At 40.3% G+C, this 288,358-nt stretch overlaps 1 protein-coding gene across 6 annotated transcripts; it reads left to right on the top strand.

Annotated features, from left to right (window-relative positions):
* Nucleotides 1-132,935: 132,935 nt before the first annotated feature.
* Nucleotides 132,936-262,080, top strand: ERCC6L2 (ERCC excision repair 6 like 2). Of its 6 annotated transcripts, none has more exons than XM_021064596.2 (19): nt 132,936-133,329; nt 138,624-139,048; nt 155,991-156,113; nt 161,267-161,416; nt 169,034-169,195; nt 170,488-170,695; nt 175,183-175,323; nt 176,326-176,439; nt 178,391-178,510; nt 184,715-184,786; nt 185,387-185,532; nt 193,115-193,210; nt 203,169-203,268; nt 214,320-214,472; nt 218,862-218,942; nt 220,598-221,759; nt 227,614-227,780; nt 251,139-251,320; nt 259,240-262,080. In XM_021064596.2, the coding sequence occupies exons 5-19, from the start codon at nt 169,107-169,109 to the stop codon at nt 260,210-260,212; spliced, it is 3,804 nt and encodes a 1,267-aa protein (XP_020920255.1). In that variant the 5' UTR covers nt 132,936-133,329; nt 138,624-139,048; nt 155,991-156,113; nt 161,267-161,416; nt 169,034-169,106; the 3' UTR covers nt 260,213-262,080. The 6 variants fall into 6 exon arrangements, 5 of the variants coding, with proteins under 5 accessions (XP_020920255.1, XP_003357745.4, XP_084835837.1 ...); XM_003357697.6 differs by having other exon boundaries at nt 161,223-161,416; XR_014817656.1 differs by lacking the exons at nt 251,139-251,320; nt 259,240-262,080 and adding an exon at nt 229,545-232,091 and having other exon boundaries at nt 227,614-228,116.
* Nucleotides 262,081-288,358: the final 26,278 nt, after the last annotated feature.

The raw sequence follows: 288,358 nt of genomic DNA, 5'->3' as shown, positions 1-288,358 counted from the left end.
TGACCTGCTCTTCCAGGTAGGATATGAGTCATGGCGATCGAGAGGAATAAACAGGGTCTCCCCATGGGTGATGTGTGTGATGCCAAGAGCAGAATCAATTATTTCGTACTCTCTTCTGCACTCTAATCTCACCTTCAGGAATAATCATTCATCATCCACATTTTCTTAATGTGTTCTTGAGTTCTAAAACAATAATTCAAAAAGAATAATAAATTTCAATGTAAAGGCATGCTCCAGGTGTCCTAGTTGTGACTCAGGGGGTTAAGAACATGACTTAGTGTCTGTGAGGATGCGGGTTCGATCCCTGGCCTTGCTCAGTGGGTTAAGGATCCGGCGTTGCCATGAGCTGTGCTGTAGTTCGCAGATGTGGCTCAGATCCCCTGTTGCTGTGGCTGTGATGTAGGCTGGCAGCTGCAGCTCCAGTTCGATCCCTAGCCTGGGAACCTCCATATGCCACAGGTGCAGACTTAAAAAATAAAAATAAAAATAAAAATAAAAATAAAAATCAAGGCTAAATAATGGTGAAATTCCCATTCAGTAAGATATATTTCATATATGAAATAAAATCTATACTTCATGAAAAGACATTACTCCTCACACTTTGCACCAAGAATTTTATTTTTTTTTTAATTTTATTTTTTGTTGTCTTTGTGTCCTTTTAGGGCCACACCTGTGGCATGTGGAGGTTCCCAGGCTAAGAGTCCAATCAGAACTCTAGCTGCCAGCCTACACCGGAGCTACAGCAACATCAGATCTGAGCCGCATCTGCCACCTACACCACAGCTCATGGCAATGACAAATTCTTTCTTTTTTTTTTTTTTTTTTGCCATTTCTTGGGCCACTACCTCGGCATATGGAGGTTCCCAGGCTAGGGGTCTAATTGGAGCTGTAGCTGCCAGCCTACGTGAGAGCCACAGCAACTCGGGATCCGAGCCGCGTCTGCAACCTATACCACAGCTCATGGCAACGCCGGGTCGTTAACCCACTGAGCAAGGGCAGGGACCGAACCCGCAACCTCATGGTTCCTAGTCGGATTCGTTAACCACTGCGACAGGAACTCCTGCACCAGGAGTTTTAAACACAAAAACTCTAATTGATCACCAGGAGTAACATCATTAAAGCAGCCAGCTCAACTCTTCATCTTTACAATCACAGGGCTTTCACTACTGGATTCCGGAGTAGCTTGGGGGTGGCGCACATGACCTGCCGTGGGCAGGATCCTGCCCAAAGGAGAGCAGATGCTCCTGAGTGTAATCGTTTCAGGAAAGCCGAGGACTGAGCCTGCCTGTGTTGGAGGTCTGCTGTGTAGGTGGCAGTGACCTCATGTACAATATAGTATTATCAAAGGATGAGTGCTAGTGATTTGAAGCTTTCATCTCTATTATTAAAGCGCGGTGGTAATCATAGCAATTGTCTAGAAAGACCACAAAATGTCCTGGTTCCTGCCCCAATTCCCCTGCCCCAGGAGGAGCATTTTATCTATCATTGGTGAGGCTTAGCATGTTAGCACGTGGTGAAAATAAAAAGCCGACCAGATCTGTGTTGCGTTTCCTAGTTGTTTTTATCCTCGCTCAAACAATCCATCCTATTGTGTGCTGGGCTGGACCACTCCCATCGCCCCACCCTTGATATATGGCTGCTTATCGTTTCTCCCCATTTGGGAAAAATCTCTAATCCTCGGTAGTCACGAACAGCTGCCAAATGCACCAAGCGTGTTCCTGCATGCCTCAGCTTCCAAATGCAGCTTACTTGCTCCTTCTAGGAAGTGAGAGCTGAAAGGGACCGAAAAGAAAGTCTACCTAAAACCTTTCATTTTACGATGAAAACATTTATTTATTTACAATTTTTTTAAAAAATTGTGAATACTTTCAATTTACAATGAGAAATTTTATTTAGGGAATTTTTTTTTTTTTTTTTTTGTCTTTTTAGGGCCACACCCACAGCATAAGGAGGTTCCCAAGCTAGGGGTCGAATAGAAGCTGCAGCTGCTGGCCAATGCCACCGCCACAGCAACGCCAGATCTGAGCTGCCTCTGCCACCTAAACCACAGCTCACGGTAACATTGGATCCTTAACCCACTGATTGAGGCCAGGGATCAAACCCGTAACCTCACGGTTCCTAGTCAGATTCATTTCTGCTGAGCCACGACGGGAACTCCAAGCTGGAGATTCCGTAATAACATCTTGAATGGCAAAACTTGATCTGGGGTGGCGCTTCAGGAAGGCAGAGGCACAGCGAACATAAAGGAAAGAAAGTCCTGACAATAGCGCTGCCCATGAGTGAGTTAAATGCCAAAGATGGTTGCAAGACCCTCAGAGCGGGGGAATTCAAGCAGAGGTATGGGGTCCTGCACAGCCAAGATCTCCCCAGAAAGGGCATTCAGAGAGTCCATTAGCCAGTCTCTGGGATGGAAAGTCGAGCTCTCAAAGGGCCAGGTCCACAGAGAAGGGTCAAGTTACTAGCAAGATCAGGTCACAAGCCATGTGCTTTGCATAGGTGGGCTAGTTCAGCCACCCCTAGAGGAGATTCCAGGCTAACGCTTTGGGAGCCCAATGACGATCAGGCCAATGACACAGGCCAAAGATGATGACTCCTTACAGCCCTACCTGGCAAGCCAGGTCCTGAAATAGAAATGGGAGTCGGGGGCTGGAGGACAATGAGGGTGCAGAAGGAGGTGGCCATGGGGACTGTGAGAAGAGGGGTGTGTGGTCCCTAAGTTAAGCTAAGGAGGAAGACAACCTTGGGTCACCTTGGGCTGAGATGGGCAGCCCCACCAGCATGTCACCTAAGGAAGGCTCGAGCAGCATCTCACCAGGACCAGAAACATCCAGTCCTTGGGTTTCAAGTTACAAGGGCCAGGTTGAAATCTGGCTCTGCTGGGAACCCTTCAGTGAGTCCTTTAACCTCTCAGTTTTCTCACTTGTGAAAGGGGTTCTGACTCCTTCAAACAATTAAAAGAGAGTGTTTGCAACGTGCTTAACACGGGACCTGTTTCATTAAGCAATCACTAAATGGTAGCTGTTATTATTATCGTCATCATTGCTGGTTTTTTTTTTTTTTTTTTTTTTTTTTTTAGGGCCGCACCTATGGCATAGGGAGGTTCCCAGGCTAAGGGTCTAATCAGATCTAATCTAATCTAACTGTGGTTGCCAGCCTACTCCACAGCCACAGCCACCCAGATCCCAGCTGAGTCTGCAACCTACACCCCAGCTCACAGCTGTGCTGGACCCTTAACCCACTGAGCGAGGCCAGGAATCAAACCTGCAACCTCATGGTTCCTAGATGGATTCATTTCCACTGTGCCACGATGGGAACTCCATCACTGCTGTTTTGCTTTTAGGACTTTCAAAATCCTGTTCTATAATGTCCATTATCCCAATATAGTCTAACACTTCAACTCATTTTTAGATTCAGGGAATGGGCAATGACTTATGGTCAGAGAACTTTCTGGAAAATACTTTGGGAAGCAATCTTTCTTGTTCAGGCTGAGATCCTCCGTTTGTAAAATGGGCATGATAACAGACCTAACCCTGTTTTGGCGTGAGGCCTGTCCCATAGAAAATCCTCAAAAACCTTAGCAATTATCTTCATTACTTTAACTAATCTCATCATCATCATTTCTTTTTAAATTTGGGAGCACGAAGTTAGTTTTGTTTTGTTTTTTAAAGTTATTATCAAGAGGGAGTTCCCATCATGGCTCAGCAGAAAGGAATCTGACTAGCGTCCATAAGGACGCAGGTTCAATCCCCGGCCACACTTAGTGGGTTAAGGATCCAGCGTTACCGTGAGCTGTGGTGTAGGTCACAGAGGCAGCTCAGATCTGGCATTGCTGTGGCGGTGGCATTGGCCAGCAACTGCAGCTTCTATTCGACCCCTAGCTTGGGAACCTCCATATGCTGTGGGTGTGGCCCTAAAAAGACCAAAAAAAAAAAAAAAAAAAAAATTATCAAGAATTGCCTGCTTTGGAGCTCACTCACTGATTACCATTTTTTTCGCCCAATGAGAAAATCTAATCAGAATTTTGCTGGTTAATTAATAAATATTTCTGAAGGTCTATTTGACACTGCTTTAGTACATTGCTCTGGTATTGTGAAAGTTCCCCTATCTTATTAGGGTAGCTCAGGTATGGCTCTTTAGTTAAGGTCTTCACTGGGGATGGTTTTGACCCTAAGACATATCTGGAGGCAGTTTTGTTTGCTACAACTGGAGTCGGGATTGCTTCTGGCATCTCATGGGTGCAGGTCAGGGATGCTGCTTAACATCCTAAAATGCACAGGACAGCTCCCCGCCCCAAACAACAAAGACATATTCAGCCCTAAATGTTAATAGTGCCAAGCTTGAGAAACCCTGTTCTGACATGTATCTGTCCTGTTGTTTCTGCTTGAGAAATACCAAGAGAACCATGGCCCAATGACTGTGATCCATTGCACCAGGAGCTGTTTTTTGAGAAAAATTGGGGGGAAAGCTTGCAAAGCTTTTTCTTTTTTTTAAGCAAAGAGCAAAATCACAGGAGCCAAAGCACTGAGAGCACATGCAGGCTGCGTGCACCCTGCCGGTTCCTGTGCCCTGGCCAGGGTGTGAGCATCGCCTCAGCCCAAGCAGCAGCGCTTTCAGGGGGAATCAAACCTCCTAAGGAATCCAGGAGCCCTGCGGACTGTTTGCCCAAGACGGAGAGGGGGAAGGGATGGTGTTTGGGAAGCTGATGATGCTGAACTTTCAACCCTTCTTAGCAATGTTTGCTGGCCAGAAAGCAAAGCCAGCTGTATTTGGACAGCACTTTACACAAACAGACAACACAGACTGTTATCTCCTAAATTGGAGGCTTTCTGCAGTGTCTTCTCCTGTGGGCACTGGACTCCGGCAGGAAGACCACCCACAGGCAAGCGCGCAGCACCTCCCAGGGAGGCCCCCTAATCACCCACCATTCTCGCCACCTGTTCTGGGCTGCATTATCAGATGGCAAGGAGCCAGCTAATAACCCTTTATAAGCTATAAATGGAAGTGGCCATGGCAGGGAGCTGATAAACATTTGGGGGGCAAATTATTTGCCTAGCTGACTGTCATTTGCACCCCGCTCAACGGCTCCAAAGGATGTGTTTCAGGTTACAGGGTGTCCAAATGGCTGTTTGCAGAGAGGGCGCCTGTTGCTGTGCTATGTCTGTGCGCTCCATCCAGGCTGCAGATAAGGACAACAGCCCTGGATATTTTCAGCCTTTCTGGGCATCCGATCTTTTCCCTTCACTCTGGGGGTGAAAAGGAAATTCCAAAGCTAGAACTCCCGAAGTATCTCATGCCCTTTGAAATCTCAAATCTCAATTTGGGGTTGAAATGCACGGTCAGAGTTGTTTCGAAGCGAGCTTTTACACGCTCCACTAGTTTGGGTTGGGTTTTGTTTTGTTTCTGCTAAAAGAATGTGAGGATGGAAATGCCACATTTCAATGGACATCTGACTGGCTGTGGCAATGACAGATCCGGAATTGTGCCAGTTGGGCTTAGCACAAAAGAAGCGTTTCAGCAAAAAAATATGGTCACAGCTGATCCACTATCATGCCTTGGGTTGGTGGGTTGGTAGCTGTTGGAATAAAAGGCTGAAGGGGGAGAGTTTTGGAAATGAAAAGGGTGTGAGGGACAGGGAAGAAGGGCCCTGGACATTTAAATAACAAAAGGGACAGCTGCTTTTTTCACCCTGGGCATGGGGGTGTGGGCAGAGTCCACTGGCCAAGGCCGATTTCTGCCTTTCACTTCCCAGGAAGCCAGAACTGGGGACTGTGTATCACCAGAGTTTCCAGAGGCTCTAAGCCCCTAGTGCAGGGCCAAGGGATGGCTAATTTCATGCCATCTTAGGATACGGGAAGGATGCCTGACAGGTGCCCTCAGAACCAACTTCCAGACCTCTCTGCTCTTATTGGGCTGTGGAATCTTCAGCAAGTATCTTACCTTCTCTGCACCTGTGTCATTATTTGCCATAAGAGATGCTTAGGTGAGTTCCCATTGTGGCTCAGTGGGAATGAACCCGACTAGTATCCTTGAGGATGCAGGTTCCATCCCTGGCCTCACTCAGCAGGTTAAGGACCTGGCGTTGCTGTGAGCTGCTGTGTAGTTCACAGAGGTGGCTCAGATCTTGAGTTGCTGTGCCTGTGGTGTAGGCTGGCAGCTGCACCTCCAATTCGACTGCTAGTCTGGGAACTTCCATATACCGTGCGTGAAGCCCTTGAAACCAAAAGAAAAAAAAAAAAAAAAAAAAAAAGAGGTGATTAGGTGATTATGACTGAAGGCGCTGCCAGAAGCTTCAGAAATTTGACTAGAAACCATCCTCGGGGATTCTATGAAGATCTCTCACGGACAAGATCACCAACAGTTCAAGGCCATAGAGAACTGGCAGCAGCGTCCTGGAGAAGAAGGACAGCAAGGAGACTTTAAAGAGGAGGCCTGGCTTGCACTGGCCTCCAGAGGTGGGCAGGTTTAGGAGATTGAGGGAGGGAACGCCGTGGCCAGAGACACAGTGGAGGGCGTCTGCCGTGTTGTTCATTATTATTATCATTATTATTTTTGTCTTTTTGCCATTTCTTGGGCCACTCCTTCGGGCATATGGTTCCCAGGCTAGGGGTCGAATTGGAGCTGTAGTTGCCAGCCTACACCAGAGTCACAGCAATGCGGGATCCGAGCCACGTCTGCAACCTACACCATAGCTCACAGCAACACCGGATCCTCAACCCACTGATCAAGGCCAGGGATCGAACCCTCAACCTCATGGTTCCTAATCGGATTTTTTAACCCCTGAGCCACGATGGGAACTTCCCACAGTGTCGTTCAAAGGCACAGTTCATCTGTTCCAGAGGAGCAGAAAGGAGCCTTGCAGGTTGGCAGGAGGGAAGCGGATTAGGGCCACATTGTGAAGGCAGAGGTCAGTCTTTTCCTAGTAACACATGAGCAGGAAGGGCTGGAAGGCGGTGATGGGAAGCACATGGGTTTAAGGGTGAGAGCGCCCTCCTAGCCTCGGGGATGGGGGCCTCAGAGGCAGCTGGAATGGTGAGATGGGGATGGGAGAAACCCTGGAATAAGGGCTCCCTGGACTTGGGAGGAGAATCAACCAGACCCTGCTGGAGGTGGGACTGAGCCTGAGTCACCGGTGAAGTGAAATACTGTCACTGAAACCAGCACACCCCTGAGACTGAAAGGGGAGCTCCGTTTCCGACCCTTTGAATGTGGGCGCAAAGCGTCCAAGTAGAAAGACCCAGTGAGTAGCTGGAAATACAGAACTGGAGCTGGAAAGGGTGGGCTTGCTTCTTTCTACCACCAGCCTGGTTGTTGTCACTTCAAGGATAGCACTGTCCCAGGACAGTGGATGCTATTTTGAGCAACAATCATGTAATGAATTGCTTGCTGCCATTTTCCAAAGACATGCTCTTGTCACGCCAAAGCCCTACAAAAGTGGGATTGTGATAATCATTTTGTTTTGTTTTTCTTCTTTGAGCTGCAAGTGCAGCATACGGAAGTTCTCAGGCCAGGGGTCAAATGGGAGCTGCAGCTGCTGGCCTGCACCACAGCCACAGCAACGCCAGATCTGAGCTGCGTCTGCAACCTCCACCGCAGCTTACGGCAAGGTCAGGGATGGAACCTGTGTCCTCACAGACCCTATGTTGAGTTCTTAACCCACTGAGCCACAGTGGGAACTCTGGATTATAATCATGGTCATATTCACAAACTAAGGTTCAGAGAAGTTAAGAAACGTATCCAGCGTCACACAGCTTGTAAGTGGCTGAACTGGGATTCAGGCTCAAGTCTGAATGATGGAAAAGGCATGCTTTCCCCTTTCTCCCTCACGTCCTCCTTTGACTTCTCAATGTAGGAATTCTTCCATGTGGAATTTATGCTTCTCTAGAACCAAAGCAATGCCTTGGGCACAAGGGTTACTTTTTTGATATGTGTTAAATCTTTCTGCTACCACAGTTCGCAGAAATAAATATCAAAATTTTATTAGTCCACTCCTTTTTTTAGTTTTGTTTTTTGTTTTGTTTTGTTTTGTTTTGTTTTTTTGGCCATACCTGGGGCATATGAAAGTTCCTGGGCCAGGGATCAAACCCATGTCACAGCAGTGACCCAAGCTGCTACAGTGACAATGCTGGATCTTTAACCTGCTATGTGCACCACAAGAGAATTCTCTATATTCCACGACTTTAAAAAATAAAACAAAAACAAGAACAAAAAACCTTGGGCCTCCTTTCCTTAAAGCATACAATTTAGAGACATCAACTTAATCTGTTTTTTGCTCAGTTAAGTATACCTTTTTTTTCCTTTGAAAGGTGAAAGCAATTTCTCATAGGCAAAGGAGACATAAAATTATTTCTTGTCTTTATTACGAAGTATTTATCTACACGTTTTTGTTAGTAAAGTTCTTTGGCAAAACTTGAGTTATTTTTCTCAAAGTAAAAGGTGTGTTTCTTCCAGGTAGCTCTTAGACTGAATTCATCCACATATATGTGAAAATATCATTTATATATCTGGGGAAGAAAAGCATCCAGATTGTGTAAGATCTCACAGTCACTAGAAGTTAGAATTTCAGATCGGTATTTACCACTTTCTCCTCTTAAAGTCATGCCAGAGCCGTGCTACCTCCCATATAGTTTCAGGGGAAAATGAAATCAGAAACCTAGCTATGGTGATTTTTATTGCGTTGAAGTTTTTTTTTGCCAAATTTGGGTTCTGAAAGGAATTTCTCTCCAGGGCGTTTTGGCAGGGACCTTGCGTTTTTTTTTCAACTTTCACCTGGAGTTGGGAAAAAAAAAAAAAAAAAACTTAGCTGGGATCCTCTACTGTACAATCAGTTTGCTTCAACCCTTCCTGCCCTGGTCTTTAATTTAAATCAGGGAAAAACGATGTCCTATTGAGAGGGAAACAGTATATAAGAGTATGTTGCAATGTATCTTCCCTACTGATTGGATGTTTGTTCCTCCACAACCAGCTGGCAGGCAGGAAAGGGAAAGCCTTCATCAATTTCCTGGAGAATTAGCATTTTCTGTCTAGTTGCATTGCTCATTCACCCAAGGAATTTCTGCACAGCAGAGAGAAACGCTAGGCAAAGTGACCCACTGAAAGCTTGGTGAAACCATTGTTTCTATATTAGTTTTTTTTTTTTTTTTATTCCATGAATCCAATCATAAAAATCAGCATGTCCACAGAGGTCTAAAGCAAGTTAAGTTAAACTGTAGAGAAATGGCAAGACGTTACTTTTCCATTTTGTTTTATTCATTTTAAAATCAAAACTACACTTTTTTTTTTTTTTAATTTTGACTTTTTGCTTTTAAGGTCTGCACCCGTGGCATATGAAAGTTCCCAGGCTAAGATTCGAATTGGAGCTACAGCTGCCGGCCTACACCACAACCACAACAAGGCCACATCCGAGCCATGTCTGTGACCTACACCGCAGCTCAGGGCAATGCTGGATCCTTAACCTGCTGAGCGAAGCCAGAGACCGAACCCACATCCTGGTGGATACTAGTCAGGTTCGTTACTGCTGAGCCACAACAGGAACTCCAAAATGATTAAACTTTTTAATATGGTTGTTACAGGCAGGGCTTTATGCCTCTGAGGGCCAGGAAGAAAAAAAAAAAGCAAGAGAAAAACAATGAAAAATATTAGCCTGAATAACACAAATTTTGCAACCCCGTGAGGAAGCCGTGGGGCTTCATTTATTTATTTATTTATTTTTTAGCCTATATATTAAGCTATAGAGGAGCCCAGTGCAGAAGCAATATGCACTGTTTCTTAGGCGAGGAAAAAGTAATAATTGATTTTAATGCTGAAATCTACTTTGCAATCCTCAAATCCCGCATTATGGCGAAATCAAAAAACTGAGCATGTGCAGGCCAACATCCCCACACTGCCCTCTGGTGGTGGCCCGTCTCTTGGCAGCTTTGCCTTGATACCAGGGGTAAAGGAGCTGGGAGCCTTCCCCTGGGTGGAAGTTTGACTGCCCTGAAGAAGGAGGTCATTGCAAATATTTGATAGTTTTATCTCTTTGTGTCTACCTCACCTTTATCACACAACCTGGTTTTCAGTCACCTCTTGTTCACCTCCTCTCTGGCCTGCTAGCTCCTTGGGGACAGGACTCTGTCATCTTCAGCTTGTGCACTCACTTAATTGAACCCAGTGCCTGTTGAATGCACATCAAATGCGTGAAGAAAGGGGTGCCTTGTTAAACTAGAGTGTGGGGGCTGTGTGGTTTTTAGGTTCTATTTACCACATGGCCACAGAACTGAGCTGGAGTGGGAGCACCTGTATCTTGGGACCCGCTTTAGATGCAGCCCCAGATATGTAACTGACATCTCTCTCCATTGCCGATACAGCTGAACTGATGGAGCAGGGCTCAGTCACAGCCTTTGGAAAAACATTTGCAACACCGATTTTCTTGTCTCATTTCAAATGCAAGGACATGAAAATGCAAATATGAAAAAAGACAGAACAATGGTTAGCAAAGCTTTGACTTCTGTAGCCTGTTCACAATGTTACCAGCCTCTTTGAAAGAGTACTTCCTGAGAGTTCCCTGGTGGCCCAGTGGTTAAGAATGTGGGGTTGTCACTGCTGTGTCTCAGGTTTGATCCCTGGTCTAGGAACTGTGGTGTGACCAAAAATGCTATGGGTGTGACCAAACAAACAAACAAACAAACAAAAAAAAACAAAGCCTTACTTCCCTATGGAAAAACTTATTCTATTATTTTTCCTTTCAAAGCTCAGTGGCAAATCACTTCACAGGGCCAATGACACAGGACCTCATCTGTGAAATTAGAGCGTTGATTACCCAGAACTTTCCAGCTCAGATATTCCTTGACCTTAAATCTAGTCTCTTATAAATTATTTGTATTTTATTTGAATTCATTAAAATAACAGAAGCGATAACTTAGACACACTCTCTTTGCAGAGAGCCCCTGGCTCCGACCTGCTAGTCTCTCGCCTCCACTGAAATCTCTAACCAGTCCATCCTTGACACTTACCTTCATTGGAGATGAACTTTGTAAAGATGGGCTTCTATATTTTAGACCTTTTAAAGAAATCTGAGGACGTTCCTGTTGTGGCTCAGCAGTAACAAGCCCGACTGGTATTCACAAAGATTTGGGTTAAATCCCTGGCCCTGCTCAGTGGGTTAAAAATCCAGCATTGCTGTGAGTTGTGGTGTAGGTGGCAGACACAGCTCGGATCCCACGTTGCTGTGGCGTAGGCCAGAAGCTGTAGTTCCGAGTTGATCCCTAGCCTGGGAACTTCCATATGCCACACTTGTGGCCCTAAAAGGCAAAAAATAAATAAATAAATAAATAAATAAATAAAATAAAACAAAGAAAGCTCACTTTATTGTTCATAGTTGATCAAAGCTGGAACCAACACGAATGATCATTGTGATGTGCTCATGTTGTGGAATACTATACAGCAATGAAAATGAATGGGCTATGATATCACTTATAACTGGAATCTAATATCCAGCACAAATGAACATCTCCTCAGAAAAGAAAATCATGGACTTGGAGAAGAGACTTGTGGCTGCCTGATGGGAGGGGGAGGGAGTGGGAGGGATCGGGAGCTTGGGCTTATTAGACGCAACTTAGAATAGATTTACAAGGAGATCCTGCTGAATAGCATTGAGAACTATGTCTAGATACTCATGTTGCAACAGAAGAAAGGGTAGGGGAAAAAATGTAATTGTAATGTATACATGTAAGGATAACCTGACCCCCTTGCTGTACAGTGGGAAAATAAAAAAAAAATATATTAAAAAAAAAAAAAGAAAATGAATGGGCTGCATGGAAGCACATGAATGTGTCTTGTGGTGACAGACCTGCTCAAATACCAAGGACTAGGGAGTCCAACAAAACTTGCACCAACACTTTATATTCTAGATTTCCATTTTTTCTTAAATGGGAAATTTTGCATACGCAGATGTAGGATGAACATGAATTGACATCTCAGGCAGAGCTTCTCACGGCGCAAAGCCCGTCAGGACCATCTGAGGAGCTTCTTAAAAATGAAGATGGCGTTCCCATCATGGCTCAGCGGTAACAAACCCGACTAGTATCCATGAGGACACGGGTTCGATCCCTGGCCTTGTTCCATGGGTAAGGATCCAGGGTGGTAGTGAGTGTGGTGTAGGTCGCAGATATGGCTTGGATCTGGCATTGCTGTGGCTGTGGTGTAGTCCAGCAGCTATAGCTCCAATGGGACCTCTAACCTGGGAACTTCCATATGCCGTAGGTGCGGCCCTAAAAAGACAAAACAAAAACAAACAAACAAAAATGGAGATGCCCTGGTCCACATTCGATCTGGTACCTCAGAATCTCCAGGTGGGATAAGGGCACGTTAATAAAGTCCCCTGCTGATTCTTGTGTGTATAAACTATGAGAAACCCTATTCTCAAGCTCGGTTAAATCATAAGGAGGGTGTTTATTTGTCCACCTGGCAGGTCACTTCTTGTCTCAGACCTCACAATGTCCCCTGACCGTCCAAGGCCAGGACCACGCTCACTGACATTCAGAATTGAGGGGGGAACATAGGCTTCTCCCATTTTCACGGGCTGTTTGAAAATCAGATTTATGACGATCGGTTGGTCAAAGAGAGGGCCAAGCCAGCCCCAGACCCCTGAGCAGACTTGAGCCAAGGTTTTTTGTTTGTTTGTTTTTGTCTTTTTGTGATTTCCTGGGCCGCTCCCGTGGCATATGGAGGTTCCCAGGCAAGGGGTCGAATCGGAGCTGTAGCCACTGGCCTATGCCAAAGCCACAGCAACGCGGGATCCAAGCCACGTCTGTGACCTACACCACAGCTCATGGCAATGCCAGATCCTTAACCCACTGAGCAAGGCCAGGGATCGAACCCGCAACCCCATGGTTCCTAGTCAGACTCGTTAACCACTGAGCCACGACGGGAACTCCATTGAGCCAAGTTTTTAGGGTCTGAGAGAAGCCAAGGATGCCACTCTTACTTTAAGGAAAAGCCAGTAAACCGAGGGATGGGGCTGCACATTTGTGATGTGCTTAATATGTTCTGAGCCAAAGATGGATAATGATAATCAAGCTTAGCCGGGGTGAATTTTTTCTTCTCTTTAAAGACAGATTTAAACTCCACGTAAAAGCTGACCTTTGAGTTCCGATTTTATTATGCTAAACCGTATCATTAGCTACAGGAAATGATCCTGTTGGTTGCCGGAAATATTTGAGGAGCAGTTTTCTTTAGTCTTTGCCAAGTATGCGATGTAGCTGGGAGATTAATGCAACGTCCGTTTTAGGTTCAGCTGGTATTCACATGCAAGATCACTGAGTTACCCTTTTAGAATTGGAGGCATCTTTCGGATCCAGATCATCAGATGACTGCCCAGGTCTTGAGGGCCGATGACGTGGGGTGACATGGAGGCATAAATGGGATAATTTTAGACAAAGGGGAAATAGCAGCTTTATTTCCTCTACAGTCTCTGTGGTTCGGGTGTGGACCTACTCTGGTTTTGTCTTTCTGAAAATGAGATTCCTTGCAGCGTCTCTCCCTGTATTTGATTAATTGATGGCTGGAGCTGTCCTTGGTGACTGTACATTGCTTTATACAGACGCCTAGGAGGGTGGACTCTGGAGCCTGCTGACTGGGTTCGAGTCCCAGTTCCGCTACTTGTAAGTCAGGGTGACAGGTCACCCAGAGGTTGGGTAACAAACGGTCCTGCTGTGCCAAGGACCCAGTCGTTTGCCAGAAGATGGCATATTCAGTGCTGAAACCAGGCAAGTCCTGGGCACATGGTGACAAGCTGGTCTGGAGCAGGACCTGGAACTAGTTGGCCTTTCCAGGCTTTAGTTTCTTCATCTGTAAGGCCAGGGATGCGGCCACAGCAGCCTCCCTGGGGGTGTGGCCAGGGGATTACAGAAAGCAATCGACACATGGAACGGAGCCTGGTGTGTGGCAAGCACTAACGTGTTGTTACACTAACCCTGGCCTGGCCCATCTCCTCCCATGACACAAGGGCTTCAGAAAGCGAATGTGGTTCGAAAACAGATCTAGACTGGAGCCTGGACCCTGGAGTCCCTTAGAGACACCTGTGGATCTTCCTTTGCTGTGTGGCTGGCTGGTTGAGATGCTTGCAAAACAGGTGTTTGGGTTGGAGTTCCCGTTGTGGCGCAGTGGTTAACGAATCCGACTAGGAACCATGAGGTTGCGGATTCAGTCCCTGGCCTCGCTCAGTGGGTTAAGGATCCGGCGTTGCCGTGAGCTGTGGTGTAGGTTGCAGACTCGGCTCGGATCCCACATTGCTGTGGCTCTGGCATAGGCCAGCAGCTACAGCTCCAATTCGACCCCTAGGCTGGGAACCTCCACATGCAACGGGATCGGCCCTAGAAAAGGCAAAAAAGACAAAAAACAAAACAAAACAACAACAAAAAAACAGGTGTTTGGGATCTTCCACGCAGCCACAGGCCTGACGTTTGGGGTCTGAATATCCTCCATGCCTCTCTGGGTGGTGGTGAGTCCAGCCGGTAGCATGGGGGGAACCACACACTCACCTGTGAGCCTTAATGGAAACGGGAGGCCATGGCTCATCTCAGGAAGCAGGTGAGATGGTCATTGCCACTGATGGTGAACTAGATGGAAGGAAAAGGAGGGAGGGTTACCCCCAAGAGGTTGCGGGGGAGGAGAGGTCAAGCAGAGATTTGGAAACTCAGCGGCTCAGGAACCCTAAAGACCGCCTGGATATGGGAATCATATCAGAGAAGGAAAAGGGGCCAGGCCTGTTCTCTGATTTTCTCAAAAGTTCATGGGGTGGAATTCCCATCGTGGCGCAGTGGAAATGAATCCGACTAGGAACCATGAAGTTGCGGCTTTGATCCCTGGACTCACTCAGTAGGTTAAGGATCCGGCATTGCTGTGAGCTGTGGTGTAGGTCACAGATGCAGCTCGGATCCTGCGTTGCTGTGGCTGTGGCACAGGTCGGCAGCTGTAGCTCCGATTCGACCCCTAGTCTGGGAACCTCCATGTGCTGTGGGTGAGGCCCTAAAAAGCAAAAAAAAAAAAAAAAAAGAGAACCCAAAAAACAAACAAAAAAAACTACCCCCAAAACAAAAAAACCGTCCTGGGGAAAAAAAGGAAAGGATGGAAGATGATTGATCAATAAGGAGAAGCATTTGGGGAAATATGCACCTGCATGGGCCAGTTTGCAATAAATCTTTATTCGCTCAACACATTCAACAAGTCAACACATGTTTACTGAACACGTGCAATGTGCCATGGTGCCACGTGCTGCCTACACTAGAGGTATTTCCCTGAACACAACGGACAGCAGCCTTCTGTTCCAGCAGGGCCATGCCTTCCACATGCAGTTACTGAGCACCTACTATGGGCTGTGTGCAGTGTTGGCACCTGCCTTTGTGGCATTTACAGACTAATAAACACATATGGGAAAACATCAGCATCATAAGAGAGAATAATAGCAGCTAAGGCTCCTTGAAGTCCTGCTCTGGGTCTGGAGATGAAAGGCTATAGTCTCATTGGGTCCTCACACCAATCTATCTCTTATTAACTAAATTAAGTCACATTAAATGGGTTACATATTACTAATATATATACATATATATATATATATTTTTTAGGGCTGATCCTGGGGCATATGGAAGTTCCCAGGCTAGGGATCAAATCAGAGCTACAGCTTCCAGCCACAGCCACAGCAATGCTGGATCCGAGCCATGTCTGCAGCCTACACCACAGCTTGCAGCAATGCCAGATCCTCAACCCACTGAGCGAGGCCAAGGATTGAACCCACATCCTCATGGATACTAGTCAGGTTCATTACTGCTGAGCTACAATGGGAACTCCATTATTAACAATGATCACCCTAAGGATCTGGCGTTGTCGAGAGCAGGGGTGGGGGGGGTACGTCACAGACTTGTCTAGAATCTGGTATTGCTGTGGCTGTGGTGTAGACCGGCAGCTACAATTCCGATCAGACCCCTAGCCTGGGAACTTCCACATGTTGCAGGTGCGGCCCTAAAAAGCAAAAAGGCCAGAGCCGAACGTTGGGAGATTAGATGTGCCTATTTTTTTTTTTTTTTTTTTTTTTTTTTTGCATTTTAGGGCCACATCTGTGGCATAGGGAAGTTCACAGGCTAGGGGTGAAATCGGAGTTGTAGTTGCAGCTGATGGCCTACACCACAGCCACAGCAATGTGGGATCTGAGCCACGTCTGCAATTTACACCATAGCTCATGTCAACACTGGATCCCCGACCCTCTGAGCCAGGCCAGGAATCAAACCTGCATCCTCATGGATACTAGTCAGATTTGTTTCCGCTGCGCCACAACGAGAACTTCCTATATGTGCCTTTTTATTCCTTTTTGCTTATCTGTATTTTATGGCTGTTACAGGCTGAAATGTCTTCGCCCCCCCAAAAAAAAATCCCTCATATGTTGAAGTCCAAATCCCAGGACCACTGAATCTGACTATATTTGGAGATGGGAGCCTTTAGAGGGGGCGATTAAGTTAAAATGAAGGGGAGTTCCAGTGGTAGCACAGAGTTAACGAGTATCCATGAGGACGTGGGTTCGATCCCTGGCCTCGCTCAGTGGGTTAGGGATCCAGAATTGCCATGAGCTGTGGTAATCGAGTCTTGAATGTCCTTCCAGGTCTGAAGTTTGAGAATGTGTTGGTATTTCCACGTTGGTATTTGACACCAGCTGCGCTTCTCCTGTGCAAAAGCCTTGGCCTTCCTCACCATTGCAGAACCATACCTGGAACTTCCAGCTTTGCTCAGAGCTCCAGACATCCTACGTAAAGGATATGACCCAATCCGAAGTCTACTGAAATGTGTAGACAAGGAATGGCTCTGAAACTACTGGAGGCAGAGGCATTTCATGAATCCTTCTTTTTTTTTTTTTTTTTTTTCAATGGCCACACCTACAGCATATGGAAGTTCCTGGGCTAGGAACTGAATCAGAGCTGCAGGTGCCAGCCTACACCACAGCCACAGCAATGCCAGATCCAAGCCTCATCTGTGACCTCCAACGCAGCTCGGGGCAACACAGGATCCTTAATCCACTGAGCGAGGCCAGAGATCGAACCTGCAGCCTCATGGACACTCTATCAGGTACTTAACCTGCTGAACCACAACGGGGACTCCTCATGACCCCTTCCTGAAATAGTCTTTTCCCTTGCTTTAATTTTTCTTTCTTCTTCCAACACTTAGCATCTTCTAATACATTATATACTTTACTGATTTATTATGTGTATTGCTTATTGTCTGTCTCTACCGACCTACATGTACTTGAGGGAAACACTGCAGAACAAGGATCTTTGTTTTATTCACTGATGTGTTTCGAGGGCCTTAAAATAGCATTTGGCAGAGTTCCCATCGTGGTGCAGTGGTTAACGAATCCGACTAGGAACCATGAGGTTACAGGTTCGATTCCTGGCCTTGAACAGTGGGTTAAGGATCTGGCGTTGCCATGAGCTGTGGTGTAGGTTGCAGATACAGCTTGGACCCCGCATTGCTGTGGCTCTGGCATAGGCTGGTGGCTACGGCTCCAATTCAACCCCTAGCCTGGGAACCTCCATAATGCTGTGGGAGCGGCCCAAGAAATGGCAAAAAAAACAAGAACAAAAACAAACAAACAAACAAAAAAACCAACAACAACAAAAAAAACAACAAAGAAACAAAAAACCAAAAACAAAAAAACAGCGTTTGGCTCATATCATGTGCTCAACTAATAACTGCTCAATAAATAATTGCCTTTTTGGAGGTGAGGTGGATGTGGTGAGGAGAGAAAGGATACAGATCACAATAAATTTTGAACTAGGCTGCAATATAGTTTCAATTAAAAAATGGCCACATGGGGCCTTAAGTACCAGTATTATGCCCTAAACATAGAGACTCCCTAGAGCCGACCCTAACACGAGTTCTTTTTCCTCTCAGAACACAGGACATTGGGACACCTAGAGCCCCTGGCCAATTAATCCTACAGCAGTCTCTGCAAGGATCCCAAATCCAGCTCCACTCCAGCTCTGCCCAACTACCCTTCACACACCTGCACCCCTTGCCCCCTGCCTGCCCCAGGCTGCCTAGACACACTATAATTTTTTTTTTCTTTTTTTTTGCTTTTTAGGGCCAAACCAGAGGCATGTGGAAGTTCCCAGGCTAGGGACAGAATCGGAGCTGCAGCTGCCAGCCTATGCCACAGGTACAGCAATGCAGGATCCAAGCCATGTCTGCAACCTACATCACAGCTCATGGCAACACCAGATCCTTAACCCACTGAGCAAGGCCAGGGATTGAACCTGCTTCCTCATGAATGCTAGTCAGATTCATTTCCATTGAGCCACGACGGGAACTCCACATATTATAATTCTTATATGTGAACCAAGACATACAAAAGGTTGCTAATCAACTGAATTGTGAAGTTCAAGATAGACCATTTGTGATTATTATTCTGTTGATAACCATATGCTGAATTGGACACAATTTTTTTCCTGTCTAAGGTTTATTCTCCTGTCTTTTTTTTTTTTTTTTTTTTTTTTTTGCTTTTTAGGGCACTTGTGGCATTTGGAGGTTCCCAGGCTAGGGGTCTAATCGGAACTGTAGCTGCTGGCCTATACCATAGCCACAGCAACACCAGATCCAACCGTGTCTGTGACCTACACCACAGCTCACGGCAACACCAGACCCTTAACCCACTGAGCGAGGCCAGGGATCGAACCGGCAACCTCATGGTTCCTAGTTGGATTCATTTCTGCTGCACCACAACAAGAATTCCATAATCTCCCTTCTTTCAATCATATAATCCACATTTCTCTAGAAGGCTCTTCTCTGATCTTAAATCTCTGACTACATTCATGTCTGGATCCAGTGCTGGGCAGCTGCCCCAGGCCTGGTCTACCAGAGGCAGACTTTGTGGCTTTAGGGATTGGCTGAGGGGTGGGCACCTGCCCCAGGAGGAATGGACCCCTCCCCACACATCCCAAGAATTGGTCCAGATTCCTGCATGTGATCCAAGTCCAGCTAATAAGAGTCTGTTTAAATTGTTATGACAAAGACCCTTCTTTTTCTGGGGTTTCAGTGAAGACGATGAATAAGCCTGAACCTCCTAGCATCTGTCCCCAGTCTTAAGCCTGCCAGATAAAGGAGCCAAAATGGAGGTGAGCTGAACTGAGAGGGAAAGACTGAAGCTAAGTTCTGACAGCATCACTGGAGCGCCTGGATCCAGCTATGCCTGAAGACAGACTTTTCCATTACATAATTCCATAAATTCCCATTTTCCTGCTTATACCGGTTTGAACTGAAAGAGTCCTGACTAATCAAATAATACACAGAGGATATAGCACACACACCAGTCCATCTCCTTTTCCTTATTCTTGAAGCAAGCCAACCAAAAGATACAAATGTACATATTAATGATGAATAAATTAATATCACTGTATCTATGACAGCATTTTGAATGATATGAGTTCTCTGCGATGCTGTAGAAGAGGGACATTTTGAGTAGTGGTGGTTCTGACTGTTATCCCACTGACAGAAGGACTTACCAAGATGCCAATTATCTGACATTTTTGATTGTCAGATTCTCAGCCCCACTTTGGCCGAACCCATAGTCTGAGAGTCCTGTTGGGTTACCTGCATCAACCCACCCAATGTCTTTAAGACAGCAACAAGGTCCTCCCAGATTCTTTATCATATCTCAATCAGATCGATAAAAGTGAGCTGCGGAGGGGTTTCTTTAGAGCGGTAAATGGCTCTATTGCCTCGAGATAAGCATAGAAAAGTTGGGTTTTACTGGGGGAGAACATAAAACGTAGCGTGTTTCTGGCTTTGCCACTGCAGGCCACAGCAGCCATAGCCACACGCAGCCTGGATCTGAATGACAGCAAAGAGCAAAGTCTGCACAGACCGCTGCAGCGGCAGCTCCCTGCCCCAGGACCTGCGCCGTGTGTGGTCCAGGAGCTCTCCAATTACACAGCCCCAGCCCCTTTCCGACAAGTCCCCAGGGGGCAGATGCTTTGTAAAGCTTCCCCAGGGAATCCCTCTCGACTCCCCCACCCCCACCCCTCCAGTCCCCCACCCCTCCAGTCCCCCACCCCCACCTCTCCAGGCTGAGACTCAAAAGCTCTGAATTACCTTCTCCTTCAGAAGTCTCATCTTGCCAGCATCTGGGCCGATGGGGCACTGGGCTTAATCTACAAATGCCTTTTCTTCGAAAGGAAGATAGGTTCCTAGGTCTCAAAGTAAGTAATTATGTTTATTATAGAAGATTAAAAATACCATGTACACCGTTGCTAGCTGCCTTGACCGTCACCCGAGCCCACTCCTGACCTCCTGACTCAGAATCTGCATTTTTTACTAGACCCCAGTGATTACAAGCTTATTCAAATTTGAGAAGCCCCGACCTAGCTCATCCCACAACCCACCACGGTTTGAGTGTATAGCCTTTATAGTCTCCTGTGCATGTATTAAAGCTGATAAATGATAAATATTAAATCAATATTGTGACCACTGACTTTTAAAAGGTCTTTTTAATATTATGTGGAGATTCTTAGAGTTCCCATTGTGGCCCAGCAGGTTAAGAACCCGACTAGTATCCACGAGGATGCGGGTTCGATCCCTGGCCTCTCTCGCCCCCGGGTTAAGAATCCCGTGGTGCTGCAAGCTTCAACCTCGATCCCAGATGCGGCTCAGATCCCATGTTGCTGTGCCTGTGGTGTAGGCCGGCAGCTGTAGCTCTGATTTGACCCCTAGCCTGGGAACCTCCATATGCCATGGGTGCAGCCCTAAAAAAAAATACATGGAGACTCTTAAAACCCAGTTTCTTCATTCTCAGGTGAGGACTAAAATGGCAGGTGGCACATGATGGGTTAACGTCTACTCTTGGCTGTACTACCCACCTAAAGACCCTGTGGCCACCGCCTGCCAAGCCCAGATTTTGCAATGTTTGCCATGTGTTTGCTCTGTGTTGAAAGATGAACTGAATGGAGATTTCTTTTTGTTTGCACGTATTTGTGTGTGTGTGTGTGTGTGTGTGTGTGCGCGCGTGTGTGAGTGCAGTCTCCGTGTGTGGCCTCCTCCGGGTGAAAGCGCAGTGTTCCCGCTGTTGCTTATCCTGAAGGCTTTCCAAACCTCCCTCCCCGCCGGCAGACAGCCGGGAAAACACCTCTCTCCAGGGACCAAGGGCAGTGAGCCGCCCGGATTTCTCTGTCTGATTCAGCTCAGCAGAAGCAAGGGAGCCCCCCTTGGAAAAGGGCTCTTTTAAACTCTTTTCAGATACAGAGTTTCAGAAGTGGGCAAAGGACTGCTCTGTCCCACCCTCTCCAGCATCCCTGGGACATCAGAAGAGGTGGCTGCTGGCCCTTGGGAGGAGGGACAAAAAGCTGAGCAATCTGGGGAGCCTGGGGTGGGCGATGGGAGGATGGGGGGGATGGCGGGATGGAGGGTGGGAGGTGGGGAGGGTGTCTGGAAGGCAAGGTTGGGGAGCAGGAGGGGTGGTTCTTTGCAGTGGCCAAAGGACCTAGACAGCCGCAAGGAGGGCCAGGGGACAAATGGAAGGACTGTCCCCACCCTCTCCCCTCCCCCTCCTTTGATTCCTCTCCCCCTCCCATCTGGGAGCTGTTTCCTCTCCATCTCTTCCCTCGTTTCACATCTTCCCCCCCAGGTCCTGCCCTGGTCTGGTGTTGTGGGCCCAGCCCCTGTCCTTTCTCTTTAGCAGGACTTGGATTTTACGAGGGCTATGTTTGGCGGGCCAGGCCGGTTGGTCCCATTGCCCTGTTTCGTGGTGGGTCCGAAAGCAGGCCAGCCGTGGCGGAGCAGCCGCTTGGAAAACAACCCCAACACCTCTGACCACTCCTGTCTCCCCACTGAGCTGGGCGCCCTCTGCCACTCCCCTCGGGCTGGCTCGCTGGAACCACTGGGCACGCTCTTCCCAGCAGACTGGGTTGTCACCACAGGCATCTCAGTCATGCTGAGCATCGCCCTGCTAGAATTCTCCAGCAGGCCCAGGCCACAAAGCCTTTTGTCTGCAGCCTTGTCATTCCCCCTCCCATGCCCACAAACCTGTGGTCCAGGGAAAACACCGAGGACAAAAAATCCCTCTCTGCATCGGGTGAATTCTCCACTGAAAAGCTCAGCTTCCGGGGGAGTGGGCTCTGGATCTGACTATGTGCATGCTGAAAAATAAAAAAGGCCCATTCCAGAGTTCCCGTTGTGGCTCAGCAGTAACAAACCTGACTGGTATCACACGAGGACACAAGTTCGATCCCTGGGCTCACTCAGTGGGTTGGAGATCCGGCATAGCCATGAGCTGTGGTGTAGGTTGCAGATGTGGCTTGGATCCCACATTGACGTGTCTGGTGTAGGCTGGCAGCTGTAGCTCCGATTGGACCCCTAGCCTGGGAACTTCCATATGCCCCATGTGTGCCCCCCTACCCACCCAAAGAGGGTGTTTAATGTGCCTTTGGCACCCCTGGAAACCAGTATCCTGTTGGCGCCCAGGGCAGGTCCCCACTGGCATCACAGAATGTAGCCCACCACCTGCTCTGCTGGTTTTCCTTACCTTGATCTCAGCCACCTATCTTGTTGTCTCAAGTGGAGGGCGAGCAGTAGATTTCTCAGAGCTCAAGACAGTTTTTCAGACGACGTGGGGCAACTCCCGAAGGTACTAGAAAAATGTAGGCAGGTTGGCCACCTAAGGAAAAGCCACTAATGGCATTTTTCCCAGACGCAGCTGAATTCAAACCACTAAACGCTTGCGGTTTTTTTTTTAGAGCTTTCCTAGCTAACAAGACTGGATGGATGCCTCTAAAAAAGTAACTTTTCAAAATAATATTTTAAAACCTAGCATTGTTTGTTCTTCCCTCTGGAAAGGCAAGGCTATCATTTCTCCATGGCATGCTTTGGGGAAGGGGGGGTGCAGGGAGGGACAGAGGGGAGGTGACGTGGTAGCTCGGAAGAGCATGAGATGTGAAGGAAACGAAAATCTTGGGTTTGGCTGTCTCTTCAGCCCAGTCACAGTCGTTCCGGGTCTCAGTTTCCTCCTCTGGAGAATGGGAAGAAGAATATTATAGGCCTAATTACCTTACAAAAGGGTTTTATGAATCAAATGGGCTACTGTTTGTAAGAGAATTAATTCACCGTAAAAGTGTGACACAAGTAAGAACTCCTGTGCGTGAAAAAATAATTTTAGGGAGTTCCCCTTGTGGCGCAGGGGGTTAAAGACCCAACTGTATCCATGAGGATGAGGGTTCGATCCCTGGCCTCACTCAGGGCTTGAGGATCTGGTGTTGCCTCAAACTGGGGTGTAGGTCACAGATGTGGCTCCGATCCGTGTGGCTGTGGCTGTTGCTCTGGCGTAGGCTGGCAGCTGTAGCTCTGATTTGAACTGGCCTGGGAACTCCCATATGCCACAGGTGTGGTTGTAAAAAAAAAAAAAAAAAAAAAAATTGTTGGACAAAAGTATTAAGAAGTAGTAAGATTTTCTGGAAGTCTAGATACCCAGAACCCTGGGTCCTGAAGTCTCAAATGACAAATGATGGTCGCTGCAGGATCTGTCCTCCAGGCTCCCAGTGCTTTCTCCAGGGCTTGGGTTTTGGGGGACCTCCCCATGCAGCAAACAGGACTGTAAGAGCTCTAGAAACTCATTCTTCACTTACCTGTTTCTTTGTCTGAAACCATCACAGTTGCACCATGGGTAAGGATACATGGGGCATTGGAACAAGACTGACATGGCTCTGAGTCTGGCTCTGCCACTTAACTTGTGGGAGCCAAGTTTCTTAGCTTCTCTGAGCCCAGTTTCCTCATCTGTAAAGTGGGAATAATAATAACAACAATTATTATTATATAATTATGTATAATAAATATATTAATTACATAATTTTTTTTAAACAGGAGGAGTTCCCTTGTGGCCTAGCACTTAAAGATCCAGTATTTAAAACAAAAACAAAACAAAACTAAACAAAAAAAAAATCCAGTGTTGTCACTGCTGTGGCTGGGGCTTGATCCCTGGCCCAAGAACTTCCACATGCCCCAGGCATGGCTAATGATAACAATAATAATAAAAAATAATAATAATACATAGCTTATAGAGTTCTTATGAAATTAAAAGACAGTGCATCATGCAGTTTCTTTCGTGGCTCAGTGGGTATGAACCTGAGTAGTATCCATAAGGTGGCAGGTTTGATCCCTGGCCTCGCTCAGTGGGTTAAGGATCCAGCATTGCCGTGAGCTGTGGTGTAGGTCACAGACATGGCTTGGATCTGGCGTTGCTCTTGCTATGGTGTAAGCCAACAGCTATAGCTCCGATTAAACCCCTAGGATCAAACTGCTAACTAGTTCAGTATCTAGCACGTTGATTAAATGAATGGAAGATGATGGCGATGATAATTATTTTAAAGACTGAAGGAGAACGTTTCCATTAGCTGGTTCTTTTGCCTTGAGTGGTAGAACTTTCCTCTGCTCCTACGTTGACGCGCATTGGCTAAATACTGCCTATGAGCCCAAGCATACCTTTTGGCTCAGTTTATTTATTTTATTTCATTTTGATTTTTGTCTTTTGTCTTTTTAGGGCTGTACCCGCGGCATATGGAGGTTCAAGGGCTAGGGGTCAAATCAGAGCCACAGCTGCCAGCCTACACCACAGCCACAGCAATGCAGGATCTGAGCTGCATCTGTGACCCACACCACAGCTCACGGCAATGCCGGATCCTTAACCCACTGAGCAAGGCCAGGGATCGAACCCGAGTCCCCATGGATGCCAGTCGGGTTTGCTCACCTCTGGGCCAAGACAGGAACTCCGCCTTTTGATTTAGTTTAATGAAGAGCTACAACCTGGGCCTAATACTACCACTCCTCTAGTGCCGAGAACTCCCATTGCAGTGCACAAAAGGAAGATGAACACAGGAGAAGTTGGGACTTGGTGGAGGCTAAAGGAGGAGGGCCTCAGTGAGCAGAACTTTGGCCATTGGGGTCGGTTGCAAACATGGTAAAAACAATCTGAAGCAGTGATGCCTTCAGATAGAGGATAGATGACCATAGGAAAGGGATTCAAGACAGTGGCTGAAATGAGATAGAAGCTTATTTCTCTCTTCCTCCAGGGTTGGGTAGGCCAGCCAGGGCTGCAGGAGTGGTCTGGTGGCATCAGGGAGCAAGGCTCTCTCCCCCTTGTTATTATGCCTTCTCCTAGGTTGTTCATCTGGCCCATTTGGTCCCTGACATGGATGATGGCTTTGCATTACAGCCAGCAAAGGAGAAAAAAGAAGGCACAACCCCTGCCTTTAAGGACATGACCTAGAAATCACACATATTCCTACCATAACTTTGTCACGTGGTCACAGATAGCAAGGGACACTGGGAAATGTAGTCTTAATGCCAGGCTGCCATGGGACTAGCTCGAAGGTGGGGATTCTATTACTTCAAGCAGGAGAGGAGAGCCACACAGTAGACCCCACTGTAAATAAACCGTTTTGCCAAATAAGGGAGAGTGGGTCGTGAGAAGCTGGGAGCCTGATGGCTGATGGCCTGGGGGGCACTGAGGACCCTGTAGGCTGGTGGCCGTAAAGAGGGCAGTGTGGCAAAGCGTAGAGCGTCTGTGCAGGTGGCTGCAGTATGCGGGGCATGCTGATCATTGAGAGCTTGCTGAAAAAAGCATGATTTGAGGACTGGCCCATCATTATGTACCTGCCTTTTCTGGGACAGTCTGATTCTATCTGGGATTTTTCTCTGCTACTCAAATTATTTGCTCATTCATTATGGCGTCACCTCACTGACTTTTCACTCAAGTGTCTACCTTTTTTTTTTTTTTTTTTTTTTTTTTTTTTGTCTTTTTAGGGCAGCAGGTGTGGCATATGGAAGATCGCAGGCTACACCACAGCCACAGATCCTTAACCCACTAATCGAAATCAGGGATTGAACCTCTCGTCCTCATGGATACTAGGCAGGTTCATTACTGCTGAGCCGCAGTGTGAACTCCCAAGTTTCTACTTTTTTATATGAGCTCTATCCACTAAAGACTACTGCCTATGGTCATGGCCTGGATATAACAACGGCAACAGGAAAGGATGGAGGATGAGATTAAGGGCTTCCTGCAGTGGTTCAGATGCTCGCTCACCTGGGATGAGAAGAATGGATGCAATCCCCTTTCATGAGCTACAAATTTACTATTCTGAGATCTCCAACTGAGCTGTTGAAAACTCAGTCTAAGAAGTTAGACTGGGGAGTTCCTGTTGTGGCTCAACTGATTAAGAACCTGACTAGTCTCCATAATGATGTGGGTTCGATCCCTGCACCTCGTGCTTAGTGGGTTAAGGATCTAGTTTTGCTGTGAGCCGCAGTGTAGGCCACAGATGCAGCTCAGATCCCAAGTTGCTGCGGCTGTGGCATAGACCTCAGCTGCATTACTGATCTGACCCCTAGCTAGGGAACTTCCATATGCTACTGGTACAGCCCTTAAAAAAAAAGAAAAGTCAGATTTGAATTTGCATGGCACAATGTAGGGAAGGCATATTAATGTATATGATTTTAATTCTATAGTTCCAATCTTCCTCCTCTCTTTTTTTTTTTTTTTTTGTCTTTTTGTCTTTTAGGGCTGCACCTGAAACATATGGAGGTTCCCAGGCTAGGGGTCCATTTGGAGCTGTAGCCGCCAGCCTGTGCCAGAGCCACAGCATCTCGCGATCTGAGCCACATCTGCAACCTACACCACAGCTCACAGCAACGCCAGATCCTTAGCCTACTGAGCGAGGCCAGGGAATGAACCCACGTCCTCATGGATGCTAGTTGGGTTCTTTAACCACTGAGCCACGATGGGAACTCCTTCGTCCTGATTTTTGAGGATGATATGAACAAGATGGTATCAAGCTAAAAGTGATCCTTGTAAACATGGACTTCTTGATTTTACTACACTTTGGATTTTTGTGCTGAGAATACACACACCAGGACTGCCATTCTTCCCAGCTAAATGCAAGTGAACACGTCCTGCAGTCTCATCTGCTTCTCTGTGGACTGAAAGAACCAACATGTTGGGAGCAGTATCTTATGACCTCAAAGGCCTCTGCCTGTGAGCTACCACACAGGCATTCCTGGTAGGCCCTCTGTGCTCTCAGCTTCAACCTCACTTTACAGAGATGTGATACCGTGGCTCAGATGTAGGTGGTATGTCCAGGGTGCCCTGAGTATTGCTAAAGCCTCTGAGACTTGGAGAAAGAGAAACAGGCTAAATGTGCCTTTGCAAACACGACTTGTATCTGCCAAGAAGCAATATGGCTTATTGACTTATAGAAGGTGGGCCTGCTATATTCATCCTTAAGCACTGACTTTTCAAGAAATCTCCAGGAGTAATGGATACAAATGAAGTTACCTGGGTTCCGGTTTAGCCTTGTCACTCAAAATACTTTGGTAGGAGTTCCCGTCGTGGCTCAGTGGTTAACGAATCCGACGAGGAACCATGAGGTTGCGGGTTCGATCCCTGGCCTTGCTCAGTGGGTTAAGGATCCGGTGTTGCCGTGAGCTGTGGTGCAGGTTGCAGACATGGCTCAGATCCCATGTTGCTGTGTCTGTGGCGTAGGCCAGTGGCTACAGTTTCGATTCGACCCCTAGCCTGGGAACCTCCATATGCCACGGGAACGGCCCTAGAAATGGCAAAAAGACAAAAAACAAAAATAAAAACAAAAAAAACTTTGGCAGTTCATTTTAGTGTGCCAGACACTTGTGTGTTGCTAAAGATAAGGGCTGGAGGTGATAGACCTGTAAACACATAATTACAATATACCATGTGACTTGTAGATTGAAGACTATAGGGCTATAGCCAAATCAGGGCACCAAGGTGGGATTTGATCCCCAAGAGCAGAGCCCTCTACATTCTGGCACTTCAAAAATCAAAAGAACAAAGGAAGACTCCCCTCACTCAAAAGTGAAGCTGGTGGAGTTCCCCTTGTAGCTCAGTGGGTTAAGAACACGGCATAGTCCTTGTGAGGACGCAGGTTCAATCTCTGTCCTTGCTCAGTGGGTTAAGGATCGGCATTGCCACAGCTGAGGCATAGGTCACAGATGCTGCTCGGATCTGGAGTTGTTGTGGCTGTAGCAGAGGCCGGCAGCTGCAGCTCTGATTCGACCCCTAGCCTAGAAACCTCCATATGCTGCAGGTGCGGCCATTGAAAAAAAAAGAAAGAAAAAAAATTTTTTTTAAGTGAAGCTGTCTGACAAAGCATAAAGATGATACTGGACAATGAAAACATAAACACAATACAGGTCGAGATGATAGAGGGACAGGGGAGAAGGGAGAACACCTGGAGACAGGTGGGCTAATGATCCCTTCTTACAAAGCAGGGAGACAAGAGATTTCATCTTTAGGTGATGGAGAAAGAGAAACGACTGTGTAAATAACACTACATTTCCAAACACACATGGTTGACAAGTCAAGATATTGATGTGCCTTTAGGAAGAAGGAAGCAGAAGTGGAAGTGGGGCCTGAGGGAGCTGAAGTCAGGAGATGGTATCTCAAATGGATAAACAGAAAAACTAGAAACATTATCTAGACATAGGAAGCAGCCACTTAAAAGGGTACCTCTGGGGAGCTCAACTAGGGCTGGGGAAACATGAGGGTATGTAACTTGCTTTTCATTATGAGCGCTTTTGTATTATTTGATTTTTAAGTCTTTTTGCATTTGTTAGAATTAAGTTTAGTTTCAAGTGACAGAATACTCAAAATAACAGTAGCATAGGGAGTTCCTATGGTGGCCCAGCGGGTTAAGAATCCAACCATTATCCGCGAGAATGCAGGTTCGATCCCTGGCCTTGATCAGTAGGTTAAGGATTCAGTGTGGCTGTGGCTGTGGCGTAGGCTGGCAGCTGCAGCTCTGATTCAACCCCTAGCCTGGGAACTTCCATATGCTGCAGGTGCGGCCCTAAAAAGCAAGCAAACAAACAAAAAATGTAAAACATAACAAAACAAAATAGTAGCATAAACAAGAATGAGGCTTATTTCCCTCCTGTAAATTTAGTCCAGAGGTGAGCAGTCTGCTGTGATGATTCTTCTCCATGGAGTCATCATGACCACAGACTTCAGACTTAGCAATGCCATCCCTAAGATGTAGTCCTTAGCCTCACGGTCCAAGCTGGCCACATCCGTGTTCCAGGTAGCAAAATGAAAGAGAGGCCAGGAGTTCCCGTTGTGGCTCAGTGGTTAGCAAACCTGACTAGCAACCATGAGGACGTGGGTTCGATCCCTGGCCTTGCTCAGTGGGCTGGGGATCTGGTGTTGCCCTGATCTGTGGTATGGGTCACAGATGGGGCTTGGATCGCTGTGGCTGTGGTGTAGGCCGGCAGCTATAGCTCCCATTGAGCCTCTAGCCTGGGAACCTCCATGTGCCACAGGTGTGGCCCTAAAAAGACAAAAAGTAAATAAATAAAAATAAAATAAACATGAGAATACTTATTATATTTAAAGAAAAAGAAAAAACGAAAGAGAGGCCAAAGTGGGCAGAGAGATTCCTCCTCTTAGGGAGGAGTCCTGTCACCTGACACTTTCCATTACAATTTACTGGTCAGAACTTAGCCACGTGGCTACACTTAGCTGCAAAAGAGGTTGAGAAATGTAGTCACTGTGTTAAATTTCCACATACATATTTTAAATATCTATTGCTATGGGAAAAGAGAATATATATTTTGGGACCTTTAGCCAGCTCAGCTATACTTCCCTTGATGTAAATAACAACAAAAATCACAAGTGTTTCATAAAAGAGCTACATTTTCATAAGAAAATGCTGGGAACAAAAATTTAAAGAAAACTCGAATGGATTGATGAAAGGAGGCAGGGATGGATAAATTGATGTGTGATAAAGCAAATATAATGAAACGCTCATTGTAAAATCTAGGTGGTGGTTGTGTTTGCTGTAGCATTTTCAATTGCTCTGTATATTTAATTTTTTCTTTTCTTTCTTTCTTTCTTTTTTTTTTTTTTTTTTTTGTCTTTTCAGGGCCACACCCTCAGCATATGGAGGCCCTCAGTCCAGGGGTCGAATCGCAGCTATAGCTGCCGGCTTACATCACAGCCACAGCAATGCCAGATCTATACCACAGCTCACCACAACACTGGATCCTTAACCCACTGAGCAAGGCCAGGGATCGAACCTGCATCCTCATGGATGCTAGTCAGATTTGGTTTTGCTGAGCCATGAAGAGAACTCCTATTTAAAAATTTTTATCACAAAATATCAATAATTTTTGTAAATGATTTTGAAAATTCACAGCACATCTGACCTGGGAGCTTGGCCACTCCTATCCTTCCGCTCAAGTCCACAAGTCTTTTATAGACCTCCTCTAATTCTTCATGTTGTAACTTACTTTCCCTGACACCCCCAACCTCCTTTCCCCCATCTGTCATTTCCCAGTCCCTTTACTTTCTGGTTTTGTCTGGGTCTGTGCCTGGGCCGTAATATATAGCTTCTGGTGTCTCGGGCTTGAATTGCCTGTTGGGCCCCTTCCTATAGGCGCTGCCCTGCTCTGACTCTACGTATGAGACAATCCAGGCTCCTCTTGGGGACATTGGATTGACTGCTGGGGCAGGCTCCCCTCCCCCTTCCCTCACCTGCTGAACTGAGCTCCATCTTTTGTTCAACATCTGGAAGACTATTTTGTCTTCCCTCCCTCCCCACCTCCCCACCGGTCCTTCCTCCCTTCTTTCTTGACTTTGAGCCCCTTAGCCTAGAGCAGCTATATGACAGCTTAGAGAATGAGGAAGGAAGACATTGCAATTTCTAAGACCTATGCTTTGCCGAACAGTGGGCATCGTGGGAACATGCCCACTGTTCGCATGGGCATCTCACATAGGTCACCACTGGGGTTGTGGCCATTGGTTCATTCATTCAATAAATATCAAATGCCTACTGTGAGCTAGACACCATATGGCTCTGATCATTGATGCATCCTATACACCAGTCATTTGGGATACAACTTAGCTTCCAAAGGAAAGCAGGAGTGGGGTCTTGGTGTTACACCATCCTTGGGGTGGTGCCACAGCTGACCTTATAGAAGAACGTGCCTGATCAAGAGTCCTCTTGGTCATTCAGTAACAAGGCACCTTGGACAGGGGCCAAAAGAGGCTGTGCTGGAGGCACTCTCCCCATGTGATGGATCCTGAGAGCTCTTGCTTCTACCACCTGCCCCTCCCCACCACACGAGCCCCTCAGGATCTGACCTCGCAGGTGTGTTTCATGCTTGGCAACATCTGAAGCGAGCCAACTGTGCAGGCTTTCTCTCTGTGTGTCTTTCTTCTCAGTTGGATGCATAAATAGTTCATTTATTTATTCCATGTCAACAATCGTCGTTGGCTGCTTCCTACCCTGTTATAGGATAACGAGTCACTGCCCAGATGGGTCTTTCATTATGTTGAATCTTACTTCCCTGCCAACTCACCCTTTCTGTTTGGCCTTTGAAAGCAGCAGTTATGAATATATTTAGTGTGTGGCCTTTGTGCGGTGTTTTCTGCCTACGTCTTCTTTGCTGTAGAATTTGGCAAGGAGTGCAGAGGGGAGATAATAAGGAAAGAAAGAGCAAAACAGAGCCAGTTGTTGAACCGAGAAACAAAACTGTCTGCAATCTCCTTAGCTACGTTGGCCCGTTGGGAACAAAACATCTTAACTTGTTCATATTGTTTTGACTTTCCAGGTTACGGTGGGTAAAGGTGGTGAGTGTGGGTAAAGGTGGTGAGTGATGGCTGGGACGGTCACGTCACATCTCTGCCCTTTTGCTCTAGCCTAAGTGGCACTGGCCTCTTGCTGCCTAAAAATGAGTTCTAATCAGAAACATTTAATGTGAATCGGGATGGACGCATTGCCTTGCTTTCTTTATAGTAAAAAGGATGGAATTAATAACTATCACACCAATAATAATAATCCTAGTGCTTTTCCGCCTGGCTCCCTGAGAACTCGGTTTGGGAGTGCTGAGGGCACAACCCCTCCCTCACCCACCCGGAGTCACAGAGCTGGGTGGTAGCCCTTCTGTTAATGCCTTCAGTACAAACTGGCAAGATATATGAGAAGGAGCCTCTCTAAATGCATGCAGGTGGCTTCTTGCCTCCGGTAACAAGTCTCATTGTCCTTTTGTGTCCTTGAATTCAGTCAGTCTCTCGCACAGCCATAAGTGACACTGTAAAAAAGCCAGGGGCACAAATGGGGCTCCCTAAACAAAGAAGGTAGTTTGGGAAAAGGAAGAAAAAGAAAGAAAGAAAATCCCTCGAAACATCTTAAAAGCAGCCAAGCCTAGGCATGATCATGTGAAAGAAACGTTCTCTTTTATTTCACCATGTCGCGTTGAATTTACTTTCTTTCTTTCTTTTTTTTTTTTAAAAGAGATTTTTGTGGCACAGACAGAGCTCCTCCAGAAATCAAGACAATGGGCTTTTCCAATGATCCGCTGAAAGGGGTACTCCAACTCAAATGGATTTCAGACTATGTTTTAATAACACAGGCTAGGGAGTTCCCTTTGTGGCTCAGTGGGTTACAAACCCAACTAGTATCCACGAGATCGTGGATTTGATCCCTGGCCTCACTCAGAGGGTTAAGGATCCGATGTTGCTGTGAGCTATGGTGTAGGTCACAGACGTGGCTTGGATCTGGCATTGCTGTGGCTGTGGTGTAGGCTGGCGGTTGCAGCTCCTATTAGACCCCTAGCCTGGGAACCTCCATATGCTGCAGGTGTGTCCATAAAAGCAAAAACAAACAGGAGTTCCTATCGTGGCACAGTGGTTAATGAATCCGACTAGGAACCATGAGGTTGCAGGTTCGATCCCTGGCCTTGCTCAGTGGGTTAAGGATCTGGTGTTGCTGTGAGCTGTGGTGTAGGTCGCAGACACAGCTCGGATTCCACGTTGCTGTGGCTCTGGTGTAGGCCCATGGCTACAGTTCCGATTAGACCCCTAGCCTGGGAACCTCCATATGCCGCAGGAGTGGCCCTAGAAAAGGGGAAAAGACCAAAAAAAAAAAAAAGAAAAAGAAAAAAAAAAGAAAAACCAAACAAACAAATAAATAACACTGGCCGTACAGTAAAGGCAAGGAAAGTAATAGTCAAAAAATGACAGGTGGCATGGCACCTTTCTCCAAGGAGCTCACGGTGATATAAGCATTGTTAATTCACAAGCAAGCACTAGGTAATTGACCAGGCAAGCCCCTGGTCACCAGACTGAATAAGCAGCTGCGACTGCCCTGTGCAGATGGTGCCATCAAAGCTCCTGGCACCTTGGCCTGAAGGTACAGAAATGTGACAGGCCAGGCTGATCCTGCCCAGTCTTCACCCAAGCTGAGGGGCCACAGCCTCACTGTCCAGCTGCTGGCCAGTGCCCCATGGAGGCCACTACCTCTGGCAGCAGAAGGCGGTGCCTTTAGCCATGAGGGCCTAGACGCCTCTGCCTGATCACCCCTTATTTCTCAACTCCACAGTTGCCACCAAATCCAGCTCTGTGACTTCACCTTCCTAACTGTAATCTCTCAAAGCCCTGTTTTCCTGATTAATAAATTAGAAGCAATAACACACACTTCCCAAGATGACTGTAAGAACTTGGAGAAAATATGGAAAGCACACAGCACCGTGTCTCTCATATAGGAGATGTAGAGGGAAAATGTTGGTTGTATGTATTTGTTTTCTTTTTTCTTTTTCTTTTTCTTTTTTTTTTTTTTTTTTGGCTTTTTAGGGCCATACCTGCAGCATATGGAAGTTCCCAAGACAAGGATCGAATCAGAGTTGTAGCTGCCTGGCTACACCATAGCCACAGCAACGCCAGATCCGAGCTGCATCTGCAACCTACACCACAGCTCGCAGCAACACTGGATCCTGAACCCACCAAGCGAGGCCAGGAATCAAACCCGCAACCTCATGGATACTAGTCGGGTTCATTACCCCTGAGCCACAATGGGAACTCCAGTATTTGTATTTTTTTAATAAGTGGGATTGGTGCTCTGCTGCTTTGCAAATACCAAGGTCCCCTTTGAGAGATGCGTTCTTCTTTGAAGATTGCCTTTAATGCACATTTTAAGCGGATTTACCTAATAGGGGAAAAATGTGATTACATTTCATTCCTCCAAATACACGCATATACAGACACCACCTCCCCAAGGACAGCTTGGTTACACTCTTTGCAATTTGTACTAAGTCCAGCCTCAAACGTGTGCATGCACGCGCGCGCGCGCGCACACACACACACACACACACACAGATGTTCTGTAAAGTAAAGAGCAAATGTTACTAGTCATGTGGTTATAGCTTCATGCAGGGAGCCCAGGTTCTCTCCTGAATAGAAAAGGTTTTACCCAAGTCCTCCCCCGCTTCCTCCACCACCAGCAACTGGCAGATCATCTTCCCAGGGAGCCAGCAGTTTTGATGGCCAGCACCAGCATAGGCTCTGGAGTCAGGCAGACTTGGGTGTGGGCTTTCCTAATTCACAGTGTTCTCATCTGTAAAAACTGGGAATGATAGTGCTCCCTGGCTCAACGCAGGGTAAGAAAGGAACTCACATGGGGAAATGTTTAGCACTGTTTCTGGGCACTGCCTGGTAAGGGGCAGCTGCAATAATAGTTCACAATCATGGCTCAGCAGATGAAAAAAATGTTTGAATTCAATACAAGCCGAAGTCTTCCTCTAAGCCTAAGCTGCAGAGCTTTTAGCCACTATTTTGGAATCTACACCATGGTCAGACTCCTGCAGGAAAGGAAACCTGAACAGCTAATTAGAGAGAAAAGGCAGAGACACACGGAACATACACCAGCGGGAACTTGATATTCACGGGTGGATGGATCGTGAGAACGTTTTAGAACAGGCATTGGAATTTAGGTTTCAGGGCTTCATCTTGCCTTTTTTTTTTTTTTAATTTTTTTTGGAGAGTTTTTTGGGGACTGAAAACATTTTAGGATAAATGTCTACATGCAAGGCTTTTGGCAGAAACAGAAAATTGGTCATTCTGAATCCAGGTTTGACTTGGATGGGGAGTGACTTAAAAAAACATCAGGAAGACAGAAATTTATGAAAATTGTGTTGACTCAAGGCTAAAGAGAAAGTTTCTGTCTAGTCTAAAAGTGATGTCATGCAAATTAAGAAGGAAAATGCTAAGGGGATGCATTGGACAGGGTTTCCCAAAGTGTGTTCCATGGAATCCAAGTCTCATGAGATGAGTGGTGACAGAAGGGTTCTGTGGTCAGATAAGTTTGGGAAACTACATGAACTGTGCCTCTTGAGATAAATAGTGCACATTCACATACAAAAGAGTTCAGAAGTCCCTCACGGTAACTTCCAAATATCCGTTCCTCATTTTTGCCATCAGAACTGTGATTTTGTTCAAGAGATATTGAGCCCAGCCCCACAGATTGAATCATAATATGTCTATGGAAATCATAATATTTCTATGTAGCCTCCTTCGAAGGGGTGAGCATGACTCAGTTCTCCTGGTCAATGAGACTTACTTTGGGGAGGGGTCTTTGGGGATTCTGGAAATGAAAAAAAGAAATACATACAAGGGTGTGCTTCCTTTTTGACACCTCCTTGCATTCTGCATTTGTATGAGGTTGTGAGAGAAAATACAATACCAGGAGCTGGGGCTGCCCTGTTGTGACCATGAGGCAAGGGGCATGAGGACTGAGACAGGAGAAACCAAGCTAGTGCCTGAGCCCATGGAGCTGCTGAGCTGTCTCTGGAGCCACCTACCACTGAGATCTTGCTATTGTCAACAAATATCCCCATAGTTTGAGGAGTTCCCATTTGGCTCATCGGGTCACGAACCCAACTAGTATCCGTGAGAATGGGGGTGCGATCCCTGGTCTCACTCAGTGGGTTAAGGATCTGGCATTGGATGATCTGTGGTGTGGATAACAGATGTGACTTGGATCCAGCATTGCTGTGGCTGTAGTGTAGGCCCCCAGCTGCAGCTCTGATTCAGCCTCTAGCCTGGGAACCTCCATAGGGTGCAAGTATGTCCCTAAAGAGACCCCCAAAAAAAAATTCCTCATGGTTTGAACTGCTTGGAAACCTAATGCAGCCTCCAGGGGCCACCATTTACTTTGTTTCCTCTTGGTTTCCTGGCTTGTGGCAGATCTCATTTGTAGCTTCTGAAAAGCCACTCCTCTTTTGATGTGAAGGTGCCCCATTGATCCCCGGGCAGCGTTAATGTGCAGCCATTTGATCACTGGGTCTGTTTCTAAGAACAACTCTCTCCAGCCCTCACCAGCAGTGTATACTCCACAGAGCACTCCTCGGGAAAAGCTTGTGCCAAGGGACTGAGAGAGAGAAGCAGACAATGCATCCCAGACCCGTTCCCTCACTAATCCGGCCCTTTATGTCCCAGCTGTGCCATCTGGAAGATGAGGGGCTCCATCACCTCTCTCCTCCATCACTAGCTCTGAGAGAAACTGAGCAGGGCCCTGTGGGGCTCCTGGGCACAAAAGCCTTTCTGTGTCCCCCATTTCTTGTTCTTAGGAAATGGGTCTCATTCAGCCACCATGGACTTCCCTAAGTTCCAAGGGGCAGGTTCAGACAGATGCTGATCAGGGAAGGAAGGGGATGCAGAGACCAGGGAGGGACAGTCAAGAGACAATAGCACAGCTTGGGGCAGGATCCTGGTTCCCTTCAAGGGATATACAGAATGACCTAGGCATCTTATACACCTAAGAGAAAAGTGATATTCCTTATGCTTCTTTTAATGATGAATACTTTGGAGTTCCCATTGTGGCTCAGTGGTTAATGAATCCGACTAGAAACCATGAGGTTGCGGATTCAATCCCTGGCCTCGCTCAGTGGGTTAAGGATCCGGCATTGCTGTGGCTCTGGTGTAGGCCAGTGGCTATGGCTCTGATTAGACCCCTAGTTTGGGAACCTCCATATGCCATGGGTGCAGCCCTAGAAAAAAGATGAATACTTTACCATTGAACAGCTTAAGGTCCTTCCTTGTCCTTCTCCCTGGCTTAATTGCCCTCTGAACACAATCACCCATAAGCTAAAGATTAGGCCCCCTCAGCACAATTGCCTGTGGGTTAAAGATGATGAGCAGGTGATGTTTTTCCGGAACTTTCCTAGTTTGTTCCAACCTCTGATCAACAAGCCCTTTTTGCAAGTACTGTGATTCTAGGCAAAAACCCAGGAGACCACCAGCAGGATCATGCGGAGATCTCCTGACACCAGCTTTGATGACTAAGATTCCCCCAAAGAAAGAAGAATGCGTGTCTGCCCCAATCCTGATTCCTATCTGAAAACCTGTTTTTCTCCTTTGTACTGTAAAAATCCCTGGAATTCTTCCCAATGGGGGGCACACAGTCTTGAAGGCATTAGCTGGCTGTGGCCTCCTATGCCTGGCAAAGCAATGAAAGCCATCTTTTCCTCCTTCACCCAAAACTCTGTCTCCAAGTTTCTTTTTGGCACAGTGGACTGGGGCCAAGTTTTGGCAACATGAGCACTTACTATCTGTGCACCCAGGGCCCCTGCACCAGCCCTTGTCACCCACCTATCAGCCACCAGTAAAGTCTTTGCACTTCTGAGGTGGTACCTATAAGGTGTGCCTTAGACCAGATGACAGCAACAGTGAAAACCCACCTAGGCATCAACTGTTTATTTTTTTGTTGTTTTTTTGTTTTGTTTTTGTTTTTGTTTTTGTTTTTTGCTTTTTAGGGCTGCATATGCATCATATGGAAGTTCCCAGGCTAGGGGTCAAATCCAAGCTGCAGCTGCCAGCCTGTGCCAGAACCACAGCAACACCAGATCCGAGACTCATCTTCGACCTACACCACAGCTTGCAGCAATTCTGGATTCTTAACCCACTGAGTGAGGCCAGGGATCAAACCCGTGTCCTCATGGATACTAGTCAGGTTTTTTACCGCTGAGCCACAAACGGAGTTCCCATCAACTGATTTTTTTCACTCTATTTTTTCTAGTTTGCCTGCATTTGTTCTTCCCACTGTCCCTCCTCAACCAGGACCACTGATGTTGGGGAAATGGCTCGGATCAGTGTCAGATGAGACACAGGAACACAGGGTGATCTCGACAAGGCTCTTTACTTCTGCAGCAGGGCAAGGGTACTCAAAATGCACATGCACAGAAAAAAAGCCCCTCCCTATTTATCCCTAATGCAGGTGATGTACTTGTCCCCTTCCCATTGGTCAGGTCAGGGCACACATTCTTCCTGATTGGCTAATTTGAAACAAATTGTTACTGGGAGAAGAGGGAAAAAGGAGGGGGTTGCAGGAGGGCATTTCAGCCAAAACTGGCGCCAAATGAAGCAAAATCTTCTACCGAGATTTCCTTTGATAGAAAAGACATTATGTTACTTTCCACACTGATGGCGAGGGGTTTGCCACTCGGGGGCATGGGAGGAAGAGGGCTGGGGAGGGCCAGTAACTCGACCTGAGCCTTTCCAGCTGTTCTGGTCACCAGTTCAACTGGCTCCCAGGTTGGTAGTCCCTGGGCCTGCGTGAAAATCCCACAGCAAAACTTGATAGCACAGTCGGTTTTACGTTTCCCTGGCTGCCCCACATGGCCAGGGCCTAGTGGCTGTGCTGCCCAGGGTGGGCTCCCAGGGTAGGTGGTGCGGGAGGTACCCTTCCTCGAGGGCAGCTGGTGGAAAGCTGGGCAGTGCCCCCTGGCAGAGGCTGTGAGGCTTAGGAAGCCAGTATATCAGCTGTGCCCTGAGTCAGCTCCAGGGTAGAGGTTCTGTGGCCCGTTTTCCTGCAAATACATCCTCTTCATCCCACAGCAATTCCTGCTTCTGATCCAGAAAGTAACGATAGGGAAGTGATCTGGGGTTTTCCGCCCTGTGTTTAGGAGCAAAGGATGGAAGAAGAGGGAAGCAAAGCACCGTGAAAAGAGATTTGTTCTCCTCATTTCCCCAGTTATTCTAAAAACCTAAAACCCAGAGTTCCTGTTGTGGCTCAGCGGTATCCATGAGGATGTGGGTTTGCTCCCTGGCCTTGCTCAGTGGGTTAAGGATCCAGCATTGCTGTGAGTTGTGCTGTAGGTTGCAGATGAGGCTCGGATCTTGCATTGCTGTGGCATAGGCCAGCAGCTGCAGCTCCGATTTGACCCCTAGCCTAGAACTTCCATATGCTGTGTGTGCAGCGCTAAAAAACAAAAAAACGAAACCACAGAAAACAAACAAAAAACCCCAAAAAGCCTAAAAGGAGCAGCACATTTTCTTGCCCTACTATTTTTTTTTTTTTCTCTTTTTAAGGCTGTTCCTGTAGCATATGGAAGTTCCCAGGCTAGGGGTAGAATCGGAGCTGCAAGTGCCAGCCTATGTCACAGCCACAGCAACACCAGATCCGAGTTGCATCTGCGACTACACCACAGCTCATGGCAACCCTGGATCCTTAACCCACTGAGCATGGCCAGGGATGAAACCCACATCCTCATGGATACTAGTGGGCTTCTTTACCGCTGAGCCACAGCAGGAACTCCTGTGCCCTACTTCTTAGAGATGTGGATACTGAGGCTCTAGAAGATTAAGAACACCATCCGAGGACACACAGGAGAAGGGACAGAGCTGAGGTTCCTGCGTATGCCTGTTTGATTTCAGGCTCCATCTGGCACCGCCTCTCTTTGCGGACATGCCATATTGGCTGGGAAAATACCGGAGAGCTTGTGCTAGATTCCTGTGCAGCCTTTGGAGTTACAGAAGGGCCAAGAGACTTATAAAGGTGTTCAGACTTAATGTGCTCAGCAGCTTGACAATTTGGTTTGCACAAGTTCTGCAGATTCCATCAGAGAGGATAAGGAGGGAGTGGGGTGGAAGAGACCCATTGTCTTGGAATGCCCACAGTGTAGAGAGTTCAAGGCCTTGGGCAGGCCTGGTGGAATCAGCCTCTCTTGGACCTGAACCTCCCTGGGGGCGGTCTTGAGACTGCATCCTCCAGCAAGGTGGCTTTCTGTGCTGTGACACAGTACCTGGCAAGTTGCTCACTCCAACCTGGTGAACAAATGACGTCATTGGCTGAGGCCATCTATTTGGCACTTTCTCAAAAATGCTGGGGTCATTTTAAAAGGTGGTGGGGTAGAGGCAAGGGTGAGAGAGGATTTGCCATAGGAATCTTGTGTTAACAACCATGGGCGGTGTCTACAGTGAGAACCAGCTCCTACAGAAATGGTATCTTTACTATTAAAGGAAGAACCTGCAAGCTTGTGTGGGCCTAAATGAATTTCCAATGGATCAGCAGAAAAGTCAACAAAAGGTTGTGTTTCTTGTTCTAATCCCCTCACTTATTCCACCAAATGGTTGTCAGATGTTCAACCATGCTGAAAGGCAAGGAAAGCCCACACCAGAAGGCTAAACTTTTGGCTGCAGCGAGGTGTTTTAAAAACAGCCGTGTGATGTATGGTTCTGGAACCAGTTGAAAAGCGCTGAAGAAGAGCTTACCCTGTGTGCTTTATGACCCTAGGGACAAGGCGGGAGGAAGGAGAAATAAAAGGCCTGCTCATGGCTGGGATTAAAAAAAAAAAAAAAGACTCAGTATGTTCTTTCAGCAAAGCTCAGAGTTTCAGAGACGTTTCTCTCTGTGTTGGAGAAGCTCTGGTGTCCTTCAAAATGAGTCTTGGAGTCTTTCCTTCAGAAAGACTTCCATCTAATCAGACATGGAAGTATGAGGAGCTCCCGTTGTGGCTCAGCAGGTTATGAACCTAAAGAGCATCCAGGAGGACATGGGTTTGATCCCTGGCTTCGCTCTGTGGGTTAAGGATCTGGTGTTGCCATGAGCCGAGGTGTAAGGCACAGACTTGACTTGGATCCCAAGTTGCTGTGGCTGTGGTGTCAGCTGGCAGCTGTAGCTCTGATTCGACCTCTAGCCTGGGAACCTCCATATGCTGCAGATGTGGCCCGAAAGAAAGAAAGAACGAAAAAACAAAAAAGAAATGGAAGTTAAGCGTCTTGATTCTGATGCTCATCAAATAGCTCTTTGTAAATAGTTTTCCATTTATTTCCCTCCCTGATCAATTGGGGGTGGTTTTGTGGAGCACTGTGCTGAGAAGGCGCTGAGGCTTTGCCTGGGCTCCAGATGATAAAGTGGGATGATCGGTCAGTGTGGCCTCTTGTCCCTATAGAGGAGAGAGGCAGCACATAGGCCAGATATTTGCATCCTGTACCCAACAGAGTAGTGGAGGCAGCAGGGGTTCCAAGTTATGTTGCCTGTTTTCAATTCCTGCTGCACTTGTGTGACTTCTGTAGGTCTTATTCTGTGAGGCTCAAATTTACCTACAGTATTTCCGATGAGCAAAGATACAGCCGCTTTATTTTCTGAAGGGACCTAATTGTCCTGGCAAGTCCTCCCCTTCCTGCACACCTGTAAGGATGGGATACAGGGAGAGGAGAAAGGTGATGGGCACTACTCGTTGGCCACATCTTTTCATGTATCAGTTTCTTCTCATTTAAAGAGTCTCTTTGGGGTGCTCCCGCTGTGGCTCAGCGGAAACGACTCCAACTAGGAACCATGAGGTTGCGGGTTCGATCCCTAGCTTTGCTCAGTGGGTTAAGGATCTGGTGTTGCCATGAGCTATGCTATAGGTTGCAGACATGGCTTGGATCTGGCGTTGCTGTGGCTGTGGCATAGGCCAGCAGCTGTAGCTCTGATTGGACCCCTAGCCCGGGAACCTCCATGTGCGGCAGGTGCGGCCCTAAAAAGACAAAAGATGAAAGACAAAAAAAAAAAAAGAGTATCTTTGGAGGTAAGTGGGTAATTTGGGCTTTCATATTTCCTCTTTCCACCTTGCTCTTCCACAGAGGGTACTGGGCGAGGCAGATGGGGGAAGGAGTGGTTGTGACCTTGTGGCTGAGGGGAGGTGCCCTGGCATTCTGGTGGCTGCCATTTGTATCGGGCTGTGTCATCTGTCCTGGAGTTCTGTGGGGTCACCGATGGCTCGCTCTCCTGCCTCAACTGAGGTCCTCCTTGACTGGACCTCTTCTTGAGAGCCCATTCCGCAGAATTGGTGATGGGTTGGCATTTAAAGCTGGGGAGAAGAAAGAGACTTTGTCAACTGGGCAGCTCGTGATGTCATCCCCCAAGATGGGACGGCTCAGGAAGAGGAGGCCTGGAGGGTGAAAACGTTAAGTCCAATCTGGACTTCCATTGAAACATGGCTAATTTCAGGAGCCTGGGGTCATTCAAGTGACATTATAAAAATCTAGAAAAGGGGGGCATTCCAGGATGGATACACTTGGGAAGAATGGAATTTTCTAGAGCTACACTTTCCAAGATGTAGCCACTAGTCCCATGAGACCATTTCGTTTTAAAGTTGTTTGAAAAAATTTAAAATTCATACAATCAGTTGTAACATCTACTTCTCAAGTATGAAAATAGATATATGTGTTCCACGGCTATCATTTTATTTTTATTATTTTTGTTTGATTTTTTGCTTTTCAGGGCCCTACCTGAGGCATATGGAAGTTCCCAGGCCTGGGGTGGAAAATCAGAGCTGCAGTGCTAGCCTACACCACAGCCACAGCAACGCCAGATTCAAAACACGTCTTTGACCTACACTGCAGCTCATGGCAACACTGGAGCATTAATCCACTGAGTGAGGCCAGGGACTGAACTCACATCTTCATGAATACTAGTCAGGTTCTTAACCTGCTGAGCCACAAAGGGAACTCCTATCATTTCATTTTTATTTTTTATTATTATTTTTTTTATTTTTTAGCCATCCCATGGCATATGGAGTTCCTGGGCTGGGGATCAGATCTGAGATGCAGTTTCAACATATGTGGCAGCTGTGGCCACACTGGATCCTTTAACCCAGTGTGTCAGGCCCCAAATCGAACCTGTGTCCTGGTGCTACAGAGATGCCACTGATCCTGTTGCACCACAGCAGGAACTCCTCATGGCTATCCCTTCGGACAATGCAGGTATAGAACATTTCCATCACTGCAGAAATTTCTATTGGACAGTGCTGGTCCAGGAGATTTTGTTCCCTGAAAAGAGCAGAGAGCACAGAAGGAAAAGTCCTTAGGAATTCTAACCCATAAGAGGTGAGCAGAACAAGAGAAGCCTGAAGCCTTGGAAGCAGACAGAAAAAATAGGGGGCACCAAGAGTCTCAGAAATCAAGGGAGGAAAGAGTTTCAGACGCAGTCACGGAGAGAACACGTGAGACAATAATGGAACAGTATTCACTGACTTTGTTAATGAGAAGATCGCCTGAGGTCTTGGGAAGAGCAGAATGGTGGGGCCAGACTCCAAATTTTTTTTTTCTTTTGTCTATTTAGGTCTGTACCCATGGCATGTGGAAGTTCCCATGCTAAGGGTCGAATAGGAGCTGCACCTGCCGGCCTATCCCACAGCCACAGCAACACAGGATCCTTAACCCACTGAGCGAGGCCAGGGATCCAACCTGCCTCCTCCTGGATACTAGTTGGGTTTGTTACCTCTGAGCCACGATGGGAAGTCCCGAGACTCCAAAATTGAGGAGGGGTTAGGAACTAGAACTGATGAGCGTCGAAGGTCTTTTTTAAGAAATTTAACTATATAAGCAAATGTGAGAGGAACAATTGTACCTGACAGGCATGTAATAAATAGTTGAATCTGAAGAACCTCTGACAAGGTGGCATCTGCATTTAGGAGCCTCACGTGGACCTGGAGACCTTACTGAGTACGTACTGAGAGCTGTCATTTGGCAGGATTCCCATAAGAAGCCATGCGGGCTCCTCACCATACTTGTTCCTCTAACGTAGCTTAGGCATTGGCGGGGTCTCACTCATGACATGTCCATGTGTGGGTCTGCTTACCTGCAAGGTCCCCTCCCCCCATTTTTGGTAGCACCAAAGCAAAAGGCATTTGGCTGATTTTTCACTTGAAATAGAAAGAGTACCTCTTTGGTGGGATGATGAAAAGTTATCATTTCTTCTTGTTTTCCCCTTATGTCAAAGAAATAATTTTAGTGTTTTCTTGATGACCTTACAAAAGAAATACATTTTCATGACAATGGATTTAGAAAACTCAAAGAGTAAAAAGAAGAAATTCAAATTATCCATGATATCTGTTTGTGAGTTTCAGCTCCAGGGAAAGAAGCCCTGGCTTAACCAACAAAGGTCCTTGTTTCCTGACAGAACAGGAAGTCCAGGGTAAGGGTAGCTTTCAGGGCTGGCTTATTCAGTGGCCCACTGATGTCATTAAAATCCAGATTCCTTCATTATGTTGTACACCTGAAACTAATAAAACATTAAATGTCAGAGTTCCCATTGTGGCGCAGCGGAAATGAATCCGACTAGAAACCATGAGGTTGCAGGTTCGATCCCTGGCCTTGCTCAGAGGATTAAGGATCCGGCATTGCTGTGAGCTGTGGTGTAGGTTGTAGACGCAGCTCGGATCCTGCGTTGCTGTGGCTCTGGTGTAGGCTGGCAGTCGTAGCTCCGAGTCAACACCTGGCCTGGAAACCTCCATGCGCCACAAGTGCAGCCCTAAAAAGCAAATAAAATAAATAAATAAATAAAATTAAATGTTACATGTCAATCATACCTCAGCTTTTAAAAAACATCCAGCTTCCTTTTCCCTCTCTGATCTGCCATCTTCAGTGTGGATTTTTCACCAGGTTTCGTGACAAGACGATGACCGCAGTAGCTCAGGGTGTCACATCCAGACAAAACTATGTTGAAAAAAAGGAGACAGACTTCCTCCGTCCCGTGTACAAAGGACAAAACTGGAGGTCCCCAGTTTTGCCGTGAGGGTGGCCAAAAAAAAAAAAAAAATGGCAAAACTTCTCATAAACTTCTTATTGGACTTGTCCTCAAACGATGTTGGCAAGGACTTCTAAGGAGTATTGCATTCTGTTCTGAGCCTTTGAAGTGATGGGGTTGGTCAGGTGCCCCTGAGATTCATAAGCAAATGGGACTTGGGGATATTTTTTAAAAAGTAGCAAGTTGGAGTTCCCGACGTAGCACAGTGGAAACAAATCTGACTAGGACCTGTGAGGTTGCAGGTTCGATCCCTGGCCTTGCAGTGGGTTAAGGATCTGGTGTTACCATGAGCTGTGGTGTACGTTGCAGACACGGCTCAGATCCGGTGTAAGCCGGCAGCTGTAGCTCTGATTGGACCCCTAGCCTGGAAATCTCCATATGCCTTGGGTGCGGCCCTAAAAATAAAAAATAAATAAATAAAATAAAATAAAATAAAAAAGCAGCAAGTTATTCTGAAGGAAAATAGGGAAAATGGATTCTGGGGAGGCAAGCAACAGTACCCACAGTTAGCAATCTGTAGGTTTAATTTTCATTAACATTTTGATAAATATCACTTCTGCGCACACGTGCTCGTGTCTATGTGTTTGTGTGTGCATGCACATGCGTGTGTGTGTAATAGTATTGTTTATCTGTGTTTTTTTCCCCCTCAACAATACATCATGAATATTCTCCATGCCATAAAAAAACTTTCTATAGCATCATAAATCAGGAAGAAAACTTACATTGACATTTATTTTAATAACGTATATTTTAAGTTAAAACATGACCATTTCTTAGCTCCCTAACAAAAACTCCTAAAGTAACCTTCCTCACACATCAAATGAGTCTTTGATATGTGAACTACTGGATTTCTATTTAATATGTGGTAAAGATAACAGTAAAACATTAGTCATTTCTGATAGGCTTAGGGCCTGATGTATAAGCTCTAAGACTAAGACACTCACTTTGCATTTCTTATGGGACCATCTGTACCATGGATGTTAATAATACATCATTTGGAGTTCTCGATGTAGCGCAGTGGAAATGAATCCGACTAGCATCCATGAGAGCACAGGTTCTATCCCTGGCCTCGCCCAGTGGGTTAAGGATCTGGCATTGCCACGAGCTGCAGTGTAGGTCACAGATGTGGCTCGGATCCTGCATTGCTGTGGCTGTGGTGTCAGCCAGTAGCTGTAGCTCTGATTCCATATGCTGTGGGTGAGTCTCTAGAAAGACCAAAAAAAAAAAAAAAAAAAAAAAAATTATACATCATTTGCAAGACAAAGTAGCTGCTGTTTCTTAGAAGGAATTTGCTAATTAGAAAAATTACTTCTCCATGTGGTCTACATGAAAAATAGTGAGGAAAGCCATGTTTTCATAGGTAAAATAAAATTGAGTAAAGCATTGCTTTTTCAGACTATTTTCCTCTATTTTCAAAATATTTTGGAAAAAAAGACCCTTAGAGCCCCAACTTTTGTCAAAATAACTGCCCCAATTCTCCACTTGATGAGTCTGCCAAGATCTCAGTGGGAAAATGCAAGGCAAAATCAGGTCGCCTGGTAGGTTTTTAACATTCCACAGTATGATAAGTTTATACTGTTTCCTTTAAGGTTTATGTTTGGTGAGAAGTTCCATTTCCTCAAACTCTTGCCAACTAGTTATTGCTCTTGAACTTGGTGAGGTGAGGAGAGCTACCTCCTCTGGTGGTCCTCTTTACTTTATCCCAAGCCTTTATTTGAGCTATATTTCCTACCAGCAGACGGTTTCATATGCAGAATTTCCCTCTCTTGGTTTACCTTATTTCTTGTGAAGTATATGGCCAACGCCTGATTCTTTTTCTTTTTTTTTTCTTTTTTGTCGTTTTTAGGGCTGCACCTGCAGCGTATGGAGGTTCCCAGGCTAGGGGTGTCATCGGAGCTGTAGCCACCAGCCTACGCCAGAGCCCCAGCAATGCCAGATCCGAGCCGCATCTGCGAACCATACCACAGCTCAGGGCAACGCTGGATCCTCAACCCAATGAGCGAGGCTAGGGATCAAACCTACAACCTCATGGTTCCTCCTCAGATTCGTTTCCGCTGCACCACGACGGGAACGCCAACCCTTGATTCTTCAGAAATTTAAAACCCAGCCATTACTTCTTTCCTACTTTGCTCATTCACTTTGGGTTAACAATTCCAGCTCAGCATGAACAAGGCATATTTTGTACAGCAGACAAGGAAAAGATCAGCCACCAAAAATATCAATTATATCTCTACTCTACGGTGTAAAAAACACCAGAAGAAATAATGCAGTCAGCATTACTTAATGTCCATGCTTATAATTTTTGAAACGCACCAGGAAAAAAAAAAAAAAAAAAACAGTGTTATGCCAATTTACTTCTCTCTCTTCTTTATTTCCCTTCCCCAGCAAAAACATTGTAAATTGTTAAAAGTCTTCTGGTGACTTGTCATATTTGGCACTAGTTTAATTGGTTTTGGCGAGTGTATTAGTGACTCATAAGAGAATACTTTTGGTCTCTTTACTAACAGATGCCTGTGTGAAAAGCAATGACAACAATGTCACGTGGACCTAAAATTGTAGGAATTTGCTGCTGGTGGTCCAATCAAAACAAACTTGTATGAAAAGAGAATCCAGAGAAGATAAGACTTAAAATAGACATGCTTATAAATGCTTTGTCATAAAAGATATGATCATTTGTCATTTATTTAAACAACACTTTGAAACTGGGACTCTCCATGAGGCATCATAGGAACCACGAAAATTTTGAATTCAGTGTGTTTATAATCATATTTTGCTTGAACCAATGTTCTCATTTCTTGTTCAGGGGAAGTATTTCTAACACCACCAGAAAATTCAGGTGATATCCTACACATGTTTTGTTTCTCTCAAAAATTTTTTTGCAAAACTGATGTGTGGAGTTCCCTGGTGGCTCAGTAGGTTAAGGATCTGGTGTTGTCACTGCTGTGCCTCTGGTTACCGCTGTGGTATGGGTTTAATCTCTGGCCTGGGAAGTTCTGCATGCCATGTATGCAGCCCCCCAAAAAACCCTAATGTATTATATTTACAGGCCCTTAAAATTATTGTCATTTCCCCCATGTATCATCTGATTTGAGTTAACTGTCATTTGACACATGACAATATGCAACAAATGTGTGAGTGCCTATTTTGTCTATCTACTCTGCTAAGGCCTGGAGAAACAATTTTGGACAAGTCCCTGACCCCAAGAAACTCACAGTCCAGTGGCTGAAGAAGCAAGAAAACCCTCGTGCTTATCAAGAACTATGCTAGGAAAAGTACTATATGCTACACTAATGTCATAGAGACAAGGTTCCTTGATGTGGGGCATTCCCAGTTTCCTTTTTATCCCAGACCCAAGGAGAAATGTGGTCTTTGCCTGTTCTGCTTTACCTCCTCCCCAATACACTAGGGAAATTCTGTTTGCCAGCCCTGATTATGGATCGTTGATTGCATTGTATAAAGTATCACATCTTCTTAATCCATTCATCCGTTGATGGACATTTAGGTTGTTTCCATGTCTTAGCTATCGTGAATAATGCTGCTATGAACATAGGGGTGCATGTATCTTTCGAATTATTGTCTTGTCCAGATATATACCCAGGAGTAGGATTGCTGGATCATATGGTAGTTCTATATTAAGTTTTCTGAGGAACCTCCATACTGTTTTCCATAGTGGTTGTTCCAAGTTACATGCCCACCAACAGCGTAGGAGGGTTCCCTTTCCTCCATACCCTCTGCAAGGTTTGTTATCTGTAGACTTATTAATGATGGCCAGTCTGACTGGTGTGAGGCGGTACCTCATTGTATCTTTGATTTGCATTTCTCTAAGAATTAGTGATGTTGAGCATCTTTTCATGTACCGGCTGGCCTTCCATGTGTCTTCTTTGGAGATACGTCTATTTAGGTCTTCTGCCCATTTTTCAATCGGGCTGTTTATTTCATAAATCCCTATTTCTTGACTTATCCCTTTAAAAAGCCATCTCTGGACATCCTGTCACTGTAAGGATTTAGCTCATCTTCTCTCTTCTCTTCCATATATTTGTGTCATTCTTTTTCTCTTTATCAGTTGCTGGTGTCACTTTGAATAATATACTTAACCTATTTCTTCCCTTTTTTGTCAATTACTAAAGCAAGGAGCTTAGGCTCATAGTCTTTCCCACTTCTGTCATTTTCCACTTGCCATGTTCTGTCATCTATACTTAACTTCCACATTATCAAGACTGATGTTATTTATCATTTATGCTGATGTCATTTATCATTTACTTGAAACGGTAAATGTGTCTGTGCTGTGTCAATAGTTCGATGCTAAAAGCTGAAGCTCAATAAAATCCTTAGGTTACTGTGACCATGTAAATACTGTTCACTGCAGATCCAAGTTACGTGCTATGTTTATATTTCCTTTTCTTGTTCCTTCTGGAGCTTCTAATTGCTTATGTATTCTGGCTTTGTCAGTTTTATTGCAACTTCACATTGTTTCCCATTCTCCAAAGTATACTGTGAAATCTCCATTTACGAGACACCTTCTTGGACATCTAGCTCCATAACACTGATTCTTTCCCAGGTTGCTACACAGCTGCATTCTTGAACTTCCTTTTGTCATTCTCCTGGGTTCAATTCACTATGTCTCAGATTCTGGAATTGCTCATCTTTCAGCAGAACTGCCTGAGAAAGGTTCTATAGCACTGTACTCGGTCTGAAAATATCTTCATGATTTCACCACAATTTATGATTAGACTGAGTATAGAATTTCCAGATAGTAATATTAGAATATTTTTATTGTGAGTGTCAGAAAACGTGGTATAAAAAAAGAGGAGGGAGTTCCCGTTGTGGCTCAGCAGTCACAAACCCGACAAGTATCCATGAAGATGTGGGTTCAATCCCCAGCCTCGCTCAGTGGGTTATGGATCCCGCATTGCCACGACCTGTGGTGTACGCCACAGATGTGGTTGGATCCCGCATTGCTGTGGCTGTGGTGTAGGCGCGTAGCTGCAGCTCTGATTTGATCCCTAGCCTGGGAACTTCCATATGCCTCAGGTGCAGCCCTAAAAGGACCAAAAAAGAAAAAGACAAAGTAAAAAGAAAGAAAAAGAACCCTTTTTAAACCTAAACAGTTACTTAGACTATTTGTGGTGTGGAATATCTCTATGCCTATACCCAGAAGAGTCGGGTGCATGGGTACTCAAAGATATGCATTAATGAATAAAATGAAAGAACATGTCTAGTGAAAACTCTGCTTCACAGGTGTTTCCATCCGTTTCTGCAATTTTCCGTTTGCTTTATTTTTTATTCCCTTTAGCTCTTTGAAATCAATATCTACTTTTCAGTGAGAATCTCTCAGAGACAGAAATACACCACTGACCAGATTTTTAGCCTACTTTTTTATCCACCCAACTCCTCTCTCTTCACTGACTGAGAGTGCAGAAAACCTGTAGAATTCACAACCAATGAAAGGAACGCACTGAGCGTCTGTTTTCTCAAGCCCCCCGGAATGTCCTAAAGGGGACCCCCCTCCCCCCGCCTTGTGCTCACAAGCATGGTGGGATTTCTGTAGTGGGTAGGAGGCCTCTCTCCTGTTGACAGCTCCAGGATACAGAACAAGAGGACAAGGAGCGATGACAACAGTTCTGGAGTTTCGGTGCTCCTCTCTCCTTAGAAACTTCACCCAAGGGCCTGATCTTTTGAAAAATGGTCCGGCTTGGTTATAGAGCAAATCTAACCTCACGCAGAAAAGTTTCTCTTGCCTCTAAAATGACACTTCTTGGAGTTCCTGTCGTGGCTCAGCGGTTAACAAATCCAACTAGGAACCATGAGGTTGTGGGTTCGATCCCTGGCCTCACTCAGTGGGTTAAGGATCCAGCGTTGCCGTGAGCTGTGGTGTAGGTCACAGACATGGCTCAGATCCCAAGTTGCTGTGGCTCTGGCATAGGGCGGAAGCTACACCTCAGATTGGACCCCTAGCCTGGGAACCTCCATATGCCAGGGAGTGGCCCAAGAAATGGCAAAAAGACAAAAATAAATAAATAAGTAAAATAAAATAAAATAAAATGACACTTCTGTATTCAGACTTACATCAGCAATTTCATTCTTTGGTTAAGGACACTGGCCCCTTCAGTGTCTCCCCACCCCCAGGGACTTAGTCATAAGTTGAATTGTCCTATGGTGCTAAATGACAGAAGGTTTGGTCTGGCTGCACATGCTGGCAAAAGAAGTTGAGTTTTTTGTTTTTTTTTTTCCCCAGTAGGATGAACATTCTGCATTTAATGAAAGCAAATTTTAAAAATTGGCTTCTCCAACATCTAGGTCTCAAAAATCGTATTCGGCTCCAAGACCACCTGGATGGTATATTGAGGTGAGCTCTTTTATCCAAAGAAATCGTCTTTAGTGATTCCAACTGAAGTCCAGGGCTAACAGCATCACATAAATCTCATCCGAGAGAGACCTAAGGTAAGCTCTTCCCTTCGGTCAGCATTCCTGTGTTCTGTGTGACCAATGATATTCTTGACAGTGTGACTTAGTAACAAAGATATGATCAAGTATCAACTTTTAGATGGTCCCATTTCTTTTGTGTGTGTGTTTCTAACTTTTTAAAAATTAAAGTATAGTTGATTTACAACATCGTGCTAGTGTCTGCTAAACAGCAAAGTGACTTAATCATATATACATACATACATACATACATACATATATATATATACACATTCTTCTTTATTTTTCATCATGGTCTATCTTAAGAGATTGGATATAGTTCCTTGTGTATAGATAAGGACCTCAATGCTTATCCATTCTAAATGTCATAGTTTGCATCTACAAACCCCAACCTCCCAGTCGATCCCACTACCCCCATACCCCATTCTCCTTGGCAACCACAAATCAGTTCTCTATGTCTGTGAGTCTGTTTATTTTGTGGATAGGTTCATCCGTGTCATATTTTAGATTACATATGTAAGTGATATAATATGATATTTGTCTTTCTCTTTCTGACTTACTTCACTTAGTATGAGAATTTCTAGTTGTATCCATGTTACAGCAAATGGCATTATTTCATTCTGTTTTATGGCTGAGTAGTATTCCATTGTACCTATGTACCTGGAGGTACATATTCTTTTTTTTTTTTTTTTGTCTTTTGTCTTTTTGTTGTTGTTGTTGTTGTTGCTATTTCTTGGGCCGCTCCTGCGGTATATGGAGGTTCCCAGGCTAGGGGTCGAATCAGAGCTGTAGCCACCGGCCTACGCCAGAGCCACAGCAACGCGGGATCCGAGCCGCGTCTGCAACCTACACCACAGCTCACGGCAACGCCGGACCGTTAACCCACTGAGCAAGGGCAGGGACCGAACCCGCAACCTCATGGTTCCTAGTCGGATTCGTTAACCACTGCGCCACGACGGGAACTCCTGGAGGTACATATTCTTAATCCATTCATCTGTCAAGGGACATTTAGATTGTTCCCACATCTTGGCTATTGTGATAGTGTTGCTATGAGCATAGGAGTGCATGTGTGTTTCTCAAGGAAAATTTTGTCCAGATATATGCCCAGCAGTGGGATTGCTGGATCATATGGTAGTTCTATATTTAGTTTTCTGAGGAAACTCCATACTGTTTTCCATAGGGGTTGTACCATTTTACATTCCCACCAACAGTGTAAGAGATTTCCCTTTCTCCACATCCTCTCTAGCATTTGTGATTTGTGGACTTATTAATGATGGCCATTCTGACTGGTGTGAGGTGGTACCTCATAGTAGTTTTGATTTACATTTCTCTAATAATTAGTGATGTTGAGCATTTTTTACTATGTCTACTGTCCATATGTATGTCTTATTTGGAGAAATGTCTATTTAGGTTTTCTGCCCATCTTTTAATTGGGTTGTTTGTTTTGTTTTTGAGTTTTATGAGTTTTTTTTTCATATTTTGAAGATTAAGCCCTTGTTGGTTGCCTCATTTACAACTATTTTCTCCCATTCCATAGTTTGTCTTTTCATTTTTTGAAAAATGTTTTTCTTTGCTATGCAAAACCTTGTAAGTTTGATTAGGCCCCATTAGCTTATTTTTGTTTTTATTTCTATTGCCTTGGGAGACTGTAGATGGCATTATTTCTTTTTTCTTTTTTCTTTTCTTTTTTTCCTTTTTTGGCCATACCCACAGCATGTGGAAGTTCCCAGGTCAGGGATTAAACCCATGCCACAGCAGTAACCAGAGCCACAGCCGTGACCGGAGCGACAGCAGTGACAGTGCCAGGTCCTTAAACTGCTGAGCCACCAGGGAACTCTGAGATGGTCATATTTCTTAATAAACTCTATAGTCTGCTGGATGGGAGATGCTACTCACTTGATAGCTCATTCTGTATTATTCTGGAGCAAGAAGAACTTTGTCCTGAATCTCATTCTAAGCATCTGTTCAAGAAAGCACTTCCACACTTAAATTTGAAACAGATCAAGGCATCTGGGCCAGTACACTCAGTGTCACTGATGTTTTCCAATTTTTTCTTCCTAACCTAAGCAAAATTAGAAAGTTTCCTTCCTCTAAATTGCAGGCAACATAAAAGGTTAGAATAGACTGAAAAAGAAAGCTTAGTTTTTTAAAAATTCTACTTCCAGAAATTTAGTCGGCTGATACAGTTTTTTTAAAAAACCAAGCTATAAAAGGATCTTCAGTCAGCATTTTCTTTTAATGGAAAAAAAAAAAACCCTGGAAATTACTTAAATGCCAATTAACAAAGAGCTACTGAAATGTATTATGGAATATATTGGATATATATAGCATCTGACAGAACTGGATGCTTTGCAGCTGTTAAAAGGAATGAGATTGATCTATTTGTGTTAACATAGGACATTCTTCAAGACATCTTATTATATGGAACAAAAGGCAGATGAGATTGTGATCCCCTCTAAGAAAAACATTTAAATATCTGCATATGTGTGTATTCGTATATGCTCAATGCACATTTTCAGATATGAGCAAAATATTTTCTGAAAGAACTATAAGAAAATGCCAATAAAAATGGTAAAATGACCGGATGAGGAAGTAGAATATTACTTTTCATTCTATAACTGCCTGTGCTGTTTGAGTTTTTTCTTTATGTACATGAAGTGATTTTTTTAAATACATGTTTTCAGAAGTTACCTATGGGCAGGGTTATAGAACATTATTGGTATCTTCTTTATAGATTTATGCATTGAAGAAACACTAGCAAGTGTTATTTTTAAAAGCCCAATTATGGGCATCTTAGAGTCTAAACAACAAAAAATAAGGCGGTTAAATTTCAACCATAAATTGTTTCTTTAATACAACTTTCAAGTTCAAGCTCTTCGGGTCTAACAGAAATGAGGCTTGTGGGAGAAAACTTTTAATTTGATGTGTGAAATAGGCTCTGGAAGAGAAAGGGGTTTCCGAATGTGATCATCTAGAATTAGGATTTAAAAAAATAGGAGTTCCTATCCTGGTGCAGCGGAAACAAATCTGACTAGGAACCATGAGGCTGTTGGTTCGATCCCTGGCCTTGCTCAGTGGGTTAAGGATCTGGCGTTGCTGTGAGCTGTGGTGTAGGTCACAGACAAAGTTCGGATCTGGTGTTGCTGTGGCTGTGGCGTAGGCCAGAGGCTACAACTCCAATTGGACCCCTAGCCTGGGAACCTCCATATGACACAGGTGCGGCCCTAAAAAGACAAAAAGACCGAAAAAAAAATAGAACTCTTTGAAGAATATTAATGCATAATTATTTCAGGAAAATGCATAAAATTAATAAACTATAGAAAAAATGCATTTCCCAGTGTTTTCCTTTAGTTGCAGATATATTGTTCAGAAACATCTGTTAAATTTAACGATCGTCTCAAAGATATAATTTGCCACAGTCCTTAAGAAGAAATACCACTAAAAGAGGACATTGAAACAGGAACTGGATTTTTTTCCTTTCATGAAGTAGTTGTTTAAATCGTTCTGGTAGTTCCCGTGGTGGCTCAGCAGTAATGAACCTGACTAGTAACTATGAGGCCCCGGTCAGTGAGTTAGTTAAGGATCCAGCATTGTCCTGAGCTGTGATGTGGGTCACAGATGTGGCTCAAATCTGGCATTGCTGTGGCTGTGGTGTAGGTCGGCAGCTGCAGCTCCAATTCAACCCCTAGCCTGGGAACTTCCATATGCTGCATGCGCAGTCCTAAAAAGACAAAAAAATACAAATAAAAATAAATACATCATCTGCATTTCCTTCCTCTCTACCTGATATTTTCAATTCTGGGGTTAAAATTACTCGAACCCAGCCCTGATCATTGACTTAGGACACAGTGATACTGTTTTCTCATAACCTCGCATAGCACTCAAGAGACGCAAAGCGCCCACACTCCCCTTGGACTTGCTGATTCACTGATTGATTATAAAGTGGGATGAAAGTTGATTCTGGTGTCTATCACTGCCATGAAATTGATGATCACCTCAAAAGTGCTTTTAGTCCTCATTCAGCAGGACCTGCCACGTGATTTTCACGTAGCCTCAGGTTTTTCTCAGATCAAAAATAGACTTTGCTGGGGTTCCTGTTGTGGCACAGCAGAAACGAATCTGACTGGTATAAGGATGTGGGTTCAATCCCTGGCCTAGCTCAGTGGGTTAAGAATCAGGCATTGCTGTGAGCTGTGGTGTAGGTCACAGACATGGCTCAGATCCGGAGCTTCTGTGGCTGTGGCTAGGCCAGTGGCTACAGCTCTGATTCGACCCCCTAGCCTGGGAACTTCCAAGTATGCTGCAGGTGCAGCCCTAAAAAGCCAAAAAAAAAAAAAAAGTAGACTTTCTTCTTTTCCCTGAACTTGAATTTCAAAGTCCAGTTGCTATCATTGCTCAGTAAGAAAGAAGTGAATCGGATTTGCATTTGTGACTGATGAAGAACTTCAATGCCTGGGGGTGGGAGAAAATGGAACTTGCCTTGGCTGAATGGGGAGCTTCCACGAAACCAAGGGATCTGTCCCTTTTCTCAGACTTCTAGAAGAGTTATAAGCATTCCCCTATTAGCAAACAATCAATGCCTCATCTGCAGGTGGGGGCGTGGGGGTCAAGTCCCACATTCTTATTCAGACTGCTTAACATGAGTAGTTACACTTAGCTACTAAATAACTCAACGTTATTTCCAGGGAGCATATTTGAAAAATATCTTGGAGGAGCTGACTTGCTACAAATGCATTTCAGTTAAATACACCCAAATATTTGCTCATGTTGCTCAGGTTGTAGTTGGGAGTCTACACCTGAGACCCCAGAGCCCACTACTGGTCACATCACTGAATGCTCTCTCCATTACATCAGAGTGGTGAGGAATTTTCAGAAAAAGGTTTTATCTCTCTCTGGGTCTTAGTGGTCTTCCTGGAACCTTGCTCATGACTTATTATCTTCCCCTCAATGCCGGTTGTGTTTTTTGTTGTTGTTGTTTGTTTGTTGGCTGCACCAGAGGCCAGGGATTGAACCCAAGCCACAGCAGTGACACCGCGGAATCCTTAACCACTAGGCCACCAGGGAATTCCTTCCATTTTCATTCTCGTTCAGCCTCGCCCCTCTGTTGCCTGTTTTGTTGGCAATAACCTTCATATGACTTCAGTTCGAGGTCTGCCCCACTCTTGTCTCCATCTGCTACAAGATGCTGTGACTCTATATCCGAAGTGGGAATTTGCTTGGCCCCCTTGTGTTTTTTTAAAAGTTGTGAAAGTTGGTGTGTTTATTGTCTTTTGACTTTGAGGACTCCAGGCTTGCTCACCTCCCATGACCCCCTGTCCCTGTGTGTCCTTGTATGTAAACAATTTTGCAGCAGCAAAACTCCAGCTCTCAACAAGCTTGGCAGCATGGCAGCGAGTAATGGTTTACAGAGAGAAATCTCTCCTTTTTTTTTTTTTTTTGTCTTTTCTGGGGCCGCACCCATGGCATATGGAGGTTCCCAGGCTAGGGGTCTAATCGGAGCTGTAGCCACCGGCCTACACCACAGCCACAGCAACATGGGATCCAAGCTGCATCCGTGACCTACACCACAGCTCTCGGCAACGCCGGATCCTTAACCCGCTGAGCGAGGCCAGGGATCGAATCCGCAACCTCATGGTTCCTAGTTGCATTCGTTAACCACTGCGCCACGATGGGAATGCCGAGAAATCTCTTTCTAAACTCATTTTCCTTCATATCTCCTGGCTCCCAAAGAGTGTGGGTTGCAACAGACATGTCATTTCTTCTCCATATGATCTTATTTTTAGATGAACATCTTCAAAAGAGCAAGATGACTGAGACTTTGCATTGTCTTTCAATTATCTTCATTCTTTGTTTTCACCAAGTGTAAAGACTCCCATTTCCTCACGCCTTTGGAGTTATGTTTCCATGTATAGCCTTGTTTCAGAAGAAAGATATTTCTTGCGCAATTGGCTTTTGACCTAGTTTCCTCTACTTTTCCAAATGCCAATCCTGAATCCTCAGGAAAGGAGCACACGTGGGTTTCTGCCTCCAAAGAGCACATTATGGGGAGGAAGAATTCCATTGATTTTAAAACCAAGCAGGACCCTAGGCGGGGGCGGGGGGGGGGTGCTCCTGGGCACAAAACCCTTTCTGTGTCCTCCATTTCATTTTTGTAGGAAATAGGCTTCATTCCATGACCTTCTCTGTGTCCCCAGGGGCAGGTTCAAACAGCTGCTTATTAAGGAAGAGAGGGGATGCAGAAACCAGGGAGGAACAGTCAAGAGACAAGAGACAGCCTAGGGGCAGGATCCTGGTTCCTCCTCAAGGGATGCACAGAACAATATCTTTGCAGAACTAAAACCCCAAGAAATGGAAGATGTTAACTATGCGATGGAGCTTTCTCCATTCCAGAGAGAAGGTCACAGTTTGATAACCTCTAGAACCACAGAAGACCGTCAGGCAACCACCCAAGGCCAGATGACCCCTAAACTGAAGGAAGGCAGACCTTGTACACACCCTGATCCTTATCAGCAAACGTGAACTTTGAACCCTGGACTATGAGAAGTCTCACAAACCTCCAGGGATTGAGACCCACCGTTTCGAGGGCATTAGCCTGCTGTGGCCTCCGTTGCCTAGCAAAACAATAAAGCTATTCTTTTCTACTTCACCCAAACCTCTGTCTCCAAGATTTGAGTTGATGTCAGTGCACAGAGATTGCGTTTCAGCATCAATTTCCACCCTTTATCAACCTGCCCTTCAACACCGCCTCACCCCCAGCTCACATGGAAGACCACACCCAAGCAGAGCCTGGCATAGACTCAAAGAAAAGGAGCTGGGCTCAGGGTCAAGGTGAGATGCGAGGGCATTATTTCCCTGAGCATTATGGCCCTTTTATAGTGGGATGCCTTCGCATAGTCTGGGGGTGATCCCTTTACATAGAAAAATAAGGAAAAAATAAAGAAAAATAAGTGGCAAATTTTTAGAGTATTTGGACAAAGGAAGCAACGTTGGCCAGCGAATCTGGGGAAGCATCTTTGTATATGAAGAAGGCATTGTTGAGGTGTAGGGAGAGTTTGTGACTAGAGAAGGGCAGGCAAAGACTTGTGAGCCAAGATGTAATCTGTGGGCAGATCCTTGTGAAGCACGAGATTAGGTAGGTCCCATGCTGAGCTACTGTAATCTGTTCCCTGTGGACAGATATCTTCAAGATAAAAGCTGCATCCTGCTTGGATAAAGAAGAGACCACCTATTTCTTCTTCTTGAGGTCAAGGAGACCTCTGGAACTACATACAACTACATACTCGCAGAAAAGTTCCTCGGGGGTCAGAGAAAGGAGGGGCACCAGATCATAGTACATCCCGTCAACTTCCCAGAAACCCTGGTGTTAGAATCCATCCTGGTTGAAGGATGCACAGGCACACAGGGGAGGGTCCTGAGTCTTGACGAAGCCAGATGAAGCAAGATGATTGGCCAGAGGAACCCTGGAAGGACTTCCTCCATACAAGTGATTTAAACCACTTCCAAAGCACGTGTTGCTCTCTTCCTCTCTTGCTCTTTCTCTCTGCCTATCTCTGTCTTTCTCTCTCCCTCTCCACAACTCACCCAGCCTGCCTGTGCCTGTGCTTTTTCTACACCTGTCTTCTCTCTCTCCTCTCATAATAAACCCTACCTGTATTTTCTCCACTCTTTCTTTTCTCTCGTCTCTCTTTAAATAAAGACTTATTTGCCTCACTACCCTCAGTCTCTTTGCTGAATTCTTTCTCCAAAGGGACAAATTTCCAGGGACCTACATCAAGTATTTAAGGTTTAGTGTTCTCACCCAACAGCCACCAGAAAACACTTGGGGGTATAGGAGAAGGAGAGCCTTGCTTCAGTCGGGGGTTTATGTGAGGGAGCAGTGGAAAATCGTATTTAAGCCCAGGAGTTGCAGATTCCTATTGCATTGACCATGGGTTTTATTCTCTGTCTCCTCTTAATATTCTTTCTTTTTTAAATTTAGGGCCTCACCCAAGGAATATGGAGTATTCTAGGCTAGGGTTGAAATCAGAGCTGCAGCTGCTGGCCTACAACACAGCCATGGCAACACCAGATCCAAGCTGCATCTGCAACCCACACCACAGCTCGTGGCAATGCTGGATCCTTGACCCACTAAGTGAGGCCAGGGATCAAACCCACATCCTCATGGATGCTAGTCATGTTCGTTTCGATTGAGCCACAGCAGGAACTCCACCTCTTAATATTCTTGTATTGACTATTTAATGGTACGAGTTTGCCTAATTGCACTGCCAAGTCCCTCTTCCAAACCCTGTCAACCAAAACAAGACTTTGAGTTTCCTCTTCTGTGGTCTTCTCCCATTAGAATCCTCCAGCTTTTCACCTAGGAGGTCCTTCTGAAACCATGCTATCAGGTACTTCACTCTGGAGTCTGAGCCATATACCAAGTCTGCCAACAAGAGAGGAGACCACGTAATCCAAGCAGACAAGGCTTGGACGTTGCAAGCAGATGTTGCTGTGGTTGTGGTGTAGGATGGCAGCTATCGCTCTGATTAGATCCCTAGCCTGGGAACCTCCATATGCTGCAGGTACAACAGCCCTGAAAAGCAAAAAAAAAAAAAAAATTCAAGTTTACTTTGATTTTGCATTTCTTTGATTTTGTCATTATTGTATATCGTGCACTGACTCTCTAAGCAAGACAGATTATTTTTTGAAGGTCTTTATTATTTTTTTCATTTTTAAAGTTTTATTGACTTATAGTTGATTTACAATGTTGCAAGTGCTGCCCTAAGGATAGCTTAGCTTTATGATCAATCTTTGTGCCAAACCAATTTGTGGATAATCACATTTATCTCAGGTATCATTATTCAACGGATCAATTGTTGTAACAGTTAACCAGCAAAAAGAGGTGGCAACATTCACTTTCTTAGCCTCCACGCTAATTTGGCTATTCACGATTATGAGATTCCTTTGAGCCTCTCCTGCTTAGAAGTCCTAACTGGCCTCTCTCCTTCAACTCACCACCAGGACATCTGCTTCAATGAAAGCATCTCTTAGATCAAATTCTGCCATATACCCCACAAACACGTATGAGCAGGTAGGCACAAAAATAGTCACTCAATCTCTTTCCTCCATTCTTGTCTTTTTTGGTACTCTGACAAGTGTCTTACAGGAAATCTTCAGTTTGATGTGGTCACAACAAAATTTAGACATCAGCCTCAGGTGACAGAAGTGATGGAGACCACCCTCCATGACTGTAAGGCATCCTTCCAAAGGTGCTTGTCAGATCCAGGGAACAGGTGCCAGCAGAAATCTTCCTAGCCAACCACATGTCTTAATACTACTATTCATTTCTCCAGCAAAAATTACTTCTAACACTCCCTGCGACAGCAAATAAACCCTCTGAGGCAGATGGAGATAGGATTATTGAAAGCCCTTGCCTTGGTCCCCTCTGGAGCCTAAATTCCTGATAAGGGTTCTTTATATGTTAACCAACAACTGCTGACTAATCACCCTAAGGCCTAGATGAAAATAAAGTATAAACATAGATATCATCTGGTTTGCCTGTATTTTAGGTCCTCCTCCCTTTAATCTCTAACAGCTGTCCTGAAGTAAAAATATAACCTAAGTCAAATAGCATGCTTGCTATATGCAGGGAGCCTCCACACAAATCCTCTCGTACTTCCCAGGCCCCCTGTCATCCTTGTGAGATAGACACCACTGAATTTTTCCTATAGAGAAATACAAAAGCCACCACGGCTGGAATCCAAATTCAAAGGATTGATTTCACAGAGACCCACAGACGAGCTCCTTGGATCCATGTATAGCAGGTGTGGTGATGCATCGCTCAGATCCCCCTTCGGGAATAAAGAACTTGTTCCCCAAACTGCTAGGGGTTCTGCTGGAAGCAGGCCTCACTTAGGGCCCCCCGCCCCCAGCCCTTGGAGTTGCCCAAGTTGAAGATAGCTACTTCCTTCAAGATTACTCCTCAGGGAGCTCCTGTCGTTCATGGCTCAGCTGAAATGAATCTGACTAGCATCCTTGAGGACACAGGTTTGATCCCTGGCCTTGCTCAGTGGGTTTGGGGATCCCAAGTTGCCGTGAGCTGTGGTGTAGGTCACAGATGTGGCTTGGATCCTGCGTTGCTGTGGCTGTGGTATAGGCCTGCAGTTATAGCTCCGATTCGACCCCTAGCCTGGGAACCTCCATATGCCTCAATGCAGCCCTATAAAGACAAAAAGGAAAAAAAAAAACCTCCTCAATGTTGTGTGTTCCTGAGACAGTTTGCATCCATATCAGTCATGGGATATGAAGGTCTGGTCCCCTTGCCACAATACTTTGGAAGGTCCATCCTGGCTCCAGAACTCCCTAATTTGCCCCTAACCAATCCTGCTTCCTTCCCTTTGCCCACAGGTTTTTGACCCCAAGAGTGCTCCTCAATAAACCTCCTGTGCACTAACCTCCATCTCAGAGTCTGTTTCTTTCCAATAATTTACTCTAAAATCATTGGTTTGCAAGGGTGGCCATGCATCCTTGCCCCATGCGTAGCATATACGCATACAGGAAAGGACCTGTAAGCATCCTGAAATGGAAGGCACAAAAGAATAGTATCGAACAGGCCTAAATCCTCTGGGCTCCACACCACCTGCAATGTCTGTTCTGGGGGTATATGCATTCTGCTTCAGGACCCGCATTTCTAGCTGTCCATCCCTTGTTCAGTTGCTCAAAAGACAATCTTTATTATGTCTTAAATCTATTTTACTATAATTATTATTTTGTCTTTTTAGGGCTGTACCTGCAGCATATGGAAGTTCCCAGGCTATGGGTCAAATTGGAGCTGTAGCCACCGGCCTACACCACAGCCGCAGCAATGCCAGATCCGAGCGGCATCTGTGACCTACACCACAGCTCATGGCAATGCTGGATCCTTAACCCACTGAGCAAGGCCAGGGATCAAACCTGCGTCCTCATGGATCCTAGTTGGGTTCATGAACCACTGAGCCACAATGGAATTCCAACTAGTCATGTTCTTAACCCACTGAGTCACAAAGGGAACTCCTTACATTTAGTTTTTATTTGTATAGAAGTTCTGCATGCACCTAGTTGAAAGACTCAGGTAATTCTACAAAGCTTATTTGACAGAGACTGCTGGTTGACTACCTTTTCACCATCTTTACTAACCAGACTTCTGAGTTTTAGTGGAGCACATGACCAGTAGCTAGTCAATGCACTTCCCAGCCTTCCTTGCAGCTTGGAAGGACCATGTGCTCACTGGTCAATGGCTCTGTGCCACTTCTGAGGCATGTTCCTGCCAAGGAAGGTACATGTGTTCCACTGACTCCTTCCCTCGTCCCACGGGCTGTGATGGGAAGAACTAGAATGGCTGACTTGGTCCCAGAAATGGAAGCTAGATTTTGAAGGTTATAAGGTCGATCTTCCAACCCAGATTGTTTCTCTCTGGACTACATCAAACAAGACACATACACCTGTCTCATTTAGTTAAACCTCCGTGTATTGGGGTCGTTTTGTTAAAGCAGCTTAGCCTGTACTTTCATTCACATTTTTTTTTTAAGGAAAATCTTCCCCATCCTCTTTTCTTCTTCCCAGAAGCAACCACAATATGTTTAAGTTTAAATCACATGCTTCTATCTGGTATTCCACCTTTAGGCATTTTCAGTTGGGTTTTTAGGGCTGCATGTGCAGCATATGGAAGTTCCCATGCTAGGGGTCGAATTGGAGCTGGAGCTGCCCTCCTATGTCACAGCCACAGCAATGCCAGATCCTTAACCCACTGAATGGGGCCAGGGATTGAATCTACATCCTCATGGATACTAATTGGGTTCGTATGCCCTGAGCCACAATGGGAACTCCTGGGGTTCCAATTTGGAAGATGAATTTTTTTTTTTAAGGTTACTTTACTTTACTTTTTTATTTTTTTGTCTTTCTGTCTTTTCTAGGGCCGCACCCGCGGCATGTGGAGGTTCCTGAGCTAGGGTCTAATTGGAGTTATAGCCACCAGCCTACCCCAGAGCCATAGCAACATGGGATCTGAGCCACATATGCGCCCACACCACAGCTCACAGCAACACCAGATTCCCTAACCCACTGAGCGAGGCCAGGGATGGAACCAGCAACTTCATGGTTCCTAGTCGGATTCATTAACAACTGAGCCAAGACGGGAACTCTGGAAGGTGAATATCCCACTCTCTTTCTCCTTCTTTCCCACTCTCACTCTCACTTGCTACCTGCCCCTCCAACCTCAAAAAAATAGTTATTTTATAATTTTGGATAGATAGATATTTAGTATTTATATAATTATAACAATGCAAATGGCATATCAGACTGACTTCTGCAGTACACTATGTATGCTTTTTAGGGCCACAGGTGTGGCATAAGGAAGTTCCCAGTCTAGGGGTGGAATAGAGCTGCAGCTGCCAGCCTACACCACAGCCACAGCAACGCTGGATCCCTGACCCACTGAGAGAAGCCAGGGACCAAACCTACATCTTCATGAATACTAGTCGGATTTGTTTCCACTGAGCCACAACAGGAACTCCATTTTTTTCCCCCCTTAAATAACATTTTAGTTTTCCCTGGAGATGCTAATGAACTATTTATTTTTTTCATTTTCTTAGCTTTCCATTGACTTATCATTAGTTCCAACCTAAAAACTATTGTATGACCTCCTTACAGTATGTCCAAGTGTAATTGGGATGTAATCAGTTTCATTTCTTTGAAGAAATTTTCCCAGACCTTTCTGACCAGCTCCACCTGGACTTGTTTGCTAAGCCTGATGTGCGTATGTTTGATCTGCAATCTTTAACTGGACTTCAGTGCCAGTTCTAGAACTTTGGATTGCTATGCAGGTCTTAAGCCCTTCCATGGGTTGCAAGCCTGTTGGCTCTGTGACATAGCAAGTTTCCTTCAGTCTAACCTGAGAAAGCCCCATATGTAAGGGTTCTCCTCATTGGAAGCTTTCTCCTGAGATCATTTAGCAATCCCCTGCCCAATGAAGAGACTGGAAATCTCCCACTTGGGTCAATGTCTTCCTTCTTGGAGTTCAGACTTCAAAACTCTTTCTGCATTAGGCAGAAACATGGGCGCCAATGGACAGCCTCCTTAAAAAATTCCTCTAACTCAAGATATCACTGTTTATTCATTTCCAATCCAATACTGTTCATGTGCAGACCCTGGCACCTGGATGATGGCCAATCTTCATTCTGACAGATTTCCCAAATATTTGGGGCATGGTATTAATGCATAATCTTTTGGGCTTTGTCCAAGTTCAGGTTTAGGTATAACTCTTACTGAGAATGCCTGGAATCTGAACAGCCAAGTTTCGAGCTTAAACAGAACCCCTTCATCAATATCCTTTTACTGCCAACAGAGCCAGATACATCCTCTGTCTTCCCCACACCCACCTCTGCCTTGCAACTGCCAGGGAATTCTGGGAAGACAACTCACCTTGTATATTTTTTGCAAGAGTAAACCATGCAGGGAGACTTGGAGAAAATTTCAGAAGAGACACTGGTCCTCAATTGTCAGTGATCTTCAGTTATCTTTCCCAAATTCCAGGATGATTTGGGGCATTTGAGCAACCACTGTGGTCTGATGAAAGCTTATCAGCTGAGAACAGCCCTGGAGAAGGGAATGAAGTAACTATTTCCCACTGGGGTGGAAGTGAGGCTAAACAGCTCAGCGCAGCTCCTCCCTAAAAGGCACATGCAGTTCTGCACAAGCACACACATACACACACACTCTAATGTCAAAAACAGCAAATACACAAAAAAGTGATGCACAGACTCGAGGCTTGATCATTTCAATCTGGCTATTGATAGAAATTTAGGAAAAAAAAAAAAACATTTGGAAGGAAATTGTCATGAGCTGAATTCCAGGAGAATTTGAGAAGCATTTCTAACTGGAAATGTCTTTGAAATGTGTGCTTTTATCTTTGCAACCATCATCCACACATTTCTGAACATCCTCTGCAGAATTCACGTCAGGTGCTGGCTGCCGCATACACAGATGCCTAAAGACAAAGAACGGTGAGACACATTAAATAACCAACAGGGCTGTTCCCAGGCGATTCAGGGGGTTAAGGATCTGGCGTTGTTCCTGCAAGCAGCTTGGGTCACTGTTGTGGCTCAGGTTCGATCCTTGGCCCCAGAACTTCTGCATGCGGTGGGTATGGGCAAAATAATCATAATATTAGCCACCGATGAGAAGGAGAAGGCAAGCTGTCTATGCAAGCAGGCATCTAGGAATGTGGGGTACAGAGGTAGAGATGGACCTGACATGCATCTGGCATGTTCAGGGTGCAACACGTTTGCCTAGAAGCCAGGACTCAGGTGTGGAATAATAAAAGACCATTGTGAACGGGTATATTTATTCTTAACTGTGGTTGAGCTGAAATGCCAACTTAAGGCATTTGCACATCTTGAAGGCATTGGGAAACCACAGAAGTTTTCTGCTGTTGTTTAGGGGTGTGGGTTTGGTTAGGAAGGGGAGGAAATATGATACATACAAGCAGCGCATTGGGATGATTCAGCTGATCGTGGTGACTGATCAGAATGGAGAGAGAGCGAGGCCTGGGAGTTGGGGACTGTGGTGGACTCAGGGCAAGGAAATGCGAACCAGGCCTGAGGCTACCAGTTATTAAGCATCTTGGCTGTAATCTTTGTTCCAGGCTGTGTGAGCCCCCCACCTGATCTCAGGTAACCTTCACAAGGCCCCATGGAATAGGTATCCAGCTCCATCTTACGGATCAGGAAACTAACTCTGAGAGGTTCAAGGTCACACAACGAGCAAGTGACAGGTGGGATTTGAGTTCTTTTTTTTTTTTCTTTCTGATGTCCAATCCCATGTTTCTACTATGACACATCAGCCTCTTGTTTGTTTGTTTTGCTTTTTAGGGCTGTGCCCGTGGCATATGGAAGCTAGGGATCAAGTTGGAGCTACAGCTGCTGGTCTACACCACAGCCACAGCAACTCAGGATCCAAGCCTCATCTGCAACCTACACAACAGCTCACGGCAGTGCCAGATCACCAACCCACTGAGCGAAGCCAGGGATAAGAACCCACATCTTCATGGATACTAGTCAGACTCGTTTTCGCTGCACCACTATGGGAACTCCCCAGCCTCTTGTTTTTGTTTTGTTTTTTCTTTTTAAGGTTACACCTGCAGCATATGGAAGTTCTCAGTCTAGGGGTCGAGTTGGAGCTGCGTTTGCAGCCTATACCACAGCCACAGCAACGCCAGATCATAGCCTCATCTGCAACCTACACTGCAGCTCGCAGCAACACGAGATCCTTAACCTACTGTGTGAGGCCAGCGATGGAACCTGAGTTCTCATGGATACTAGTTAGGTTCTTAACCTGATGAGCCACAATGGGAACTCCAAGCCTCCTGTTTTTAATCCTGGCTAATCGGTGACAGAGGATATGGAAGGGGACTTTACCTAGGACTGGGTTAGCCTCGAAACCTCGGTGTCCTTATGTTGGACCGTGACTTCCTGAGTCACTTAATATCCTCTTCTTTCCACTTGGGATCTGGGGAGTGAAAAACCATTCCACACTGCAGAGTTTCCCTAAGGGCCAAGTCTTGTGATCGCCGTGAGATGGAAAGTGAGTAGCGAAACATGTTGCAGGCTTGTGGGAAATTGCGAAGGACAAGACAGAAATCATAAAGGCGCAATTGAATTACGTGGTGCCGTGGCCCCTGGGATAACAGCTGTTTTTCAGGTCCATAATCGTTCTCATTAGGAAATTAAAAACCCGAAGTTCCCCATCCGCACCGCCTTGCGCAGCTCTGGCCACGTGGTGACAGGAAGCTCTGTGTTTGTACAGGTGGGGGATTCGAGCAGCCTCGCAAAGTGGGTGGCTGGAAGCCCTGCCCGGAGCACAGGTGGGCTAGCAGAGGAAAAGCAAACCCAGGAAGATGCTCGGGTGCTCTGGTGCTGTCAGCCCCCCACACGGAGGGAGGTGTGGACCAACAGGCCTCCCCACGTAGGTGGGTCATTCCAAGGCCACGTCCAAGGCCAGGTCTGACTACTGGTGGGAGGCTCTCTCCACTCCCCCGCCCCAGGCAGAAGGATTTGGTCCTGGCATGAGGTCAGTTCCCCTCTCTGAGCAAGTGCTAAAAAATGATCTATGGTTGGATGTATAACTTTGCATATCTAGTTTGAAAAACCTCAACTAGATATGCCTTTGAGAATGCATATCAGAATGTCATACATTTCAAAGAAGGGATTTATTCAGAAGCAAAGGGGGTGTTCCTGTTGTGGCCCAGTGGGTTAAGACACTGGCTAGTATCCATGAGGATGCAGGTTCGATCCCTGGCCTTGCTCAGGGGTTTAAGGATCCAGCGTTGCCGTGAGCTGTGCTGTAGGTTGCAGATATGGCTCAGATCTGGTGTTGCAGTGGCTATGGCACAAGCTAACAGCTGCAACGCCAGTTCAGCCCCTAGCCTGGGAACCTCCGTACATGGCAAGTGCGGCCCTAAAAAGCAAAAAGCAGAGGAAAAAAAAAAAAAAGGCAAAGGGGATAAGCAACACAAGATTTAGGGTAACAGCTACTGAAAGTTTGGGGTTCAGGGAGGTTAGGGGCCAGGAAAGGGAGGACCACCTAGATGGCTGCAGTATTGTCAGTGCTCCAGTTTCTGAGTCAGGTAGTGAGTTTATGGGAGTTGATAAAATTATAAAAAACTAACAGATCTACACATAAACCATTAGAGGGGCATGCATGGACTCATGATGAGAGTAGGTCAAAAACCTAAGATCATAATTCATTCATTTCTGTCCACCTGAGGTGCAAAAAGAACAAGAAAGCAAAAGCTGTGCTGTTGCCAGGACTCTGCCAAGGCACTCCTATGCTAGGACACCTAGAGGCCCTGGCACTCAGCCTGAAGAACCTGGCGCCTGCCATCTGCTGTCTTTTCAGGACATGGGGTCACTGAGGCCCACATGCAGAGAAAGCACAGTCCTCAACTAAATATATGGGCAATGAGAATTGAAGATGAACATGGAGGAGTTCCCGCTGTGATGCAACAGGATGGGTGGCATCGCTGCAGTGCCAGGAGGCGAGTTCGATCCCCAGCCCGGCACCGTGGGTCAAAGGATCTGGCATTGCTGCAGTGTGGATCTGATGACTTGGATCTGATCCCTGGCCCAGGAACTCCATATGCTGCCAGGTGGCAAAAAAAAAAAAAAAAAAAAATTAAAAAAAAAAAGAAAAAATATGAACGTAGAGAAGGATAGTAATAATTTCTAATATGAACATTAGAAATTCCGATGTCAAAGATCCTTTCTTCAATTAAAGGACATTTAACATCAAAGAGAAAATCAGAGAATTCCTATCGTGGTTCAGCAGTAACCCGTATCCATGAGGATGCAGGTTTGATCCCTGGCCTCGCTCAGTGGGTTAAGGATCCAGTGTCACCAAGAGCTGCGGTGTAGGTCATAGATGCGGCTTGGACCTGGCATTGCTATGGCAGAGCCTCAGTTGCAGCTCCGATTCGACTTCTAGCCCAGGAACTTCATATGCTGTAAGTGTGGCCTTAAAAAGAGAGAGAGAAAAAAAACAAAAAAAACAAAAAACCCCCCAAAAACGAAGAACAAGAAACAAACATCATTAAAACCTTTGAAACGGCGTCAGCAGAGCACTGACTCAGACACAGGGTCCTTCTAAACTCACTGCAGGCCTGGCTGGCTCTAAAGTGGGAAATGAGATGTGAGAAGTACTTATAGCTGATTGTGCTTGGCCTGGTAAGACCCTGCAGGGAGCTTAGATTTTACTCCAGGCACAACAGGAAGCCATCGTGTGTTCTGAGGACGTAAGGTGTGACCTGAGTCAGATTCATTTCCACTGCACCACGACAAGAACTCTCGGCATTGTTCCAATTCTTTAGCCACCTCTCTGGCCCTGTGGTCATTCCTGGTCTCCCCAGGCTCATCTCCACAGAGTCAGAGCTTTTTCTATGCTGCACGAGGAGCCCTAAGAAGCAAAAAAAAAAAAAAAAAAAAAAAAAAAAAAGAATTGTAACCATGCCAATAAACAAAGAAATTACTCAGCATGGCCTTTTGAGTCATGATGGGTGCAGTATTGTCCTCCTCACACCTCACATTTGGAATATTCTCTGTGTTCTTTTGTATGTGTGTGTATATTTTGTCCTTTTTTAGGACTGCACCCAGGCTAGGAGTCTAATTGGAGCTGTAGCCGCCAGCCTACACCACAGCCACAGCAATGCCAGATCTCATTTAGAAATGGAGGGAATCAGGACTCAGAGTCAACCCGGTATTTTTTTCCCGTCTTGCCAAAACCGTAATAGTGGTGGTTTTAAAAAATAGCTCTGGATTTCCCGTTGTGGCTCCGTAGGCTCAGGACACGATTTGGTTCCGTGAGGATGCAGGCTCCATCACTGGCCTTGCTCAGTGGGTTAAGGATCTGGCATTGCCATAAGCTGTGGTGTGATTCACAGATGCGTGCTATGGCTGTGGCATAGGCCAGCAGCTGCAACTCCTATTTGACCCCTAGCCTGAGAACTTCCATATGCCACGGGTAAGGCCATAAAAAGAAAAAAAAAGAGAGAGAAAGAAATGGCCAAAGATCCTTGGACCCTCCTCTTGTTGAATCTGTGTGGGCTTACGAGGGCTTTAAACAATGAATATGGCCGAAGGGATGCTGTATCACTTCCAAGACGAGGTCAGAAAAGGCTAGACAGCTTCCATCTGGTTCTCTTGGAATGCTTGCTGTTGGAATGTTCCCTCTTGGATCCTACCAGCCACACTGTGAGAAGCCCAAGGCATATGGAGAGGCCACATCAAGGTGCCCTGGACAAGGGCCCCAGGGAGCCTGGCTTATGAAGGAAGAAGCCCTCTTGGGAGTGACTCCTCCAGGCTCAGCTGGTCCAGGCTTTTCCGCTGAGGCCACAGACATCACAGAGGGGTAACCGAACCAGCTCTACCGTGCCCTTTCCAAATTCTTGACCCAAAGAATATGGAGTAAGCAGAGTTTGATGGTTGTTGCTTTAGGCCACTAAGTTTGGGATAGCTGTTTGTTTATGCAGCCATAGGCAATGAGATGAATCATTTTGCTTTGCGCTGACTTGGACCTAAGATCCCGTGCCTCATAGTCTCATAGCCTCAATATATGCCATGGCTTTGAAATTTCTTTATTGCAGAAACACCAAGCTAATCCTTGAGGACTCTTAACTTTGATCCAATTTCTATAAATGTCATATATTCTGTTATGTCTATCATTTAAACCATAGGTGTGCGAAACAAGAGGTTCTTAGGCCACACAATTGATATATCTTTCATATAAATTGTAATTAAACTCTTTCTGGCTTATGTGAGATCATTAAAGTCTCCTTTTAATGCAATAATCCCATGCTCTGTAGTCTGCAAAGTCATTTGGAATTACATGGCATGTGACATTTCTAAATCAATGGCTGGTAGAAGCAATTTTAAATCAAAGCAAGCGAATAACTGCCATTTTTTTTCAAAAGTAATATGTTTTAGGCTCTATTTCATTTACAAGAAGGTTTGGGTCAAATTTACATTTATTCTGATACCCAAACCATATCCAGATTACAGTCGACATTCCTTGGAGGGCTCTGTGTACTATTTAATTGCTTTTGACAAGCACGATACCCTGTAAAAGATATGGCTTTCCTCTGAAAAGCCCCTTCAGCCACAAACACAATTGTACTGAAAATAAAGTGGTTGCATCATGTAAATTCAACTCTCTGTAGCATTTTGCAAAATGTCATGACCATAGAGAATGAGCTCTTGAACTTGATTCCAGGGTGTCTGAAACAGGATTTGAGTGGGAAGACATGAGGGGGCTGTCTTTGTGCCAAGGAACCAGGCAACCCATTCAGGTCCTTCAGGCTTTCAGTGCAACAATGTAGGACCCAACAGCTTGGGATTTCTTGGGTTGGGAGTAGGGGTAGGGGGGATAATTCTTGAGAAACAACTTGCAGGTTGGAAACTGAGGCTTTTTTTTTTTTTTTTTTTTTTTTTTTTGGCCGCGTGCAGAAGTTCCCAGGCCAGGGATTGAACCCAAGCCACAGCAGTGACAATGCCAAATCGTTAGCCCACTGAGCCATCAGGGAACTCCTTGAAAGGGAGGCTTTTTTTTTTTTTTTTTTTTTTAATTTTTATGGCTGCACCTGCGGCCTGTGAAAGTTCCCAGGCTGGGAATCAAATCAGATCTGCAGCTGCCGGCCTACACCACAGCCACAGCAGCGTCAGATCGGAGGCCTCATCTGCAACCTACACCACAGTCTGTGGCAATGCTGAATCTTCAACCCACTGAACGAGGCCAGGAACTGAACCCTCATCCTCATGGCTACAAGTCAGGTTCTTAACCCACGGAGCCACAAGGGGAACTCCAAACCTGAGGCTTTTTGAACAGCACCTGGGAAAGATCTGGGAACCAGAACCAGAAGAAAGAAGAAGAATATGTAGTATTCTACGTATGCACTTGGCAGTAGCTAAGAGTGAGGACAAGAGAAGGGGAAAGAGTAAGAGTGAACAGCGGCTGATTGGAGAGTAACACCAAGAGCTCTGAAGATCCTTGTCACCAAAGAGACCATCGTCAAAAACCCTGATAGCAGAGGCTGCATGCTTCTCCCCACAGCCCTTCCATCTCTAGGGTCCTGTTTATTGCACAAATCCATGTTCATGGTGCTATGTCATACCCATGAGCGCCAGATTCTTTTTGTGTGCGCACAGGAAGGATTGTGGCAGAAACCCACATGAAAGAGACACGGGTTAGTGCAGTGATAAATCTGCTGGAAGATTAAATGACTCTGATGACTTCCATGCTGCTGTGATCATTTTGAAGGTTAACTCTCTGCTTGTTTTAATTGAGATGGCTAGCATCGCTTGCGGTGTTCGATTAAAAATAAAACGAAGGAAGCCCACCTCACCGCCGCAAAAATTATAGCCTGAATATAGCTGGAGATCTGCTTGTGCGCCTGTCAGGAATGACTCATCAAGCGACTCGAAGCCGGAGACTCCAGTAAATCCAAACATTTGATAATGCTTGTTTTTGTTTAATTTAGTGAAGCAAGGCCAAATGGTCAAACCTACCACCATGCAGAGGTCAGGCCACTTTTTATAAAAACAGAAGGATTGTCTTCAGGATGCCAAGAATGTCTATGTAATCATGCTGTTTCCAAACCTGTTGGAGGTTCTCTTCCAATGAGAAATACGCACGCAGCTTCAAATCACGTTCTACTTGGTTGAAAATGCCTTGAGAATGGTCACTACAAATTTTATGCATGTTCCTAGTCCACATTTAGTAAACACTCGTGTAAGCTCAGATCCTCCAGAAACCATTTGCTTGGGATGAAGATTTGTGTAGGAGGGATTTACTAAGGAAAGTTCTTCCGGGGAGCCAGTCAGGAGTGAGAGAAGCAGGAAAGTACATGTAAACTGATAGGTCGCGAGGTCCCCGGAGAAAGAGAACCAGGCATGGCTTTCTTGACATAACAGCACCCATGCCTGGTCTAAGCCAGTTTGTGATCTGAGCCTGGCCACCCTGATAATTCTTGCACACGTCGCAGAAATGAAGGCTGGTGAGGGAACAAAAGAATGTAGAAATAAATAACCATTATCAGGCAAGAGAAGAAACCACAGCAAAGATCATATGTCAGTTGTAAGTTGCAGGTCTGTTTCAATGGCAAAGCATAGCCAGAAGCACTCAGATCAACTGAATTGAAGGGAGGATGATGTTGACTTTTTTGGACCCTCGTGACTTCAATCAGCTGACGCTTGGACTCTGTGGACCACCCAAGCCCCTTCATGAACATGCATGTACCCTTAGCTTAAAACTTCCGCAGGGTTGCTATTGGGGAGACACTGTTTTGGGAACGATCTCCCAGGGTTTGCCTTACTGGCTGCTAATAATAATAATAAACTCTTCCTTCTCCTGCTCTTTGGCTTGGTGGTGTCTTTGGGCTGCACACCCACCAAGAGGTGAAGCCCGTTCTTCAGGTAAACATAAGGGAGGAAGTCAAACAAGTGTGCTGTCTCGGGCTGAATCCTGGGGTGCTGGTGACAGCCTGATCCTGCAAGGGGACCGGAAGTGGATGTTACAGATCAGAGTTTGCCCCACCTGGCAGCAAAGGAGCTGGGCTTTCCTAGTCTGTAAGCATAAGAGACCCTGGGAAGTAAGCACAATAAAAATTCTCCAATGTAAATATAATTTAGGTGGGATGAAAGATTTTTTTTTCCTCCTTTTTAGGGCTGCACCGGCAGCATATGGAAGTTCCTGGGCTAGGGGTTGAATCGGAGCTGCAGCTGCCAGCCTATGCCACACAGCAATGCCACATCCGAGCCTCATCTGTGACCTATGCCACAGCTCGTGGCAACACTGGAGCCTTAACCCACTGAGGGAGGCCAGGGATTGAAACTGTCCTCATGAATACTAGTCGGGTTCTTAACCCACTGAGCCACAACGGGAACTCCCAGGACTAAAGATCTGGAAAAGGATTTGGGAGCTCATTTTTCATCAGCTGCCACACAAATGTTCACACATGGGAAAGTGTAGGTGAGCATCTCAGTTCCCATTAGGAGTCGATGGTTCCAAATGCCTCAGGCCTTCCAGGTTGCTCCTCCCTCTTCAACCTTGAAGTTAAAGAATCCTGTACACGATTGAACTAAGAAGGTTCGTCAGGTCCTAATTATTCCAGAAAATGATGCCCCTTATATTTTCAGTTATCATTGTTACTTTCCATTACAACGATTCTCCCTGTGGTACAAAGAAATCAGAAAGAACAAATGGGATCCAGTCTATGGTTCATTCATTCATTCAGCCACCGATTCAACAAATTGCTATTGTGTGCCTTCTATGGTGCAAGTGTCATGCAAAGCTTTGGAGATACAAAGGAACAAAAGTTCTTGTCTGTAAATGGGTCAGCATTCCTGGAACAGAGCCTGGGAAGGATAAAAGGAGACATCAGGCTGGAAAGGTAGGCAGGAGCCCTACTGAGGAGCTTCCTGAAAACTTTGCTACGTATAATGAATTCTCATTGGTCACATTTCCTGGGGATCTATGCTTTTCTCCCTTTCTTCCATCCTCCCTCCCTTCCTTCCTTCCTCTCTCCCTTTATTTTTCTTGCTTGCTTGCTTGCTTGTTCTTTTTAGGGCCACACTTGCGGCATATGGAAGTTCCCAGGCTAGGGGTCAAATCAAAGCTCCAGCTGCCGGCCTCCACCACAGCTACAGCAATGCCAGATCCAAGCTGTATCTGCGACTTACACCACAGCTCGCAGCAACGCTGGATACTTAACCCACTGAGCGAGGCCAGGGTTCAAAGCTGCATCCTCGTGGATATTAGTTGGGTTCTTCATCTGCTGAGCCACAACAGAAACTCCAATACTTTTAGAAATATTATCAACTTCCCAATTTTTCTTTCACTCATTCTAAAGAATCAGAGCCCACAAGGTGCAAGCATGTTCAGACTCCTCCCCCTCCAGCTCTAAATCAAAATTTCCATGTAAGCCATGCCTCAAGGTTATGGGTTTTAGCCTGCGGATGATTATGATCTTTTAAGTTGATTGCCCTTCTTGGACTTTTCCTGAATTTTAGCCTCTGAGCACATGATTCTCACATAAAACAAATTATTTTTATAAGGATCTTTGCACTTTAATTAATTAATCAATCAATCAATTAGTGTTTGCTCATGCCTGCAGCATGCGGAAATTCTGAGGCCAGGGATCGAACCCGAACCATAGCAGTGACCTGAGCTGCTGCAGTGACAATACCAGATCCTTCACCTGCTTAGTCTCATGGGAACTCCAACAGATTTTTTTTGGTTTTTAATCAGCAATATTTTAGGAATTGTCCTTCTTTTCTAACTTCAATTATTGGGTGTAAGCTTTTGATATTGGCATTTTCCTTTAAGTGCACCTTGCGGTTTAATTTTTGATATGTAGAAGAAGTATTTTGTAATCATGAGAGTGCAATCCCCAAAAAGAGATAAAAGCTCTAAGAACGATGTACCAATTCAGAGTCTCTTCTTGGGTTCTGTGCTATGGAAACGCAGGTTCTTTCAGGCTACCTATCTCTCTAGGTTTCTAATTGACTGTCATAAATGTCAATTCCTTTAAAAATTTTTTTTCTATTTTTGTCTTTTTGCCATTTCTTGGGCCACTCCCGAGGCATATGGAGCTTCCCAGGCTAAAGGTCCAATCGGAGCTGTAGCCACCAGCCTACGCCAGAGCCACAGCAACGCAGGATCCAAGCCACGTCTGCGACCCACACCACAGATCACGGCAACGCTGGATCCTTAACCCACTGAGCAAGGGCAGGGATTGAACGTGCAACCTCATGGTTCCTAGTCGGATTTGTTAACCACTGCGCCATGACGGGAACTCCCCTTTATAAATGTTTTTAATTGAAATACAGTTGATTTATAAAGTGTTTGTTTCAGGTGTACAGCAAAATGTCTCAGCAATACATATGTAATACATATCTCTATTCTTTCTCAGATTCTTCTCCATTATAGGTTATGACAAGATGCTGGATATAGTTCCCTGTGCAATACAATAGGTCCTTGTTGATTAACTATTTTATATATAGTAGACATATCTGTTAATCCCAAACTCTCAATTTATGTCTTTTTTTTTTTTTTTTTTTTTTTTTTGCTTTTTAGGGCCACTCCTAAGGCATGCGGAAGTTCCCAGGAAAGGGATTGAATCAGAGCTACAGCCGCTGGCCACAGCAACGCAGAATCCGAACTGTGTCTGTGACCCACACCACAGCTCACGGCAATGCCAGATCTTTAACCCACTGAGCCAGGCCAGGGATCAAACCTGCAACCTCAAGGTTCCTAGTCAGATTCGTTTCCGATGTACCATGACTGGAACTCCCTCAATTTATTTCTTAATTGCTTTTTTTTTTTTTTGACGGCTTTAAATTTTCTGTTTCAGGCTAATATCCCCCAGATCTCCTAGGGAGGTCAGGACAATGGAAAAATCCAGTGGCTTAGCCCAGCTATGTGGATTTTACCTTCAAACATTTCCTGCTTGGCTCCCGTTGCTCTGCCTGCCCCCCCATCCCTCATCTCAGGTACTGAGAGGGCTCACTTGGCTCCTTCATCAGACTCACCACTCATCTCTCTGAGTCCACTCCTGCCAGAATGATCATATTAGGAAAAAGTCTAGACTTAGTTACTCCTTTGCTCCATATTCTCTACTGGCTTCCTTCTGTATGTAAAATACGAATAAAATAACATCCCCAATCCTTCCACTTTTATTTATGCTCTCATCCCACCTGTCCCTCTGGGCTAACCTCACTGGCCAATCAAGACAGAGTGATGGGTGTGGTCACCTCTGGGTGCAGGCAATAAAGGATGCATTGGCCACAGAAAAATACAAAACCATGGCAAAGCCCACACACTCTGCTTTTTATTATCACCCTGAACCAGCAATTCCAAACTACATCAGTGATAAAATACTCCTTCCTTGGAAAAAAAAAAAAAAAAAAGCAATCGTTGAACAATTGCTGAAAGTACCTAGAGTTTTAATAACATATAGGTAAATTTAAATGAGGACTTTTTTCTTTCTTTTTTTTTTTTCTTTTTTGTCTTTTTGCCTTTTCTTGGGCTGCTCCAGTGGCATATGGAGGTTCCCAGGCTAGGGGTCTAATCGGAGCTGTAGCCACTGGCCTACGCCAGAGCCACAGCAACTCGGGATCTGAACCACCTCTGTGACCTATACAACAGCTCACGGCAATGCCAGATCCTTAACCCACTGAGCAAGGCCAGGGATCGAACCCACAATCTCATGGTTCCTAGTCGAATTCATTAACCACTGCGCCACAACACGAACTCCAGTGAGGACTTTTTTATTCCTTGTCCTTTCACAGACATTGTGTTCAACGTCAAAGTTAATTTGGAGTTCTCTCAGATACAGTGGGCGAAATTTCTTCTTTTTAAATTGCTATCAGATTTCCTACTGTGGCACGGCAGTAACCAACCCTTCTAGTATCCATGAAGACTCAGCTTTGCTCCCTGACCCCGATCAGTGGGTTAAGGATCTGGCATTGCCGAGAGCTGTGGTGTAGGTCAAAGACAAGGCTTGGATCTGGTGTTGCTGCAGCTGTGGTACAGGCTGGCAGCTGCAGCTCCAGCTCCAATTTGACAGACCCCCAGCCTAGGAACTTCCGTGCGCTGTGGGAAAAACAACAAAAAAGTGCTGCTTATCATATAACCTAAGAATGAATAAAAATGACTGTTATGGATTGCCACATGATTATTATAGAAAATAATTTTGTTATATGGAGGAAGCAAGTGTTAAAAATGCCTCCTGATCTTCCTTTGTTTCTTTGGACAACAGCAAAGATCGTGACTGTGAGACTTCCCTCGAGCTCAGTGGTTCTTACCCCCAATTTTGCCCTCAGCAAACATTGGGCAAAGTGTGGAGACATTTTGATTGTCACAACTGGTGGGGGGCTGGGGGGATAGGGTGAGGGAGATGCTACTGGTGGTTGATGGGTAGCACCCAAAGATGCTACTAAATAAGCATCCTACAATGCACAGGACAGTGGCCCAAAAGAATGAACTATCTGCTCTGAAATGTCAGTGGTGTTAAGGCTGAGTGACCCCAGTTATTCCCTCTGCCTATAATGCGCTTCCATCAGAGCATCTCATGGCTGGCTCCTTGCCAATCCAATTCTCAGAATAAGTCACCTCCTTCTTGAGGTTTTCTCTGACTCTATCTGTACATCCCACCCAATCACCCACCATCAGCTCACCTTATTTCATTTTATTTTCATCACACTTTTCACCACCCCAAAGTTGACTTTTTCACTTATGTGTCTGCTCGTTGTTTCTTGTTTTTCTTCTGTGAATGGAAACATAATGAAAGCAGGCATCTTGTTCATGGTTATGTTCCCAGTGCTAACAGAAGTGACTGACACTTAGCAGGAGCTCAGTAATTGTGTGTACCATGAATAAATGGACAAAGACAAGGCACAGATATCTGCAAAACTCCTACATGAGTGCAAAATACTGCTTTTCTCTATGCATTAGGGGCTTGCTACTTTGCTTTATCTATTTAGCTATTCACATACCTGGAGATCAAAATCACACTTCTGATTGTCCCAGTTCGGGATGGAAAATATTCCTTTTGACATATAGACTCAGTGGTTTTGTTTGTTTGCTTTGTTTTGTTCATTTTTTTGCTTTTTAGGGCCACTCATGTGGCATATGGAAGTTCCCAGGCTAGGGGTCAAATTGGAGCTGCCGCTGCGAGCCTATGCCACAGCCACAGCAATGCAGAATCTGAGCTGTGTCTGTGAGTTACACCACAGCTCACAGCAATGCCAGACCCTAATCCATTGAGTGAGGCCAGGCATCAAACCCGAGTTCTCATGGATACTAGTCGGGTTTGTTACCACTGAGCCATGACAGGAACTCCTAGATTTGGTGTTTTTTTAATGGCAACATTCTAGTCAGTTCTTTCTTGATCACATTCAACTTTTCCCCCACTCCTGTTGTTCATATCATTTCAGACCTGAGCAAGAGCGATACATTTTAAATGTAGGATTGTAATTTCCTTCATTGATCTCTCAGACATTCTGTGTCCTATGAGTATGCCTAGGACTATGATTGTTTTTAATTTTTTTATTTTTATTTCATTTTATTTGTGTGTGTGTGTGTCTTTTCTAGGGCCGCACCCACTGCATACAGAGGTTCCCAAGCTAGGGGTCGAATCGGAGCTGTAGCCACCAGCCTATGCCAGAGCCACAGCAACGCTAGATCCAAGCTGCGTCTGTGACCTACACCACAGCTCAGGGCAACGCCTGATGCTTAACCCACTGAGTGAAGCCAGGGATTGAACTCAAAACCTCATGGTTCCTAGTCGGATTCGTTAACCACTGAGCCACGATAGGAACTCATATGATTGTTTTTTAAATGATGCTTATATATTATTAAGACAGGTTCCATTGATCCTCACTGTGATAAATTTATTTTGGTAGTAGGAGGGGCGAAACTACATGTAGTTGTTTCTTCTTGAACATTTTTAAAAGGCCAATATTTTTCCAATAAGCAAATGCAAGATGCCTTACTAGTCCTGGACTAGATGGGTACAGAGAAGTCAGATAGGTCCCTTGGGGGGATGGGTGTTCTCCAGGAGCTGACAGCTTCATTACAGGGAGGATAAGCTATGCCTCCATCCACTATAACTCAAGGTACATAAGCACTCCATGCGGGAGGCATGGCATAGATGAAATGCCTCTGAAGTTTACCTCTTAGACTTGGAACATCATAGAAGACTCCAGGGAGGAGATGGCTCTGGTTGAAACTTAAAGGCTGGAAAGGGTTTGGATGTGGGTTCGGGGGTAGTGGGATGCGTCTTGGACCCACTGCAGGGTGCTGGGTGCTAGGGCCATGACACATGTGACTTTGATGGTGGGCAGGTGGCAGACTCCCCAGGCTCCCTTTCCTCATGTGTTGATGATCTATTAAGTTTTAAGGATCCACAAACTAGGAGGCTTAAAACAATAGAAATGTACCATCCCACTCCAGGTAGGAGATGGCTCTGGTTGAACCTTAAAAGCTGGAAAGGGTTTGGATGTGGAGGCTGGAAAGGGTTTGCATAGGACACAGAATGTCTGAGAGATCAATGTAGGAAAGAACAGGGACAAGAGCTATGTAACCCGAGGGAATTTCAAGAGTCGAAGTATAAAAAACTGCAGCACATGCTGTAAGACAAAGTAGCGGGTATTTCAGTTTGGTTAGAATAGAGGTAAGGAAAGATGATAGCAGAAAACAGAGTTAAAATGGTCCTGGGTCCAGATTCTGGACACACCAGAACTCCCTGCTAAGGTGTTGGGCCTCATTGAGGTAGATGGGAAAACACTGGAGGCCTTGAAACATGGAAGTGAGATGACTAGAAGAATCTTTTTCTTTCCTCTCCCTTTTTTTAAAATCATTTTTGGCTGTCCTGAGGCATATGGAGTTCCTGAGACACTGATCAGATCTGAGCCACAATTGCGACCATTGCCACAGCTTCAGCAACACCAAATCTTGAACCCACAGTGCCAGGCCAGGGATCAAACCTGTGTCCCAATGCTCCCAAGATGCCACTGATCCTGTTGCACCACGGAGGGAACTCCGGAGAACTGCAGTCTTGAAACACTGCTTAAGAAGAATCAGAGAAGGCAGGCTGAGAACTATAGCAATAGTCTGAGTGAGAGGCTGAAAAGACCAGAAGCAGAGATTCCTGGTAGGACCAGGGTTGAGGTGAAAATGGAGAGAGACCAGGGCAGACCCATCATTTGTTTGTCCCAAAATGTTTATCCTTTTCAACAGTTGCCTCCTAGCACGTACTTGAAGATTCTCTAAAAGAGAATCAAAGCACTGTGTAGACAGAGACCAGAGGAAGCTCTATGGTGGCAGGGTCAGCATTCCTTAGGTAAAGGGATTCCCTTTTAGAAGGCAAAATAAGGAATTCCAATTGTGGCTTAGCAGGTTAAGAACCCTACTAGTATCTATGAGGATGCAGGTTCGATCCCTGGCCTAGCTCAGTGGGCTAAAGATCTGGGACTGCCATGAGCTATGGCGTAGGTCACAGACTCGGCTCCAATCTGGCATTGCTGAGGCTTCAGTGTAGGCCGTCAGCTATAGATGGGATTCAACCCCTAGCCTGGGAACTTCCATATGCCATGGATGCAGCCCCCCAAAAAAAGAAAAAAAGAAAAAAGAAAAATAATAGAAGGCAAATTACTGGCCATCTCTTTCTCCATGAGCTAAGCCATGGATGGGTCTCCTCCAGCCCACCCCACCTGCTTGCCACACGTCACACTCTCCTTAAGGAGTACTGGTAAGTGCACTTGTTGATCCTATGCATTTCCAAGGACATTTCAGCCTCCCTATCACTTGGCATTTTGCACAACTGCCCAGGTGCCCCACCCCTTCATCCAGATCTGGAATAGGTAAATGAAATGCTACAGAACAGTCTACTTCCACCCCTAAAATGTATTTGCCTTACTTAGGTGTTACTTAGAGTAAGTAAATTCAAGCGTCAATCTCATTTTTGACTATGAAATGCCTAAAAAATTTTTTTTATTTTAAGGAATTTGTGGCTCAGTGGGTTAAGAACCAACTAGTGTCCACGAGGATTCCAGTTCAGTCCCTGGCCTCACTCAGTGGGTTAAAGATCTGGTGTTCCCATGAGCTGTGGTGTAAGTCACAGATGATCCTCAGATCTGGTGGTGTTGTGGCTGTGGTGTAGGCCGGCAGCTGCAGCTCCAATTCAACTCTTTGCCTGGGAACTTCCATATGTCCTACATGTGGCCCTTAAAAAAAAAAATGCTTCTCCAGTTAAGTGTTCTCTCTACCTTCTTTTGAAAATCTGAGAATCAAGCAAAAAAGGACTAAAGCTAAACCATTTCTTCAGTGTCTTTGACTAATAATGTTAACATGAAGAATAAATCAAATCATGCAGAAGAGGATCATAGAACATGCTATTTACCATAGATTCAATAAAATCCCTGTCAAAATTCCAATGCATTTTTTTTTCATGGATAGAAAACAAACCGTCTTAAAATTGTATGAACCACAAAAGAACCCAAATAGCCAAAGCAATCTTGACAAAGAGCAACAAAACTGGAGACATCATTCTCCCTAATGTCGAAAGATATTATAAAGCTGTAGGAATCAAAACAGTATGGCATTGGCCTAAAAATAGACGAATAGATCAATGGAACAGAATAGAGAGCCCAGAAATAAATCCACAGATATACAGTCAGTTAATTTATGGCAAATCAGTCAAGAAGGATGCAATGGGGAAAAATAGTCTTTTCAATAAAACGTGCTGTCAAAACTGGAAAACCACCTGCAAAAAAAAAAAAAAAAAAAAAAAAAAAAAAGAAATTGAGTCACTATCTTACACCATACATGAAAATTAACCTAAAATATATTAAAGACTGGAAAGTAAGACCTGAAATCATAAAAATCCTTGAAGGAACCATAGGCAGTACACTCTCTTACAATAATTTGTTTTGGCATGATTTTTTTTTGGAGTTGATGCCGAAAGCAAAGGCAACAAAAGCAAAAATAAACAAATAGGAACTATATCCAATGAAAGAAATTCTGCACAGCAAAGGTACCATGAACAATATGAAAAGACAACCTATTAGATGGGAGAAAATACCACCCAAAGCACATACTCCCTGAAGCAAGTGTCTATAAAGAAAATGTCACACACACATACACACAATGGAATATTACTCAGTCATACAAAAAGAAGAAAATCCTGCCACTTGTGACAACAAGGGTGGACTTTGAGAGCATTATGCTAAAAGAAATATCAGACAGAGAAAGACAAATACGTTATGATCTCACATGTGGAATCTTAAACAAACAACAAAACAAAACAAAACAAAAAACAGAACAGGACTCATAGATAAAGAGAACATATTGATGATTACCAGAGGCAGAGATTTGGGAGGAGTGTCAGAAGGTACAAATTTCTACTTTTAAAATAAATAAATCATAGGGATGTAAAATATAGCAAGTTGAGTATCATCAATAATACTATATTGCATATTTGAAAGTTACTAAGAGAGTAGATCTTAGAAGTTATCATAAGAAAAAAATTTTTTCTTAACTGTGTTTGGTGACAGATGTTAACTAGACTTGGGGTGATCATTTTGCACTATACACAAATATTGAACTATTATGTTGTACACCTGAAACTAACATAATGTTATATGACATTTACTCTTCAATAAAAATAATTTAATTTTAAAAAGAGATGGAGAGGTGGGAAGGAGCCAGTGGATAAATTCCTCACCATAGATAAATACCTTTCCCCTCTGCTCCCTACCTCCAGTGACAGACTCTTTCATAGGCACAGTGGTTCCTTGCTGGAAGACTTCTGTATTTTTCTGTGCAGGTGTAGTCATTTTAGCAAAGTTTTATTTAATTCCATTTTCCTCATCTCCTTTTTTTCTTTTTTCTTTATTCTTACTACCTTCCAATAAAGCTCTTTTTGGGGGCGGGGTACCCCGGCTAAAGCCCTTCCTCTCTCACATGCATACAATGTCCCTTTTTTTCTTTCCTGAAGTTAACTGCTGTTCTAGAAGCTCTTTGAATCTTCATAGGAATAGGCCCCTCCACACACTGTCAAGCCCTCAGATTTGGCTGAGTTCTCATGTGAACCCAGCTTAGTAGTGGGAATCATATAAATCTGAGTCTAATCAGGAAAGCAATAGCCATGCCAAAGGGTTTGCTAGGAGGTTTATAGGTAACAAGGAATTCAACAGAGAGAATAGAATGCTACTTACAAAGGTGTTGTGAGCATTGAAAGATACAGAGACATGGAGGAAAACTCAGATATTAGCATCATCAGGAAGCTGCCATCACCCTAAAGGAAGGAAGGGCAAACCTAGGAGTGTGGTGTCACCAGCCTTTCAACAGAAGGGGAACTTCTGCCAGGAGTAGAGCCTGATGGCTGGAGCTGTCAGGGGGAGCACAGAGGAAATGTAGCCTTGAGCAGAGATGAAAGAGGAGGAATATTCTGCTTTTCTCCTTCCTGCCCTCCCATCTCTAACCAGTGTCTATCTATCATTGCCCAGATTCAAAAGGAAGCTATTTAGTAAGGGAGCTTTTGGGAAAGAAACTTATGTGGGTCATCCTGGTGTGAAACAGAAGATGGGGAAGAGTGAGGAGTGGAACTGAAATGAGGCAAATGAGCAGCCCAGAATCTAGTGTTCCATAAATGAGAGCATCACCTTAAATCAGGACCCTCAGAGACATTATATTCATCTAAAGTACCTTGTCCTTCATGAGGTTTCAATAAATTGCCTAATGCGATTGGTGCTTAAGGATTTTTTTCAACTGAATTTTATAATTTTATAATCATATAATTTTGTATGTTTTCCTAGATATATGCAGTATCCTCATGCAGTTTATCAGTTTAATGAATGGCATTATAAAATAGGGGGTGGAACCGCAATGATGACCTGGATAAGACATGGAAAAAAAGAAGTTTCTATTTACCATGTCAGGTAGAAATTTTTGTGACTGAGAAGAAATGAATGTTAGTTATATTTATAATTGAATATTCAATTTATCAATATTAAAAATAATATTAGGAGTTCCCATTCTGGCACAGCAGAAACGAATCTGACTAGGAACCATGAGGTTGCGGTTTGATCCCTGGCCTCGCTCAGTGGGTTAAGGATCCAGCATTGCCATGAGCTGTGGTGTAGTTTGCAGATGTGGCTTGGATCCCGTGCTGCTATAGCTGTGGCATAGGCCAGCAGAGTTCAATCCCTGGCATCATTCAGTGGCTTAAGGATCTGGCATTTCGGTGAGCTTCGCTGTAGGTCACAGATGCGGCTCGGATCTGGCATTGCTGTGGCTGTGGTGTAGGCCAGCAGCTGTAGCTCCGATTAGACCCCTAGCCTGGGAATTTCTATATGCTGTGGGTACAGCCCTGAAAAGCAAAAATAATAAATAATAATAAGAATAATAATAAAAGGGGCCAATCCCTATAAAGAATATATTACTACTAATAATAAATAATATCAGAGGGAATTCCCACTGTGGTGCAGTGGGTTAAGGATCTGGCTGCAGTGGCTCAGGTAGCTGCAGAGGTGAGGGTTCAATTCCTGGTCTGGCATAGTGGGTTAAAGGGTCCAGCATTGCTGCAGCTGTGGCATAGGTTGCAACTATGGCTTGGATTCAACCCCTGGTCTAGGAACTTCCATATGCCATGGACGAGGCCATAAATAAATAGTTATATTAGGAGGAGTTAATCTACATAAAAAGAATTAATGTGAAATGGAAAACAAATACAATCTTTACTTCCAATCAGACGCAAATTAAGATTTTACTTTTCAAATCTAAAGCTTGATTTTATTTAATTCTGATTCAAAACCAGATACCACTCATATAAAATTATGTGTTCTCTTTGTTGTGCTAACTCATGTTTTATTAGGTTTTCTATACATTCAAACCACCTTGAATATTTTGACCAATGACAAGTTAAAACTTGTGATTTCCAATTGAATTAGGTAGATTTTTTAATGGATAGGTCTAACTGGATAACTGCTAACTATTCAGTCAACTCTGCTAGGATGTCACAAGAGATGCCTTGGCTAAGGCAGAAGAATGCTTCCTGGCCACCACAATAAGAAGGAAAATCCATGTTATGTGGTCTTCACTGTCTGATGGAGGAAGAGAAGAACCTTCCTGAAACAATATCTCAAAATCAAATTTGTCACAAAAACCCAGAGGGAAAAGGTATTTGAGAAACATCATGGATATCTTCAATAACGACTAAAAAAATCAAGAACATATTTATATAGTTAATTCCTATAAAAGATACACTCTGTCACCCTGCTGTGAGCAATACCAAATGAGGTCAAGAAACCACACACTACACTTCTATGAGGTTACGTGGTTGTGACATAGAAATTTTTAACATTCTAACTTGGTATACAGGTAGAGCTTCGAAGATGTAGAGAAGTGAGGAGTTAGGATCTCTCACAGCACATGTTTCTGCAAACAGAAATGGTCATGCACAGGTTTAGGCATGGCCTACTGAGGAACCAGTTCTTGTCCCCCACTCAATGCCAAGTGCTTGAGAGTGAGGAGTCAATATTGTTGCCTGGGTAGAAAGATTCCTACACTTTGGCTATTCTATGTGTGGATTAGAATAGAATTTTGTGGAGTTCCTGTTGTGGCGCAGTGGTTAACGAATCTGACTAGGAACCATGAGGTTGCGGGTTCGATCCCTGGCCTTGCTCAGTGGGTTGAGGATCTGGCGTTGCCCTGAGCTGTGGTGTAGGTCGCAGACGCGGCTCGGATCCCGTGTTGCTGTGGCTCTGGCGTAGGCCAGCAGCAACAGGTCCAATTAGACCCCTAGCCTGGGAACCTCCACATGCCTCGGGAGCAGCCCTAGAAAAGGCAAAAAGACAAAAAAAAAAAAAAAAAAAGAATAGAATCTTGTTAGAAATTTTATTTTATTTATTATTATTACTATTTTCTTTTTAGGGCCATACCCGCAACATATGGAAGTTCCCAGGCTAGGGGTTGAATCAGAGCTGCAGCTGCTGGCACAGCCACAGAAATAGCAATGGCAACACCAGATTCCAGCCACATCTGTGACCTACACCACGACTTGCAGCAATGACGGATCCTTAACCCATTGAGCAAGGCCAGGGATCGAACCCATATCCTTATGGATAGTAGTTGGGTTCTTAGCTAAGTCACAACAGGAACTCCTTGTTAGTAAATTTAAGCAACTTGACTTACTCTTTCCCCCCCAAATGGAGGGCCATCCAGCGTCCTCATAGAAAGGGGCTTGCAAATCTCCTTTTATTTACTCCTTTACATATTCAAACAATTGGTATTATTAATCAAATACTACATGGCGGGCATTGAGAGAATGGTGAACTTAAAGAGACCAAGTGAAGGGAAAACTGGCAGAAATGGAGGTCAAAGTGTTAACCAGGGGCCAGATGATGCTCAGCCCCAGGGATGAGAGCAAGAATTTCATTGGGATTGTATTTCCTGAGAGTGATGAGATAGGGTCTGATGTATGTCTCAAAAGAATGACTTTAGCTACTACAGGGAAAATAGATGGATAGGGCCAAGAGTGGAAGCCAGAGACCAAAAGAAGGATTGCAGGAACCCCGGCAAACGTTCGAGTGGTGGAGGCAGCAAGGCAGGGGATGACTAAGAGTCCACAGTGAAATTAGACAGACAGGATTTGCTGTAGGATGGGATATGGGGTGTGAAAGGAAGAGAAAAGCAAGAATGATGCTTAGATTTCTACAAAGTTACTGGGTGCTGAATGGGAACACTGGGAGGAAGAGGGTAGAGGAGAAAATATAGATCAGGGTGGCAGGAAAAGAATTCTGGTTTTTTTTTGTTTGTTTGTTTTTTGTCTTTTTGCCTTTTCTAGGGCCGCTCCTGCAGCATATGGAGATTCCCAGGCTAGGGGTCTAATCATAGCCATGCCTACACCAGAGCCACAGCAACGCGGGATCCGAGCCACGTCTGCAACCTACACCACATCTCATGGTGCAACCTACACCACATCTCATGGCAACGCTGAATCCTCAACCCACTGAGCAAGGCCAGGGATCGAACACTCAACCTCATGGTTCCTAGTCAGATTCGTTAACCACTGTGCCACAACGGGAACTCTGAGAATTCTGTTTTAAACATGAGGATTAGGCCAATTAGGTGGTCAGGAGCAGGTATGTTTCCTCAGAGAGTGGCTTTGCATTTGTTTAGGTGCCTCAGAGTTCAGTACTACAGAACATGAAAGGGTTGATTGCTTAGAATTTGCAGGGCAAGATTTTTTTTTTATTTTTATTTTTTTTGTCTTTTTAGGGCTGCCCTTGCGGCATATGGAAGCTCCCAGACTAGGGATCGATTCCGAGCTACGGCCGGCCTAAGCCACAGCCACAGCAAAGCCAGATCCGAGCCACATCTGCAACCTACACCACAGCTCATGGCAATGCTTGATCCTTAACCCACTGAGCGAGGATGGAACCCAAGTCCTCGTGGATACTAGTCGGGTTTGTTACCACAGAGCCACGACAGGAACTCCATGCAGGGCAAGAGTTTCTAATTGCTCACTGTCATGGGCTGACTTGTGTTCCCCCCCAAATTCATATTTTGAAGCCCAAGCCCCAGTGCCTGAACATGGCTGTATTGGGAGATGGGATCTTTAAAGAGGTCAAAAAAAATAAAATGAGATCAAGGAGAGGGAGCTCTAATCCAATACAGCTGATGTTTTTCTAAGAATTGGAGATTAGGAATCAGACACTTGCACAGAGGGTAGATCATGTGAAGACACAGGAGAAGATGGCCATCTATAAGCCAAAGAGAGGGCCTCCGGTAAAACCAGTCCTGCTGACACCTTGCTGCCTGACTTGTAGCCTCTAGAACTGTTTAGACATAAATTTCTGTTGGTACTTTGTTATGGTAGCTCTAGCAAACTAATGTGCACACTTTGGGCAATAAAAAAAAAAAAAAAAAAAAAAATCCGGGAGTTCCTGTCATGTTTCAGCGGTTAGCAAATCTGACTAGCATCCGTGAGGACACAGGTTCCATCCCTGGCCTCGCTCAGTGGGTTAAGGATCTGGCACTGCCGTGCGCTGTGGTGTAGGTCACAGATGCGGCTCAGATCTGGCGTGGCTGTGGCTGTGGCATAGGCCAGCAGCTACAGCTCTGATTTGACCCCTAGCCTGGGAATCTCCTTACGCCACAGATGCGGCCCTAAAAAGACAAAAAAAAAAAAAAAAAAAAAAGTTTAAAAACCATGACAGTGACATGTTGTATCATTATATAGATTTAAGCTTACCAGAAAGGAGAGCTAGGATCGGATAGTATCCTATTTTAGACCACTTAATATTAGAGTCTATTTTTATTACTCTGTTCTTCTATCTGTGGTTTTACCAACAGGCTTTGACAATTTGTATTCTGGAATCTTCTGAGATCATATGGCTTAGCCTGTGGCATCAGATTCATACACACTGAGAAACATTTCAAGTACTTTCTCAGTAAGAAAAAGCTGAGTATAGAAAAGGTATTTAGGAAACTCGTCACCAAATGACGTCTACTAGTCCATTCAAGCCTCGTAGAAAATATTGGATGGAGATACCTGCCGCTTTGGGTGTGGAGATGCTGAGTCATGTGTGATTCAGGGGGATGGAAAGGAGCTTTTCCAAAAATATGATGGAATCTGTCTTGAAGGAGTGATACATGCTCTTTCATTATAAGTAGATATTAAATAAAGATCAAGGTTCACGGAGGCATAAAGAGCTTCAGTGAGTGCTGTTTTGCAAATGATTCCTAATAATATTTGCACTGAGCTTGGGTATAGGAGAGAGTTACCCAACTCTAACTAGGAATCATTGAATCTCACACTGGATCCCTGTCACCCCTGTGTCCCCTGATCTTCATTTGTTGGTGGCCTCTGGGGCTGTCTCCTGCTGAGATTTAATTTACTTCCATTTTTTAAAAGACTACTTTATTTTCAAAATGAAGTGGGTTTCTGTTTCTTTCTGAGAGTTTTAATTAAGATGCCGACTTTCTGACTTAGCCAGACTCTTTATTCCAGCAGTGTCTATTAAACCAAGGACATACTGGCCAGGCGTGGGGTAGTCACAGTTTGTTTTAAACTATTAAACTGTCCATTCACATGGCTTTCAGGGAAGCTGCTCCCACAAAACAGCCAAACTGAGGCTCATGAATTCTTTGCTCCACCAAATAAATTTTATGAACTTGATGACACCCTCCCTTTGTTTCAGTTTCATTAACCTTTGTTTTTATTCCACATATACGACTGGTTCGTCTTAGGAGCCTGAACGCTCGGGATATTTTAAGAAGGAATTGATTTTGCTGCCCAGTCTATTGGCTCATTACAAATAATCCCTAAATCTAATCTATTGATGAGAGATGACAGTAAGTCTTCTTGCCCTTGTGTGCCAATAAACAGTATTTCTTTGTGATTACACACGAATTTGGATAATTATTTTCTTCTATGACTCCTCTTCTTCTGATTTTCTCCCCAGTTTTTCCATTTAGGTTATTATTATTATTATTGGTAGAACATCTGTAGAACCATTGCCCAAATTAGTAAAGTTTGGAAGTCTGTTTGTCCAGAATGCCTCCAGCCTGGCATATTCTAGCCCATTTCTGCTTTTTTTAAAAAAAGTCTTAGCTCCAAGAAAACATAGCAAAGAAAAACAATCCCTAATTTCAAATTGTTATTGAAAGATATATTACAGACTGTTTTCTAAAAATCAGCTAGTTAACCTACAATTGCTCTCCAGGCAGGAAGTAAGATTAAAATGCATCCTTTGAAGTGTGCTATCATTTCAACTTTTTATCTTTTAGGCTTACTGGAGGAGCGAGGTAAGAAAAGTGCATGTCTCCAGCGGTGATAGGAAAAGACTAAATATTTTTCTTTATTGAAGAAATGAAGAATAAATTGTATTTTCCTAGAAAATACAAGGCCCGAGGAATCACAATTGATAGGATGTGTTTAATGAAATAACAGAAAAATACTTGGCTGGGAAACTCTAGTCTCTTTGTTAGTTTTACTCAAATCTGTAAAGTATGTGGAATTTGTGCCCTCACTCCCCAGACTCCTCCAAATGCAGATGATTCCAATCTCTACAACTGACCACAAAATAGTTGAGCAGAGCTATGTACTGTCGGTTGCTCTAACCAAGCATCCGTAATCTAAGGCGATGACCTCGTATTCTTCCAGAAAGGCTAAATTCAGGGGCCACTCCTAGATCTACACCTGGGGGCTTTTCTTTTTGTTTTCTTTTTTGTCTTTTTAGGGCGGCACCCGAGGTATACGGAGGTTCTCAGGCTAGGGGTTGAATCAGAGCTGCCGCAGCAACACAGGATCCGAGCCACATCTGCCACTGCAGCTCGCAGTAACGCCAGATCCTTAACCCACTGAGCGAGGCCAGGGATTGAACGTGCATCCTCATGGATGCCAGTCAGATTCATTTCTGCTGAGCCAGGATGGGAAAATGGGGCTTTTCAAATTAGCAGAGTGAATGTTGAAAACAAGTTTTTATTAGGATGAAAAGGGTGGCTTGTTGCCTATCATGAGCTCTAAATGTTGAATTTAAAGGCATTTCAAGGTACATGGATAAACTGAAAGTTTTAATTTTTTTTAAAACACCCCCCTCCCCTGAAAATGTAAGGGATATAAGAATCTAATGAGTAGCCCATGTCCTTTGCAACAGTTCCCACACTAGATCCCTAAACAGTCCTGTGTCCTGGTTAAGGGTTTTGATGAGCAAACCTGTAAGGTTAACAAAATCCTGCTTCTGGATCATTGTCTTCTTTTTCTCATGTAAGCCTTTCATGCAATGTAGTGGTCAGAGCATTATAAAGGTAAGAAGCTGGGGAGTTCCCATTGTGGCTCAGTGGTAAAGAACCCAACTAGTATCCATGAATACTCAGGTTCCATCCCTGGCCCCTCTCCGTGGGCTAAGGATCCATCGTTGTTGTGAACTGCCGTGTAGGTCACAGATGAGGCTTGGATTCCACATTGCTGTGGCTGTGGTATAGGCCAGTAACTGCGGCTCCATTTCAGCCCCTAGCCTGGGACCTTCTGCGTGCTGCCTGTGCGGCCCTAAAAAAGTCAAGAAAAAAAAAAAAAGTAAGAAGCTGGGACTCTGTGAAGTCTATGAAAGGTGGGAAGAAGTATTTGGGGCTTGCTGATCTGAGAATGTGTGCTTGATAGGTTTTTGTAAGGTAGTAGAATTTGATGAGACTTGCTTTCATTGTAACCTGAGAGTGAGGTTGTAGTGAAGTCACTAACCCTTCTCCACAGAAATCGGCTTCCTCAGCTGCTGTTATCCAAGACCAAGGGGAACCTAATGGTGGGTGGTGGGTGGCCAAATTGGCTTTGGTCCTTGTGGCACACACACCACCACCTGGTTTGTGGTCTATTTCTTCTTTTCCTAGCGTCCTTCCTTTTATCCTCTCTCTCTGCATCTTCTTCAAACCATACAGACCTAGCAGGGATCCTGAGCCCTCATCTCCTGTTTCTCAGTTCTCTCCTCTCCTTTGCCTTCTCGCCTCACTCCCACATCCAAGAGCAAACTGTTAACTTATTGGTAAGGTCCAGTGGCTTACAGTCTCCATGGGATTTCTATGTTAAGCCCCCCAGATGAAGTTCTAACAAATAGAATTTTAGGCATACGAACGAGTCAGAGAGGGATTTTAGGGTCCGTTAGTAGTGCCACCAAGCTACTTTAATCTAACCTATTAAAGGCCAGCCCGTGGCAGTGGTACCCCATTAGCAGGGGGGCACGTAGAGACAGGGGGGACACTCCCAGCAAATCTGGGAAAGGAGTGCCATTTGTTTTCTGATTTCTCCATTCTGTGCTCACCCAGCATTCCAGGTTCTGAACTCCTCCTGACTTTAACTACTGTAAAACTTCCTTTTACCGTTCATTTTCTTAGCATTCAATATTCCTTTTTTTTTTTTTTTCTTTATTGACCGCCCCGAGGCATTTGGAGTTCCCAGACCAGGGATCAGATCCGAGCCACAGCTGTGAACTATGCCACAGATGTGGCAACATGGTGTCCCTAACCCATGGTGCCACGGCTGGGGATTGAGCCTACATCCCAGTGCTCCCAAGAGGCTGCCAATCCTGTTGCACCGTAGAGGGAACTCTAGCATCCAGTATTTTGATAAAATGTTGTAAGGATATCAGGAAAGCTTGTGGACTCATGTATTACTTTGAAATGACCTCCTTAGTCATCACCAAGGGCTTTTCATGTGCCCAACCAGAGAGAGAACCAGTAGAGAAAATGGTTGTAATCAGAATAGTCCAGAGGAGAAGGTAATTTTAAGTAGATCTTTTCCTCTGCCCCAAATTGTATGCTATGTACCTGTCACCCTCAGCTTCACAGACTGCTATGACATAGCAGTGACATTCTATTTATGAAAAAAAAAATAAACTAGACTTTCTGCTTAAGAATTTTTAAACTTCCTCATGTTTTATAGATTGATGGATTATTATTATTATCCATTATTAGTTTATGATGATAATACAATGAATGAAGTTCCAAGAAATGCCGAGTCCATCCCATAAAAAACATATAATTATATATAAAACATGTGTATTATATATTTTTTTCATTAGAATATTTCCATTATGTCAAAGAGAGATGCCATAGTAGATGTTTTTATTTTTTATTCTACAAGCATAGAAATTGTAGCAGATGCTGTTCTGTCCCATCCATCCAGGGTCCTATCAGTTCAATGCTGGACAGCCACTTTCCAGCTACCCGCAGCTGTATCTCTTTGCTGGGACCAGGCAAAGCTACTTTTCCCCACCCACTGGAGGCAGAAGCACAAGAGGAATTCACCACCCCACCTCTACAGGCTTTCCAGTGACCTATTGCGTTGGTGTATATATTCCCCAGCTCCCACCACCCTCAGCGGAGTTACATGTTTACTGTGTGTTACACCTTTGCAGTATGTCCTGCCCCGTTTCCCACAGTTTCTCTACAGAATTAAGTTCCCGCTTAATGTTAGGGGTAACAGGCTTGACAATATGCTCTTAATAATGTATTGCTTTCCTGTTTTACTACTTCACTCTGCTACTGGGTTTTCTCTATCAATGATGTGCTGGTAAACTAGTGCTCAAAACATTAAGAAAACAAAAAAACAAAACAAAAACAGCTGTGAGGCATAGCACCTGCTGATTTCCATGGTGTGAAGATGGCTGCTTCTACCTATTCCAAGCTCCTAGGGTGACATCACGAAGCATAGGACTGAGAAGAGATGTGTACAGTTAGTTCCCACCAGGTATATGAGCCTCCTCCAACACACCACTCCGTGTCCCTCCTAAATGAACTGATTGCATGCAAAGACTTTTTCAGTGTCTGTTTCTGGGGGAACACAAAGGAAGACAGAAAATAGACTAGGTTAATTCCTTAGATATGGACACTTGGTCAGTGGCTGAAAGAATGCCTTAGTATTACCTAATAAATCATATGGTAAGATGTGACATTATTATGTTACTTCGACTTTTCACTTCGTTGTCAAATAGTAATGCATTAAATACCTACTACTTTATACAGAAAAATGAAAGGAATTATAATTTTATTATTATAAACACTGTGAAGCAGATATTAAAATCCTGTATTACAGCATTATGTCATAATATTCTGCCAAAAGGCCTGATGTCTTGCCATTCATTACTTTGCTGCATCAGTTTCACTAGACTTGTCTGTACTCATGGGATCAGCAAGATTAATTTTACCTAGTAAGATTAAGAACCATAACATATTTATTATATTCCTCAGTAGAGCAGAAATAAATTCATCAGTCTTGGGCTATTCCTTTCTTCTTCTTCTTCTTCTTCTTCTTCTTCTTCTGTCTTTTTAAGGCTGCGCCTGTGGCATATGGCTGCACCTGCAAATCAGAGCTGCAGCTGCCAGCCTACACCACAGCTCACAGCAACGCCAGATCCTTAACCCACTGAGCAAGGCCAGGGATCAAACACGCAACCTCATGGTTTCTAGTCGGATTCATTAACCACTGAGCCACGAGGGGAACTCCAATATTATGAAAAAAAGAAGGTACATATATGTGTGACTGGGTCACTTTGCTGTACAACAGAAATTGACAGAACATTGTAAATCAGCTCTAATTCAAAAAAGTAAAAAAAAAAATTGTTCCATGTTCCTCTGGTAGAAACAAACGTGAGTTTTGAAGGTAAACAGTAAGTAATCACTTCTTCCACCTCTACTGACCATGAATATAGCTTTTAACCCCTCCTTTATTATATTTATATTTTTGGGTCTCTCAATATCCTCTTCTATTTACATCTCTCTTTGAATTATTTTTAATTTAGTAGTACAAAAGTTGCTCATCTTCTACCTGAGGAGCCCAGGACTACAAAGCACTTTGAAATGATTAACTAATCGGTGTATGATTTTGTGGCACAGAAGTTGATACTGAGTCTAATTATGGAAATTAAGAATGAATAAATTGCAGAGTAGGCCATTAGCAGACTGTTTAGGCCTGGGAAGAGACATGGTCATTTAGTTCACTCAAAAAGCCATTTATCAGGAGTTCCCGCTGTGGCACAGAGGGTTAATGATCTGGCCTGTCTTTGTGGATGTGCCAGTTCCATCCTTGCCCTGGTGCGTTGCTGCAGCTATGGCGTAGGTTGCAGATACAGCTCGGATTCTGGCTTGGGAACATCCATGGGTGTGGCTGAAAAAGGAAAAAAAAAGGCCATTTATCAAATGCCTACTTGTATTGGGAACTGAATATACTAAGAGTAGTCGAATGGAATATGGAGACATTAACACTTTATTGTTGTTGAGGTGTATTTTTTTTTTTTAACCTTGGTCAATATTTTGCTTGTATCTCTCTCGCAATGTCTTTATCACCATGTCTTACATGTATTAATTTGTGTGTTTATCTTACCCTCTTCCTTAGAATTTAAACACTTGGTCTTCCTTATATATTGGTTGCCTACGTGCCTAATAGATACTCCAAAAAAAAGTGTTGAACTGAAATACATTGAGAAATGAATGCCTTTTTTTCTTTTTTAGGACTGTGCTTAAACTAGCAACAGAATTTGGGATTCCTGACTTCATATTCTCAACTGCTTTACCCTCTATTTATAACTTATAACATATGATGTAAATGCCTTTTGTGTCTAAAGAGTTTATTATTAATGGGACCCCTTGAGTGCTTAATTCGGCAACATTTAAAAATGCCTATTTGGATAATAGTTTTCAAGTGTTTTATTTTATTCTGACTCAGCAAATTGATTCTTTCACTGGCTGCTATAAATGTGGCCCAAAGTTGTGGGTGGCAAAAATGCAGCCTGTGGACCACATGTGTTCTCTAAGCCGTATTCAAAACACGGAGTTCTTGAATTCCAGATGAAACCCAGCCTTCTGGTATGACTTGCTTAAGAAGAGCCATGCCTAAGAGATGCTGAGCCAGTGGTGGGGCTGGTCCCTGGAAAATACATTGCCCATGCTTAGACCCCTCATAGTCTTTAGTCTTCAATCCAGTTCTCAAGCTTCGAGCTGCTTTTCATTGAACCCTTGGGAATCCAGAAGAAATCTTTGCACAGGCTTTTCTGTTTGCCACTCTATTCTCCAACTTGATTCTGTCAGCTTTTGCCCATGTGCTTCCTTGTCTTTGTTCCAGTCCTCTCCTCTCCTCCTCTGTTTCCCTATCTCACACTCTCTTCCCTGCAGCATCCCCCCCTCTGCCAAAAAAAAAAAAAAAAAACCTAACACCCTGTCTGGGACACATTGACTTAACTTTTGCTGAAGCCTTACATCAAAGAGATATAATCCTATGACATGAATTAAACTCAAATGTAAGAGTGAGATTGTACTATAAAATAGATGTAACAAAAACAGGATGAAAACCAGCCAACCCTGTGCATAATGAATTGTGGCATTTGTGTTGTCAGTTGCTCCTCCTTTACCTATGGTGTGCATTTTTACTCTGTCTTGGAGCTCTCTTCCACTGCAATAGAAGATGATTCAAGAATCTTTCTTGTTATTAGAGAAATGCAAATCAAAACTATAATGAGGGAGTTCCTGTCATGGCGCAGCGGAAATGAATCCAACTAGGAACCATGAGGTTTCGGGTTTGATCCCTGGACTTGCTCAGTGGGTTAAGGATCCTCCATGGCTGTGGCAATGGTGTAGGTCAGCAGCTGTAGCTCCGATTAGACCCCTAGCCTGGAAACCTCCATATGCTGGGGGTGTGGCTCTAAAAAGCAAAAAACAAACAAACAAAAAAACCAAAAAAACTACAATGAGGTATCACTTTACATCAATCATAATGGCTATCATTAATAAGTCTACAAATAATAAATGCAGGAGAGGGTGTGGAGAAAAGGGAACCCTTCTACACTATTAATGAGAATGTAAATTTGTACAGTCACTATGGAAAACAGCATGGAGGTTCCTCAGGAAACTAAATATGGAACTACCATATGATCCAGCAATCCTACTCCTAGGCGTATAACTGGACAAAACTTTCATTCAAAATATTCATACACCTATGTTCATTGCAGCACTATTCTCAACAGCCAAGACATGGAAACAACCTAGATGCCCATCAACAGATGAATGGATTAAGAACTGGTACATATACACAATGGAATCCTACTCAGCCATTAAAAAGAACAAAATAATGCCATTTCCAACAACACGGATGAAACTAGAGATTCTCATACTGAGTGAAGTAAGTTAGATAGAGAAAGACCAATACCATATGATATCACTTATGTGTGGAACCTAAAATGAGGCACAAATGAACCTATCTACAGAACAGAAACAGGCTTATAGACATGGAGAACAGACTTGTGGTTGCCAAGGGGGAAGGGGAGGTAGTGGGATGGACTGGGAGTTTGGGATTAGTAATTAGATGCAAACTATTAAATTTAGAATGGATAAGCAATGAAGTCCTGCTATGCAGCACAGGGAACTATATACAGTCTCTTGTGATAAAAGATAATGTGATAAAAAGAATGCATATATACATATATATGTGTGTGTATATATATATATATATATGTATGACTGGGTCAATTTGCTATACAGCAGAAATTGACAGAACATTGTAACTATAATAAAAAAATTTAAAGTTGAAGCAATGGTATCAAAAAAAGAAGAATATTTCTTAACACATAATTTCTGGCATCTACTATTTTCAACCAGACTTGGCTTAAAATTCGAAATTTTTTTTTCCCCCTCTCTTGAATTTCTTCTCTTTTCAGATGGGAAAAACTAGTGTTTAGAGGAGAGATTTCTTCAAGTGTGTTTTCTAGACCAGCAGCATAAGCATCACCGGGGAACTTGCTAGAAATGTAAATTCTCTGGCTTCAGAGACTCTGGGAATGGGACCCAGGAATCTGTGGGGTTTTTTGCATGTGTGACAAAATATACATGAGATAATATGCCCCTTAAACCATTTGTATCATGTACAATTCAATAGTGTTAAGTGTGTTGACACTGTTGTGTAACCCTCGCTACTATCCATTTCCAGAACTTTTTCTATTACTTGAAACAGAAACTTTGTACTCATTAAATAATGACTCCCCATTTCCTCCGTATAATTCCCCAAATTCTCTATTCCACTTTCTATTCATATGAATTTGCCTACTCTAGAAACTTGATTTAATGGAATCATACAATATATGCCTTTCTGTGTCTGGCTTATTTCACTTAGCATGCTGTTTTAAAGGTTCATCCATGTTGCAGCGTATATCTGAATGTCATTCCTTTTACTTTTTTTATTTTTTTATTTTTTTTACAATTGACTAGTATTCCATTTTATGTATAGAACACATTTTCTTTAGCCAGGGATCTGTTAACGGATGTTTGGGTTGTTTCCACTTTTTAACTATTTTGGATAATACTGCTATGAACATTGGTGTGCAGTATGTGGATCTCTGCTTTCAATTCTTGTGAGTATATACTGACAATTGAAATTGCTGGATCATATGGTAAATTTTTGTTAACTCTTTGAAGAACCACCAAACTCTTTTCTACACTGGCTGCACCATTTTACATTTCTACCAGCAGTGTATATATGTTCTAATTTCTGTGTCCTTATCAATACTTGTTGTTTAATCTTTTTAAAAAAGTAATCTCCATCCTAATGAATGTGAATTGGTATCTCACTGTAATTTTTTGTTTGATTTTTTTATGCATGTGTTTTTTTATTTTTTATTTTTTTAATTATGCAATGAATTTTATTACATTTATAGTTGTACAATGAGCACCACAACCCAGTTTTATAGCATTTCCATCCCAAACCCCCAGTGCATCCCTCCTACCCCCAACCTGTCTCATTTGGAAAACATAAGCTTTTCAAAGTCTATGAGTCAGTATCTGTTCTACAAAGTTCACTGTGTCTTATTTTTAGATTCCACATGTGAGTGATAGCATATGATGTTGGTGTCTCACTCTCTGACTGACTTCACTTAGTATGATAATTTCTAGGTCTATTCATGTTGCTAAAAATGCCATTATTTCTTTCCTTTTAATAGCTGAGTAATATTCCATTGTCTATATGTACCACATCTTCTTTATCCACTCCTCTGTCGATGGACATTTAGGTTGTTTCCATGTCTTGGCTATTGTATATAGTGCTGCAATGAAGTACATGTATCTTTTCGAGTTCAATGTGATTTTGATAAGCATTTCCCTAATGACTAGTGATGTAAGCATCTTTTCATATGCTTATTAATCATTCATATATCTTCTTTGGAAAAATAGCTACTCAAATTCTTTTCCCACTTTTTAAAAATTGGTTTGTTAATTTTTTTTATTGAGTTAGGAGTTCTCTTTACATTCTGGATATTAATCCCTTATCAAATATATGATATGCAAATATTTTCTCCCATTCTGTGGGTTCTATTTTTATTCTCTTGATAGTGTCCTTTGATGCACAGATGTTTTCCTTTTTTTTTTTTTTTTTTTTTTTTGTCTTTTAGGGCCACACCTGCAGCATATGGAAGTTCCTGGGCTAGGTGGTCTAATTGGAGCTGCAGCTGCCGGCCACAGCCACAGCCAAAACAGTGCCAGATCTGAGCCGTGTCTGCAATGTACACTGTAGTTAACAGCAAGGCCAGATCATTTAACCCACTGAGCAAGGCAAACCCAGATCCTCATGGATACCAGTCAGTTTCTTAACCCACTGAGCTACAATAGGAACTCCTGTTTTACATTTTCATGAAGTTCAATTATCTATTTTTTCTTTTTTTTTTTTTCTTGTGCTTTTGGTGTCATGTCCAAGAAATCATTGGCAAATCCAATTTCATGAAAATTTCCCCCTAAGTTTTCTTCTAGAGCTTTATAGTTTTTAGCTCTTATGCTTAAGTCCTTGATCCACTTTGAGTTATTTTTTGCTTATGGTTGAAAGTAAGAGTCCAACATTATTCTTTTGTGTGCAGATAGTCAATTTTTTCAACATCACTGTTAGAAAGACTATTCCTATAACTCTAATGCATACTCATTTGAGAACTACCATTCTAACTGTGCTTAATCCTTTACCTTAAGCTTAATCAACCCAAGATCGGAATAGTCATAACCAAATAGACTTCCCAAGGCACAGAAGGCATTTTATCCTGGAAATTATGACCAATCTCACTGCAATAACCTAATGGAAATCCTAGACAATGAGAAAGCTCATATCAAAAAGGAAAATATGACCAACTTAAATCTATACTTGTTAATGAGCAGTAAGTGAGCCACTGAATTTCTCTCATTGCCCTGTGGCAATTAACCACAAGACCCATGATATTTGGTTAATTGGGCTCTAAAAGTAGTTACCTAACAGACACTCTTAAAAAAGGCTCATATAACAGTCTTCGGAAAATTTTTGCCAAACTTGATTTTAAGCTTGTTTATGATAAGCAATGTGCATCTCAAGTTTAGTGGGGTGCGTTAACAAGATTAAAATTTTAAAAGCTCTGCTGAATTTTGTATTAAAGCCTGGTTTGAACCATGGTAAATTGGTACTTAGCTTTCATGTATTAATGAAAAAATACTCTAACACATCATAAATAAATCTACTTGTATAGTTAAACCCCTGCTTTTATGCAGCCAAGCTAAACCAGCCGCATCTAAGTGTGGCAATGATAGGCATGTCCAAGCTTCATAGAAATAGCAAGAAATGTTTCTTCAACATAGCCCTGGAAAAGAAAGAGTTACATCAAACGTTTGCAAATTCTGTGACATAGATTGATTTCTACTTATTATTTAGATATCCAGGTTTATTTAACTGACAAATTGGACTTTATATTTTAGTTGGGTGTATCTTTCAATGGTTGGTCATCATTCAACCCTGAAATAAATGTTAGCTGATTAAAGTAGTAAAAGTTAAAACATTTAAAACACATGCTATAGATCTAAAAAAATCAAGTCAGTATGTGTAAAGGGAAGAATTATTAGGGGATTTATGAAATCTGGCCCAAACAAATTAATTCATCAGTTTAGGCAAAGGTCTGTCAATGAATTCAAGAACCTTTTCAAAAAGAGAAACATCTGTTGCAATTTAAGTTTCTGTTTATAAGTGAATGTTCCGGATTATTCTTTCTGAAAAGGGACATAATTGTTTACACAAATGTATTGAAAGTTAATTTGAAATTACTCTTGTGTATTTGGAGACCAGGGATCGATGATGTGTAGGTAATTTGTGCCATTACTGTACTCTCCACCCCTTCTGGGTGATAGAAGGGAATTTGAACTTCATGGGACTGAAAGAAGTTACAGCAAACCATGATGCCAACTTTCTAGGAAGGTATTACTGTCTACATTAGTATTTAAGGCCTATATCTGTGTTGGATTTATTTATTTATTTATTTATTTATTTATTTATTTATTTATTTTGCTTTTTAGGGCCGCACCCACCGGCATATGGAAGTTCCCAGGCTAGGAGTCGAATTGGAGCTACAGCTGCTGGCCTACACCAGAGCCACAGCAATGAGGGATCCAAGCCTTGTCTGCACCTACACCACAGGTCACCACAACACCGGATCCACCACCTACTGAGCGAGGCCAGGGATCAAACCCCCATCTTCATGAACACTGGATTTGTTTCCACTGTGCCACAGTGGGAATTTCTGTGTTGGATTTAATGAAAAGGTATATTTAATGAGAGATTTAAAGGTACTTAAAACTACTTAAGTACTTAAAGGCACTTAAAAGTACTTAAAAGGTACTTAAAATATTGTATACATGGAAAGTAACCTAACATCTTTCCTAGCAAAGGAAATCTTGGTTACTCCATTTTGCTCCGGTTTTGGCTGAAACGCCCTCCTGCAACCCCCTCCTCTTTCTCTCTTCTCCCAGCAAAAGTTTGTTTCAATTAGCCAACCGAGAAGAATGTGCACCCTGACCTGACCAATGGGAAGGGGACAGGTACATCACCTGAGTTAGGAATAAATAGGGAGGGTCTTTTCTTCCTAGCACGTGCTTTTTGGGGTACCCTTGCCCTTCTGCAGAAGTAAAGAGCCTTGTTAAGATCTCTCCTTGTCCACGTGACTCACTTTCTGACACTGAGGACCTGAGCCAGAGTCATTTTATTTCCCCAACATGTGTGATATATATACAATATGCAATATACCACATTCATCATAGTCACTTACATACATACATTTCTGCTTTACACATTTACTTAGAACCTAACCTTCAAATCAGAAGAAACTACACTGTATTTTGAGCTATGGAAGGCAAGTATTACACAATGTAATAGATAAGGAAACTTAAATCTCAGAATCGTTTCATGAATTTGTTTAGGAATACATAGCTAGCAAGTGGCAGGACTTGAAGTACTGTCATTTGACTCTGGGGCATTATTTTTCCTATTGCAACATATTACCTTCCTAGTCCTTCCCCAGCTGTGTTTTCATAAATAATGAGGGCTCCTCAGAGGTCACCTATCCTTCCTTCTAAAAGTGTGATCTATAGACCATCAGGATTCGTATTTCTTGAGAGTTTGTTAAAATGCAGAAGTTCAAGCCCCATGCCAGACTGAATGAATCAAAACCTATATTTTAACAAGTTCCCCAAGTATATATAAATAGGTGTTTGATAACCTATTTTAGAACTCGCATTGGGAAGTCAGTGCTACAATTTATATGTTAAAAAGAGATCTGCTGAAATCCTTAAGACTTCATTTCAAATTTCATAACAATAATTTTCTACATTTCGAAGATGAGTAATGATTAATTTTTGTGGGTTTTGCTCCAAACTTACTAAAAGACAAAAAATTCACTATTACGGCTTTGAGAAAATTTTTGAATTTTTACTCAGAAACTAGTTCAATACTACACGGAAAAAATTGGAGCCATTTACTTTTGGCAACAGGTTTTAAATCAAGAATAAAACTTTTAAAACTACTTTGCTAACTTATGTTAAAAACTCATGGTGTTTTCTATTTCTTTCAGCTTATATTGATATACTCTGCATGTTCTTGATAAGTTTTATGGTTTTTATCGTAATTAACTGAAAGTAAAAAAAAAAGTATAATCAATATGCTAAGAAAGGAAAAACATGGAACTATATAAAGTACTCGATTAAAACCATAAAAGACAGAAAAAGAACAGAAATTAAAGATGGGAGTAAAATGAAAGTCACTATGAGAGTAGATCTTAAAAATCCTCTTCACAAGAAAAAAATTGTAATTATGCATAGGGACGAATGCTAACTAGACTTATTAGGATGATCATTTTGCAATATATACAAATATCACATCATTATGTTGTATAGCTGAAAGTAATACGATGTTTTGCTTTTTTTGTTTTTTTGCTTTAAATTTTCTACTATTTGTTTAGTTTTTGAAGTATAGAAGATGTGCAGTATTATGTAAGTTACTGGTATACAATTTAACAATTCACAAATTTTTAAAGTTATACTCCATATATAGTTATTATAAAATATTGGCTATAATTCCCACATTGTACAATATATCCTTGTAGCTTATTTTATACCTAATAGTTTGTACCTTTAATTCCTTATTTTGCCATCCCCACTGGTAACTACTAGTTTATTCTCTATATCTGTAAGTCTGCTTCTTTTATGTTATATTCACTAATTTGTTGTGTTTTTAAAATCTCACATATAGATATCATAAAGTATTTGTCTTTTTCTGTCTGACTTATTTCACTCAGCATAATGCTCTCCAAGCCCCCATCCATGTTGCTACAAACAGCAAAATTTCATTCTTTTTTCATGGCTGAGTAATATTCAATTGTGCATGTGTGTAGACACTATACCTTCTTTATCCATTTATTTGTTGATGGACACTTTTGTTGTTTCCATATCCTGACAATTTTTTTTTGGGGGGGGGTGGTCTGCACTGCAGCAAATGGAAGTTCCCAGGCTAGGGATTGAATCAGAACTATCTATAGCTGCCGGCCTACTTCACAGCCAAAGCAATGCTGGATACAAGCCACATCTGCAACCTATACCTCAGCTCACAGCAATGCCCGATCCTTAACACACTGAGTGAGGCCAGGGATCAAACCTATGTCCTCATGGATGCTAGTTGGGTTCGTTACCACTGGGCCATGATGGGAACTCCATCCTAGCAATTTTAAATAATGCTTCTATGAACATTAAGATGCATGTATCTTCTTGATTTAGTGTTTTCATTTTTTTCCAGATATATACTCAGGAGTGGAATTGCTGGTTTATATGGTGGTCCTATTTTTGAAATTAATATAATGTTATATGTCAATTATACCTCAATAACATGGAACAAAAAGCATCAAATTTAAAACAGTAATAAATATAGTAGATATTAATCCAACTATATTAACAATCACTTTAAACATCAATGGCTAAAATATACCATTTAAAAATAGATCATCAGAATGGATCAAAAAGAAGAGTTTCCACTCTGAAGCAATGGGGTCAGCATGATGGAATGCAGTTTCAATCCTGACCCAGCACAGTGGGTTAAGGATCCGGTGTTACCACAGCTGCAGCCTAGGTAACTACTGCAGCTTGGATCTGATCCCTGGCCCAGGAACTCCATGTGCCACAGGGCAGCCAAAAGAGGAAAAAAAAAATGAATCAAAAGAGAATGTATATATATATATGTATGACTGGGTCACTTTGCTGTACAGCAGAAAATGGCCCAACATTGTAAATCAACTATACTTCAATAAAACTTGAAAGAAAATGGGAAAAAAAGAATGGATCAAAAAACAAAACTCAGCTACATATTGTCCATAAGAAAACCAGTCTAATTATAAAAACATATACAGATGAAAAATAAATGGATGGAAAAAGATATACCATGCTATCACTAATCCAAAGAAAGCAGGAGTAGCTATATTAACTTTAGGAAGAATAGATTTTGGAGCAAAGAAAGAAATCAGAAATTAAGAGGAGCAATCCATAATTATGAAGGGGTCAGTTCTCCAGGAAGATAAGATTATCTTTAATATGTATGCACCTAACAATAGAGGTTCAGAATACATGAAGCAAAAACTGGTAGAAATGCAAGAAGAAATTGATGAGTCCATAGTTTTGTTTGGAGACTCAACACTTCTCCAACAAGAATGGGCAGATCTAGAGCCAGAAAATTGCTAAGGGCACAGTTAAACTCAACAGAACCCTCAATCAAACATAAATAAATAACATCTTTAAACTACCTAGTCCAACAACAGCAGAATACATATTCTCAAGTTCACGTAGAACATTCGCCAAAACAGACCACACCGTGACACATAAAACACATTTTAACAAGTTTAAAAGAACACAAATCATATAATGTCTGCTCTGATCACAATAGAATTAAACTAGAAATCAATAGTAGAAAGGTAGATGGAAAATCCCCAAATAACTAGAGATTAAACAGCATACTTCTAAATAAAACAGAGGTCAAAGATGAAATCTCAAGAGAAATTTTAAAATAATTTGAACTAAATTAAGATGAAAATATGACTTATCAAATTTTGTGGGATTCCACCAAAAGCAGTGCTTAGATGGAAATTTATAGCATTGAATGTGTACATTAGAAAAGAAGATCTAAAGTCAATCATTCAAATTTCCACCTTAGGAAACCAGAAAAAGAAGAGCAAATGAAGTCCAAAATAAGCAGAAAAAAAGAAATAAAAAATAGAGCAGAAATTAATAAAATTTAAACAGGAAATTAATAAAAGAAAAATCAATGAAGCCAAAATCTGATAAAGGACTTTTACCCCAAATATACAAATATTCTCAAAACTCAACAATAAGAAAACCACTAGATTAAAAAATGGACCAAAAATCAGAACAGCCACCTTACCAAAGAAGATATAAAGATGACAAATAAGCCTATGAATAGGTATTCCACACCATAAGTCACTGGGAATTTGCAAATTAAGACAATGAGATATCACAATACACCTATTGGAATGGCCAAAATCCCAAACACTGACATCACCAAACGTTCATGAGAATGTGGAGCATCAGAAACTCATTCATTGCTGTTGGGAATGCTAAATGGTAGTCATTTGGGGAGATAGTTCGTAATTTCTTACAAAACTAAACCTACTCTTACTATGAAATCCAGCTATTGTACTTCTTAGTATGTACCTAAAGAAGTTGAAAACCTATATCCACACCAAAACCTGCACACAGGTTTCTAGCAACTTTATTCATAATCGTCAAACTTAGGAGTACCCAAGATGTTCTTCAGTAGGTGAATAGATAAATACACTGTGGTCCATCCAGACAGTAGGATATTTCTAAAAAGAAAATGAGCCAATAAGCCATGAAGAACTATGGAGGAAATAAATGCATATTATCATGCATAAGAAGCTAATCTGAAAAGGCTACATATATGATTCCAACCATATAACATTCTGGAAAAGGCAACAGTAAGAAGACAGTAAAGGAATCAGTGGTTGCTAGAAACTAGGGAAGAGGCAGAGGTGGACACACCGGACACAAAGGATTTTTTAGGACAGTGAACCTATTCTGTATGATATTGTAATGGTGGATACATGTCTTTATATATTTATTAAAACTCACAGGATGTTTAACACCAAGAGTAAACCCTAGGGTAAGCTATGGACTTTAGGTGATAGCAATATGTCAGTATAGGTTCATTGCCTGTTAACTAATGTATAACTCTAGCAGAGGATGTTGAGCTTGAGAAGGATGTACATGGGGGCAGGGCAGGAGCTGGATGGGAAATCTCTATACCTTCTGCTCAATTCCGTTGTGAATCTAAAACTGCTCTAAAAATAAAGTCTAATAACACAAAACAAAACAAAACAAAACCACACATGCCCATCAAAAGACATATTTAAAATCAATCAAAGCAGTAGAATAGAAATAAAAATGATGGCATTTGCACACAATGCAATACAATGAAAAAGGACAAACTCTACCTACATACCACAACATAGATGAGTTTCACATAAAAGACACAGAGCGTGTATATTTTAATATTCTATTTACATCGTTTAAGAACATGATAGGAATCAGTATCATGATTATCTTTGACTGAGGGGAGGGCTGAGCTAAAGGGAAGAATGAGAGAATCTTCTAGAATGCTGAAAATGTTCTGTATTTTGATCTGGGTGGTATTTATGCGGATGTATCCATGTCTAAAATTCATTGAGCTGTATAGTTCAGATATTTGCACTTTGCTGTACAGCACGGCCTCTTTCCCTCAGACTGCCCATCATGCTGGTTCTCATGTCCTTCCGCCTGGGTTCCAGGATGAAGGGTATATGGAGCTCATTAGTTGAAATCCTAGGGGACGTTGAGAACCCAAGGTTCCGGCAGCGTTGGTAATAACAGGAGGTGGCACCACCAGCAGCAGTGGAGAGGGTCCTCTGTATAGAAAGCAGTTTCCTCACCTTACGGCATTTACAGCTTTGGTTCTCACATCAACAGCAGGAGCAGCACAATTAGTTAAAGCTGTTGTGATATTCAGGGCATTACAGCTGTTCTTGATATTTACAGGGACTGAACATTTCCCCATCGAAGTAAAGAGAAAAATGGAGGCTACTTTGTGACAGCCAAGCGGACCAGTTCATGGAATCCACTCGTTCTGAAGATTGGTCTCACACAAGGAAGTCAATGCATTTATGCCCTTTTCCATTAGATTTCTGAACCATTTGAGATAGAAAGTGGAACTAGACAAATGGAATGCAAAATGTCAGCTATTTTTCAAATGCATTTTTTTTTTTTTTGGCCAAACCCACAGGATGAGGAAGTTCCTGGGCCAGGGATCGAACCTGCACCACAGCACCAACAATGCCAGATCCTAACCCCCTTAACCTACTGAGTCACCAGCAACTCTGTCAGCCTCATTACTGACCAATCAATGGAAGAAGTTATAGAAATATGAGAAGAATTAGATTCCCAATACTTAACCTCACAATTAGACAAGTTTATTCGCCCATTAAAGGCAGTGCCGAGAAACCACAGCCCCCTGTCCCCTTGCAATGCTAAAGCCTTTATCATTTACCTGATCACAAGCAGCCTAAAATGGTCCAGGCAAGTGTACACCAGTAATAAAGAAAGAGGAAGGAGCTAAGCTACAAGTGCCAAGCTCATTATCTGCAGTTCCCTTCTCAGATAAGTCACTACATTTCAGAGGAAGATCGAGTGAGGCCACATTGTGTCACACAAACAGATGTCCTCTACCTGGAAACCTCAGGAATGGGGAATGAGTGTTTCCAACAGCTGCCCCCAAACATCTGGCAGGAATATGAGTTTCCTGAGTTTCCACCGAGCAAACAGGGAGTTGTCATTATCACTATGGTCTGTTTTCAGTCACATGATGATATGGCCTTGGAATTATATTGAAAAAAAAAAAAAAAGCCATACCCTGAATGCCTACATTTGGTGATGACATGTGGTGGTCATCCTATTATGTCAGGGTCCTGAGAGGGTATCAGGAGACAAGAGGAGAAAGATGAAATGTTTTTGTCTATTAATGAGAAGAAAATAAAGAGGCAGCCATAGATTTGGATCAGAATGTAATTTTCACAACTCTAGATGCCTCTTGCCCCAAGGTAACAGTAAAAAGACTCTTCCTTCTTCCTATGAGCTGGGCCTGTGGAAGGAGAAGATAATATGCTCAGAGGTCTTTCATCTGGACAGCGATGAAGAGGTCAAACCTAACCCCTCTCTCATCTAAAATGATCTTCTGGGGGTAGGGCTCCAGTTATAAAGCGGGGAAAAATCTCAATGTGCTCCAAAAGATGCATGCTTTCCTGCAGAAAATAAGCTTAAAAGTCTAAGATCATGTCAAGCTGGGAGAAGGCGAACTAAGTGCCTAGCAAAGTTTTAAAGGTAAAGATATAGAATGGCCACGATCATGTGAACCATGTGTGAAAAGTACCAAACTTTAGGTACTTTACGAATATCGTTCTGGGACATCTTATTCGCTGTTCTTACTGGATGGTGTGTGTGTATATATATATATATATGTGTGTGTGTGTGTATATATGTATGTATATGTATATATGTATATATATGTATGTATATATGTGTGTGTGTGTATATATATATATATATATATACACTTTTTTTTTTTTTTTTGCCTTTTAGGGCCACACCCACAGCATATGGAAGTTCCCAGGTTAGGGGTCTAATGAAAGCTGTAGCCTCTGGGCTACATCACAGCCACAGCAACACAGGATCTGAACTGCATCTGCAACCTACACCCCAGCTCACAACAATGCTGGATCCTTAACCCACTGAGCAAGGCCAGGGATCGAACTTGCATCCTCATGGAGGCCAGTCAGACTCGTTAACCACTGAGCCATGGTGGGAACTCCTGAATGGTATGTTCTTACTGTTTTAGAAGTTATTAATATTTTCAAGAACAACTTATATTTTACCTGTAATTATTTATTTATGTGGTATCAACAGCTGTTGCACTAAGAGCATTATCCAGCTATTAAGTTACTTCCAGGATAATATATTTCTGATTTTATCATGAAGGTCAACAACTACATCACAAAATAGAATTCGCTTGAAAGATATGCTTTACTGGTTTTGGTTTTTTTCTAGCCAAAATTCAGGTAGTCAGTCCACAAGCTGTAAGTCTATGCCACAAACTACAAACGAAGGGTGTCAAATCTTCTGTGGGGCAGATAATCAAGCCACTCAGTGCATCCTTGAGAGAACACAGATGAGCACAGAAAGGAAAATGACCGGAAAGAAAACCAGTGAAGGAGAGACAGTGTCAATAAGAGCAACCACAAAGAGGAAGGGAAGGTTGTTACAAACTGGCCCTGTTTCACCATTTTGCAAAGAACTTGGGTCTCAACTTATAGCAAATCGAGATGGAGAATTTATAAAACCATAATTATACACCTAGGGTGATTCTTTAAGTTTTGTTTTATTCTTCGGCAAAACTTCCTCTATTCTCTGGATTGTTGCAGGGATGAAGATCCGCAGACAAAAAGACATTCTTCGTAGAGCTGAGAAGAAAAGAGATGATTCTCTTTTGTTATTGACATCGGGTGTTTTTTTCCCCCGACTTATTTATTCGTGGGCTTCTTCGGTTGTCCTGAGTCTATGGGAAGGGGTGTTGACAGGTGAGTCATTGAATGCTATTTCTCCCCACCCTGCACTACTGAAAAGAAAAGTTTTCAACTTCTCAAAAGTCCATTTTAGATGTTCCTTGTATGACTCAGTTGACATGTTCATAGTAATAAACAATCTCACTATGACTAACCAGCTTCTACTTTTTATATCTTCCAGCAGAAGAAATGCGTTGCTGTGTAGGAGTTTCCTTTCAGGTGGTCTTTACCTCAATAACTAATAACTTGACCAACTCTATATTGGAAGACTTTCTTTTCAAAAGATCAGAATGAATTATGAATGCAAAGTGCTTACTGCTGCCAAGTTCTACCTCTTAAAATGGTAGAAGGCAACGATTTTCTGTTGTTCTAGGGATTTTTAAAAGAATTTTTTACTTGGCACCCAAGAATAATTTTTTTCTTGTGTTTCAGATTTTTAGGAAAAATAAAAACATTCTTCCTAAGAAGCTGTCATCTGAATGTCGCTGACTGAAACGTGGGGTTTTGCATGCAAGGTGGAAATCTACAATCCGTTGAAGGTAACTAGAAAGCTAATATTTAACATTAAGCTGCCATAAAATCCAGGTCCCATCTTCCTAACCACTCTGAGGAACCCTGTATATTATCCATGGTAGATTTCAAAACAGACCTGGATCATCAAGGCATTTGAGAAGGAGTTGACCTTATGGGAGCTCTGTTATAAGATAAAACTTCAATGATGGACTGGGCTTGAGAATACGATGGAGGGATCATGATTTAGTACTTGGTGGTGTTCCCATGGCTTGCTGGAAATCACAGGATATCATGACGGATTTTCAACACGTGTATTAAAGGGAAAAAGCAAAGAGAAGTGAAAGGTATCCTGGGTGGTAGAATAAAAGCAAGATACATTTTTTAAAAAGGAGTAACTGAGTATTAATTGCAGGGACAGAGAAGATAATTAAAATTATTTACCATCCCTTGTTTCATTTTAACTTTTTCATGTTAATTTAGGTTATAGTACATGACATAATTGATGCATAAACCTTATTTTAAATTAATGTGATTATCTTTACATTTTGTCAGAGCCTCTGAATTAATAAGAAACATATCCCTGATCACATTGCTTACTATTAAATAAATAAATGTCAATGTCAGATATTAAGGGATTAATTTTTATTGCCATTGCACAATGCTTACAGATATATCTTCAGGTCAATATTTCACTTTTCCATTTAACAGATAAACCAACTTTCTCCTAAGTTTGTTTCTTCAACCTGAGTTGTGAAAAAGCAGCATCTTCTGGAAAGCATTGCAATTAAAGCAGTATTACAGAAATGCCAAGACACAACTTCAGTGAGATCTGCAGTTACTCAGGTAAGTTTCAGTTAATTCATGTGCACTGTGAGCTAAATAGTAAAATATTTACTCAGTCATTCTGCTTACAAAGATTGTTAGATTGTTAGATCAGGTCAGAATTTCACTGAACTCCTATCTAAAACTTATGTAAAAGTGGATGTCGGAGTTCCCATCGTGGCGCAGAGGAAACCAATCCAACTAGGAACCATGAGGTTGAAGGTTCAATCCCTGGCCTTGCTCAGGGGTTAAGGATCCCGCATTGCCTTGAGCTGTTGTGTAGGTCGCAGATGCAGCTGGGATCTGGCGTTGCTGTGGCTGTGGTGTAAGCCGGCAACTGTAGCTCTGATTAGACCTCTAGCCTGGGGACCTCCATATGCCCACGGATGAGGCCAGCCCTAAAAGGACAAAAGACAAAAAAAAAAAAAAAAAAAAAAAAGTGGATGTCTATGATATTAAAAATAATTAAAAATACACTGACCTCTACCAGCAGCTTCAAGTTGTATGGTGCTCTAAGCCATTAGCATTCTTGTTTATCCTGAGAGCATACATAATATATAGAAATACAGATAATTGGTATTATGCCACCAATTGCCTGTCTTAAGGGTGATTACTATTATTTTCTCGGCATTTTATTTAGTAATAGGTTAATGGCATTCTTTGTAAAGAGAACTACTTCATTCTTGAATTTAGTGCTGTATCTTTAGACCATTTTTAAACCTTCTAAAAAGATTTGTCTTTTATTATAAATGCTTAATTTTTGTTTTTCCAACTTCTTATTATGAACATTTTGAAGCACATTGAAAATTTTTGGAGAAAAATACAAAAAAAAAAAACAACCACTCATCACTTGTGTTCCTACCATCTAGGTTCAATGATTGTTAATATTTTGCTATATAAGCTTGTGCATGTGTGTGTTTGTATGTGTGTTTGCTGAACCCATTTCCAAGTAAGTTGCAGACTTCATGATACTCTTCCTTAAATATTTCAGCTACATCTCCTAAAAACAGGGCATTCCACTACCTGATCACATTTTAACACACCCAAGAAAACTAACTTGATTCTATAATAATATCTAACCCCCAGAAAATATGCAAATGTCTTTGTTCCCAATTACATTTTATGTAATATATCGTGTACCTAGGTTTTTTTTTTTTTTTTTTTTTTTTTTTTTTTTTTTTGTCTTCTTAGTCACTTTTAATTAGAGCAGTTCTCTCTCCAGCATGCCCCACCTCTCAACACACACTTTTTCTTTTCTTTGGTATTGGACTTTTAAAGTGTTCAGGCCAGTTGTTTTGTATAATGTCCTACATTCCAAATATGTTAGATTATTTTTTCATAATGTCATTTAACTTGTTATCTCTCCTGTGTATTGCTTATGAACTCTAAGGAGAGTCCTTTAAGTTTGTCTTAAATATTTGATCTGAGTTACAGTCACTTAGGTTGATTTTTTAAATCATTGCATGTACATAAGACTTGGCCTTATCCAACAAACTAAAACCTTTCTGATTTCATAAAATATAAGTACCCCTTAGTGAGACCAGTCTCTTGTGCTTCATAATTTCTTAGCAAATCATAAACTATACATTTAACAGTTGAATCATGCCATTCATATTCAACCTCTTTGCATTCTCATCCAAACATTTTTATTTAGAATGTGATATACTACAGTACAAATTATTCTTTTCCTGTCAGTGTGCCATTTTTTCTTAGTATTATCTGATTTGTAATTTTTGATTAAATATATTCTTTTGTAGTGATAGGCAGTTAAAGTCTAGACAAATGGTTATTTGCTTCTAGAAAAACCATATATATTATGAATATATAAGAATGAACACATATTACAAAAATAAATTATTTAGTGCACCAAGTGTGAGGGAAATCTGTATGCTATTTCTATAATAAGTATCATGAAATAAAATAATCTCTAAAACTTTTGATTAATCCAAGTTATGATTATCTGGAAAACTAATGTCTGAATGTTTCAGAGTGACTGCAATTTAAACTAGGTATGAATCTACTACAATTCGTAAGTTAGTACTTTAAGTTTTTCTCAAGAGAAGATAAAAGTGGAATATTTACGATTGATTTGACTATTTATGCCCAATATGTATTTTGGGGCAACAATTTAGTCTTTTCAAAACTTACCTTTGAACTATATACCAGGGATAAGTTGAACTTATAGAGAGCACACATGTTTCTGTGCAGCACAAATTCAATTACAAAAAGACTGTAAAATGTATAATCTGTTACTATACAACACCTTGAATCAGAAACTCATTATATATAGTACAGAAAAAAGATTAAAGCCAGAAAAGGAGATTTTTCATCCATTTAATTAGCCATTTAAGTTGAGAATTAAATAGGCAGCTAGCAAGATCTTGTAGTACATTATCTGGCAGAAGAGGCCAGCGTTCTGAAAATGAGTTTATTAAAAGTTAATTTACCAATTTTCCAAACTTAATTTTAGCTGATAGACTTCTTGCCCACTAGGGAACAGATTATTCTTGTATTCAATTAATTCATTTAACAAATATTTATTGAGTGCTCACCATGAACAGGACTGTTTTATAATGTTGTGCCCATAACAGGGAGCATCAATAACAAAATGTCGCTGCCCTCATGGTGGTTAAGGGAGAGGGACAATGAACACATGAAATACATAAAATGAAACATCAAGTAATGATAAATGCTATAGAGTTGCAATCGTACCTCCTCTTCATGTCTTTCCCAACTAGAAATTGGATTAATCAAAATTTTTAGAGACTATTTTACTTCATGATACTAGATGTCAGTGGTCTAGATCTGGTGTCCATTCCCTGGCAAGCAACCAAGAAAGGGAGTGATGCCAATATAGTCACATGTGGACCCATGGTCCCCACTCTGGCTAAGTGAGCCATGAGAATATCTAGGCTGAAGGAAATGCAAATACAAAGACTCTAAAGATAAATTCCTTATTATTTATTTTAAAAAACTGGACTAGAAGAAAATGGTCATAAGAACCCTGGACTGGCTATGCCCTCACTTGCTACCAGTCAAATATTCCTTAAAATGATCTCATGAACACATGTGCTTAATATACTTAATATATTTTAGAATGTTAAATTATCTGATCCATGAGGATAATCTATTTCTCTAATTATTTATATTTTTATGTCCTGTAGTGGGGTTTTTAAACTTTCTCCATCGATGTCTTGCATATTATTTTAAAATTTTATTACTAGGCACTTCATAGTTTTTCTACTGCTCTATATAGAAGCTTATTTTATATTGTGTTTTCTAGATTATTATTGCCGGTATAGAAAAATGTTACTGACTTTTCAAAACTGATCTTGTACCCAGCAGTTTTGCTGAACTTACTGGGTTTTTTTATTTTCTTGAACTGTTATAATATCCATATATAATATTTTTCTCTGGTTTTATGATATTTTGCCTTGAATTTTCCTTTGATAGGTATTAAGATTGGTACTCTAGCACTTTTAAGTTTGTATATTTCTTTAGTATGTTTTGTTAATGCTTTAAAATTCCATCTTTCTGTACCTTTTTGTTTTAAATCTATTTTTTTCATTTAGTATGTGTTTTGTAATCATATGAGTAACATTTACATTTACTGTACTGTTATATCAGATTTATCTCTGCTTTCATGTTTCCCTTTGCTATGCTACTTCTTTTTCTTCTTCCTATTCCTTCTGTCTAACAAACAGATAAATATTTGTTCTATTATCAAATATCTTCAAATACCAAAAATTGAGAGTTACATTCTAATTTTATTCTTTTAATGGGTTATCCCTAACTTATTAAGACTAATTGTTACACTTTTTCTATTTCCTAAGTTTAAAATCATCTTCCCTCAAACAATCCAAATAATTTAGTATTCTCTCATCTCTGTTAGTTTCTCCCTGAAATGTTTTGGTTCACATCATCCAGAATTTTAGTTTTGGATTGTTGTAAATCTGTTTTTCTCCATTTTCTATCATTTTCTCCATGTTAATATTTATTTTTTGTTCTTACATTTAAGATAATAAATCTTTTAAAGTTTTTTGCCCACTCTTTCTTCCCATATCTGTATATCATACTGAATTTATTTCTCTTATTAGAGTTCTTCTTCCAAAAGCTTTTATATATTTTTAAAGTGTGATAAAATACACATAACATAAAACTTATCTTAATTGTTTTTAAGTGTATAGTGCAGTAGTGTTAAGGACATTCACATTGTTATGCAACCATCGCAACTCTGTCTCAAGAACTTTTTTCATTTTTCCAAACTGAAACTTTTACCAATTAAAAAATAAGTCCCCTCCCCCTCCTCCCTCCAAGCCCTGGCAATGACCATTCTACTTTGTCTCTATGGACTTGGCTATTTCAGATACCGCATATGAGTAGGATCATCTAGTATTTTTTCTTTTGTGTCTGGCATACTTCACTTAGCTTAGTGTCTTCAGAGTTCAAAGTTGTGGAATATGTCAGAATTCCTTTCCTTTTTAGGCCTGAATGATATTCTATGGTATGTATATACCATTTTTGTTTATCCATCAATGGATACTTGGGTGGTTTCCATCTTCTGTTGCTGTAAATAATGTTGTTATGAACATGAGTGTACAAATCTGTTTGAGTCTTTGCTTTCTATTATTTGGAGTGTATACACAAAAGTAGAATTGCTGGCTCTATGCTAATCTAATTCTATGTTTAAGTTTTCAAGGAATTGACATACCATTTTATGTAGCAGCTGTACCATTTTATAACTATAGTCTTCCCACCAATGCACAACAGTTCCATTTTCTCCATGCTCTCACTAACAGTGTTTCCTGAGTTTTTTTGTCTGTTTGTTTTTCATTTATAATAGTCATCCGAGTGGGTGTGAACAGAGGCATCTTATTGTGGTTTTGACTTGCATTTCCCTAACGATGAGTGACACTGATTGGCCATTCATATATTGTTTTTGGAGAAATGTCTATTCAAGTCCTTTGCCCATTTTTGAGTTGGGTTGTTTTCAGATTGTTCATTGCTAGTGTATGGAAATGCAACTGATTTTGGCATGTTGATTTGTGTCTTGCTACCTTGCTGCATTCATTTATTAGTTTTAACAGCTTTTATGTGTGTGTGTGTGTGTGTGTGTGAACAGGTGTGTGTGTGTATGTGTGTATAGCTTTTAGGGTTTATTACACATAAAATCATATCATTTGCAAACAGATAATTTTACTTCTTCCTTTCCAACTTGGATGCCTTTTATTTCTTTTTCTTGCCTTATTGCTCTAGCTAGGACTTCCAGAACTGTGTTGAACAGAAAGGATTAAAAACAGTCTTAGCCTTGGTCCTGATCTTAGAGGGAAAGTGTTCAGGCTTTCACCATTGAGTATAGTGTTAGCTCTGTGTATTCCATAAATAGGCTTTACTATGCTGAAGTCATTTCCTTCTAACCCTAGCTTGTGTGTTTTTGTCATGAAATGGTATTGAATTTTGTCAAATGTTTTCTCTGCATTGAGATGGTCATGTTTCATTTTGGGTTTTTGTTTTTGTTTTTTGACTTTCATTCTTTAATATGGTGTGATACATCGATTGACTTTTTATTTTGAACCATACTTGAATTTCAGGTGCACTTATGGTGTAAATTCTTTTACTATGCTGCTGAATTCTGTTTGCTAGCTTTTGGTTAAGGACTTTCACATCAATTTTCATAAAGAATAACGATTGATAGTTTCTTTTTCTGAGTTTGATATCAGGCTAATTCTGGCCTCCTGAGTTGGAAATGTTTCTTTCTCTTCAAGTTTTTGGAAGTGTTTCAGAAGGATTTAATTCTTTAACTATTTAGTAGAATTCACCAGTGAAGCCATCTCGTCTGGGCTTTTGTTTATTAACATTTTTGATTACTGATTCAATCTCCTTACTGGTTTATTCAGATTTTCTTCTTGATGATTCAATCTTGGTAGGTTGTATTTCTAGGAATTCATCCATTTCATCTAGGTTATGCAGTTTGTTGATGTACAATTGTTTACTTTTTTTAGAATTCTATTTATTTCTATAAAATCAATAGTAATATCCCCATTCTTATTTCTGATATTCATTATTCCATTCTTCTCTCTCTTTCTTAGTTGATACAGCTAAATGTGTCAATTTTATTGATTTTTTTTCAAAAAACTAACTCTTGGTTTCATTTTCTCTATTTAATAAATATTCTCTATTTATATCTGCTCTAATCTTTGTTATTTACTTTTGTTAACTTTGGGTTCAGTTTTTTCTTTTTTCTAGTTTCTTAAGTTGTAAAGTTAAGTTGTTTATTTTAGACCTATATTCTCTCATGCAAGGTTTGGTAACTATGAACTTCCCACTTGGCATTATTTTTGTTGAATCTCAAATGTTTACCTATGTTGTACTTTTATTTAATTTTCTCAAGACATTTTAATTTTCCTTTGTGATTTCTTATTGATGATTTAAGAGTGTGTTGCTTAATGACTACATATTTATGAATTTTTAGTTTCCCTTGTACTGTTTATTTCTAGTTTCATTCCATTGTGATTAGAAAAGATACTTGGTATGATTTTAATTTTTTAAAATTTATTAAGACTTTTTTTTTTTTGGCCTTAACATATGGTCTCTCCTGGAGAATGTTCCTTGTGCATTTGAGAAAAATGTACATTATACTGGAAGGAGAGTTCTGTCCATGTCTACTAGGTCCAATTTGTCTATAATGTGATTCAGTTTCACTCTTACTTTATTGATCTTCTGCCTAGTTGTTCTATCCATCATTGAAAATGGGCCATTAATGTTCCCTACTATTATTGTAGGAGAGAGCTTTTTTTTTTTTTAAGAGAGATTTTGTGTGGCAATGTTTCTGAGGTTTAAATGAGATGAGGTTTATTATACTGTCATATTTAAATGATAATGTGGATTAGTACACAATCCTAGCTTCAAAATTTTTTCTCCCCTATAATAGTAAAAAAGTATAACTCAGTTATCCTCTTACAGAATTTTTTGTAGTGTCTAAAATGAGTATGTTACCTATTCATATGCAAGTGCTTTGCTATTTCACTTCTGGAAGTTTTTCTTTATTTTTGATATTCTTAAATTTTACTGTAATCAGCCAAAGCATGAAAATTATCCAAGTAATAGCAATCTGTCTTATTTAACTGTGTAAATGTCTATATACTCTCCATGTTTTAAGCTAAGAATTTGGGGCATGTTATTAACTTTGAGTTTTATGAGGGCAGGGGCCATAGGTTCATGCCTGTATCTTTGCCAAGCAGTATTCCTGGCACGTGATAGGTGCTCTAAATAAACATTTGTTGAATGAATGAAAAACTAAATGAATAGACATTAAGGGAATTCCCAACTTTTTTATAAGATTCTATAAAATTTAGTAATATTTCTTCTGTAATATTCTCGATAGGGGATTCTTACAGCAGAAAAGTAAGAAATATATATTTAATAGAATATAATGTTAAAACTGAATTAGTTCCATCAAATGATCTATGGATTGTATGAAATGTAAGAAACACATAGTCAGGAATAGAACCATGCAAATGGTTCTATGCATATTTAGAGCCTGAAAGATAGTAATCTCAGTAAAAAATGCAGCAGCCCTTTGTACATTTGTTCTACAGTCCTTTCTCCCCTAATAAACTGTGAGCAACTTGGAGGGACAACCTGGTTTTGAAGGAATAATGTAGATGACAACATATACTGTACTTCTTTGGACTAGTGATATGTATGGCTTTATATTAATTTGAATACTTAAAAGTGGGAAAAAGTGGTATTCTTTCCTTCCCTTCAAGAATATCCACTTAGGATTTAATGTACAGCATGGTGGCCACAGTTTACATTACCATTTTGTATATTTAGAAGTTGCTAAGAGAGTAATCTTGAAAGTTCTTGTCACAGAAAAAAAAATTTTTAAGTTTATATGGTGGTACATGTTATTTAGACTTACTGTAGTGATCATTTCTCAATATATACAAATATTGAATCATTATGTCACACACCTGAAAAGTAATGTAGTTTATGTCAACTACATCTCAATGAATAAAAAAAGAATATCCACTTATATCAGTGAATGCTAAGTTTAAAAAAAATGTAAGAGAGAATGGGGGATTTTCCTTGCTTAAATCATCTTTCTTATGGTTCTAGGCTTATTTTGCTTAGAAGTGTGATTTTCTTCCCTAATGATAAACAACCATGTGTGAGTCCCCACAATCATATTCTCTGCTTCTCTTAACTGCCATCTAAAATAATAGCAATAATGTCCACCTTTAACAGTCATATAAATTTGCAAGTTGTCAGATTTAGAAATAGATATATTTCCTGAAGAAAAATTATAAAAGGTCAATGGAAAAAGAAAAGACAGATACTCTAGGAGTTCCCATCGTGGCGCAGTGGTTAATGAATCCGACTAGGAACCATGAGGTTGCAGGTTCGATCCCTGGCCTTGCTCAGTGGGTTAACGATCCGGCGTTGCCAAGCAGTATTCCTGGCATGTGATAGGTGCTCTAAATAAACATTTGTTGAATGAATGGTGTAGGTTGCAGACGCGGCTCGGATCTTGCGTTGCTGTGGCTCTTGCGTAGGCCAGCGACTACAGCTCGATTCGACCCCTAGCCTGGGAACCTCCATATGCCGCTGGAGTGGCCCAAGAAATGGCAAAAAGACAAAAAAAAAAAAAAAAAAAAAAGACAGATACTCTTATAGTTATGAATGTAGAAAGTCTAATGATAATTCATAGCCGTAAAAGGCATTATTGTGACAACATTGGTAAATGCAAAAAGATCTTAAGAAGATGCTTTGGATGGTGGCATTCTTACTTTTAGATATTTAGAATCTGTAACATTGAGCTATATAAATAACTAACAGTAAGAAAAACAAAGCCCCCCCCCTTTTTTTTTTACAAAAATTGAATGAATCATCAAATTTGCGGTGTTAGCAGACTTAAAAATATGAATTATTTGGGTTTCTACTGTGCAAAAGTGGTATGAGATATTTCAACCAGCTCACACCATTTCATTAGAATATATTGATAAATACTGAGCAAGGTGGTAAAAGTAATTCTCATGAAGAATGCATAATATTGTATTTGCTTTTAGAATAAACCCTTATTCAAGTCTGTACATCCTATAATGACCACAGAATTCCCTTTTAATATTGTTTAGTGATTCCTAAGGTACTATTTCCTTTGGGAATATATTTGAAAAGTGAAATTTGACAACCATCTTTACAAAGCACATTGGTATACTTTAAAATTTGAACTTTAACATTTTAAACCATGTGTATACAGCTTCTCTTTTGAAAACAGTTGCCTTGTTTGATGAATTCAAGCAATGAAAATTCAGGTAAAGTCACCAACAATGAGACCATGCAGTTTAAAATAAATCAAAGAAAAGTTACCTTTAACAGAAATCGCACAGAATTTTAGACTTGAACTGGACGGATCATGTGCTCTAAAAGCCATTTGGGAGCCTACAGTAAGGACTGAAAATATCTTTCACTCTAACATTTTTAATGCAGTTCAAATATTTAAAGTCTCTATCCTGCTTAGTGAAGGCACATCTACATTTTTTTGCATTATTTAAATGTTATTCAAATGTAACTCACATTACTTTAACTGGAATCTTTTGAGGGAAAACGGATTCCATTATGAATATACAATGGATTTTTGAACTTTACTTAATTTTTTCTTTTTTTTTTTTTGCGGTCACACCCATGGCATATGGAAATCCCCAGGCTAAGGGTCAAATCAGAGCTATAGCTGCCAGCCTATGCCATAGCCACAGCAATGCGGGATCTAAGCTGCATCTGTGATCTACACCACAGCTCACTGAGCGAGGCCAGGGATTGAATCCTCATGGGTCCTAACTGGGGTTGTTAACTTCTGAGCCACGAAGGAAACTCCTGTTTATTCTTTTGAAAACTACATCTTCATTAGTATTTTTCTTTGGGCAAAAAGTCTTTCCATGACGTTTATATCACTTAATTTTCTATGCTACCACACTTTTGGATAAACATGAGGGAAGGAAACTATAGATTAAATCCAAATATTGCTTTTCAATAACTTATCTAAATTTCTATTCAATTTTCAATTTAGTTTTTAAAACTTAATTTTGGGAGTTCCCGTTGTGGTGCAGTGGTTAACGAATCCGACTAGGAACCATGAGGTTGCGGGTTCGGTCCCTGCCCTTGCTCAGTGGGTTAACGATCCGGCGTTGCCGTGAGCTGTGGTGTAGGTTGCAGACGCGGCTCGGATCCTGCGTAGCTGTGGCTCTGGCATAGGCCGGTGGCTACAGCTCCGATTGGACCCCTAGCCTGGGAACCTCCATATGCCGCGGGAGCGGCCCAAGAAATAGCAAAAAGACAAAAAATAAATAAATAAATAATAAAAAAAAACCCAAAACTTAATTTTGGCATTTTAAAATGTCATTGCAATTAAGCCTTTAATTGATGTATTTATTTAAAGCAATATTAGCCTATCAATTTACATTTATATTTCAAACAACTTTTTAAAATGACAACAAAGTTGAGCAGCAGGTTTATAAATGGATACTACTAGTGTTTTATGCTGATTATTTTCAGAGTAAGTTAATCATATATGATGTAATTAACATCTTATGTTAAATAAAAGGATGCTAAAAGAAGTACTTCAAACATAATCATATATGTATCATTAATATGCAAATGTTAACATGTAAACAATAAAATGCAGTTAGTCATTTGAAGAGTTTAAGAATAAAGCCATGTCTAGTAAGGCAACTACCTTGTATGCAGGCCAACAAATGGTATAATTATACCTCTTCCTTTACCACTCATGTGGTGTTTGATAGCTGTGCTGAGCTGACCAGAAATTTTGAATGTGTCAAAAGAATCTGTTGGACTGATTTTTTTCTTTCCTTTTAAATGTACAACTTTCTAAAAGTTTTCAAGCTTTTCATTTTACATTTTGTTTTTCCTTTACTTGGAATTTAATTTTGTGTGCAGTGTTAGATAGAAATTCAATTCCACTTCTCACTTCTGTGAAAATTCAATTATTCCAGTTTTGAATGGTTATTTATTGAACAGTTCCTTCTTTCTTTTTGATATCTTATCAAAACTGTCTTGATCATTCCCGTCACTTTACCCTTTTTCTTTATGATCTCCTTGTCAAGGTCCACGCACACACCGAAAACAACCCTGCCAGTAATTTGATAGGGAATGTCATTAAATGTATTGATTAATTTGGGGGTAAAGTTGACATCTTTAGTATATTAAATTTTTATAATGAACATAGTATATCTCTTTTTCATGTAATTTTCCAATAAAGTTCTATTATTCCTTCTACAAATACCTTGCATACATTTTTAAAGATAATTATTAACTGTTCTTGCATATTTTTTGGTTGCTACTATAAATAGTATATTTTAAAAATTGTATTTTCTAATTTGTACTGTTAATATACAGGAATGTAGTTGATTTTTATAAACTGCACTTGTATCTACAAATCTTGTTGAATGTTCTTATTCTAAAAAATTATCTGCTTATTCTCTTATTTTTATGTGAATGCTCATATTGTTTTTTAAATAATAGGTTTTAGAATATAAATAAATATTGTTTTAGGTTTCTGCTAGCTTTGAGTTTAGTTTGTTCTTTTTCTAGTTCCTTAAATGGCAAAGTTAATGTGGCTGATTTGAGATCTTTTTTAAATTTCCCACTTAGCACTGCTTCTGTTGCATCTCTTATGCTTTGGTACATTATATTTTTGTTTTCATTTGTCTCTAAGTATATGCTGATTTTCCTTGTTTTTCTTCTTTGGTACATTGGTTAAAAATGTATTGTTTACATTCCACAATTTTGAAAGGTTTTCCATTTTACTTTTGCTATTGCTTTATCCCATTGTAGTCAGAGAAGATACTTCATACTTTGTATGATAGATATTTAAAAAAAAAATCTTTAAGACTTAATTTGTGACCTAAACATGTTCTATTCTGGAAAATGTCTTATCTGCACTTGAGAATAATGTGTATGCTATTGTTGTTGGGTAGAGTGTTCTGTACCTCTCGTTGCTTTCAAGATTCTCTCTTTAGCAATGGCTTTTAAAGTTTAATTGTAATGTGTTTTGGTGTGAGTCTCTTAAGAGTTCACCCTACTTGGAATTTGTTGGATGGGTGTACTCACATCTTTCATAAAATTTGGAACATTTTCAGACATTTTTTTCTTCAAAATTCTCTCTGTCCCTTTCTCTCTCTTTCTGGGACTCCCACAGAGGTATATGTTGGTCTGCTTGATGGTATCTCCCTAAGAATGAGTTTTTCACAGATTTTCACTTTGATATGCAATACTCGTATGATTATTCGGTGCTATTGGACATTGGAAATCAAGACTCCTGAGAGGAAATCATAATATAAATTCATTTATTGCTACACTGTTCATTCAAACCCACTTTGAGGGTCAGTTTTTCTCCATACCCTTTAAAGGAAGGATATAGAGAAATCACATGAATCTTCTGGTCTCTCTCAATAATAAAAAAATTCTGTGGTTACTTCTAGCTGCTAGAAAAATAAGCAGAAAGTCTTAGTTTGGCAGTTAGTAAGTCCACTATAATATTAAAAGTAAGACTTCAATACTCCTTCAAACATAAAGTTCTTCTGCTAATAGAACTTACAAATGCTACAGAGGAATTGCTGCAGTGGAAAAAGTAGTGATTGCTTCTTTTATATGGCTTATGTTTCTGCTTTCCTCTTCTATTTACTAAGCTCCTTCTAACATTTCCAGAATTGTTTTGGGGAAAGAAGAAAAATTAAAAAAACAGGAAATGTATTTTTAACTAGTACTGCCATGAAATGCATAGGCCTTCCTTAGACATCTTTCATAAAGTGCTTTCCTGTGTTCTTCTGTTACTATTTTACCCCTAGGCATCCAGTTGTTCAGGTTTGTCCCCTTGTAGGGTCACCTTGAAGTCTCTGCTGTCTTTCTTTCACCTAAGACTTACATCTGCTTGAGGATATGTGCATCCTTTTGTCACAATAAACTCTAGGAATAAGGTGGTGCCAAATGCTTCAACCTTTCTTACTCAGCTTCAGTGCAGTTAGCTAGCCACAGTACTTGCTGTTCTGATTTTTTAGATTTGAGTCAAATAGTCCACCATGTTCCACAAATTCCAGGAGCTGCGTATTAAATTTTCCAAGTGATTCCTCTGTTGCTTCTTTTGTTTTGAGGTGTGGAACTTAGCACTACAATAGCTCTATCAAAAACACTTTTTTTTTTTTTTTTTGAGTTCCTATAGTGGCGCAGTGAGTAGAAATGAATCCAAATAGTAACCATGAGGTTCCAGGTTCCATCTCTGGCCTCGCTCAGTAGGTTGAGGATCCTGCATTGCTGTGAGCTGTGGTGTAGGTTACAGACTCAGTTTGGATCCTGCATTGCTGTGGCTGTGGTGTAGGTTGGCAGCTGTAGTTCCCATTCAACCCCTAGCCTGGGAATTTCCATATGCTGCAGGTGCGCCCTCAAAAGAAACAACAAAAAATTTTTTTTTCCTCTTCCTTTAATCTCTCATCCCTATCCTCTAATACCTTCCATCCAACCCTTTCATATTTTCAACACAGATGAGGAGTTAGGATCATAAAATCTATGTTGATTACTTCCTCTGGAAATCTTAGGTGGAAAACTATTTTACCATATATGTGGTGTTTTCCACTTTACGGTCTCAGCTGAAAAAGTCTAAAAACTTTCCTTTTAACTATTAAATATTTATTATCTAATATCCATCACGATTCTTTCTCTGATCCATAAATTATTTAGAAGTGTTTTAAAATATATCATCTTTTTAAAATATTTTTAAAATATCAATTTCTAGCTTAATTCATGGGACCAGAGAACACGATTTGTCTGAAGCAGATTGCTGGGAAGCTGTTGAGACTTGCCACATGACAGTTCACAGTCAATTTTTATAAGCTTTCCTATGTGCTTGTGTAGATGTTTAGTCTCTAATAATAGAATATTCTACATATGTCCATTAGATTGGGACTGTTAATTGTGTAGCTTGATTTTACTTTTCTTTTTAATCTGACAATTACTGTGAAGGGTATTAAATGTTTTTACAATGTTTGTGGCCTTACCAGCTACTTATTGAAATTCTGACAACTTTCATATATTTGAGACTATTAGTGGATGGTACTAAGTTGAGAACTTTTTTATCTCCTTGGTAAACTATGCCTTTTATCATTCATGTGGCTAATTTCTTTGCCCTTAAGAATTTTCACATTAAAAGTCGTATTAATATTCTGAGCTATTCTGTTTTTTCCCCTTTACTATGTCTCTATTTTATCTTTTTACTTTACTTTCAACCTTGTCTTTATTTTTTAAGTGTATGTCTTGTAACTGACATTAGCTGGATTTAGTTTTTATCCAATCTGAAAGTAACTTTTTTTTTTTTTTGTCTTTTTGCCTTTTCTAGGGCTGCTCTTGCAGCATTTGGAGGTTCCCAGGCTAGGGGTTGAATCAGAGCTGCAGCTGCCGGCCTATGCCAGAGCCACAGCAATGAGGGATCCGAGCTGTCTGCGACCTACACCACAGCTCACGGCAACGCCAGATCCTTAACCCACTGAGCAAGGCCAGGGATTGAACCTGCAACCTAATGGTTTCTAGTCAAATTCGTTAACCACTGCACCTCGACGGGAACTCCTGAAAGTAACTTTTTTCAGGAAAATTACTTTTTCAAATACAATGATTGCTTTTACTAAACCATATGGATTAGTTTTACCATTTTGAGCTATTAATCATGGTTTTATTACTCTCCTTTTCTGCCTTGTACTGGATTGTTGAATTTTATTATCTTCTTCTTAAGAACGTATATATTCCTTTAATATTTCATTACATATACCCTGATATTTAATATGAATACTTCAGTTAGTAAAAGTTATCAATATCTCTACTCTCGTCTTTCCCAACAGAAACATATACTTTAAAGCCTTTCACTGTTATATTAAGATTTTTTGTCCAATTTTTAATTTTCCTTTATTTTGTATACATCTAGATTACATCGTTATCGTTTTACACAGTTAATGGTTGTTTGCTAATTTTGCTAGACTAATCATTCTTCTTATATTTCAGATCTGTTTTCTGAGTTCAAAAATCCTTAAAAAGATCTGTCTTGTAGTGAGAGTCCACTAGTGTTATGCCTTTGGTTTTGTCTGAAAATATTCTTATTTTGCTCTCACGGTGGTGTAGCAGACTATAAAACTCTAAATTGACAGGTTTTTTTTTTTTTTGCACTTTGAAGTGACTATCCAATTGTCCCTTGGCTTCCTTTTTACTACTGAGAATTCCATTGCGATCAGTTAAATTGTCATTCTATTCTAGCTGGGTAATCCATCTTTTCTAATGGCTTTTTTCAAGATCTTTTATTACTTTCTTCTGAAATTTTACTTCGATGTGTCTAACTACTGGTTTATTTTTTCTTTCTATTGTGCCAAATTCATTGGGGTTCTAGAATATGAGAATTTCAGCTATTATTTCTTTGAACATTTTCTTCCCTCATGCTCTCTCTTCATTACTTCTGGAAATCCAATTCTAGCCTCCATTTCTCTTAACCTTTTGTACTTTTCATCTACTTGACTTTTTGTTCTGCATTTGGGGTTATTTCTATAGGCCTTCCAGTTTATGAATTCTCTATTAGAGGTGTGTTTAATCTGCTATTAACTTACTATTGAGGGTTTTTTGTTGTTGTTGTTGTTTTTGTTTTTTGTGTTTTGTGTTTTTTTTTTTTTTTTGCTTTTTAAGGTTGTACTTGTGGCATATGGAGGTTCCCAGGCTAGGTGTCCAATTGGAACTACAGATGCCAGCCTACACCACAGCCACATCAATGCCAGATCTGAGTTACATCTGTGACCTACGCCACAGCTCACAGCAACACCAGATCCTTAACCCACTGAGTGAGGCCAGGGATCGAACCAGAAACCTCATGGTTCCTTGTCAGATTCATTTCTGCTGCGCCACAATGGGAACTCCTACTATTAAGCTTTTAATTTCAGTATTTCTAGAAGTTCCAGTTCTTTTTAAAAAAACCTATTTGCTGTTTTTTCACAATGTCTTTTTTCTCTCATGTTTTGAGCTTCATTTTTAAAAAAATATCAGTAAATATTTTATCTACAAAACAAAAAAACCCTTTTATCTAATATTTCAAATAACTGAAATTACTAGGGGTCTATTTTGTTGCATATTTTTCCCACTGGCTCTTGTTCATGGCAGCTTGTTTTTGTGTTTTGCAGTTTGGGGATTGTGAACCGTTTTATAAGACTTCATCTCTGGGGATTTTTAGGAGTCTTTGTTTTAACTCATTTTCCTTTAGAGAGGATGTGCTATTTTCTTTCTACCAACCTGGATGTAATTAACCTGGCATTATATCACGCTACTATTGTGATTTGGGGTTTCCTAGATCATACAGATTATGTGAATTCAATTTTTAACCCATTTGGGGGTATGACTGTGATTTCAAAATGTCAGAGGAAACACACACATACCACCGTCCAAAGAGCCTGTGTCAGGAAAGATGAGTCTCTTTTCATCCTCCTTGTTTTCTGCTCTCCAGATTTTTCCTCTAGCCCACTGTTTCATTGAGGATGTTACCTTTCAAGGTTTCTGATTTCAAATGAAAGTCTCAGTTCCAATTTGGGACTGAGTGATTAAGTCCATGTTTTCTGTCTGCAGAAGACTGTTAAAACTCAGACCTTTTGGTAACTGGGATAGGGAAATGCCTTCAGGACAGCAGTGGCATGACTGCCAGCTTAATAAGCTAGTTTTCACCTCCCTACTTTTTTTTTTTTTTTGGCCTATAAGTATTTTACATACTTGTTTTATAAGTTCAAGCATGCATTTTGATTACTTTTGTAAAATTATTTCAACCTGCAGTTTCTTGTGTTTTGCTGCTGATTTTTTAGGCTTATTATTTGACACATGATATGAAATTGAACCACAGGATATAATTTTTCAAATCTAAAAATATCTTCTGTGAAATATTTTTATATATCTATCATAACTATCAGGAATGAGTATCAGGAATCATGTTCTAGTCCTAACTTGCTATTTGTGACCTGGGGAAACTAATTTAATATTCTCAAAACTATTTCATTGTCTTTAAATTAGAGCAGAGGATCAATGAATCCCTAAGATTTCTTCAAGTTCTAACATTCAGAGTCTATGAAGTAAAAACAACATTGGTGAAGGTTCAAGAGGTAATAATACTCAGCATATTCCCAATACTAACCTGCCATTCACCATGTATATTTCACCATACCTAACTCAAGCATCAAATTGTCTTTCATTGACCCAAGTTTTTTTTTTTTTTTTTTTTTTTAATGGTATAAAAAACATAGCATAAAATTTAGGAGTTCCTGTCTTGGCTCAGTGGAAATGAATCTCACTAGCATCCATGAGGACACAGTTTCGATCCTTGGCCTCGCTCGGTGGGTTAAGGATCCGGTGTTGCCATTAGCTGTGGTGTAGGTTGCAGATGCGGCTTGGATCCTGAGTTGCTGTGGTTGTGGTGTAGGCCAGCAGCTGTAGCTCTGATTAGACCCCTAGCCTGGGAACCTCTATATGCCACAGGTGTGGCCCTAAAAAGACAAAAATAAATAAATAAATAATATAAAATTTAACTTCATTTTTAAGTGCACAGTTCAGTAGTGTTAAGTACATTCACACTGTTGCATATAACATCAACTTTTAAACTTTAAGGTTTAGCTTGCTTATTGGCAAAAGAAGATACATTTATTTCTACCATCTGTACCTTGCCCTCATCTCTTCTTCCTTCCTTTTTCTTGACACAATGGCTCTGAAACTGTTACCAAAGGAGAAATGCTACAGTCTCAAATTGGCTAATTAAAACCCTTGTCTCAATTTCTTCTGTTGTCTTATGTTTTCATATTGCTATAGTCTGAATATTTGTGTGTCCTCAAAGTTTATATGTTGAAATCCTAATGTCAATATGGTGATGTTAGAAGGTGAGGTCTTTGGAAGGTGACTAGATCATGGGCTGGAGCCCTCATTGCTAGGATTAATGCTCTTAAAAAGAGATAACAGAGTTCTCTAGCCCATTCCACCATGTGAGGACACAGCAAGAAAGCACCAGCTATGAACTGGAAGGGGGCCTGACATCTTGATCTTGGACTTTTCAACCTCCAGAATTGTGAGAAATAAATTTCTGCTATTTATACACTACCCAGTCTATCGCATTTTGTTACAACAGTCAAAATGGTTTAAGACCCATACCTATTTTTTTTCTTGAGCCGTTTTGATGGATTAACTAACAATTTTGGAGGTCCATGAACCACGTACAAGTATTTGACTTTTGCAGTGTGAATATAAAGGCAGACTGCTTTTGTGCAAAATAACAAAAGGCTTAATCATCTTTCTCAAAGGCATGATATTCAAGTATTTTTCTTTTGAAATGCCTATGCTATCATCATCTTTTTTTTTTTCTTTTTGTAGTTTTCACTGGCTTAATTTTGCTAGGTCCTCCCTTGCCAAATGTTTTGGATGTGATTTAGTTATCCAATATCATTTATAGTGACTTTAGGAATTCCTTTATAGTTTGCAAGACTTTCAATTTCACTTTGCAGTGTATATAGCATATAGAACTGGATGTTTACAATATCAGGACCTGTACAAGGATGTTACCATAATGGGATCAGAAAGAAGCTACTGTTAAGTGGGGGAAGGAATGTTTGAGGATGTCTAATCTTGTGAGGCATCTAATTCAATCAAATATATTTTATCATGATTGTTTCTGCTTCACTAGATGCATCATAATCTTGGGGTGAGATCAAAGAAGAAATACTCAGAAACTGAGGCATCCTTCTGCTTCTGATGGTCTCCTTCACTTAAAATAATATTTTTATGTGATTTTTCTTTTTTTTTTTTAAACAAGTGGCGCATCTGTGGTACATGGAAGCTTCCCAGCCAGGGGTCGAGCCACAGCCACTGTAGAAGCAACACCAAGTAGTTACGTTGTGAGCCACATGGGAAGTCCTGTGTATGTGATTTGTCTTATCATCACTTTTTTCAATGTAATTTTCAACACTATAATGATACTTCTAAATTTAAGTATAACTGATTTACAGTGTTGTACTAGTTTCAGATATAAAGTGATTCAGATACACGCACTTTTTTTCAGGTTATTTTCCTTTATAGGTTATTATAAAACATTGAGTATAGTTTCTTGTGCTCTACTGTAGGTCTTTGTTGGTCACCTATTTTATATATAGTAGCATGTATATGTTAATCTCAAACTTCTAATTTATCCCTTCCCTCCTTTCCCCTTTGGTAACCATAAGTTTGTTTTCTACGTGGTTCTGTTTCCTAAACAAGTTCATAAATGGCATTATTTTGTTCTTTTTTTTATAGCTGAGTGATAGTCCATTGTGTGTGTGTGTGTGTGAGATATATATATATATATCTCACACACACACACATATATACACACACACATATATACATACACACACATATATACACACACACATATATATACACACACATATATACACACACATACACACACACATATATATACACATACACACACACACACACATATATATATATATATATATAGCACCTCTTCTTTATCTGTTCTTCTGTCAGCAAACATTTAGGTAGCTTCCATGTCTTGGCTGTTTTAAGAAGTGTTGCAGTGAACAATCAACAGTAACTTTTCGAATTATGGTTTTCTCTAGATATATGTCCAGGAAAGGGATTGCAAGATTATATGGCAGTTCTATTTTTTTGTTTTTTAAGGAATCTCCATACATGCTTCATAGTAGTGGTATCAATTTACATGACCACCAATAGCGTAGGAGGGTTCCTATTTCTCTATACCCTCTCCAGCATTTATTATTTGTAGATTTTTTGATGATGGCCATTCTGATGGTGTGAGGTGATACCTCATTGTAGTTTTGATTGGCATTTCTCTAATAGTAATGCTGAGCATCTTTTCATGTGCCTTTTGGCCATCTATATATCTTATTCAGAGGTCAGTTCTTTAGGGATGAACATCTTAAATCAGTGGACCTCTGGAAAAATAAAACATTACACGACTAGTAATTCCAGTGTGTGTGAGGGGAATCAAACTTCTTGAAGCAGTAAAACAGATATATTTCAGCAATTCCAATATTTTTTCCTACATTTAAAATTTTCCAATGTCAGAATGCATGTTAAATTCAAGTTACAATGATATTGAGCAGGGTTATTTTTTTTTTTTAAGATGTGCCTAAAAAATATGCCTTACAATACACTGTGTTTAAGTTAGAACCTAGTCTAAAACTCTAAGTTATAATGCACTTCCAACTATTAGCCAAAATTTTACTGAAGCAATGGCTATGCATAATGCAGGTTTCAAGCAGATGCGTTCCATTGATAACAACAGTATACTGCAATTATGTATGCTATTCACTACTAAGTCCTTACTATGATGAGGCATTGTTTTAGATGTTTTATTTATTTAATTCTTACAATACCCCTTTTTGGGTAGATTAGTATTATTTGTCTCTCTGCTGTCATGAGTGAGGACATTGAAGCACTGAGGTTAAATGAGTTAACCTCTTAACTATGTGTGAGGGCCAGCATCTATTTGTTTCTCTCAGATACAACATTTTTAGCTGCTGGTAAACAGAAACAAGTGCTATTCTAGATGAAGCATTTTATGAAAACGTTCTCATTTTTTGTATCTGTCTTTGTAGATCAAAGAGCCATATAGTCTTCCTAGTAAGACCCTATGGTAGGCAGAATGATTCCCCCAAAGATGTTCACACCCTAATCCTTGGAACCCATGAATATGTTACTTCATATGGCAAAAGGACTTTGTTGATGTATTAAGGGTATTGACCTTGATATGGGAAGATTATCTTGGATTATTAGAGGACTCAATTTTATCACATAAACCCTTAAAATCAAATAATCCCAGCTACAATTAGAGGGAGATGTGACTATGGAAAGGTCAGAGAGATGCAACACTGCTGGATTTGGAGACAGAAGGAAGGGGGCCATGAGCCAAGAAATGTGCATAGCCTCTAGAAGCTGGAAAAGACAAGGAAACATTCTCCTGCAGAGCCTCCGGAAAAGCCAGTCCAGCTGACACTTTGATTTTAGCCTAATGAGATCCATGTAGAGCTTCTGCCTTACAGAACTGTAACACTTTGGAGCTGTTTTAAGCCATTAAGTTTGTGGTAACTGGTTACAATAGCCATAAGAAATTAATACAGGCCCATTCAGGCTAATCTAGTTCAATGAAATGTCCTACAGTACATTAACATGTGCGGAAACCATTTTTGTATTAATCTTTGCGCAATATCTGTAAAAGTATTACATGAGTAGTCCCCATTAATTCCTGAGTGGTACGCTGCTCTGAAGATCCTTCCCAAAATAGCCCTATGGTTTGCTAAGTGTTTTCCCAAAATGTGTTACACAAACCACTGGTACATGGAAAAAACCCTTTTACCGCATTTATACCTTTATCTTGAACTTAGGCATGTGTCACATGTTTTGTATTCACTTATTTATGATTTACACCATTTTAGTGTAAGACTAGGAAAACATGCCTCTCGTGGGTGTCCTGACGTCGGTGTCCACACGGTTAGGGTGGCACTGCAGAAGGGAACTGTTCGCTTTCTCAAGTTCCTAGGCAGCTGGAAACACGACGAGTAAACCAAATGCGTAATATAAGCCAGAGAGTTACGATCTCCGGGACGACAGTCTCCTGCTGGGTCGTCACCTTTCTTCCCCGTTCTTATAAGACCCACAGTTAGGTCCAAGCCCACGAACAAACCTTCCTGCCTCTCTCGGAAGCCACAAGCTCTTCCCCGGGCCCAGCGATACCAAATCTCGCGATATTTGCAACTATCGCGGATCTTTGTGTTACAGGCCTCCTAGAGGAAAGACGCCCGAAGATCGCTCCGCCCCTTGAACCAAGATTTTGGTTCTCGTGAGATCTCGATGACAGTTCGGAAGCCCGTTCTCGCGGGATTTTCCGAGTCCGGGTTGGAAGTTGCAGTGGGCTGCAAGGGAGGCCCGATACTGAGAGTGAGGGTAAGGGGGAGATTTGCCCGCCGGTTGTCCTTCTCCCCCGGCTAGGTGAGCGCCGCCTTGCCAGCTTCCGGCTCTGATGCAGTCTCGGACGCCACCGTCCCGTATCCCTGGACCACCTCAAGCTCCACATTTGCTCTCTCTTCTCCCGTGACGTCGGGCTTCGGGGGAGCGATGTACGGAGGGAGGCTGGAGGTGGAGTTGGTCGCCGTCCGCCCGCCCCCCTCCTCCTCCTCGCCGTCCTCCGCCGCCTGTCAGGTGTTAAATGCAACCAGGCTGCCAGGCCCCTCCCCCTGGGCAGATGGATCCCTCTGCCCCGAAACCCCGCGCGGAAACCACCAGCAAAGGTATAACCCCCGAGCTCGCCTCTCCGCCCAGACACCTGTGTTTACTGCGTGGGGTTGGACTTCTTCCTCCCAGCTCCCTTGGGGGGGGTGGGGTTTTACGCCGTGGCTCCTCTCGGTGACAGGTGGAGGTTGTGCACCATCCCCCAGGGCTGGAACCAGTTTGCAATTCAGTGTTGAGAACCTGCGCTCTGGTGTTGACGATGACGGTCATTTGCTGAGCAACTTTGGTAGTTTCCTATCTGTAAAATTGAAATCATGGCTGAGTTCTTGTGATTATTAGCTGAGATGGTGTTAGGCCAAGCATTTACGCGACCCAGTGAGTGGCTCAAAATAAGCACAAAGTAAATGTTTGATATTTTTATTGTTTATTCTTGTATGTCTTAGTTCTCAGTGAATGGAAGAAGTTTGTTATTAAGTAGATGAAAAGGCTGAGATATTTCAGTTTATTACACAAAAAGCTTAATATATGATGTACTCAGTCAGGATCACCTTTAATGGATCACCAATAGAGAGAGGGTTTAAGGAGGGTATGGTTATCAGCCACAAGTCGTCTGGGATGCCTTCTTGCCTCCTAATTAATAGCTTTCACTATGAATAGTGATATAACGAAAGCTACCAGATATTGAGGTTCTGTTCTGTGCCCAGAAATATGCTGATTGCTTATTTACATGTTTTGCTTTGAGGAAGATAATTGATTTCATTAAATAGATGAGGAATTCAGAGTTAAAGTTCAGAGAGATTTAAGTAGCAAGGCACAACTCTGAAGGCTAAGGATTGATGGCACTAACTCAGGGATCATAAATATGAATACCTATAGGAACCTGGCAGGTGAAATAAATAGATGAAGTTTCTCAGTGGAGATTAGAGTAATTGGGATGCTCAAACCTCATTTAAAAGGGGTAGGGGTAATTAATTCTAGGGAATTAATTGTTCATTCATGTGTGACTTGGTACAGCATGGTAGCTACGAGTTCAGATAGCTTGGTTCAAATCCAAGCTCTGTCACTTTTTAGTTGTGTGACCATGGTTATCTTTATCTGTTTCACCATTTGTAAAATGGAACAATTATTATCATTATCATTATTATTATTATTGCTATTATTATTGTCTTTTTAGGGCCACACCGCAGTATATGTAAGTTCCCAGGCTAGGGGTTGAATCAGAGCTACCGCTTCTGGCCTACGCCATAGCCATAGCAATGCCAGATCCTTAACCCACTGAGTGAGGCCAGGGATCCAACCTGCATCCTCATGGATACTAGTCAAGTTCTTAACCTGCTGAGCCACAATAGGAATTCCTAATGATATTATATATATGAAGTAATGAAATGTTTGCTGAAAGGCCTGCATGGACTACTACATCTAAAGCACATGTCTGGCACACCTAAGCCCTCAAATGTTAGCTATATATAAATATTTGTTAATTTGACAAGTGTTTGAGTGTCAAACATTGTCCTAGGTGCCTCAGGTATAGCAGTGAACACAAATTAAGTCCCTCCTCTGAGAAACTTAAATTTAAGTTGAGGAGACCAACAGTAATAGATAGTTCATGTTTTTCTCTGAAAATGGAATCAAGCAGGATGAAAGAAGGGAGAGTGGCAGGGAGTGCTATTTTAGATTGGGTGATCAGAGAAGATACTTCTGAGGAGATGCCACATGAGCAGAGATCTGAATGAACTGAAAGAATCCTGTTTGTATTTAGGGAGAATGATGATAAAAGGGACAGAAATCTCAAGGGCCTAAGATGGGAGCAGGCTTAACTCAAGGAAGCCAGTTTGGAATGAAATCAGGAGAGAGGGTAGAAAATGAAGTTAAAGAGGAACACAGGGACCAGATCATAAGGAGCCTTATCCCATTCAGTCCAAAAGGCAGTGATCCTATTTTAAGCTGTTTGTTCTGGAGTTTGAATACTGAGAGATTCAGCCTTTGCTCAAACTCAACTGAGTCTCTTTAGTTCTAGAAATTAACCCAAACTCAGGAACCAAGTAGATTTCTGTAAATTACATGAAGCGGAGGTTTTTGCACATGCTGCATGTGCCCTTTGACCAAGATGCTCTTCTTAGATCTCTTTCCCTTTTAAACTCTTTCTTTGGTACCTCTTTGCACCCTGTTCTGCCAAAGCACTTACTATAATTTCACCTTTGTGAACTTTTTAGTATCTGTTTCTCTTGTTAGATATCAAGGTCTGTGAGATCCAGGAGATGTTTTCATTAACAAATTCAGCACATTTATTGAGTGTTCTGGTCCTGGGGATAACATTTTGAACAATACAGACATTTTCTTGGAAAAGATACTTTCTAGGGGAGAGGCAGAGTTTCAAAAGTAAAGATAATTAAATATTTGTGATATGTGCTAGGGAGGCAATAGAATACTGGGATATGGAATAGTGGGATTCCCTACTTTAAATAAGGTGGTCAGAAACAAAATCTCTGAGGAGATGACATAAAAGTAGCTGAGAGAAGACCTCAGTATGTGTGAGTCAAGGGAAAAATTGACAGATTAAGTTGGAGAATAAGTAGGGGAAGATCATACAGAGGCTTGTAGGCCATAGTTAGGAGTTTGGATTTTATTCTTTGAACAATGGGTAATTACGAAAAGATTTTAAGTTAAAGATTTACTAATAATTTATATTTTAAAATAGTCAATTTTTGGAGTTCCTGTTGTAGCTCAGTGGTTAACAAATCCACCTAGGAGCTATGAGGTTACGGGTTCGGTCCCTGGCCTTGCTCGTGGGTTAAGGATCCGGCGTTGCCATGAGCTGTGGTGTAGGTCTCAGAGGTGGCTCGGATCCCATGTTGCTGTGACTCTGGCGTAGGCCGGCAGCTACAGCTCCAATTAGACCCCCTAGCCTGGAAACCTCCATATGCCCTGGGAGCGGCCCTAGAAAAGGCAAAAAGCCAAAAAAGAAAAAAAAGAAAAAAAAAAAAAGACGAAAATAAAGTATACCCAAATTGTTAAAAAAATAAAGTAGTCAGTTTTGCTGCTATGTGGAAAATTGATTGTCGGGGGAAATAGTGTCAGCAGAGAAAATGGTTAGAAGTCTATAGCAGGACTTTAGGAGGAAGCCAGAGATCATAGGAAACTATGATCAGCCTGACAGTTGTTTCTTAGTAGATAGTTTTACTGGAACACAGTCAGACTCTTTTATTCATGTGTCTATGGCTGCTGTTATGTTATAAGGGCAAAAGACAGTATAGCCTGCAAAAGCTAAACTAACACATAACTAAAATCTAACTCTACAGAAAAAGTTTGTCAGCAGTTGTTTAGAGAAATTGTATCAGGGAGGAAAGGGATTTTTTTTTTTATGTTTGTTTTTTTGTTTTTGTTTTTTATAAGAACCAGCAGGACATTCTGATGGATTGGATTAGGGATTAATATAAAAAGAGGGATAGGAGCTGACTAAAGGTTTTCTACCTTGAAAAGTTGGTTAGACGGTGATGCCTTTTAATGAGCTTTAGAAAGACTAGTTCTGAGCAAGTTTTAATCACTATCATTTTTGACATTGATTTTCTTCGTTTTATGCTCGCTGTGTGGTACAGTCTCTGGTAAATAATTAGTGTTATTTCATGTATGTTGAATGATAAATGAATGAATGAAGTCTAAAATTTATAAGGCATTTCCACTGGGCAGGCAGACAAATCATGTGAAACAGAAATAATGTGTTAATAATTACTGTAAGGGCCTTTAAGGCCTAAACAGTACTATTATGGAAATAGGGCCCACTGACCTGTTATCTCTGTACAATGAATCAGGGTTTTATTTTCACATTAAAACTATGTCTTTTAGAATAGTGTAATAATTCTCAGTTTGGATGCAAAGATTAAAGTGGGAGAACAGATTTTTTTTCTCTGTACTAAAGATTGTTATGTAAAAACAACCTCACTGAAGTTAAAATAATGGTTTTACTTTTGAGGAACTAGTGATGACGAGTAGCATAGTGAGCTGTTCTTGCCAAAGAGAGTGTAGACATACTTGTCATAATATAATCATGAGTGTTTTAAAAACCTAGTTCAAAAGCATTAGGAAGGCCCCAGGAAACTACCAGTGATATGATCTCAATGAGAAATATGTCGAAAAAATAATTCCTAGTATTCTTAAAATTGTAGTCATGCAATTCCTCTGGGATTCTTGCTATAAGAAATCCCATTTGGGAAATTATTTTTACTTAATTTCCTCTATTTGGTACTTTTAAAAATTAAAAAAAATTTTTTCTTAGGGCCGCACTTGTGGCATATGGGAGTTCCCAGACTAGGGGTCGAATCGGAGCTCCAGCTGCCAGTCACAGCCATGCCATCTGTGACCTATCCTTAACTGAGCGAGGCCAGGAATTGAACCCACATCCTTTATGGATACTAGTCAGGTGCATAACCCACTGAGCCATGATGGGAAACACCCTATTTGGTACCTTTTAATTGTACCAATAGTATACTCTGTAGAGACTCTTCTCCCCATTCATAGTGTTGTATTTTCTAAATAGAAAATGAAATAGCTGTATAATTAAGCACAGAATAAATTCATAGATAGAGAGAAGTTAGACTCTTCAAAGAATAAAAGAACCTTAGCAGAAAGAGATCTTAGAATTCATCTCTTTTTTTAAGACCCTCAACTCTTCAAAATCTAGAAGGGAAAAGGCTAGTACGTGTCACTCTGTAGTTGTACCGGAGATTCCCCTGGTTAGTTGTATCCAAGCCGTGTTTTAAAAGCAGCAATGTTGACAGTGAGAAGAAACAGCTGTCTTCAGAGGGAGAAGAAATAACTAAAAGGGTAGACAGAAGACTCACAGAAAATATTGCTGTTCAGAGGATTTTAGCTTACTTATTACCAAATTCTTTCACTATTACTCTGCCATGTCAATAATGGTATACATCATGTTCATGAGTCACCATGAATCTTTAAGTCAGTGGTTCTCAACCCTGGCTGTGCATCAGAGCTACCCTTTGAATTCAACGATAACAACCAAACACATAATAAAACCAAATGTCCATTGCTCACACCCACTGAATCAGTATCAACAGACATCATATCTAAGCGTGTATGGGGAGATTATGACATACAGCAGAGCGAGAACAACTGGACATTAATTATGTACCCTTTATTCTGTTATTATAGGAGGACATCTGATAATATATTTTAGGAAAATAGCTATACATATTATGAGTATAATTTATCTTGTTTCAGATTTTGGAAAGGATATTTATGTGAGGTACTTTTTTTTTTTTCCTCAAAGCAGCAGATAAAGGAGGTGTTCCTTTATAAGTTAGATGTGGAAACCTTATTTTCTTCTTTATTATTATAGCTATATGGCATCCAGGAGAAAGATGTCTTGCCCCGTCTCCAGATAATGAAAAACTTTGTGAAGCAAGCATAAAATCTATCACAATGGATGAAAATGGCGAGTCATTTGCAGTCATCTTATATTCAGATTTTCAAGAAAGGAAAGTGCCTCTTAAAAGACTTCAAGAAGTAAAATCTGTTAAAGAGTACTCTAGGAATTTTATATTTGATGATGAAGATTTGGAAAAACCTTATTTCCCAGACCGGGAATTTCCATCATCTGCTGTTGCTTTTCAATTATCTGAAGATGGAGCCTCTATTCCTTATACTATTAATAGGTATTTGAGAGACTACCAACGGGAAGGAGCCCAGTTTCTCTATGGACACTTCATCCAAGGAAGAGGGTGTATTCTTGGTGATGACATGGGACTTGGAAAAACAGTACAGGTATTTATTTTAATTACTTTATTATTAAAACTCAGTAAAGTCGTACGTAGTATGTCATGCATATCATGTACACAAATGGATACCATATTCAAATTTTTGTTTGTAGCCCTGATCATCTTCTTCTTCTTGGGCTGCTTCCTGCATCATATGGGGGTTCCCAGACCAGGGGTCGAATCGGAGCTATAGCCGCCGGCCTACGCTACAGCCACAGCAACTCGGGATTCGAGCCGAGTCTGCAACCTACGCCACAGCTCATGGCAACGCCGGATCCTTAACCCACTGAGCAAGGCCAGGGATTGAACCCGCAACCTCATGGTTCCTAGTCGGATTTGTTAACCACTGAGCCACGCCGGGAACCCCTTCCCGATCTTCTTATAATTGTTTTGTGTGGGTGTGTATGTTTGTGTATATCTCACCTACCCACTTAAGGACGTCTCACTACTTAAGGATGGTGTTTCATCAGTATTTTATCCTTAATACTTATTTGTACCTATAAAATATGTTATTTAAAATAATGTTTTATTGTAATTTGACTTGATTTTACCTTTGGTGATACTAGTATTAAGATATCAATTCTATCTAGAATAATTTAACTTTTTTAGTACTACCGTATGGAAGGAAAGCATTCTGACATTTGTTAAGCTACATAGCGTGGTTAAATTGACTTACTGCAGGCCTTTTGTGCATATTGTTTGCAGTTTATTATAGCAGAAGTTTCTCAGTCTGGGATCTTTGGGCCACTAGGAGTTGTATTGGTGGGCTTTGCCTTCTGGTTCTCTAAAATGTGTGCCTGAATTTGTGCATGTATAGACTTTTCTGCAGATGGGCTCTATGTTCATTATCTATTGCTATATAACAAATTATCCCCAAGTGTAGCAGCTTAAAACAATACACGTTTGTCGTATTATGCTTTCTGTGGGTGAGGAATCCAGGTACCTTTTAGTTGGGTCTTTTGGCTCTGCTGCTCACAAGACCACAGTCGTTTCATGTTTGGGCTTGGGAGAATTCCTTTCCAAGCTCATTTGATTGTTGCAGGATTCAGTTCCTTGTGGGATGTTAGACTGAGGCCTCGGTTTCTTGGGAGCTACCCGTGAAGCTGTTCCATGGTTCCTCGCCACATGGGCCTCTTCATGGAGTGTCTCACAATGTGGAAGCAGATTTAACAGGGAGAACAAATGAGAGTCCTAGTGAGACAGAAGTCATGGTCTTTTGTAACCTAATCACAAAAGAATCAGCTCTTCACTTTTGCCATGTTCACTCTATTAGAGGCAGGTTGCAAGTTTTAGCCCCTACTCAAGGGCGGGGGGATTAAATATGGTTGGAGAAGAAGTGACAATTATTGGGAGCCCTGTCAGAAGATGTCTACTACAAAGGTTTTTAATCCAAAAAGATTAGATTTCTGAATCTTGACTTTATACTAAATAATTACTCTGAATTTTCAGGAGTGTGTGTCTAGTTTGCAATTAAGTCCTTCTGTGTTTCCTTCTTTATGATTGAATTGAAGCTATTTTATTCTTCGTGATACTTCTGCCATTAGTAGAATTCAAAGGTAAGTGGAAAATTAACATTTGAAAATAGCTTTGTAATGGAACTGTGTATAAAGAAAGCTCTCATGTAAAAAGCTAGGGTAAAATTTAAGTCCTTCAGTAATCAGTGTATTAATATTAGCTGTAATCTCTGTTGCTTTATGCTCAGGCAATGTGCATGGTTCTAGGCTTGCACACTGAAGCTGTTAAATAATTGCTTGTGGAATAAACAAATTTACTTTCTCAGAATCCTTTTCCAAGAATAAAGAAAGGAGCCTTTTGGAAACTACCATCTGTGACCAGGATATGCAGATGGATACTAGAGGAAAGTAAATCATAAAGCCCTTCTATCTTTACATATACTTTTACTGTTTTTGCCTATGCTAGAATGTTCTTTGCCACACACCTTTAACTAGTAGTGCCCGTTCTTCTTCACAGAAACATGCAGGTGCTTACAAAAAGTGACTTGCAGTTTGGGAACCCCCCCCCTAAAATTACTAAATACAGTTCAAATCCTCTGCACATTTTAGGCTCAAATTAAGCTTTCATCTCTGAAGCTTATATTACAAAGAAATTCCTTATATTTTACATTTTATAAGGTTCTTTTAAAAGTTATTCTCCTGCACAATTGTATATTAACTGACACACTTACAAATCATTGGAAGGCTTTGAGTTATGTGCTGCCGTGAAAGTCTGAGGGCTCATCTTCTGAAGATTAGGAAATAGTTTTTATACTAATTTGATACATAGCTGGATTTGTCTTATCCTTCGGGACTAGTTCTCTAGTTATTATTCTTGTAACTCAGAATAATTTCTCTGTGAACAGGTGGTTTTGGGAGATCTGTTTCAGATAGAGCTTCTGTAGATGGAATGACCAAGCCAGTTGAAGAGATGTGAACCTTAGTTATTGAGTGCACCTGAGTTTCAAAATGCAGTAGCGTTAGGTGAAAATGGTCTATAAAAATAGACCATTGGCAATTACTCTTTGCCTATGCTGTTAACTTTTTTCATTTCTTTTTCCTTTTTTTCTGATCTCATCCCTTAAGTTTTCTCCGTCTTATATTCTAACTTGGACATTGTATGAAATTGAGCTTTTTTTTCTTTCTCAAAAAGCTTGTTTTATGTACTAAAAATATTTGCTCTCCTCATTTCTAATTGAAAAGTAGGTAAATTTAGTATTTTACATTCTTGGAGTTCCTGTTGTGGCTCAGCAGGCTAAGAACCCAGCTAGTATCCATAAGGATACGGGTTCAATCCCTGGCCTTGCTCATTGGCTTAAAGATCCATGAATACACAGACATGCATAAATATGCAAAAAATGGAATCCCTAGTATTGTAAAGTGATTTTTCCTCAACATCTTTATATGAAGTTTTTCAACCATATAAAAGAACTGGAAGAATTATGCAATGAATACCCTATACTCACCACCTAGATTCTGTTAACCTTTCATTATACATGGCTTTATCATATATTTGTCCATTTATTCCACCACCTTTTGTTGAATTTTAAAGTGACAGATGTTAGTATTTTTTTTCTTTCTTTTTTCTTTTTAGGGCCACCCTATGGCATATGGAAGTTCCTGGGCTAGGGGTCGAATTGGAGCTGTAGCTGCAGGCGTCTGCTGCAGCCGTGGCTGCACTGGACCCAGGCTGCATTTGCAGCCTACACTGAGGCCAGAGATCAAACTTGCATCCTCACGGAGGCGACTATGTCGGGTTCTTAACCCAATGAACCACAATGGGAACTCTGTGTTTTATGTATAAATACTTAAGCATACATATTGTTAGCTAGGGTTTAATTATAATTCTTTTTTTTTTCATGTTGAAGTGAGATTTACAATGAAAGGCACAAATCTTTTTTTTTTTTTTTTTAATCTTATGACCACATCTGCAGCATATGGAGGTTCCCAGGCTAGGGGTTCAGTTGGAGCCATGGCTGCCGGCCTACACCATAGCCACAGCAACACAGGATCTGAGTCGCATCTGTGACCTACACCACACCTCACAGCATTGCCGGATCCTTAACTGAGCGAGGCCAGGGATCGAACCTGCATCCTCATGGATACTAGTCAGATTCATTTCCACTGAACCATGACAGGAACTCCTGAAATGCATAAATCTTAAGTGTACCCACAATTCCATGAGTTTTGACAAATACATATATCTGTGTAAGCCAGCTGATCTGTGTAAGCTCTTTCAAGATAGCATTGCCATCACTCCAGAAGATATCTTCAAGTTCCTTCCTGACACCACACCCAAGAGCCAATCTTTTTCTACTTTTTCTACCGTAAGTTAGTTTTACCTTTTCATATGAATGGGATCATAAAGATGTACTCTTAAAAAAGGCTTCTTTTACTTAGCATAATATTTTGAGATTTATCTTGTTATTGAGTTCGTAGGTAGCTTGTTTCTTGTTATTACTGGGTAGTATTTCTGAGTTGTATGGATGCTGTATTCTGTTGATCCATTCTCCTGCTGAGGGATACCTGGGCTATTCCTAGTTTTTAGCTATTAGAAATAAAACTGTTAAGAATTTTCTTGAACAAGCTCTTGTGTATTCATGTCTCTTTGGTAATAATTAGGAATGGAGGAGTTCCCATCGTGGCTCAGTGGTTAACGAGTCCAACTAGGGACCGTGAGGTTGCAGGTTCGATCGCTGGCCTTGCTCAGTGGGTGAAGGATCCAGCATTGCCGTGAGCTGTGGTATAGGTCGAAGACGTGGCTCAGATCCCGAGTTGCTGTGGCTGTGGTGTAGGCCGGCAGCTACAGCTCTGATTGGACCCCTAGCCTAGGAACCTCCATATGCCACGGAAGCGGCCCAAGAAATGGCAAAAAGACAAAAAAAAAAAAAAAAAAAAAAAAAAAAAAATTAGGAATGGAATTACTTGGTCATATGCTGTTTTTGTTTAGGTTATATGAAATTACCAAACCTTTTTCTAAAGTGTTTGAGCTATTTTGCATTCCTATCAACAAGGTATGAAAATTAGGATTGCTCCATATTCTCACAAAATTTGGTTTTTTGAGTGTGCATATATGTGTAAGTTTGTAGGTTGTTTATATATTTTATTAAGGTATAATTAACATACAATAAAATGCATAAATATATAGTGTACAATTTGATAAGTTTTACATGTATATGCACCCATGAAATGACACAGAAGTACCACAGTCAAGATAATATATTGTTTATATATTTTATTAAGGTATAATTAACATACAATAAAATGCATAAATATATAGTGTACAATTTGATAAGTTTTACATGTATATGCACCCATGAAATGACACAGAAGTACCACAATCAAGATAATATATCACTCCAAAAGTTTCCTCATGTCCATTTGTGCCTGTGGCTTTTTTAACACCTATAATTTATCACTACTATTTTCACTTTTAGTTTTTAATTGAACTAAGAAGTTAAATTGGGAAAGAATGCAAAATTATGGATTTTTATCAAAATTTCTGAGTATTTTACAGAATTCTCACACCTAATTCAACATGTAATTTGGGCGTGGGGGGCGGCAGCCACACCTGCAGCATATGGATGTTCCCAGGCTAGGGGTCCAATCAGAGCTGTAGCTGCCGACCTATGCCATAGCCACAGCAACTCGGGATCTGAGCCATATCTGTGACCCACACCATGGCTCACAGCAGCTTCTCATCCTTAACCCACTGAGCAAGGCCAAGGATCGAACCTGCATCCTCATGGATACTAGTCAGGTTCATAACCTGTGAGCCATGATGGGAACTCCAGCAGGTAATTTGAAGTGACTTTCCTCTGTACATTTGCATAATATTCAGCTGTTTCAACTAGAATATATAAATTTGGGAAACTGACCTTTTTTTTTTTTTTTTTTTTTCTTTTTCCTGTCTTTTTGCCTTTTCTAGGGCCGCTTCCTACGGCACATGGAGGTTCCCAGGCTAGGGGTCTAATCGGAGCTGTAGTCACCTGCCTACACCAGGGCCACAGCAACGGGGGATCCAAGCCATGTCTGTGACCTACACCACAGCTCACGGCAACGCCGGATCCTTAACCCACTGAGCAAGGCCAGGGATCGAACCCACAACCTCATGGTTCCTAGTCGAATGTGTTAATCACTGTGCCACGACAGGAACTCCAGGAAACTGACCTTTGATAATCAAATAGCTCAGCTGATGGGAAGAGAGTTGAATGGGCATTTACTATGGGGCAGTGTTTCTCAAAAGTGTAATTTCTGGACCAGCAGCATCAACATCCCCTGAAACTTATTCAGGATTGTAAATTCTTGGGTCTTATCCAAGATGTACTGAATGAGAAGCAGCGGGAGTGGGGCATAACAATCTGTGATTTAACAAACACAGGCAATTTGAGTCCCACTAAAGTTTGAGAACCTTTGCTCAGACTGTATGTTTTCAGAAGGGACGGAAAACTTGTTAATACAATGAAGTTGGTACGATGAAAGTTGGTTAAGAGTGTGTTTAGTCTATGGAATATTTGTACATAAGATGATCATTTTTGGTAAAATTTCAGAAATGGAAGTGATATTGGAGATAATCTTGTTCAGCTTCTTTATATACTAAATGAAGAAATGGAGGCATAGGACTACTAAATGGCTTCCCTGTCTAAGGTCATTTACAGGAAGTAACTATTTTCATTTCCCTTCTAGTACTTTTTCCCCCCTTCTTTCTCTACCCTTTGCTGCCTTCCTGTTAGAACTTTTGCCCAGCTTTTAATTAACTTTATTCATTTGTTCAATTAGTTGACATTTATTAAGCGCTTACCGTGATAGGCACTGAAGAGCCTAATGTAACTACTTAGCATGGTCACTACCCTCACAGAGTTCACAAATGATGATGAAAAGAAATGTAGTCAAGGGGCCATCATCCCAGTCTGATGTTCCAGAGGAATTAAGTGGGGAAGCAAGGCTGCCCTGGGGTGTCAGGGAAGTTGGTATTTTCATCCTTTGGTGTCTGTTGGGTTTGCTTTTGAAAATTCACTGAAATTTAGAACTACTTTGAGTGAAATCAGTTAGGACATTGAGATTTTTTTGTTTCTTTTTTCATTGATGCTATAGCTCCGGTACAATGTTTAAAAGATTTATCATAAAAGGAGAATTCATTCATTGAATCAAAATGATTTTTTAAATATTAATTTGGTAATTAATTTTCACAGACACAGTCTTAAAACATGACTTTTAAATAAGTACAGATATTTTTACATATTTATTTCCCCATCTATTATGTGAAAAAAGATAGTACTTTTTGAGCATAGAGAGAATTTTGCAAACTATGAAGATTTTCTTTGAATTTTTGTTTTTATATTATTTGATATTATAAATAATGTTTTTAAAATATAGGGCTAGTAAACCTCAATCCTGAGAAATGGTAGCATTGCTGGTAATTATAGCTTTTTAGGTTATCATCAATACTGTTTTTTGGATAATATGATCTTCAGTTGATTCAAAAGCTACACTAACATTTAAAGCTTCTTTAAGTCACAAGCCATGTTGTTCATTTAGGAATATAGTAATAAAGAAAACCATCATCTTTGTTTTCATTCATGGAGAAAATGCCATAATATCCAATGTGAAAGGCAAATCAACCTCCAGAGCCACAAACCCTTTAAAACAGAAACAAAAATATCCTAGCCTTTTAAAGATAAGTTGCTTTTCTTGTTTTGGCATGTAGTTCAGATTTTAGAACCCGCATTTTGTAAAGATAAATGGACTAGGCCCCCTTTCAAAATAGGACTTTGTTGTTTCTGTTGTTTAAAGCAAGCAAAAATATACCTTTTGAAGTATTATTCCAAAGTACTTGTACCTTTTTATCTCCCAGGGAGATGAAAAATAAAGAATGTAGGGTTTTTTTTTTTAATCCTGTAAGAAATAGACAATTTTTGCTATGCCTTTCCTATTGGTCTAAGAAAAGGTTTGTTGCATTATTTCCCTGTCTCTGATTTATGTTGTATATCATGAACTTGACTGTGTGTGAGGAAAGATAGCCTATAAAAATGTTTGCCTGACAGAGTTTAGAAAGGAATGCCTGTAAAAACAAAGCTTTCCCAGAGTGATATTTCATTTCTGAAATGCAGTTTTTGGTCTTTTGCTATTCTTTCAGGTGGCTGATTTAAATTTAGGGTTTTTTTTGTTGTTGTTCTTTTTTTTTTTTTTTTTTTTTTTTGCTTTTTAGGGCCACACCCATGGCATATGGAAGTTCCCAGGCCAGGGGACCAGTTGAAGCTGTAGTTGCCAGCCTACACCACAGCCATAGCAACGCAGGATCTGAGCCATATCTGCAACCTACACCACAGCTCACGGCAATGCTGGATCCTTAGCCCACTGAGCAAAACCAGGGATGGAAACCGTGTCCTCATGAATGCTAGTTGGGTTCCTTCCTGCTGAGCCATGAAAGGAACTCCCTGTTGTTGTTCTGTTCATCTTTAACCATAATTTTAGAACTATTCCACATCAAAGCATCTTCTGTTTTTTTCATATTAGTTTTATAAAGCTGCATGGTAAATATGTTGTTCTCTTTCAGTGAATTAAGATTTTGCTAGACCTCTACTATGCTAGTATGAGTGATAGAGATGGCTAGATCTATCCCAAAATTATGTATTCTCATTGCCTTCTTGGAGTTGTGGCCAAATGACAAAGAATATTTCCCATTCCCCCTTGCATGTCTTGAACTTGTTAACAGAAATGAGGGTGGAAGTGATGAATGCCATTTATGTACAGTCCTGGCACATAAAATCCATTCGTACTGTTCTTTACATTCTTTCTCTCTCTCTCTCTTCTGCCTTTTGGATGTTGACACATTACTGCTAGTATTACCTTAATATAATGAGCTAAAATATTGTCAGTGGTTTTTAGTTAGCGCCTCTAGTTAGTACGTATTCTCAGCTAAATTCAAATTTGTTTTCACTTCAGCTTACATTTTGGGGGATAGGTGAATAATCTTTTAGGAGGTAGCGTAGATTATTTAAAATGGATGTAAGGATTTTTCTTTAAATTTGTTAGTGGATTTAGTGAATTAAGTAAAGCTAATCCATAATTAGAGCTTATAAATTTAGTCATGGTTTATGGAAGTTAGACGAGATTCTTCAATAAAATAGACATATCACATATCTTTGTTTCATAGAATTTGACAGGTTATGTTAGAACAATGACTGTATATCATCTTGGATAGATGAACAGATTGAATTATGAATTATCGTAATTAGGAACATATAGGCATAACCCAGAGATATTGCGGGTTCATTTCCATACCACTGCAATAAAGTGATATCATAATAAATTGTCACATGAATTTTTTTGTTTCCCAGTGCACATAAAATTTATATTTACATAGTTCTATAGTCTATTAAGTGTGCAATAACATCATATCTAAAAAACCAATACACATACCTTAATTTTAAAAATGCTCTGCCATTGCTTTATCAACTAAGTTTATGTAGTATTCTAATCCTTTGTCATTTCAATAATTTCATAACATCTTCACCAGGAGTAGATTCCATCTCAAGAAACCACTTTCTTTGCCTATGAATAAGGAGCCACTCCTCATCTCTTTTGTTTTTCTCATGATATTGCAGTAATTCAGTTACATCTTCAGGCTCTAGTTTTAGTTCTGTTGCTGTTTCTGCTACATCTGCAGTTACTTCCTGCAGTGAAGTCTTGAACCTTACAAAAGTCATCCAGGAGTGTTGGAGTCAATTTCCAAATTCCTGTTAATATTGACATTTTGATCTCTTTGCATGAATCACAGATGTTCTTAATGGCATCTAGAGTGGTGAATCCTTTCCAGAAGGTTTTCAATTTCCTTTGCCCAGATCCATTAGAGGAGTCACTATCTATGGCAGCTATAGCTTTGTGTAGTGTATTTTTTAAATAATAAGACTTGATAATTGAAATGACTTCTGATCTATGGGCTGCAGAATGGATGTTGTGTTAGCAGGCATGAAAACAACACTAATTTCATTGTACATCTCCATTAGAGCTCTTGGTTGACCAGGTATATTGTCAATGAGCAGTAATATTTTGAAAGAAATCTTTTTCTTTTTTCTGAGCAATAGGTTTCAACAGTGGGCTTAAAATAGTTAGTCAACCGTGTTGTAAACAGATGTGCTGTCATCCGGGCTCTGTTATTCCATCTGTAAAGGACAGGCAGAGTAGATTTGGCGTCATTCTTAAGGGCCATAGGATTTTCAGAATGGTAAATTATATTGGCTTCAACTTAAGTTTACCAGCTACATTAGCCCCTAAGGGGGTCAGCCTGTCCTTTGAAGCTTTGAAGCCAGGCATTGACTTCTCCTTTCTAGCTATGAAAGTCGTAAATGGCATCTTCTTTCTCTATAAAGCTGTCTTGTCTTCATTTAAAATCTGTTGTTTACTGTAGCTTAGCCAGATCTTCTGCCACCTGAGTTCCTGCAGCCACAATGCCCTAAGCCCCATCTGCAGCCTGCTCCATACCCCAGCCTTACACTCAATCTGGGATGAACACAACAGAGAAAGGGGCATGAATTTGGACTGCTTCTAAATAGAGCTACAGATGCCTACACAGGCAGTGCACATGTCATCTGTGAGCAAACAAACCTCACTTGCTTTAGCATTCACCTCCTTTGGGACAGGGCATACACTTGGACAGCAGAGCTTGATTGAACCTGACCCTCAGGACAGGGAACAGGGAAACAGATCCAATCCCTGAGAGAGCAGCAACAGCCACAGAGCAGAGAGGATGTTCTAGCTCACACCTACACAGGCTTTTGATACTTCAATACCAACCACACCCCCTATCAAGAGGATAATGGCCATCACACTCTGAGGAAAGACATGGCTGGCATCCATCCATACCTAAGCCAGCTCTTATACCAAAAACACTGGATACACAGTCTACACAGGAGCACTCCCACATAAAAACACCCTTTCAAGACCAGAGTAGATAATTCTTTCTCCTGTTTGTTTTCAAGGGCACATGAAACATTCTCTAGGATACACTACATGTTAAATGGTCATAAAACAAGCCTTAACAAATATAAGAGTATAGAAATTATTTCAAGCATCTTTTCTGACCACAATGGCATGAAACTAGAAATCAGCCACAGAAAACTGAGAAACAATTACATGGAGACTAAACAGCATGCTACTAAGAAACCATTGTGTCAATGATGAAATTGAAGAAGAAATTTAAAAAAATATGCTGAGGCAAATGACAATGAAAACACAACCATATAAAATCTATGGGGTTTAGCAAAAGTGGTTTGTAGAAGGAAGTTTATAGCAATACAGGTATTCTATAAGGAACAAGAGACATCTCAAACTAACTTAATACCTAAAAGAATTAGAAAAAGAACAAACAAAACCCAAAATCTGAAGAAGGATGGAAATATTAAAGGTCAGAGAGGAAGTAAATTATATAAAATAAATATATAAAAAATAAAATAGAGATAAAAATAATAGAAAAGGTTAATAAAGCCAAGAGTTTGTTTTTTGAAAAGATAAACAAAATTGATAAACCTCTAGCCAGGCTTACCAAAAAGAGAGCAGAGCCAAATAAACAAAATAAGAAATGAAAAAGAAATAACAACCTGTACCACAGAAATACAAAAAATCATAAGAGAATGCTGTGAACAGTTATGTACCAACAAATTGGATAATGTAGAAGAAGTGGACAAATTTCTAGAAATATACAGCCTGCCAAAACTGAGTAAGAAGACACAGATAATTTGAACAGACTGATCACTAGAAGTGAAGTAGAATCTGTAATTTAAAAAATCCTTTGCGTACAAAAGTCCTGGATTAAATGGCTTCACTGGGGAATTCTACCAAACATGAACTTGTACAAATCCTTCTCAGTCTATTCCAAAAAAAAATTGCAGAGGAGGGAACAATCCCAAATTTTCTTTATGAAGTCACCATCAGCTTTATACCAAACCCAGACAAGACACTACAAAAAAGGAACACTGGAGACCAATATCTTTGATGAACATGGATACATAAATCCTCAACGAAATATTAGCAAACCCAGTCCAACAACACAAAAAGGATCACATGCCATTATCAAGTTAGATCCATTCTGGGGTCACAATGGTGGCTCAGAATATCCAAATCAATCAGTGTGATACACTGCAATAACAGAAGGAAAGACAAAAAAATCACATACTTATCTCAATAGACAAAAAAAAGCATTTGATAGAATTCAGCATCCACTGATTAAAAAGTTCAACAAAATGGGAATAGAGGGAATATATCTCAACATAACCATTCACAACAAACCCACAGCCAAAATAATACTCAGCAGTGTAAAGCTGAAAGTCTTCCTCCTCTCACCACTTCTATTCAATGTAGTGCTAGAAGTCTTAGCCACAGCAGTTAGACAAGAAAACGAAATAAGATATCCAAATAGGAAGGGAAGAGGTAAAACCATCACTATTTGCAGATGAAATGATACCCTATATCAAGAACCCTCAAGTCTCCACCCCAAAACAATTAGAAATAATAAGTGAGCTCACCAAGGTAGCAGGATATGAGATTAATATACAGAAATCTGTTGTATTTCTTTGCATTGGTAATAAAATATAGAAAAGAAAGTTTTAAAAATAAAACAGTCCTATTTAAAATTCACATAAAATTACCTAGAAATATACTTAACCAAGGAGGTAAAAGACCTGTGCATTGAAAAGTATAAAACATTGATAAAGAATATTGAAGATAATTCAAAGAAATGGAGAGCTATCTGTGCTCTTGGATTGGAAGATTTAATACTATTAAATGGCCATACTACCCAAAGCAATCTACAGATTTACTTCAATCCCTATCATAATACCCATGGCATTTTTCACAGAACTAGAACAAATAATTAGGAAATTTATATCGAACAGCAGAAGACCCAGATTTGCAAAGCAGTCCTGAGGAAACAGAACAAAGTTGGTCATTTAATCCTTCCAAACATCACTCTCTAATACAAAGCTACAAAATTCAAAATGGTGTGGTATTGACACAAAAAGAGACAGATATATCAGTGGAAAAGAATAGAGAGCCCAGAAATAAGCCCACATTCAATTTCTCTTTGCAAAGGAGGCAAAGATATACAATAGAGAAAAGACATTCTCTTCAACAGGTGGTATTGGGAGTGCCAGACCACTGCTTGTAAATCAGTGAAATTAGAACATTCCCGCATACCGCACACAAAAATAAACTCAAAATATGATATGATTCCATAAAACTTGTAGAAGAGAACATGAGCAAAACATTCTTTGATGTAAATTGTAGCAATGTTTTCTTAGATCAGTCTCCCAACACAAAAGAAATAAAAGCAAAAATTATAAAATGGGACCTAGTCAAGTTTAAAAGCTTTGCATAGCAAAGGAAACCACCAGTAAAACGAAAATACATTCTATGGAATGGGAGAAAATATTTGAAAATGATGCAACCAGCAAGGCATTAATATTCACAGTATACAAATATCTCATACAACTTGGCATCAAAAAAAAAGTCAATCACAAAAGGTGCAGACCTAAATAGACATTTTAATAAAGAAGATGGGATTGCTGGATCATATGGTAGTTAAAATGTCTCTATCTTTCTGAGGAACCTCCATATTTTTTTTCCATAATGCTTGTGTCAAATTACAACAGTGTAGGAGGGTCCCCTTTTCTCCACATCCTCTCCAGCATTTGTTATTTTTAGACTTATTAATGATGGCCATTGTGACTGGTATGACATGGTACTTCATTGTAGTTTTGACTTGCATTTCACTAATAATTAGTGATGTTGAGCATTTTTTCATGTGCTTACTGGCCATCTTTATGTCTTCTTTGGAGAAAAGTCTATTTAGATGTTCTGCCCATTTTAGAATTGGATTGTTTGTTTTTTGTTGTTGAGATCTATTTGTTGTTTGTGTATTTTGGAGACTAAGCCCTTGTTGGTTGCATCCTTTGCATTTATTTTCTCCCATTCCATAGGTTGTCTTTTAGGGTTTTTTTGGTGTGTTTGTTTTTTTATGGTTTCCTTTGCTGTGCAAAAGCTTTTAAGTTTGATTTGGTCCCATTTGTTTAAATTTTGTTTTGTATTTTATTGCCTTGAGAGACTGGCCTAAGAAAACATTTGTACGGTTTATGTCAGAGAATGTTTTACCTATGTTCTCCTCTAGGTGTTTTATGGTGTCATGTCTTATGCTTAAGTCTTTAAGCCATTGTGAATTTATTTTTGTTCATGTTGAGAAGGTGTGTTCTAATTTAATTGATTTACATGCAGCTTTCTAGTTTTCCCAACACCACTTGCTGAAGAGACTTTTTCCCATTTTATATTCTTGCCTCCTTTGTCAAAGATTAATTGGACTTAGTTATTTGGTTTTATTTCTGGGCTCTCTATTGTTTTCCAATGATCTGTATGTCTGTTTTTGTACCAGTACCACAGTGTCTTGATTACTGTAGCTTTGTAATATTGTCTGAAGTCTGGGAGAGTTGGGCCTCCTACTTTTTTTTTTTTTTTTTTTCTTAGGATTGCTTTGGCAACTCTGGGTCTTTTATGGTTCTATATACATTTTTGGATTATTCTAGCTCTATGAAAAATGTCATGAGTAATTTGATAGGGATTGCATTAAATCTGTATGGCCATTTTAACAATATTAATCCTTCCAATCCAGGAGCATAGGCTATCTTTCCATTTCGTTGAATCCTTCTTAATTTCCTTGATTAGTGTTTTATAGTTCTCAGTGTATAAGTTTTTCCCTTCTTGGTCAGATTTATTCCTAGGCATTTGATTTTTTGGGGGGTGAGATTTTAAAGGGTATTGTATTTTATATTCATTTTATAGTATTTTCATTGTTAATATACAGAAATGCAACCGATTTGTGAAGGTCGATGTTGCATCTTGCTGCTTTACTGAATTTGTTGATCAGTTCAAGTAGTTTTTGTGTAGAGTTCTTCTATATATATATAGTTCCATCTGCATATAGAGACAGCTTTACCTCTTCTCTTACAATTTGGATACCTTTTACTTCTTCTGTTTGATTGCTGTGACTAGGACTTCCCAATATTATATTGAATAAAAGTGTTGAGAGTGAGCATCCTTGTCTTGTTCCAGATTTAAGCAGGAAGGCTCTTAGCTTTGCTCCATTGAGTATTCTATTGCCTCTGGGTTTGTCATCAATGGATTTTATTGTGTTGACATGTTCCTTCTGTATCCACTTTTGTAAGGGTTTTTATTATGAATGAATGTTGGATTTTGTCAAATGATTTTTCTACGTCTATTGAGATGATCATGTGGTTTTTGACTTTTCTTTTGTTAATGTGCTCTATGATAATGATTTGTTTATGTTGAACCATCCTTGTGAACTTGGGATGAATCTCACTTAGTTGTGCTGTTGTTGGATTCAGTTGGCTAAAATTTTGTTGAGAATTTTTGTGTCGATATTCATCAAAGATCTTGGTGCATTATTTTCCGTTTCGGTAGTATCTTTCTCTGGTTTTGGATTAGGGTGATGGTGGCTTCATAGGGTGTCTTTGAGAGTGTTCCTTCTTCAATCTTTTGGAAAAGTTTAAGAAGGATAGATATAAGTTCTTCTTTGTATGTTTGATTTGTGGTTGCCGTGTTTCTCACATATGCTAACTCCTTCCTATATCTACTTGCTTCATACTGATAGTCATATAGGCGCAAACATTCTAAACAAGAGAGTCTAGATTTTCTTACCCTTCTTCCCCATATTTTATGAATTTGATGCCCTTTTTTTACATCTTCACGTTAATCCTTTTTGAACTCAGTGTCTATTAGACTGTAGAGGTCTGTTTCATTGTTTGCTCCTTCAGAGGATTCTCCTGTTCTTTTAACTGGAAATGATTCCTGTGTTGGTTCATTTTGCTTATATTTTACTTACTATTTGAGTTTTGGGAAAATGGTTATCTACTGTATTCTTGGAGGGCTATTTATGTGCAGGAGTGTTCCTGGGTAGCTTGTAAGGGCTTACTATTTATTTATTTAGGTGTAAATGCTGCCTTTGGTTTGGATGCTTTCTGTCTTTTTCCTCAGTGTGTGCAGTCCATTATCCCCTTGATTGGGGGATGTGCAAGTGTATGACCTGCATGTGCTTCCAGTGGAGACACCTGGTTGCTGGACCACTGGCAGTGGTAAGGACCCATTAGGAGATGAGAATGCAGACTGCTCCTGGTTGCAAGGCTCTGGGCAGTGGCAGTGACCCTCAAGGAGGTGGGGGTGGTACCTAGAGCCCTTGGCGGCAGCAGCAGTGGAACGTGAGCATTTACAGGAGGGTGATGGCAATGGGTGGTTGCAGGGCCCTCTGCAGTGGTGACCATTGAGGTTATTGGGGCTGCACACAGTGCCTATTCATGGGACCCTGTGCAGTGGCAGGTGGTGCCCACCTCAGGAGTCTGAGATATTGTGGTGGCTTGCATCCACCTCTGTATCTTGCACAAGTGGTGCCCTGCCTCCTGTGATCCTGCTTGTGTGCAGAGAATGCAGTTTCTATGGCAGTCCCAGTGGTCCTTCTCTTGCCCTCCCCAATAATGGCACTTTGCTTCTCCTGCAGGCCCAGACCTCTTCCCACGCCTCTTCAGCTGTGGCACACCACTCCCTAACTCCCTCAGGCTGTCTCCACACAGCCAACCCTAGTCCTTTCCCTGTAACTAACCTCCATAGTGAATTCTTAGTGCCTAGCCCATGCCCGAGTGTCTCAGGATGTGGTGTCCTGGGTGGTGATACTGATACTTTGTGCAGCTCTCTCTCTGCTTTGCCCCGCTTCAGCCAGCCACTGTATTTTTCTCTGAAGCTTTGAGGCTTCCCCTCCATCCTGGCTGATCTCTCAGTCAGTTAGGTGTCCCACCAAGGTTCAAATTCCTTTCCTCTTTCACAGCTCCCTCTCAGGAGTACTGGTTCTGTCCTGAATCCTTTGTTTCTCCTCTCTCTCTCTCTTTTTCCTTTTGTTTCATGCAATTATTTGGAAGGTTTCTTGCCCTTTCTGGAGGTCTGAGGTCTTCTGCGAGCAATCAGTTGGTGTTCTGTGTGAATTGTTCTACATGTGTTTGTGGGAGAAGGTGAACACAGCACCATGTTTTACTCCTCTGCCATCTTCATCCTACTATGTATTTATCCTAATAGAGAACATGAAGACTTAATTTCCATGAATATATATATATGGAGGTCATACCTCAACTGATGAGATCAAGAAAGAATTCATTGTGTATTCTTATCGAAGAACTGGCAATGTGAGATTTTTTTTTTCTGTATTCAAAGGTAACTTGTATATTATACTTCTGTTTGTTAATACAAATAAATAAACTCAATGCTGGTGGTTCGTATTTCTTTTCCAATAAGCAAATCTATATGTACAAACTCCAATTGTAACTAATTGAGTCGTCATGTAAGATCTAAAATTTTGTGTATCTTGCTGCATAGTGATTGAAAAAGGTAGATTTTTTTTCTCCCTAGGTTATTTCATTTTTGGCTGCAGTTTTGGGTAAAAAAGGAACTCGTGAAGATATTGAAAATAATATGCCAGAGTTTTTACTAAGAAGTATGAAAAAGGAAGCTCCTTCTTCTGCAGCAAAAAAGGTAAGAAATCTAGAAGTGTACAATTCATGAAACTGGTATTCCAAAAGTGTATGGACGCTTTTAAACTTTATACATTACAGTATCAACTTAAAACATAAGAATTTGAAGACATTATTTAAATATTTCTTCTATATACCTAGTTTTTGAAGGATTATTAATTTTATCCTCAAGTTAAATACGAGTGACTCTCAAAATAGCAGAATATAATTTAAAGTTGAATTTTGAGGGGGCTTTCAATCTTTTGCTTGGCTGGATTTACATAGCTTTGATTAATTTTTTAAATTTCCATGAATGTTTATGTCAAGTTAATTGAAGTCCAGTATATGGTTTTTTATTTATATGAGAATGAAAAGCAGACAGCTGTAGATATTGGTAACAAAGGTGCGTCACTGATAGTTGCTTAGCAGAATAATTACCTCTTGAAAATACAAAGCAATTCTTCCTTTAGAAGGAACATTAAAGTTGGAGTCAGAAAGGCTAAGGTCTAGGCTTGTCTGCCTCTTACGTTGTGGCTGTTAATGCTATTCAAGTCCATTCTTCAGCTTTCTCCTTTATAAATATCTTATACATAATTGTTATAAAAAATGAGGTTTCTAATAAAATAACAAAATGCAAAAAAAGTGTGCTATAGTTATGTCTGATTTTTATATTGTGCTCAGCATTCAGGAAACTAGATAGAAATTCTATGAATTTGAAGTATTTTATGAAATCCTTATTATATTGTGGTAATGAACCACTTGGTACAAGTTTTAAAACAGTGTCTCTTATATATGTCTTATGTATAAGATTGCTGAGAAGTCCAAGTTTACTCTTGTCTATAATTCAGGCATTTCAGTGTAAAATTTTCAGTATTGCCTTAAGGTATTAATAATTATTATTACTTTAAATTTATGATTATTTTTAATAGCATAAATACATTCTGAGTGCCAATTTTAATTTGATTCTAAAGAAGCATTTTAATTCTTAATGTGTATTAAGTTCTCAAAAGTTCAAGTACTGTTTTTAGCTTTGCTTTCAGTTGGTGTTTGGTTCGAAGTGTAGAGCTGATAGTTTTAGCTAAGGATGGAAGAAGGGAGAAGAAAGTAAAGAAAGTATTCATTTGACAGTATAATAAAATATGCTAATAGCTGCCTTAATAGACACTGATGCCTCTCTTTTTTCTTCCTTCCTCCTTGCTCCCTTCCTCTTCCTCTCCCACACCCTCTTCCTTCCTTCCCCACCCTTCTCTACATTCACACACAGACACACACATTTAAATTCTTTGCTATAATATACACTGCTAATTTTCTACCTCCTTTTGTTGAATTCCTAATTTATTTTCAATTTTTCTTGTATTTTAATAAATTCCATTAGAGCTATAAATGTTCCTTTGATCACTACTTTGGATGCATTCCATTGTTTCTGATATGTAGTCTTTTCATTATTTTTTTCTATATTGTCTGTGACTCCGGTTCTTCTGCTTTAAAGAAATATACACTGTACTTTAAGGGAAGTAAATGATGACACCAGAATCAGCTTCTTTGAAGCACATGATTGGCATAATTTTTCCCCCTTTAATTAATTACTCTGCTTTTCCTCTTCATTATGTTTATTAATTTTTTTCCAATACTTTATTTGTAGTATATAGAAATACAACTGATCTTTGTTAAGTTTTAGGGTTCTGCAACTTTACTGAATTTCTTTAATAGTTCTTTAATAGTTCTAACAGTTTTTTGAGGGCATTTTCTACATGTAATATGATGTCATCTGAAAACAGAGGCAATTATTCTTCCTTTCCAATTTGAATGTCTTTTATTTGTTTTTCTTGCCAAATTGCTCTAGCTAGGACTTCCAGTACTATAATAAATAAAGTTGTGAAAGTGGGCATCTTTGTCTTCTTCCTGATCTTAAAGGAAAAGTTTTTAGCTCTAATTATTGAGTATGATGTTAGCTATGTGCTTATCATATATGGCCTTTATTATATTGAGGTATGTACTCTCTATACCCAATTTGTGGAGTTTTTATTGTAAATTGATATTAAATTTTCTCGAATACTTTTTTTGTTCCATTGAAATGATCATGTGATTTTTATTCTTCATTTTGTTCATCTGATGTATCTTGTGATTGATTTGAGTATATTGGACCATCCTTGCATCTCTTGAATAACTCTTGCTTGATTGTGGTGTATGATCCTTTTAATGTATTTTGAATTAGTTTACTAATGTTTCATTACATTTATGTTCATCAAGTGTATTAACATGTAATTTTCCTTTCTTACGGTATCTTTGTCCGGTTTTGGTATCAGGGCAATGCTGGCCATGAAAATGAGTTTGGAGGTATTTCCTCTTCTATTATTTTTCTTTTTTTTTTTTAGAATTTGGAAGAATTGGTATTAATGTAGTAGAATTTACCAGTGAAGATGTCTGGTCCTGTATTTTTGTTTGCTTTGAGGTTTTTGGTTACTGATTCAATGTCCTTACTAGTAATTGTTATGTTCAGATTTTCTATTTCTTCGTGATTCAGTCTTTGTAGGTGGTTTGGTTATAGGAATTTGTTCATTTCTTCTAGGTTATATAATTTTTTAGTGTATTGTATAGCGTAGTTTCTTTTTCTTATGATCCTTTGTATTTCTGTTATTATTTGTAATGTCTCATTTCATTTCTAATTATATCTATTTGACTCTTCTCTGTTTTTTATTCTCGTTAAAGATGTTAAATTTATCTTTCAAAAAACCAGTCCTTAGTTTCATTGACCTTTTCTATAGTCTCTTTATGCTCTATTTCATTTATCCACTCTGATCTTTGTTATTTCTTTCCTTCTGTTGACTTTGGGCTTAATTTGTTCTTCTTTTTCTAGATTCTTGTGGTATAAAATTAGGTTGTTTATATATATGACATCTTTTTTTTTTCTTTTAATGTAGGTGTTTATCACTATAAACTTCCCTCTTAGAACTCTGTTTGCTGCATCCTCTAAGTTTTGGTATGTTGTGTTTCAATTTTCATTTGTCTTAAGGTATTTTTTGATTTCCTTTTCGATTTCTTCTTTGACCTATTGGTTGTTGAGGAACATATTATATAATATCCACATATTTGTGTGTTTTTTAGTTTTCTTCTTGTGATTGATTTTATGCCATTGTGATCAGAAAAGATGTTTGATATGATGTCAGTCTTCTTAAGTTTATTAAGATTTGTCTTGTGACCTAACATTTTATCTATCCTGGAAAATGTCCCATATGCATTTGAGGAGAATATGTATGCTACTGCTATTGAATAGAATGCTCTATATATGTCACTAGATCCATCTTCTCCAACTTTTGGTTTTGCCTTGTCCTGGCGTTAGAGGAAAAGTTTTCAGCTCTCACCATTGAGTATGATGCTAGCTGTGTGCTTGTCATGTATGATCTTTGTTATGTTGAGATGTGTTCCTTCTATACCCAGTTTGTTGAGTTTTTGTCATAAATAGATATTGAATTTTCTCCAATGTGTTTTCTGCTGCATTGAGATGAATATATGATTTTCATTTTTCCTTTTGTTCATCTGATGTCTCTTGTAGTTGATTTGAGTATATTGAACCATCCTGGCTAGCTGAAATAAATCTCATTTGATTGTGGTATATGATCCTTTTAATACATTGTTGAATTGGCTTGCCAATATTTTCATTGAGAGTTTTTGCATTTATGTTCATCAGGGATATTAGCCTGTAATTTTCGTATCTTGTGGTATCCTTTTCTGGTTTTGGTATTAGGCATCATACAATGAGTTTGGAAGCATTCCCTCCTCTTCTATTTTTTTTTTTTTTTTGTAAGAGTTTGAGAGGGTTTGTCATTAATTCTCTTTTGAATGTTTGGCATAATTTACCATTGAAGCTGTCTGGTACTGGACTTTTGTTTGGATATTTTTGGTTACTGATTTAATTTCCTTACTGGTATTTGTTATATTCAGTTTACTATTTGTTCATGATTCAGTCTTGGTAGGTTGTATGTTTCAAAGAGTATGTCCATTTCTTCTAGTTGCTAATTTGTTGGCATATAATTGTTCATGGTAGTCTTTTATGATCCTTTTAATATCTGCAGTATTAGTCCTAAGGTCTCCTCTTTTATTTCTGATTTTATTTGAGTCCTTTATCTTTCTTCTATTAAGTTTCTAGCAATTTTGTTTGTATTGTCAAAGAACTAGCTCTTAGTTTCATTAATCTTTTCTTTTGTCTTTTTAGTCTCTGTTTTGTTTATTTTCACTATGATTGTTATTATTTCCCTCCTTCTACTAATTTTGGGCTTCATTTTCTACTTTGTGTTTTTCTAGTTTCCTGAGATATAACATTAGTTTATTTGTGAATTTTCTTGTTTCTTGAGGTAGTCATTTATCCCTGTGAACTTTTCTCATAGAACTGCTTTTGCTGCAGCCGTAAAATTTTGGTATGTTGTATTTCCATTTTAATTTATCTTAAGGTATTTTTTTGACTTCTCCTTTGACTCACTAGTTATTCAGTAGCATGTTATTTAACGTCCACAAATTTGTGGATTTTTTTCAGTTTTCATCTTGTTTCATACCATTGTCATCAGAAAAGATGCAGAATATATGGTAGTAAATATAGATAAGTTATTGATCCAATGATAAGGGAGGTGGAGGTTTTCTTCTAATTGCTTTTAATATTTCCAGTGAATTTTTCAGGTCATCAATTAATGGGGGAGAGAGAAAATAGAATAGAGAAGTGAAAAGGAGAGAGAGCTCTGGAAGACCACACATTTCAAGAAAAAAACCTGGCCTACCTTGCATATTTCTATTACCCATGTGGCCCTTGAAACTTATTATTAGGATCCTGATTATTCTTTTTTCCTCTAATTTGGAGAATTACCTTCTTCTTATCTTTCAACTCCTTTTTAGGGGAGTATTAAAAATAGCTGTTTCTTTGGATAAGGTTGGGTATCTATTTTTTCCTAATAAAAAGCTAAGTAAACAACAAAGTATTTTTTGATGGTCTTCTAAGTCTAGATATATTTCATTGTTCAGTTGTACTTATCCTTATTAACTGCAGTGTCAAAAACAAAGAATGGGGCACTGATATTCTGGATTTAACCTTGGCATTCTTTTTCATTTAAAAAATTATATCACAAATTTTTTCTTCTTATAGCTATTCTTAATAGTTGCTCCTCTTTCTGTTCTCTACAACTGGAGGGATGAATTGGACACCTGGGGATATTTCAGAGTTACTATTTTACATGGTAACAAAAAAGATAATGAACTGATTCGTGTAAAGCAGAGGAAATGCGAGATTGCTCTAACAACTTATGAAACACTGCGCTTATGTCTGGATGAACTTAACAGGTAATGTGAATAGTAGAACTGATTGCATTAGTATTCTGTTTACATCACTGTATTTATACTTTTATACTGTGATTTCTAAGGCTCTAAATATTCTTTAGCATGACAATTTGATTTCATAATTATTAAAATAGACAATTTTTAATAGTTATTTTCTAAGTAGGAAAACCTGAGTGAGATTTTCTATAGTTCTTTATTTCCTTTGTTATCTTTCCAAACAATGCCTGTTAATGAATAAGACTTGTCCTAACTCTCATGTACAACCTTCTATGTGTACAATGCCTGTAGACTAAAGCAGTTATTTTCTCAAATGATTTTCATTATGGGAGTCTGTTATGAATGTGGAGTGGGAAAAATATACATACACATCGAGAACCACTATTCCAGGACTGTAAGTACCCAAAGAAATGAACTACATTTTAAACTTTTAGTGGGGACTCTAGAGACAGGCAATTATAACATCATGTGAGTGCTATGTGGGGAACAGAGGATGTTATGGGAACACATGAGGAACCTGACTCTGCTGCAGAGGGAGGAGAGTGGCCAGGGAGCTTCCAAGAGCTGAGGGAGAAGTGAAGGAGGAGTAAGTGTTGAAGAGTAGGAAAGTAATACAGGAAGAGGAAGCAAAGAGCATTTTCAGAGGCCTTTAGAGAACAAAGATCACTGCAGTTTTGAATAAGTAAAAGCAGTTCAGATGCTTTCTGCATCTAATGGCTGCAGCCTGGAGTGTAAGAGGGAAGTGGCCAGGAGATAACACCAGTGTGGTAATAAGTAAGAAACGGACTGTAAAGAGTATTGAGCCACTTAGAGGGTTTTGGTTTTTATCCTTAAAGCAATGGTGTTTCTGAACTGTTTTCAGATTGCTATTATGATAAAAAATGATCAGATTTGCATTTTATAAGTAACTCACTTGCTGTGTATGCATACAGGAGAGCCAAATTAAATAGAGAAACACCAATTGGGAGGCTCTCTGTGAGCTAAACTGTGTCCCCTCAACTTCAAGTCCCAACCACAAGAACCTCAGAATGTAATTTAAGGTAATTAAGTTAAATGAGACCGTTAAGGTGGAACCCAATTCCAATCTGACTGGTGTCCTTAGAAGAAGAAAAGAAGATACCAGGAACTAATGTACACAGAGGAAAGGACACATGAAGACACAGCAAGAGGGCAGCAATCTATAAGTCCTAGAGAGAGACCTCAGAAAGAACCAAACTTGCCAACACTTTAATCTTGGAATTCTAGTCTCCAGAGTTGTTATGTCTGGCATCTTGTGTTCATTATAATATTTTTGAGATTCAGCTATGTTATTGAATGCATCAATGATCATTACATTGCATTTTATGAATATATCACATTTTGTTACCCATTCATTTGAGGATAGACATCTGAGTTTTCCAGTTTTTGAGTATTATAAGTAGAACTTTAAGGAATATTTATGTGTAAGCCTTTTATTTATTCATTTCTTTACATATATTTGAATTTTTTTGGGTAAACACTGAGGAGTAGGATTTCTGGGTTATATGGTAAGTATAGGTTTAACTTTAGAAGAAACTTGTAAGCCATTTTCTAGAGTGGTTTTACCATTCTACTTCAGCTAGCAACCTATGAGACTTTATTTGCTTCATATACTCACCAATATTTGGTATTGTCAGTCTTTTTGTTTTTAGAAGGTGTAGTGGTATCCCATTACAGTGTAATTTGCATTTTTCTAATCTGTGTACACTTGAAGAAATATTTATTCTACAGTTATTGGATACAATGTTCTGTAAATATCAATGAAGTCAGATGGTTTAGGTGTTGTTTGAGCATTCTGTCTTTACTGATTTTTTTTCTAGTTGTTTTATAATTTGTGAGAGAGAAATGTTGAAATATTCAATTGTAATTATGGATTTGTTTATTTCTCCTTTCAAATCTGTCAGCTCTCAATTCATGTATTTTGAAGCTCTGTTATTAGGTATATATACACATTGATGATTAGTATTTTTTTCTTATGAATTGACTCTTTTATCTTTAAAAATACTTCTTTTTATATCTAATAATCTTGAGGTGTTATCTGATTTTAATATAGATGACACAGTCTTCTTATAACCATATGTATGTTTATCATTTTCCATCTTTTTATTTCAGCATATGTGTTCTTTATATTTAAAGCCAGTCTGTTGTGGTTAGCATATTGTTGGATCTTACATTTTAGTCCATTTATATTTAATGTAATAATTGGTAAAGTTGGATTTAGAGCTAACATCTCTATAAGCTCTAGGATTTTATTTTACCACACTTACAAGTTCATAAGTTTGCCTGTTACTATTTCCTGGATGCTGTCAGAAGACAGGAACAATCTGAGGCATGAAGTTAAGTAACTTGCCTAGTCTGCAACAACTAAGTCAGTAGTGGATCTGAGATCTAACCCTTGATCTTGGGCTTTTATTCAGTATACTATATGAGATGTTCTACACTTAGATAAATGTAATAAATTCTTTTATTATAGCATCAATCATATTTTAATTTTTATTTAACTCTCTACTCCTTTAGATTGTGACATCTTTGGTTTGGCTAATTTCTGTATTTCACTTCTAGCCTATTACATATATACTTGCATTAAATGGTTTTTTTCTGTGATTGTTATAAATATTGAGTAAGAATTCTTTTTTTTTTTTTTTTTGTCTTTTGTCTTTTTTTAGGGCTGCACTTGCAGCATATGGAGGTTCCCAGGCTAGGGGTCTAATGGGAGCTGTTGCTCCTGGCCGACGCAGAGCCACAGCAACACCAGATCCGAGCCGAGTCTGTGACCCATACCACAGCTCACGGCAATGCCAGATCCTTAACTCACTGAGCAAGGCCAGGGATCAAACCCGAGTCCTCATGGTTCTTCGTCAGATTCGTTTCCACTGTGCCAGGACGGGAACTCCAAATATTAAATACAAATTCTAAAGTAGAATTATGTAAATCAGCTTTTGTTTAAAATTAGGAAAACCAAATGTTACAGTTTTTTTTTATATTTGGTTTTCCTTTGCTTGTTTGAATGGTTTTAACAAATATTCAAGTTAATTTATATTTGATTTGAGGAAATATTACATAATTTTTGTGAGAATGATGCTCTGTATGAAGATCAGGATTAAACATTTAACATAGATAACCCACAGAGTAGATAAACACTATCTGAGTGAGCTGTTTCTCTTATTACTATTATGTTTTACTTCATTTTTATTTTTATCAGTCATATATGCATATTATTTAAAGACCCAAATATGAACACAGTACATTCCTGCCCACCACCCCATTACCTGTTCTTTAGAGACTACCACCTTCAACTCTTTTATTTATCTTCCTAGTTTTTACTTCCATATCTCTAAAGAACATGTTCATGCTGCAACTTTAAAATTTTCTTCAGAGTTCCCATTGTGACTCAGTGGTTAACAAATCTGACTAGCATTCATGAGGATGTAGGTTCGATCCCTGGCCTTGCTCAGTGGGTTAAGGATCCAGTGTTGCCGTGAGCTGTGGTGTAGGTCGCATATGTGGCTTGGATCCTACGTTGCCGTGGCTATGGCTTAGGCAGGCAGCTACAGCTCCCATTGAACCCCTAGCCTGGGAATCTCCATATGCCATGGGAGCAGCCCTAAAAAGCAAAAAAAATAAAAATTAAAAAAATAAAAAATAAATAAAATGTTCTTCAAGTTTTCAGTATCACCTGTTGATTTCTTCCTAAGGAAAAATGAGGATTTTTCTGTATTTTCTCTTTCTCTTGCTTACTTTACAGTGTCCTGGCTGGGCTATTTTGTGGAGTAGGGAATAGTAAATAGGCAATCCCATAACTTCTTTTTTTTTTTTTTTTTTCGTCTTTTTGCCATTTTCTTGGGCCGCTCTCGTGGCATATGGAGGTTCCCAGGCTAGGGGTCGAATCAGAGCTATAGCCACTGGTCTACACCAGAGCCACAACAACGCGGAATCCAAGCCGCGTCTGCAACCTACACCACCGCTCATGGCGATGCCGAATCCTTAACCCACTGAGCAAGGCCAGGGATTGAACCCACAACCTCCTGCTTCCTAGTTGGATTCGTTAACCACTGAGCCGTGACGGGAACTCCAATTCCACAACTTCTTAAGTAGACTGTTGAACATTTATCTAACTGCAGTCTCTAGAGGCATCTGGTGCCACCATTTAAGAGCTCAGTAACGTGAATCAGATTGCCCTTGGCCTTTCTTTACAACTGGCATGGGATACTCAGTCCTTTGCTTTTGTAAATTATCTTGATTATCTTCTTCCCTGCTTCTAAAATTTTGTGGTTGATTTTTCCTCTTCTTTGTCCTTGATTTTTTTTGTCTTTTTTCAACTTTGTATTAAGAAAATAATCAAACCTGTAGAAAAAATTGAAGTCCTAGTAGATGAACAGCTATATACTCAACACCTAGACTCACCTAGACTCAGTGGTGTGTGTGTCTTTGTGTGTGTATGTTGGCAAGATATAAGTTAATGTGTATGTGTCTGTGTACAGTGGTGGTATTGAGTCATTTCAGCAAGTTGTATATAATGTGACAGTTTTATGTCTATTTTAGCACAGATCTCCTAAAACTAATGATTCTCTTTCTCACACCACATTATCATTGTTATATCTAAGAAAATTAATTAAAACTTCCTTAATTATTTAAAAAAATATCTTTAATATCTAATATTTGCAAAGCAGAATTCAGTAAAGGTTCAGGTGATGGATTTGACTATTAAATCTGTTTATTTCATCTCTTCTAATCTAGAACATTCCCTCTACTTAATTTTTTTATTATATTACATTTTAAGGGGACCAGGCCAGTTGTCTTTTAGGATGTCTCATGCATTAGACTTGCCTGATTGCTTTCTCAAGGAGTTGTGTATTCCTCTTAACATCTGTATTTTTGTAAGCTAGTTTTGATCTAAAGACTTAATTAGATTCAGGTCAGACATTTTTGACAGAAATACATCATAAATGATGTTGCGGGCTTCATATTACATTACCTCCAGAGATATTAATGTCAAGTTGTTCCACCATTAATGATGAGAAGTTTGTCCCATAGGCTAAAGAGGTGACCATCAGATCTCTCCATTGTAAAGATATATTTCTCCCCTTACAATTAAAAGTAATTTATGGGGTTATGCTCTGATACCATTTGAATATTCTGGTCCTTTGATCCATTTACTTAGTGGTATTAGCATACAGAAATTATTCCTGCCTGAATCAGTTATTTTATTGGGTTTTACAAAACAATGTTTCTCTAAATTTATAATTTCTTCTACACTTATTAAACAGCATTCTCCTATAATTAGAAATTTCAACTGGAAAAGCAAGATGAATGCTTGATTCTTTTGCTTTAATTTCTAATTTTCAGACCAAACATGGGTGCACTGGTCATCTACAATGGTAGCAAAGCTTCTCTCCTGCTCCTCCTCCCCTTTTTTTGAGTATCACTATCTGTGGACTTGATTCTAGATTTTTGAGGTGCAATTGACATGCCATAGAATTTACCCACTTTTAGTATAAAATAGTTTTTAATAAATTTATAAAGTTGTACAGTTATCACCATAATCCAGTTTAAGAATATATCCATTACCTCAAATTTTTTTGTTGTTTTTAGTCAATCTCTGGTCCCATCTCTAGTTCCAGGTAACCACTAATCTGCTTTCTGTCTCTATAGATTTGCCTTTTCTAGAAATTTCGTATAAATTTCATATAACATGTAGTCTTTTATATCTGGCTTCTTTCCCTTAAGTTTTTGAGGTTCATCATGTAACATTTCAGTAGTTTATTCCTTTTTATAGCTAAGCAGTATGATTGTATGTATATACCTTATTTTGTTTATCAAGTGGATGGACATTTGGATTGTTTCCGGTTTTTGTCTGTTATGAGTAATGCCACTGTGAACATTTACATACAAGTCTTTGCGTGAATGTAAATTTTCATTTCTCTTGTTAGATACCTAGGAATGGAGTTGCTGGGTGGGTTGAGGAAATTAAACTTTTTAAGAAACTACCAAACTGTCTTAGAAAAGTAGCTCTACTTTCCCAAAAGCAGCATATTAGATTTCCAGTTTCCTGTGCCAACACTTAATATTGTCAGTCATTTTTGACTGACATTCAGGTGGCTTTGTAGTGATAACTCTTGGAGTTTTTTCATTTTTCTAAAGATGATGAACTTTTTTATGTGCTTATTTGCTCTTTGTGTATCTTCTTCATAAAATGTCTTAAAATCTTTAACCCATCTTTAAACTAGATTGTTTTAACTTGTGTTGAATTGTGATAATTCTTTATATATTCTGTATACACATTCTTTACCAGGTAGTGGTTTGCAAATGTTTTCTCCCAGTCTGTAGCATGTCTTTTCGTTTTCTTAATGTTGCCTTTGGAAGAGCAAAAGTTTTTAACTTTGATGAAGTCCAACTTATCAGAAAATTTTTATTGTCCATGCTTTTGGTGTCATACCTAAGAAATTTTTGCCTAACCCAGAGTCACAAGATTTTTTTCCTACATTTTATAACCTCTATCATTTAAGCTCTCATATTTAGGTCTGTGATCAATTAGAGTTAATTTTTATGGTGTGAGGTAAGGGTCTCAATTTTTTTTCATGGAACTCCTAGGCTTTTATTTATTCAATGTTTTTATACCACCCCATAATCATTATTCTTTTTTAAAAATTATTTTTTTTATTTATTTACTTTCTTTATAGGGCCACCCCTGCAGCACATAAAAGTTCCCAGGCTAGGAGGTGCAGCTGCAGACCCTCACCACAGCAACACCAGATCTGAGTCACATTTGCAACCTATGTTGCAGCTCGCGGCAACGCCAGATATTAACCCACTGAGCGAGGCCAAGGATGGAACCTGCATCCTCACGGACACCATGTTGGGTTCTTAACCTGCTGGACCACAGTGGGAACTCCCCCATAGTCATTATTCTTTTTTTTTTTTTTTTTGTCTTTTGTCTTTTTTGTTGTTGTTGTTGTTGCTATTTCTTGGGCCGCTCCCGCGGCAGTCATTATTCTTAACGATGCTCAAATTTTCCAATTAGTCTGGCCACTGTGTCTGTTGGACATAACATCATTTGTCTTTGGATACATCTGTACTTTCTCACTCTGTAGTATTTCTCCTGCTGCACACTTGAAAAAAAAACTATTTCTCCATGAGGCTCTGCTTCCTTATAGTAGATTGACCAACATGACTCTCCATTCCTACTTGGGTAACAGTCAGTTTTAAACCACCTTAGCAGACAGAACTATGTAGTACAGCTTTAAAAATCATGAGCTTATATTGATATTTTTATTCATATTTAACATAGTAAGTTTGCTTCTTTTATATTTATGTTTTCTTGCTTTTAGAAGATTGCTTTTTTTTGTGATTTTAGTGATGTTTAAATGAGTTTTTTCATTTCATAGTTACTACTCTATGCCTTTTTGCTTCCCTACACATTTTCTTTTCATGGGTTTTCCAAATCTGTGATCATTTAAATAACTAGGTGAGAATTCTGTGGAATCATCAGAGAGTAAAGAGGAAAACACTTCAAAACTTTGGTAGGGAAAACTGCTCTCTAAAAATTACATAGACTAAGAAAGGGACGTTTTCTCAATCTTTTCTCCTGTTTTTCTCACTTTATAGTTTGGAATGGTCAGCTGTCATTGTAGATGAAGCTCATAGAATCAAGAATCCAAAGGCTAGAATAACAGAAGTTATGAAAGCTTTAAAATGTAATGTCCGAATTGGCCTCACTGGAACCATTCTTCAGAACAACATGAAAGAATTGTGGTGTGTTATGGACTGGTGAGTAAAAACACTTTTTATTTTTATTTTTTTGAAAAGTACTCAATACTTCTTTACCTTAATGTTACTTTGTTTCCTTATTATTTGTTTCTGGAAAAAAATTGTTTGTTTTCAGAAGTGATTGATAGCAAATACAGTATACAGAGTATAAAAAGTCCCATAAAAACCTATCTATATATTACTTTTGGCCCATGAAGTAAATATCTGAACTAATTTACCATTCCTTCATCTTCTTATAGTTGTTCACTGAAACTGTCATAAAGAAAGAACAGGAGTTGTGGCTCAGTGAATTAAGAACCTGACATAGTGTCTGACAACCTGTCATAGATGCCAGTTTGATTCTTAGCCTCACTCAGTGAGTTAAGGATCTATCGGCTGCAGCTGTAATTCGACCCCTAGCCTGGGAACTTCCATCGGCCATGGGTGCAGCCATAAAAAGAAAAAAAATAAAGGAGTTCCCATTGTGGTGCAGCAGAAAGGAATCCAACTAGGAACCATGAGGTTGTGGGTTCAATCCCTGGTCTTGCTCAGTGGGTTAAGGATCTGGCGTTACTGTGAACTGTGGTGTAGGTTGCAGATACAGCTCGGATCTTGCGTTGCTGTGGCTGTGGTGTAGGCCAGCAGCTATAGCTCTGATTCGACCCCTAGCCTGGGAACCTCCATATGCTGTGGGTGCAGCCCTTAAAAAAAAAAAAAAAGAAAGAACATTCCGCTTTCTTGCCTTTTGTTATTATGATTATCATTAATAAACAAGTAACAGTATATTTCTTTTTCTTTTAAGATTTTTATTTTTTTTCTATTAGAGTGGATTTACAATGTTCTGTCAATTTCTGCTGTATAGTAAAGTGACCCAGTCATACATATATATGTGTGTGTATGTGTGTATACCTTCTTTTTTCTCACATTATCCTCCATCATGTTCCATCAGAAATGACTAGATATAGTTCCCGTACTGTACAGCAGGATGTCATTGCTTATCCACTCCAAATGCAATAGTTTGCATCTACTAACCCCAAACTCCCAGTCCTTCCCACTCCTTCCCCCTCCCCCTTGGCAAGCACAAGTCTGTTCTCCAAGTCCATGAGTTTGTTTCTTTTCTGTAGATAGGTTCATTTGTGCTGTATATTAGATTCCAGATATAAGTGAGATTATATATTTGTCTTTCTCTTTCTGACTTACTTCACTTAGTATGAGGGTCTCACAGTTTATTTCTTAAAAGCAACAAGTAGTGAATGTTTACCTTTTTAGATAATTTAATAAAGCATTGACATTTTCTTTTTGCCTTTGTAAAGGGCTGTGCCAGGACTTTTAGGTAGTGAGATCCACTTCAAGAAGCACTTTTCTGACCCAGTAGAACATGGTCAGAGACACACAGCAACAAAAAGAGAACTAGCTACTGGCCGAAAGGCCATGCAAAGACTTGCAATAAAGATGTCTGGATGGTTTCTCAGGCGTACCAAGATTCTAATCAAAGATCAGTTGCCTAAGAAGGAAGACCGGGTAAGAACAGCTTTTGTATATATTATGAATTTGTCCTGTTTTTTTTTTTTTTTTCCCTAAAAATATTTCTTTTGAACAGGAAATCTATCACCTATGGTATTTTATGAATGTAGTTTTTTGACTTTTGCTCAGTCTGAAAAAAATTGTTATGTGCAGAATTTCATAAATTATTAATTGATTAATTATTTTCCTAACTTTAGTAATGTGTTTATGAACAGGTTTATTGTTAGTGTACATTAATCTTATTTCTCTTAGTTCAGAACAAGAATGCCTATGACATTATTTTTCCTCAATGAAGAAAGAAGAGCTTCTCTCCCTAATGTGTTTTCTATCCATATTTTGTCTTCCTATACTGAGTACCATGAACAACCCAGTATATTCTTTGGTACCATAATTCTGGCAATGGAACCAGAGTAGTTAAAAACTTTTTAAAATAGGTGCATTTCTTATAGAAGGTACAGTTATACAACTAACCCAATTTTAAGAATTGATAGGAAAATTATGGTTAAATTCTGTTAGTTATATAAGAAAATTTGAGGAGTCGATCTCAAGAGGATTTTTTTTTAACATAGTGGTTCTCTTTCATAGTTTTTAATCTAGTGATTCTTCTGGCTCAAGCAATGGTATAAAAGTTTCTCTAAATTACTATGAAGTAAATTTAATTAATATTGTCCTCAAGAGGGGCAGTTCTATCAAATACCCTCTTATCTTAGGATATTCTGTTGATTATTACTTTGAAAAATAGATTTAAAAACAAAATATGATCCTGATATGAAAGTTGGAGAAATTGATACATTTGACTTTTTGATGTAAAGCATGTATTATTAATTGGAATTGGAATAATTGGAATAATTCATGAATTCCTAGTTTTTAAATGTTTTGTGCAATTTTATGTGTATTATTTAGTTGTCTCTCTAGTAGGAATAATAGGTGTAATTATATGAAGAAAGAATTGTGCAAGAGGTGTAGAACTTGGTCTCTGCAATCTAACAGCGTGAGCTTGAATCCTGGCTGCACTGCTTATGAGTTTTATGGCCTTGAGCAATATGCCAAGTCTCTCAAACCTCAGTTTCTTTATCTTTTAAATGGGAATCATGGGAACAGTTCTTCCTTCACATGGTTGCTCTGAAATGAGTGACATGTATAAAGTATTCACTAAATGTTGCTGCATGTTTTAGTAACAATGCAATAATAAAATACTTAAGAATCCATTTAACCAAGGAGGTGAAAGACCTATACACTGAAAACTATAAGACACTTACGAAAGAAATTGAAGAAGACACAAATAAATTGAAAGATATTCCATATTCATAGATTGGAAGAATTAGTATTTTTAAAATGCCCACACTACCCAAAGCATTCTACAGATTTGATACAACCCCTATCAAAATTCTAATGGCATTTTCACAGAAATAGAAAAAACAACGCTAAAATTTGAAGGAAACCATAAAAGATCCCAAATAGCCAGAGCAATCTAAAAAAAGAAGAACAAAGCTAGAGACATTGCATTTCCTGGCTTTAAACTGTATTACAAAGCTACAGTAATCAAAATGGTATGGTACTGGCATAAAAACACATAGATCAATGGCATAGAATAGAGAGCACAGAAATAAACCTATGTTTACAAGAGCACTCAGTGGAGAAAAGACTGTCTTCAATAAACAATGTTAGGAAAATTGGATACTCACATGAAAAAGAATGAAATTGGATTCCTTTTATACCGCTCACAAAAATTAACTCAAAATGGATTAAAGACTTAAATATAAGACTCGAAGCTATAAACCCCTAGAATAAAACATAAGGGAAAAACTCCTTGACACTGGTCTTCACAATGATTTTTTGGATGTGACATCAAAAGCAAAGCAACAAAAACAATCATAAACAAGTGAGATTACATCAAACTAAAAAATTTCTATACAGCAGAAGAAGCAATCAACAGAATGAAAAAGAAACCTATCTCATGTGACAAAATATTTGCAAACAATACATCTGATACAAGCTCATGTTTAAAATATACAAAATCTCATACAGCTCAATAGCAAAAAACCAAACAAGGTGATTGAAAAATAGGCAAAGGACAGAGATTCCTTTTGGCACCGCAAGTTAATGATCTGGCATTGCTTCAGCTGCAGCTGTGGCATAGGTCACAACTGCAGAGTGGGTTCAATCCCTGGTCCAGAAACTTCCACATGCTGTGGATGTGGCAAAAAAAAAAAAGGCAGAAGACCTAAACAGATTTTTTTTTTTTCCAAAGAAGACATACAGATGGTCAACAGACACATGAGAAGATAGTATCACTAATCATCCAGGAGTTGCAAATCAAAATCACAATTAGATATCAGCTCACACCATCAGAATGGCTTTTATCAAAAAGACAAGAGATAGCAAGTGTTGGTGGTGATGTGAAGAAAAGGACAGCCTACAGCCTACCCAGTACACTGTTGCTAGGAATGTAAATTGGTGCAACCACTATGTAAAACAATTTGAAGGTTCCTCAGAAAATTAAAATAGAATTGCCAACAATCCCACTTCTGGGTATACAGTTGGCCCTTTGTATCTTCAGGTTCCACATACACAGGGTCAACTATACTACACTGTATTGTATAAGGATCTTAAGTATTCACAGATTTTGGTACATATGGGAGAGATGGGTCCTGGAACCATTCCCCCACACATATCAAGGGACAATTGTGTATCTGAAGAAAATGAAATCACTCTTGAAGAGATATGAACTACGTTTATTTCAGCATTATTCACAATAGCTAAGACATGGAAACAACCTCCGTTTCTGTTGACAGATGAATGGATAAAGAAAATGTGTATATACTGGAATGACAAATTATTCAGCCATTTAAAAGAAGGAAATCTGTCACTTGTGACAACGTGGAGGGCATTATGTTAAGTGACATAAGTCAGAGAAAGACACTTATGATCTCATTTATGTGTGGAGTTAAAAAAAAAAAGCTACACAGAAAGTAGAATGGTAGTTGTGAAAGGCTCAGATTTAGGGGAAATGGGGAGATGTTGGTTAGAGACCACGAAGTTCCAGTTGAATAGCTTGGGGATGTAATGTACAGCATAGTGACAGAGTTAGCAATACTGAAAGTTGCTAAGAGAATAGATCTTAAATGTTCTCATCATACACACAAAAAGTAATTAGGTGAAAAGATGAATGCATTAACTAACTTTACTGCTGTGGTAATCATTTTGCTATAAATACATGTATCAAATCATAACATGCATCTTAAATTTAAACAATATTATATGTTAATTATATCTTAATAAAGATAATTATAAAAGCTGGGGAAAAATAATAACTCACAATTTCCCCCCATACCTTAATCTTTGAACCCTATCTTCAGTATTCTTTTTTTATTCTTATATGCACAGTTTTTTTGCAGTAATATTCTATTGTAGTGATACACACATATAAATATTTTAAAATAAATTGCTTTTCCCTCTTATTCACATTCCTCAAAGTCTTATTATGGATATATTTACTTTTATGATTCTGGTTACATACAGCTATATTTAGAATTTTCCAATTTCCACTACTACCAGAAATATAAGACAAATTGTATCCTCCATAACTTAGTGGCACTATTTTCTTCTTTTCTTAAATTTGAATTTGGGGCACAAAGTAGCAACTTCTACAAGTTTTGTTTTTATGTGTATTTACTTAATTCTTACCTTTACTAATCTTAGGAATTTATAGCAAGGTATTTTAACTTGTTTTTAGTAATAGGAAGTTTTTTATTTTTTTCTAAATTTTCAAGTAATTCAGTATTATCCATACCGTTGTTCTGAAATCTTCCCCTTTTCCTTATCTAGTTTTTTATTTGACCTAAACTTTATTTTTTGTTTTTTAGGGCCGCACCTGTGGCATATGGAGGCTCCCAGGCTAGGGGTCAAATAGAAGCTATAGCTGCCAGCCTACACCACAGCCACAGCAACGCAGGATCTGAGCTGTGTCTGCAACCTACACCACTGTTCACCACAATGCCAGATCCTTAACCCACTGAACGAGGCCAGGAATTGAACCCACAACCTCATGGTTCCTAATCGGATTCGTTTTTTGCTGCGCCATGACAGAAACTCCCTATTTGACTTAAACTTGAATCACTTATTTGTATGATGGGCTAAGAATATAGAACCCTGTTAAGACCCACAGTATTATATTGAGAAATATATAAGGAAATCACGTACTTGTTTTTTTCATATTTTGATTTTTTTTGAATTAGAAAACAAATAGATTTATTTGAAAATTAAGTTATAATTTGTATGGTTTCGGGTAGGGTGGTAGCACAGAACATGGAGAATTAGGAGAAATTTTCCTGTGTTCTCCAAATATAAGGATGTATCCAGGAGAAAAATAAGTTAGTTTAAGAGTAGTTTTCACTGTTATAGTCTATGAAACCTGTTGTGCATTGTGTTAAGTATTGCCTTAAAAAAGATATTAATAAATACCTTTTATTTTATCTCGGCAGATGGTGTATTGTTCTCTGACAGATTTTCAGAAAGCTGTCTATCAAACAGTGTTAGAAACAGAAGATGTGTCTTTGATACTTCAGTCTTCTGAGCCTTGTCCCTGCAGTAGTGGCCAAAAAAGGAGAAATTGTTGTTATAAGGTAAACATATCAGTGTGATATCTTTACTATCTTGCTTTTGATGACATAGTCCTCCATCCTAGTGAGAGTAAGAAGAAAATAAAATAACTTTTCCTACACAGTTCTTTAACTTTAGAAGCTGCTATAAAAAGGAATAATTTTCAAAAAGATTTTACAATATCAAATACTAATTGCAGTACAATACAATATTCAAGTATCTCTTCAAAAAACTAGTTTTTAAAAGTAGCTCTAATTTTATATCCTCCCTTTCAACATTTATTGGGAAGTATCCTACTAAAGTAATGAAATTTCATTTCATTTCCAGTAAATTTCTCATTATCAATGGGTTAATACTTCCTCTGTGATAGCAGGCTTAAAATATTATTCTGATATGAGAGAGAATGTTAATTTCATAGAAACCATGTATCAATACAAAAAAGCATTTTATTTAGAAACAAATATTCATTTAAGCTTTTTTAAAACCTATTTCCTGCTGTTTTTCAACCTCTATTTTATTATCAACTTATCTGTCCCATATCCGCCTACATAGAGGGCCCCTAAATAAATATTTATGTAGCTTGTTATTTATTCCATATCTCATTTATTTTGCTGTTTTTAACTACTTCACTTTTTTTGTAGTAGTACAGTTTCCTAGGAAACTGGAATATAGACGAGTGGAGAGAGTAAAGGCCTCTGTGTAACACCACCAACCACTGTAGTTTTATGGGGAACCTCTCCTGGCAGCATTTCTATCATTGTGTCTCATGAGGATAAATACTTCCTGGTATGAGGACTTTCTGCTCTCTTTTATTAAAGGCATCATTGCATTATAGTTCACCAAAAGTGTGATTCCCTGTTAGTGGTTCATGGATATTTTATATATCAGCCACTATTTTCTAGAATGTATATTGCCAATAGTAACTAGATAATAATAAACATAGTGGTATATGTTGAGATGTAAGTAGTTCCATAACCATGTTAGTTCCTTGCTTATTCTTATTTTCTGTACTTTTCTGGTTACAGACCAATTCACATGGCGAATCAGTGAAAACCTTGTATTTCAGTTACCTCGCAGTCCTTCAGAAGGTAGCTAACCACGTCGCATTACTACAGGCCGCTAGCACCTCCAAGCAACAGGTTTGGTTTGGTTTTTTAAATGTCTTTGTGATACTATTTGGTATAAAATTTCTTAGCCAAATATTCTGAAGTTATTTTTGGGTGAAATTTAAGAGGTAACTGACTGGCTTGTTTTTTACTTTAGGTGTCAAAGAAATATATGCACTTAAGTTTTTTTTCCCCATTGAAAATTTTTTTTCCCCATTATAGCTGAGTTACAGTGTTTTGTCAGTTTCTTAGTGTACAGCCAAGTGACCCAGTCACACCTATGTATATATATACATTCTTTTTCTCACATTGTCCTCCATCATGTTCCATCACAAGTGACTAGATATTGTTCCCTGTGCAGGACTCCATTCCCTATCCACTCCACTTGAAATAGTTTGCATCTGTTAACCCCAAGCTCCCAGTCCATCCCACTCCCTCCCCCTTCCCTCTTGGCAACCACAAATCTGTTCTCCAACTCCATACATTTCTGTTCTCTGGAAATGTTCATTTGTGCTGTATATTAGATTCCAGGTATAAGTAATGTCATATGGTATTTGTCTTTCTCTTTCTGACTTACTGCACTTAGTATGAGAGTCTCTAGTTCCAATCATGTTGCTGCAGATGACATTATTTTGTTCTTCTTAATGGCTGAGTAGTATTCCATTGTATATATATACTGCATCTTCTTAATCCATTCATCTTGGTTGAATGTCTTGGCTATTGTTAATAGTGGTTGTTTCCATGTCTTGGCTATAGTGAATAGTGCTGCAAAGAACATATGGGTGCATGTATCTTTTTCAAGGAAAGTGTTGTCCAGATATATGCCCAATAGTGGGATTTCTGGGCCCATGTGATAGTTCTATAATTTTCTGAGGTACCTCTGTACTATTTCCTATAGTCGTTGTACCAATTTGCATTCCCACCAACAGTGTAGGAGGGTAGCCTTTTCTCCACACCTCTCCAGCATTTGTTATTTGTTGACTTGTTAATGTGGCCATTCTGGCAGGTGTGAGGTGGTACCTCATAGCAGTTTTGATTTGTCTTTCTTTAATAATTAGTGATGCTAAGCATTTTTTCATGTGCCTGTTGGCCATCTGTATATCTTATTTGGAGAAATGTCTATTCAGGTCTTCTGCCCATTTTTCATTTGGGCTGTTTGTTTTTTTGCTGTTGAGTTGTATAAGTTGTTTGTATATTTTAGAGATTGAACTCTTGTCAGTTGCATCATTTGAAACTATTTTTTCCCATTCCATAGGGTGTCTTTTTGGTTTTTTTTTATGGTTTCCCTTGCTGTGCACTTAAGTTTTTTATCAAAGTGAGAAAATTTAACCCTAAAATAACTCACTTTTTATGTCTCTGATAATGTTCATATATTTATTTTCCTAACATCTTTTGTTAGAATACTAATTAAAGATATTTGATGAGTCAGTCCTAATTCCAATAATAATGTGTCTAATTACATTTATCTAATCTACTGAATTAAAATAAGGATTTATAATAATCTGTATGTTAAATATTAGAAGTACTTCCCAAACTGGTAAAAATCAATAATTTCAAAATTTAGGTATAAATAGAGTCATTTACTTTGGTCTTTTCAACTGTGTCTTATTCTAAACCACAACATAATTAAAAGGATTTTTTTCAAAGCTGTTTTACATGGTGATTTTATATTTTCTTTTTGTGTGATAGTCTTGAGGCTATTCAAAGGTAATTTTAAAAGACTCTTTGCTCTTTTGGAAATATTTGGTTCCTTACTTTGTAAATCTTAAAAAAGTAATATGATAGCCATATCACTATTTTAGAACTTATCAAATCCGTATGTGATTAACGTATCACTTTAAGTTTTCTGAAGTATTAGTCTGACTTTAGAGAAGGTAAAATCTTCAAACTGATATATTCCTTATAAATTATTTCCATAAATAATTTCAGTTTATATAGGTTTAAATGTGTTGAGATTTCTTTTCTTCTACTTCTTCCTCTTAAGGAAACACTTATCAAAAGGATATGTGATCAAGTATTTTCCAGATTCCCAGATTTCGTGCAGAAAAGCAAAGATGCAGCCTTTGAAACACTTTCTGACCCAAAATACAGTGGAAAAATGAAGGTAAGCATTCTTTTTTCAGGTTGCTTACATCAAGGATGATGTGCAATATACTTATCAAATAGTATGACAGGGACACCGATTAGAATAAATGCCCAAGCATTCACAAGAGATGGTAACCAAACATAACTGGTATAGTTGTATCTGCATTTCTGAGCTTACTTACATGAATGGTCAGTTTCTCAGTTAGTTGTAGTTATATCAACCTACTTCAGACTTTCCTTTTTGATGTATTGGATTCTTGCCCTCTTAAAAATGTATGCAGTTCCACATATATTATAGCTTGTCTTCAAATGTTTAAGGAGATAATCTACCAGCAATATAAACGTTAATGCCAAATAAAAGAATGAAGATAGGCAGTAGTTCCAAATTAGAGAAAGGAACTTTTCGAAGAGTTCAAGGTGGACAGGGCCTCTATGTCAAGACTGAATTTTCTGGCTCTTGTTTTCACTTGCTCACCTTGACTGTAAGGTTGCTAAATCACATTTGTGGGAAGGGAGCATTTGCTGGATACCAGGCAACTGACCTGTTAGTGCTGTTCTTGGTGGTGTATTACTGAGGGAGGAGTGTGAAAAGCACAGGCTGGTTCTCCAGTCATGTCTCAGGGCTTTGGGCATTGCTTCTACAGCTGCATGACATATTGATAGCTCCCAACCACCTTGCAATAGAATGCGTTTGTTCAAGCCCTTAATAACTATCAAGAATCTTTATTTATGGATTCAGATTTTTTCAGACTAATTTCCAATGTAAATGTTTTCATTAAGAAAAAAATGTATTTCTTTTGGCAAAAAGTAAAAAGGAATAATTTAATCTTAAAATAACTCATTTTTTATGTCTCTGATAATGTTCACGTATTTATTTTCCTAATTTTTTTCCTTTAAAATCCTGCTAATATTCTTCATGCATAATTTGCATAAGCAAAAAATAGTTTACTTCCCTTGAACTTCTAAATTCAATGAAGTAAAATCTAGAAAGATTACCTTAAAAACTTGTATTTTTTTTCATTGAGATATAATTGACATATGACATTATGTTAGTTTTAGGTATAAAATATAATAATTTGATATGTATATGTAGATAGAGGGAGAGAGAGAGAAATGATTACCACAATAAGTTTAGTTGATATTCATCACCATACATAGTTATAAGAACTTGAAAAGACTATCCTTTCCCTATTGTGTATTCTTGGCTCCTTTGTCATAAATTAATTGACCATTTATGCATGGGTTTATTTCTGGGCTCTCTATTTTGTTCCATTGATCTATGTGTCTGTTTTTATGCTAATGCTCTTTTGATTGCTATAGCTTTGTGATATAGCTTGAAATCAAGAAATGTGGTGCTTCCACCTTTGTTCTTCTTTCTCAAGATTGCTTGGGCTATTTGGAGTTTTTTGTGATTTCATATGAATTTTAGGATATATATTTTTTTTACTTCTATGAAAAACATCATTAGACTTTTCATAGGGGTTCCATTGAATCTATAGATTGCTTTGGGTAGTATAAACATTTTAACAATATTAATTCTTGCAATCCATGAGCATGGACTATCTTTCCTTTTGTGTCTTCAGTTTCTCTCATCAGTGTCTTACAGTTTTTGGTGCACATGTCTTTCACCTCCTGGGTTAAATTTATTACTAGTTATTTTATTCTTTTTGATGTAATTGTAAATGGGATTGTTTTCTTAATTCTACTTTCTGATGGTTCTTTATTAATATATAGAGATGCGACTGAGTTTTGTATATTGATTTTGTATCTTGCGACTTTACCGAATTTATTTATTAGTTGTAACTTTTTTTTTGGTGGAGTCCTTAGGGTTTTCTATAGATAATATCATACCATATGCAAATAGAGACAATTTTACTTTTTCATTTCTTATTTGGATACCTTTTTTTTCCTTGCCTAATTGCTCTGGCTAGGATTTCCAGTACATGAAAATGGAAAGAGTGAACATCCTTTTCTTATTCCTGATCTTAAAGGAAAAGCTTTCAGTTTTTCATCATTAAGTATGATGTTAGCTGTGAGCTTACCACATATAGCCTTTTTTATGTTGAAACGTGTTCCCTCTATATTCACTTTCGGAAAGTTGTATATTGTTAAAATAAGTAAGTTTGTATTAGAACATCCTATGATTTATTATCACAAAAATTAATTCATATCTAATAATATTTCCTAACAATAATAAATCTATTTTTATTATCCATTTTATTGACTTTTATTTATTTTAAAACTGAGAAATGGAAAATGCCTAATTAATTTAGAACTGAGCACTTACAATCCCATAGTTCAAACCAATAGCATATTTCCAGAAAACTTTATTACTCATGCCTATTTATTTAAATTTTATTCATTGTAACTCTTCATTAAAAATTTACCACTCTTGAAATTAAATGGAGGAGTTCTCACTGTGGTGCAGTGGATTAAGGATCTGCATTGTCTCTGCAGCAGCTTAAATTGCTGCTAAAGCATGGGTTCAATCCTGGCCCAGCAAAGTGAGTTAAGGATCAGATCTGGTATTACTGCAGCTGGGGTATGAGTCACAGCTGTGACCCAGATTTGATCCCTGGCCAGAATCTTCCGTATAACATGAGTGCAGCAAAAAAAGAAAAAAGGAATTAAATGGATTTTTATTGCTCTATATTTTATATTCGTATATACCCATTAAGTGTATTATTTAAAACATATTGAAGTTATTTATCTAGGAATAATAGTACCTGATTAAGGTAATTATTACATTTATTTTTATTATGATTTTTAGAAGATAATTATTGCCAGGGGCTGGGTATATATCTTTATATGTGAAGGAAGTCCTAGTTTACTTGGTTTGTGGGAGAACACCAACAAAACAGAGACTGGTAGTATTAAGTTAGGGATGTGTTCTTAAGACTGTGTTTCATCATTTGATCAGCAACATCATCTAGTGATTTAGTAATACAGAACTTATAGGCTTATAATGGAATTAATGCCTGTGGGGTTAAGAACTCCAAGTTGTATATACTTCTTGAATTCAGGTGGTAAAAGATCTTAGTTCTTTGTTTATTGTAGGTTCGCCTGCAGCTGCAGTGTATTTGTAGACATAATACCTACCATACCCGTGGTAGCCTCAAAGCCACACTCATGAACTCCAGCTCTTTCTCTTAAGTGCTAAGGTCTTTAGACCTTAACTGCTATTCAAGGGGGTGATCACAAATTGCACTCACTCCTCTGATAAGAATCTTCATTCTCCCTTTAATACTCTGGGAAATGCCAGAGTCTTACGGTCAGGGATGAAAAAACAAAACAAAACAAAAAACTAGAAAGCCCTATTTGGTGCTGTTGGAATCAAACAAGAGTCATGTTCATCTCTAGACCTAACTAATTCAAGAAAAATTAGATCAAAGATTCATTAGCTGTGAACTTTCTCAAATTTAGGATTCCTTTACAGGTGGATTGTCTTGTCCTGTGGAGGACAGCTGAGTGACATAACATTGGGTCTGTATTATTAAGACTACCTATAGTGACCACACTGTTATTTCTGAAATTTTTAGTAAGGGATGTTAGTTTATAGTTATTCATTTACTTAAGTTTTTTTTTTTTTAACTATCCTAACGAAGACCTCTGGTCCAAAAGGATTCACTTTTGTTATTTCTTGTTTTTGTTTTTACTTTAAGATATTTAAGAAAACCTGACATCATAATTGGTATGATGCCACTCAATCAGGGTGGATTTCTGTGCGTTATATCTTTGACCTAAAGTGTTAATGTATTTAAGAGAATGAAAAGACTGGGAGGAAGCCACAGACTGGGGGGAATTTATTTGCAAAATAATAGGGACTGGTATCTAAAATACACAAGGAACTCTTAAAACTTGAAACAATAAGAAAATAAACAATCCAATTTAAAAACAGGCAAAAGATCTGAACAGATATTTCACCAAAGAAGATACACAGATGGCAAATAAGCACATGAAAAGCTGCTCAATATTATATGTCATATGTCATCATATGTCGAATTAAAACGAGATACCACTAGACACCTGTTAGAATGACTAAACCCAAAACGCTGACAACACCAAGTGCTGACAAGGATATGGAGCAATAGAAACTCTCATTTTTGCTGGTGAGAATGCAGAAATGGTTTGGAAGGCAGTTTCTCACAAAGTTAAACATATTCTTATGACAAGATCTATCAATTGCACTCCTTGGTATTTACCAAAATTAGTTTAAAACCTACAAGAACCTGTACACAGATGTTTATGGCAGCTTTATTCATAATTGCCCAAACTTGGAAGCATCCAAGATGTCCTTCAATAAGTGAATGGATAAACAAACAATAAACGAGGTACCACTGGTATATGGTACCTCCAGACAATAGAATATTATTCATCAAGCTACAAAAAGGCACAGAGGCACATCAAATGCTAAGTGAAAGGAGCCAGGCATACATACTGTATGATTCCGGCTATATGACATCCTGGAAAAGGCAAAACTATAGAGAAAGGAAGAAAAAAAAATCCGTACGAGAGGGATTTACGGGGAAGGATGAATAGATAGAGTACAGGGAATTTCTAGGACATCGAAAGTTTCTGTATAATATTGTAATGGATGCATGTCATTATATATTTGTCAGGACCCATAGAACTGTACAACACAAGTGAACCCTAATGTAAACTGTGCACTTTCATGAACAGTAATTTTATCAGTATTTATTCATCAGCCAAATATACCACCCTAATGCAAGATGTTAAAAATATAGGAAACAATATACAAGAGAGAAGTGGGAGTTTGCGGAGGAAGGGAGTCTGAAAGAAAGTTCTCTGTGTATTCCACTCAATTCTTGTCTAAGTCTAAAATTGCTCTAAAGTATAAAGTCTGTTAACTTTAAAAAGTTAATGTACTATGTGAAATTCAAGTCCACATTCTTTATATAAGGTCAATTATTTTATTAAAAATAAAACCAATACAAATGGAAATTTATTTATTTATTTTTGCCTTTTTTGTTTTTAGAGCTGTCCCCATAGCATATGGAAGTTCTCAGGCTAGGGGCCAAATCAGAGCTACAGCTGCTTGACTACACCACACCCACAGCGACATGGGATCTGAGCTGCATCTGCGACCCACACCATAGCTCATGGCAATGCCGGATCCTTAACCCACTGAGCAAGACCAGGGATGGAACCCACATCCTCATGGATACTAGTTGGGTTTGTTAACCACTGATCCACAATGGGAACTTCTATAAAATTTATTTTATATGTTCTCCAAGTATTACCTGATCTGTGACATTTTTATTTACCATTTGATTGGTTATCGGTGTGGCTTTTTTTTTTTTGTGAGGGATTTGTGGGAAGGGGTCAGAGTTAGCACAGTGTCTTTTCTTGCTCAATTATTAAGAGTTTCATATTGACTATAAATTCTTATTTAAAATTTAAATATTTATCATTATTTGATAAAAAGATGGTTAGTGTTTATTGTATAGTTCAGAGAAACCTTATCCTTAGTACAGAAAATTCCTTTTCTTTCCTTTGTGGTTTGCTTTTTGCACAATGTTCTGAAGCTGTCCTTGCTAGATGTGGAAATGCCTGTTTAAGAATAACAGTGTTACTATCATACAAAGGCTTTGGATAATTTGCTTCCTTCCTAAAAGCACTGTGTATGGGGGCAGATTATTGGCATTTTGAGGTCAGAGTCAAATCTGGAATTCAGGGCTTACTGTAAATAGAGAAACAGAGGAGAGAAAATGAGACGAGGTATATCTCTGACGGATTATTTTGAGAAAATAAATATCCAGATTTTTAGAACCTAGATGTAATTAAACACATTTTATTACATCTATCTAGAGAAAATTTAAATACCCCGTAAAAGGAATGCTGCTCTTAATTTAGTTTCTGAACATATTATAGGTATAAAGAAAGTATATTTTGGAAATTAAATTAATCCATTTAAATGCATCCCATAATCTAAAATGCTTCCTTTTTATTAAAACCATATGAGATGAAATAAAAGCCTTTGCGAACTTTACTTCATTATTGGCAATATATTGATGAATAACATTTCATATAATATCTAATACCTTATTTCTCTAACTTGGAAAAAATGAATGGCTTTATAAAAGATAACTGAGGTTATGTTGTATAAAAATAGTTTTTTAAGAAATTCTCAAGTGATGCGTATAGGTATAAGATATATTTTTTGTTAAAAGTGGTTCACTGATGTTCTGTGGTTCACTTCCAGGTTCTTCAGCAGCTTTTAAATCATTGCAGGAAAAACAAAGATAAAGTTCTTCTTTTCTCCTTTTCCACCAAGGTGAGTTTTGTCTGAAGTGTCTTCTTGATTGTTTCAGCCCTAACTCCTGAGGCATGAAGTCTAAGAGATAAAATAGCATCCAGGCACATTTTCCATCTTATGTTTCTTCTGTAGGAGATGATAATATTGTAAGCAACTTGTAAAACAGATACTTAAATTTCAGTTATAGGAGGGTTACTTACTCAGACTCCACGATAGATTTCTAATTCCCTGTTGATGTTTTTGTTAATAACTAAAGTGTTCTTTCAGACATTTCATACATTTTAGAATGTGAAAAGAACAAAAATAATGAAATATATTTCCATGAGTTAGCCAATACTTTTCTTTTTATTCGGTTTTTGTTTAAAACAATGAAGATTGATTTTTTTTTTTCCCCTAAAAAGTTGACTTTTTTAAAAAACAAAGATGGCTGAACACTAATGTCAGCTTCAGTATAATGGGAAGATGTATATGGGTCAGAAATTAGAAAAACATTTGCTACTCTTACAAGAAAGAAATTGTGAGCACCAGCAATTAATACTTAGTAAAGCTCATTTCTGTAATGGTATGAAACATTAAACCATGAATTTGTCTTTGCACATCTCTGTATCTTTCCTCTAGTTGCTTGATGTGCTGCAACAATACTGCATGGCGTCTGGGCTTGATTACCGACGACTTGATGGAAGTACAAAGTCAGAGGAAAGAATCAAGATTGTGAAAGAGTTCAACAGCACACAAGATGTTAATATTTGCCTTGTCTCCACAATGTAAGAAAATGAAATTTGATCACTTGGTTTTTATCTAATTGCTTTTAAGATTAAGGTAATCTTTATTATTGGATTTTCAGTGGCTATACTTACGTTGCTTTGCTTTGTTTCATTTAGCTTTAAGGAGAAGCAGCCATAGTGCTATTAATTTTGACTGAAAAAATGGTATCTTGGGTTTTGGGTTTTTTTTTTTTTTTTTTCTTTTTGGCCATTTCTTGGGCCGCTCCCGTGGCATATGGAGGTTCCCAGGCTAGGGGTCAAATCGGAGCTGTAGCTGCTGGCCTACACCAAGCCACAGCAAAGTGGGATCCGAGCCACATCTGCAACCTATACCACAGCTCACCGCAATGCCAGATCCTTAACCCACTGAGCAAGGCCAGGGATCGAACCCCAACCTCATGGTTCCTAGTCAGATTTGTTAACTACTGAGCCACTATGCGAACTCTATCAGTATCTTGAGTTTTATCTAAATTTTTCTCTCAATTCCCCTATCATTGCTGAATTCTCTTTATATGTCTGGCTTTATTTTTTAAAAATTCCAAAATACGTATGTTTCCCCATAGAAATTTTCTGTAGTAGTGTTTTGACTCATGTCTTGTGGTTAGAACAGTCAGACTTAATTGAATAATCAAGTTATTAATCAAATAGATGAGAATCATTTGCAGCTGTGGTTTTCAACCTGTGATCAAGGAGCCCTAGGAAACCTGGTGGACTTAGTGGGCCAAGAGTGCCTTCTTCTTTCTCTACTTTATCTCAATCAGAGCAGACCAACATTTGTAGGTTTTATAAAAGTTAAATCAGTTCTAACACTTATTTGTGAATTTCTCAATAAATGTTTTAAAAAATACACACACTTTAGAAAAAGATTTAAGTAAACATAAACACCTAGGAAGATTTACCCCCCTTTTGGTGGGTAACAAATCCATAACTTTTGATGTCTAATGTAATAAGTGTTTTATAGATGTGCTCTAACTATCTTTCAAAAAGAATTTCAAGTGGCTTTTATTTATTTGTTTGTTTTTAATTGAAGTATAGTTGATTAACAATGTCTTGTTAGTTTCACATGTACTTCTTAGTGACTCAGTTGTATGTGTAAATATGTGTGTATACACACACATATGTATATTCTTTTTCAGATTCTTTTCCTTTAAAGGTTATTACAAAATATTGAGTACAATTTCCTGTACTATGTGTACGTCCTTGTTGGAGTATACAGCATACACTCCTATGTATAGGAGTGTGCATATGTTAATACCATCCGTCTAATTTATCCCTCCGTCTCACCTTTCCCCTTTGTTAACCATGAGTTTGTTTTCTATGTTGGTCTATTTCTGTTTTGTAAGCCCATTTGTATCTCTTTTTTTTAAAATTCAGATTCTACATGTAAGCAGTATCATATGATATTTATCTTTTTCTGTCTGGCTTTCTTCACTTAGTATGATAGTTCATCCATATTGCTGCAAATGGCATATTTCATTCTTTTTTCTGGCTGAGTAATATTCCATCGTGTGTGTGTGTGTGTGTGTGTGTGTGTCTGTGTGTGTCTGTGTGTGTCTGTGTGTGTGTGTGTATACACATCTTTATCCATTCATCTGTTGATGGGCATTTAGGTTGCTTCCATGTCTTGGCTATTGTAAATAGTGCTTGCAGCGAACTTTGGAGTGCATGTATCTTTTCAAATTAGTTTTCTCTGGATATATGCCCAGGAGTAGGATTGAGCATCATATGGTAAATCTATCTTTGTTTTTTTAGGAATATCCATACTGGTTTCCCATACTAGCTGTATCAATTTACATTCCCACCAGCAGTGTAGGAAGGTTCCTTTTCTCCACACCCTCTCAAGCGTTTATATTTGTAGACTTGTTGATGTTTGTTTTTTGGCCATGCCCACAGCATATGGGTTCCCAAGCCAGGGACTGAACCTGTTCCACAGCAGTGAGACTGCAGTGACAACACTGGATCCTTAACCTGCTGCACCACAAGAGAAGTCCAATTTGTAGACTTTGGTCAGTGGCCATTCTGACTAGAGTTAGGTGTCAGGTGATACCTCATTGTAGTTTTGATTTGCATTTCTCTAATAATTAGCAATGTTGAGCATTTTTTCATGTACCTGTTGGCCATCTCTATGTTTTTGGAGAAATGTCTATTTGGATCTTCTGCCCATTTTTTGATTGAGGTGTGTTTTGTTTTGTTTTTTAATTGAGCTACACAAGCTGTATCTTTTGAAAATTAATCTCAAGTGACTTTTAAAATACACATATAAAATACAAAACAGGAAAAACTAAGTCAAAATAAAAATTACTTAAAGTGAGGAATCAAGTGATATACATAATGAGTGAGATACCTAACTGTCGAGAACTGAAATTATTTTTGAATTCTTGCATCTGAAGCCCAAGGAGAGAAGCTCTGGGTTCCCATTTTCCTCTGAATGAAATAATTCCACTCATGAGTACTTAAATACAAAGTATTAAATGACATCAGTTTTCAGTTCGGTTATAAAACACACATCAGAATTTTTAGTTTTTAAATAATGTTTTTAAAGTAATAAATGCCTCAATAGTAGTTAGATTGTAGAGAATTTATAATGACCATCTCTTCAACTATATTGGAAATAGCTTTTTAATCTATCTATTGAATTTTTATTTTTTAAGGACTATTTTCAAGACTTTTTTTGTTAAGCAAAAAAAAAAAAACAAAAAAACAAAACAGTGCAGGACGAAGTGAGTGATATTCTATCTTTAAAGTACATACAAAGGAAAAAAATAACTTAGGACCAAAGCTATTCTACCTAGCAAGGCTATCATTCAAAATTGAAGGGGAGAAGAAGAGTGTGCCACACAAATAAAAACTCAAAGAACTCACTGCCACTAAACTTGTCCTACAGTTAATGTGAATGGACCTTCTTGAAATGGAAAGAAAAGGCCATAACTAGAAATAAAATATATGAAAGAAAAAATATCGCTAATAAAGGCAAATATATAATAAAGGCAGTGGTTTAACCATTTAAAAAGGGGTAGTGTGAAGAATGAGCAGAGAAGAACTACAAAAACAACCAAAAGACACTTAACAAACTGGCAGTAAGTATACACCTATCAATAATTACTTTAAATGTAAATGGACTAAATGCTCCAGTAAAATGAGGGTGGCTGAATGGATACAAAAACCAAACCCATCTATATGCTGCCTGCAAGAGATTCATTTCTAAGCTAAAGACACAGAGACCGAAAGTCAAAAGTTAGAAAAAGATAATCCATGCCAATGGAAACAGAAAGAAATCTGGGGTAACAGTACTCTTAACAAACAAAATAAACTGTACAGCACAGACTATATGAAAGACATACAAGGGCACTGCATAATGATAAAGGGGTCAATCCAAGAAGAGGATATAGCATTCAAAAATAGCTGTGAACCCAACCTCTGAACTTAGGTCTTATTTCATGTTTTTCTTTTTGTTCTATATTCTGAAAAATGTCATTTTTCAGTGTTATTTTATTTGAAATAACTACATTTTAGACTTTTTTTTTTGCTTTAAGCTCTTTCGTTCTCTGAATTTTCTTTATTCTGAAATTTCAATACCTAAAAGCTTAGCTTTCCATAATCATCTCATTCAGTTAATGAAGGAACAGTTATCTGTCATTTTTCCTTTAGTTGGAATTTTTATTGGAACCACTGAATTTATAAATTACTTTGGGGGAAAGTGGTATTTTAATGATGTTTAACCTTTCAATCTAGAAGCATGGTATCTTATATATATGTTTACATTTTCCTAGAAATATTTAAGTGATTGCTTCATTTGCCCCTTTATAATAGTTAATACACACAGTAAAATTTAATTCACTGACAGCATTTTTTGTGGAACGTTAAGATGTGGTTAACATGCAATTTTTTATATATTTATTGATACAGAATAGAATGTGGAAGACCTAGAAATGAATAACCTTCGTATTCACTATTCAGTCTTAATACTATTCCTCAGCTTGAAAAAGGCTATATTCTCTTTTACTCTTTAAAGAGTTAAGCCTTTGCTGTTAGCCATATGAGAGGAGTAACAGATTTGAATATTTAGGATTCTGAGTTGTATTATCATCAGAGAATCATCTCATCTGTAGAGAGAGTTTAAAGATTCTTTTTTTCCTTTAAAAGGAGCTTTGCCACTGCTTTAACTCAGCCAGTCTTAAGTTATAACTTCACAATATCTTGGAAGATTGTTACCTCAACTGGTGGTCGCTTTTCTGTGGCTCGTTTAGAGGATCTGAGATAAATTCGTGTCAGATCTTACTGACAAGAAACTAATTGGAATAGTTAACTAGATTCATTTTTGATGTTACGTGTTAGAAAATATTTCTTAATTTCTAGTTTTATTTTGGTTATAACTAGTTGTTTCTTCACATGATTAATCTAGTTATATAATCTTATGAGCCTTGTTTCTTCAAAATTTTTCCCATCACAGTATTGACAGATAAACTACTAACTTCTTCCTTCGTGTCTAAATCCCATCCACTCCCGTACCTTATCCATTGTTTTTTTTAATTCTTTCCCAAACTTTCTCCTCTTTCACTCCTTTCTTTGAGTTCAAGTCTCTTTGACTTCTCTATGCTATCATAAGTAATTTTCCAAAGGAGAAAATTCAATTTCTATTTAATATTGAGCTTTAAGTGAGAATACTTTAGCAGCCTTGAGCAGGTTAATCAATTTTTCTGATTCTCAATTGCCTCATCTGTAAAATGGGAATAATAGCTCATAGAGCCATGTCGAGGATAAAAGAATAGAATACATGAAAATACCCTGCACCATTCCTGGTATATAGTAGATCCTCAATAAATGTTAGTTTCTGTTTTGATAGAAACTGTGAGAGAAAATTAACACTGTCTCCCTGGATGATTAGCATCCAGTGTAAAGCATCACCTAGGAATGAGTTGTGTGATGATCTGAGCATCTGAAAAGCAAGAGAAAGCCTCAGAGAAAGACTCTGAAGGCTGAGAGGAGAAAAACAAAGAAAATAAAGAAAACGATTTTGTTCTTGAATTTTAATTTTGCCTTCCTTTTAAAAAACAAAATTTTATCATAGTTATATCATAAAATAATTATTAAATGTAGAGTGTTTACACCAGAAAATTCAAAACATGAAAAGATAACAGTTACCATTAGGTAAAATCTAATAAGCTATGTGGGAAGCTGAAATCTTTAACTCAGTAGACAAGCCATTTTATATATTCCTTTCTGCTAAAAGATATATTTAGAAACAATATCTTTTTTTTTTTTTTTTTTTGCTTTTATACAGCTGCACCTGTGGCATGTGGACATTCCTGTCTGCATGTGTTTGCTTAAATCAGATTTATCAATTAAGAAAGAAAACTTAAAAATTTCTTTTTCTTCTTCTTTCTTTCTCTTTTTAGGGCTGCACCTAGAGCATATCGAAGTTCCCAGGCTTAGGGTTGAATTGGAGCTGTAGCTGCCGGCCTATACCACAGCCACAGTGATGCTGGATCTGAGCCGCATCTGTGACCTACACCACAGCTCATGGAAATGTCGAATCCTTAACCCACTGAGCAAGGTCAGCGATCACACCTGCATCCTCATGGATACTAGTTGGGTTCTTAACCCACTCACCCACAACGGGAACTTCCAGAAAAAATATCTTTAGAAGTAATTTTATTCTGAAATGAATTATTTGTGATCTGACATGTTTTGGCCAGTAGAAAAATGAATCTAACAAATTCATTAAGCAATTTTATTTTTTAAAAACTGTCAAAATATATAAATCTTTTGTACTTTTGTTGACTGTATATTTTAGCCGCAGTTCAGTAAAACTTTGGCTTTCAGAGTTCTTTTGTGGCTCAGGGGGTTAAGGATCCTGCATTGTCGGAGTTCCCGTCGTGGCGCGGTGGTTAACGAATCTGACTAGGAACCATGAGGTTGCGGGTTCGGTCCCTGCCCTTGCTCAGTGGGTTAAGGATCCGGCGTTGCCGTGAGCTATGGTGTAGGTTGCAGACGAGGCTCGGATCCCGTGTTGCTGTGGCTCTAGCGTAGGCTGTCGGCTACAGCTCCGATTGGACCCCTAGCCTGGGAACCTCCATATGCCGCGGGAGCAGCCCAAGAAATGGCAAAAAGACAAAAAAATAAAATAAAATAAAATAAAATAAAATAAAGGATCCTGCATTGTCACTGCTATGGCTCTCATAGATGTGGCACAGGTTTGATCCCTGGCCTGGGAACTTCTCTATGCCTTGGGCACAGCCAAAAAAAAAAAAAAAAAAAAACTACTGCTTTCAACCTAAGTGGCAAAAAGACCATTTGCAGCATAAGTACTGAGTACTAGGTACAACTTTATTCTTTGTGTTGACTTTCAGAATCACACGCTAATTGACTAAAAACAACTTGCTAAGCAAATGGTGTTACTTGAATCATGATCCTTTCATAGCGAATACTATAAGGATTAATTTAAGGATTTGGGGTACTCTATTCTAAAAGCCGGTTTTTCCAAATGATATAAGTGCCTCTAAATATTTCAATATGTCTCTCTTTTCTGAGACTTTGTGTTTTTAATTTGTTTTAAACATATCTGTAACCGCTTTTTGAAGCACTTTTGCTGTGGCTGCATTAAAAATCCTTGTCAGAGAACTCTAACATCTGTTTCTTTGCAGTGTGTCATGTGTTACTTGTCCTTTCGCATTGAAACTGAGATTTCCCTGGATCTTGGTTTCACTAGTAATTTTTTATTGTATGCTGGACATTTTGAGTATTATGTTTAGGAACCTCTATCTCATTTAAATCGTATGTTTTAACCAGACACCGTGCCAGCCACAAGGGGGTGGAACTCCATGTCTCCTGCTTGGCCTCTGTTGACATCTTTAGATTGAGGCACTTCATTACTGTTTTTGCATGGCCTCTGCATACACTACAGAGGGTACCTGGTTATAGCTGGACATAAATGAAAAGTTCTAACTCCTGAATTAGTCTTCTCTGACACTACCTGGTTAAAAATGACAGATGCCTCATTACTCTCACGCAAAGATGGACATTTAGTCTCCTCACTCAGCCTTTGCAGACCAGGTTAGGGTTGGGGCCATAGATTTTCTTCTGTGATGTTTTCAAGAATAGGCTGGTTATTATCTACAGTTTTTCCATCTTAAAATTCTGTACCTTTCTGATTTTTTAGCTATGGAAGAAGGATGTTCTTGGGATTTTTTTTTTTTTTCCGTCTGTTACTGTAGGATGTTAGCTTCTCCAGAACCTGGTCTGGGATATATTAGGCAAAAAAACAAAGCCAGGGAAGTCACTGCCATGCCCTTACTTAGGTCTTATGGTCTCTAGCCAATCTATGTTCTCTCTGTCTTTAAGAATCTTACATTTTATTATATATATAACATCCAGGGGTTTTAGCTGCACTTAGAAGGAGTAAGTAGAAATGCATTTACTCCTATATTGATTTTATTGGATATATTTACTTAGCAGGAGTATACTAGCAGTTTTTAAAAGTTATGTTAGGAAAATTTTACAGTATTTGAGTATCCAAACAAATGTGAAAACCAGCACAACTTTATTTTTGATGTTTTAACATGCTTTTTTCTGTTAACTCTAGGGCTGGTGGACTAGGCCTCAATTTTGTTGGTGCCAATGTGGTTGTGCTATTTGATCCTACTTGGAATCCAGCCAATGATCTTCAAGCAATTGACAGGTATAATTAGTGACAAAATTTAAAGCAACCTGCAATTTTTTTTTTTTTTTGGCCATACCTGTGGCATGTGAAAGTTCTCAGACCAGGGATCGAACCTGTGTCACAGCAGCAACCCAAACCACTGCAGTGACAATACTGGATGCTTAACCACTGTGCCAAAGGAGAATTCCAAATACTTCTAATCTAAAAATGGTCCTGAAATTGTTAGGGTGCTTATAATGTGACTGTGATTAGAAGATAGAGAAAACCTTGGAAAAAAATGAAAATCTTTTATTTACGATAACCCTGAACTTCTGAATCCACATGTTAGGCTGAAATCATTTATTTTGCATTCCTCTCAACAATCCCATTATTTTCACGAGACCGATTTAGAAGAAAGAATAAATCCCCTGTACTGCTGGAAAACAGAAAAGGTCAATATTAGTAGAAGTTCTGAGAAACTTATGGAAGAATCTGTCTGGTCAAGAAAGCATCAGAGAAAAGCCACATTCCAAAGTGAGCAGGAAAGCCCAGCAAAATTTCAAACATAGGATCAGCAAATTCGGGCTGTGGGAGTGCATCCTTCTGGGAAGTCAATTAACGTACTGACTTTAAAACAAATTCCTCTCCCACATCCTGTACATAAAGAGGGATTGACCTATAACATGTGCTCCTTGATCAAAGCTGAAAGTATCGTTTCCTAAATTTTATAAACAAGGGAGAATCAGACAGGCAAACATCCAGTGGATTTTAGGACCAGATCATAAAGCATAGCATCCCAGACCAGCTTTCTTATACAATCCATTTCATCAGTGCCTTAGTTTTCTGAACAGAGTTTTTATTCTTAGGTATTCTATTCTTTTTGATATGAATGTAAATGGAATTGTATCTTTTTTTTTTTTTTTTTTTTTTTGGTCTTTTTAGGGCTTTACCACAGCATATGGAGGTTCCCAGGCTAGGGGTCCATCAGAGCTGTAGCCATTGGCCACACCACAGCTCACAACAACGCCGGATCCTTAAACCACTGACCGAGGCCAGGAATTGAACCTGTGTCCTCATGGATCCTAGTCAGATTCATTTCCACTGAGCCACAATGGGAACTCCTGGGATTGTAGTCTTAATTTCTCTAATAGTTTGTTGTTACTGTATAAATATGCAATAGATTTCTACAATATTAATTTGTAGGCTGCATTTTTACAGATTCATTGATGAGCTCTAGTAGCTTTTTGATGGCATTTTTAGGCCTTTCTGAGTATAGTGCCATGTCATCCGTGAACAGTGACAGTTTTATATCTTTGTCTCCAATTTGGATTCCTTTTACTTCTTTCTCTTGTCTAATTGCTGTGGCTAGGACTTCCAATACTATGTTGAATAAAAGTGACTGGGTAAGAGTCCTCCTTGCCTTATTCTTGATCTTAGAGGAAATGCTTTCACAGTTTCACTGTTGAGTAGGATGTTAGCTGTTGACTTGTCATATATGGTCTTTATTATGTTGAGGTGTGTTCTGTCTATACTCACTTTTTTGGAAGATTTATCATAAATGGATGTTGAATTTTTTCAAAAGTTTTTCCCACATCTCTTGAGATGACCGTATGATTTTTATTCTTCAGTGTGTTAATATGTTTTATCACATTGATTGATTTGTGGAGATGGAACCATACTTGCATCTCTATGGTAAATATCAATTGGTCAAAGTATATGATCCTTTTAATGTATTGCTGAATTCAGTTTGCTACTTTTTGTTGAGGATTTTTGCATGTATGTTCATCAGTGATACTAGCCTGTAATTTTCTTTTTGTATGATATCTTTGTCTGGTTTTGGTATCGGGATATTGTTAGCCTCATAGAATGACTTTGACAGTGTTCCATCCTCTACAATTTTTCTTTTTCTGGAATAACTTGAGTATAGTGTTAACTCTTCTCTAAGTGTTTGTTGTTACCTGCAAAGCAGTCTGGTCCTGGACTTTTGTTTTTTGGTAGTTTTAAAATTACGGGTTCAATTTTACTACTGGTTATTAGTCTGTTCAAAATTTCTTTTTGTTCATGATTCAGTCTTTGAAGATTGTTCATTTCTAGGAATTTGTTCATTTCTTCTAAGTTATTCACTTTATTGGCATATAATTATTTCTAGTAATCTTTTATGATGCTTTGCATTTCTGTGGTATTGGTTGTAACTTCTCTCATTTCATTTCAGATTTTATTGATTTGAATGTTTTCTCTTTTTTTTATTTAAAAATCTGGCTAAAGGTTTATCAGTCTTGGTTATCCTTTTGAAGAACCAGTTCTTGGTTTCATTGACTTTTTTTTTTTTTTTTTTTTGTCTTTTTAGGACTGCACCCGTGGCACATGGAGGTTCCCAGTCTAGGGGTCTAATTAGAGCTGTAGCTGCTGGCCCATGCCACAGCCACAGCAACACTAGATCCAAGCCGCATCTGGGACCTACACCGCAACTCATGGCAACGCCAGATCTTTAACCCACTCAGCGAGGCCAGGGATCGAACCCACAACCTCATGGTTCCTAGTCGGATTCATTTCTGCTGCACCACGATGGGAACTCCCATTATCTTTTCTATTGTTTTTTTGATCACTATTTCATTTATTTCTGCTTTAACCTTTATGACTTTTTTCCTTCAACAAACTTTCAGTTCTGTTTTTTCTTTTTCTAGCTCTTTTAGGTAGAAGGTTATGTTGTTTATTTGAGGTTTTTTAAATTTTCCAAGGAAGACTTGTAATGCTTTAAGCTTCTAAACTGCTCTTATTGAGTCCCATGGATTTTGGACCATTGTGCTTCCATTTTCATTTGTCTCCAAGTCAATTTTTATTTCTTCTTTGATTTCTTCAGCAATCCATTGATTGTTTAGTAGCATATTCTTTAGTGTCACATGTTTGTGTTTTTGCAGAGCTTTTTTTTTATATACTTGATTTCTACTCTCATATCATTATGGTCAGAAAAGATGCTTAATATGATTCAAATCTTAAATTTACAAACTCGTTTTGTGGCCTAGCCTATGGTCTGTTCTGGACAGTGTTCCATATGAACTTGAAAAGAATGTGCATTTTGCTGCTTTTGGATGGAAGGTTCTAAGTCTGTCTGAGCTAATATGTTGTTTAAGACCAATGTTTCCTGCTTGATTTTCTGTCTGGATGATCTGTCCATTAATGTAAGTGGGGGTTAAAGTCCCCTAATATTACTGTGTTACTGTTCAGTTCTTTATGTCTGTTAATATCTGCTTTATATATTTAGGTACTCCTATGCTGGGTGCACATGCATTTACAGTTGTTATGCCTTCTTGAATTGATCTGCTGATAATTCTGTATGTCTTTCTTTGTCTCTTGCTACAGTCTTTGTTTTAAAGTCTATTTTTTTTCTGATATAAATATTGCTATCCCAGTTTTATTTTCATTTTTGTTTTTGAGGAATACTTTTTTCCATCCCTCACTTTCAGTCTTTAGCTCAAGGGTGAGTCTCTTGTAGGCAACATATTTGTATCTATTCAACTACTCTATATCTTTTGATTATAGTGTTAACTCCATTTATTTTTTAATTTTTTAAAAAATTAAAGTATAGTTGATTTGCAATGTTGTGCCAGTTTATGCTGTATGGCAGAGTGCCTCAGTGTATATTTATATATACACACCTTCTTTTATATATTCTTTTCCCTCATAGTCTATCCTAGGAGATTGCATATAGTTCCCTGCACTATACAATAGGACCTTGTTGTTTATCCATTCTAAATGTAATAGTTGCATCGACTAACCCCAAACTCCCAATTCATCCTGCTCCCTCCCCTATCCTCCTTGGCAACCAAATGGTCTGTTCTCTATGGATGTGAATCTGTTTCTGTTTTGTAGATAGGTTCATCTGCACCATATTTTAGATTCCACATACAAGTAATATATAGTATTTGTCTTTCTTTGACTTTATTCACATAGAATAAGGATCTCTAGTTCCATCCCTGTTGCTGAAAATGGTATTATTTTGTTCTTTTTTATGACTGAGTAATATTTCATTGTATATATGTGCCACTTCTTAACTCGTTCATCTGTCAATGGAGATTTAGTTTATTTCTATATCTTGGCTGTTGTGAATAGTGCTGCCATGAACAAGGGGTGAATATATTGTTTTGAATTATAATTTTGTCCAAATGTATATCCAGGAGTGGGGTTGTTGGATCATATGGGGTAGTTTTATATTTGGTTTTCTGAGGAACTGCCGTATTGTTTTGCATAGTGGTTTTACCAATTTACATTTCCACCAACAGTGTAGGAAGATCCCTTTTCTCCACATTCTCTCCATCATTTGTTATTTGTAGACTTATTAATGATGCCCATTCTGACTGGTGTGAGGTGGTACTTCATTGTAGTTTTTATTTGCATGTCTCTAGTAATTAGTGATGTTGTGTGTCCTTTCATGTGCCTACTGGCCATCCTTATGTCTTCTTTGGAGAAATGTCCATTTAGGTCTCCTGCCCATTTTTCAATTGGGTTTTTTGCTTTTGTTGTTGTTGAGTTTTATGAGTTGTTTGTATATTTTAGAGATTAAGCCCTTGTTGGTTACATTGTTTACAACTATTTTCTCCTAGTCTATATTTCTTTTTTTTTAATTGTTTCCTTTGCTTTGATTAGGTCCCATTTGTTTATTTTTGTTTTTATTTCTATTGCCTTGGCAGACTGACATAAGAAACATTTGTATGATTTATATCAGAACATGTTTTGCCTAGGTTCTTTCCTAGAATTTTATGGTGTCATGTCTTATGTTTGTCTTCATTTTGAGTTTATTTTTGTGCATGGTGTGAGGGTATGTTCTAATTTGATTGATTTACATGCAGCTGTCCAATTTTCCCAGTTAGTCCATTTATTTTTAAAGCTCTTATTGATAGGTATGTTCTTATTTCCATTTTGTTATTTGTTTTACAGTTGTTTTTGTAGTTCTTTTTTGTTCCTTTCTTTTTTTGTTCTCTTTCTTGTGATTTGATGACTATCTTTAGTATTATGTTTGCATTCCTTTCTCTTTGTTGTGTGTGTTTAGATTTTTAATTTGTGTTTACCATAAGGTTTAACCTAGCACTCTATTTATATATGTCTTTATTTAAAGTTGCTGATCTTTTAAGTTCACACACACTGAGAAACCCTGAATTTTTATTCCCTCTCTTGCCATGTTTACTGTTTTTGACATCACATTTTACCTCTTTTTATTTTGTGTATCCCAACTTCTTTTAGGTGTATACATGATTTTTATATTTTTGTCTTTTAATCTTCCTACTAGCTTTCCACATGGTTGATTTGCTACATTTACTGTATATTTACTTTTACCAATGATATCTTTTTACTTGTAATTTTTATATATCTGGTTGTGGCCTTTTCTTTTTCACATAGAAACATCCCTGTGTCATTTCTTGGAACCAGTTTGGTAGTGTTAAACACTTTTAGCTTTTGCTTGATTATAAAACTTTTGACCTCTCCATCAAATCTGTATGAAAGTCTTGCCAAGTAGTATTCTTGGTTGTAGATTTTTCCCTTTCATCACTAAATAATCATATTACTCCCTTTTGGCCTGCAGAGTTTCTCCTGAAAAGTCAGCCGATAGCATTATGGAAGTGCCTCTGTATGTAGCTTGTTGATGTTCCTTTGCCGCTTTTTGATATTCTCTATTTTAAATTTTTTCCATTTTAATTTTAATTTTTCTTGGTGTGCTCCTGTTTGGGTTGATTCTCTTTGAGACTCTGTGTTTCCTGCATCTGGATGTCTGTTTCCTTTTCCAGGTTAGGGAAGTTTTCAGTTATGCCTTCAAATATTTTCTCTGCCCCTTTCTCACTCTTCTTCTGGGACTTATATGCTGTGAAAGTATGCTTGATGTAGTTCCATGTTTCTTTTTATTCTTTATTCTTTTTTCTGTTCAGCTTCAGTGATTTCCACTGCTATGTCTTCCAGATTCATGATCCATTCCTCTCTTTCATATAATCAACTATTAACTCCTTCTAATGTATTTTAAAGTTTTATTTATTTATTTTGTATTATTGCGGTATGACTGACATAACCTTATAGTATTTTTTATGAAATATAGTTGATTTTCAGTACTATATTAGTTTTGGTTATACAGCATGATTCAATATTTTTATAGATTATACTCCATTGAAAGTAGTTACAAGATAATGGCTATAATTCCCTGTATTATACAGTATATCCTTCTTAAAAATATATATGAACATTCTTTTTTTTTTCATACTATCTTCCACCATGTTATAATATATCCTTGTTGCTAATCTATTTTATGCAGAGTAGTTTGTATTTCTTAATCCCATACCCCCTTCCCTCTCCCCACTGGTAAGCACTAGTTTGTTTGTCTGTATCTCTGATTCTGTTTCTACTTTTCTATATGCATTCATTTGTTTTATTTTTTAGGTACCACATATAAATGATATCATATAGTATTTTTCTTTCTCTGTTTGACTTATTTCAATAAGCATAATATTCTCTACGTCCATCCACATTCTTGCACTTGGCATAATTTCATTCCTTTTAATGGTTGAGTAATAATCCATTGTATATGTATACATATTCTTTATCCATTTCTGTGTTGATGGATACTGAGAGGCTATTGTATTTCAGTGCTTCTGTGAACATTGGGGTGCATGTATAATTTTGAATTAATGTTTTCAATTTTTCCAGATATATAAACAGATGTGGAATTGCTAGATCATATGGATCTGTTTTTAGTTTTTTAAGGAACCGCCACACTGTTTTCCATAGTGGCTGCACCAACTTACATTCCCACTAACAGTGTACAAGGGTTCCATTTCCCCCACATCCTTGCCAACATTTGCTATTTGTGGTATTTTTGATGATAGCCATTCTTAGAGGTATGAGGTAAAATTTCACTGTGGTTTTGATTTGCATTTCTCTAATAATTAGTGATTTTGAACATTTTTTCATGTCCCTGATAGCTATATATATGTCTTCTTAGGAAAAATGTCTTTTCAGGTCTTCTGCCCATTTTTTGATTGTGTTGCTTTGGGTTTTTAATGTTTTTGTTTTGCTTTGGGGGTTTGGGGTTTTCTTGGATATTGCTTTTTTTTGTTTTGTTTTGTTTTGTTTTAATGAGCTGTATGAGCTATTTTGGATATTAACCTCTTGACACTCATATCATGTGCAAGTATTTCCTCCCATTCCTTGGGTTGTCTTCTCAATTTTTGATGGTTTCCTTTGCTATGCCAAAGCCTTTAAGTTTAGTTAGGTACAATTTGTTTATTTTTACTGTTGTTTCTTTTGTCTTAGGAGACTAATCCTAAAACTGTTGCTTTGATTTATGTCAAAGATTGTTCTGGCTGTGTTCTCTTCTATGAGTTTTAAGTTTTAGTTCTTACATTTTGGTCTTTAATACATTTTAGTTTATTTTTGTATTTGGTAAGTGTTCTATTCATATTGTTTTACATGTGGCTTTCCGGTTTTCCCAGAACCACTTATTGAAAAGACTGTTTTTTCCATTGCATATTCTTGCCTTCTTTGAAATAGATTAGTTGACTGTAGGTGCATGGGTTTATTTCTGGGCTCTCTATTCTGTTCTGTTCGTCTATACTAAGGAGAAATGTTAGGGAAAAAGTTTCGCTTTCAAATGAAAAACTCTAATTCTAATTCAAAGCCATATGAAAATATAAAGTTCTCTGATACAAGTAAGCACATAACACATTAAAAAAACAGTATTATTGTAATTTTGATTTGTAATTGTAGTTTTTTCCTATAGAATTTAAAAGACAAATGCATGAAATAAGTATAAGTCTGTTTTAATGGATATATGACTTATAAAGATACAATTTATGACATAAGATAAAAAGGTGATGGCAGAGCTGTAAAGGAGTATTTTTTTAATGCAATTGAAATTAACTTGGTGTCAATTTAATATAGAACTCATTTGAATCCACACAGTCTACCTTGAGGAACCTGCATTTTTAACTAGCCTCTTGCCACTGACTACTGCCCAGGAAAATGGTCAATTGAAATCCACAGAAAGTATCTCCATTTCTTTTTGTTTCAAAATTCAAATGTTGTTTTAACAACACTTGTCATAATTTTGTTCTTTTTCTCACCATCAAGACCTATCTTATTTATCTCAGAGTTCTCTCAAAACACAGTTCACTGTGCTTTGGCATTCAGTGAAAGTTCATTGACAATAAAACTAAATGAACAACATTCCTCTTCCCATCCCTCACCTTCTATTGATTGACAGGAGGAACCAAAAAGAGTAACAAAGATACTGACCTCCACATTGTATAACACTTTCTCAACACTTCTCTTTACATGATAAAAATCCATTTACATATCCAGACTTTATGGACTTAGAAATTGATGAAGGAGTTCCCGTCGTGGCTCAGTGGTTAATGAATCCGACTAGGAACCATGAGGTTACAGGTTCGATCCCTGACCTCACTCAGTGAGTTGAGGATCTGGCATTGCCATGAGCTGTGGTGTAGGTCGCAGATGCAGCTCGGATCCTGCGTTGCTGTGGCTGTGGCTGTGGCCGGCAGCTACAGCTCTGATGAGACCCCTAGCCTGGGAATCTCCATATGCTGCAGGAGAGGCCCTAGAAAAAGCAAAAAGACAAAAAGACCAAAAAAAAAAAAAAAAAAAAGAAAGAAAAAGAAAAAAAAAAAAAGAAATTGATGAAGATCTAGTGTAACATTTTATAGAGTATTTTTCTGTAGAGATTAAATAATATATATTCTAACAGAATCAATCCCTTTCAGCAAACATTGGGCTTACACCCAAAAGACATTTCCTTAGATCCATTTTTAATTTTGTTAGACCCAAATCCATTGTGAGAGAGAAAGGGATTATGAGCTCCTCTCTAGACCATAGGATGGAAGTGAGAATGCAGTAACTTACTCCTGGCTTTGCTGTGTCACAGGAGCCCCCATTCTTCTCTGGAAATACAAGGTTTCCAGGACCCTAAAACTGCCTCTGGTAAAAGCCCTTCTCTGTGAGGAGGAATGGGTGAAGGAGGCAGAGGGAGCACCAAATATTACAACCCAGTGTGACTTTATAAGGTCAAAATTAAATTTCCCCCAAATTGTAGCATTTTCAAGCATGAGGCAGTATGGCCTTGCTCTTGATTCCCCCCATGATTGTAACAGGTATTTAGAAACAGGTGACCTCATTCAGAACATCCAGTAAAGCTTCCACCTGGGAAAAGCTGAAGGTACTAGACCTATAGTTAGCTAATGTGGTGAGTCAGGTTAGAGTTTTAATTAGCACTGTGGTCCATATCAAACACCTGGGGTACTAATCAACTAAGTGATCCAGTCACAGACTGCTCAGAAATCTGTGTGGACAAGGGCTATAAATCTGTACTTCCATAGACTTGCCAGTTGGTTGACTGTTGTTCCCCAGCTGTTTTTTTTTTATCTTTTTTTTAAGTTTCATGGAGGTATAGTTAACATTACAATAAACTGCACATGTTTAAAGTGTGCAGTTGCTAAGTTTTGATATAGGTATACATCATGAAAGCATTTCCACAATCAAGATAGTGAACATATCCATAAACCCCCCCATTTATCCTTGTCCCACTTTGTAATCCATCCCTCTTGCACTTCCCAAGACCTCTGTTCCCAAGCAACCACTGTGGATTAGTTTGCATTTTTGAGAGTTTGATATAAATGGAATCATTCATAAGGTTCTAGACCACCAGAAAAGAAAAATCTGAATTTAGGTACAGTTTCTGGGCAGTGGAACATGATGTTTGTAACAGAAATGAAGTCGACATGTGTATTTTTTCTATGATACTTTATTCCTTAATGGCTGGCCTTTTTATATGCATTTCTATTTTTATATTATTACTAAATAATATAGCATATCTCAACATAAAATAGGTCTTTTTAATGTAAAATTTTAGTAATGTTTCATTTTTATATCCAAAAAGCCACCTCCTGAACCCAAAGTTGTTTCGCTTGATCTTGGTTGCCTTTTGTTTGTAATCTTTTTGCAGAGCATATAGGATTGGGCAATGCAGAGATGTCAAAGTGCTTAGGCTGATATCCTTGGGAACTGTGGAGGAGATCATGTACTTACGGCAGTTATACAAGCAGGTAAATGCATTTCCCTTTCTCTAATTAAAAAGTAAATAATTTCTCAGTTTTCAAAAATTAGTAATGAATTTGTGTAAAAATATTTTACTTGAGTCTAGCTAATTGAGAACTTAAGAAGATTAGGAAATATGCTCTAGAATCCATTTCTATAAAACAGATTACTTCTTTAGGTTCATTGAATCTTAGAGCCGAAAATTTCCTAGAGCAGTATTTCTTCAGTGTGCACATGAATTACTAAGGAATCTTTAAAATACAGATTCTGACTCAGTAGTGCTATGTGGAACCTAAGATTCTGCATTTTTAAAAAGCTCCTGGGAGTGCCAGCATGACTAGTCTGCAGACCACAATTTGAGTAGCAAGGTCACAGCTCCCCAGACTGTGGGCCAAGACAGAAGTATATGCTGCAGGTGGGTACAGGTGCACCCACACATCCTATAGTGCTCTGGGCAGCAAGATTAACTAAGCCAGCTTCCAGCCTTGAGCAGCCTCCTCTCCAAGTAGATGCTCATGTTTTACCATTTGTGTGTCATGACATGAAGAAGACTGGGGAGGAATACCTTAGAGATACCTAATGCAAATGTTTCATGTTGTATATAAAGAAACTGGGACCTGGGGAACCCCATTAAATGGAATTACAGGAATAGAACTCAAGTGCACTGACTACTGTGCTGGTGCTTTTAATATTCATCTAAAATTGCATTAACTCTTTAATATCCTTAGGGTATCAATTACTACCCTATCTGTGCCTCTAAATAAAGTTTATTTAGTTTATAATTGCCCACTTGAGAAGATCTGGAATGAGGTTCAAGTTTAATTATAAATGTTAAATTTGAATTACTCCCTATATATTCAGTTGGAATCTATTTAAGAGCAAACATCTGCCACATGTGGTGGTAGTTAACCTAAGAATGATCCAATCTTAAATTTATGCTATTTTCTTAATTCTAAAAATAGAATTGTACACAGCAGTTTTTATTTTTCTTAAAGCAATTAGCTCTATAAGAAACCTTTAATCTTTTTGTTCTTTGGTATAGTGCAACTACTTGAAAATTATTATTTCACACATATTTAACTAATCTTGAAAAATATAGGATAGTATTTTTTTTCATCTTAGGAGGAGCTCCTTAGAATACTACCTTTGACTTGTCGCAAGTAAGTCTTTTCTCAATCTCGTAGTAAGTTTTCTCAATCCCATCACTATATATATTTCCTTTTTGTCTATTCATGACTCATTTAATGAAATAAAATGGCCTGTTATATAACATATTTTATGATAATATGTAATAAAAAGTCTTCAGGAGATAAGGGTAATTTAAGTTTTCAGAACTTTGTTATGATCTAATTGCTTATTAAAATAAGCCTCTTAGGGAGCAATTCAGCCGTGCAACTTGGTAGGCCCAGATAGAGATAAGATGACAATTATGTGAGGAAATGGTATGAATGTGATTTAAAGATTGATTGGAGTATAAACCAAGGGTGCAAATGGCAAAATGGCAAACACACTCTAGTCTCACAGTTGTTCTTCATATCTCTTGAGGAGGAAAAAAATCCAAAATTATGTTTTGGAAGAAACCTATAAAAATGTTAGAAAGCAAGAAAATTTTGCTCTGTGGACCGGAAATGATAGGAAATCCTGAAAGACAAAAGGCAGTTGAGATCAGTCTGAGGAAGAAAACTAGCTAAATTCAGGAAAAGACTACTGAAAACGGTAGGTGTAACTTGTGGATATTCCAAGCTTAGGGTCAACAGATACTTAAAAAAGAAAGGAGCCTTGGGTTATGTGATGCCCCCTCTTTGGGGCATTATTCATGATCTAATGAGATAGTTTAATCCTTGCATTCTTTCCCCACTGTACCAAATTGCAGCCAATGGAAATGTCTGCTCTCCAGCAGAAACAATAAGTAGAAATACTGAAAGAAGCAAGACAGAGCTCCAGATTTTTGCTGATATCAGAAAGTCCCTCCCATTGCCCAGAGTAGTAAGTAACTTGCAAACACCCCCTCCCCTTACTTTGAATACTTACTACAGTTGGCTGAGATAAGCTTGTAAGGCATTTGAAGACAGATAAAAACCCCCTCTCCCCCAAAAGTAATTAGTATTGAACAGTTTAGGAAACACTATGTACATGGCCCTCAAAGATACCAGATCCTAATCCTTGGAACCTGTAAAATGTTACTTTATATGGAAAAAAGGGGTCATTGCAGATGTGATTAAGTTAAGGATTTTTTGAGATGAGGAAATTAGCCTGAAATGTCTAGGTGGGCCCTAAAGCACAAGAGTCATTATAAATAGGAAGCAAAGGGAGATCCGACACAGACAGGAGAGAAGGCAGTGTCACCACAGAGGCAGAGAGTGGAGGGATGTGGTCACAGACTAAGGAATGCTGGCAGCACCAAAAGTGGGAAGAAGTGGGGAGGAGATCTCCCCCTAGAGCCTGTGGAGAGAACATGGCTCTGCTAAATCTTTATTTCATTCTAGTAATACTGACATCAGACATCTGGCCTGTAAAAACTGTAGAGAATAAATTGCCACCAGGTTTATAATTTTTTACAAGAAACATAGGAACTAATATAGGCACTAGAAAAAAAAATTAACCTCAGAGAAAACAAAATTAATAGAAAAGAGTAAAAGCGATTTTTAAAGAGATAAATATGCAAAAGTAAGTGAGGTTGTAAGATGCTGGAAACAAGAAAAGACTACTAGGAAAAAATCCGTTAAGAGATTCAGAAAATGAAATACTCCCATGACAGGCTGAATAGCAAAGGCCAAAGTTTTCATCTAAAAATAAGAGCCAAGCAATTGTTCTTGATTCCAGACCAAAAAGGCAGAGACAGAACATGTGTAAGAAAAGTTAGGAGTAATGAAGACTTGATCTAGAATTTCCGGTATCACTCTTTCAGCTGAAGGAAGGAACAGAAGAAAGAGAAGGAAGAAGCCTCAAAAAAGGAAGAAACATTTAAAAAGTAAGAAACAAAGAGTCCACAATTATAGAGGCCCACCGAGTACTAAATAGAATAAATAAATATGGATCCACACTTAGTTTGTCTTTCCATAATGGTAAAACACCAAGGATAAAGGGAAAAATCCTTAAAATTTCCAGAGATAAACTTTATGGAGAGGAAAAAAAAAATATCTACGAAAGAATTAGAATTAGATAAATAGCTAACTTCTTATTAGTGATACTAGATGTTTAGGAACCGTAACTCCAAAGGAGGGAAAGTGATAGCTCTATATTGTCCAAGAAAATGAATTAAATTTTAATTCAAAACTTTTCCATAAAGAAAGATCCTAGCCTAGATGACCTTACTGATAAATTCTATTAAATATTTAATATTCTTCTTGAGAACAGAGAAGGGAACACTTCCAACCCACTCTAGGAGGATAAAAGAATCCTGATGCCAAAATTGGCAAAGATGTTACAAGAACAGAAAATTATAGGGAGTTCCTGTTATGGTGCAACAGGCTATGAACCCAACTAGTATCCATGAGGATGCAGGTTCAATCCCTGGCCTCACTCAGTGGATTAAGTATCTGGTTGGTGTTGCTGCAGGCTGTGGTGTAGGTCGCAGATGCTGCTTGGATCCCGCATTGCTGTGGCTGGGTTGTAAGCCAGCAGCTGCAGCACTGATTCGACCCCCAGCCTGGGAACTTCCATATGCAGCAGGTGTGGCCCTAAAAAGAAAAAAAAAAAAAAAGGAACAGAAAATTATAGACAAGTATGTCTCGTGAACATAAATGTAAAAATCTTAAACAAAGCCTCTGTCAGAAATTGAATTGTGCCCCCCCCCAAAAAAAGAAATTAAATTAAAAGCATATGTTGAAGTCCCAAACCCCTGGTACCTGTGTGTGGTATCTTATTTGAAAGTAAGGTCTTTGTATATGTAATGAAGTTAAATGAGGTCACACTGGATTAGGTTGGTCCTTAATCCAATAACTGATATTCTTATAAGAGGGAAATTTGGATACAGACACAGAGGGAGAATGCCATGTGATGACAGAGGCAAAAATGGGAGTGATACAGCTAAAAACTGAAGAATGCCAAGAACTGTCAGCAACTCCCAGAAACTAGGAAGAGGAAAGGAAGGATCTTCCCTTAGAACCTTCAGAGAGAGCACAGCCCTGCCAATATCTTGATTTCAGACTTTTAGCCTCCAGTACTGGGAGAATGAATTTCTGTTGTTTTATACCACCCAGTTTATGGTACTTTGTTACAGCAGCCTTAGGAAACTGATAGAGCCTCTAAGGCAGATATTGTAAATTTGACTACTTTTTTTTTTTTGGCTGCACTCGCAGCATGCAGAAGTTCCCAGGCCAGGGATCAAACCCACGCCACAGCAATGACCACACTGAAAAATAAAAAATAAAATAAGATTGCGTTCTGCACATTCTGCAAAAAGACTTTTTTGTTTAGCTCTGTGGGGGTTCTTTAAGGAGGTGGGGAGATAGGCATTGTTCATTGTTGGTGGGGATATTTTTAAAGAGGTGCTGATATAGTATTTTTGAGAGTGCAACTTGGTGCGCTTATTTTAGAAACTAATGTAACAGCATTTTAAAATGCGCTTTTAAATACTTGGCAGAATACTCACACGCATGCACGGTGAAGGATGACAAGGATTTATATTCAGAACTCTTAGCATTTGTTTGAAAAAAAGAAACAGCCTAGATGTCCAAGAATAACAGAATAATAACATGAATTCTGATATTATGGAATACTCCTCAGCACCAAAATCCTTTAAAAAAAAATTATAGAGCAAATGTATGGTGGCACAATCTTTAAGACATTTTTAAGTAGGGCAAAAAAAAAGTAACTTGTGGAACAAGTGTATCAATTGTGTTCATTTATAAAACTATGTAAATTGTTCTAACTGCCTCGAAAAAGATCTAGGAAGGATTAAACCTAAACATACAGTGTTGGTTAGACTGATAACGGATGGTCTCTATTGTTGGAGGGACTTGAACTTACATGTTTTTGTGTGCATATGTTGTGATAATGCCTACAGATGTTTCATACTTTTTAAAAATAAAAACATCATATCTAGAGCAACTGTGCTCCTTCAGGTTTGGAGCATGGCATGTAAGGTGAAGTTTGGCATTCAGAAATTCATCTTTCATATGTGTAATTTAGTTAGAAGTCAGTATGTATTTACAGAAGGGTTGCAAGAACAGCACAGAGAACTCCCAATCAACTTCACCCAAATTCCTCAGTTGTTAACATTTTACCACATTTGCTTTCTCTCTCTCTCAGCCATGATCTTTATTCCTTTTCTGAACATTTGAGAGAAAGCTGCAGATGTATCACCTCTAAACTCTCTAGTGTGTATTTCCCCCAAACGAGGACAGTCTCCTATTTATACGTACATATAAAAATAGCTTTGGAGTTCCCATCCTGGCACAGTGGTTAACAAATCCGACTAGGAACCATGAGGTTGCGGGTTTGATCCCTGCCCTTGCTCAGTGGGTTAAGGATCCAGTGTTGCGGTGAGCTGTGGTGTGGGTCGCAGACGTGGCTCGGATCCCGTGTTGCTGTGGCTCTGGCGTAGGCCGGTGGCTACAACTCTGATTGGACCCCTAGCCTGGGAACCTCCATATGCTGTGGGAGTGGCTCAAGAAAAAGCCAAAAAAAGACAAAAAAATAAAAATAGCTTTGTGCATTATCAACACTCCATTTTACATATTGTTCTGCAACTTGCCCTCCCCCTCCCCCACTCTCCTCTTGAATATGCACTTACCCAAATCAAGAAACTAACATTTGTACAACATTACCTTGTAATCTGTTACATCTGAATGGAACCCATTCGGATTTCACCAACTTTCCTGGCAATGTCTCCTTTCTCTTTTCTGGCTCAGGATCTAATCCAGGATCAGAGTTACATTTCATTTTAGTTTTCTTCAACCTGCAACATTTACCCAGCTTTCCTGGTCCTTCTTAACTTTGATAGTTTAAAAAGTAAAGTGTTTCCGTGTATATGCTCTCCCTCAGTGTAGGTCCATTTGATGTTTTCTCATGTCCCAACTCATGACAAAAAGTTTGGCAAGAACAGTACAGAAAGAGTGCTGTGCTCTCTCATTGCATTGGTCCAAAGGCACTTGGTGGTGACCTGCCCCACCACCGGTGATAATGTGATCACCTGTCAAGTTTGTGTCTGCCAGCCTTCTCCACTGCAGAGTCACCATTTTTTTTCATTTGTAAATTGATAAATATTTTCTAGGGAGATCCTTAGAGGCCATGCCAATATAGTTAGCCCTCTGTATCCATGTGTTTGCATCCACAGATTCAACCAACCATAGAACAAAAGTATGAAGGAAAAAAAAGTCCAGAAAGTTCCAAAAGCAAAATTTGAATTTGCTATGTGTTATTTACATTGTATTAGATAGCATAAGTCAACTAGAAAAGATTTAAAGTATATAGGAGGAGTTCCCATCATGGCTCAGTGGCTAACGAGCCTGACTAGTATCCATGAGGATGCAGGTTTGATCCCTGGCCTTGCTCAGTGGGTTAAGGATCTGGAGTTGCTGTAGCCCTGTCATAGGCCAGCAGGTACAGCTCTGATTTGACTTCTAGCCTGGGAACCTCCATATGCCACGGGTGTGGCCATAAAAAGATAAAAGCACCTCCCCCCAAAAATAAAAAAATATATAAGAGGTTGTGCATAGGTTATATGCAAATTCTATGCCATTTAATAAAAGGGACTTGAGCATGCGTGGGTTTTGGTATCCATGGTGGTCCTGAAACCAATCCCTCTCAGGGGATGAGAGATAACCGTATCCTCTTCCTCATCAAGCCTGTTCTCATCAGCCTCAGCATTCACTGATGATTCACTGAATCAGCTACCACTGTGATGGTGATTTTTCTATTTCCATTATTGCTTCTTTTATATTTATTGGCATTCTACCATAGCTATATGGCAGAAATTGGCACAACATTGTAAATCAACCATACTTTAATTAAAAAAAACTAAAAAGAGCTTTCCTTTCTATGTAAACTGTATGGACTCACTCATGGGATAGTGTAACAGATTTCAGGAACCCATTGAATATCATTAATTATTTTTATGTTCAAACTGTCTCATTTTTTGGCCAGTGAGAACTGCTTCAAAGTGACTGCTTTGTTATTTTGACAAGCTCTCATCATGCTTATTTCTCTTCCTTACTGTGGTAGGCTGAATAATGGTCCCCCCAAGATATCCACCTCCTAATCCCCTGAACCCACTTGGATTATATGGGTGGGCCCAGCATAATCACAAGGGCCCTTCCAAAGGGAAGGGTAGGGAGTAGGGTCAGAAAAAGGAAAGAAGGCAGTGTGATGGCACAAGCAGAGGGTCAGAGAGAGTGATGGGAAGATGCCTCATTACTGGCCTTGAAGATGGAAGAGGAGGTCATGAAGTCTAACATGAAGAATATTCCCTCTTTCCCTTTTACTTCTTGTATATCATATATATTGTTAAGAAATCCAGGCACTTTGTAGCCTCGTTTGGGCTTTTTCTTAAGCTGGAAACCAAGCTACATTTTTCAATTACTGATTTTGTCCCCCTGCCTTCTTTTCTGACTTGATTGTTTATAGCCAGGCTACAGATGGATGCATCTGGCCTTCACTCTTACTGGAGCCACTGTAGAAAATGTATTTTAAGTACAAAATAATATGCCTCTTATAAATTTTGTGATAAAACTTTGGTAGGGAATTTATAAAGATTCAGATTAATGCTTACAAATTACTTTGGTGATTATATTTAATAGTCCAGAAGTCTGACAATACAGTGTTTAAGGAAGAGTCAGTAGCAAGTGTAAAATCATCAGTAACTCAGCCATCAAGTCCATCAATTGCTATCGTGATTCTGTATTCCCAGGACTATAGCCCACATTGCTGGGATGGTGGTATAAAACTGACCAAGTCTGAATGTTGATCCATAACTTATTCCAAATTAGGTCCCAAGGGTATTGTTTTAAGAGGGACATCTGGAGATGAGAAATTGATACAAGTATAAATTTTGGACAGCCAACTAATCTATGACAAAGGAGGCAAGAATATACAATGGAGAAAAGACATCCCCTTCAATAAGTGGTGCTGGGAAAACTGGACAGCCACATATAAAAGAATGAAATTAGAACACTCTCCAACACCATACGCAAAAATAAATTCAAAATGGATTAAAGACCTAGATGTAAGACCAGACACTATAAAACTCTTAGAGGAAAATGTAGACCAAACACTCTCCGACATAAACCACAGCAATATCTTCTCAGACCCACCTCCTGGAGTAGTGACAATGAAAACAAAAGCAAACAAATGAGACTTAATTAAACTTAAAAGATTCTTACAGCAAAGGAAACCCTAAACAAAACGAAAAGACAACCCACAGAATGGGAGAAAATATTTGCAAATGAATCAGCTGACGAGAGATTAATCTCCAGAATTTATAAACATCTCCTGCAGCTCAATACCAAAACAAACGAACCCCATCAAAAAGTGGGCAGAAGATATAAACAGACAATTCTCCAAAGAAGACATACAGATGGCCAAAAAAAACATGAAAAGATGTTCAACATCCCTAATTGTTAGAGAAATGCAAATCAGAACTACTATGAGGTACCACCTTACACCAGCCAGAATGGCCATCATCAAAAAGTGTACAAATAAATGCTGGAGAGAGTGTGGAGAAAAGGGAACCCTGTTACGCTGTTGGTGGGAATGTGAAGTGGTGCAACCACTGTGGAAAACAGTATGGGGAGTCCTCAGAAAACTAAAAATAGAATTACCATTTGATCCGGCAATCCCACTCCTGGACATCTATCCAGTGAAAACCATGACTTGAAAAGATACATGTACTCCAATGTTCATTGCAGCACTATATGCAATAGCCAAGACATAGAAACAACCTAAATGTCCATCAGCAGAGGAGTGGATCAAGAAGATGTTGTACATATACACAATGGAATATTACTCAGCCATTAAAAGGAAAGAAATAACAACATTTGCAACAATATGGATGGACCTAGAAATTATCATGCTGAGTGAAATCAGTCAGACAGTGAGACACCAACATTATATGCTATCACTTACATGTGGAATCTAAAAAAAGGACATAATGAACTTCTTTGCAGAACATATACTGACTTGCAGACTTTGAAAAACTTATGTTTTCCAAATGAGACAGGTGGTGGGGTGGGGGGATGCGCTGGGGAGCATTGGGATGGAAATGCTATAAAACTGGGTTGAGATGATCACTGTACAACTACAAATATAATAAAATTCATTGAGTAATTTTTTAAAAAGAAACTAAAAAAATAAAAAATTTTAAAGTATAAATTTTGGATTCTGTCTAACTCAGGTATAAATTCTAGAAATGATGCTTCCTAGTGGAGCAGCTGTGAGCAAGACACTTTATTTCTCTAAATTTATTTTTTTTTCTAAAAGGGAGATGATATTTTATAGTTTGTAGGAATAATGAGAATGTAAAAATGTTAACATATGTTCAATAAATAGTATCTATTATTAAGAATAATTTTAGTTGCCTACATAATTTATTATAGTATAAATCATCAGGGTGAGAATCACAATTATCACTTCTTACTAGTCCTTCCATTAACTATTGACCAAAGTTATTTTTCATTATGTGCTTTGTTTCCTTCAAGAAAGTTAAAGTGTACATGGGGTTAATCAAATTGTATTTGCATTGTATTTAATAAAATTTCTAGTAAATAGGCACATTAATGTTGATGCTAAAATGGTATATGTCCTTAAAGGTTCCAGGTATTCAAAACTGTTTCAGAGATGCAATTTTTCTAAACTACGATTGGGTTTTTGCTGTTAGTTGACAATGTAACTGTGGCCTCAATTAGTTTGATACCAACATGGTTATTATATAGTTACTTTAGATTATAATTTAACATTGATGATGTAAGGACTATTTCTACCAGTTTTCATAGTTTGTACCTTTTTTTTCTTTTTCCCCTTTTTTTTTTTTTTTTTTTTGCCTTGAATAGACCTGGGCACACAGTATACACTGCATGTGCCGTTATTATAATCATTTTCAATAAGTAGGGTTTTTTTTAATGATTTTTATTTTTTCCATTATACTTGGTTTACAGTGTTCTGTCAGTTTCTACTCTACAGCAAAGTAACCCAGTCACATATACATATATACATTCTTTTTCTCATATTATCCTCCATCATGTTCCATCATAAGTGACTAGATATAGTTCCCAGTGCTCTGCAACAGGATCTCATTGCTTATCCATTCCAGAGGCAACAGTTTGCATCTATTAACTCCAGATTCCCAGTCCACCCCACTCCCTCTCCCTCCCCCTCCCCCTTGACAACCACAAGTCTATTCTCCAAGTCCATGAGTTTCTTTTTGGTGGAAAGGTTTATTTGTGCTGTATATTAGATTCTAGGTATAAGTGATATCATATGGTATTTGTCTTTCTCTTTCTGACTTATTTCACTTAGTATGAGAGTCTCTAGTTCTATCCATGTTGCTGCAAATGGCATTATTTTGTTCTTTTTTATGGCTGAGTAGTATTCCATTGTGTATATATACCACATCTTCTTAATCCATTCATCTGTTGATGGACATTTAGGTTGTTTCCATGTCTTGGCTATTGTGAATAGTGCTGCAATGAATATATGGGTGCATGTGTCTTTTTCAAAGAAAGTTTTGTCTGGATATTTGCCCAACAGTGAGATTGCTGGGTCGTATGACATAGTTTCTCTTGAAAGAAGAGTCTAGAAAGGAGAAAAGTGTGTTCAAATGTATGCCTTTTTCATTTTAGACCAGGTAGCTATTCCATAGAGATATAATCTTGAGTAAGTTTTAGAAAACAGATAAATTAGTAAATGTAAGATTTCTTCTTCAATAAGGCTAGCTAGATTATTATTATTTCATAATGGTGACATCTGCCAGGGAAATTAAAATAAAATTTTCTCCTTACAGAGCTTCTGCCTGCTCCAGCTAAAGTTGTGTATATACAGGGAATGCCAGGAAATTCTGACATTTTGTTGGAACAAACACTGCAAAAATATCTTGTTTTTTTTTTGTCTTTTTCTGTTATAGCAACTTCACTGTGTGGTGGTTGGAAGTGAAAACGCCAAGCGATATTTTGAAGCAGTTCAAGGATCAAAAAAGCATCAAGGAGAGCTTTTTGGGGTCTATAATCTCTTCAAACTAAGGTCCCAAGGGTCTTGTCTTACAAGGGACATTTTGGAGGTATGATATTTTTCTCTGATCTTTTCAATATATTAAACATGGTTTTCTCCCTCAGAAAAATTGCTAGTGTCTTTGCAGAGAAATTTTCTGTTTTCTTCATTAAAAAAAATGTCTTCTGTTTAGGATTTCTGCTTTTAGAGAAGTAGTAAATGAATTATTGTACCTCTAAACTAAGATTTTCCCATGCACAGTTATAAATAATGTATATACACAGATTCAGATATGTGTACAAGATAGTATGACCTCCAAGGCCATTTTCAGATTGGTAAAGAAAAATTTATTACTTTGAAAACAGCTGTTAAAGTCAGGAACTGAAAAAGAGACTTTCCTAAATAAAAATATAAAACGTGTTTTGATTAAAAGTTTCCACATACTCCCTGAGATGCACTCTCATGTCTGCACTCTCATGTCTCATAGAGATTTTTGTTTTGTGTTCCCAATAAAAATTCCACACCAGTATTTCAAACCTTCCAATTGTGTTCATCCTCAGCATACAGATGTTTCTTATTCTTAACAGGATATTTATATCCTTTCAAAATCTTTCCAATTCTTTAATATACCAGAATACTAAGAATATTAACCCATTTTCTAGTTAATATGATATGAATATCATAAAATCCCAGACTATCATCTTTTTCAACCCTTTTTATCATACAATTGAGGAAGCTGAGTCTTGAAAAACTTAAGGCTAGTTCCCTTAACTTCCAGGACTTTGTAGTTAAACCTTCATGTACTTCATTTATTTAATAAGTACCATAAAAACAATTCAAGGAACAATTGGTCCCTGTCCTTAAACAGCTTAGACCATTCTGGTAGAAGGTAGAAAAGAACATTTACATAACAGCAGTAACATATGTTGATAAGCAAGTTCAGTATCAGTTCAGATGTGATCACCAGTGGATGGGGAAGAAAAGGTATATATTTTGTGTTATGTTGTGAATATTACAACTATTATACAATGTCTAATGTAAATATTGCTGAGTTTTTATAGTAACTACTTGATCCTAAATTGAGTGGCCCATTTAAAGTCCCTTTTTCTCTTTTTCTTGTTTTGAATATGCTGTTTCTCTCCTGGACTTGTTCTTTCCCATTCCTCTTCTCTAACCAGTAGCCTTGTTTGTCCTCCAGGCCCCTTCCAATCTTATCTCCATCTCAGAGTACTATCCAACATACCAGCCTCTCAAGTTTCTAATTTGAAATCATTATCTGTAAAATATATTAGTATTATATTTTCCTGTTTTTTGCTATATAGCAAGTAGTTCTCTTTGTTATCAGACATTCCATATGACAAATTATTAAATGGAAAATTCTCTTATTTTCTGGTGGTCCTCCACCGTGATTATTTATTAATGATAGGATCCTCCATGTCTTATATTTTAGTTTCTGGGAAAATATGCTTAGCTTCTTGCTAGGCACATTGTTGGCACTCAGTTATTAAATTTTGAATTAAAATTGCTTCTTATCAACAAAAATTTAGTCAATTCATGCTATGGCTTTGGCTAGATGATGTTTTAAAATATTATTATTCCGGAGCTCCTGTCGTGGTGCAGTGGAAACAAATCCAGCTAGGAACCATGAGGATGCAGGTTCGATCCCTGGCCTTGCTCAGTGGGTTAAGGGTCTGGTGTTGCTACAAGCTGTAGTGTAGGTCACAGACGTGGCTTGGATCTGGCATTGCTGAGGCAGTGGCGTAGGCCAGCAGCTGTAGCTCCGATTAGACCCCTAGCCTGGGAACCTCCATATACCGTGGGTGTGGCCCTAAAAGGACAAAAATAAATAAATAAATAAAACATTATTATTCCAAGTCCTGTATAATGGAAGCATTTATCATAAGTAAAGGAAGTATTTCACTTCCTGTGATACATTTTTAGTTTTTAAAGGTTGTAGAAAAATCCCTTTTGAAGTGGTTTAAGATGTAGAAATTTGAATTCATAGAACAGTTTTAATCTGATGATTTCTGAGCAGTTTAGTTCTATTTTGCAATGGATTTCTATTAATAGTTTCCCTTTAGAGATAGATATTGAGAGCTAATTTCACAAATATTTATTGAGTATATGCTAAATATTCAGTACTATACATCATAGAGCTAGGCATACAGAAATGAGTGAAATAGACACCTAAAGTCCTGCCTACAAAAAATTTACATTCCATTTGGGGAAACAAATAATAAAGAAAAAAATAACTGAAGCATATACATGCTGACAGAGTTTAAAGATAAAAATAGGGCAAGTAAAAAATGAATAGGGTCTGGAGACCTAATTCACAGCATGGTGAATATTGTAACAATGTTATATACCTTAAAATCGCTAAAGGACTAGATCTTCAATGTTACCACCACATAAAAGAAATTATGCTTATGTGATATGTTAGAGGTGTTAGCTAAAGCTATGATGATAATCATATTACAATATAAATGTATCAATTTAACACCTTGTGTACTTTAAATGTATACAGTGTTGTATATAAATTATATCTCTAGAAAAATAGAGCAAGGAAAAGAATAGGGACACTGTCAAGGAAAGAGCACTGTGATTGTATTTTATTTATTTATTTTAACGATTTTTTTTCCATTGTAGTTGGTTTACAGTGTTCTGTCTGTTTCTACTGTACAGCAAAGTGACCCAGTCACACATATACATACATTCTTTTTCTCACATTATCCTCCATCATGTTCCATCCATCCAGGGACAAGATAGAGTTCCCTGTGCTATACAGCAAGATCTCATTGCCTATCCACTCCAAAGCTTTATGATTTTAGATGGAGTAGCCAAGGAAGCACTCACCGCAAGGTTGCATTTGATTTTGATTTTTCGAAAAGGAAGGAAGAGATGTTTTAGACTGAGGAACAAATGCCAAGGCCCTGAGGGAGGAGCATGCCCCATGATTTCACAATGGCAAGGAGGCCAAGGTAGCTGGAGTGGAGTAAGCAAGAGAGCAAAAGAGGGGGCCAGAGAGATGACAGGAAACAAGGTCACGCAGGAACTTTGGCTTTGAAGGAGAACAGAAAGCAATTTGAGTTCTAATCTACACTGTCTAAATATTAAGTAGACCATAAAAGTACAAGAGCAGAAGCAAGAAGCCACGTAGGACGATACTGCAACCATCTAGCCAAGAGATGGTGGTTTGGGCCAGAGGTGTAGTGGTAGATGCCCTGAGAAGTGGCTAGTTTCTGTAGGTATTACTCAAGTGGCACTGACAGGATTTGCTGATGGATCAGATATAGGGTAAAAGGAGTTAAGAATGATTGCAAGGTTTTTAGATTGAGCAACAGAAGTCTGGCCTTGCCATTTATTTTTCACAGAGGGACTCTGACAGCTTGAAGATTTCTGGTGCTGCCAGTTGCAGGTTATAGCCAGGCAGCATCTGTTGAAGAAATAATAGGCAGTACTAGGAAGGAGGCTCCCCACTCCCTTATAGTAATAGCCTCTAGGGATTGAGAGAAAGGATCTCATGGCAATTCAGGCACTCTTAGTCATTCTTTCAAGTTCCGTGAGGGAGATGCTCACTTGTTGCCGTGGATACCAGGTAGTTGGAATTGGTATATTGTGAACATTGGAATATTCGTAAATTGGATATTTGCACCTCTAGTGATGATAATATTATTTCCTCTTGTTCTATCAACAAATAAAGTCTTGAAAAGAGAAGTAAGTTTATATCCTTTTGAAGAAGAATTTAATACGCTAGAATCTAGGCTATTAAATATCTCTGCTAAATGATATAGCAAAAGTTTAAAAGCATACCTACCTAAAAGATGTAGAAAGCCTCTTATATAATTAAGGAGGGTTTTTTTTAGTTTTATATTAAATGGATGTTTTCATTTTGATGTCTACTGCACCAAAAGAATCAATAAACATTTTAATGAATGTAAATGATAAACACACTAGCAATAGAAGCTAGAATATCAAGTTCCCAATACCTGACATTATCTGTGGTGTTTGAAGTGTTGATAGTATATCCTTACAGTTATTGCTTTATTATATAATATTTACATGTATACAATAGCTATATAAGATTATTGTATAGATATGGTCATTATTGATATCACTGCTGGATACACATGTAACATTTTTTTCACTCTCCCTCTCTACTAGGGCTTTTAGTGGAGTTCTCTGAAAAAGTGTTATTGGTTATCTCTCTGAAAAAGTAAGCTTATGATAAGAAATAAGAGGATTTTAGGGCCGAGCAGGTTTCCACTGTGCCTCTCTACTACCTAAAAATTACGAGTATTTTGAAATATGAGTTCCTTAATTAGCAAATGGAAAAATAAATTTGAGTTAAAGCAAGCTGTACTCAGTTTTCTTGTCAGTTTTAGCATACCATTGCTTTTGTCTAGATGGTTGTGTTTACACCATGTTTTCTGCAGTTTTTTTTTTTTTGCATTCTTTGTAGAGAGAAGGCCAGGTGGAAGCGGGCGTCATGACAGCTTCAACATGGTTGAAAGAGGAACCTCCAGTACACAAACCAGAAACTGTAAGTAACCTTTGAATCTGTAGCCTAGAACTACTAGGAAACATATATGTGATAATTTTAGGTTTCTTTTCTTTTTTCTTCATTTTTCAGTGTGTAAAGAAAAAGTCAAGGACACAACGTTAGAGGCCTACTGGTAAAATTAATAATTTAGACAAGCATTTCATATAATAAAAACAAAATCAGGAGCAATCATCAGATGTTTACATCCAAATTGGGATTTTGTCTATACCAGACTATATATCCAAAATTAAATGCACTGTGTAGATTACCAATCTAACCTAAATAAATAATTTGTTTTACTAAACTAGTCAAATGGAAAAATAGCAATCAATGTGTTGAAGATTAAGTCCAAACATCATACTCATTCTCTGACTCAAGCAGATATTTTGAGCCCTTTTTCTTGTGATCTTTTTAGTAGTACGTCATCTCACATACTACAAAATCTGTATTGTCATCATAAATAATTTTTTTTTTTTTCCTTTTTAGGGCAGCACCCGAGGCATATGGAAGTTCCAGGCTAGAGGTAGAATTATCGGAGCTGCAACTGCTGCATGCACCACAGCCACAGCAACACAGGATCTGAGCCACATCTGTGACCTATGCCACGGCTCACTGCAACATCAGATCCCCAACCAACTGAGCAAGGAGGCCAGGGATGAACCCGAATCCTCATGGATACGAGTCGGATTCGTTTCCACTGTGCCACAACAGGAACTCCATGATAAAGTTTTTTTAAAAGTAAAGAATATGCATAGGAGGTTTTTTAAAAACTGATGTTGATATTTTTTTCTTTTTTAGGGATTTAACTATAAATTTATACTAGCCCAATGATAAAATGATATAATGGGCTATATGATAACTGTGTCATGACATTTCATATATATGTGTGTGTATATATATATATATAAAAAACAGTATATTACATAACTATATAGCTGTGATAACTATATGCAATGAAACTAAATTTATACCACCCCTATAAATTTATATCACCCAATATGAGGTATTTTTCTAAATTTATATAAATACATGAATATCAATACCAATATCTTCCACTAAAAAAGTCTCAGTTTCCAGAAACTGAAGAAGGTATTTAGCTCTAATTGATGTGAAAAAATAAAAATTGGATTTAAATTTGTAGCAAATTTTACTTCAAAATAGCTTCAATATTGCCTTCATTTCTGGTTGTTAAGATCCCATCCAATTTATTTTTAATCAAGTAGAACCATTTCCTAGTTGCAAATTTTTTAACTCCTACAAATCTGTTTTGTTTTTAAAGCATAATTGAAAAGTATCTGCTGACTGTAATACGTAATAAGCAATAAGCTGTGTGGTTTTCCCTTTGAGGCCAGAATCATTCCCTGCATCTTAGAAGCTTGACAGCTCTGCTCTGTGTTTTCCTTATAAATAATGTGATCACTTGGTAGTCTAGTTTAAACTTTTATTTATTTGGGAAGTTATTCACCTAGACAAGAGTGTACCACACTGTAATACTAAATCCTTTGTACTTGTTTACTAAATGTTATAATACTTTTAGAAAATACCAAGTGATATACATAAATTATCTGCTCAAATCTAATTCCCTTCCAGTATGACAGATTCGATATCAGTATCTTGACATTTCCTAATATTTCTGTCATTATTTCTTCATATAGGCTAGGAAGCCTGACGGTCCGGAACACAGAGGTCCAGAACAACTTGCAGAACCACTGGCAAAAGAAGCATGTGACTTCTGCAGTGATTTCAGTGAAGATGAATTGGGAAACTCAATAGTAAAGACTGCTAAAAACAAAGCATCCGACTCAAATAAAACGTCAGGTTCTCCTGGACAGCTTACTTTACTCCAGTGTGGTTTCTCCAAATTGTTTGAGACAAAATATAAAGCAGTTGAGGATAGTGATGGAGATACTGCCTCTGACGATGAAAGTTCTGATGAACAGCCCACATGCCTTTCAACAGAAGCGAAAGATGCTGGTTGTCAGAAAAGTCAAGGCTCTCTTGGTATTTCAAAACCTCGGAGATTAGCTAGCCCCCTAAATCCAAGTGAAAAATGTATTTTGGGTAAAAGTGAGAAGATTTTAGAACAGAATGTTTCTTCTGAGTCTGATGATGAGAAAATTTGTAAAAATCCAGCTGACCGCCACTGCATTTTACAGAATATCAGTGACTCAGAAGATAGTGATGTCATCCTTCCCACGCAATATACACCTCAGGAATTCCCTAAGAAGAATATAAGGTTTAAGCTACCTGTGCATGGCTCTGAAGACTCTGAAACAGAAAACCCTGTAAAAGTAAAAAATAATGGTGATGATAGAAGGACCAGTGTCAGAGGAAATGGACTAATTTCAAAACACTCAAATCCTGAGAATCCAGCCCTGAACTCTATCACGAAAAGAAAAGGCAGTAGTGATATTAGTGACGAATCCGATGACATTGAACTTGCCTCCACGTCAAAAGTAAGAAAGCAGAGAGCTACTAGTTCTCTGAGGTTTAAGAGAAAAAAGGAAGATAAAAGGGAACTTTATACTTTTCCGAAAACACTGAGGAAGACAAACCGACTGTGTGCAGCAGATCAAGAGTGTAACTCTCAGGCTATTGATGAGTTTTCATCCTCAGATGACGACTTATCTGTTGGCCATGTCAGTCTCTCTAAACAGAACCACAGACTAAAAACTGTGGAGGACAAAATCAGTTTCTCTTCAAAATTAACTAGCCATAAGAAAAACAACACTTCCATACCAAGAGAACCCATGAAATTTTCAAATGAGAGCACTGTCAGTCAAGAGCAGATGTGTGAATCAATGGATAAGTTTTTAGGTAACAGCAAGCTTTTCGTTACATATTTGTTTTGTGCAGTCAAATAGCTCTGTAAGAGATTCTTGAGTTAGCTATTTAATCAGGATGCTACATGGAGGCACAAGTGAGGAAGTAGGTAGAGGCAGGATAAAGGGAAGACCCCCCCCTCGGTCAAAATAGAGAACTTTGTCATCCACACCAGGACCCCTTCCATGTGGCCCATCTGAACACAACCTGCCCCCTACACTAAGTATTCTAACTTTTTTGCATTTGTATGGTTTTATCAAATGTGTATACATTTGATGCATACACAAATGGCTATCCCTAGACATTAAAATTTAGTCTCACTCAATTAAAAAATGTGTATAGGGAGTTCCATTGTGGCTCAGCAGTAACAAGCTCGACTGATATCCATGAGGATGTGGGTCTGATCCCTGGCCTTGCTAAGTGGGTTAAGGATCCAGAGTAACTGGTGGTATAGGCCAGCGGCTACAGCTCCTATTCAACCTCTAGCCTGGGAACTTTCATATGCTGCAAGTGTGGCCCTAAAAAAAGACACCCCCCCCCCAAAATGTGTGTATAGTTTATTTTAATGTATAGGATTCTTCCTGCATCCCCTTCATTTCTTTAATTTTAAATAATTTATCTGTTGAAGAATCCAGGCCATCTGTAGAGTCCTCCCCAATTTGCATTTTGCTGATTGTGTACTCTTGGTACAGTTGAACATATTTTCTCCCTTTGTATTTCTTGCAGATGAGCAGTTGGCTTCTGACACTAAGGTTTGATCCCTTTGACAAGATAAATTAGTGTTTGACAAAATCTCTCTTTATGATCTTGGCAGCCATTGATGCTTAATGCTTATAACCTTATTCATTCGGATTAGCAAAATGACATTTTCTACTTCTCTTACTCTTTTTCATTTGTTAGGATGCTTCTGTAAGGAGATACTTCCCCTCATCTATTACTTACCCAGTGGTACAGTGCATATAGAGAAGCCAGGGAAAGTAATTAATTTCCTTACCAGCTTTTAGTAGTAAGTTGATTTCCTATCATCCTTAAGAGGATGGCCCATTATTTTCTTAAAACCGTTATGAATTAATTGATTCAGACACATTTAATGAGTCCAAATCCGTGTAGGTTAATGTTATTGAGGCTCAGTTGTCCCTTCTTTGGACAGAGAGAGCCTTTGGGCATGACCATTTTGATTCCTGATATCTTTGACGTGGGTGCTAATCATCTCTGTTTCCCATCTAGTATTACAGGATACTCCAGGATCATTTCATGTATTTTCTGCCTCAGACCTAGATTTAGTCATTTCTCCAAGAAGTCTTTGTTTCTTTTAGTGAAAAAGTGTGTTTCAAGACCACATATATACACACTTGTGTGTATATATGTGTGTGTGTGTGTAAATAGAGAGATAATATATTTTTATATATGATGTTAAAATGCTTAATGAGTTCATATTGACACTTCCGTATGTATATTGATACTTAATTGGGGCTATGGAGCTTTTTTTTTCTCTATCACAATTATGTACTATTTCTTCCCTACTGATAATCCTGATTCTTCAGCATGTAATCAGGGAATGATTTAATTATAATGTCCCATAATTACTCGTGTTTTGTTCATGTAACAGAAAAGTCAAAGAATAAAAATACTGATGCTATCACAGTATGATTCCTGGAAACATTAAAGTTTTGGGGGGTTTTTGCATATGCTTTCCCATTTCTGCCCATTTTTAAAGTGGGTATACCATGTCCTCATTGTCAGAGCACATGAATATTGCATTATACACTCTTCTCTCTTTAGACTTCATTTATTCTTGGTTTGCAGATAACTGTAAATTTAATGCTCCTCATTAGTCCTTATGCCAATATCTCTAGTTGTTTTGGTTTTCTGAGGCTTGTAGTAGATCACTTATTTCTACTAGATCCCAGGAGATACTAATGAGAGTAATATTCCCTGAGACTCTCATCAATAACAGTTTGTGCCCTTTATACTTAAAAAGTCATTTTTACTGGATATAAAACCTTTGACTTACACTTTATTTTCTTTTTTTTTTTTTTTTTTTTGTACCCTATCTTAAGTATTTTAAATATGTAGCCTCATTTTCTTCTGGCATAATATTTTTTTTCCCCTAAATGCCCAAAGCATTTTATTTCCTTTCATTATGTTCCAGTAATTTTACTAGATTATATTTGGGTGTTTGTATGAGTTCAGGCTGCTGTAACAACTTACACTACACTGGGTGGTGTAAACAACATTTATCTCTCATAGTTCTGGGGGCTGGAACTTGAGGCAAGATCATGATTCCAGCATGATTAGTCCTTGACTAGGGCTCTCTTCCCAGCTCGCAGATGGTTGCCTTCTCACTGTGTCCTTACATGGCAGAGAGAAACCATCTCTCCCATGTCTCTTATTATAAGGGCACCAACCCCATTCATTAGGACTTCACCCTCATGACCTAGTTATCTCCCAAAGGCCTGACCTCCAAATACTGTCCCACTGGTAATTAAGTCTTCAATGTATGAGTTTCAAGTCTTTTATCGAATTTTGAAATCAGTTGCAATTTTATTCTGTTTTGTAAGCACATCTTTCTGGCATGTTTTTATTGTAGGGCTATTCTGCTGCTTATTTCTCTTTTCTCTTGGAATTTTTATGAGATATGACCTCTTGCTCCTTTTTATAGAAGTTCTTTTCCCTGAATTTTTAAAAATGAGGCCGCGTTTGGGAAATCTTTTCTAATTTCACAGAGACTCATTCCTCCAATTTTTATATATATATATAAATATATATATATATATATATATATATAGTGATTTATATTTTTTTTCTATTATAGCTGGTTTACAGTGCTCTAGAAATTTTCTACAACTTTTCTATAGTGTTCAAAACTATGGTGGAATTTCCTATCTCTGTCTGTTTCCCTTGCTTTGCTCTAGACCATCTGTTTTCCTCATCCCTGTTCTGCCTTCCTGCTCCTTTTGATTCCATCCCAGAACTTTTTCCTCATTGTGTGGCCCTGGCCTGGGAGCCCTGGGTGGTCAGTTGGGGGAGGTCTTTGGGGCTAGCTTGCCCAGCCGCTCAACACCTGTACCCAGTACTCAGCTTTAGAAAGTGGAAAACCTTCCCAGACCCAGCTGCTGATTTCTAGGCAGCCCTGTTCTCAGACCCATCAGATGCCACCCTGTCCCCTCCTTCTTCCTTCACACAGTCCCTGAGACACCATGCGTGTGGCTGCCTATTAGTGGGTTGTACCTACCTTCTTGTATTTTAGGGCTCACCGGAGTATTTTATCATCTAACTTTGTTGTAAGTATTGTCCTTGGCTTTTGGTTTTACAGTCTAGTTTCTGTGCTGGTGTTCTCGTGTGGAAGATTTAGAGAGTCAAAAACCGCTTCCCTTACCACCATCTGCTGAGAATCTGTTTAGTGATTTTAAGAGTTAGCATTGCTTTCAAAAGTGTCTGACTCATTCCCCAAAAACTACATGAAAGAATCTGATATATAAGCAAGGATATTTTGATGTGGAACCCTTAATAATTGCATTTGACTTGTTTACAAATCAAGCTTTATTTTGTGGTTATTAGTAGTCTCATCTAAAAGTTCATTATGAGGAGTTCCCTTGTAGTTAGCAGGTCAAGGATCGGGTGTTGTCACTGCTGTGGCTTGGGTTGCTGCTGGAGAGCTGATTCAGTCCCCAGCCTGGGAACTTCCACATGCCACAGGTGCAGCCAAGAAAAACAAAAGTTCATTGTGATATATATTTTGATACCCTTGTAACTAAGTACAGATTTCCCCAGCTATCCAAAAGTAGAGCCTTTTTATGTTAACTTTTTGTAAGCAGAAATGATGTAAAGCAAAGAAGCAATTTCCTTAGATCAGGTCTTGTTAAGGGTTGCACAGAATAAATCCAGATAAAGCAAGATGCTCACAGACGGAGTCCAAAGCTACGATGGCTTGATATCGGGATACTGAGTGCTGTTTCTAGGGAAGGATCTTGGTGATGGCTCCTGAACAGCTAGCTGCACAATAAATAGTGCAACACTGTTCTCACCTTTTGCCCTTCTTCAAAAAAGTGGTCTTCTTTGGCTTTCTTCCTGTTAAAACAAAAACAGGTACTAATGCAGGTCTTTTGGAAAAGCTAATTGTCATTAAGCAAACTTTTAAGAAGTGGGGGATACTGGTACTGGACTGTCTTTTGGTTTGTGTGCTACAATTAGATTTTAGGTTTGAGGCATTACTGCATAAACTCTTTAAAAGATCAGCTAAGGTTTGTTTTGTTGTTTTGTTTTTTACTGTATAAAAGGTGGCAATAGGGAGTTCCCGTCATGGCTCAGCGGAAACGAATCTGACTAGCATCCATGCGGATGCAGGTTCAATCCCTAGCCTTGGTCATTGAGTTAAGGATCTGGCATTGCCATGAGCTGTGGTGTAGGTCGAAGACGTAGCTCGGATCTAGTGTTGCTGTGGCTGTGGTGTAGGCCAGTGGCTACAGCTTTGATTTGACCCCTAGCTGGGACCCTCCATATGCCACAGATGCAGCTGCAAAAAGACCCCCCCAAAAAAAAGGTGGCAATAGAATGGACCTGGTGCTCTTTTGAATAATGCATAGCATGTCATCAAAATTAAGAAAAATCTGAGTAGATTTTCTACCAGAAGAATGCTTTTGAAGGTTTTAAACTTTTAAAGGTTTTAAACACACTACCTGGTATTTTGAAATATAAGGAGAATATTATCTTAGTTGCTCTTTTAGTGGTCTGATTGAATAGTATCTTGTTTTCTCATGATTGGCAATTCTGATTGAGAGAGGTTTGAGCTCAAAACAGCACAAGTGTTGAAGGTCATAACTGAGGTTCATTGCCAGAGCTGTTAGGAGATTTTATAGACCTCAGTTCTAGCCTTCTCTTTTATGACTGCAATTTAAAAGTAAATTATAGGTGCCTAGAAGCAAAGTAATAAAAAACATAGCTATTTTTTTAAACTTCTTTCAGATAAAAGCTGTAAGTTAATTTTTTCATTTCCTAAAAACCTCCAAATCTTGACATTGTCTGGGCGTAAGTACAGAAAAAGACAGTATACAAACAGTAAAACTTAACAAAGCCAACCAAACCAAACTCCCTGGTCATAAACCCTATGCTCCTGCTTCATCATTGTAATCGAGTACATGTTTAAAGGAGCAGATGAGACTAGCACTGCTCTTTAATTTAGTAAACAGTTTTTTAAGTCAACAGAGACAACAAATTCATAGAGACAACCTGCCACTGTGACTTTCCTCTTGGCCCAAACCCTCATTTCAGGGTTAAATCTAAAACTTGTTACCTAATCTCAGGAGTGGATTTTTTTTTGCTTTTTTTGTTTTTTCTTTTTTGTTTTTTTGTTTTTTCCTTAGGGCATATGAAAGTTCCCAGGCTAGGAGCCAAATCGGAACTGCACCTGCCAGCATACGCCACAGCCACAGCAACATGGGATCCGAGCCGCCTCTGTGACCTACACCACAGCTCATGGCCATGCTGGATCCCGAGCCACTGAGCGAGGCCAGGGATCAAGTCCATATCCTCATGGATACTAGTTGGGTTTGTTTCCATTGTGCCACTACAGGAACTCCCAGAAGCTCTTATATTAATGAGAGGTAAAAGTCATTTTTAATTTAACCTAGACCAATGTATTTGAACATTTTCTCCTTATTAAAAAAAAAATACTGTGATATTGACATACAGATGAATTTTTTTTTTGAAGATTAAAAATAGAATAAGCATAACCTGTATTGAATGTGCTACTGATCATTTTTAAAGTATACCTTGGACCATGAGACAAAGTATACTTTATCTTGCTTCCTCATGAGACATCACTTAATAAACCTCAATTCCCTCCTAGATGGTGTTCAGGAAGTGGCTTACATTCACTCAAACCAGAATGTGATTGGATCAAGCAAAGCTGAAAATCACATGAGCCGATGGGCAGCACGCGATGTATTTGAATTGAAGCAGTTTTCCCAGCTTCCCGCAAACGTGGCCATTTGCACTTCTAAGGAAGAACGTAGGGTAATGTATCTTTGGATTTTTTTTCTCATTTTCCCAGCAGTTCCTCAATAGGATCTTCTCCCTGTACTCCCTCAAAAGTACCAACAAGACACAAGTGACACACAGATAAGTGTGAAAAACAGAATTTCATTCGGGGCGCTATATTCACCGAAGATGTTTTATACTAAAAGACAAATCTGTATGTAAATGCCTCAAAATGTTGAGTTGCTTAATAATTTCCCTCAGTGAAAGTTTGAGGAATCTGAGGGACTCATGCAGTTAAATCAAAACTGCTTCGCAGAGTTCCTATCATGTCTCAGTGGTGAACGAACCCAGCTAGTAACCATGAGGTTTCAGGTTCAATCCCTGGCCTCGCTCAGTGGGTTAAGGATGCAGCATTGCCATGAGTTGTTGTGTAGGTCACAGAGGCAGCTCAGATCCCGAGTTGCTGTGGCTGTGGCATAGGCTGGCGGCTACAGCTCTGGTTTGACCCTAGCCTGGGAACCTCCATGTGCCGCGGGTATGGTCCTAAAAAGACAAAAAAAGACCAAAAAACAAAAAACAAAAACTGCTTCTCTCACATGGAGAAAGGAAAGTATATCATTAGAGTTCCTCTGAAATTATTCATCTAAAATGAAGACACACCCCAAAACTAACTTCAAATAGAATTTATATTTTTAACAAAAGGGTTTTTATAATGTTAAGAGTAATACTCCTATGAGCTCATCTCATCTAAAATTGCTGTTATATAGAAATAAACCTTATATAGAAGTGGTATTTTATTTACACACTTTTGTCAAAAGCTTTAGAAAAAAGTTTTCTCTTCTTTGGCTTATTATTCTTTCTGAATTCCTCAGAGCTAAGTGTCTGCAGAGTAGTTTTTCTACCACTTTATATACAGAAGTGAAAAATGCCTATGTACATAACAATGCCTCTGTTTCAAGTTAGCGCAACTTTTAATAATTAAAGGGGGAAACGACTCTGAACTGTCAAGCTATCTTTATTTATTTGTGCCTTCTCGTCTAGTCTGACGGAGATTTTGAATGGTCTTAATAAAATCAGAATACACAATGGAATACAGGATGAAGGAAAATATAAATTAAAAAAGAAGTTCAAGAGTGGAAGAAAGTTAGAATGCAGATATATTGGGTATACTGTATTTAACCAAATGTATAGGTATTTTTTTAAATGACAAATTTGATTGTGTTTCCCGGCAGACAAAACCAAGGAAGGAAACCAATGTATTTAGTGTTCTGTCAACTAGTACCTTTGGAAATGTTGAGCAATTTGGGTGGTCAAATGACTGAGGGTCCCACTGGTATGAATGTCTAGAGACCAGGGACGCTAAATGGCGGTTGTTGGGGGCAGGGCCAGGGTTGGGAGATGGGGAAGCATCCCACATGCCAAGAATTGTTTTGCCCGAAATGCTGTGACACCCTGCTGAGAAGCACTGGGCTAAATGGTTGTCCTTAAGGAAAACAACAACAACAACAATGAAACAAAAATGGCTCTTCTAAGGAGGAGCAGATCTTTTCCTAGCACTTAATTTGATGGAAACTTGTCACGCAGAGTTTTGGGGAGGGGGATTTTTTTTGGTTTTTTTTTTTTAATCTTTTTTTTAAGGGCCGCACCTGTGGCATATGGAGGTTCCCAGGCTAGGGGTCAAATATGAGCTGCATCCGCCGGCCTACACCACAGCCACAGCAGTCGGGATCCGAGCCGCGTCTGTGACCTACACCACAGCTCCCGGCATCACCAGATCCCTAACCCACTGAGCGAGGCCAGGGATTGGACCCGCGTCCTCACTGATGCTAGTCTGAGTTGCCAACTGCTGAACCACGATGGGAACTCCATGTCACGTAGAGTTTTAAATGGGCATCACTAGTGAAGAGCCAGTTGTCTTGTGATATCCTTCCTTTAAGGATAATCATAATGTAATAGTAATTATGATACTAATAATAATGTAAAATTGAGCTTTGAAAGGCTGTGCTTTTAGCATTTTTCAATGTAATTCAAAGGCCCGATTCCAAAATGCAACTCACCAAAGCATTCTTTCTTGACCCAAGTGATACTGGGCGGGCTAAATTAAAGGTCCAGGCTCTTGCTCTTTTCAACCTAAAGAATTTAGTTGAGGACTATAAAAGAAAAACACACAGAGGCTGAGGCATAGAGAAAAGCAAAGAAGCCATTTATTAAAATGCAAAAGCACAAGTAAGCACTTGGAGAAGGATGCAGCTCTCTTCGCCAGTGAAGAACACCCCGAGGGGTTTTCTACCTCCCTTGTTATTTTGCTTTAGTTTGGAATATGCACTGACAGAATATTCACTGTCTAGGCAGGGCTATGATTTCACATGTTTACATCAGCTTCCGTTTTTGAACTCCTGTCTCCTGAAGCCATCACACACGCGCTCTAAAAGCCATTTCCCTTGTATTTTCCCTTGCTAGTCAAGCAGCATAGTGTATAGTGGTCATTTGCAGCCTGGGCATTTCTATTGCACATGCTCTGATGTGCTCTCTGGGTGTTCTGATCAGGCTTCCCTATTCAGGTGTCACAAAGTTTAGTCAAAGTTTATGTTCTTGTTGCTGACACTATTCCTCCATTCTTCATGGTCTCACTAAGTATAAATAAGGAGGGAGTTCCTGTTGTGGTGCAGTGGTTAATGAACCTGACTAGGAACCATGAGGTTGCAGGTTCAATCCCTGGCCTTGCTCAGTGGGTTAAGGATTCGGCGTTGCCGTGAACTGTGGTGTAGGTTGCAGACGTGGCTCGGATCCCGTGTTGCTCTGGCTCTGGCATAGGCCAGGGCTACAGCTCCGATTAGACCCCTATCCTGGGAACCTCCATATGCCATGGGAGCAGCCCTGGAAAAGGCAAAAAGACAAAAAAAAAAAAAAAAAGTATCAACAAGGAGATCGTTTTATCTCTTTACCCAACGTCTATGACTGAGGAGGCTGTCCTTGGACCCAGCACTGTCTTTCCTGTCTCATAATTCTGCCACTCTTTTAACATTCTCATTTGATTGAGGAGCACACCAGATCTCAACCAGTACTGTAGATAGCCTTTCCTTGGTAAGAGTGTTTATTATGGAGGATGAAGGGGTGCAAAGTGAGTTCCTTCATCCTTACACTAGCAATATCAGTAATTTTCAACCTTTTTCAGCCCCAGCCTTCTTGAGGTGGACAGCACAGTCTCATCAGAAACTGTCTCTTCACATTGATTTTCAGAGTGAGGTACATTTCTTCCCAGGAAACAAATTGGAATATCCAGCCCCTGTAATTTTAGTATGTCCTTTGAGGCCCTATATCTCCCCCATCACACATAGGTCAACTCTGTAGACCTTTTTGAGGGAATATGAAGAAGTCTGGTGTTTTAATGACTAAATCATGATGGGTATAAAATATTTAAGGGAAGTTTTAAAGCCACTAAGCAAGAAGTCCAATCTTATGCTCCCAATGCTAGCAGGCCATGAATAATCTCTATAAACATACTCATTTCAGTGACTAACTTCTTTTAACTCAATATCTGATACAGTAAAATAATTACAAAATGAGATTCAATTCCTCAGATTTGACCTATACCATTTAATACATCAGGTTAATAATATAGTTGTACTTTGGCCTCTTGAAAACTGTATTACCTACGTACAAAAATCACTTGAGGACGGTCTTATAAACTTACCATCAAAAAAGAAAGGTCTTGTCATGGGAAAATCAGAGTTCAAAATAGATAGTGATCATACATATTTATGACGTTCTTAGTTTTTCACTGACATCCACAACTAAACCTACTGTATTTTTGACACAAAACTGTAAGCCTGAGACCTAGCTCATAATTTCTTCCTTTTAGTTTAATTAGAAATAAATAAGAGAACTCATATAATGAGACTCATCTTTATTTCGTTGAATTCTGTAATCTTCTAGAGACAGCAGGAATTTTGATGGTTATAACATGGACTTTATTCAGAATGTCAGGTGGAATTATCACTCTACCTTATTCTTTCTGTGTGACCATGAAAGACTTGCTTACCTTCTCTGTGCCTCAATTTTCTCGTGCTTAAAAAAAATAATTAGGAGTTCCTGTTGTGGTGCAGTGGAAACAAATCCGACTAGGAACCATGAAGTTGTGGGTTCGATCCCTGGCCTCGCTCAGTAGGTTAAGGATGAGGCGTTGCTGTGAACTGTGGTGTAGGTGGCAGACGCGGCTCGGATCCGGCGTTGCTGTTGCTGTGGCTGCAGTGTAGGCCTGTGGCTACAGCTCTGATTAGACCCCTAACCTGGGAACCTCCATATTCCGTGGGTGTGGCCCTCAAAAGACAAAAAGACAAAAAAAAATAATAATACAAATAATTATACTTCTTACCTCACAAGATTGTTGTGAAGACTAAATGGGGTAATACCATATAAAATGCTCCAAATAGTACCTTACATAAAGTAAGCAGCTAATGAATAATAAATACTGTTATTGCAACCACTGGATAAGACTGATGTCAAGTCTTTAACTCCCCTAGAGGGTAAGGATCAACAAAGACAAATACTCTATAAACAGTTGTTTGTGACCATATTGAACTATGAATAAAAAAATGAATGATACTAGTCCATGTATGGCTTTAGACCTCCTTTAAAAAAAAAAAAAACAGGGAGTTCCCATCGTGGTTCAGTGGTTAACGAATCCAACTAGGAACCATGAGGTTGCAGGTTCGATCCCTGGCCTTGCTCGGTGGGTGAAGGATCTGGTGTTGTGGTGAGCTGTGGTATAGGTCGCAGACGCAGCTCGGATCCCGCATTGCTGTGGCTCTGGTGTAGGCCGGTGGCTACAGCTCTGATTCTACTCATCCAATTCAACCCCTAGCCTGGGAACCTCCATATGCCTCAGGAGTGGCCCAAGAAAAGGCAGTAAGACAAAAAAATAAAAAAGCGAACAAGAATGTTTATTGTAGAATGTTTTTCTTTTCCTTTCTTTCTTTTTTTTATGGTCACACCCCTGGGGCATGGCTATTTCAGGTTAGGGGTCAGTTGAATCTGAGCTGCAGCTACCAGCCTACACCACAGCAACACCGTATCCAAGTCATATCTGTGACCTTTGCAGCAGCTTATAGCAACGCCAGATCCTTACCCCACTGAGCAAGGCCAGGGATAGAACCCACATCGTCACAGAGACATCAGGTCCTTAACCTGCTAAGCCACAATGGGAACTCCATATTTTTCAGATTTTTTTTTAATGTAACTATTAAGTTTTTGCTTATGAAAACAAAATCACTCAGTATTTTATATTACTTTTATTGTATTAGAGTGGAAGTTAATAGTAACTTTTCTCTTTAAAGCTGATAGATTTATTTGCTGCTTAAATTCATCAGTTCAGGTGACTGCTTCTCATTCACCATATCTCCATAGCTGCTGACAGACGTTCAGATGAGTGAGCCAGCACTCTGCCATCCATCTAGTCCTTTGGCATCTCTACACGTAGTACTCCGGGTTCTCCTCATTATAATTCTCCTGGAAACCATAAACTAATAATGTCAAGGAGATAGAGTGATGGTGGTATCATTTTTCTCTGTACTAAAACAATATATAAAGATAATTAAATTAAAAATGTTCGAAGAGACTTTTAAAATAATCTTATCTCATAGATGAGATATTGATGTCATTTCAAAGCCATCTCACGGAATTTCTAGGGAAAAATCATTTATAACCACTGATTTCATTATATCTCATTGATAATACTTCAAAATCTTTCGTGAGTAAATCACTGAAACACAGCATTATCTTTAGAGATATGTATGTCACTCAGTGAGGTTTTGCAGCTTGCAGTGGTGGTGGGTGACCTGGTGAATTTGCCATTTTGGAAAAAATTTTAAGTGGTTATGGGGAGAAAAGAGAATAAACTAAGGTGAAGGGAAATGAAGTGAGATGAAGGCAAAAAGACTCAGCCATAGGGTTAGAGATGTCTACAACCCGGCTTCTGAAGTCTCCAAAAATCCCTAGACCTCCCACCCTCCAGTACAGTATCTTTCATCTGGGGCTCACATCCAGAATCTTTTTGATTACTGAAAATTCTTCTGAGTGCTTCACGTCTGTCATCAAAGTTTTATTAGAGACCTTTGTGTTTGAAAAGATTGTGTGTGTGTGTGTGTGTGTGTGTGTGTGTGCGCGCGCGCGCGCATGCCTGTGTGTGGTCTGTGTGTGTGTGTGTGTCTGCCGCCAGATGCAAATCTGTTGCCTCAATTCCTAAGAAAACAAAACAAATCCCATTTATTTGTATGAAGGCAACACAAGATTAACAGTGACTACAATATGCAAGTATTTTACTTTCCAAGGGATACTATAGTTGGGTCTCAGTGAGAGCCATTAACTAAATTGCAAAGGAATATAGTAAATGGAAAACTTAAAAAAAGAAGGAATGTATGTATACTCTGCAACCATAGATAAAATAGTATGGTCTTTTAGAACTTCTCAGTCATTTTGGTGTAATTATTAGTAACTAAAATGACAAAATCCATGAATCAAATAAAATTCAACTGTCTGCTAAGAAAAGTTCTAAAATAATCTCTTTTTTCCATATTTCTTTTGGTTTCTTACAGTTTAAACTTTTATAAATTAATTTCTGTTTGTAGAACATATGTGATAGATGTCTTAAAACCTCCTTCTCTTACAAGTAATTTTCTAATTACACCTATCAATTGTACAATGCGAATTAAATAAAGTAAGAACTTCCTTTGCCTTAAATTGTGCTTGGCTATTTTAGAGCCATTTCTGAAGACAGCTTAGTTTAAAACATGTCTAATAACAAGAGGGAAAACCTGTAACATTTAGATTTAAGCCTAGACCAAAAGGAAGTGTTTGAAGCATTGGAAGAAACTGACAATGCCTTTATTAGCATTAATTTGTCCTTTTCATATATGGAAGTATGTCAGCAAACTTAAGCTATACCTGGGTGTGATAGGGTTCCTCATTTCTCAATCAGCTGCATGTTTTCAACTTGAAGTTTACTTAAAGTTTTCTGAAAAGAATTGTACAAAGACAGCATTCAATTAAGGATTAATCACTATGGCAACCGAGACTTGGTGACTGAAAGGGGAGGATGTATTCTCCCCTCAGTTTCCTGCCAGCTGTCATAGGCAACCTCTGCTGCCTGAGTCCAAGCCAGAATGTAGACTGGGACCAACTCGAAGACACTATATCTGTATTTTTATAAATGGGTACAAGTATCAGACTGTAAAAGAAGACTTAATCCCCTGAATTGGATGACAGACACTTGGCACTCTTACCAGTGTTTGACAGAGAAATAACGGGTCACTTTGTAGTAAAACCTGGATTAATAGTAAACCCTTCTTTATGTTATTGCAGTGTGGTGTAAATGAGAGAACTAAGCATGCCGTCAGCCTGGGGGCGGGGGCGGGGGTGGCACAGGGGAGAGTGCCTTTTATGTAACCAGTGAAGGTTTAAGCACTCTCCAGAATACTGTAAATACAACATGTTGTCTTAGTAAGAACTTCTCTTTCTTGTATTTGCATTAGATTGGCATTTTGTAGATTACTTAAAGAAAGGATTTCTATGTGCTAGGGTGGATTTGATTGCAGTATGTTGACACAGCTTTTGGAGTCAGCAAGGAGGGATGGACTGTTTACAGTGAGCAGACTTTGGGGAGATAGAGCATTCCATTATCCTATTTTTCAGGATGGTGGATGGCATGATGGCTTAAAGTAATTGTGCACAAATGACTGGTTTATGAAGCAGTACAGTAAGTAAGGTTTATGGTTTCAGCATGTAGGGGAATTAACTCTTACTGAGTGGGATTTTTCCTGGTCTTAGTTTTCTTTCTATAGCTAGATGTTAATTTTATGGTATTTGTATCAGAAATTTACTCTTTTGGGAGTTCCCATGGTGACTCAGTGGTAATGAACCCAGCTAGTATCCATGAGGACGCGGGTTTGATCCCTGCCCTTGCTCAGTGGATTAAGGATCCGGTGTTGCCGTGAGCTGTGATGTAGGTCGCAGACGCGGCTCAGATCCTGTGTTGCTGTGGCCATGGTGTAGGCCGCTGGCTACAGCTCCTATTCAGCCCCTAGCCTAGGAACTTCCACATGCCATGGATGTCCCCCCCCCCAAAAAAAAAAAGCAAAAGCAAAGAAAAAAAAGAAATGTTCAAGTGATTTTAGTAGTGATCAGATTTTTTCAGTTGTTTGCATGTGTGTGTATGTGCGTGTATGAAATTATGTGGCCAGTGTTGGCATAAAAAAGGCTTTTATGCTTCTGTCCTTAGAACTAGGAATCATTCAGAAAGATGGCATGCCGTCTGTGAAGAGCACCTACCTAGTCAGAGGAAGGAGAATCTGTTAACTATAAACACATACACCTATTCCCTTCCTAGCTGGTGGCAATGAGAAGCTGTGACATTCTTCCTCACAGTGATGTTACAGGATTAATGGAGTAATGACACTGATGAGCTGATGTGTACAAAACACATTCAACTCCTTGCAAGAAAGGCATAAATTTTTACTATTGTAATTATAAGTATTGCTTATTAGTAGGGGTGGTGAGTGAAACTCTTTCTGTTATTCTCTGCCATGACCTGTTATTATTTTTGTTGTTAGAAGCACCAGTAATAGAATATGTTAGAATACCATACAAGATATATAGTCCAGTCCTCTAATTTTATAAATGAGGGACCCACTTTGAACTATGCCTGATTTATAAAAAAAAAAATGTATTTGACAGGAATTATAAACTAATTTGACAATGGCCTGAACTGATAAAAATATTCTTTTCTTTTTTTATTAGGAAGTAGCTTGATTCTAATCTCTCCTTCTCATCATTGTTCCAACTGCATAGAAGATTGACATGGCTTCTTTGAACAATTTCTCTGTTTAGAATAGTTGGAAGATTACAAATAGTTTTAAAATAGCATTTCTTCAAATAATGCCTTCTAAGTAACAACATAGAAGCTTAGAGATATAAGGCCTCATTGAACTCTGATTGACTCCACCTAGTGACTTAAAGAATGTTAAGCATTTAACAGCCCTTTTCAAATTATGTCTTATCCCCCTATGAAAACCATGGTATCGATTGGACATGGCCACTTAATGGAACACCTATTGCCTTGTCATCTGAGAATCCTGCCTCTACACGTATGAATTCTGAATTCCTATGGGACGAATAAAGCACAATTATAAGGTTAGAGAATCATAGTATTTCAGAATTTGAAGGGTTCTTAGAAACCGTTTAGTGCAAATACAATATTTTACTGATTTTTTTTTTTCTTTGATGAGAGGTCCAACAGTGGCAGTCAGCTTGAATCCCTGTAGTCTCTTGAGCCTTCTCTCTTCTCTTGTGCTTTTCCCTCAGTTCCTTTGGTTTCTGTTTTGTTTTGGAGGTGTGACTTTCTTCTTCTACTTTACTTTTCCAATATGACACATCAGTCTAATTTTCAAAGATAACTTGCCTGTGAAATTACCCTCGCTTTCACAGTTAAACAAAAAATTCAGATGGACCGAGTGCACCTTTCCCTTTAAAAAATATTTGTTTAGGCAGGTAAAACTATCTGGACTCAAGAAATACAGTAAGACTCTTGGAAGTATCTACTCTGTCAAAGATTTGGCAACGGCATGATTTTTTAACTTTTTTTTTTCTCTTTCTTTATGTTTTTTCTCGACCAGAAGTAACCTTCAGCCTTAGTTTTCTAACCTCTCAGATCTCCAGACCTTTCTACCTTAACAGCATCTACCTCAGATGCCTCAGTCCTTCACAAAGCCTGCCCCAGTCCCTCCTCCCTAAGCTGGAAGAAAGCTGCCCTCCTTCTTACACTTTTAATGCCTCACCTGCTAGTACTTTATGTGGCTTATTGTTCTAACATATGACTTCCAAAAATGTATCACAGTTATGGAAGTATACATCTTTCTCTTCTTTTCTAGTCCTATCTCTGACTCACATTTGATAACTCTAGAGACCTAAAATAGTTATCGTGTGTATAACTGATGCTTTTTGAATAAATTTATGTTTTCACTTGTTGTCAAGTATGATGAACCCCATCACTGTGTTCTGAAAATTTTTAAGTGGTTTAAACTGGCTTTTGTATGAACAACTTTTCCCTGAAAAGTCTTTGGCAATGACTTGACATTTTTCAGAGCTACTACTGAATATATTTAATCAGCCCAGGGAAACAAGCCCTCCTTATCTGAATTAGAAGTATTTTCAGGTTTGCCTGGAAGTCATGGGCTTTGATAAATTTGCTCGGTTGACACCTTATCATCAACCGGCTGATCTTCCACTCCATGTGAACCCAGTTCAAGTTCTACTTCCTCCATAAACCCTCAGTCTTCAGAGATCACTCTATTCCAAGTTCTTTTCACACCCCATTCTCTATGGCAATCATCATTGTAGACATGGCAGACACCATATTATTATTTGCTCTCTTCTCATGTGTGTTACAAGCTGCTTAAGGATCCAGACCATAGCACACGCATCCATAAGTACCAGCACTCACCAACAAACAGCACAGAGTAGAAATTCAGAAAACATTTGTTTTGGGTAATTCAAGGAAGTACTGTAAGAGTTCCCGTCATGACTCGAGTAATGAACCCAACTAGTATCCATGAGGACGCGGGTTCAGTCCCTGGCTTTGCTCACTGGGTTAAGGATCCGGCATTGCCATGAGCTATGGTATAGATGGCGGATGTGGCTTGGATCCAGATTTGCTATGGCCATGGTGTAGGCTGGCAGCTGCAGCTCCAGTTCAACCCCTAGCATGGAAACTTCCATAGGACATGGGTAAGGCCCTAAAAGACCAAAAAAAAAAAAAAAGAAGAAGAAGAAGAAGAAGAAAAAGGAAAGTACTACATAAGGGAGATTCCCCACAACGATTTTCACAATGAGTAAAGGCTCCCTAACTCTTAGCTCCACAAGTTAAAGGTGTTATAGCTCCATCTGTTAAAGATGGTATACTGGCAGATCGTGTAAAGATGTTAGTCATTTTATAGCAGCATAAATGCTGGTATTCTTCCTCTTCACTCCTTATCTCTCAGCTATTGACCATAGTACTGATATAGCAAACCCACTCATGAAGAGAGAACGTGGAGAGTGGTGTCCGAAGGTATCCCTACCCGTGCAAGACTTTGTGAGCTTTCCTCGTCTGGCAGTAACAAATCTGAACAGTCACTTTGGGGCGTAATTTTCCGTCTTCCAAAGTTCTGTAAAATACTTACTGCATTTCGGAGTGGTTAACGAATCCGACTAGGAACCATGAGGTTGCGAGTTCGGTCCCTGCCCTTTCTCAGTGGATTAACGATCCGGCATTGCCGTGAGCTGTGGTGTATGTTGCAGATGCGGCTCAGATCACGAGTTGCTGTGGCTCTAGCGTAGGCCAGTGGCTACAGCTCCTATTCCACCCCTAGCCTGGGAGCCTCCATATGCTGCTCGAGCGCCCCGAGCAATAGCAAAAAAAAAAAAAAAAAGACCAAAAAAAAAAAAAAATAATTACTGCATTTCTTTTCCGTAGCACATGGGGCCCATCTCAGTTTGGTGCTAGCCAGTTTTTCCAATCTCATTCCAAGACACTTATTCAGGATTCTTGACACTAACTATGGGCCAGGCGCTCTGCTAGATCCTAGGGATAGAAAGATGCAGGCTCGGAGTTCCCGTCGTGGCTCAGTGATAACAAGCCCAAGTAGTATCCATGAGGACGCCAGTTCAACCCCTGGCCCTGCTCAGTGGATTAAGGATCCAGCATTGCCTTGAGCTGTGGTGTAGGTCTCAGATGTGGCTCGGATTTGGCCTTGCTGTGGCTGTGGTGTGGGCTGGCAGCTGCAGCTCCAATTCGACCCATAACTTGGGAACTTCCATATGCCATGAGTGCGGCCCTAAAAAGACAAAAAGAGAAGAGAAGAAACAAGACAAGAGAAGAGAAAAAAGATAAAGAAAGGAAAAGAAAAGAAAGATAAACAGGCTCTTGCAAGTCAGTCTGCAGTTTATGAATCAGTCTCCAAGTACTTTTACCTTCCATGTCTTTGCTCTTGTGGTTCTTTTGCTTAAAATTCCATTTCACCTGTGTCTGCCTATTGAGCTCCTGCCCCCTGTATTATTGGTAGCAGTTCTCCCTAAGTCTTCTCCAAAGCAGTTTAAGTGTTTTCTTCAGATTCATCTTTACTTATTTGTGTGTGTGCATGTCCTCTGCTACAGCACTTATCTCATTGTCATATGTGGTTATGTATGTCTAGAGGATGCTTTCAGCTGCAAGGAATAGAATAACCATCTAAAAACGGCCTATGGAGTAGGCTCTTGAGCTAATTCACACGACAGCAGGTCTGGAGGGAGGTATCCCCAGGTTCTGTGCTGTAGCCCAATGACATTGTAAGAATTAAGGCTCTCTCATTTTCTGCCCCACTTTTAGTAAGTTAACTTTTAGTCCCATGAGGCCTTTTGCCTCATGTTGCAGGACGACTGCTGCATCTCAAGAACTTGTTTCCTCATACAAATGTATCCAAAGACAGGAAGGAGTGCTTTTCTTCATATATCTGGCAGGACATAATTGGCTTGACTAATCTCAGTTTACCCCCTAAAAACTGAGAGGGCAGTCTGCTTTCCCTGAGCACATTTCTAAGAGAGTCTCAATTTTGTTCAGACAGCAAAAAGGGAGGCAGTGGCATTGGTAGACAATCAACAGTGTCTGGCACTATATTTCTGGTTAGACTGTGAAACTCTTTTGCATTAAGAACTGGATCTTGGAGTTCCCGTGGTGGCGCAGTGGTTAACGAATCTGACTGGGAACCATGAGGTTACAGGTTCGATCCCTGCCCTTGCTCAGTGGGTTAACAATCTGGCGTTGCTGTGAGCTGTGGTGTAGATTGCAGACGCAGCTCGGATCCTGCGCTGCTGTGGCTCTGGCGTAGGCCAGTGGCTGCAGTTCCTATTCGACCCCTAGCCTGGGAACCTCCATATGCCACAGGAGCGGCCCAAGAAATGGCAAAAAGACACACACAAAAAAAACTGAATATTCCTCTATCTTTTTTTCCCAGAACCTAAAACAATGCCTACTACATAGATAATCAGTTAGAACTTACTGATTTTAATTGAGTTTCTTGTCAATATTAAAGAGATTCTGTACATGGAAATGCAAAGAATTCATCTAATTTATTAGTATAAACATGGATTCTTATGTGTACATTGGCTTTTGAACTGTGATCCTTGGTCTAATACAGAAGTTGTGATATTTTTGCAAATTTCCTGCTGAGGCTAGAATCTCTTTTAACATAACCAGAGTCCACTCTCACAGCATTTACAGCAGAATTGTTGGTAAGGTGATGTTTTGTTAAAGGTGTCAGTCATTTTGTAGCCAAGTTACTATCAGAATTCAATTGCAGTTAATCCGTAAACAATTTTTATGACTGTTTAGCATTAACTGCTTAAAACTGGAATTAGAAAGCCACATTGGACTTTTATTCAGTATTTAAGGCATCCTGTTACTGTGGCCAGGTGAGAAAGAACTTTTCACTTTGTTCATAAAAATTATTTGGGCCACGAATATTTACCACCACATACTTGTAGAAAAGAAAACTAGCTTTAGTTTCTCTTAAGAATATCCTTGATGAATCAGTAAAAATTACTAATTTTATTAAATTTTATTAATTTTATTTTTATTTATTATTTTCTTAATATTCTGTTTGCTGAAATAGGAAGTATATACAAGCACTTATTTAACCAAACTGCAAACTGAACTAACCACATTTTTTTTAATGGAACACAATTTGTACTTGAAAGAATGACTGACAAACTGTGGTTATTAAGACTTGTGTATTTGGTAGCTATTTTCTGTCACTTCAGGGAAAACAACAGACAGTACTGGTTGCCAGTGATAAAATTTCATTTGAAAAAGTGAAAATTAAAATAGTGAAAAACATATCTGCCACCATGACCACGAACCCTTCCCAATATTTAAAGATATTCTTGATGCAATAGGTGACGATAACAATGAATATGATTATCCAATGTTGCATAATTGAATGTGTCAACATTTTGAAGATCCGTATAACTGACTTAGTATTTTCCAAATGACCAGTTAATGATACTACAAAATCATACGTGGGAAAAAATTCAGCCAAAATACAAAATATATCAATGAATTTTAATTTTAACAATATAAGAAATTCACTGATTTGGTTCCTGATATTACATGAAACTAACCTTAATTGAATTTTAATAAAGTATCAGAAAAGAATAATTAGAATTCTAGGCCAAAAAGTTTCGGAATTGCCATCTTAGACCATATGAACAGAGTCGCCTGATCATTAAATTTAGTTCTAGTGGAATAGCCTTTCATTTGGCCTTTCTCTGTGTGAAAACTTAACTTCCTCTCCTACACAGATATGATTCAGGAAAGCATATCAGAATAGAAGAGAGTAAAAATGGTGTGGTTATGGGAAATCCACTCTAACTTACTAAAAAGGTGAATCAGTCACAGATTTCAGTTCTTTCCCGTTAAGAATCATCTGCATCAAACTTCACAACTAGTTGCAATGTCCCTGTGTCATTCGTGGCAGGGTGCTTGAAATGTTATTCCCTAGATACTGGAGAGCCATCCACGGCCTTGTAACTGAATCAGCCTACACGGAAGCCTACACTGACTCCAGCTGGAGGCCTGGAGGAAGGAAGTGAGGGCTTAAGCTCCCCGTGGGAAGTGCCAGCCACTGGAAGGGCAGGCAGGGGTGGGTGCCTGCCAAGAAAGACTAATTAAAATGTTTCCATCAGCACCACCCTTCCGTGGTCTTTTCACTAACAGGTATTATTTAGTATAGGACCTGCAAGAGTCTTAGAGACATTTTTATGGTAATATAAATAATACATATAAAAATTTTAAATTGAGTCAAGGCTTGATGTTCATTACTACTTATGGAGAGCCTAAAAGACTAGCAGAATTGTGAATTTTAAATATGGAAGAGGTTGATGGGAGTCCCACATCCAGATTCTTATCCCCTAGATCCTGACATACTAAATCCCTCATTATCCCTCAGGATAATGAGGCTCAAAAGGTTTTTGTTGTTGTTGTTTTAAAAAAAGAGCTTTCCCCAAATTTATACAGTAAGTGACCAAGTAAGGCCTGGACCCCAGAGCCTGTGGCACTGAGTCTAGTGCTTTGACAGCTACCTCAAAAGGCCCCGGACCCTACTCTAGCCTTTGTCTGTGGGAAGTATTAAAGGGCATTTACTCCCTGACCACTGTCCCAGGAAGAATTGAGGGTATAGTGGCAAACACGCCCTGTTGCTGGTCTGCAGGCTTTATTAAAGGTAATTGCCACCCTCTCACCTGGCTCTTTCCCACAGGTTGACTCCTGTGGCAGTGCTTTCATGTTCACAGATCCCAAGGAGACAGGGCTTTTATGTTTCTGTTTGTAGCGTGTGCCCCCACAGTATTCACCTGCACTCCCAAGGCCATCACTGTTCTTTTACCTAAAAGATGGGTTTCTTGGACAATGAGAAATGAACCATTGTACATAAAAAAGGAAGCTCAGAGAGACCAATATAAAATTGTCCTTCCGTGGCTCATTGGGAAAGCAAAGTACTATCAAAAAAGAAATATATATGTATAAAACTATTATATATCTATGATATATATATAACTGAACTGTTATATGTTGCATATACATATATAACATATAGAGCTGTTACACAGAACAGTTATATATATGTGTGTGTGTGTGTGTGTGTGTGTGTGTATATATATATATATATATAAAACTGAATTGTAGCTATTACTTCTTCCAGGAAGAAAACAGAACATAATTGCAAACTTCAATCTCTCTTCCCCACCAAAAAAAAAAAAAAAAAAAAATAGGTTTTGGATTTGAATCTAAGTGTTTGTTTTTTTCAGATCTGCATGACATTTTTAAACATACGTGGAAAATTATACTTCAGTATCTATTTGTGGTGGGTCCTCTAACCAGCTGGCTTTTCTCCAGAGGCTGAGTGGAGACAATTTGGGGATAGCTCAGAGTTGCCTTAGGTTTTTGTTGGGTATTGGAAACCTGCATTTACGGTAATATTTCCTATCTCTGGGCAGAAATCTTGAATGAGTACTTTGAGGATAGGGACCTTTTCACACTTGTGCAAAGATCCTTGAAAGTTTTTGTCCTTTTAGACTCTCAGATGCCATCTGAGTGAATTTATTTACATGTGCTGTGTTTTTCTAGTACTCCTGATTCCCTGCTTTGCAAAGACAAGCAAGTTTATGGCTTTTTATGTGTTTACAGAGTTTGGCCCTTACCCAAAGAGACATTTCTTTTTAAACTTTTGTTTGAACAGATGTGTAAACAAAAGCATTGCTGCCTCTCAGACTTCACTATTTAAGGTTTAATGAAGAAAAAATGAAAGAGCGCTTGTGGGGTTTTTTTGTTTGTTTGTTTGTTTGTTTTTGTCTTTATCAGGCCAGTGTAAGGGTCTTTGTCTACCCAGTGTGCCCACTTGTGGTGGTGACCGTAAGCTCTGTGCTATTCTCAGGATCAAGGTAAACCAGAGAGCTTTCCTGTAATGGGCAGACAGATGCTCTGGTGATCCTAGAATCCATCCTTCCACTCAGGCTTCTTAGTGGGTCAGAACCATTGGGACTTTCCACTGCTTTTGAAAATCTCCTCCTTTTTTCCAGTTTTCTCAATCACTAGTCAAGGCTAACCATCTGGTTATCGAAGAAACAGTGATTCAGGCAGTTGAATCTACACTGCTCCTTGTTGTAATGTATGCCCTGTAAGGTGTTTTCTAGAGAAACCAGCTCAGCAGACAAATCCATTCCAAAATTGCTTAGTAAAGATTTCAGTAAATTCTGGTGGCCACCATAGACAGGCTACCCATCCTATCAGGTTATCCTTCTTCATTGTAGGCTGTCTCTCTCCAAGCTTCTTCTACTTACAGGGAATATGGATGAGCAGAGGAAAGGGAATCAGCATTACCTGCATCAGCTTGGGACATGTCTCCAATAATTATCCCCAAAGAGGTAGAGAAAGATGGCGGAGATTACAAAAGTGTTTCTCCTGCCAAAATGAGAACTAGAGGCTATTCGTGGTTGTTTTTGAAACTCAGTCTCCCAGATTGTGATATTTCCTGCCCAATTTGTTACAGATAGTTGGGAATGGGAACACTGATTCCTATCAACTTTTCTCATTTCCTTGCTATTCCTGCCGAGGTGCCCTCTATAATTCTTTAGTAATTTAGTAATTTAAATGTAGTAATTTATTTTTTACTTCAAAAATTATTCATAGAGGGTTTCTTCCCTTAAACATTCTTTGCATTATTCCAATAAAGTTTCCTAGTAAATAAAGATAAATTTCATATGTAGCAGAGTAAATGGAAAAATGCTAAGGAAATTATATGGCTGTGGGGTAGGGAGGGTATTATTCCCTTTTTCCTTTTCTCAGTACACTGACATCAGAGATTGCTATCTGCAAAACTCTTTAAGAGTCAGTTTAATCTTTTTCTTATTCTTTCATATTGAATATGTATATGTACCTTATCTTACTTTTTCAGTTCTACCTTTCAAGAAATAACTATCAGTTCAATAATTATTTTATTTGTTCTGTTTGTTTGTTTTTCAGGGCCACAGCCTTGGTGTATGGACGTTTCCAGGCTAGGGGTTGAATTGGAGCTACAGCTTCTGGCCTACGCCACAGCCACAGCAACTCAGGATCCAAGCCACGTTTGTGATCTATACCACAACTCATGGCAACGCCAGATCCCTGACCCACTGAACAAGGCCAGGGCTCAAACCCAAATCCTCATGAATGTTATTCAGATTCATTTCTGCTGTGCCACAGTGGGAATTCCTCAATCATTATTTTAATTGGTTCATTTAAAAAATGCTATTTGGGGAGTTCCCATCGTGGCGCAGTGGTTAACGAATCCGACTAGGAACCATGAGGTTGCGGGTTCGATCCCTGGCCTTGCTCAGTGGGTTAACGATCTGGCGTTGCCGTGAGCTTGGATCCCGAGTTGCTGTGGCTCTGGCGTGGCTGGCAGCTACAGCTCCGATTCGACCCCTAGCCTGGGAACCTCCATATGCTGCGGGAGCGGCCCAAAGAAATAGCAAAAAGACAAAAAAAATAAATAAATAAATAAAAATAAAAAAATAAAAATAAAAAATGCTATTTGGCTTAAATCTAATGCCTTGAAATACAGTATACTTTGGGTTCAAAAGAAAAAGAAAGTATTTATTAGCAGAGGTCATTTGAATGTCTCATACTATTGGTCTAAAGATAAACTTTCCTGCTAAGACTAATATAAACCTAGAACTTTACAGTAAGAAATAAGTTGTACAGACTATGTACAGTTGACTGGGTCTGGTGTAAATTCATTTTGGATACTCTAAAAGAAGGAATTTTTCCCTGCAAAACTTCCCTCCTATTTATTATAATCCTAATGTATATCTTTCAAAACTTAAAATTATAGCTTTTATTTTATAGTATTATAAAATTTTATACATGTTTGAATAGTAATTTTTATGATGTATTTTCAAATAATATTTTACAGAGACATGAGAAAAGTGAATAATGATTTTATAGCTTTATAAAAATTAAGTCAAAGCCTATATTCATTGATATTTTGTGCAGCACAGAGAAGTATAGCCTTTGTTTTATAATAACGTTAAGTAAAATATAATCTATAAAAATATTGAAACTCTATATTGTACACCTAAAAGCAATATAATATTGTAAATCAACTATACTTTGATTAAAATAAGAAGGATATTCATGAAGTCTTTGAGGTGAGCCATTTCCACATTAAACTTTTAATTGTGGATAGGAGAAGAGATTGTTTTGGCCAAAATATATTAAACAATTACTATTTATAGGAGTAATATGTACTTGATGTTTTAGTTGAATTAAATAACTTTTAAATTCTGAATTTTATTTTTATTTTTACTTTTGTGACGATAACATCTTTTAAAATTTCAATTATATAAATCAGATTAGGACTTAGATAATTAGCCACGGCCTACCTTTTACATTTTTAGACCTTTTTAACTCTAGACTGAAGGTGGAGGGTTTTTCCTTTTCAGTTTTCAACTGACTGTTCCGTATAGTACATATATGTCCAAAGGAGGAAGACATATTACTACCCATAAATTCAGATTATTATTCCAATATTAATCCATTTGATTTTTAACTGTATGTTTACATTGCCTAAGAATGACTGCCATCTTTATACTTTGTTTTATTTTTAATAAAGATTCCATAAGTTGAATTTGATTTTTTCATAAAAATACCATAGTAGAAAAACCTAATATCCAATAAATTATGAAAATAATCATGAACATAGCAATTACTGAGTTATAAATTATACTCTAACAGTGTGAAGCTTTCTAAAATTCTTATTAGCAGACTATACAAATACTGTACAAAGTTCTTGTCTTCATGAGTCCTTCCTTATTATTATAACCATAAATCAGGAAATCATTAGAATTATGGAGTGTAGAGGTACTTCCTCATTGCAAATCTTGGATAATTTTGAAGAAACTTCTTCAGGAAAAAGTTAGGAACAATTAGGGGCTTTTGCAGACACTAGGCTTTCTGCTTTCTTTATGTTATGATCTCAAAATTTCCTATCAAATACAGACAGTGTTCCAGTTGTTGGCCATTCTGTTCTCCGGTGGAAAGAAGAGTGGATTTACTTTGCTTTCTTGAGCAAGCACTCTTACCCTCTACCATAATAAGGAGTGATAATATTATCTTTTAAATTCCTAATCCAGCTCATTTTACTGGGTTTTGCATAACTTCACCCTTCATTACTGTCTACTTCAATGTTGCCTTGGTGTCATATGACTCCCAGCTTTGTCATTAGTGGTCAATGAGTTTGAGTCCAATCTTACATAGTCTGGAATCTTTTCATCTTGGTTAAAGGCCTTATACTTTGCTTTATAATAAATTATGACTCTCTCCAATTGCAACTGCACTATCACTATTTTCCTTATATCAACTCTTGTAAAGAATACTATTTTACTATAAAATAGTGCAACCAGCTTTTATAACAAGAGTATCAAAGTGTTTATTAAACTAATTAGTAAACAAAATTTTGTTTCACAGCCTTGTTTGAGTAGTGTTAAAAAACTACCTACTAAAATGGAAATCCAAACCTAGACAGATTTAAAAAAAAAAAAAAAAAAGGGATATTGAGCCCATGTGAAAGAATTATATATTTTTTTATTGTCTAAAATATTCAGGTTTTAAAGTATAGAACATTTGGCATAAATTAAAGATCTCCATGTCTGATAGCTATGATTGGAAAAGTTGAATTTTCCTGAAGAATCTATAAAACTAAGTGATTTAAGAATAAAATTATCTTTTCAAAATATGAACTTTGTAATGCTGCCAGGGTCAGAAAGACCCAGCATAATCATGTAAATAATTGAAAATTGCCATTGTCTGGCATGAGTTCTCCATGACCTCAGAAATTGCAATATATGAAGAGGGAGTGTTCTTGGTTGGCCTGTTTCCTTCTCTTCAGTTTACTCCCTTTATCCTCTTGTAAACATTCCCATGACTCCTTATAATAATGGATAATTTTTTTTTCTTGGGAATCATCAAAGGTTTTTTATTAGGAACTTTTAACTTTCATCTTGTTTTCTTGTGATGTAAAATAAATGCATCAAACATCTTTCAAGATCAGCAGTTTCCTCTCTTTATTAATAATTTTTCATATTTAAGAAATGATGTCTTTGAGGAAAATACTTTCAACTTGACTGACTGATACAAAGCCCTGGTTTAAACCAGCAACCTGGCATTTTGTGTTTGTCCATCTGAGCCACAGTAGATTTTGAAGAAGTCATTTTCTTTTCAGTAGAAATGGCTTCCTATTAAAGAACATATAAGTATGTCTTATTCAATTTATTTCAATAAAATAAACTTGAATAAAAATTAAAGAGAAATTACTTATTTTAAAAAGGAAAAAAACTAACTGTGCCATCCTTAAAAAGGGAAGAGGTTGGGCTTGGCATTTTTAAGCCCTTAAGGGTAGAGTCTCTTTGTATATGTAAATATTTTAGTTCTCAACTACTTATCCTTGTGGCAGGAACATAATAGGTGCTTAGTAAATAAATATTTATGGAATGAAAGCCCTTCCCTACCCACATTCAGTGATATGTGCCACTTCAATCCCAGTGACCTCCTATAAAAGAAAAAAAAAAATACATTCATTGCCTAGTAATTTCTGTAGTATTTGTATGACTGAAAATTTCTTAAATGATAGTTTAACTGGTTGTAGAATTCTAGATTGATAGAATTCTAGATTGATGATAAGACTATTATCTTCAATCCTCTGGTGGTGGTGGTGGTGGTGGTGGTGATGACAAGTCTGCCTTTAGTTTGATTATTATGTTTGGTGGGGTAGTTTATCCTTTTTTCTCTCGTAGTTTTTAAGATATTCTCTTTATCTGTGATATAAAAAGGCACAGATTTATTTTCATTTTTCCCACTCGAAGTTCTCTCTTTTTTAGTTTGAGGATTCATGCCTTCTTCACTTCTCGTCAGCATTATCTCTTCCATTTTTTTTGTTCTCTCCTTCTAGTATTTTAGAAATTTTGGTATGTCTTCTCTCTCTTATTTTTCTTTGTCTTTTTAAATTTTGTTTAATCTCTGAACTGCACTTTGCGTAACTTTATTGTACCAGTCTATAGCTATCATTGTAAGGCTATTTAGTCTGCTGCTTTAGTCTATATGTTGAGGCTATTACTATGTCTATTTTTTTAACCTGTATTTCCTTTTTAGAGTTTATATTTGGTTCTTTCTCAGATCTGGTATTTCACAATACCTAGTTCTTTCTTTATCTTTCTGGACATGCTAATTACTTAAAGTCTCTTTCAGGTTGCTTTGTTATCTGTAACTCCTCAGAAATGGATTCTCACATTTGTTCTATCTGCCCACTTTCATGGTGGTGGGTTTTATAATTTTTACCTGAACTCCTCTTTTTTTCCCCCACTAGAATTGCACACATTCTCTGGATTTTAAAAGATGTTCTTCATTTTATTTTTGTATTCATCTTTCATTGAGATCTGTGTTTTCACTGGTTCTGACCAGTTTTTGTTTGTTTGTTTTAATGTTGGTTTCTAGCTTAGATTTCTCCATACCATGCAAATGCTACAAAATCAGATTCTATAAATGGCACAGGTTGGGCATTCTATGTTTTCACCAGTGAGTCTACCTGGAGCAAGAAGGTAGCCAGTTTCTATTTTATGTCCCCAGTCTGAGCTTTCCTAGCTTGAATATGCAAATTGGATATCCTCTTAATTCCTGCTATATTTTTGGTTGATTGGTTTGCTTTTGAATTCAGAGAGTTAAATCATTTTCATCTTCCCTCTACATATGGAGTCCTGCAGACCCTAACTTAAGACCCTATCCCTGGGGGCTGCAGACCTTCAGCCACCACTTACCACTATGTTACTTCTTTGGTTTTGGCATCTAGAGATTTTCCTTTCTTACATTTGAGGACAAATACATTTTTGTTGTTTTTGTCACATTACATACAGTATTTCTTTTTTTGGACTGAGATAGGGACTTTCCACATATTCATCATATCATTTTGTCAGGGAAATTGGAACCATATAGTTTAAAATTATTTTTTTCTTGATCCACTCTTTTAACAATTTATGTTAGCAAGAAATCCTTAGTCTGTAAAATAAATATGATTCTATCTATAATTTCAACCTATTAAGATAGTTAATATCTTAATCACTAAAACATTCTTGCAACCCAGTAGAGATTGAAGTAGGATTTATGAAAATAGTTGGTTTCAGTATCATATAAAGAAGATTATTTTTTAAGTTTGACTACTTCTTTAAAATTATATAACTGAAAGTCTGCTTAATAATATTGAAATTACTGAATTAAAAATGTTAAATATCCCACTCTATGCCATTATTTATATAATCATAGATTTTTATCCTTATTTAGGAGTGTGGATATCAGCATAAATATCAGTATACCCACAGTCTTGATGAAACATCATTTGGCATACTTTCATTATATCTTTAAGAAAGGTCACAGATGTGGCTCAGATCCCGCGTTGCTGTGGCTCTGGCATAGGCAGGTTGCTACAGCTCCGACTGGAACCCTAGCCTGGGACCCTCCATATGCCACAGGTGCGGCCCTGTAAAAGGCAAACACACACACAAAAAAGTATAAAAAAGATATATCTTAGTATATATATTAAGCAATAGATATAATAGAAACATCATATTACTCCTAAAAGTAATATCTTTCCTTTTAAAGATCTAACAAGATCTGACAATGATATCAGTTGGAGAATATGATATACTAGATTGTAAAGAGCATTGGGAAAAAAGCAAGACAATCTCATTTGACCAAAAAATCACTACTTTTTCCAACTTAGATTTTGCCTTCATCTCTTTTTTCAGGCACGTAAGGTAAAAGTGAAGGGAGACACATTAACACAAACAAAGGAATGTCAACAACCAAATGAAGGAGCCATTTCCTTTCCCCTTTACATCTCACACCCCGTCAGCCAGAAGAAGAAGAAAGTCTACCGGACAGACCAGACTACCTTCATTATTGGAGAAACACCAAAAGGTATCCGAAGGTATGTCATTATAACAACACTAGAATTTATGAATAATTCTCGAAAGAAATATAACTTCCTAGGAGTTCCCATTGTGGCGCAGCAGAAGCAAATCCAACTATGAACCTCGATAGGCTACGGGTCCTAAAGAGCAAAAAAAAAAAAAAAAAAATCGAATTATAATTTCCTAGTAAAATATAAAATTATTGGATTTTAACTATACCTGGCATCTGAATATTTCAGAAAAATCTAAATTTGTACACTTTGAAAAATAGTTCCTAGAGCCATTGTGGCTCAGCAGGTTAAGAAACCGACTAGGGGAGTTCCTGTTGTGACTCAGCAGTAACGAACCCGACTAGTATCCATGAGGATCTGGGTTCGATCCCTGGCCTCACTCAGTGGGTTAAGGATCTGGTGTTGTCGTGAGCTGTGGTGTAGGTCACAGATGCAGCTTGGATCTGGTGTTGTGTGGCTGTGGCGTAGGCCGGCAGCTGTAGCTCCAATTTGACCCCTAGCCTGGGAACTTCAATATGCCATGTCATGGGTGTGACCCTAAAAAGAAAAAAAAAAAAAATCCCAAATGTTTTAGTGTTTTTAAGAAAGCTAATTCCTGAATTGATTTTTTTTAAAAAATATCATTTTATATAGATAAATGAAATAAGTACTTAAGTACATTATAGTCATTCAGCCATTGAAATTTATTGAGTACCTAGTGTGCACTCAAGCATTGTGCTAGGTCCTAAATATACAGAGTAAAAAAAAGAGACATAGAGCTTATGGTACAATGGGGTGGGGGTTGGCATCAAGCCATAAAATTTTCAAAAGTTAAAAAAAGTATAAAGAATTATAAAATGGTGTGTCATAGGAAAGAAATGGACAGGCGCCCTTTGTAGAGACTAATGGGATTGTGAGAGAGACAACTCCCTTTCTATTGGGTAGTCAGGGAGGACCTCTCTAAACAAGTGATATTTAAGACCTGAAGGATAATCAGGCAAAGAACCAGAATAAGAACTTTCTGAAGAGGGAGGAGGTTTGGTCTTTCCCAGGAACTAAGAGAAGACTGGTGTACTTAGTGATAATAAATCAAGCAGAGAGTGGCGTGAGATGAAGGGAGAGAAAATGGGGCTGGAGCATGCAAAGCCTTGTAGATGATAGGAAAGAATTTGGATTTTCTTCCAATTGCAGTAGAAAGCTATTGAAGCATGACTTGTTCTGATGTATGTTTCTAAATCTGTGTGGATTGTTCCAGCTTCTGTGTAGAAGAGGATAGGGGGAACCATAAGGAACTAGATGATGGTGGTTTGCAGTAGTGGTTGCCATGGAGACAGAGGCAATTGAATGAATGAATTCAGTTTGGTGTTGAACTGGTCATTGGGAAAGAGAGAAGACAGGATTACTCCCAACCTTAAGTTTCTGTCTTAAGCAACAGAGTGGATTTACTGAATGGGAAAAACTAGGAGAGACAGAGTTTGGAGTTTGAAAAAAAAAAAGAAAAAAACCTAAGAGTTCTCTTTCACTTGTATTAAATTTGAGATTGTAGGGAAATGTCCTATAGGCAGTGGATGTGCTAGTCTCAGATATGAGGACTAGAGATATAAATTTGGAAATTATCAGCATAGAGATTATACATAGATTATAAATTTTTAGAGCCATGGACTGTATGAACAGCTTAAGAATAGAGCACAGAGAGAAGAAGAGCCCCACCAGGACTGAGCCTGGAGGGTGACCATGCCATACCGCATGGTAGGCCCAGTGTAAGGTCCTGAGAATTTCAGAAAGAAAAGAGCATTAACTTTAGTGAATTAACATTAGCATTAACTTTAGTGAATGGTGCTGAGAACTAGAATCAGATGAAGTGAGGAAAATACCCCTGGAGCTAGAGACCTCTTTGGTTGCAGTCTAAGTAGGCAGATGCCAGGGTGAGGTTGGCAAGGCCCTGGGACTGCTCCTTCTGTTTGGACCTGGAAACTTAGCAGTAGCTGGAGAGCACTGTGGAATCAAGGGTTAGCTTGTTTTTAAGTTGGTAAGGTAATAGAACCTGTTTCAGTTTTGAGGGGAGAAAAGAGATCATGCGAGAGGTGATAATGACAGAGTGAAGTCCTGGAGGCAGGAGAGGCTGGGATCCAGACCACTGGTGAAGGTCTAACCTTTGAGAGGGATGAAGACAGGCACAGATATGGTGATTTTTTTTTTTCCCTCAATTAATTGAGAAAGTCATCAGTACACAGAGAGATTTGGGAAGAAATTATGAAAGAAGTTGTTTATAAAGTAGAAAAGCAAGCTTAGTGAAACTAAAATTCCTAGGTGATGTTAGATCCCTGCTTGAGAGTAATTCCAGCAAAACCAACCATCTGTGCAGTTGTGCAAACTTCATTTAGCAAGCTTCAGCTGCTCAGTTGCAGACAGAATGGGGAAACAGCTGGGTTTCACCAGGAGAAGGAGAGAGAAGCAAGGAAGCTGAAGGATGTTTGCAAAGGAGTGATTGTAAAATTGAACCTAAGCTGGAACAAGGGGAGGCCAAGGATAGTGAGAAAGCCAAAGAGTCTGCTAATTGGAGGACTTGATGAGAGGAAAAGTATACGCCAGCATTGTTATCACTGGAAGTTGAATTGGACTTGATGAGAGGAAAGGTATACGCCAGCATTGTTATCACTGGAAGTTGAATTGGACTATGGTATGATTGAATGCAGGGATTTAGAGGTTGTGCCATTAATGTAATGATGTTAATGGTATGTGGCCTTGGGAGTAGGGGCATGAATCAGGTCTTTGGGGGCGAGGTAGAGATATTGGTGGGCCAGGAATTGGGTGAGACATCCACATGGATACCAATGTTATCAAGATGATGGCAGGAGATGGGAAATGATGGCATTAATCCAGGATCTTGAGTGTTTAGTCACCAGCAGGAGGCAACTAGGAAGTCAGTTAACAAGATGAGGGGTATGAATGGTTAAGCTGGATAGCATAAAACTTAACAGGGAAAGGAGTTTTAAAGAAAAAATGGTCTGGATGCAGCAATGGGAAGCATGAACCCTGAGGTTAAGATGTGAGGTATAAGAGTCTTGACTTGCAAGGGCTCAATGGGAGGTGACATTATCAGGAGGGGACAGAGGGACATGGTTCCAGGGACACTGACGAATGGTCTAGAAGGATGGGGAGGGGGCTAGATCAGGAATGCAGAGACTGGGGAGGGGGGTGAGAAGCCAGTAGTAATGGGTGGCTGAGGAGTAGCGACTGAGGTAAGCAGGGAGAGAAGACCTGGACAGTTTCCTATTGATGGACAATAGGAAAATTTTTATGTTCCAAATGCTTCTATGGTGTGCTTCTATGGACAACAGGAAAATTGTGTTCTAAACGCTTCCCTCAGGGTTTTGGCAACTCCCAGGGAACTGGTCCCTCAGTTTCTTGAGTGCTGGCATAGTGGACTGGAGCAGCCACTCAGCTGCTTAGAGCAGCCTTTCAGCTGATTGGAGCAGCCTCTCAGCTGACTGGAGCTTTGGAGCAGGCCTCTCAGCTGATTGGAGCATGGCCCTCAGCTGATTGGAGCATTGGAACAGGCCTTTCAGCTGATTAGAGCAGCCTTTCAGCTGATTGGAGCAGCCTCTCAGCTGACTGGAGCTTTGGAGCAGGCCTCTCAGCTGATTGGACCTTCCTCTCAGCTGATTGGACCATCCTCTCAGCTGATTGGACCATCCTCTCAGCTGACTGGAGCAGCCTCTCAGATGTCCCTCCATTGCCCAGAAAAGTGATAACCCCATGCTGCTACAGCCACTCCCAGCTTCTCACAAAGAGATTTACAACAATGATTTAGGGTAAATTTTCGGCAGTTTCCTGTGGGCAGTTATTTGGCTGAGAAGATAGTGTGCATCTTACCGGCCTTTTAAGGAGAACAAGTGTCTTATCCCCTGTATATAAAAGTAAAAGTATTAACAGTGATTAGTTTTTGCCTCTTTTTTTCCTATACCCAGCTGAGGGAATAAATGCCTCATGCTAAATAAAAAGATGGGTGGTGTCTGTATTAGAATGCCAACATCTGAACTAGGGAACAGTGTCCAAACCGCTAACACCTCTTTCCTGCTAAGCATCCTGCTTATGTGGCGGGAGAATCTGTACGATGCTGCAGCCCCTTGGATCCAACCTTCACTTCAAAAGCTCAGGCAGAAAGAAGTTGATTTTCCCTGTGTTCCACCCCTTCTCCCCCAGTTCCTCAAAAAGGGAGCTAAAGTGAGTTGTAGCCATAACCACTGTTGATAGACTTGCTCAAAGACGGAAAGATACCTTAACTCTGGTTTCCTTTTTTTCCTCTCCCTTTCTCTAAGTGGCTTATGAGTGTCTACAAAATTTTCCTTGCAAAGTGGCTAGTTTATATCCCCTGGTTGTACCTTGCAGTTTCTTAAATATTGAGAGAAAATTCTTTTAAAGACCAAGAATCACAAAAGCACATTTAGAAGGCAAAAAAATAAAGTGGATTGTAATCATAACTCATCCTGTAAAGGGCAGCCACACAGCCCAATTTACTTGCATGCTGCTCGGGTAGAATAAGGTCTGACCAACCTCTCCTCCCAGAGGTGGTGGAACCTCAGGGTCATGGGTGAGGTCAGCACAGCAAAGGCAAAAATGCTTTGGCAACTACTGAGACACCACCAAGTCTCAGATGAATAAAACATCGGCTGATGGATGTCTCTGACCTGGCCAATAACTTAATCTTCACAGCACAAATATTTATTAGTGAGGCCATGAAAATGGATTTGGAGATGATTAATAAACAAAGTAACGATACTTCATTACTTCATGTGAAGTGAAAACTGAAACCTTTGAAAACATGCTTGTTGCTTTCCAACAAGAACATCAGCCATTTCCAGGACAGAAATTTGGAAACTTGTTTTTGTGTTATCATATATTCTGTTGGCAATGAGAGTCGCTGTTGATCAGGCATAGATTGATAGTACCTGGATTTAGAACAATTAACCGGACCAGTGTGGTGAGGACTCGAAGCCACGGTGCTCATCAGAAGCCACGAAAGAAAGTCAAGAGTGTGCAGTGTGGACTGCCACTAAAATCAAAGGCAACACAAACTTTACATAACGTGGTCTGGGTGGCAAAAATAACAGTGGCTTTAAATAAAGCTCCTATTTACATATCAAAAATTTTATCTTTTCCCCCCCCAGGATTCTCTGTTGTGTACAGGATAAAATTCAAACTTCTGAAATTGGCACAGGGACCCCTCATGATTCTCAGGCTCTTCCTCCCCAGTTTCTCTTTCCCCTCCCACCAGGTCTTCTCGGAACTGGGCCTCTGTTCCCTCTCTCTCCAGAAGGCTTCCTCTCATCTTCACTAACTGGTTTACGGTGACAGCAGAAAAGCCTTCTCGGAGTTCCCTTTGTGGCTCAGCGGTTAAGGAATCTGACTAGGATCCATGAGGATGCAGGTTCCATGCCTGGCCTCACTCAGTGGGTTAAAGATCCGGGGCTGCTGTGAGCTGTGGTGTAGGTCGCAGATGCCGCTCAGAGATCCCACTTTGCTATATGGCTGTGGTCTAGGCTGGCAGCTGTAGCTTCGAATCGACCCCTAGCCTGGGAACTTCCCTATGCCACGAGTGTGGCCCTAAAAAGCAAAAAAAGAAAAGATAAAGCCTTCTCTGCTACCCTGCCCACTACCAAGCACTGGCTCAGTGCCTCTTCTGTGGGCACCACCAGAGCCCGTATTTACCTCCAGCCTGGGATTTATCACTCCCTTCTGGTTTGATTTTCGTGTATCTGTCTCCCTCAACTGTACGCTCCTTGAGGACAGGGAACTAGGGTTTGTTCACTGCTGCGTAGTTCCTTCTACAGTGCTTAGCTCTATAAAAGGGGCTCTGTAAATATTTGTTGCATAGGATAAATGCATGTTTTAAGGAAATAATATAAAAAATCGATATAATTCTAAATTGGGGGACTTGTAATCATTGCTACAACACCATCTGTGGCTTTTGTTTAAGTGAGTTTATTGGAGTTCCCGTTGTGGCTCAGTGGTTAACGAATCCGACTAGGAGCCATGAGGTTGCGGGTTCGATCCCTGCCCTTGCTCAGTGGGTTAAGGATCTGGCATTGCCATGAGCTGTGGTGTAGATTGCAGACGCGGCTCGGATCCTGCGTTGCTGTGGCTCTGGCGTAGGCCTGTGACTATGGCTCTGATTGGACCCCTAGCCTGGGAACCTCCATATGCCACGGGAGCAGCCCTAGAAAACGCAAAAAAAAGAAGAAAAAAAAAAGAGAGAGAGGGAGAGTTTATTAACATTGGCCTCTCCTGACTCAGCATCAGCAAAGAAATACCCCCTCTTATCTTCGTCTGCTTGGGCTGCTCTAACAAAATACCACAGAGTGGGGCTTGAAAGATAAAAATGTTATTTCTCACTGTTCCAGAGCCTGGGAAGTCCACAATCAGGGTGCTGGCTGCGTTGGTTGCTGGCAAGGGCCCTCTTCCTGGCTCGCAGAGGGCCACCTTCTCACTGTGTCCTCACATGGCAGAGCTTTCTGGTGACTTCTTTAGACCTCTTTTCACATTAATTACCCCTAAAAGCCCCTCTTCAGATACAGTCACACTGGGGATTAGGGCTATAACATAGAATTGGGGGGTGGGGGGACACAATTCAGTCCATAGCATCTTCTCCCGGGGGGAAAGAGCAGAGTCTAGCGCCCACAATTCCTAAACAAGCTTTTCTACCTCCATCTTTGCAGGGTTTCAGAAGGTGCATTTCCTCGTGCATGCATATAACAGCTTTTATTACTATCCTATATGAACACTGACACTCATTTCTTCAACCTGACATATTAGTTTAGCAGTCTACACTAAAGTCAGATCAATCAGATCAATACTAAAAAAGAGAGAGTTCCCGTTGTGGCTCAGGGGAAACGAATCTGACTAGCATCCATGAGGACACAGGTTCTATCCCTGGCCTCACTCCATGGGTTAAGGATCTGACATTGCCGTGGTGTAAGTCGCAGACAGGGCTCGGATGTGATATTGCTGTGGCTGTGGCATAGGCCAGCGGCTACAGCTCCAATTCAGCCCCTAGTCTGAGAACCTCCATATGCTGTGGGTGCGGCCCTAAAAAGACAAAAAAAAATTAAATACTAAAAATGACTCTAGGCTTGTCAGTTTAGAACTTTCCTTTAAGCTCATCAAAAAGTGTGAAATTTCTATGCCGTATTTGTGGAAAGAGGAGAGAGGAGAGGAGTTCCCACTGTGGCTCAGCAGAAATGAACCTGACTAGTATCCATGAGGATGCGGGTTCCATCTCTGGCCTTGCTCAATTGGTTAAGGATATGGCATTGACACAAGCTGCGTGTAGGCTGCAGACGTGGCTCAGATCTGGCATTGTTGTGGCTGTGGCATAGGCCAGCAGCTGCAGCTCCGATTGAACCCCTAGTCTGGAAACCTCCATATGCCACATTGGCAGCCCTCAAAAAAAAAATAATAATAATAATAATAATAAATTAATTAATTAAAAGGAGAGAGGAGAAAAAAATGCTTTCCTAATTTTTCAGCATTTTCTCTTTTCTAGTCATCAAGACCCTTCTTTGACAGTTTTATTTCATAGGTCTTGAATTCAATATAGATTTTCAAATACAGATTAGATAAATTATGATTCTCAGGTAAGTCATAAAGTGGTTGACTGGAGGAGTAGCATGCTGAGATCACACCGTTCCCAGGAAATACCTCATAGTATAAATCAGAATAACTTGAAAAGCTGGTGATTTCATGAGCTCAAGTATTTTTTTCAGCAGTGTAAGGAAAGAGGTCATATTCTGCTCAATACAAAAGGCGTGTTCATTGTGGCTAATATATGCCAAGGGAATAAGACTGCATTGTTTTGTCGCTGCATAGCCTCACACTGAATGACAAGTTCCTTAAAAATAAAATGTAATAAAAATAACCACTGGTTTTGTTCATTAAATCTTCAGGAAACAATTTGAAGAAATGGCTTCCTACTTTAAGATGTCTTCTGTAAAGGAATTTGCTAACCAGATAACTAATGCCACATCAGAAGAACGACAGAACATGCTAAGAGACTTTTATGCTTCTCAGTATCCAGAAGTAAAGGAAATTTTGGTGGCTTCTCCTTCGCAATTCATTAAAGATGCCTCTGGGGAAAGAGAGAGAGTCAGGAATAAGTCTGAAAATAGAGAATCTCTTGCAGAAGAAAGGCTGTCAGATTCTGAAACTTTGTCGTTTAAAAATTCTACCCAAAGACAGTTACAAATTTGCAGCCCAAAAATATATAAAGAAAAATCAATTAAGTTTCGGAATCACAGTTTCCGTAGAGAAGAAGTCCTTTCTAAAGATGTGGAAACAAAAAAATTACCTATAAGCTCTACCCAAGAGACTACCAATGGGAAAAACAGCCAAGCTTCCAAAGATCCTGTAGCATCCTGTTCCCTGAGTAGTAAGTCTGGAGCATATGAGTTAGAAAAGGTAGAAGATACCCTGAAAGACCAACAGGACCTCACAGAATTGAGTGTTTCAAGAAATGGACCCCTTTTCAAAGGGGAAAACAAGAAGATAGGAAGTCCAGCGTTAGAAAAGCCTTCTGTGGCAGGTTTGCTTGGTGATACCTCTATTCTGGATGACCTCTTTAAAAGTCAAGGGAACAGTCCCACAAGACTGCCAAAGAAAGTTCTTTCAGGGCCCACGGAGAAAGCAAAACAGAGACCAAAAGATGTCTGGGACATCCTGAATGAGCAGAATGACGACAGTCTCAGGAAACTCACCGACTTGGCAGTAATAGAGACTCTTTGTGAAAAAGTGCCCTTGGCCTCATCCTCCAAAAGGAAAGAGGATCCCGAAGCTTCTCTTTGGAAATCAAATGAGAAATTTCTGTGGAAAAAATTTAACTCAAGTGCTTCAGATGAAAACACAGCTAAGACACAAGAGTAATACATACACATACAAATGAATTACTACAGCCAATGAACTTCTGCTGTTAATGTTTACAACACTAATTATGTTATATATTTGTCAACATACATTTTTAATAAACTCTTGCTTTAGGGTTTTTTGCAGGGTTTTTGTTGTTGTTGTTGTTGTTTTTTCTTTTTTGGCCACCCCATGGCATATGGAGTTCCTGAGCCAGAGATCAGATCCCAGCCACAGTCGTAGCCAGCCTATGCCACAACTACAGCAATGCCAGATTCTTTAATCCACTGTGCCAGACCAGGGATCAAACCCGCATCCTGGTGCTGCAGAGATGCTTTCAATCCTGTTGAGCCACAGCAGGAACTCCTAGGGATTTTTTTTTTTTTTTTAAGTTTAAAAATGTTATCATGTATTTGTTTTCTTTGATACCTGATTTGGTTGTGTGTTTTTTTTTTTTTAATATGATTGTGTTGTAGTATAAACCTCTGTTATGAAATGGAAAAGATTCTAGATTTGTTATCAGGAGACCTGGGGCATTTCGGTTATTGTGTAATTATGTGATCTTAAGTAAATAATTTAGCCTGGTGTGTAGTCATTTCTTGATATGAAATATGAAAGGTTTGAACTTGATCAACAGGAGTGTCCTTCCAATTTAAAAAAGGTTTGGTTCACTCTCCCGGATTCCATTAAGTCATAGGCCAAATTATGCTCAGTCCCCAAATCAAGATTATACTGATGTGTTTCTTTTTTACTAGCATTTGAAAAATTATTAACTGTTTTCCTTTTCCCTCAGTGTCATGTGCTACAATTATGAAATTATTTATATAAAAGTAATAACTAGTACTGAATATATGATGTGTATTAAAAAAGTAAGTTTATGGAGTTCCCATTGTGGCACAGCGGAAACGAATCTGACTAGTATCCATGAGGATGCAGGTTCGATCCCTGGCCTCGCTCAGTGGGTTAAGGATCCGGCGTTGCCATGAGCTGTGGTGTAGGTTGCCGACAGGGCTCGGATCCTGCATTGCTGTAGCTGTGGTGTGGGCTGGTGGTTACAGTTCCGATTCGGCCTGGGAACCTCCATATGCCTTGGGTGTGGCCTTAAAAAGCAAAAAAAAAAAAAGTTTATAAGTGCTCAAAATCAAAGGGTTAATGTTGAACAACTTTATCTGACGCTGAAGTAATACAATTATTATCATTCGCCACAGAACACCAGTGCCTCAGCTTTTTATACAACTATATAAAGCTTTGCATAGTACTTTTGTATTTCTTAAGTATGAAGAAAGGAGTGAACATTTGATTTTTTTTAATTGTTGTATTTTATTGAATTTAATTTATATGGTTTATAACCAATGGAACATGCTCATTGTTGAGTGCACTTAGTTGGAAACCTAGCCTGTGTGTGCACCATGCTAGGTGCCAGGGGTGTATAGGTGAGGCTCTGCTACCAGGAAAACAAAGGAGCCTTGTCTGTAAAGAGTCGAGTCTGTTTTAAAGCCCCTGGCACATGATAGCAGGACCTGAGGCTTCTGCTGACCCACACACAGATAGAGTGTGACAGCTTTCCTTCAGTTGAGCTCCTCAGGCTATGCTAGGAGGACCTGTCCAGAAGATAGCAGTGAATCAGGAAATGGTGATGCTCAGAAATCGCTTTGAATTGGGACTGAGATGGGGGGAGAGGGTCTTTGGAGTACCCAGCCATTGCAGAGTAGAGCCATTGCTCAGAAATGGGGAAAAAAAAAAGCAAAGAAAATTTTTTTCTCAAGGGACTGAATGGCCAAGTATGTTTTTCTTTAGAGCAAGGTTGAGGGCTGTGAAGTATATTTTCATGACCCAGTACATATGTGTTAATACATATATGAATGAAATAAAGTGTTTATGAAATACTATTTAAGGCACATGACATCCTTTGGTATTTTCTCTTCTGTTGTCCTTTTGACTCTTGTGTATGTGTGATTTTTAATGCTTTCATAACCCACTTCAGCTCTGATTCAACCCCTAACCTGAGAAATTCCATATGCTGCAGGTGCGGCCCTAAAAAGCAAAAGAAAAAATTGCTTCTGACAACTAAATTCACCTTCAAGATATGCCAGAAGGGCGGGAGTCAAAAGGATGGAGGGAGAGACTGAATGTCCAACTAGCAGCCCAGTTTTCCCTTTCTGGGCAAGGGGAGGCTCTTTGGCTTTCCCTTTTGCTCCTGTTACTCTGGAATAGCGTCAGGCACCAGGAGCTTGCCCTGCAGGGTTGGACCACTGACCCAGGTGCAGAGCCAATGTACTGCTCTGCCCCCACTTCCCCCTACTCGCCTTCTCCACCCTCCTGTAAGCCCCTACCCAGGAACGCTTTTGCCCAGGAGTCCTTGCCCTGGAGCCCCCTTACCCAGGATCACCCTTGGGGAACCCGCCTACCTCCTGGCTCAGCTTTCCCCTCCAGCCCGGCAAGCAAATATTCGCCAGTGTATGTATCTAGAAAATGCTTCAAATAAAGTAGAGCCCATTTGAATTTTCCTCTAAGCAAAGTCCAGAAGGCCACCCGCCGCCGAGGATCGTGGCTGGAAACCCCCGCTGGGAGCCACAAAACTCAAGCCTCCACACTGGGGAGACGATCTGTTCCTTTGAATCACGTTCGTTTTCTCCCTTTGGGGAATAGCTAATTAAATCAGCTCTGGCTGTACTGATGGAAAACAGGAAAGCAAACTCCAGGGACTTCGCCTCGAGGGCGCGTTATCTCCCTTCAGCCGCCAACCTCAGTAAAGTCCCCGGTCCCTCTATTTGCAGTAAGCGCTGGGTGGTCGCTCTCCATCGGCCCCAGGGGGCTCGTCCACTGTGAAAAATGAGGCAAAGAAGGCAGAGGGGCAGCTCGTTGTGGGGTCCTGCTTCCCCTCGAGCTTCCAAGCGCAGGGAGCGCATAATAATCCCCAACCCTGGTCTGGGAAACCCGAGTGGGACCTTGAGACCCTGCGGGCTGGAGGCAGCGCGGACTCCCCTTGCGCGCTCACAGCCTGCAATCGCTCTGCACGGAGACCCCACTTCGGCCGGCGGGGTCAGAACTCGACGGGTGATGAAAGACAAGACCCTCCGCCGGCCACGCGGGAGCTGAGAGATCAGGCCGAGGGGGGGCCGGGGTCCGCCTCCCGCGTCCGTCCCGCTCGGGCCGCGGAGCCCCGCCGGGTGTGAACGGTGGCGGTTTCGGCCGTCTGGCCGGCCGGCGGCCGGCTGGAAAACCAGCCTCAACTTGACCCCCAGCGCATCTAACTGAGGTCAGGGAAGCAGAAGGGCGGAGGCGCCTGAGGGGTTGGAGGAACCGGAGCTCTGGGTGCGGAGAGAGGGAGGGAAGAAGCCAGGGCGAGATGGAACTCCTCCCAGCCAGTGCCAAGCGCAGTGCCAGCGAGTGCCCCTGGGCAGCTTGGCCCGGACACACCCAAGAACTGCGAAGCCGACTGTCCGAGGAGGAAATCAGGCTTAACACCTCTTCGCATAGCACCTAGACCAGGGCCAGCTGCTCGGGGAAGCAGGCCTCCCACGTGCAAAAATACTCCACGTCCAGCCCGAACTCCACTCCGGTACTCACAGCCCGCCTCTGGGCCTGCAGCTTCTGTCTCCAGTCCCAAGCCTCAAGGGCTGCACACACCCCCGACTCTAAGATCACTCCTGCAAATGCCTCCCTCCACCTTCCTCCCGCCATCAGAGCCCCGCTCTTGGCCCAGGGGGGCGTTCCCAGGTTGTCATCTAGTCCTAGAGGAATGGTCCTGCCAAGGGCCAGGGTCCCACCCCTCCACCTCCCATGTGGATGCCTGCAGGCCCCTCCTGGGAATGACTTGCTCCTCCTCCCTAGTCCATTTTCCAAACTGCTTCAGCCAAGAGTCTGCGAAAGCACACGGAACCCAGGACGTTTTAAACCTCGTGATTTCCTCTGTTAAGCAGGCTAAGGACCACAGGTTCTGAGGGCATCCGCTCTCTTTTGTTGAGCACTTACCATGTCATTTGTTAAACATTGCAAGTGGATATTCTCATTTGACTGTTCAACGACCCTCTGGCGTAGGTGTTATTAAGTGTGGTCATTGTTGGAGTTCCCCTTGTGGCGCAGTGGTTAATGAATGTAACTAGGAACCATGAGGTTGCAGGTTCGATCCCTGGCCTTGCTCAGTGGGTTAAGGATCCGGTGTTGCCCTGAGCTGTGGTGTAGGTCGCAGATGCGGCTTGGATCCCGTGTTGCTGTGGCTCTGTGAAGGCTGGCGGCTACAGCTCCGATTGGACCCCTAGCCTGGGAGTCTCCATATGCCGCCAGAGCGGCCCTAGAAAAGGCCAAAAAAAAAAAAAGTACAGTCATTGTTGCTGAAACGCAGCCTTTGTCCACTGGTGCAACATAGAAACACAGAGACTGATTTGGACGATGGAGGAAAAAATAGCTTTTTTTTGCTTTGCCGGGCAAAGGAGGCCATAGCAGGCTAACGCCTTAAAGACTGTGCCCTCCCTTGGGAAGAACTGCAGGGAGTTTTATGGTAAAAAGGAGAAAGGGTTTTCAGATAGGAATCAGGATTGGGGCAGACACGCATTCTTCTTTCTTTGGGGGAATCTTAGTCATCAAAGCTGGTGTCAGGAGATCTCCGCATGATCCTGCTGGTGGTCTCCTGGGTTATTGCCTAGAATCACAGTACTTGCAAAAAGGGCTTGTTGATCAGAGGTTGGAACAAACTAGGAAAGTTCCTGAAAAACATCACCTGCTCATCATCTTCAACCCACAGGCAATTGTGCTGAGGGGGCCTAATCTTTAGCTTATGGGTGATTGTGTTCAGGGGGCAATTAACCCAGGGAGAAGGACAAGGAAGGACCCTAAGCTGTTCAGTTTTAAGTATTCATTTCTAAAAGAAGCAGGAGGAATAGAACTTTTCTCTTAGGTGTATAAGATGGCCTAGGTCATTCTGTGTACCCTTTGAGGCAGAACCAGGATCGTGCCCCAAGCTGTGCTATTGTCTCTTGACTGTTCCTCCCTGGTCTCCGCATCCCCTTCCTTCCCTGATCAGCAACTGTCTGAACCTGCCCCTTGCAACTCAGGGAAGGCCATGGAGGCTGAAGGAGGCCCATTTCCTTAAACCAAGCAATGGGGGACCCAGAAAGGCTTCTGTGCCCAGGAGCCCCACAGGGTCCTGCTCAGTTATACTTCCATCCCTGACAGGGAAGGACTGACCACAGCACCAGCTGTTAACACAGCTGCACTAAGTGTGTGGGGCAGGTGGATATTACTGAATAGTGATCTGCGTTTCTGGGTGTGGACAAGTTAGAAGAGTCTCCACTTTTGTCTCTTCTTCCTGGCACTCACCTGACAGATGGCACTCTGCTACCATCCTCAAGCTGCTTCTCTTGCTTGGCAGCATCCTGGAGACACGACAGATGTCCTATCCCCAAGGCCGACTTGTGACTTTCTCCTCACTCTGCCACAAACACAGGCTCCTCAGAGCCCTCCACAGCCTACACATTCCCCTCTGTCTCCCCACCCTCATCACACACCCACTCCCCCCAACACACACACACACACACACACACACACACACACACACACTCTGCCATCCCAGCCCTGCCAAGCTTCAGCCTCTGGCCATTTCCTTTGCAAGTAAAGGAAGCCTAGGCTGGCCTGCCTCTGTCTCAGGAGTGGCGGGAATTCTATCATTAATAAGTGGCTGGAAATCAGGTGTCAGCAGTGCTTTCCTTTCTGAGACCCACGATGGCACCACAAGGGTCTGTAGCTCCCATCTCCGGTCTCAGAGTTAGGATGATTCCTCCCACCTGCCCTTCTGTGACTGAGAGAAGATGGGCAGAGACTCAGAGACAGTAAACAGGGGCCACCTGATGTGCATCATCTCGAGGGAATCTCTGCTTTTTTTTTTTTTTTTTTTTCTTTTTGCTATTTTCTTGGGCCGCTCCCTCGGCCCATGGAGGTTCCTGGGCTAGGGGTCGAATCGGAGCTGTAGCTGCCAGCCTAAGCCAGAGCCACAGCAACAGCAACAGGATCCGAGCCACGTTTGCAACCTACACCCCAGCTCATGGCAATGCCAGATCCTTAACCCACTGAGCGAGACCAGGGATCGAACCCGCAACCTCATGGTTCGTAGTCAGATTCATTAACCACTGCACCACGATGGAAATTCCTGCTTTTTATTTCTGTGAGCTTAACTGTGCTTTTTTTTTGTTCCTGGAATATGTATCCTACGAGTGGCTTGGTAACTGAGCGGGACCCTGTAGGGTTCCTGGGCACAAAAGCCTTTCTGGGCCCCCTATTGCTTTTTTTTTTTTTTTTTTCTTTTGTCTTTTTGTCTTTTCTAAGGCCTCTCCCATGCATATGGAGGTTCCCAGGATAGGGGTTTAATCGGAGTTGTATCCGCCGGCCTACACCACAGCCACAGCAACGCAGGATCCGAGCTGCATCTGCTACCTACACCCCAGCTCATGGCAATGCCGGATCCTTAACCCACTGAGCAAGGCCAGGGATCGAACCCGCAACCTCATAGTTCCTGGTCAGATTCGTTAACCACTGAGCCACTACAGGAACTCCCCCAACCCCCTTGCTTGTTTTTAAGAAATGGGCCTCATTCAGCCTCCTTGGCCTTCCCTGAGTTCCACGGGGTAGGTTCAGACAGATGCTGATCAGGGAAGGAAGGGGATGCAGAGACCAGGGAGGAAGAGTCAAGGAAAAATAGCACAGCCTTGGGGCAGGATCCTGGTTCTTCAGGAACATACAGAACAATATCTTTGTGGAGTTCCCACTGTGGCTCAGCAGAAAGGAATCTGACTAGTATCCATGAGGACATAGATTCAATCCCTGGCCTCTCTCAGTGGGTTAAGGATCCTGCATTGCTGTGGCTGTGGTGTAGGCCAGTTGCTACTGCTCCCATCGAACCCCTAGCCTGGGAACTTCCATATGCCATGGGTGGGCCCTAAAAAAAAAATCGGTAACAATATCTTTAAGTTCTTTCATGGAAATAAACCCACGACAAATGAAAACTTGAGAGGAGGACCCCCAGAACCAGTCCTGGTGAAGCAGAATATGAACTCAGGTGGTCAGTGTAGGAGCATGGGCTTCGATGCAGTCTTTGATATGGTCATGGATTAACTTTTGTGGCTTAAGGGCTCCAGGGAGTCACATCTCCACAGGTCTTGTTTTATTATAAGAAATGCGCATTCCCCACAGACTTAATGTTTACTATAGAAAATGCAAGGCTCTAGCCCTCTCCTCCACTGATAAAAGAGGAATGAGAGGAATGGTAAAAGAAAAGGACAAAAATATATATACATATATATATATATATAACTTTCAGGATATTTCCAACCCCCAAAGCCCTATTGGACAAGGACTGATACAGGTAATTGAATAAGGCCGATGGGAGAAAACCACATCTTTCTGGACCCCACATTGGTCCCCCCGCCCCAACTTTAAGGGATAAAACCCCTATAGGACAATAGAGAAGAAGGCTCTTCTTCCCCCCTCCCAGCAGCCCTGGGAGCTATTTGCTTTCCTTTAATAAAGACTTTTACTTGCTTGCTGCCTGTGTGTTTGCAGAGTTCATTCTTCGACTGCCGTGAGCAAGAACCTGGATTCTGGTATCATCTTTCCGGTATCACTGGGACCACTAAACACCAACTTTGATGAACAAGAAAGCTTGCATGGACCCTGATCTTTATCTGAAGGCCTGTTTTCCACTCCTGAAACTATAAAACCACCTCCCAATCTCACCCAAGGGGACACAGTCTTTAGGGCATTTGCCTGCTGTGACCCTCCTTTGCCTGGCAAAGCAATAAAGCTATTTTTTTTTTTCTCTTTCACCCCAAACTCTGTCTCTGGGTTTCTATTTGGTTAGAAACCAAATAGAAACCAGTGGTTAGAGGCCCAGTTTCAGCAACAGCTTTATTGCTCTGTTATATAATTTTAAGTTAATCTTTCTCTATAGATTCCCAATATGAAATTCAAAGGGTACAAAAGAGCAATTTCTCTCCTCACCCAGAGGCTGGCTCTGCCATTGTTACCAGCTTTTTGTAGGTCTTTTTCAGAAGTAGCCCACGCATTTATAAACATGCCTCATTTCTTTTAGCTGTGTTTTTAACATTTCCTCTATTAACACCTAAAACATATATTACTTGATGCTTTGAAAAAAAGAAAAGAAAAAGAATCAGCACAGAGTCAGAAAGAAGGACTGAGATTCTCCATGTGCCCATGGCACAAACTATGATTTAATCAAATGATGCTGGGGCAGAAATGAGGATGTGTCCTCCTTAAATAGAGACCAAAGGATTTCCCCAATCACCTCTGGGTGCAGAACAAGAAATCCAGGAGAGGAGTTCCCATCCTGGCTCAGCGGAAATGAATCTGACTAGCATCCATGAGGCTGCAAGTTCTATCCCTGGCCTTGCTCAGTGGGTTTAAGGATCTGGCATTGCCATGAGCTGTGGTGTAGCTCAGATCCCGTGTTGCTGTGGCTGTGGTATAGGCTGGTGGCTACGTCTCTGGTTTGACCCCTAGCCTGGGAACCTCCATATGCTGTGGGTGCAGCCCTAAAAGGCAAGCAAGCAAGCAAGAAGGAAAGAAAGAAGGAAAGAAGGAAGGAAGGAAGGAAGCAAGGAAGGAAGGAAAAAAAAGAAAAGAAAAGAAAAGAAATCCAGGAGAATATGAAATATATAAGATTAGATAAGACAATCATCATGGGAAGAGTTTCTGGGGGTAGGAATCTCTAACTGTGGTAACTACTCCTTCTAACCACCTGTCTGTTGATCAGATGCAGAAGTAACCAGGGAGCGTAATCAAGCGAGAATAGCTTTCTCTTTCTCAAGACAGAATTTTTTTACTTTTCTGGTAAGGGGTGTTTAGTATCAGTATGTACATGCCAAAGACTGTCTAATTCTCAGTTGCCCTGAACACTAATTGCTACCTACTGCTTATAGATAGTTGCTTCTATACCTATGGAAGCAACTACCTATAACGGGGCTACTAACTATTGCTGCAATAACCAAGCTGATTCAGCTCCCGGGCTGGCCATCATCTAGTGACTTCATAAAGACTAAGCAGAGCCACATACACCAAGCCCTCTGAAAGCTTTCCTTTCCGCAGTCAGAGTCCCTGACTAGGTTTCTTTTCCCTCCCACCCCTTGGTGGAGGCACCACTGATTGGGAAGAGGAAAAGGCATAAGCAAAGTGGATGATGGGAAATCAGGAACAGGGATGATTTTATTTTTATTTTCATCTTTTCAGGGCCGCATCCATGGCACATGGAGGTTCCCAGGCTAGGGGTCCAATTGGAGCTGTAACCACCGGCTTTCACCACAGCCACAGCAATGCGGGATCCGAGCCTTGTCTGCAACCTACACCACAGCTCAAGGCAACACCAGATCCCTAACCCACTGAGCGAGGCCAGGGATCGAACCCACAACCTCGTGGTTCCTAGTCGGATTTGTTTTCACTGAGCCATGATGGGAACTCCAGGATCATGGATTATTTAAAATCTGCCTGATCAGTCCCAATGTGTTTTTAACCAAGCAGGGCTCTATGGGGTTCCTGGGCACAAAAGCCTTTCTGGGTCCCCCATTTCTTAGGAAATGGGCCTCATGCACCCTCCCTGGCCTTCCCTGAGTTTCAAGGGGCAGGTTCAGACAGATGCTGGTCAGGGAAGGAAGGGGATGCAGAGACCAGGGAGGAACAGCCAAGGGACAATAGTACAGCCTTGGGGCAGGATCCTGGTTCCCTCTCAGGATTACACATAATGAGTACTTTAAAATTGAACAGCCTGGAGCCCTTCCTTATGCTTCTCCCTGTTTTGACTGAACCCTAAAAACAACCACATAAGCTAAAAATTAGGCACCCTGAGCACAAGGGCCTGTGGGCTAAAGATTATTAGCACATGATGTTTTCCAGAAACTTTCCTAGTTTGTTCTCATCTCTGATCAAGATGCTCTTTTCACAAGTACCATCATTCTAGGCAATAGCCCAGAAGACCCACCACCAGCGTCATGCTGAGATCTGGTACCAGATTAGATTCCCCTGAAAAAAGAAGAATGCACTGAGTGAGGCCAGGGATAGAACCCACAACCTCATGGATACTAGTCGGATTCATTTCCTCTGTGCCACGGTGGGAACTCCTAGATTGTTACTCATGAAATACAACACTGATCATCTATTTTCCAAGTTCCCTATTTTCTAGAGGAAAAAAAAAATATCCCAAATCCCCATCTTTGCATTAAAAACTCAGTCCGAAGCCTATTTTCCACTGCTCCTCCTTATTCACTCTCTGCTCTGCATCAGCTTTTCTCAAAATTGTCTTCCTTGGAACACTAGTGCCCCTTAAGATAGAAGTTGATGTGGAGTTCCCTTCATGGCTCAGCGGTTGATGAACCTGACTAGGATCCATGAGGAGGAGGGTTCGATCCCTGGCCTTGCTTAGCATGTTGGGGATCCGGCATTGCCATGAGCTGTGGTGTAGATTGCAGACTTGGCTTGGACCCTGCGTTGCTGTGGCTGTGGTGTAGGCAGGCAGCTGCAGCTCCAATTCCACCCCGAGCCTGGGAACCTCCATATGCCACGGGTGCGGGTGCGGCCCTAAAAAGCAACAACAACAAAAAAAGATACAAGCTGCTCCAGGGGGAAAACATCAAGTTGGGGAAATGTTGCCCTACTGGAAGTTAAAATATACCCTCTTTACAATAAAGATCCTGAGAAGGACAACATTTTTAACCAGTTTTTGCAACTGATTTAGCCACAGCGTTGTTTTTACCGCATGCCACGCTATGAAATTCCTATGGGCCATTAATGGCTCCACACAACAGGGAGGAAACCCTGCTTTGTGCAGGTGGGCGAACTTACTATTCCATCTAAACACTCTCTTGCTATCAACATCCCCTAGGAAGGGAGTCCTGATTTACATCCTTTCCAAAGCCTGGCTGTCCCCTCTCTTCTATTCTGCGAGCTCCTTAGAATTGTGCCAGTGTGGAGTTCCCGTCGTGGCGCAGTGGTTAAGGAATGCGACTAGGAACCATGAGGTTGCGGGTTCGGTCCCTGCCCTTGCTAAGTGGGTTAAGGATCCGGCGCTGCAGTGAGCTGTGGTGTAGGTTGCAGACGCGGCTCGGATCCCATGTTGCTGTGGCTCTGGCGTAGGCCGGTGGCTACAGCTCCGATTCGACCCCTAGCCTGGGAACCTCCATATACCACTAGAGCTGCCCAAGAAATAGAAAAAAAAAAAAAAAAAAAAAAAGAATTGTGCCAGTAAACCCACTGTTTTTTTTTTTGTTTTGTTTTGTTTTGTTGGTTTTTTGTTTTTTTAAGGGCCTCACCTGAGGCATGTAGAACTTCCCAGGCTAGGGGTTGAATCAGAGCTGCAGCAACTGGCCTACACCACAGCCACAGCAACACCAAATCTGAGCCTCATCTGTGACCTGCACCACAGCTCACGGCAATGCCAGATCCTTAGCCCACTGAGCAGGGCCAGGGATTGAACCTACACCCTCATGGATACTAGTCAGGTTCCTTACCACTGAGCCATAATGGGAACTCTTAAGAATATATATATATATGTTATACATGTGTGTATATATATATATATGTTATACATATATATATACACATATATACATATATACATATATATATGTTATATATGTATATATATATTCTTATATATACACAAACACACACACACACGTATTTTTTTAATTTTTATTTTTTGGCTGCATCCACGACGTGGAAGTGCCTGGGCCATGGATGGAACATGTGTCATAGCAGCCATACAAGCTGCTACCCTAACCATGCTTGATCCTTAACCCACTGTGCTACGAAGGAACTCCCGAAAAACCCACCTTTCTGAACCAAGTTGTCCAGGGTAAGTTCTGTTGCCTACAACTAAAAGACTGACTTATAGTCCAGTGGGTAAAAAGTCCGATGAACGGTGAGAGTCCCAAACTGAAGGTTTCCCAAATGCTCCTTACATTGGAATGGATCAATAAATTTCGGTGTATCTGCACCACGGGATACCAGATGGCAATGAGAATCCACTGTCTTCCATGTTTGCATCACTTGCACGAATTTCACAAATGTAATTAGAGAAAAAAGTTAGGCACAATATGAATCCATTTATATGAAGGTAAAAACCAGACAAGACTAACATAAGCTATCAGATGTCAGGGTGGTGATTGCCACAGGAAATAATGGGGGGACAAAAGGGCCTCCAGCTGCTGGCAATGCTGTTTCTTGATCTGAGTACTTGGCCTCCTGGGGGTGTTTAGTGTGTGAAGATTTATGATTGATGAATCTGTACCTTACAGTTGATGCAGTCCTCTGCATGTGTGTTATACTTCAATAAAAAGTGTGGGAGGGGTGGTGTCAGAAAAAAATGATTCTCAGAGTTCCCACTGTGGCTCAGTGGTTAATGAACCCAACTGGTATCCATGAGGATGCAGGTTCGATCCCTGGCCTTTCTCAGTGGGTTAAGGATCCAGCATTGCCGTGAGCTGCGGTATAGGTTGAAGACATGGCTTGGATCCCGAATTGCTGTGGCTGTGGTGTAGGCTGGCATCTGCAGCTCCAATTCGACCCCTAGCCTGGGAACCTCCATATGCTGCGAGTGTGGCCCTAAAAAGACAAAAATAATAATAATAATAAAAGAATCCAACTAGTATCCATGAGGATTCAGATTCAATTGCTGGCCTCGCTCAGTGGGTTAAGGATCTGGCCTTGAGCTGTGATGTAGGTCACAGACACACAGCTTGGATCCTGCATTGCTGTGGCTGTGGTGTAGGCTGGCAGCGGCTGCTCCGATTCAACCTCTAGCCTGGGAAGTTCCACATGCTGCAGTGTGGCCCCAAAAAGAAAAAGAAAAGATCATTCTCCCCTGAGGGTTCCATTGACAAAACCGCTCAAAGAGAACATGTTGATTTCAGGACCAGTAGAAATAGGATAGCCCCGGATGTCTTAGTTTACTCTAAATGTGTTTGGTTATCATATTTTCTAAATACCACACCTCTAGCTTCCACATTTCTGTGCATGTCTGAGAGTCATTCTGTATTAATCCTATTTTATTGTCTATGTTTTATGATACTTTGATATCTAGGGGCTTGGGGGGGGGTGCAGTGAGGGACTTCCCCTCCCTCCCCCCCCCAACTTGCTTGCCTGTCTTTCTTATGTAAACTAACCCATCCAGAGTCCACCCTCCAAACCACCTGCTCTTCGGCTTTTATGTTCCTAGAGGCAGTATTCCTGTGGCAGTATCACCAAATACTAGACAAGGAGGGACCTGCAGAAAGTATTCAAACTAGCCAAGCTTGAAGCTTTTAGTAGTTTATCCTGCCTCATCCATTTCTTCCCACAAATGTCACCATAAAGCCCTGTTCCCAGCTTTATCCTCTCTCCTTCTGTCTCCTGATGGATCCTGGTGCTTCCCCACATGGCCCTGCATGATATGCTGTGCCTCCAGTTTCTAGGGTTCTGTGAATATAGAGTTTCCTTCATACAAGGCATTTCTGCATGTCGTACCCATCTGTTAAAAACAAATCCTGTGTACATTTGAAAATACATTCATTCGTTCCACAACTTTTTTTTTTTTTTTTTGTCTATTTGCCATTTCTTGGGCCACTCCTGTGGCATATGGAGGTTCCCGGGCTAGGGGTCTAATCAGAGCTGTAGCCACCAGCCTACGCCAGAGCCACAGCAACACGGGATCCGAGCCACATCTGCAACCTACACCACAGCTCAGGGCAACGCCAGATCCTTCACCCACTGAGTGAGGCCAGGGATCGACCCCACAACCTCATGGTTCCTAGTCAGATTCGTTAACCACTGCGCCACAGTGGGAACTCCTCATTCCACAACTTTTTAAAGCAACAACTATATTTCAGGCACAGTTTTAGCTCCTGAGGATAGAGTGGTGACGTATGAACAAGAGACACGGCAGCTGTTGATTGTCAGCAGCTCCTGCCTGGAGCTCAGGGTGGAGACCAGGAGCCAGGCACTCTGTGCTCTGGGAAAACTGGAAGAGCAGATCTTCAGAGAGTTAAGTATTTTTAGGAGAAGATTTTATGAGCCCCATGCTTGCATCCTCTCATATCTAGAAAAACACTAAAATCCTTCAATGCTGAGTGATGTCTGTGACTAGTAGGAGCCTTCACGAGACACAGCAGCAAACGTCTGTGAAATGCGTGCCTGGCTGCAGGCCCCCCCCTTCCCCTTTATGACTCATTTTATTTCATTTTTTGTCTTTTTGCCGTTTCTCGGGCTGCTCCCACGGCATATGGAGGTTCCCAGGCTAGGAGTCCAATCGGAGCTGTGGCCACTGGCCTATGCCAAAGTCACAGCAACTCAGGATCCAAGCTGCATCTGGAAACAACACCACAGCTCATGGCAACTCTGGATCCTTAACCCATGGTGCAAGGCCAGGGATCGAACCTGCAAGCTCATGGTTCCTAGTCGGATTCGTTAACCACTGAACCATGACGGGAACTCCGCCCTTTATGACTTAGATCTTGTCATTCCCCTTTCCTCTTTGGGGCCATATTTCAGAGCTGTCAGAAATACTGCCTCCTGGGCTGTAGTTAGTGGGCCAAACAAAAGATGTCACGGTCACCCCTGAGAACAGCCACTCCCAAGGGTGGGCCCATGAGCCCCGAGGGAACTCAGGAAAGAAACAAAGAAGACTGGCCCACAGCTGAGGGTCACATCAGAGGAGGGATTCCCGTGAATCCAGACCTTCACCTCTTCCCCTAGAAACTGGTTTTCAGTAAACCTTTTTTCTGCAAATCTGCTTTTTGATAAATCTTTTGTTCCTACCACCTTCCCTTTGTTGCAAGAACTCCTATATCCTAGCTTCCCCTCTCGTCTCCTCAGAGCAATTTCTCGGGGCTACCTGAGATGCTGACTCCCGGGCTTAGATTCTAATCTTGCCCAAAATGAAAATTTTAATTCTCGACTTTCAGGTTGTGTATTTTTTTTGTCTGTGTGGTTTTTTTGTTTTGTTTTGTTTTTTGGCTTTTTGTCTTTTCAGGGCCACACCTGCAGCATATGGAGGTTCCCAGGCTAGGGGTCTAATCAGACCTGTAGCCACTAGCCTACACCACAGTTGCAGCCACACCAGATCTGAGACACTTCTGCAACCTACACCACAGCTCATGGCAATGCCAGATCCTTGACCCACTGAACGAGGCCAGGGATAGAACCCACAACCTCATGGATACTAGTCAGATTCATTATCACTGTGCCATGATGGGAATTTCTAACCATTTATTTGTTGATGGACATTTATGTTGCTTCCATATCTGGTTATCTGTAAATCTTTTGTTCCTACCACCTTCCCTTTGTTACAAAAACTCATACATCCTAGCTCCCCCCTCACCTTCTCCAAGGGGTTTCTTAGGGCTACCTGAGATGCTATCTCCTAGGCTTAAGGCCTAATTTCACCCCAAATAAGCCTTAACTCTCAACTTTCACATTATACATTTTTTTTAAGTGGAGAGTTTTTAGGAAGACTGGCCAGGGAAGTTCTCCTAAGGAGGTGACCAGAGCCTGAATTGCTGCTTGTTCACCAGGGAGACCCAGAGGTCCGTGCTGGGTGCCTGAACGCATCCAAAATAACCAGAATGACGTATCCCCTGCCAGTGCTCACCCAGAATAAACTTTCTCCACAAGCAAAGGCAGGCTTGAATCCAAGAGAAATTAATCCCCCCTCCCTCGTCATCAAACTCCACAGCCTGCTCCAATCAAGTTGCCCTTCCAAATGCTGTAAAGCTGGGGTGCCCAAGCACCAGAACCCCGGGGGGATGGGTTGGCTACATGCCAGAATCCTCAGGGCAGCCACCAGTTTGCACAGTGTTTACATAACTGTTTGCAAATAAAAAGGGAGCAGAGCCCGGGGCCCTCTCTGCTCCCCATCTCTGGGGACCACTGCCTGGTTCAGCTCAGCAGCAATGCAAGCCTTCCTTGGGATCTGACTGCCTCCTCACCTGCCCATCCCCGTTCCACCAGACCCGGTCTGGGGTCCCTTCATGTGGACCCACTCCAGAAGGGCCAGGCGGCTAGCTTCATCTACATGAAAAGCACACAGTTCTACCATTTTTTTTTTTTTTTTAAGATCCAGGTTCTTTTTTTTTTTCCCCTTGGTTTTTTTAAAAAAATTTATTATAGTTGATTTACAATGTTCTGTCCATTTCTGCTGCACAGCAAAGTGACCCAGATCCATTTATTTGAATCAAAGAAAGATAGAAAAATTAAATCACAGGCCCTCAACGAATAGCTTAGGTTAGTTTTGCCTGGGGTTCACCTTCATGGAAATGGATTCGTTATCGTACCTAGATGTTTTCTCTAATTCTATGTGTGAAATGCATGCATATCATTGCACACGCGGAAGAGAGGGGATTCTCATTGCCCTCTGGTATCCCATGGTGTGGATACGCCACAATTTTTTTTTTTTTTTTTTTTTGGTCTTTTTAGGGCTGAATCCATGGCATATAGAGGTTCCCAGGCTAGGGGTCCAATCAGAGCCGAAGCCTCCAGTCTACACCACAGCCACAGCAACACAGGATCTGAGCCGCATCTGCGACCTACACCACAGCTCAGGGCAACACCGGATTCCCCAACCCACTGAGTAAGGCCAGGGATCGAACTGGATGTCCTCCTCATGGATGCTAGTTGGCTTCATTAACCGCTGAGTCACGACAGAAACTCCCACCACAATTTCTTGATCCATTCCAATGTAAGGAGCATTTGGGAAACTTCCAGGTTGGGATGCTGGCCCCTCCGCTGACATTTTTGCGCCCTGGAATATAAGTCACTTTTTAGTTATGAGCAACAGAACTTACCCTGGACAACCCATCGGTGGCACATTAGGGGTCACTGACAGGGCACAGGTCTGCCTGGAGGCAGGCAGCTGAGTGATGCATGTGCCTCGGGGCAGAGAAGAGGTGGCAGCTTCCATATGCCTCTTCTGCAAAGCTCCTGGGCTGGGCCAGGGTATCTCACACTGGGAACCTTCCACACACCCACTGAGCAACGCATGCCTCCCCTCATTCAAGAAGGACCAGAGACGCCAGGTCTCAGCTGTCGCTCCCATGTCCGCCCTGGTGCCTCCAGGACGGAGCAGATCCATCTCACTTGGGGCAGCTGGGGCTGGGCCAAGCAAGACCTGCTAAGTGGCTCTTCTTCCATAGCCTCTCTCTTCTCAGAGGGTTGGCTCCAGTGACAGTTCTTCAGAGAACATTTCCTAGGAAGCCAGTGATGATCTGGCTCTGTCGGCTGAAAATGATTTGTTTATCTTTGCCTGAGGTTCTGAGAGTTTGTCTCTCACAGTGTATCTCTATGGTGGGTTTGTTTGGGGTATTTATACAAACACAGCCCTTCAGCTTTGATACCTGTCCTGAGGGAGTCTTTTTATCTGTCAGTATTGTCATGCTCCAGAACTATGAAAACTCCCAAGGACCTGCTCATACCTCCCAGCAATTCAAACCAGCAGAGATCTCACAGAGACCCTGTGATTGGCAGAGCCAGAGAGAGCTTTTGTGTGGCCAAGATGCTGTGTTGGGAAGTTCTTGTTATGGTTCAGTAGTTAAGAACCTGAATAGTATCCATGAGGATGTGGGTTCAATCCCTGGCCTCGATCAGTGAGTTGAGGATCTGGCATTGCCGGGAGCAGTGACGCAGGTTGCAGACTTGGCTGGGGTCCTGAGTTGCTGTGGCTGTGGTGTAGGCCAGCCACTATAGCTCCGATTTGACCCCTAGCCTGGGAACTTCCATATGCCGTGGGTGAGGCCCTAAAAAGAATTTTTTAAAAAGATGCAATGTTGGCCATCTGTAAAATGTCACTGTCCTCCACAAACTCTGCCAGACATTTAATGGCCTCTGAAAAGCTCCATTCCCTTGTATACAGATCAACTCTCAAAGTCTTAAGGGGTCCTGAGTGGCTTAAAATTCAGCAGAGAATCTTTCTACTTATTAGGCATTTTCTATTTCCCTACATAAGCAGGAAGTCTTCAGAGGTACAGACCCAGCCTCCTGTTTAAGAACCAGGCCTCGGAGTTCCCACTGTGGCTCAATGGTAACAAACCCAACTAGTATCCATGAGGATTCAGGTTCCATCCCTGGCCTTGCTCAGTGGGTTAAGGATCCAGTGTTGCCGTGAGCCATGATGTAGGTCGCAGACATGGCTTGGATCTGGCGTTGCTGTGGCTGTGGTGTAGGCCAGCAGCTGCAGCTATGATTCAACCATGAGCCTGGGAACCTCCAAATGCCATGCCACAGATGTGACCCTAAAAAGACAAAAAACAAACAAACAGGGCGTCAAAGATTAGAAGTTGGTGATTTAATAACCTGTATGCATAGGCGCCTCTAGGATAAATCAAAGCTTCCATGGAAAGTGCCTAAACCCTATAAATGTAATTTATTTGCTTACCTACCAAATTATAATATTCATTTTGTTTGTGTAAACCTGCCAGTCACCAGTCATTAATACCAACCACAAATAAACTCTATTAAGTAGGATTTCATCCCAGGCCTAGTTTCCAGTTTGAATCTGACATATTATACCTGGGAGGATTACAGGAAACCATGAATAATTCCCAGTTTCTACACTGGATCTGTGTATAATCATATATGTATATATATTTGCTATGTGAAAAACCCACCCTCACTCCCAGCACACACATGAGGAGGCTGGAAGGAAGCCTGGCCTTGGGACCAGGCTGCCCCTTCTTGTAGCCATAGTGAAATAAAAGAGATGCCCCTTGCTGTCGGCAGTTCCCATTTGGGCAGATGACAAAAATGCATTTGTGGGTTTGGGCACACAGATTGCTTCCAGGAGCCTGGAGCCGGATATGGGCCAGCGCCAGCAGGAAATGTGGGCTTTCCCCACAGGATAGGGTGGGAAGGTCAAGGCCACCGCAGGACCGGTCAGCAGGAAGCACCCACGGAAGGGCCTGCTGTCTGCCCAGCCAAGCGGGTTGGATTGTGGTGGCCAGTTCCAACTGGGCCACTCCCTGCTTACTGGGAAGCACATCAGAAACTTGACCTGAAGCCTCTCTTTCTTCTCCCAGGTGGAAAGGAATCAAGAGCTTCTTTGGAGACCTGAGAGGCCCCACATCTTCTCACCAACTGTGGCCCCCATGCCTTGTAGAACAGGAAGAGGGCGGTCCCGACTGGGGCTCCCCAGAACTTCACAAGCTCAGAGCTTGTGTCTGACACCATCCAGCTGCCTGGCACCCACCAGCATGGAAAGACCCCTGATTTGCTAAAGTAGCTGGAGGAGGGAACTGTGGGAGACACAAAAACGCATGGCAAGCAGTCAAGGACTTTCAGGCAACATTTTGCTACTAAACACAAGTTTGGGGCCCCACACACAGTGGGGCCAAATAAATTGAAACCTTGGGAGTTTGGAGCAGAGAAAGGCGTACTGCAGAGCCAGGCAAGGAGCCGGGTGGTTGCTGCTCAAAAAACCCCAAATTCCCCAAAGGGTTTCAGCAAAGCATTTCTAAAGGCCAAGCGAGGGAGGGGCATCCCAGGGAGTGATATCCGCTTGTACATAGTTCTGATTGGTTGATGGGGGTCAATCCTTAGATGCCAGGAGGTCTGGGGGCTCACGATCATCAAGCAGTTTAGTTTCTTCCATTTGGTGGTGGTTTTAACATCTGAAAAATTCAGGAACTACACATCAGATACTATTATCTAGGTATTTCAGAAAGAAGCTACAGGGAGTTCCCTCTGTGGCTCCAAGGGTTATGAACCCAACTAGTATCCACGAGGGTGCAGATTTGATCCCTGACCTCGCTCCGTGGGTTAAGGATCTGGCATTGTCATGAGCTGTGGTGTAGGTTGCAGATGTGGCTCAGATCTGGCATTGCTGGGGTTGTGGTGTAGGGCGGTAGCTTCAGCTCTGATTCTTCCGTTAGCCTGGGAACTTCCATATGCTGCAGATGCAGCCCTAAAAGTGAAAAAAAAAAAAAAAGCCAAGGAGCCACAGCAGATATAGGGAAGAGGTCTGTCTTGGGAGAGCCCCATAAGGTCCTCCTGGGTTACAGTTTGAGGAGTGCTGAGTAAGTAGAGGCTTGCCCAAAGCTTCCCCCCTCTAGGACACCAAAGTACCTGACCTCTGACTTTACAGATTCTGCAATTTGTGTCGGTGCCAAGGAAGCTCATTTTCCCATGGTTCATCATGCTCCTGGTGGTTTCCTAGCCCGTCAGAGGAGGCTTCCTGGCAAAGGTGGCCTTTGACAGACGAGCCAAAATTAGATGGATGGGACATAGGGGCAAAAGCATTTCAAGTAAAAGGGCGGCCAGGGCCCCTGCCAGGAGACACAGAGGCCCCAGGATGCTCAGTGAGTTGGCAGAGCCTTCCAGAGGGCGAGAAGCCATGAGCTGGGCTGTGTGCCCAGCTGAGGAGTGGGAGGTTTTTCTCAAAGTAAGAAAAAAAGGACTGAAGAACTTTGCCCAAAACAGACACAGAGCGGAGTTCCCGTCGTGGTGCAGTGGAAACAAATACGACTAAGAACCAGGAGGTTACAGGTTCGATCCTTGGCCTCACTCAGTGGGTTAAGGATCTGGTGTTGCCATGAGCTGTGGTGTAGGTCACAGACGCGGCTCGTATCTGATGTTGCTGTGGCTGTGGTGTTGGCCGGCAGCTGTAGCTCTCTCCAACTGGACCCCTAACCTGGGAACCTCCATGTGCCGTGGGTGTAGCCCTAAAAACATTAATAATAATAATGAAATAATAATAATTAATTAAAAAGAGAGAGGAGAAAAAAATGCTTTCCTAATTTTCTCAGCAAAAAAAAAAAAAAAAAAAAAAAAAGACACGGAGTTAGATTAGCCCCTTAGAAACCTCACAGTGGCCACAGGATGAGGAATGGATTGAAAGGGGTGAGCAGGCAGGCAAGCCAACCAGTAAGGAACGGAGGAGAGCATGACTCAGGGCAGAGCTTCTGGAAGCATCTGTAGTGTGAAGGACCCATTTTGGTTTTTTCCCAATCCTTCTTGGACAGATACTTTTGTAAAATGTACCAGAGGAAAAAAATGGAAAAAAAAAAAAAAAAACATACAAACTATAAACCCTAATTTTTAACAAAAAAAAAATTTAGGAGTTCCTGTTGTGGCTCAGTGGGTTACAACCTGAACTAGTATCCATGAGGATGCGGGTTCAATCCCTGGCATTGCTCCATGGGTTAAGGATCCAACGTTGCCATGAGCTGTGGTGAATGTCACAGACTTGGCTTGTATCTGGTGTTTCTTTGGCTGTGGTGTAGGCCAGAAGCTGCAGCTCCAATTTGACCCCTAGGCCAGGAACGTCCATATGCTGCAAGTGTGGCCATAAAAAAAAATAATAAAATAAAATGGGGAGTTCCCTTGTGGCCTAGCAGGTTAAGGATCTGCCATTGTTACCGCTGAGGCTCAGGTTCAATCACTGGCCCAGGAAATTTCTGCATGCTGTGGGAGCAGCACCTCCCCATCCCACCCCTAAAAAAAAAAAAAACAATTAAAAATTTTTCAGTTATAACAGTTTAAAGTGCTTGCTCTCAACTTCTGTGCTCATCTCACTGCAGACCAGTGACAAGCATTTCCCAAAGTGGCCCCAGTCTGTGGACCAGTCCTTGAGTAGCACTGCCTGGGTCATGTCTGGGCCTTGTCTGTCTTGGGTTGAAGAGCAGTGATGGGCAGAGCCAAGCTTTACTGCACTCTTACTCTCTGGTCCTACATGTATTCCTCACAAAGCCAGCACGACATCCCTATGAAGTTGTGTCATTATGCCCAGTTTACTGATGAGAAAGCAGAGGCACAGAGGTTGGGGGCCTTGCCCCATGTCAGCAGGTCAGGAGGTGGCCAATGCAGCCATGAGCCCCAGGCAATATATCCTCAGCCATTTCTGTGATTATTGTTGTTTTGTTCTGTTGCCCAAGATCACTTAATTGATTGGTCATGTGGGGGAGATGAATGGGAAGGCTCCCAGGTTCTGGTTTGAGGGACCACGTGGACAGGGGTGCCCAGTTTGGGAGGAAATGTGGTTAGTCTAGTTTCAGATGCGTTAAGGTCAAGGTCTACAAGGTCAAGGACCTCCAGGTGGAGCAGGGCCTTGGGCCTTGGGCAGTAAGTTGTAAGCTCCTTAATGAGGATGCAGCTTGGAATTCCCATTGTGGCACAGAGGAAACAAATCCAAATAGGAACCCATGAGGTTGTGGGTTCGATCCCTGGCCCCGCTCAGTGGGTTAAGGATCTGGCGTTGCCATGAGCTGTAGTGTAGGTCACAGATGTGGCTCAGATCCTGCGTTTCTGTGGCTGTGGTGTGGGCCGGCAGCTGTAGCTCCATTTCAACCCCTAGCCTGGGAACCTCCATATGCCATGGGTACGGCCCTAAAAAGCAAAAAAAAAAAAAAAAAAAAAATTGAAGATGCTAAAGGGCAGTTGTGCAAGGCCAGAGAGAGCATGACTTGAGTGTGGTGAGATTTCTCAGAGAAACAAAGAATACTCTAGAAAGAAGTGGAGGAGCCAGAGGGGAGGGAGCAGCCAGGAGGGGATGGGGAGTGAGTGCCCGAGAGAGGGAGGGAGAGATTGACAGGGAGTCCAGGGCTGCATGGAGGCCACGCAACTCAGGATAACCTGTGGAGCTGGCCATGTGGTGGCCAGGGAGGTAGAAGCCAGGTTGCCAAGAGTTAAGAGGTGGGGGCGGGGAGGGAGACACCCTTTCTAGAAGCTCAGTTGTGAAGTGCAGGAGACACAGGACAGTCCCTGATGGTTGTGTGTGACCTGTAGTAGTGGAGGAGAGACTGGGCCAAGGATGCATTGTTATTTTATTTTGTCTTTAAAAAAAGGCAGGAACCAACATGAGTTTGCTTCAAAGGAATAGAGTGTAGCAGAAGTGAGGGTGACAGTGTGTGACTTCTAATTCTAGGTCACAAAAGGCTTGTGGCTTCTCCTTTGCCCTTCTTCCTTCTTGGATCACTTGTTCTGGAGGAAGTCAGTTCCTGAGGATGCTCAAGCCACCCTGCAGAGAGCCCTGGCAACAGCCATGCATGGAACTGCCTTGGAAACAGACCCTCCAGCCCCAGTCAAGCCTTCGGATGACTGCAGCCTTGGCCACCCTCTTCACTGCAACCTCACCAGAGACCCTGAACCAGAGCCACCCAGCTTAGCCCACAGAAACCAAATAAAGAAAACTAAGTGGGTGTTCCCTTCATGGCTCAGCAGTTAATGAACCTGACTAGGATCCATGAGGATGTGGGTCTGATCCCTAGCCTCGCTCAATGGGTTAAGGATCCAGGGTTGCCATGAGCTGTGGTATAGGTTGCAGATGTGGCTTGGATCTGGCATTGCTGTGGCTCCAATTCAACCTCTAGCATGGGAACTTCCATATGCTGTGGGTGTCCCTAAAAAGCAAACAAAGAAAAATAAGTGCTCTTAGGGTTTTAAGCTTCGGCGTAATTTGTTACAAACAACTAATAACCAATATGCTGCTCAGGTGTGAGAGCATAGAGGGCAGACAGTGCAACAGATCCAGGGTTAAGGTTTGGCAGGTGGGCCCTGGCAGGGGTCAAAGAGGCAGGAGGCGAGGGTGATTGGTGGCATGAGAAGAGAATGATGTGGGGCCAGAAGGCCCGTCACAGGTGATGGAGAAGTCACAAGCCTGGAGGAATCAGAGCGCATATGCGTAAGAGTAGGGGTGAGTGGGTGACATGTGGCGAATCAGATTTCCTGTTTGAGGGGAACCTGTTTGGGTGGATCTGGTTCAGGATGGATGGTTCAGGGTGGACAGGGTGAAGGTTAAGAGAAGGTGAGATCAGTGGAGTTAAAATTCATGGCAGTGACACCACCTAGGACAATGGTGTGTTGGGGGGGGGACATACCTTCAGATGCCAGAGGTCTTCACATGGATGAAGGAGTGGTTCACAGGTGACAGGGGTAAAGCTGGCATCTCTGGGTATCTTGAGGGTTTGGGGAGATTTTTCCAAAGAGTGGAGCCACAACAGACTGTAAATAGCCAAGGATTGCACTCAGGATGCCCCTCCATCCCACCACCCAAGAGGGCTGCCAGGAAGATGGTGCAGCCAGGGGGCAGCAGACTGAAGGTGGGCTGATGGGGAGTCACACCCCGTGCTGGATCCCACCATCTGCAGGACACCAGGGACACTGAGATGAAGAAGGGTTCCCAAATCTAGAGGAGAAGCAGACAGCAAAGGGAGAAAAACCCAAAGAAGCCAAGTCCCACGGGCCCTTCCCATGCCTGGGGCACCTGCCCTGTGCTGGGCAAAGGGATTCTCCATTCCTTCCTCCACGGCTCTGCTCTCTTTCTCTTGTCCTATTTGCCTTGGGTGCCCCCCTGGGTGAGCAGCCACCGCTGCCCTTCTTCCTTCTCCTGCCCACACCCCCTTTTTTCTGGGGGGATGGCTGCATTCTCCAGGCATGACTTCCTGCTGAAGGTCTCTGCTGCAGAGTCACCAGGTAGGACCTAGAGCCACTCCTGTCTCCAGGGCTGGCTTGTCTGCTGGATTCTCTCTTCACTGAGGCGAGTCTTTCTGAGGATGTCCCATTGTTCCTCCTCTGAATAAATCACAGCCAAACCCTCTCATGGGTTCCAGCAAGTCCAGACCCCAGAAGGAGGCAGAGCTCATCACCAACCTTGACTCCCCACTAAATTAGGGAAGAGTTGCCCTGAAATCCTAATATCTCCCTATATCATTAAACACATGAAGGTTCCCAAGTCTTGGTTTATCGACCAAGCCAAGTGCTTTTGAAAGGACAATGACAATGCTCCAGGTGGCCCCCTTGTCCCTTCCTGCCTTCTACGTGCATGCAGAATCCACAGCCACGCCATTCTGGGAAGTGATGACACAACATTTGCACATGTGCAGAGTGAACCCTGCAACATGTCCAAGCCAGAAAGAACTTTTTCCAAAAAAAAAAAAAAATCCAGAAGGGAAAGGACAGGCTTGTAATGCCCTTGGACTTCAGTTCTTATCCCTCTGCTTTAGCAATTGTTTAATGTTGAAACAAGTCAACTTGAAGCTATAGAATAAATGAATTCCAGCTTGTCCGGGCAGGATTTGTTTTGCTTGAGGGAGCTTGTTTATGCTAACGGGTCCCCCCTCCCCCCGCATAGTTTAATGTATGTTATACAGTCTTGTCCATCATCTGGATGCTGCTGTAAACAAGATAATCTTCGTCTACCAGGAATGAGCCTGATGCCAATAACTTTAAATAAACACAAGCACCAGTTTTGGATTTACATTGTCTGAGATAACCACTGGCAAGAGTTTTTAATGGCACCATCGGCCTGTCCCTGGCTAAGGTAGTGTTGGCTTTCAGGACTGGCCTTGTTTGGAGAGGACTCATGGGGAGGGGGAATTTCAGACTTAGTGCGTGAGTGCTATACCCAGGCCTGCATTCTTTTGTGTGGTGTTGGCATTTTCAGTTCTGTCGAGTTGCCTCTTTTGGTGCTGGATGGAGCAGGCTAGAGGTGGGGGTGGGGGGGTGACATAGATGCGTAGAGTGAAATCATGAACTGGAGCTACTGAACCCATCAATGGCCAGGCTCAGAGGTAAGTGGGCTCCAAGGAGAGTGTTTTTTATTTATTTTATTTTATTTTTTGTCTTTTTGCCATTTCTGGGGCCGCTCCCGCGGCCCATGGAGGTTCCCAGGCTAGGAGTCGAATCAGAGCTGTAGCCACTGGCCTACGCCAGAGCCACAGCAACGCGGGATCCAAGCCGCGTCTGCAACCTACACCATAGCTCATGGCAATGCCGGATCCTTAACGCACTGAGCAAGGGCAGGGATCGAACTTGCAACCTCCTGGTTCCTGTGCCATGACGGGAACTCCCCAAGGAGAGTGTTATTAACAAGACTATGACCTACTCTCTGGAAGACATTGGTATATTTGGCTGCACTTCCTGCAGAACGTAAATGGAATTTGGCAAAAGTCTGAGTGTCTGATGCAATGCCAAACCAAGCAACCCCAGAAATATACAACCCATCTAATAGTGATAAGTTAACTCTATGGAAGAATGAAAGGAAAAGCAATTCCCACTGCGAATCTTCCCTACAAGGAAAGCAAGAACTCCGACTCTCTTAGGAACAGACTGAAAATGTCTTTTGCAGTAGCACTATTTTTTTTTTTCTTTTTGGATTTTTAGGGCCACACCCACTGCATATGGAGGTTCCCAGGCTAGGGGTCCAATCAGAGCTGTAGCCACTGGCCTGCACCACAGCCATAGCAACGCCAGATCTGAGCCACATCTGCAACCTACACCACAGCTCACGGCAACGCTGGATCTTTAACTGAGCGAGGCCAGGGATGGAACTGACATCCTCATGGCTACTAGTCGGGTTTGTAATGTGTTGAGCCACAACAGGAACTCCCTGCAGTGGCGCTATTTGGTTAATATTCCAGACTTCAAATGCAGGACACAAAGAGGTCAATTTCTAAGAGCTAAACAGGCATCTTCTGAGATACTGTTCTGCTGAGGCTGTGGTGTGGAGGGAGGGGTGGGAAAGAGAGCATGAAGATGTGGGAACACATAAGAGAATCTAGACATTTGTGGTCCCTTGTTTGAGTTCCAGTTTGAAAATCTCTCTCAGGCAAGTTAGTTAATCCATCACGCTCCTCTTCTGTTTGATAGGAGTGATAATAGTACTTAGTTCTCAAGGCCATTGACAGGACGGATGTAACTTTGGTGCAGCACACGGCAAGCCATTACATATTTCGGTGATGGGCCCCTTCTTGCCTAGTGCAATGTGGACTCATAGCAGGTGCTCAAATAGATCAATCCAATAAAATAGCGGGGGCTCAGCTGCAGAGAATAGAATCCACTCTAGCTAGTGTGAATTGGGCTTAATTAAGCAAAATGGCTTATAGAATCAGTAGGAGACCTGAAAAACCACCCATCCTTGAAAGAGCTTTCAGAGATGATCGTCAAAGCCACTCTGCAGAATTGAGCCACCAAAGAGCTGCTGCCTCTTCTATAATCAAGCAACAGGCACTCCAGGAGTTCCCATGGCGACCCAGCAGTAATGAACCTGACTAGTATCCATGAGGATGCAGGTTCGTTCCCTGGCCTTGCTCAGTGGGTTAAGGATCTGGTGTTGCTGTGAGCTGTGATGGGGGTTGCAGATGTGGGTTGGATCCAGTGTTGCTGTGGCTGTGGTGTAGGTCGGCAGCCATAGCTCCAATTCAACCCCTAACCTGGGAACTTCCATGTGCCATGGGTGTGGCCCTAAAAAGACAACAACAATAACAAAAAGAAACAACCATTACAGCAGCAGGGTCCAGGTGCAACATCTGCTTGCTACCAGCCATCCCAGCTAAGTGGAAGTCCCCGTGCCTCCCAACACCCACAAGCCTGCACGGAAACCACAGGTGCCAACCCCACCTCTCCCCCATCTTCCAAGCCTGTCACAGATGTACCCAAGTGGTTAACTCAAACACATGCAGATATGCTGGTACAAGAGAATTTGTAAAGTTGTTTAATCCTCCAGTCTTAGCAGATCAGGAGGGTGAGTAGAAGGTGGGACCAGGGCTGAGCCCCAACCACCATGCTCCCGGAGTGCTCAGGAGGTAAACGCCCAAGGACAGAAAGAAGGGGAACAAGACTCAGGTGTCTCCCCTCTCCCTACCTTCACTGTCCTTGGGTTCCTCAGCATCTGTGGCCATAGATGAATCCCAATGTGCTTCTAAAAGCTGTGTTCAGAGTTCCCATCGTGGCTCATCGGTAATGAACCCAACTGGTATCCGTGAGGATGGGGGTTGGATCCCTGGCCTCACTCAGTGGGTTAAGGATCCAGCATGGCCATGAGCTGTGGTATAGGTCGCAGATGCAGCTTGGATCCTGCATTGCTGTGGCTGTGATGTAGGCCAGCAGCTGCAGCTCTGATTCGACCCCTGGCCTGGGAACCTCCGTATGCTGCAGGTGTGGCCCTAAATAAATAAATAATTTTTTTTCCATCTTTTTGCCTTTTCTGGGCCGCTCCCGAGGCATGTGGAGGTTCCCAGGCTAGGGGTCTAATCAGAGCTATAGCAGCCAGCCTACACCACAGCCACAGCAACTCGGGATCCAAGCTTCGTCTGCAACCTACACCACAGCTCATGGCAACGTCAGATCCTTAACCCACTGAGCCAGGCCAGGATCGAACCTCATCCTCATGGTTGCTAGTCAGATTTGTTAACCACTAGCCACGCTGGG

The sequence above is a fragment of the Sus scrofa genome, chromosome 10 (genome assembly GCF_054392235.1).
Source record: "Sus scrofa isolate SSC_HxYL_T2T_F1_AM1 chromosome 10, Sscrofa_HxYL_maternal_Yorkshire_Landrace_v2.0, whole genome shotgun sequence".
Lineage (NCBI taxonomy): Eukaryota > Metazoa > Chordata > Mammalia > Artiodactyla > Suidae > Sus > Sus scrofa.
The sequence above is the reverse complement of the archived record's forward strand: the minus strand, read 5'-3'. Positions and strand labels throughout refer to the sequence as shown.

Bases quoted from the DNA above. Each gene is read 5' to 3' on its own strand.
- ERCC6L2 (XM_003357697.6), top strand. From the start codon at position 133,248: ATGCAACCAGGCTGCCAGGCCCCTCCCCCTGGGCAGATGGATCCCTCT. The intron at 170,696-175,182 runs GTAAGAACAGCT...TTATCTCGGCAG, and splicing joins TGCCTAAGAAGGAAGACCGG to ATGGTGTATTGTTCTCTGAC. The intron at 175,324-176,325 runs GTAAACATATCA...TTCTGGTTACAG, and splicing joins GGAGAAATTGTTGTTATAAG to ACCAATTCACATGGCGAATC.